At 35.1% G+C, this 279,799-nt stretch overlaps 18 protein-coding genes across 38 annotated transcripts in view; 6 read left to right on the top strand and 12 right to left on the bottom strand.

Annotated features, from left to right (window-relative positions):
- Positions 1-14,351, bottom strand: part of LOC118270569 (carbonic anhydrase 1) — a 32,463-nt gene extending 18,112 nt beyond the window's left edge. The window contains exons 1-4 of one of the 4 annotated variants that reach the window (XM_050698575.1): positions 14,015-14,351; positions 3,704-3,895; positions 2,400-2,617; positions 144-215 (exon numbers count right to left, since the gene is read on the bottom strand). In XM_050698575.1, coding sequence (XP_050554532.1) covers positions 144-215; positions 2,400-2,617; positions 3,704-3,895; positions 14,015-14,051 — 519 coding nt within the window. In that variant the 5' untranslated portion in view covers positions 14,052-14,351. The remainder of the gene's footprint in view (positions 1-143; positions 216-2,399; positions 2,618-3,703; positions 3,896-14,014) is intronic. The other 3 variants (XM_050698574.1, XM_050698576.1, XM_035586195.2) reach the window with 3 other exon arrangements.
- Positions 14,352-38,140: 23,789 nt separating this feature from the next.
- On the bottom strand, positions 38,141-65,411 carry LOC118275258 (A disintegrin and metalloproteinase with thrombospondin motifs adt-2). Of its 2 annotated transcripts, none has more exons than XM_035593148.2 (13): positions 63,051-63,969; positions 57,001-57,167; positions 55,743-55,914; positions 55,319-55,642; positions 55,003-55,211; positions 54,305-54,496; positions 53,746-53,874; positions 53,193-53,307; positions 52,565-52,711; positions 51,929-52,174; positions 51,360-51,483; positions 49,439-49,614; positions 38,141-39,588 (listed from the first exon to the last, which is right to left on the bottom strand). In XM_035593148.2, the coding sequence occupies exons 1-13, from the start codon at positions 63,441-63,443 to the stop codon at positions 39,310-39,312; spliced, it is 2,673 nt and encodes an 890-aa protein (XP_035449041.2). In that variant the 5' UTR covers positions 63,444-63,969; the 3' UTR covers positions 38,141-39,309. The 2 variants fall into 2 exon arrangements, with proteins under 2 accessions (XP_035449041.2, XP_035449060.2); XM_035593167.2 differs by lacking the exon at positions 63,051-63,969 and adding an exon at positions 65,276-65,411 and having other exon boundaries at positions 38,172-39,588.
- LOC118275274 (uncharacterized) lies at positions 65,092-67,873 on the top strand. Its single transcript, XM_035593179.2, has 2 exons — positions 65,092-65,575; positions 66,005-67,873. Exons 1-2 carry the CDS (start codon positions 65,440-65,442, stop codon positions 66,901-66,903), a joined length of 1,035 nt encoding a protein of 344 aa, XP_035449072.2. The 5' UTR covers positions 65,092-65,439; the 3' UTR covers positions 66,904-67,873.
- A 2,924-nt stretch (positions 67,874-70,797) lies between these two features.
- On the bottom strand, positions 70,798-76,377 carry LOC118271767 (14-3-3 protein zeta). Of its 7 annotated transcripts, none has more exons than XM_035587968.2 (5): positions 76,209-76,377; positions 73,310-73,645; positions 72,669-72,792; positions 72,379-72,542; positions 70,798-71,767 (listed from the first exon to the last, which is right to left on the bottom strand). In XM_035587968.2, exons 2-5 carry the CDS (start codon positions 73,607-73,609, stop codon positions 71,612-71,614), a joined length of 744 nt encoding a protein of 247 aa, XP_035443861.1. In that variant the 5' UTR covers positions 73,610-73,645; positions 76,209-76,377; the 3' UTR covers positions 70,798-71,611. The 7 variants fall into 7 exon arrangements, with proteins under 7 accessions (XP_035443861.1, XP_035443893.1, XP_035443868.1 ...); XM_035588000.2 differs by lacking the exon at positions 72,379-72,542 and adding an exon at positions 72,121-72,284; XM_035587975.2 differs by having other exon boundaries at positions 75,913-76,285.
- Positions 76,378-77,136: 759 nt separating this feature from the next.
- On the top strand, positions 77,137-83,243 carry LOC118277504 (mRNA turnover protein 4 homolog). The gene is made up of 4 exons (XM_035596333.2): positions 77,137-77,320; positions 77,509-77,753; positions 82,461-82,709; positions 82,993-83,243. The coding sequence occupies exons 1-4, from the start codon at positions 77,293-77,295 to the stop codon at positions 83,200-83,202; spliced, it is 732 nt and encodes a 243-aa protein (XP_035452226.2). The 5' UTR covers positions 77,137-77,292; the 3' UTR covers positions 83,203-83,243.
- Positions 83,244-84,243: 1,000 nt separating this feature from the next.
- LOC118271232 (phosphatidate phosphatase LPIN2) lies at positions 84,244-105,608 on the bottom strand. Of its 7 annotated transcripts, XR_007706031.1 has the most exons (17): positions 99,162-99,346; positions 94,204-94,530; positions 91,492-91,724; positions 90,660-91,142; positions 90,460-90,555; positions 89,126-89,517; positions 88,796-88,937; positions 88,373-88,565; positions 87,943-88,070; positions 87,583-87,818; positions 87,367-87,479; positions 87,134-87,282; positions 86,888-87,026; positions 86,504-86,719; positions 86,283-86,386; positions 86,032-86,171; positions 85,072-85,220 (listed from the first exon to the last, which is right to left on the bottom strand). XR_007706031.1 is itself a non-coding variant. In XM_050699057.1 (16 exons), the coding sequence occupies exons 2-16, from the start codon at positions 94,390-94,392 to the stop codon at positions 85,070-85,072; spliced, it is 2,964 nt and encodes a 987-aa protein (XP_050555014.1). In that variant the 5' UTR covers positions 94,393-94,530; positions 105,444-105,608; the 3' UTR covers positions 84,244-85,069. The 7 variants fall into 7 exon arrangements, 6 of the variants coding, with proteins under 6 accessions (XP_050555014.1, XP_050555015.1, XP_050555013.1 ...); XM_050699057.1 differs by lacking the exons at positions 86,032-86,171; positions 99,162-99,346 and adding an exon at positions 105,444-105,608 and having other exon boundaries at positions 84,244-85,220; XM_050699058.1 differs by lacking the exons at positions 86,032-86,171; positions 99,162-99,346 and adding an exon at positions 105,444-105,608 and having other exon boundaries at positions 84,244-85,220; positions 89,138-89,517.
- A 241-nt stretch (positions 105,609-105,849) lies between these two features.
- Positions 105,850-108,967, bottom strand: LOC126911528 (ras-related GTP-binding protein C). Its single transcript, XM_050699078.1, has 8 exons — positions 108,790-108,967; positions 108,569-108,711; positions 108,127-108,355; positions 107,759-107,854; positions 107,093-107,311; positions 106,615-106,757; positions 106,373-106,521; positions 105,850-106,142 (listed from the first exon to the last, which is right to left on the bottom strand). The coding sequence occupies exons 1-8, from the start codon at positions 108,790-108,792 to the stop codon at positions 105,961-105,963; spliced, it is 1,164 nt and encodes a 387-aa protein (XP_050555035.1). The 5' UTR covers positions 108,793-108,967; the 3' UTR covers positions 105,850-105,960.
- A 608-nt stretch (positions 108,968-109,575) lies between these two features.
- LOC126911531 (trichohyalin-like) lies at positions 109,576-117,914 on the bottom strand. Its single transcript, XM_050699083.1, has 8 exons — positions 117,713-117,914; positions 117,522-117,639; positions 117,250-117,358; positions 113,173-116,840; positions 111,126-111,230; positions 110,870-111,047; positions 110,550-110,688; positions 109,576-110,446 (listed from the first exon to the last, which is right to left on the bottom strand). The coding sequence occupies exons 1-8, from the start codon at positions 117,727-117,729 to the stop codon at positions 109,729-109,731; spliced, it is 5,052 nt and encodes a 1,683-aa protein (XP_050555040.1). The 5' UTR covers positions 117,730-117,914; the 3' UTR covers positions 109,576-109,728.
- Positions 117,915-118,480: 566 nt separating this feature from the next.
- On the bottom strand, positions 118,481-120,587 carry LOC126911522 (GPI transamidase component PIG-T). Its single transcript, XM_050699072.1, has 3 exons — positions 120,339-120,587; positions 118,966-120,252; positions 118,481-118,776 (listed from the first exon to the last, which is right to left on the bottom strand). Exons 1-3 carry the CDS (start codon positions 120,502-120,504, stop codon positions 118,556-118,558), a joined length of 1,674 nt encoding a protein of 557 aa, XP_050555029.1. The 5' UTR covers positions 120,505-120,587; the 3' UTR covers positions 118,481-118,555.
- Positions 120,588-120,869: 282 nt separating this feature from the next.
- On the top strand, positions 120,870-126,054 carry LOC126911527 (major facilitator superfamily domain-containing protein 12-like). Its single transcript, XM_050699077.1, has 8 exons — positions 120,870-121,411; positions 121,531-121,738; positions 121,912-121,996; positions 122,081-122,269; positions 122,434-122,731; positions 123,095-123,245; positions 124,481-124,608; positions 125,068-126,054. The coding sequence occupies exons 1-8, from the start codon at positions 121,132-121,134 to the stop codon at positions 125,136-125,138; spliced, it is 1,410 nt and encodes a 469-aa protein (XP_050555034.1). The 5' UTR covers positions 120,870-121,131; the 3' UTR covers positions 125,139-126,054.
- A 1,568-nt stretch (positions 126,055-127,622) lies between these two features.
- LOC126911529 (ubiquitin carboxyl-terminal hydrolase isozyme L3) lies at positions 127,623-128,783 on the bottom strand. The gene is made up of 2 exons (XM_050699081.1): positions 128,616-128,783; positions 127,623-128,518 (listed from the first exon to the last, which is right to left on the bottom strand). Exon 2 carries the CDS (start codon positions 128,504-128,506, stop codon positions 127,814-127,816), a length of 693 nt encoding a protein of 230 aa, XP_050555038.1. The 5' UTR covers positions 128,507-128,518; positions 128,616-128,783; the 3' UTR covers positions 127,623-127,813.
- Positions 128,784-129,162: 379 nt separating this feature from the next.
- LOC126911526 (uncharacterized) lies at positions 129,163-132,793 on the top strand. Its single transcript, XM_050699076.1, has 5 exons — positions 129,163-129,400; positions 129,669-129,806; positions 130,203-130,283; positions 130,610-130,862; positions 130,948-132,793. Exons 1-5 carry the CDS (start codon positions 129,347-129,349, stop codon positions 131,658-131,660), a joined length of 1,239 nt encoding a protein of 412 aa, XP_050555033.1. The 5' UTR covers positions 129,163-129,346; the 3' UTR covers positions 131,661-132,793.
- Positions 132,794-132,864: 71 nt separating this feature from the next.
- LOC126911520 (aspartyl/asparaginyl beta-hydroxylase) lies at positions 132,865-142,122 on the bottom strand. 5 transcript variants are annotated; one of them, XM_050699051.1, is made up of 18 exons: positions 141,974-142,122; positions 141,735-141,844; positions 141,465-141,656; positions 141,088-141,197; positions 140,300-140,731; positions 139,995-140,213; positions 139,336-139,471; positions 138,775-138,938; positions 138,454-138,562; positions 137,307-137,384; positions 136,743-136,838; positions 136,510-136,682; positions 136,088-136,439; positions 135,646-135,743; positions 134,614-134,848; positions 134,430-134,535; positions 133,633-134,343; positions 132,865-133,544 (listed from the first exon to the last, which is right to left on the bottom strand). In XM_050699051.1, the coding sequence occupies exons 2-18, from the start codon at positions 141,784-141,786 to the stop codon at positions 133,394-133,396; spliced, it is 3,414 nt and encodes a 1,137-aa protein (XP_050555008.1). In that variant the 5' UTR covers positions 141,787-141,844; positions 141,974-142,122; the 3' UTR covers positions 132,865-133,393. The 5 variants fall into 5 exon arrangements, with proteins under 5 accessions (XP_050555008.1, XP_050555010.1, XP_050555009.1 ...); XM_050699053.1 differs by having other exon boundaries at positions 136,510-136,664; XM_050699052.1 differs by having other exon boundaries at positions 141,970-141,988.
- A 406-nt stretch (positions 142,123-142,528) lies between these two features.
- On the top strand, positions 142,529-143,780 carry LOC126911530 (metallo-beta-lactamase domain-containing protein 1). The gene is made up of 4 exons (XM_050699082.1): positions 142,529-142,887; positions 142,972-143,136; positions 143,273-143,386; positions 143,492-143,780. The coding sequence occupies exons 1-4, from the start codon at positions 142,737-142,739 to the stop codon at positions 143,695-143,697; spliced, it is 636 nt and encodes a 211-aa protein (XP_050555039.1). The 5' UTR covers positions 142,529-142,736; the 3' UTR covers positions 143,698-143,780.
- Positions 143,781-143,889: 109 nt separating this feature from the next.
- LOC126911532 (sodium/hydrogen exchanger 7) lies at positions 143,890-163,734 on the bottom strand. The gene is made up of 16 exons (XM_050699085.1): positions 163,268-163,734; positions 162,326-162,481; positions 161,170-161,330; positions 160,245-160,460; positions 157,932-158,005; positions 156,682-156,823; positions 155,669-155,774; positions 154,033-154,235; positions 152,346-152,457; positions 149,309-149,468; positions 149,039-149,090; positions 148,151-148,180; positions 147,076-147,150; positions 146,245-146,436; positions 145,821-145,904; positions 143,890-145,358 (listed from the first exon to the last, which is right to left on the bottom strand). Exons 1-16 carry the CDS (start codon positions 163,494-163,496, stop codon positions 145,293-145,295), a joined length of 2,058 nt encoding a protein of 685 aa, XP_050555042.1. The 5' UTR covers positions 163,497-163,734; the 3' UTR covers positions 143,890-145,292.
- Positions 163,735-173,374: 9,640 nt separating this feature from the next.
- LOC126911523 (myrosinase 1-like) lies at positions 173,375-192,486 on the top strand. The gene is made up of 7 exons (XM_050699073.1): positions 173,375-173,633; positions 186,156-186,274; positions 186,368-186,943; positions 187,043-187,137; positions 187,762-188,067; positions 188,677-188,918; positions 191,719-192,486. The coding sequence occupies exons 1-7, from the start codon at positions 173,587-173,589 to the stop codon at positions 191,924-191,926; spliced, it is 1,593 nt and encodes a 530-aa protein (XP_050555030.1). The 5' UTR covers positions 173,375-173,586; the 3' UTR covers positions 191,927-192,486.
- Positions 191,663-209,191, bottom strand: LOC126911524 (facilitated trehalose transporter Tret1-like). Its single transcript, XM_050699074.1, has 4 exons — positions 208,629-209,191; positions 194,924-195,321; positions 192,545-193,360; positions 191,663-192,301 (listed from the first exon to the last, which is right to left on the bottom strand). The coding sequence occupies exons 1-4, from the start codon at positions 208,678-208,680 to the stop codon at positions 192,113-192,115; spliced, it is 1,455 nt and encodes a 484-aa protein (XP_050555031.1). The 5' UTR covers positions 208,681-209,191; the 3' UTR covers positions 191,663-192,112.
- A 21,732-nt stretch (positions 209,192-230,923) lies between these two features.
- LOC126911525 (facilitated trehalose transporter Tret1-like) lies at positions 230,924-256,565 on the bottom strand. Its single transcript, XM_050699075.1, has 4 exons — positions 256,226-256,565; positions 236,760-236,900; positions 235,343-235,599; positions 230,924-234,536 (listed from the first exon to the last, which is right to left on the bottom strand). The coding sequence occupies exons 1-4, from the start codon at positions 256,266-256,268 to the stop codon at positions 233,568-233,570; spliced, it is 1,410 nt and encodes a 469-aa protein (XP_050555032.1). The 5' UTR covers positions 256,269-256,565; the 3' UTR covers positions 230,924-233,567.
- Between the last annotated feature and the right edge of the window lie 23,234 nt (positions 256,566-279,799).

Raw genomic sequence — 279,799 nt, 5'->3', positions numbered from 1 at the left:
CATAACTCCTTACATGTTAAAATTAGATTCTCATCAATTACGGATTCAGTGCAGGGCGGGGTGGTGAGGGAGCCAGGGTATGTCCAGTACGCGTACTGCGACGGCAGCAGCTTCACAGGGTCCAGGGGGTCAGACAATGTCACCTTGTCGTTCTTATGCGTTATGAACGGTAGCAACCGTATCACTTTGTCCAATTCGTCATGCTTTGAACCGACCTGTAAAGTCAAATAAAAATATATAGGTAAATAAAATACTAAACAATGTTATCATTGCATACGAAAAATCAATCCAAGAACTAAGGACTTTAGACTTATTGTTGCTATAATTCGCTACACTTGGAGCGGCATTGTTGAATAACGTGTTTATGAAGTAAAATTTAAATGAGACTTATTGTATTCAGATTGCGACCTGTTACCGAGGATTATATTAAAATGACTGAAGTACCTACCTAACTGACTGAGCTAGATTTTACCTGGCATTATGTTTAATGAAAAAAGTTTATGTTTAAGGAAAATTATAGTATCTCAAGAATTATATTACGTAGTGGTAGGTTATGTTTTCTAGAGCTGTAATTTTCTAATGACGTCTTCATAGTCAGTAATTTTCTAGTAACATCTTCATAGTCATTTACCTACCTACCTATATTTATGTAAATAGTCCATTAAAGTCTATAAGTAGACGCTTAACTATCTACTACATAGGCTGCATCAAACCAGATGACATGTGCACTACAATAGAACATAATGCAGTTAACAGGATTTGGTTGTTAGGCTTCGGTGACACAATATCCTACTTCGCATAAAAGTGCAATATTGGCTTAGCAGAATCTCTTTAGCTTCATGTAGGTACCAAGTATATTTTGAGACACTTCGAACAGTCTGTCTATCTACATAAACCATGAGTTTTTGCTGGTATAATAGAATTCAATTATTAGAAAATAAGTATCAACACTTAGTGTTTTTGTCGTAAGACTGAATAAAATACACATAAAATTCCTGCATATCTACTAAATAGACGACGCGACGCTCGCAAATCTGAATCCATACAAATATTATGGGTGTTGCATATAAAATGTATGCGTGTCGAGTACTTACAATATTCAGTACACCGTAAAACACTAAAATTGTAAACAGTTCCAAAATAATGTGAGTAATAAGAATTAATTCTTTTAATGCAAGTAGTCTGAGTCATATAAATCGAAACTTGTTTTTACATAATTATTCATATGTTTCCAGTAGTAATGAAAGTGATGTTTGCAGTTCAGAAACGGCTGAACGAATTTTAATGAGATGAAGACAGGATTTTTGTATCAACGTAGGGGAAATAAAAATCGAAGTTAGTTTATCTCTACTTATGTAATATTGTAAAGAGAAAAGATAAGATTGCTTGTTTGCATTGATTGATTTGAAATTTTTTTTTACCGTTGACAATTACAATTACTTTTCATGAAGTTACAATGCCTACTTTTATTCCGATATTTCTTTAGGATCGAAATCTCTTTAAATCCGCACAGGCGGAGCCGCGGGCGCTGAAAGTGTTACTTTTATAAAGGCAGTAGAGAAAGAGCGCGCCGTGAAATGTTGTTTAAAGAAATGTTTAAATCATCTTATTGTCAAAGCTGTAATGTTGCGCCGCTGTTGTTCGCATTTGACGAGAGAAAGTTACTCTGTAGTGTGAAAGAGCTCGTTATCGCACCCATCTCTCACTTATAAAAGGTAGCCATGTATGAAATCAATTCACTTTGTGATATTTTAATATTAAACGCTACTGGTTATAATAAAATAGGTAAGGAGTTACATATATGTCACGAACAATCGTACATTATGTATATGACGTGTAAATAAATTACTATTCATGGTTTACTTTATTGCTTGATTTTAAATGCATATATCTCTAGCATTGCCAAAAAATTATCGGAAAGATACTTTTTACAAACAACTGTAACCTCATCTACTTCAATTTCATATTAGAATGTTTATACAATTTGACCTAGACACGTGTCTTTTCTTCTCCTATTTGTTATGTCACCTATTGCATAATACAGTTTTATTGAATGCATTATGCTGATTATGTGAACTTATAAAGACCATTCAGGTAAACAACCGCTTCACTGACTCAGTACTACATGGGTAGGTACTAAGTTGGCTTCTAATAAGTTCTTCTGGGCAAGTATTTTAGTAGAATACATCGATGAAACATAACATAAGACAAGTAAGTAATACTTATTACAGAGAGTTAGCTAAGTGAATAGCTCTCGTGATTAGTCGCGGTTAACAGGTAAATAAATAATGCGGTTTGTGCGTTTATGATGCATTTACGACCAATTAACAGATTCATAAACTTCGCTACATTTTTTAATGATAAAGCGACATCATCTTGGTAATGTTTTGGTGACTCACCATTAATAGTACGCCTAGAACTGCAAGTCCATCAGGTTGCCCGGCAGCTTCTTGGAAGCTGTTGTACTTTGTGGTGTTCCAGTGAACCAGGTGCAGTTCACCGGAGAAGGAGCGACCGTCCACGGTGTGCTCTGAGCCTTCACCATTGACTGCGCCCCAGTGACAATGCCACTGCTGTAGCTTATACACGTCTTGGCCAAGAGGACCACCTCGCAGCTCTGCAAAAAACCAGTTTATTATATTTTGAATGTTTATTCACTTAGGTAAATGGATGCAGAAAGTAATAAATTGCATTTATGACGTTGAAAGTTATAAAAAGAGTTTCTTGTGCAAGAAGCCGTAGAGTTATAATAAATTGAATCGGATCGTGCACGTTCATACATAGGTATAAGTATTTATGAAATAGGCTGATAAAATTTATAAAAGGGTTAGAGCTGACGTCATCCCCCAATGAGGTAGGGTAGGAACCCTTTCATTTTCAGGACAATTAATGTGCACATGCAAAAAGGTGTTCCCGAAATTGCGTGGGACTGGAACGAATGATACAGTGAGTCACCGCGAGGGTACACCGCCGCCGCCGCCGCCGCCGCGTCGCTCATCGTGTCGATGGAAATGCAAATTGGCCGTCAGTTTACACGAGGACGTGCAACTTCCTTTTACACGTTCATTATTTAATCCATTGGAGTTATTGCAGTTTATACATTGTCAAACATAAGTCATGTTGATAGGTCATATCAAGGTACTCCAGTCGTATGACCATAGGACAGATGATAATTATGTGTCATTAAAATGCTCAAAAAGTAATAAACCATTTTGCAGTGATAACCTTGCAAAACAGTTTTTTGTAGAGTCGTTTTGTATTATAATTTACATCAGCAAAATTATTAGTGCTTCCTGCATGAATAGCTCACGATATTTATCGGAATATTTTTGAATATTTTTTGGATAAATAACATTATTGTATGTCTACCTAATATGCCGTAGACCGTATGTTGCCCCACAATAAAGTCTACTACAAAAGGCAATAAATACGAGAAGTAGAAAACCTAAATTGGCATTTGCGGTGTAGAGCTAGTTATCATAAAACCAGAGTTGACTGTAATCCAATTACTTATCCCACAGTTTTGTGCTCTTAAAAGACACGATAAAGATTTGGAATTGTTACAGGAATTATACATTTTTGAAGCCGGCTCCGAATGCCGAATAAGGAAACTTGACAGTATCTAATGATATTTGAAAGACGAACCAGAATAAATGGCTCAGCTGCCGATTCGGTGACATAATGAGCTAAGTATTAAACATACCTGACTCATATCCATTCTCGTCTACTCTCCAGCAGTAGCCGGGGTTCACAACAGACCGGGGATGGTTGACAGAGTATCTGAACTTGAGAAGGGGCGCGCTCCCTCCACTGCTTATTCTGGACGTGTCGATGTCTACTGGACTCTGCCGAGCTCCGCGGGCTTCTGGGAACTTCTCCGTCCATGTTGAAGGACCTGCAAATTGAACAAGATATTAGGTAAATATAAACTAAATATAAATCCTTTCTCATCGTTCTGCGGATCGAACATGGTTTTTCCAATTTACAAGAACTGCATAATAATGTAGTTTCTTTCTACCCTAGCAACAAGTTATCGTTTTCCTCCATGCATAAGATATTAACATAGTCTGCTTAACCAGTCGATCGGTGAAGGGCTGTTCATAGCGTCTAGTTTAGGAAGTTTTTTACCTGACATAGTAAGACCAAAAATAGATCAGCGATTAAAAATCGTAGTAAAGCGTCCGCAGCTTATACAAGTAACTGTTGTTTTTTGTTTGCCGTTCATTGACACACAAACATTAGGCCGATTGTTAACTGACCCAGAAGTGTGATATGGGACTACTGGACCAGCTGATCTGATAACTGACGATATCGCATAATGCCATTGGTTATTTATAGGAGAAATGTTTTTATATCTGGATTATTCTGGAAAGGATGTTCGTGTTATCACCAGCCATTCAGTGGACCTATTTTGAACTAAGATATAAAGGGATCATTTATTTTTAGGTCTTTGACTGCCAATAGAAAACTGTTGAAGGCTGTGATTGTGACCACCACGGCGGTCAATGTTAATCTCAAAGGATACAGTCCAAAGTAAAAAAATATTTTATTAAGTTTTCAGAGACAACATTTTATTATACATAGTACCAATACTTATCTTCTGAATATAATAATTATGATTCTACAGCTACTGTACTTATTATTGAGACCAATTTGACGTAGTTATGACCTACCTTCCAGACTTTAAGGAAGGAAAATAAGATTCAGTACCTTCTTAAACGGTAGACATCACAGTCATTTTCTGTTTTCTTGCTTTATGATCAAATATGGTAAGGTATGGATCAAAATATTTTAATCTTCTTTTAATCATCTACCTATTTCCATATTATATGTATGTAGATATAACCGTTAGTCATTAACAGTTGACAGTATAAAATATGACATTGCGTAAACTAAACAAAAGGAATAGAAAGCTGGTATCTACATACATAAGATTGTATAATGCTGCTTATTAAAATTCTAAAGTCATCCACAAAGGAATTCCCAAGTTTGGAGTGGTATTCAGTTCATGTCATCATGATTATCATTAGCTAATTCCTATTCTGAACTGGTCTTGATTTATAATTTTTTGTTTTTGCGGTTAATTAACTTTTAATCAGATTATTACCCGATTGTTAAATTGAATGTATTTTAAATCGATCGATGAAGAGGTTTAGGTAATTTTGATCGTAGGTGAGTACTTTGTACTGAGTGTACAAAGTACCAATTTACCCGGTATTTTCTCTTGTAATATTTCTGTACATTTCATGGACGGAAAAATATTGCAAAAACTCCCACAAACTGATGTCTAATGAAAACCACGTGTGCGTAGGAACTGAATAGGCGTCATTGTCGCGTCATCAGCGTCATTTAGTTTACTGCCAAGGGGGCGTGGCATTTACCTATTACTAATTAAGTAGGAATCTACTAGAATGTTTACATATTAGTAAAATTAACACTAAAATGCGGACACACCCTAAATTAGCATTTTTTTCTGCACCAAACCGCGGACAGTGAAAGTTTCAAGTTAAAGATTATGAAATGTTGATTAAGACATCATGAAAATCATAAGTTATTGTGAAATGAATTAGTTTGAGTGGCCGTCTCAACGTGAGAGATGAGTGAATACCTCTCGACACACGAATGATGGACTGACAGCTTGTTTAACTATCACATTAGTGTTATCTTATCAGGAAGCCACCGCACGCTGCTCTACTTGGAAATACTTAAAGAAACATTTTTATAATGATGAATCCCTGTCTTATATTTATGATTTCCAAACTTATGGATGTGACGAGAGTTTGTTATCGGATTTTGAACGTCAAAATATTTAAATTAGTGAAAATAAAGTAAGCCGTGGAGTGATGCTTTAAAAACTCAAGTGTTTCACGTACTTAGTAAGTATTGACTGGATTTCAATGCTCGTAATGTTATTTATTTAGCGGTGTTCGTATTAGGATGTAGTTGAGTGTCGAGTGACGATCGTCCCACTCGCTAGTTCCGATCCATTCGGAGGCCACCGGCATGAACTTCCCAACGCGTAGTTTTGTGAAAGTTTCAACGATAATGTTCGCAAGTCTCGCTCGCAATACTTGTAAATATTTTTTTGCTTATTACCAGCCGTCTATCGTGTCACGATATTCTTTGGCTAGGTATTTCCGAGTGTTATGCCAATTCTTATTTTTATGTTAACTTATTTATAGCTACATACTCATTGTTAATAACAAAATGTCAAGAAACACTTCTTAATGACCTTTCCGGAGTTTTATTGTGGTTTCAATTAACCGTTTTGTTTTTAAACTGGTAAATGAATTGGTTAAGGTTAACGTAATAAAAAAGAGGTTAAAAACGAGCGTAGACAATATGAAGGTATGTTGCTGATTCCACCTGTAGATATTTTTTTATTTTACTTTTTACAGTCGATGGAACGCAAATCAGTCGTGAAGGTTGTCCAGTATAAATATCCATAGATAATGTAGCCCACATTGGCGGCAGTGTTCATGAAAATAAATATATACCGGTCATTTTACCAATTGAGCCCACTCGGACACCGGATGCGCGTGTGTCAATAACAATCACCAATACCGATATTGATCATATACACCGATACCTATAATAGATAGGGATATCTCGCACCCTATGCAAATTACAAATTAGTGGTATAAGTCCTTGATCTTGTTAAAATATCTGTGATATTATGTAAACAACACACGAGAAACAGTATGTTTCGTTTTTGCATTTTACTCTATAAATATGTTTCAGCGATCCCCTTTCTGTGGCTTGCAATATTTTCTGGTTTCATTCCCATGTCAGTTAATAGAGGGCTTGGGAGTCAGGAGTACCTATGTACGGATGACATCTATCTGTGTTGAAACGCGAATCATGCAGGCATTGTAATGACTGCATCCCGCCCTCATCCGTTACCATACCGACTGCATCATCATCATCCGATATCAAATCTGTTCAAAATTGCAATAAACACATAAACATTATAGGGTTTAAGTTTTTTTGACAGGGGAAAATCATCCTAAGTCTTTCCCCGCATAAGGTAAGGCGAGAAGGAGTGTCAGACTCTTTCTGGCTAAAAACCACTCCGTTCTTACTCCTGCTCTTCGAGCCGGAGCCTCGATAATTCGCTAGGTAGTCCGCAGCTCCAGGTCGGGCATTATCCCTACTGGGATCTACTTCTTACCTAGGATCTGGGATCCTGTATGGTACCGAAGTGGGTATAATTAATTAATTTAATAATATGATATATTACTTTAATTAATTTCATTTATAACTTGATTTATTTTGTTATTTATACATTTGTCCAATTAGCAACAGATCCATTTGCAAAACCATTTGACAACTGGCATTAAGTGCACTTATATGGCCATCCTCTTCGGCAAAAATTGGTAGGTTTGATGTTTTAGAATCATCGACTTTACGTCATCGTTTTATCGTATATTTTACAACTATTTTCCGACTTATTCGTAGAAGTACGCCCGCCTACGTAATTTTCAGCTTAATTTAAGCTTAATCTTTTGTTGTACTTGACCACAAATCGACATTAAACGTTGCAGGTGATTCATTCAATGTACATATAAAATTGTAGCAATGAATCAATGACTATTTATAAAGTATGTTACGAAAACATTTTGCAGTTAGTGCATCGAATTGCAATGTTTACTTAGCTGCCTCTCGATAAAACGTAATTTGGTTGAAGGTTAGATCGTAGATTCTTTTGGTTGATTAGTTTACAATTTATATTCAGATATTAATTCCGAAATCCCACTGACCTATCGTACAGTTTCTGATACTAGACACGCATAGAACAGCGCCCCTTGCCCCCTCTGTTTACGTAAAGTGTGTGGATCATATCAAAGGTTAATCATACTAAATGTACTGTTAACACAGAATTATTTTAATCCAACTTTGTTCTAAAATAAGTGCAGTACAGAACATGTGTTTGCAAAATTACGATCGCAACGTAACATATTGAATTAAAACATCTGTGTTCATAAATACAGTGTTGTACCTAAGCCACGCTAGGTACCACGTGTTGTTACTTACTGTTCCTGTTGATACCACGTAATCTTTTCGTTAGAGTACATTTTTGAGATAAATGTACTGTATCCTGTGTTTGTTTTAATCTGGCATGTTTACGAATATATTTTAGGTATAATGGTCAGTTATTTGTTTATTTTTGTGCAAATATCTGAAGTTTTACAGATGGTTAATTTAGTAATGATTATCCGACGATGTGAGAGCCGAGTGCGAGTAGCCGTGCACGTCACGAGCGTGCAGTCGCCTCCGACCTCGGCCGCACTTATCTCTCACATATTTATTTGCCCACTTTTACAAGTGCCCTCGGATTGTCGCCTTCATTGAATCTGTGCTCTCTCCCTTACTCATTATCTTATTTAACATTTGACATTTTTGTGAGGAAGTCCATTTCACTAGGTCACTTAAGGTGATTAAGTTTTGTACTATTCACCTTTAAGTGAGTAATGGTATAAACCTTTGTGGTTAAGTATTGGGGAAGTGGTTGGGACTTTAACCCGCGCGTGATGTAAATTACTGTTCCGAATGGCTGTAAACATTCGCTATCTTTTGCAATAACTATTTGTCACTGAGACTTAATAATATAAGTGTACTAGTATCATATAATAAGATAATAGTCTCTATTGTACAAGCCTTTATTTACAATCTCAGCCTCAACCTCGGAAAGGCAACGGTAATGAACTAAGTTGAACCGTTTATACAGCGTGTGTATACAGAATGTATCTGCAGGTGCGATAAACATTCGTTTTACAAAGTTGTGTTCAGTAATAAATTAAATAAATACATATAAGTATAGTTAAAACTATTGTTTAATAGATTTAATTAGGAAATGTGCAAGATCCTACGTCTTCAAAGCTTAATATATGAAATTAATATAAAAAACATCGGTGACAATATAACTAGAGCAGACTGTAGTAGCATTAGTACTATTTCATACGACTAGAGTCACACGGTCACACGCTACAATTCAATTCATGCGCAAGCGAATTGCGAGTGCGAGGTCCAGAACACCGAAGTAATTTAGCACGACAACGTAAGATTATAATTATTTCCTTATTGAGTTAACAGTTGATAGAAAATATGAACTGTTCGTTGAGCGATTAACCTTCGTTTCCGTAACGGAGCGACACGGACGAGGCCGTCAGTGTCAGACAGGCTTCGGAGGAAGGAACAAAAACGCCCACTAACTCAAATCAAGAGGAACATTACCAATGACAGTTTATTATCAATTAATCACGCATGTTTTTTAAATATTTTTTTTATGTAAGAAAAACGAATCATAGTACATAATCACCACCAGTACATGTTTAGTGACAATTGGATGAGGGAAGAGTCCGCCTCCAGTCTCATCATTGTTCAATAATGGCTACTGTGAACTCTAATAACCTGACATTAGCTACACGCTATCAAACAGTACCTATACAACCATGCATTATTTACAGTCGTACACATAATACATATGTACCGACGTCATAGGTATATCCTGCAGTTTTTTCTTCATGTTTTTTGTAAGTCAGTGTGTCATCAGATATAAGATGTTTCAAGATTACACGTCGGCAACTATGTACCAATGTACTTGTATACTTATAAATAAAGTATTAGTTGAAGCATTATTATATTATTTATGATTTTATTGAATTCTATTAAATAACTAATTACCTTTTAAACTTCAATGACAACAGTATTAAGGTCACTAGACACTAACTGCTTGAATGGAAACTGGATAAAACTGGTGATATCCTTTGCATAGTTTCAAAACAACTTATTTAATACACACGCTCAAATTTCTATTGTATTTTAGTAAATCCTGATATTACCATGATAATGTTAGATGGTGGAGTAAATTATCACTCAGTTTTGACTGACTAATCTGTCTGTTAGCGGTGTTGGTCGACTTGTAAACATTGATTGTGCGACATTTTGTTTGTTCGAGTTTAGTCATGTGGAAATATTTTTTGCCGCCGAATTCGCGAACTAACCAATTCGTTGAAACTAAAATCAAATATGTATCGATTAACTTCTGTATAGCAATTGCTAAATAAATAATTTCCATTGACCGTTACAATGAAGCGTAAAACATTGTATTTATTTTTGTTGTTCGCGTTATGTAGAGAACGGTTATGTAAAATAGTTCGGATTTTACTAAAAATCATGTATTTACTTTAGACATATGGATGTGTGTAAACTGAAAATTTAAAGAAAATCAAACTCTATGTTAAACACAATAGAAGTAGTTTTAAAAATTCGTCTAAGAAATAAGGGTTTTTTATTGTCTAAACAGCTATTTATTGTCATCATGTTCGCTAAACTGTAGTTATTGTAATCGTTTTTATACCTGTCTAGTTGGCCAATTACTTAGCTGTATGCGAAGACAGAGCGCTTAGGTAATGGAGGCTCATACAGATGAGATGGATTGCATGTTTATTAAATGTTTTATTCATTCCATACTCACCCTATGTCTACAATTGATTGGGAGAGGACAAAGTGTCTCGTCTACAAACACGTGGATTTTTCGAGGGCTTTGAACGAAAATGTTATTTGTGAGTCCTGCAATGTGTTACAAGAACGCGTGGATAATATATTTACCATGTAGTACCAACAATGAGAACTGCTCACATTCATAAAACGGAAGCAAAAGATTTATTGCTACAACTGAAATAGTTGGCGAAGTTTTTTGGGCTTTATTTGATTATGAGTAAACGGGTCAAATTGTCATGTTGGTGGTCAACGAGCCATAAACATTTAAGTATGTGACGATTACGAAACGTAAAGTGTCCATGAATAAACGAACCTTCAGTTGTACGCGATAGGTTTTAGAATTGTTTTAGCAGCGCAAAATTCGGGGCAGTGCTAAATAGAGCGGAGTATTTATCCTTTTGACATTTTTTTCTGTGAATTGTGTTTGTTACATTGATTGCACCTAATTTACGACTGCAAAAAGTGAACAATTAAATAAATGATAGTTATTAAATGGTCATTATGCGACTGATTTCATTGTTTGAGAAGACGGCTCTAGCAGAGATCTGTCACAATATTCACCTTTATGCATGCAGCCTTCACAGTTTCCCATCTGCAGGAAATGAAACTATAACACGTAACCCTTCCACAACTATACGGTTTTATTGTTCTTCGCTTTATTAAAAATTGTATGAAAAATAATACTATCGTGCTTATGCATAATGCGCCATGAAAAAATAATGTTACCTTTGCATAGATAAGAGAGTAACGGCGCATGTACAACACGTCTTATTGTGATCATGTAGCGTTCGAACAATCTATGCAGAAACACGGATACATGCTGTAAAACGAGTAAAAATTTGAAGCAAAGCGAATCGTTTTCTGCAAACATAATACCGAACAGAATTATACTTAGAAGATAATAGAATACCTTATATCTAGTAGTGAAAAGTATCTACATAATTATAGCAATTTGAAAAGAAACTAGATGTATCATTTCTTTTTAGCTGTTAAGATTTCAGTTTCAGAAAGCCGTAAGAAAGTAATTCTAAAGAATCATCTTGGATAGACTTGAATTGATAGCTAATTGTTTGCCATTTTGAAATTCTAATTAATTACGTAACACAAGTGTTTGGATAAAACGAAACACGTAATTGAATTGTATTTTACCGGGGCTCCGGCTTGAAAAGCAGGAGTAGGTATGGGGTGGTTTTTAGTTAGTAAGAGTCTGACATTCCCTCTCGCCTCGCATAAGGCGAGAGAAGCTATTGGATGATTTTCCCCCCTAAAAAAAGGGTAATGAAGGTAAGTAAATTTCATACTGTTAGCATTGTGGAGTATGGTATTGTCTACCACTTCTTTATTTCGCTTTGAGGTAGTCATTGGAACGAAACCCATTGTGTGGCCTCTGTTGTTACGGTCAAAATCTGGTCGGAGTTCAGAGGTAAAAGAGATTACCTTACTCACTGTGCAGAATTGTATATACTTAATTTTTTTACAAAATACATAACATGAATATAGCTAAAATTTTCGCCTTTATTATATCCTATAATCCTATTACTTCAAATTCTATGAATATTTATTGAGTAGAGATATCTTGTTGATGATCCGATGACGTGCTTTAAAAATGTATTTGACAAAGATTAATTTGTTTAAGTCATTCTCGAACGATTCAATGAAAAAGGAAATAGGAACGAGACAATACATTTGATTGATGTCTGTCATTGAAATACGAAATAGACAAACGTGTGACTACACGTTACTTTGTATATCAAGACAAAACGTGGTATATATGGTGTAACGAAGCTGGTGATAAGCAAACGAATTTGTCTAATTTTTAAGACTTTTGGAAAACATCATAAGACATTAGTCACGGTAAATAACGCGACAACCGTGAATTCTTTCATGATTCGTAGACTACTTAACATAATAATGAATTTGCCTCAGCGAATGGTTAGATATTGTTAGAAAAACCACATTATTAAACATAATAAAGCAGTAGTCGTACAATTAATGAGTTACGCGACAAACATCGTTACCCACTTGCTGCCTCAATGGTTCTGATTGCAGTTCATTTGAAATATTTCTATATTAATAGTACGTCACTCTAAGATACATTAGTAATAATAACTTCGATACAGTAATGATTTTAAAGTGTTTTCAGTTGAAGGTTCAACGCTATTTTTTGTTGACTGTAGTTCGAGCTCTAAGCGTATTATTTTCGCACAGATAGGTACTAAGTAGAAGGATCTAGCAATTACAATTGTTATCTTTAACATTGTTAGTTACCTAGTAACTGCTTATACTTACAAATGCTGGTTATATTAAGAATTTTTTAAAATACAATCCAAGATATAAAAACGAGAGCAAATAATATCAGAGAGTATTTACGCCACGTCGATTTGAGTTCTAAGGAATAGGGTATTTTTTAAATATTTTTCCTGCACTTTGTTACATTAGGTCAGTTCTGTCTCGCTCTCAACAATCGAGCCTCGAGACGTATAAGGATTTGCGGGCTTTTGGATCTTTTTGGCGTCGAACTGGTTTGCCTCCAGCGTTTTGCGTTAAAAGTTGTTGATACAAAGAAGGCAATTGGTGTATCGTATAGTACAGAAGAAGTTTCATTAGTGGAACCGGCTTACCGAACGGATTAAAGTAGGCCAGCCATCGCCTCACGCAACTCCACGCCAACTCTTGGCACCAATTTCTGATTTTACGTAAAAAAACTTTTTGTTTTACTATTACAAATAAATATTTATCTCGGATTTAAAACACATTTTGCGTGTAGCCGCTAAGTTCACGTATGTATGTTAAGAATTAACAAAGTCAACAACACGTACCTAAGCAATAAACGATTTCGTTAGCTTTACCTTTATAAATTGTAGATGACGTACAAATACTAAGTAATTAGCTATAGTTGTGAGCAACCGAGGCGGATAGCGTTCAATAAATAAGATACTGATATTCATTCATTTCGTGGCATTTAATTAAACAAATAACGTAATCGCATTCCAAATACTGTTCGGATCATGAAATCAACAGGTGTTACAAAACATATGAATGAAACTAATTTAGATAAAGTTTGAAACAAACCATTTTACGTCAATGGCAAACTTATTTAGTTGTTCACTGTCATGTTTTATCTCTCCACGGTAATGTACTGATAAATAATACGGTTTTGCTCTGATTGCAGCGATGTGCATAGCGAAAGTATCATCTAATGTCAGCTTAACTGTTATCAAAAGTAAACACGGCTACTGGAATAGGAACCCTTCTTGAATAGATAGCATCTACTTAGTCTATACTCCAAACTAGTTTTACCAAAATTATCATTGTTCAAAGTACACTTTAGTGTTTGTTTTAAGAATACATCCGGAACAACACAATATTCAGAAAACACACTTTATCACTGAATCCGGATTGAAAATCAGAAGTTAGCTTTTCGGAGTTTTATTTACATGGTGTCACGTGCCTCGATGTAAACAAACCGGTCCGCGCCGCTCGGTGCACTTAACATTGAGGTTGGACTCACCGTTCTCGCCGCTGTATCCCCAGTCGTTTTCTGCCATTGTTGCTGAGATGTTTATCTTGTGACGATTGCTTCCTTCCTTGAGGCGAGTTGCGAGTCAAGTGTTTCGCGGGGTAATGTATGTCGCGTGTCAGCGGGGTGCACGAGTGAGTGGTTGGGTCGTGACTGCGTGCGAGTGTTCGCGCCGGCTAGTCTTTATAGAAAGGCCGCCGTCGGGTGAGACGCTGAGCGGTCGCAAACGCGGGCGCGGGCGCGGGAGCAGACGCGTCGCGGCGCGGGCTGCGGGCTGAGAGGTACTGGCACGCGCGCGCTCCGCCGGCCCACTGCGCGCGCGTCGCTGCGCATGCCTCGCTCCGCCCCACCGTGGGCCTTTCTACCTTGTTTCTACTCACAATTCGTAATTACACTATTTACTCATCAAATACATTACCACATGTCAATGTCAATAATACGCCGCATTCCCATGCACATGTGTTTATTGTGAGAGGACGCCGCCCCCGTGTCTATTTACTTCGGCGCCCAATTTTCAGCGGGCAGAGGGCAAATATAATCAAAGCCAGAACAATCGCGCGTTTCGGTGCCCCAAAATTTATAATTATGCGTGTAGAATATTTAAAGCACGATTCGTATAGAATTTTTACATAAATAAATGATATTGACATTCAAGTCAAGCGACCATGTATTTTATCACACAGGACAGTCATTTGTCGTGATTTATTTAAAGTTTATGTACAATTTCTATCATTACTGGTGGCACTTAATAGACGAATTGCGACTAACTTTTCAGTTTTCATTTCCTGAAATCAGTAGGTACTCACCGTTTCTAAGAGATATTTTTTTTTATTTACTGGTAAATACTTACTATTTAATGGCACAAGTACTGCCTTTTATGCTGTACTAAACCAAATTAAAAATGCAATAAATATGTAGTGCTACTTAAGTATGTCTTTTTTTCAGTTTCATATCGTGTTGCAATCAGATTGCAATATAAGCCACTCATCAACCGCTTAACAAATAACAAGCTACTTGTATATTGTAATTCATTCGGAAAAACGGAAAACGCTCGAGTTTTTCACGTAGACAACAAGTATAATATATATATATATATATATAACCTATATATATATATATATATAGGTTATATATATATAACCTATATATATATATAGGTTATATATATATATATATATATAGTATATAAGTTAATTTAGAACGTCTATCTACAATCTGTAAAGTTGAAGAAAGGTTTGCTAATCTCAATAGTTGTTAAGTGATTTAAAGTTCTTCTCCTATTCACATATAATTTAATTTAAAATTCACATAAGTATTTGACGAAAATTTAATTTTTAAGCTTCTTATTAAAATAGTGCTGGGAGCAACAATAATAGTAGCTGAAAATATGCGTTAACTACTAAAGTGACATCTCTTGCGCCTGAAGCCTGAAAAAGAAATACGGGCATAAAGTAATGTAAAAAAGCATTTTAATAAAAAAAGTTTAAATTAAATTTACAGTAATATAGTAGTATAATGGATCGATAACAAAAATAATGTTTTTGTTTAAAAATGTGTTTTAGCGATAAGAATATTTAACGCTTATTATAACTTCCTAATTTATGTTTTAGAGTGATTATATCTTTAGGATGATTAATTAATTATTATAAGCTGGCATATTTTTATTGTACCTACTCATGCCACGTGTATTTGTTACTAAGTTATTTAAGTTTTTAGGCACTGAAGTTGATTGGTAAGTGATATTTGAGTGATCTTCAGCCACTGTGGACTGTAAAGTTTAATCCTCGGGTTGGGCAATGTGGTATTGAGATTTTAAATCGCAATGACTGTTTAGAAGAGATATGGAATGTATTTGCATTCTTTACTGTAGGGCAACTTTTTTTAAGGGTGGAAAATTATCCAATGCCGTCTCAATGGGCGAGGCCAGAGGGAAACTCTTGCTAACTAAAAACCACCCCGTTCCTACTCCTGCTTTTCGAGCCGGAGCTCCGGTAACCCGCTAGGCAGTCGGCAGAAGATAAAGTCTTGAGTGTATTTGCAGTTTTCACTATAGTGCAACTTAACATCCATATAATTCTAATATTATTTTGTATGTTGTCATATCGCAAATTTTCCCAATTCCTGAAATATTGCTTGCAATTAATTGGCTTTGTTTTTCATTTCTTTCACAACTGTCTAATTCTCGGTTTTTTATACTCAGTCATTCATGTTTTCAGTTCGTTCTATGAATTTATGACGTACATTGTCATAAATATGAACAGTCAACAGTTTTCTTTAGAAATTTTGTCAGTCGGCTTTATCTTTGTGGGTAATCAATCATCATCATCATAAATTGATTATCATTTTATGATATGTATGTGAAAATATTTTGATTGACTAGTCACCATCATCATCACCATCATCAGTCGAAAAATTCTAACAAATTGTGTAAGTGCATCCGGATTTTCAGTCCGCTCGGAAGAATGAGGAATGAATGAAATAATGACGAATGAATGAATCAACTGATAAAAATTGATAACGTTTCTTAGTGTGTAACTACGTTTCATGTTGTATTGTCTATTTTGAAGTTTAAATAAAATCATTTTTTATCTTACATTGCGTAGCGCTGTAGTTACTTCAACGCTCTGTAGGTACGTATTACATAACGCTTAGCTACCTGACAGGGGATAAGGAGAGTTCTATCTACTTTTTGCCAGTTAAAATATAAAACAGTTTAATATTTTAATTCAATAAAATATTAAAAAAGTCGTATACAGTATGACAGTTTACTACTACAATAGTTACTTTCATAATTGGTAAGCAATTTCGGAATAAAAACCTTTTCCGACCCAAATATTACATTCAAGACTTCCTGGCCTTCAATTTGCACTAACGACATTTTTTTCAAATTCAACCATGCTATTTTTGAAGTATAATATTACATTAGGTAGACAAAAACAGGTTTCATATTACAAAATTTATTTTTATAAACAAAATTAGTTGCATTGTTTATATTATGTATGTATTACGTTTATATTATTTTAAATTAGGTATTCATAGAATGGTCTTAGATTTGATTTTATAATTTGTTTATACGCTAAACTATAAATATTTAAAAGAATAGTATATAGTAGGCACATTATATTTCAGGAAATGTTGTCGCAATTTGTTGAAAGTTTAAAAATAACAATAGTTACATTACATTTGTTTGGTACCTACCCTACCTTTCCGGGTTTCATAAGAGCCCAAAATTATATACATTTGATAGAAATTGGGTTGCAGCGTTCTATGGTAGGTAAACCTGAGGCTTTTTTTGAATTGCGATCCACTTCTACCAAGCGTACAGATTATGGCATCAGACCTCTTAGACATATAAAGGAGGTTTATAGTCCAGCAGTGTGCTGTAGCTGGCTGTTGTTAATTATAATTTAACTACACTTTGGAGCAAAGAAACGGTGCTACTAGCGTTTTTTATTTTTCAATCTTTTAAATATTGTCTGATACAAGATATATTTTAATTATTGACAACGTATGTCGTATAAGAGGCAATTAAAATGAGTCAATTTTGTGTAAAACGAATATTTATTTTCAATTTATAGAAGGTTTTTTTTTAAATGAAGACCAAACCGCTAGTGTCTCCGTTTCTTTGCTCCCAAGTGTAAAATGTATACTTCGATCGAATTAAAAATACAAGTATATGTCCTATAAGTTAGGAGGAGTTAAACAATTAGGACTTTGGTATAAACACAGGTAATTAGGTACTCCTACAAAGTTCATCATAAGGAGTACATTAGTTATATATATTTATCCCTTACGTAGAATGATAGGCAGTAGTAGGCGTGATAACGGTTGTGGCTATTTGCATCTGTATCGGACTGACGATACTTTTAATTGATTGCGATTAATGATCACCCAGTGATCAAGTTATATCAAGTTATACCTATTGGCTTAGTCAGTGCCAGGCACATGGTCTTTTGTGGTTAACCGAGTGACGTTTCACTTATTTATTTACTAGTTTCCCGCCAATGGTTTCGCCTGCATGGAAAGGAAAAAGGTGCCCAAAATTACTTTCCAACTTCCTAATCATCTCTAGATACAAAAACCATTTAATAAAATGCTGTTTGAACATGAAAAAAATTAAACTAAATGTTAGAACTCGGAATTAATCAATTTATTGATTGATTTCAATAAGATCAACGAAACCACCTTTGAAAATCAAGATACACGTTACAAAATATCTGTCGGTTTCTAGTAAAGCTAATAAGTAGTTTGTTCTAAACGTCGAAAAATGTATGAGCCTCACGAATCGAGACTTAATCACTAAAGGTGAGGCAATTAGTTTATTTACTAATTGTTATTTATATATTTCGTCGTAGCGCACATGCATGAGGGTTCGAAATCGGCAAGTTCCAATGTTATTTATTTAATTCGTCGTAGGCTCTTGCATGAGGATGCGGGTTCGGAACCTACCAATGGCAAGTACCAATGGGACTTTATCCTAGTTATATGTACTTTCTAACATTATTTAGACACCACTGACAAACGGTGAAGGAAAACATCGTGAGGAAACCTGGGTTTATAATCTCTAATTAATTAACTCCGTGCGAGAAGAGGCCTTTGGTCAATACCCACTTATAGGTTGTTGATGTTGATGTGTGATTTATTTATTTACTCATAAAGTTCATTGTATTATATATTGTATGCGATATTTTCCTTCAGTCCAATAATCGTGGTGTTCGCCGTGATACTGCGTGTTGATATATTTTGCATTGATTTATATTTGCCATTACATGACCTCTCAGATAACCCCTGTTCTAGTTCGACGTGGTACGCGTCGCAACAATACAAATACCTATACTTAGGTGTTGAAAACACATACATAATTTAATTACATGCTAGAGTGAAGTAGCTACTTTAATACATACATACTATGTAGATGGACTTATAAAGTTAAATATTCGGCACCGTACCTATTTATTTGTGTCCGTTTATTTTGTTAATAAATGTAATAATAGTTATCTGACAATGGTCTAACTAAATAAAATTACCTGCCAATGGTCTGGTCGTAAGGTCAATATAAAAATGCAGAAAAATATTCTAAAATAGTATGGAAAACCTGTTAAAAATGAGACTAAGGAAAAATGCTGCATGCTGCATTCAGTATAAATTTTTAACCGACTTCGAAAAAGGAGGTGTTTACTCTCACCTTTAAGTTTTTTTATGAAACAGAAATAGCGATTTCCTTTCAAAGTTTTACCAAATAATACACGTGTATAATGTAGATTGTAATTATGTCTACATAGTGTAGCGCCGAATCAAAAACAAAACAATTAATGTTTGCTAACTAATGTTTATTTACAAATGATTAGTAATGACTTTTGTTGTTACATAATAAATTAATTACATAACATTAATAAATACAGGTTGCTTACTTTTATTTAAAAATGATAAGTAATTAAATATTGGACCTGAATTTGTTTCCTTTGTTAAGTAATATTTTACAGTGACATTGAAATTATTTGTAGCAAGGGAAATTTTAAAGTAGAATAATAGGTAAAACTGCAAAAATCTCTTGAGGAATGGAAAGTACCTAGCTACCTTGCATCCTCAATTGATGTCTCAACTGCGTTCCTTAAATCACCAGCTAAGTGTGGGGATTATTACAAACCTCTTCATTAAAAAATTTCTTTTCAGGGATTTATAGCAGATTTATAATGTAATGTTGTGTTATGTAATTCGTTGTAAAATGTAAGAAAATAAACACGTAGTGAACTGAGAATCTGATAGCAACATAAACAATAGCACGTGTAACCGCAGAGTCTCAGGTTTACAGATAATGTAGATACCTGTCCTGTATTTAGATACTAGATACTACCTAGGTACTGGCCATGAAATCTAGATTACATTGTATCGTGCTGTCGACTCCATTGATGGGTGTAATGTTGTTATGACTTAGAAATTACAAGAAAATAACAATTTATTTAAGAATGTTTCTCCTATTTTAAAAATGGTGTGAGAATTAACCTTTTTTTTAAAGTTATATATTTTTTTTACGTTTAAAAGTTTTTATACGATATTATAAGTTAGGCGTGGTACAAAAATAACTTAAATAAAATTATTAGTTACGAACGAAGTACATAATATGTAGTGTATGTGATCTAGTCTGACTGCACAGATGTCCACAGACAACTTGGAAAAGCTGAGCTCGATGATGGAAAGTAGGCAGTAACTAGCTAAGCCGGTACAACTTGGAAACTCTATATAAATGCCGCGTTGAGTTAAATAAATATAAATACATAAATCAACAGCAGTACACTACATGTGTTAATGTGTTAAGAACATGCCCCAGAAAGAACGAGGAATGATACTCAAAATATTTGAAACATTCGTATTTATTTCAATCTACATACTGCATTTTGGTACTTTAATACTTATACAACTTGAATTGATAATAATTTAATGGGGAATTTATTTACAGAAATTTTAATAATAAGGTGAAATTATTAAGAAATCTGTAGGAGTCATATACATAGTAATGTATCCTATCCTATATGTGATACTAAATTATTGAGAATTAGTTCTAGCATTCCTAAATGTCTAGGATTTTCCTTTTTAAAATTTTCTGTGCTAAAGTATATATGTTGTAAATAGACTCCACCAAATGAACAAAGCACGAAAAGATGTATGTAAAGATTATTTTATACGATGAAAAACCCAGCTACTGATTAGGTGGTATAAAGTAATATTTACTAAAAAGTACTGTAGGTATACAAATATATACATAACTATACCTAAGGTTTGTTTAAGTTTAGTTTTAGTATATTTTATTATCTGTGTTATATGTTTACTTTTACTTGGTATATCTAAATTGTTTTGGTTTAACTAAATATCAAGTACTTTGCATTACCTAACCTCACTGTCTATCGACAGCTTTTCATGATCTGTTTTCATATAGGTTTGTAACCTCAAGTTATTTCGAGTTATACTTAACTACCTGTTGAAATACGATCACAACTTTATTTGTCACACCGTATGAATTTTTGGCAGCAACACATCCATTAAATAATCTATACATATAATAAAATTATAACAACTCCATGTCTGTACATTACAGATATTTAAGAAAAAATAAGATGGGGGATCTTTATTCAACCAATAGAAGCGAAAAACATGATTTAAAAAATTTTTGTCTGTCTGTCTGTCTGTCTGTTTGTTGTTCGCTTTTCACGCAAAAACTACTGGACGGATTTTGATGAAACTTTTTTTGTTATATAGCTATTAGTCCTCGCTAACATATAGGCTATCCTTTTTTTGGAAATTCGCCCTTTAAGGGGTAAAAAGGGGAGGAGTAAGTTTGTATGAAACTCCGTCAGTTTTGAAGCTAATTCGATTAAAATTAATATTCGGCTATTTGGTTACAAATTAAGAATGATGCAATGAGGATTTTTGGAAAATATGCCTAATAGGGGCTGAAAAAGGGGGGTAAGTTTCCATGAAACTCCGTTAATTTTGAAGCTAAATCGATGAAAATAATTAACGCTTTTTACGTGAATTGCCCTTCGTTTTGTGACATTTACCTGTTTAAAGAATCATAATAATAGGTTATAAAATAACACCTTTACACGTCATCGTCAATCTCTTAAATAACTAGATGAGGCCGGCATTTCCTATCCGACTACTCTGAGAAGAAATGCCGAAACAAACTCAGAGGTTATAGTCTCTTTTAAAGTCCAGACAAAATCAATTAAAGATGTCGGAGAACGTGTGTCGTGTGGACACGTGCCTTAAATGTTGGTGAAATACTCTAACTTCCACCTCTTTTCTGTATCTATTCACCCTTAGAAGTGTTTTAGTGTCCATGGGCGGCGGCGATTGCTTACACTTTATACCATAAAAAATATGGTAAGTATCGCCCATGGATACACGAAGTAGGTACCAGAGGCGTTACAATGCAAGCTATGGTTACGAAATTTTAATTACGTGTCAACCACATCATAGGTGACATATTCAAATGGAATTTTTCCTATAGGTAACCCTTACTGAAAACCCAAAAAATCTATTATTTTTACCCGGTAAATATAATAGTCAATGGGTGGTTGAGGTTTCGAGTTCCAATTCTATTAAGTGAAATTGATAAGCCTATAAACACTATAAATAAAATATAAAAGCATAAATTTTCAAATTAAATTAATAATTGGAAATGATAAGTTATTCATTATATTGTTAAAATAATATTGTATTATGTATCTATGGATTGGAATATTTCTGCTACTGCTTTAGAAGTGAGCTCGATCGTATTTTCGCTCATCATCGGTCGAGATTAATCTGAGGGTTTAGTACATTTTATGTTACGTTTTTTTTTTAAACATTGTCCCACACTTTTTTTGTGGGGTGGGGAATCATCTAATGACTTCTCCCGCCTTGGGCGAGGCGGGAGGTTCAGACTGTTACTGACTAAAAACCCCCCCGTTCCTACTCCTGCTTTTCGAATCGGAGCCCCGCAGCTCCGAAATTGTCCCATACTGGTATGTTCTCCTGTGTCGTGGGTATCATTACAAACATACAAATTCACACACACATGACATCTACACCCGAAAGAACAATTTGAGGATCACACAAAGAGTTGTTCCGTGCTAGAATTGAGCCCGCTACACGTTCCACAACAGCCAGTTTAACAAGATAGAAACGAGAGCGCGATCGGTGCTCTGGGGGCCTACTCCGGTTCTCGAATCCGAAGTTTCATTGATTTATTAAGAGAATTACTTGAAATAACGTTTTTATTTTTAATTTCATATAATAACCCATTTATTTATCTTTATTTCATTCGTTCATTTTTGTTCACGAAAGTTCGCAGTAAATAGAATTGTAGTACGAGTTTGCGTAGTTTCGGACGAAACTTCGTTTTTCGTTGAATTAGAGTAAACCCCCTAATTGGTTCGTTCAATCGTGCACTGGCCAATCAGAGAGCTTCGTATGATGTTGTTTTATGATGAACGACAAGTCTATGGTAAAATCTTCCTTATCTATATATATAAAACTCTTCCGTTACTGAGTGACTGACTGACTGACAGACAACGCACAGTCGAAACTACTGGTCGTAGACAGCTGAAATTTGGAATGTAGGTTCCTTGGGATATGTAGGGGAGCACTAAGAAAGGATTTTTGGAAATTCAACCCCCAAGGGGGGGGGAAAGGGGTAAAAACGTTTCTATGAAAAATCTTATTCCTTGGGTTTATAAACTTGAAACTTGGCATGAACACGTACATAGGCAAGTAAATATGTTTGACATTATAAGTTTTTACTACCCTCCAATCGTGATTTAGGGGTGCGATTGGGTGACTGATTTATTAACGCACAGCCGAAACCGCTCGGTATAGGAGTCTGAGATTTTGAACAAAGGTTCCGTTCAGTAACATAAGTGAGCACTAAGAAGGGATTTTTGAATGTCAACCCCCAAGGGCGGGAAACGGGATAAACTGAGCCGGGGCTGCGGGAAAGTTCTAACGAGATACCGTGGCCCCGGAACGCAAAGGGCAACTGAAGGAACGAGGTGGGTTTTAGTCAGTAAAAGTCTGACACTCCCTTCCGTTCCACCCAGAGCGGGAGAGGTCATTTGATGATTTCCCATCCTTAAAAAAAGACTTTGTATGACAACTTTCAGTCGTCTCTTTAACATACATAATTATGTACATACATGCATAACATTAATAACATCACGCCTTTAAATCCCTATTTTGTGTTAACACTACCCATACAAACAGCTAAAAGGAAACAAGTGAAGAGACGAAATTTGTCCGCATCCATTTTCACCTAAATTCTTAACGTTAATGAGATTTACTTTTTATTATCAGGTCAACCTAATAGTCTCACATGTACGTATAACTTCGTAAGAATTTTCTTTCAACTCCTAACCGTTGAGGAGTTGTACCTTCCATCATCAGCTCATTCACATGGGATGATGACTATCAGACGCAAATACTTAAACAGATCTATGAAATTGTCAAAAACGTAATTGAAATGAAAAAAAGATTTCAGCCTGTGGAAGAAAAAGCCCTGTCGAGATCATTAAAAAACGCTATATATAACCGAATTACACGTGGGCGAAGCCGCGGGCGGAAAGCTAGTAATAAATTATAAACTTAATGAAGGCGGGCCGCATTGTTTTAACGATACCATTACAGGTCAAACCTCTGAATCATCGCTACTTTCTTTGTGCCTGAAAATAAACTGAAAATGTATGCGCATGTGTTTATCATGCACATACTTATCACTTTGGTGTACCGTAAAACGGGGTGAATAGAATTCGAGGAGTGAAGAGATCTAGATTTGAGAAAATGTCCTAACATCTATTCACCCCATTCCTCACCCCTTATTGAATTTAGATACTTAATTTCTTTCTATTTAATAAAGGTATATATATATAAAAACTACTCTTTTAATAGTCATTTTAATCAGAAATTCAATTATTAGCTAATATTTTGCAACGGAAACTTGAACAAAAAACTACATATTATTTGATATTATTTTGATGTAACATTACACAACAGCTTTGTAACATACGCAGCTCTATCTTCCTTAATTTAGGTTCTAAATAATGAGTTTTTAATTGTTATTTAATATGCATTCTTTAATTTTCCATTGTATGATACTTATCTATCAGAAAAACAATTTGCTAATTGTTACTTCCATGGCCGCCGTGGATCGACTTGGAATTCGGGGCATAAAATTTTATGGGATTTTTATTTCAATACTGTTTGGTAGCGAACTTGGCACCAATGTTTAGATGAAAGACCAAATGGCAAACTAACTCCGCCGATAGTGGCGAAGTACCTACATATTTGACAGAGACCAGGTAGACTATTCTGGAATTATCAATTCGAAACATTCTAAGTGAGTTCGATCGCATTTTCGCCCGTTATTGGTTGACATTATTTTCACAATCAGTTGCATGGCAGACTGCTATCGATCTGACTTCGAATGTTTCGAATTGACTATTAAAGAATAGCCTAGCAGACAACATTGCCAATGCTCTCTGTTAAACCTAAAACTAAATAACCACCACCAAACCCACTGCCTGATTGAGCGTGGAGAATATAACAAACTCTCACAAACTACTACTCTCTAACAAACTCTTATGTAGAGGGGTTCATAGTCTATTCCAGGGAAATGGCAAACAGATTGTGATTACTACACAATTTGTCTTCATCTACTCTGAAAGTAATAGGTATACTTATAACTTTTAGATATTTCTCTAACGTCACTATATTAATATTAATGATTTGATCTTTCTCTGGACTTCTCTTAAGTGGTTCACATAAATATTTTTATGAGCCACATCAAACTATTTAGTGTTTTCACAGATGATGATATTGCGATTGAAACTTGGAATTATACCAAAATAAACGATAAGTCTAAACTGTGAAATTATTATTATTGGTTTTCTTTGGATAGCCGTTTATATCTGCTACTACTTATACAGATATTAATCGAGGTGATATCGAATATAGCAAATACAATAATTAAGCAAATAAAGCACTTCTCCACGTTGCGATTGCTTTTGAAGAATCTGGAAAGCTCCTGCTGTTAGTTTTGTTAATGTTTTGAAGTCACCTTTGAATATCTATATCTTCTATCTATACATATAATAAAATCGTAGAAAAGTGCTGTCTGTACATTGAAAATAAAAATAAAAAAAATAGCAGGGGTTATTGTTATGTCGATGTCGAACCCAAAAATGTAATTAACTTTTTTTTTGTCTGTTTGTCTGTTTGTCTGTTTGTCTGTTTGTCTGTTCGTCTGTGCGCGCTTATCTCAGAAACGGCTGATCCGAGTTGGATGCGGTTTTCACGAATATATTGTGGGATGCTTAAATTTACATTTAGTGTTTGTTTCATGTCAATCGGTTCATAAATAAAAAAGTTATGTCAAATTAAAGAATCACGTCGAACATTCTATGCTTATACCATTAATCTCCGAAACTATTTGACGGATTTGGTTGAAATTTGGTACAGATATAGTTTAGAACCTTAGAAAGGACATAGATATATTTTTATTTCAAAAATCAAAAAATAAAAATAAGAAATAAATTATTTATAAATAATTCTATGTCGATCGTTACACGACTTCGGTTCATGTTATTGTTTTAATTTATCGAAAAAAGTAAATAAATAGTAAAAAGGTATGAAAAAAATAATATCAATATAATAAAACATTTAGTACAAAGAAAATGCTCTAACGGAGTATAGATAATTCTATGTCGATCGTTACACGACTTCGGTTCATGTTATTGTTTTAATTCATCGAAAAAAGTAAATAAATAGTAAAAAGGTATGAAAAAAATAATATCAATATAATTAAACTTTTAGTACAAAGAAAATGCCCGAACGGAGTATAAATAAATAATCCAAGTTGTCTTTATCCTCGATAGATGGCGTTGGGATCGAAATAGATCGCGCTATGGTTTCGTTACATTCATTTGGTTGGGTATCGGCCGAGCGCTTCGGTACTATCGTAGAAAAAGTGTATTATCAGTCGTATGATTATTTGTCTGTAGTGGTCCTGCTGTTTCGTATATTCTAAATTGGTTTCGTTGTATTTGTCAATTAATAAGTTTATTTGTTGGGTTTTCCTGGTTTTTTGGTTAAACTATTTAACGTAGGTTTAGTTTGATATCGATTATTAGTAGTTACTGTAGTTAGTTTTTTTAATAAAATTGTAAGTCTAATTTTTTTTTAATTAGATTAGATTTAAGTCGTTTCTTTCAAATTATTTAGTTTAAGCTTGGTTATTATAGCATAGAGGATAGGTTGTAATATAGTTTCTTTTTTAATTGTTATAAATTCGTAATTCGTAGCTTTCTTTAGTTTTAAGTTAGTTTAAGTCCGTTTTTAAACTATTTTTTCAATGCCCTAAGTGAGTATACATCTATTAAATTCAAACGCAGAGCTCATTATGTTGATTTTTGAAGAGTTCCCTGGAATATCTTCCACATCTCATTTTTGAAGAGATCCCGCGAGATCGGGAACTATGTGGTTAAAACCAAAAATTTGCCGGAAGTCACTATTCCACGCGAACGAAGTCGCGGGCAAAAGCTAGTACTTATAATAAATCTGTAGAGAGGTCAATTCTGTACATGAAATATATTTCCAAAATAACTATCAGCGGGTGATTAGTGATCGATACTGACGCCAAAAATGCAATCAGAAATTTTTTTGTCTGTCTGTCTGTCTGTCTGTATGTTCTTTATAGAAATAAAAACCACTCGACAGATTTCAACGAAACTTGGTACAATTGTTCTTCATACTCCTGGGCAGGTTATAGTATACTTTTTATCACGCTACGATCAATAGGAGCAGAGCAGTGAAGGGAAATGTTGGGAAAACAGGAGAACTTACTCCATTTTTTAAGCTTCCGTCGCGTGTGCAGCCTTAATGGTTAAAGCTACACAGAAATCATGTATGACGGAAATGTTCCCCATAAAATTGTTTAAAAAATATTCCGCGACAGCAAATGTCTATCTTTTATGGTTGACTCACAATAACACGTATAACTCCCGATAGCTTAGCAGTTCGGAGTTTTCTGATTATATTTGTCTACTCTTACGTTTATAACACTCTCATTCATTCATTCATTCATATTATAATAAATCTGTAGAAGGGTCAATTCTGTACATTGAAAATATTGAAAGAATAAATAGCAGGGGGTGTTACTGGATCGATACCAAACCCAAATATGTGATTAATTTTTTTTTGTCTATCTGTCTGTATGTTCAGGCATCACGTGAAAACTAACAGTTCGATTTCGATGAAACTTGGTATAATTATACCTTATTATCCTGGGCATAAATAGGATAGGTACTTTTTATCCTGGAAAAGTACGTAGAAAAAAATCTTTATTTTTCAGTTTTATTCTACAGAACGCGAGCTCAACAGCAGTAGCTCAATAGACAAATCTCCTTAATTATTATGGCCGTATTTGGGTCCAATAGATATTTATAAGATGTCATTGTCAGAGTTACTCAAAATGGAGAAATAAAACTTCCACGCGAAGACCGACATCCACGCGGACGGAGTCGCGGGCGGAAGCTAGTCTACACATATAATATATACGATCAGTAGATAACGTATCAGTGGTCAGTTCTTAAGCTAGCGTTTGAAAATTTCAATAATAAGTACATATACTTTATTAAAATGTTCATACTAACTCAACTGAATACAAAACAACTTCCAATTTAAAATAGCAGTAACTGGTAAGTAATACTTTTTGACACAGAAATACATACATACATAACGTGACGATTGCCTTCCATGGGTGTAGGCAGAGACAACGCTACGAATCTTACATACGTTTTTCGCTTCATTAACAGTCTTTAGTATTCTAAATAACAGAAATACACTAATCTTCTTAGGAAGAAGATCTTTACAATTCTCTATTGTCACAAAAAATATTAACGTAAGTAATTTAAACAAAACTTCATGTCATTAAGTTCATGTAAGCCGTAACTAGTCATTCGACAAGTTAAATGACAACATAATCCGACAATTAACCGAATTGAATACAATACAATACAAACTACTTTAATGTAACCATTCATTTAAATATTATGTCAATAATACCTCTAACTGTTACTAAGCTTTATTTTCAAGGTTTATGAAAACAACTAATGTGTGTATGTACTTCCCCTTCTTAACGCAACTTAGGGTAAACAGACGAGCAACATTTAGTAGCGGAGACAAACCACTTAATTGCTGAAGATTCATAGTCTTCTATCTCAAAAATAGGTTCTTGTCCTTTTTTTAGATAGGTGAGAAGTGATCTTGTTGTATTGCAATATAGATAAAATGAGTAGAAATAAAAGATGAATACAACTTAGATAAATACAAATTTCCTTAATATAACCTTAAATATGACTCATAATTGACGTACAATAAGTGAGTGTCTACGTCATCTGACAGGTATTGACCACTCCAATACTATTAATCTAGGATTACAGTATCTGGTTATTCGGCAATAACATTGAGAAACATGTTTGCCGGACTTCAAACATTTTATTGACGTAAGAAAATCGCGCGATTTTAGTAGATTACGCGACAAAAGCAATTATGACGTCATAATGTGCAAAGTGTAGCTTCCGAAAGCAACTAAATCGTCGGTCACCGACACAAACAGCAAGACGTCAGTTTAAGGGCTGGGTAGTACTCGTAATCGTTTCGTTAACAACAAAATTACGCATCCACGTCACACACTACGTCACAATAAATACTTATTGTTTTTCATATTATTGTAAATCTTTACAAACAAGGTAAACCATTCATACTCTTTTAGTAAAATAATATTATAGACAACTATTGTTTCTTTTGAAAATATTAGTTCCATTTCTCATTCGTTTGGTTTACCAAGTAATTAACATTTCAACACAATCATGTGATGAGCTGGTCGGAAGATAGCACGCGCTCCTCACAGTATATGTCAGCCGTCGCGGTTTCAATGACATAGCATGAAAATATACTAAAACTATAGGAACAGATTTAAAATATCTAGGATTACGAGGATCCACTGAAAAGACCCTGGTCATAAGATTGTTTTAACTTTTACGAATTTTCGTGGGCTACACTTACCAAACTGTTACATAAAAGTTTTATGTAGTGTAATTGTAATTTCAGAGAAAATTGTATCAAAACAAGTACGTTTTTAGGTACGTTTTTGAATGTTTGCGTAGGATGTGCAGTCGTTAAATCAAAAATGTTCAAACATCACTTTCAATCTACTTTCGCACTTCATAAAAATATTACATCGAATCCATATAAAAAATAAGTGCCCAAAACTATTCAATTCCATGTATAAAATAATAAAAACTACTTCGGTTATTTTAAAATACTGGCCAGTTTTCATGTCCGAAAATATAAATTTGCATTTGAATAAAAAGTAAAGTGGTTCTAAATTCAAGGATATTTAAAAATAGAACAAAGCACCGAAATGTGACAATAATACAGCTCATACAAAAATGACGTTAAAGTTTCAATTATGTAACTATCAACTTTAAAAAGCGAAGCGAGGAAACGGCAGCCATTTTTCCGAGTTTGACAAATAGTCCCTCATTATTCACATTATTTGAGTTCTAAATAAGAATGATTTTTCCATCCAGTTACAGATGGGGCCTAGTAGTAACAGACAAAGCAGGCAGACAGGCTCCGGCTCAAAACAGGAGAAAGAACAGGGTGGGTTTTAGTCAGTTGGTGTCTGACACTCCCTCTCGCCTCACCCAAAGACGGGAGAAGACCTTGGATGATATTCCCTAAAAAAAGATTTCCTGACGATGTTTTCCTTCACCTCTTGTTACTGATGATCAAAATAGTCTTAGTAAGTACAAGTACCTTTAGAGCAGTTATGGCTTTACCTACTTTTAGTTTGTTAATTAGCTTGTCTCTACATCTCGAGTTACATTTTCTAATCACTAATATACATACAGGTAGTAGATTAATGCGTGTAATGATCTTAGATTTCTTCCCGGATACATCCATCTACTTTCACTTAGTTAAGCTGCTTATCATTACTTCGTTATTGCATCTATCTTGTATAAATAACATTGCTTTATGAGATACTTTAAATGTTTGTACCATACAAAAAGTCTAATGTCGGGGTCGCTGACCTGTAATTTAATTATGTCTCTTTACCAGTCAGGCAATAGCGAGTGTTTTGTAAAAAAATTGAAGTTTGTAAAAAGATCAGAAAAACTGCAGTACTTTTGGCTGTGATTTTACAAAACTCCGTAGTATATACCTATTAGGTATAATATAATATACATACATTGGAGTAGTACCTCTATATTTACTTGTTTAACAGCATAAAATAACTATATTTTTATAATTCAATGAAGTGTCTAAGAATTTTAATGAATAAAGATTTTTTGCTTCGTATACCTGAATGCAAAATCTATGCTTGATTAATCACCTACATTATTGTAATTACTTCTTTTATATTAACACCAATTAATATTATTATGAATAATAAAAGAAGAAGTGAGCGTGCAACCTCATCTTAAGAGGTCAGACAGAATGTTATTCATTCGCGAAGATCTCCATACAATAATTTGGGTCGTTATTGAAGATCAAGGTACTGGTACAACATTTAATGAACTTTTAATTATATTTGTTCAGATTTCTGGTGTTTGCTTGCGTTTCTTAATTTATAGGTTTTTTTCATCGTGTTCCGCGAAAACTAGTAGAAGTGTCACTATTTTTACTTTTATGACTAACTGACTGGTTCCGACAAAAGAACCAATTAAAAAAAACGTAAGTAGTACATTTTAAAGGTCGACAATACTTGTAACTTTTCAGGTGTCCTGTGTCCATAGATAGTACTGATTACTTACCATGTTCCTAAATATGAAGATTAGATCATCGGGTCTGCTCGATTGCAACATAAAAAAGCCACATAAGTATGATAGGTTTTTCATACCTAGCAAAATTTTCTCGGACTTTACCCGGACCGAAATAAGTAACTGGGATCGCTCTGCCGCTTTCGAGTTATACGCTAAGAAATATTTAACGAAAATAATTTTATTTACATAAGATGTATGTAATAGAAATAATGTTTATGTGATTTCCTTTTCTTTTGTAATACTGAATGGATAGTAAGTAGTAAACAAGCACGTGGATCGCAATCAGTCCGGCCTGTCCTCACATTTCTTTGAAATAAGGAAAACTGCATCAAATTACCTTGTTAGCGTTGTTACACGGAACCTGCATAACCGTGTAACTATTTCATCATAAGTTTCTCAATAAGAACTCTTGTCTTATAACTAAATATAGTATCTTTACTAAATATATTACAATTTTGTTTGAAGATATTATTGGTTTTTCTTGGAATTTTCGGCGTGGATTTATAATAGTGCAGATGACTTATTTTTATTTTAAAGTTCGTCTTGTACATTATTTTAAAATATTAGACACGTATTTTTATTTTCTTACGGAAACAAATACTTTTGAAGATATATCGATTTGAAATATCACGTGACGTCAATTCTAGGTAAATTACGTATTTGTTCCCACTCCACAACTTTGTTTTATAAAAGTATCGTTAAACATATATGACAAAATAAAAAAAAAACGTATATAATATTTTTTATTACTTAACTGTCAGACTAAATAGATTTTTAATTTTCATAACCCGTCATCAGTCCTATTGCATTTGCTAAATGAAACGTAATTAGGTAATTAACCTCAACTTATTACCTACATTAGCAATGCATTTAAGACTTTCTAAGCATGTCAGTAACAAAAAGTCAAGTTAAACTGGAACATCGAATCGTTTAGGTAAAGTTTTGCTGCGGAAGTATCGTGTACAGGGTAATGGTGTAACAATTAACTTGTAAACGAATAATGAGTTTCAATACCTTTACTATGGTTAGGAGTTTAGCATGTCTATCTTGATCCGGAGCTGCGGACTACCTAGCGGGTTTACCGGGGTTCCGGGTCGACAAGCAGGAGTAGGAACGGAGTGGTTTTTAGTCAGTAAGAGTCTGACACTCCCTCTCGCCTCGCCTAGGGCGGGAGAAGCTATTGGATGACTATGATGAAGCTACGTTTTTTTAACCTAAAAAGCAAAAGAAAATAAACCAAATAGTGAACTCACCTTAATATAAGCTAGTTTTATTTAAATACTACTACTACCCGTGGTCTGTGCCCTTATCATATCACTGTTACACACTACTGACTACAAAAATACTTACACATTAACATAATTTTACTATCGACCAAATTAAATTTACCGACGGCTTTAACGCACGGCAAGTCTTTATATCTTTACAATCTTGAGGTCTTAACGCAAAAAGATTTATCACAACTTGTCTATAAACAATAATCAAAACTGGTTTTTCCTGTGTACAAAGTAAAGTCCGGTTTCCGAAATTCAAGTAAATAAACGACTTTTTTTAGCGATCCGTATTTTATTTTAATGGGTCTACGTTCTCAGAAATTATGGACAGTGGCCTTCATTGGATAGTGGTTTTTAAATGTTTTGAAGCTATTCTGGGTTCACTCCTTTGTTCACTCGTGGCAGCAGAAAAAGGTTGTCTGACTGCCAGGCAAGTGGTCTCGAATTCGATTCCTGGGTTGGGCAAAGTACTGCTATGCTTTTGTCGGCTTTTCAATTTTTTTCAGTAGTAGCACGGAGTCTGGAATTCTGACCAGTAAATGGCAATAGGCTCACCCCCTATTAGATGGACTAACAACATATATGATGAAAAGTGGATGTATGTACATCATACGGTGGTATACGTGCCGTAATGCCTGCCTACCACTTTTTTTTCTAAGAGGGGTGAAAATCATCAAATGTCTTCTCCCGCCTTGGGTGAGGTAAATGGAGTGTTAAACTTTTAGTTACTAAAAACCACCCCGTTCCTCCTCCTGCTTTGAGCCGGAGCCACGGTAACGCAGCCCGCAGCTCCGGATGCCTGCCTACCCCATGCGATGATACTGTGAATGTGATATTTATTGAAACACATTTTTTTCATCAAAATTTAAGCGATTAATCATTTGTTAAAGTGAGCGTTCTGCTATATCCCGAAACAAATTACCTACAAATAGTAAACATATGAAAACGAATTACTTACTTATTTAATATTGCAATAATACATACATGAACGAGGCACCCCTAAGCTCAGACAAAGGCTTTAATTAAGTTGTCAGATATTTTGATTTGTCCTGAACAGCCAGTATATTTCTCAGAGATTTATTTCAAGGTGACTATGAAACAAAATAACGAACTTTCCTTGTTTTTGTTAATGATATCGTTACAAATTACAACAACAACTGGGGGAAGTGTATTGTACTTACTTTTTTCTTAACAATTTCCGCCAATGACGACAAAGAAGATCACAAGACAGCAACAAGGACGTACGTCGGAAGAAAATTAAAAAAAGTAAGCAAATAAGTTAAACTAATTGTTCTTTAGTCAATTGAACAGTGGTCGATAAGGAAAACAATATCTTTTTTATCAGTACGATAATCTTTTTTTATATTTATCCTAACTAGGGTAGGGTTGGTACTGACTCTTAGTCATATACAAAATAGTATAACTTTAGATTATAAAACAAGCACAAAAAAAAAACATAATTATGTTAATCAGTTTTAATGTGTATAGTCATCAAGATTAAGTGTGTGTACCAAAATATCAGATCGATCTGTCGTCAAGAAGGGGGAGAACTTCCTAGATACATAAATAAACAAACAGGTCAAGCTAAATAAAATCGAAACATTACACGAGGGAAAGGTGCACGAGTCAATGCTTTAGTACGAATGCTAAACTGGACCTGTACTCACCTGCGCTCTGATTGGCCGGCACGAATGAACCAACCAATCAGAGCGCCGAACGTGCTCTTGTTTCAATCTTGTAAACGTAAAATAAACTCGTATTAAACCTTCGTGACTCGGGTATCGGAAGGCTTGGAGCTGTACCCTTAGTACGAGCGAAATAAGTACCCTATCGAATTGGCTTTACGTTTAAAGTAATCGAAACGAAAGCGTGTTCGGCGCTCTTATTCAAGCCAGAGTAAACTCTGGCTTGAATAAATCAACCAATAAGAGCTTAAAGCAAACTAGTATTAATACTACTACTAGTATTAGTTAAGCGTAAAGCAAACTCGTACTAAGATCTCTGATACCCCTTGCCTTTCTCTACAGACTCACATACGTCTTGTGTCATGATGTAAAGAACCTAACATATCAATGCAAACGACAACGACAACAACCACGAGTGGTATTAGTATCAAACAAAATGCCTGAAGAGTAAACCAAACAGAAGCAGGTAGGTACTTATACAAACTTCAAGTAGAAGATTTACCTGCCTATTATTTATTTCCACACTTATTTAGCATGTGAATTACATAATCAATTCCTAATACGTCCGTTGACATCTGCTTACAAATTCTAGACGTATCTACAGAATTTATCTCTGCTGCTAACAGAATGGCAAAATGAGCTTGTAGTGAAGATTTATGCGCGACCACGCAGTCGCAAGACGACAAATCAATTGAGGAATTTATTGTTTAAAAAGTAGCTTTTTTATAAGCCTTGTAAATGACTATTGCAGATTTGCACTTAGGGTTGTTAGACAAATCTGGATTTAAATACGTGATTCCGGGTTTCGATCGAGTTTGTTGTAATAAGCAACTTTTTCTACAACTCTTTTAGATTCATTCATAAAGTCAGTGTCATATTTTTATAATGACTATCGTGAGACATACTAAATTGACTAAAATCAATCGTAAAATAATGGAGAAGCTCTAGTAATTTCGAGTCGACACTGGTTTTTAGTTAATTCGGTGTCAATATTATGTTTATTTCAAAAAAACCAACACTGCTTCGTTGTATTTCTTTGTCTGATCCGGATATCTAACCTGAGACCTTGTGCTTGACAGAGTCTTTTCAAACCACTCCATAAGGTGGATTATAGTGTGTAACAATTAAAAATAAACTATGATCTATAACGATGGTGTAAATACTTACTTACTGCCTATTTCGGTTATGTGTAGGATGGGTATAATTGCTGTTTTATAAGCCAAATAGCCGGCATACACATCTACACTACACCTACTGCTACCTACCTACACATATGCAATTATCTGCGTACATTCAATGATATGGATTAATGTTAGAAAACGACTACCGAATCAACCAAAACAACCAAACAATACAAAATTTTTTTCTACTAAAATAAAATGGTGTCCCTAAAATAAAATTTAAATTAATTACCTATAGATTACCCTTTAAACATAACTCAATTATATTCAAATAAAAATATATTAGTTAATTTTTAATAATTATTTGTCGTGTTTAAAATTTTACTAATAGGTCCATTCTAATCTAACGTCGCCCCCACTTTATACTCAATCAGGCAATATGTCTTTTAGAATTAGGAGGTACGAAATTCTGGGTAATTTTAGCTCGGACCTAGAATTTTGAGATATTGCAAGCTTTCCTATTACACCAATGCGGTACCCATGAGGACAGTTACAGCCTGTTTTATTTATAAAACTTTTAGCCAAAGCTCTTTGAGTTTTCCTGTTATTATTCGAAGAGATCCACGCGATACAAGTCCGTGGACGATGTTATCAAGTAGCCAGCAAGCCTATCGCTACGCACGTCTAATTGGCACGCGGTTTTAATATTAATGTAGGTACCTACAAATAGACACATTGTCAACGTCCCTTTATAAATTTACACCGAATTACAGGCACTTATTGTGTGTAAATCGTTCATCCGTTTGATTCAGAGCCTTTTGTCACATTGTTTTCCTATGGTATCTATGGAACGAGGTTCCATACACGTGTGGTGTTTCATCAATTACAGGGCATAATGGAGTATACGCCCATCGTTCGTCTTCGCTTCCAAATTATTATCATAATAAAATGGCTAAGTACTCATTACGGCCGCCCCTTCATTGCAAACGATGACATTTATTGTAGTGATCAATGTTTATGTTTGTTTGTGACGTCAATGCGTTTTCTTTATTTTACGTGTGGCTATTAGATTCGCCCCTGACTTCGGCGTATTGCGTAGATAAAAAATATCCTGTCTAATATAAAATGATAGGTAACAAAATCGTTTAATCAATTTATATGATCAAGTTTTATTTGTTGTATAGGTTAGCAATTACTAGAACATGAATTCAATTTATTGCTTCCCTGAATTCATAAAAGTTTTATTTTACTTTTATTAAATCGTTAATAAAGAACTTAAATAATTAGATTTTATGCTGTACTGAGTCATTGAGTACCTATAGGTACGTAAACGAGTCACACAATAGGCATACACATGTATTGAAAGTGCAACAAACCTATTGTAAGTAATTGTATGCGTTGCAATGAATTATTTATTTGTCGTCGCCACTCTCAGATTATGTAAAGATAAAATTGTATCGAGCGTCCTTTAAATGTATCTTCAGCAAGTTTGTTCAGTACACATTGGCTTTAAAAAGTTCAATGAAGACGTAACGGAACAATAAATATGGGTAGATGTAATAAAAGTCGCATCACCTGACTTAATTAGCATACATTAGAGTATATAGACAGCACATCACGCATGCGCGGCCTGAAGCCGATGAAGCGCTACATAAGCTCTGACACTAATGTGTACATTGTTGTAACACATACATATACAGCCTGATTTATGATGATATTAAAAAAACATTCTGTGTTTAAAATATTTTTTTTACAAAAACAAAATAACTGACTCATTTCATAAACTCATTTTTTTACAAAAAAATAAAATAACCAACTTCACTGTAGAAAATCGGTTAAAAAGAACACTGAAATGGTAAAAATAACTTTTATATCGGTGTTAATAAGAAACAAACAATAATGCGAAACACCGACTTTCGAAATCAGTGTCAAATTGATCCTTTTAACGTAGTTTTAACCGTCTTCCTTCAGTGAAGTTGGTTATTTAAAAATGGAATGTTTGAATACCTAACTCTGATAAAAGAATCACGCTGTATGTACGTACTTAAGTACATAGGTAATGTACGAGCGCTTCAATTTATTTCAAAGAATAAACTATTAACTATAAATCTCAGTACACAATACTAGGTTTGCGCATACATTATGATAATTTAGATAAAAAAACTAATCAAATAAAGCGCTGCGTACGAATGATTGATTTAAGCTTTTTAAACGGTTGTAAAACGATCGTAAAACTAAATGTTCATTCGATTTATTGCTTTACTAGTACAACTTCAAAAACATTACTACGGCATTACAATTACCTATGTACTGGTGAGAAAAATATCGAATAAGTTATTGAAATAAATATATTTTTATCGTCACGCCTTTAATCACCGAAGAGCTAGGCGGAGGTGCAAATTATGCACTAGCAGGTGCAGTACTACGGGGCATAATTTTTTACAATTTATATTGTAAGTCTCATGCAATAAGCAGTGGTAGTAGGTGACTTCTATTGCCATATACCGGGCACATTTTCAGACTCCGTGCAACTACTGAGAAATTTTTGAAAAACTGAAAAAAGCCCAGTAGTACTTCGCGCGATCCGGGAATCGGAACCGAGGCCGGTAGTCGCACTTGCAACCACTCCGCCGACGAAGCAGTCATACAACATGAAATAAATAAAACTACATAAATAAAGAGATTGCGTACTCGTATATTCAAAGAGACCAAAGCGTGATTAAATAAACCACGTTACATAAAAACTGCCGAAGAAAATAAACTTTATTGGAACATAAAACTAAAACCTTTAACTCTACACATTTAAATAAAATACAAAACAGTTGGCTGCACGTATAAATAGAAAGACTAGTATTTTATTATCGTACACATTTTTTTCTTTTTTAAAACGTTGTCCCACACTAGGATTTTCTCCTGTATCGTGAGTGCGTTTACAAACATACAAGTTCACATACACATGACACGCAGACCCGAAACAACAATTTGTGGATCACACAAAGAGTTGCTCCGTGCGGGAATCGAACCCGCTACACGTTGCGCAGCAGCCGTTACGTTGCCATGTCACCGCGCGTCGTGTAGTCGAAGTATATACTTCAACATTTTAGGTATATTTTATTTATTTATGGAGTGACGAAAGTTCTTCTCGTGAATCAGTAACTTACATTGTCTGTTCAAATTGAATCCATAAATACGATAGTCACACTAATTTCTAAATACAATGTAACATTTTCTTACCTTGTATTACAAACAGAAAAATCGTGCATCCTCCATTTCAAAGTAAATGATAACTTATCTTAATGGCTACTTAAAAATAAATGCATTATTCCTAATACTCGTTCTAATACTGTCAATACTAATAAATGCTTTAGAAGGCACTGGTTGCACCTCAAACTTAATTCTACCTTAAATAAATTATTAAACTACGTTTTGGCAAGATATTGGTAGGTACTTACAACTAAATACTTTACAATGTACTGCATATTGTCAGTTTTGGGGCAAAATCATTATACAAACCTGGGGCCTTAGTACGATTTAACTTTACGTTTAACGTTATCAAAATTAGCGCGCGATCGGCACTGTGATTGGTTGGTTATTTGGAGCCGGCCAATCGCGTTCGTTTCGTTAAACGTAAAGCAAACTCGTGCTAAGACCTCTCAAAATTACAAGATACGTTTATAGAAATGTCCATTAACCAGAACAAGAATATCATGTAAACAATAACAATAATATACGGGATGGAACTTTTAGATAGCAACGTAGACATATCAATCACCTGTACCTATAAATCATTTCAATAAATGGACTGACATGATAACCTCTGACTCTCATTGTATCTGTGACACGTCACTATGTACCCGGTGAATAACCTCTAGGACTCCTTTTTCTCTGCTTAGGTACATCTACATAGTCTACCACTTCCCAATTCTCTTCAGGTTCCTCAGGAATTTGAGGTGGTAACTCAGACCTGGTGAGAGGTACTCCAGCATTGTCCAGAGACAGGTAGGCTCTGATCGCAGCGGCTGCCGCTTCATCGTCAGGAGTCGACAAGGCGCGAGCGTTGAATGGTCCCGATACATCTTCGCTAGGTAGCTCCCAAATATGCCATTGCGCGTTCATCTTGAAGTTCTGTGAAAAAAAGAAAATCATATCATATTAAATATATGCAACGTCACCCCTTTTATCCCCGTAGGGGTAGACAGAGATGCACTTTACGGCACGTAATGCCGCTATACAATGTACACCCACTTTTCATTATTTGTGTTATAAGTCCCATGTAACAGGGGGTGTGAACCTATTGCCATATACTGGGCACAATTTCAGACTCCATGTTACTACTAGAAATATTTTTCGAAAAACCGAAAAAGCCTAGTAATACATAATATATATAATATATGACCGACTTAGAAATCAAACCCGAGACCCCTAGTCGCACTTGCGTCAACTCGACCAACGAGGCAGTCATTTTAAATAACAGAAATAAATGCGTAATCAATTGTTGTGGTTATTGCCATGATTAGTTTGGTTTTCGTCACAGATTCGTCATTTCTATGTAAGGTGTTAAGCCAGGTAGATTCATTGATTCATATTGAATTTGTCATAGGCACATTATAGTGACGTATTCACTGACTTAACTCCTATTGTTATTGTGCAAAGTGCAAGAATCTATTTACTTATTTATACTTTATTGCACACATTAATAAAATAAGTTTACATTGTCACTCAATTGTTGTGGTTTGACAACATTGTTTACAATAAACAGATACATAAAATAAGTTTACATTTCTAATAAATGAAAATAAAGTACGATGGGCGGTCTCACACACAAAGCATTAACTGCAGAGAGAAAACTGTTGAAGGCAATCTCCGCATTAAAAGCAATCTCCGCTAATTTTGGTCGTGATGTGGCGATTAACGTGTAATAAATATTTTTTCATAAGGTGGTAAATTCTAAATATGCCTAGTAGTCCTCTTAACCAATTTCAGTAAATTAACAAAGGACCCTTAGTTAGGATCTTAATTTCGATTTCACATTAAACAAGAAATTGGAATTGAATTAATTGGAACAATTACATTCACTTGAAATAAATGGCGAGCGTTTATCTTGTTTGTTTCATTTAAAACAATTTCAACACAATTCTTGAAAACGCATAATGCATTGACATACTCGATTTAAAATGTATATATGGCTTTACAAAAGATCTACTGATATCATAAAATAACATATTGCAGTAATTTGGAACTCCCTGTTGGAAGTTATTTACTTAAAAATTGTTTACCACAAGTACTATGAAAAACGGTAAATATTAACTGAAATCCAACTCATAAGAGAACATTGAAGTTTTTTATGACCACACTGCTGATATGAATTTATCTTTATTGTACTATTCAATACAAACTATGAAGTTACCTTAGCAGTAGCTTAGAGAATCTACTGAGCATATCATCATAATTATTTATTTATTTATTTATTCCTTTTCCATATAGATTACATTATAATATACTAATTGGCCTGTAACAAAATTAATTTAAAAGACATTGATTGTAATTTAAAAAACGAAAAATGTAGAGACGAAGAAAGTGGTTTTTATCAGAGTTTATCTCCTAAATGTGTAGTATCTAAAACAGCTCTGACAAATCCTGCGGGAAGAGTAGAGATGTACCGAACAGTTTTTTTTCTGAGGGAAAATCATCCAATGACTCTTCCCACCTACGGCGAGGCGAGAGGGAGCTTCAGACTCTTACTGACTAAAAATCATCCCGTTTCTAATTCTGGAGCCGATGCACCGATACCCCGCTAGGTGATCATGGATCGTTCCTTGAAGTGCGTAACGTAAGGCGCTGATGAATTCTACTCTGCTGTCAATTTCGCGAGATATGATTCTCAGTACTCGCAATATTTATGGAGTCATTAGCAATAACTGAATAATATAAACTCAATAAAATACCCGTCTAGTGACACATCTGCCAATAATTTAAACTGAAAAACAAGTCTGTTTGAATGTGAATGCACTTAAGAAAAGTACCTATATGACCGAGGTTATGGCATAATGATTCAGGTTGCCAATCAAAATATTTATTGCTCTATATTCTATTAATAAGCAATAACTTCTTTTAAAACGATGATACAATCATCTGAGAGTCTTAATATTTGAACGTAGAAATGGACGGTATTGAATAACGACTAATTACGACAAAATGTCTGAACTTATTCAGATGAGATTTGGCGCAGAGATTACAGTCTAAATTAGTCCATTTGCCATACACTTTTTATACAGTGAAAAATATACAGCTCCCATGAAATTTAGTCAATGTGGGCGAAGTCGCGGGCGTAACTGTATCTCTGTTACATAGACAATGACACGTGGAAACCAGATGTGAACGATTCTATTTATCTTTTTTATAATCCTTGAAATGTGAAAATTATATCAATTCGATTTGTAGTGTTCTGTTAATTCTCACGTATTATACGTATTTTATAAAGTCTAATTGTTTTTGTAAATATACGCTGTAATAAAGTACATATTCGAGTTGTACATATAAATTTGTTCGGTAAACCTTTTGATTAGGAAGTTCAGTTTCAACATTTATGTACTTTCGATTTCATAGCATTATTATGTATTATTCAATTGAATTAGATAAATCCATTGTGTATTTATAATACATAATACCTAACAAAACAATGCATTGGTCTTGAACGTGAAATACCTACATGGATGCAGTTTCCTCTAAGGACAATAAGGGGGCCTCTTGTGATTTCTAAGTACACAAGCAATGAATCTTCCAGTGTTTGTCACAATAAAACTTCGAAAACAAAATAAAATCTAATTGTACCTATTACAATAAAAACTTTAAATTTTCCTCCTCCTTGATTACCTAAATAAATAAAAGATTACGAGAGATATTTACTGAATCTGTAAAATAACATACATTAGGTACGTGGTAGTGTTGTTAAAAACTACAATAAATACGTGAGTATAATAAATATCACAACAGTTTAAAGAGGAAACTAGAGATGTTCTAACTTTTTGACTACACGTAGAATAAGAGCAGAACCTCTTTTTCTTTCCTCTTAGATTTATTTATATCAGGCACAATACATCCAAAACTACATTCTACAACTCGGCATGACAATATTATCGGTAAACCAAATGAAATTTTATCTGACCAAAAGATGAATCCGAAATCTCTTTTTAAACGTTGCCCCACACTAGTATTTTCTTCTGTGTCGTGGGTGCTTTTACAAACATACACATGACACCCATATCTTCATAATATTCGAGGAAAAAATCTCAATAATAATTACTGCAGATAATTATTTCGTATAATTTAAAAGCGGTTAAGATTATTTCTGCATTAGGTAGCCATGTTTTTGTGTTGCTACGGATTTTACTGTACGGAAACAATGTCAACAATTAAATGGAATTGGTAGAAAAATGCTATAATTATGTAATTTTGAGTAATGTCAGGGCAGTTACTGAGCCATGAAGTCAGCCATGGTAATATACCAGTCATGTGTTTTTGGAGGTTTTTTGACTGTATGTATTGTATTGTATAATACTTATTACGATTGAAAATAGTACAAATTATATACAAAAACCTAAAAGTCAAACTGTTTGACAATCTTTAATCGACTTCTAAAAAAGGAGGTTCTCAGTTTCACTTGTATTAGATTAGCTGAACCGATTTTGATGCAGTTTTCAGCATATTCTTTCTTCTCACAACCTAAAAAAACGGAGCCTCGCATGTTAACTTTTGAAGGCGGTTCCCTTTATTTAAAACAAGTTTTATTTAATCTTGTGATGATTCTAAGAGGTTTCAGGAAAAAGTGTATTTTAACCACTTAATATTTTTTTATTTTTGGTAGTCTAAATTGTCCATTGACGAACAACAATCTAGATGATAAAGAAGAAACACAACATCCACTAATTCAGTCTTCCTCTACTTGTTGTGTCTAAGTATGCATGACTAAATATCTATCACCATAGATAAATTGATATGTACAGTTTACAGATACCGTAAACTATCTTCAATTAGCCGCAACCTTGGTCGAGTACAATGCCTGCCCTTGCTTGCTTCCGTCTAAGGCTTATCTGGCTTCTATGCACATGCGTATTATACGAGTGTGCTACGAAAACATGAGATTTGTGCCAAGAACTTAATTACACGGTAGTTGTAGTGTATTATTCAATTAGGTGCAACTAGTTCCTTGTAGTTGTAGTTTACCATAATATTTGTGTTAATGGTTTAAGTGTGTTAATTCTATGTTGTGTGAGAGAGAAAAATATGATCTTAATAGTAAAATTTAGATTAACATTTGTTTGTTACTTTTTTTACTAATTTTATCTTTATACAGTAAAATAAAACTGAGTAATTAAGCGCCGAGTCCATTATCAAAGTAATCAGAGTCTTGTCAGGAACATCACCGGATGGCACGTTTCGTCAACATCTAACGAATCTCGGCTGTCGAGTGGACCGGGCGCCTGTTTATATGTGTCATCTATCAAAAGTCAACAAGTTGTTAAAATGTTAACGTCAAATCTTGAGCATACTTGCGCAATTTATCATCTAGTCCAATTTAAACGTCTAGATAAACTGTGACTAATTAGGCCCATAATTTACTCTAAATCAGCAAACGTCTTTGAATTCCTATGACGCACGGAAGAAAGTTTGTGGCGTATGTTTGACGGTCAAACAATACCGAGCGCTGCATAACAAGTCTAAGGGCCGACTCTGTAACATTATCTAATGATAAATCTCTGTGAGCACAACCGAGTTAGGAGTTTATCCTTATATGATGATTATAGTAACTTACACATGAAGGTACAAAGTCCACATTTCGTAGTACCTATACATATGAAAAAAATATGACAATGTGCAGTTTGTTACCAGAGCAATAATCATAAAACTTGAATGTATGTAGAATCTATACTGTTGACCTAATCTACGCTACGCTGCGTAGAGATGGCGTAGGTACTACGTAAAAATGGCGTAGCAGCTATACTACTAGTTACTACATAACGACGTAGCTGTTGAGCCACGTAAAGGTATTATGGGTGCTACATAAATACGGCCGATTCGTTAAATTACGTGAAGGTGGCAGAGGTGCAACGAAATAGCGTCGTAGCCGCTACGCTACGTAGAGCCGGTGTAAGTGCTACGTAAAGTTGGCGTAGCAGCTACACTACGTGAAGGTGGTGTAAGTACTACGTAAAAACAGCGTAGCTGCTATGCCACATACTGGTGCAAGTGCAACCTAAATATGGCGTAGCCACTACGCTACGTAGAAATGTTGTTAGTACTACGTAAAGGTAGCGTAACCGCTACGCTACATAGAGATGGCGTAGGTGCTACGCGAACCCGTCGTAGCCGCTAAGCTACATAGAGGTGGCGTATATGCTACTTAAAGATAATGTGTGCGCTACGCTACGTAGAGATCTTATAGGTGCTACGTAAAGACAGTGTAGTCGCTATATTACGTAGATATATCGTAGGTCCTACGAAAAGGCAGTGTTGCTGCTACGCTACGTATAGGTGTTATAGGTGCTACGTAAAATTGGCGTAGCCGTAACGCTACGTAGAGGACACATAGGTGCTACGTAAGGACGTCGTACTCGGTGCTCTACATAAAGGTGGCACTAATGCCTCATCTAAGATATGTAAACCATATTAAGCATCACATGGATGTGCTGCGTATTTGAAATCTACTCTGTCAAAATATTTCGATAATTTTAATAGCATTAAAAATTCAGTAATAATAAAAATTAATAAAAAAAATATCTTTTATCTCTCTTTTTATCTCTTCAATTACAAAGTAAACTTAAATTTACTATACAGTAAATTTACACATGTGGAATATGAGATCCTTACTGTAGAAATACGCATCGTGTACTTTTTGACAGTTTCATATGTTGTTCAAATAACCCTAGAAGTGTTGCCCAGAATGCAAAAGAATGATTAAATTATCCTCGTATGCAGATTTTGCCAGAGATAGCTTTTTACGGAATATTTCCATCACTATGCAAATGCAAACTAAGCACGTACGGATTACGACAAGCGCACATAATGCAAGGAGCTGAGATAATGCGGCGCATGAGGCACTGCGCAAGAGTCTACTTAACACAATACGTTTAGAAGAAATTAAAAGACGTTTTTGACACAATCTGGATCTACAAACAAACTTATTAACAAAACATTGTATTTTGGATGACATTTAAAAATCCTAATCTTTTTATGACGCAAAGACATTTGTTAATCTTTTAATGGTTTCATTTGCAATGGATTACGCCTGTTTTACTCTATTGGCATGACAGTCAGTTTACATAACGTATCATTGCGTCTTTTATTCTCCGAAAGGTTAGCTAGAGTAGTACCAAATACTGTTAATATATTGTAACATCTGTTATCGGTATAATTATTAAAAAAGATTTATTGCCATTTGGGACATGTATATCTCTGATTTGGTTAAGAGGCTAACGTATGTGACTGAGGTCTTGTGAGGTGAAGGTTCGAATCTCATCAATGTCTTTTCTTTTTAGGTCCGGGGACGGTGGACTTGAGGAAGTACCCATCACCCCATTCTAAAGGGCCCGAGATAGTGGCGCGTGTTGCGTCCACGGACCGGAAGAATTTCGTTTCCCACACCCTCGGCCTCGTACCCACGTGTGAGACGGGACACTGAGGTAGGTTTTAGTCAGTAAGAGTGTGACAGTCCCTTTCCTCCTCCCCGGGCAATAGGGCTCCGTAAGGATTTTCTACCTCGGGGTAAAGCAAAATGTGTCTCACGCTATACTCTGCAATCTGGACATGGACGTATTATCCAGATTAATGTAGAACATCGGAAAAATAATTTTAATTATCAATTTCCAGAAAATCGTTTCTTCTAGTAAACTTCCTTAATACCCGCACATAAACCAACTCAGTAGTATACGGGAAAGTGGGGAAAACACGAACACCTAAGGGAAAATATAAATAAAACAGTGGAATCAAATCACAGAGTTTCTTTAATTATTGAATTATAAACTTTACTTATCTGGCTATCGTATTACTAATCAACATCATTATTTTTTTTTTATAAAATATAACAAAATGACCGAAAAACAAAACCCTTAGTGTTCGGTTTTACCCAACTGATGTCGGGTAAAGCCGAACACCAAGTGGGGTAATCACGTACTAACATTACTAAGGTAAATTATAGTTTTTGGAACACAAGTATTTGCTGCTCTCCCAATGCTGAGTTTCTTGGTTTGAACATCGACTATAGCCTTTTTGAGATCTTCGAAACTGTATTTAGTTTCAGTTTTTCTTTTATAATTACGGAGCATCTGAAACAATTTATTTGATGTTTAGCATTATCAAAATCACTCGACAACATAATTTAGTGCTACAAAGAAATCAACATAGACTGGAAAACACTATACCCTATACTCCAGTGGCTAGTTGGAAAAAAAATATGAACAGGGAACTAACAAAAAAGGAGAGGAGAAATGCCGAACGTTCGAGATTACCCGACATGCAGCGTTCGCCTTTACCCCACCGGATCGAAAAAAATAAAATGGAAAAAATATTTTAGATTATAAAACTTTTACCAAATGCGTCACTGATACCAAATGGTTTAGTATGTAAGTTTCCCACTATGTAAAGGTTAAATAACTATTCTCAATAGAAATAAAGCTACACCAAGTTCAATTTATCAAAAAATTACATCGAAAACATTGAAAATATTAAAATTGACATACCTTGAAAAGTACGTGCGTCCGCGTCTCCCGTGTCGTTGACTGGCACTGGTGGTGGCGTGGTCTTTGAGTTACCGGCGAGTGATATACGGCTATATCTTTCTAACATATTAAAACTATTGGGTTCGGGTTTACCCCGCGTTCGCGTTTACCCCACTTTCCCCTACGTATGTCATAATCACACGAGTCATTCATTAGATTGATGTACTTATAGAGATACAATCACGTGAGATGACGCGGCTGTTGACAGACAAGGAGATTACCCTACCTGCAGCATTTATCTGGTTGTTAGCCTATTTATAACCAAACAATGTGCTATAAAGCTGACTAAATGTACTGAACCTTATATAGACTTCATAGTCTCATCTATACTAATATTATAAAGCTGAAGAGTTTGTTTGTTTGTTTGTTTGAACGCGCTAATCTCCGGAACTACTGGTCCGATTTAAATAATTCTTTTTGTGTTGGATAGTGCATTTATCGAGGAAGGTTATAGGCTATAAATCATCACGCTACGATTAATAGGAACCGAGCAGAGCGGGTGAAACCGCGCGGAAGTAGCTAGTGTGCTATAAAGCTGACTAAATGTACTGAACCTTATATAGACTTCGTAGTCTCATGTAACAATGTTAAGGCAAGGTACTTAATGTTACACGTTCTCGTTATAGGTTCTTAATGATTGTTGATTGTGTTGTTACGGATATGGGAAGTAGGAGGTGCGTTGAAAAGTAATGGTTTGTTTAATAAATCAAGGTTTTTAGACTGTGTACTTAAATTATTATGTTATGTTTAAATTGATTTTTTTTTCTTTAAGTAATGGCACCGGAACATGGTAGGTGTATGTGTGCTTTACATAACATGTGTATATTCCTTAATTTACTAAAAAAATTAAAATATTTTAAAAAAATCATAATAGTAATTTGAATGGGTCCTGAAATGAAGCAAATATTTTTTGGTAGAATCACGAGCTACGATATTTTTTAATAATCTGTACAAAGTAATATGTAAAGTGTAGAAGGTATAATAATGGTGTTTTTGAATGTTGTAGTTTTTTTTCTACTTAGATTTACTAAAAATCAGCGGCTAAGGTTTTGTTATTTTTTTATTTAAAACATACCTGTTTCCCGACAATTATAAAAACAACAAAAAAGGAATTATCCAATTCCGTACAGTCAATCGAGAGTTATGAGTGTACATACATTATGGAGATCAATATTTTATTTAAATAAGATTTTAATTTAATTATGTACCTAACCTTTAATCAGTACAGTGACCCGCGTTCAGTACACAGAAGTTGTTTAACTAATGTCTGGCTTAGATATTGGCATGTACTTACCTTATTTAGATTTTTACTTCAAGTTATTTACAAGCTTTGAGCAATACTTCGCAGATAATAATGGAATATAAAAAAAACTGTTTTATAAATGCCTGACCTTATTATTGAAAAATATAAAAATTTAATGAAATTTTGTACATAATAATAGGCATATTAATTAATTTGTTCTATAGCACCATGGAATTTTAATTGTAAATTGCCTTGACCTAATAATATCATAAACAGGAACGAAATATTTAACTACTGATAAGCCAAGCCATGGAAATGACGATTTTCCGTACGACACTGATACCATCATCAATTATCTTCAACTTCAAACAATGGAGGAAAACAGCGGAAAGTTACAAGCAACGCCATCTATTGGCTAGGGTGGAAACTACTCGAGACCACATTCACAAACAGGTACCGTTTTGCTGGAAACACGCCTAACACTTGTTTAGCGAAGCGGTTCTTTGCCGATAGAGGGCGCTGATAACCCTTTAAAGGACTAACGAGGTTTGTACACAAACAACCTTGGTCATTGATTTCCTTACAATTTACTACCGTACCTTCTAAAGTGTGTGACCTAGTTACACTTATCAACATCGCCGACCCATAATTTACGCTATCGTGCGTAGCGAAATCTCGTAAACGTACATAGCTCTACGTAGGAATATTCTCTTATTAAAAGATCGTACTTCATATAAGAAAGCCTTTAAATAGGTCTCAAAATATCCATAATGTTTAGTTATTAATTCAAAATTGAAGTTCGAAAATTTAATAAAATTCAAAAGCAATCATTACTATAATAGTATTTTTTGTCATCATGACGATGATTAACAACGAAACGATTTATAAGATGATGTAATTTACCGTATCATAATTTATTACCTCTACCTACACTAAACAGTTGTATTGATGATCTCACCTCAGGTAGGCAGTGATGTTGAAGGCAGTAATAGTCTTGGCTTCCATCGTTATGACACCAAGTACCATCGGGGAAGTAAGGGTCCTTGCCTGCATCGTTCAGCTCAACCCGCGGTGCATAGAAACCACCTCCCGAAGCACGACGGCAGAATACAGCACATCCCATCCACATACGAGCTGAAAACAAGAACATTGGGTTTTGCAACAGGTGGAATCTGACAGATAAAGTTCGAATAAATAGACGCCTATAGATATAAGTTTGGATTATCATACGCATCTCTATAGTAGATAGAAGTATGCTTTAGTTAAGCTTTTCAATCTAACAGAATCAAATTAAACAAAAACGTATTTAATATTTCAAATCTAATTATTACCTAATAGGACTCCAGTATAACATAACATAACATAGAAAGTACTACAGTTAGCGCCTGTATGTATGTATACCTTCATATAAGAGCCAGAACCAAGAGATAAACTTATATGACAGATAGTGCATACAAATTACATTCTTAATTCAAAGTTATCTGATACATAGCGGCTATCCAGACATTGTGAAACAATTCCTTAAAGTCACAAATAATTTTAATAATAAAAATTTAGCGTTAGCCGAGTGGTAACTAGTGCGACTGCTGAGCAAGGGGTCTCGGGTTCGATTTCTGGGTCGGGCGAAATATTACTGGGCTTTTTTCAGTTTTTCGAAAATTTCTCAGTAGTAGCACGGAGTCTGGAAATGTGCCCGGTATATGGCAATAGGCTCACCACCTATTATATGGGACTTACAACATAAATTGTGAAAAGTGGGTGTACACAGTGGCATTACGTGCCATAATGTGCACCTCTGCCTACCCCTTCGGGGATTAAAGGCGTGACGATATGTGTGTAGGGCAAGTGACCCGGTTGTGGCCATCGACCCCTTTGTGGCCATTTGGGCCTTCAAATATTTATAACTAAGGAATGGACAAATAAATTACTCTGTGATGTACAGTATTTAAAATATTGAATATTGTAGACACTGATACCGTTGGCAGCTTTGATGTGTCAAACTTCACTTCGATGCAACAAGTCATTATTTTTAGTTGAGGGTGAAATTGTTAAGATCTTAACAAAAAGGCTAAGGCGAGTGGGTGAGGATTTGGTTTTTATTTTTTAAATCTTTGCTTATTGTTTGGATGTTTTTGTTAATACTAGATGAAGAATATATTGTCTAAGTGTAACTAAAGTTATTTTGTCGCCTTATTTTTCTGAAGTGAGGTTTTAGAAGGTGGCCACTAATGGAGACAAAATTATGAATTTCTCCATCTTTGGCCACATGGCTGGCCAAAACTTTTGTACATAGACGCCCAACTTCTAGTCATTTATCGTAATTTATTTATTATTTTTCCTTGGCTTTACATATCAACAAATACATATTTTTCATTTTCAGAGATGCAATAAATTGCCTTCACACAAAGGGGAGGTCAGTTTACTTTGCAGCTTTTACCAACGTCATATAAATGTTGATCTCTTTATTTGTAAGTTAAATTCAAGTAAAGTAATAATATTTCATATTTTCCAAACTAAATGAAAACCATTATTTCTAAAATGTCAAATTTAATTAATAAATTTTGATTACTTTTATTGTATTTTTGATGGCCAGAACTGGCACACGACCGTGGCCAGAAATGGCACGAATCTGGCCAAAAATGGCACAAACTCCCTTTATTTTTCTTTTTTATACAGTTATTTATTGGACGTTCTTTAAAAAAAGGGTTTTCTTAGGCAAGGTTAATACATGTTAAATGACTTTTTTCAAGAAATATGTTCGTGAGAACAAAAACTAAAAGTTAAGAAAGCCTCAAAGTCGACAAAATTCTTAAAGTGGCCACAACCGGGTCACTTACGATATGTTTAATAATAAAAAACTTCAGGCATGCAAAACTCACTGGGATCGTGTGGTGCCTGCAGACCACCTCCTCGAGGGTCCAGCTCTGGCAGCAGCGAGGCATACTCCGCACACTTACGGGACGCCAGCTCACTTGCACCTACACGGGTTTTCTTGCCGCAAACCTAATTGAATACCAAATATTTATGGTGATTGGGTACTATTAATGTAAGGTTTAGAATATCTATTGGGTACTATTAATGTCAGGTTTAAAATATCTACGAATTTTGTTTTAGATCTCACTAGTAAAAATAAAAAATAAAACATATACAAGAAACTGAAGTAAAAGTCCTTGGGATAAATTCTTGTAGGAGTTAAAAATATAATATATTATTCTAGTTACATGTACGTGAAGTGCCTACTACAAAAATGGAAAAAGAGACACAAATAATAATTATTCAACTAATTTTCTGTTGCTTAATCATAGCAACAACTGTAAATTACACGTTTCAGTGAATATACCCCAAAATAAATACCTTTTCACCCTACAGAATTAGTTACAAATTTTTCAACTAACATCCACTACCCATCCTCACAGTATTCAATAAAATTATACAGAGTTAGAATAACCTTAGTATCATCGCACAGCACGACATCATACGAGGCTCCCTGGCAGGCGTCACTCGCTGGCTTCATACACACTCGCCGTCGCTCCCGGAACCCTCGACTCTTATCAGAACAGCCAGACTGGCAACTTGCTTCCCGCCACGGACTCCAACCTCCTGATATAGTGTTGTCAGCATCCTTGTCAGGTTTCGCCGTCGTACTCGTTGTTGGCAGAGCCTTCGCTGGCACACACTCGCCTCCTTGACACCACTGAAGTATCCGTTAGTTATTTTACAGTATCGATTTCTTCTAATATATTTTTGTCAAATATACATACGTTGAAGCAAAAATAATTGCACTACTAAATAGCAAGGATTTAGTAACCGATCTGTACAAAACAGTTTCCAATTTGTATTTATTAGTCCAATCAACGTTGAATAAATTGGACCACGTTGGGTGCCATTTCAGAATGAAGACTAATTTATTTATTAAAACTTTCAGTACATGTTAATATTTCAAAATTTCTCTTATTAATTTAAATTTTAGCAATCAACAAGACCATGTAAACAGTACCACGTTGGGTGCCATTTAAAAAAGACTTCATAATTTAATCAAAACGTTCTCTAATGTAAGAACTACAAAAAACCTAATGTATCTGACCATATGCATTCCGCAGGGCGTGCCAGGTAGCGCGGGTCCAGCGTAGTAGTACCCAGCGCGGTGCGGCGTGCGGCAGGCAAGCTGGGAGCAGTGCTCGCCCGCCGGACCGCTCGGAGACGGGGCCGCGTCAGCGTCACGCAACAGGATCTTGCACAAGGGAAAATTATCATTGATCAGTTCAGAACTGTGTTTTAAATTATAAAATATTTTATTCCAAACAGTTTAATTTAGGTAAAGTTTCAAAATACAAAATATATGGCTTGAATGTTAAGATCTTATTAGCGGCAGTGAGGAAAAAATTATTAATTTCATTATCATTTTACCCTGAGGGCCTACTCCGGTTCTCGAATCCGAAGTTTCGTTTAATTTTCGGCCGTAGGTTTTATTGATTTACTAATAGAATTACTTGAAATAACGTTTTATTTTTAATTTCATATCAAAACCTATTTATTTATCTTCATTTAATTCGTTCATTTTTGTTCACGAAAGTTCACAATAAATAGAATTGTAGTATGCAATCTGAGAAGTTTTTTCGTTCGTTGAATTAGAGTAGGCTCCCTGGTCTCACCCACTCATTCGTAAATTTTTCCATATACTAGTAAACTAGAACCAAAATTACGTGACTCACCTCACACTGCTTCTTTGCACTCCATATAGTTCCGGGCGCTCCTCCAAACCTCTCGTGCTGCAGCTCACTGGGCGCATCCAAGTCATCAGAGCCATCAAACAAGCAAGTTGCCCATCTGAAGAAAGTCACAGTAAATGGGTTAATTATTATGCCTCTGTAAATTCTACCCAGTAACTGTATTGATTGCACACAAACGAAAAGCGTGTTTTGCAAATCTAAGTACTTATTATGAATCGATTACCAAATTATCATTAACATTTTACAGCGTCATGTTGTTAGTAAACAGTCATGCAGTGTGCATACAAATTCAAATTGTGTAACAAGTAAAATTTACAGCCAACATAACCATTTTGTTTACAATAACAATCACGTTCGATTTATCAAATAATCAGTAGGATATTTTGTGAAGTAGGACACAGGAAAAGTAATCTTTTCCTGTTTTTATGTTGATAGCTAACTCTGGTTGGAATTATCCTCATAGATATCGATATTAATAAATATGTGTAACTATACTAATATAAAAACAAACAGATGATAAAGGAACTATAGGTACTGCAAATCGGCAACGACGCGAGCGCTGCATGTGGACCAGGAAGCCTCGCCGTTGGTCCCGCGCGAAGGAGACATGATGTAGCCGTCGCGGGCGCAGTTGTTACCCGTCCCATCGTGATGCATTCCCAGACTGGAAAGATGAATTAATCATACAGAATTACCCATATTACAAAGAGTCAGTAGAAACTAGTTTAAAAGGTAACAACAGAAATGAGGCTCAGCTAACAGTACCTATTAAGTACCTACTTGCCTTACTTAGGGCTCCGATAACAGGTAGAATTATTACACCCAATAATTTCATGGTTCATTAAATTTACAACTCAATTAATATAATAGAAATAAACCGATTAACAAAGCCCGCATAATGGCCCTAATATAAACGAACGAATGGTATCGATAATGTTAATGACCTCGAAGATTCAGAGTTACAGCAAAACTGCCAATACGAGTTATGTTTGTAGTAGCAAATCAAAACTGTCGTTCTAATGTATCTATCGGCACTAAGAAATGAAATATTTTAGACTCTAAAAGATATATAATAGGTACGAGTTATGACCGACTTGTGTCCAATCTCATGCGCTAGGATATAGACAGAGGTGAAGCCAGCGGAGGGATAGGGCCGGCCGAGCAGATCAGACGTGCCGAATTCTGAAACCACACACGCATGTGCTGGTAAACACACGCCTCCCACCGGCGCCAAGCCCATCGTCACACCATTCCGACGACCTCCTTCCTCCGAATAGAAGTCCAACCTGGAACAGAAAACAAAACAGCCGCTTTATCTTTAGACAAACTAATTTGGTGCAGAAATACAAAGGAACAAAGCAAACGGAATAAAATCTGACCCCAAAAACCTTATGTGACCCGTCAAATACCTCTGTAGACTAAATTGTTAAACAAATAACGGTGATTAACTTTTGGAAGTCTTTTGTGTTTTCGAAGTCTTTAGTAAGTAGTAGGTATGCCAAAAAGAAGATTTTAATTTTGTTTTTCTTTATTTTTACGCATTTGAATGAATCATCGCCTTTTTGTGAAATACCAGCGTTTCTTGTGTAAAACCACAAAGCAAACCACAACACGTTTTTAACAGATATTTGCTCATTTTCATTGATGCATGTAGGCTTGACTTCTGTTCGTTTTACTACCCTAGTAAACTCATAATTGTTTACCGTTGAACGATAAGTAGTGTACATAACCGATGATGTCAGTCACTAAGGTACTGTTGGAAATTGAGCTACAGGTTTAGATTTACAGTTACCCTGATAGCAGCAAGGCCATGTCCCAGTGCTGAGGATCATCGTCATCGTCTACATTCAACGACCGCTGGTACGCACAGAACGAGTCAAGCAATCGGCCACGCTCTGCATGCGCTGGCAGAGAAGATGGTTGTGACCGCAGCAGCGTCAAGCGCACAAGGGACAGCTGAATGTGAGTGCCCAGAGACGAGTGTTGGTACAGAGCTTGCACCTGGAATATGAATAAGTCATTTGACAGAAGCCATATTTTAAACCAGTCCTAAGGAATTGCAAACTATTCAAGACTCTGTAAATAGAACAACAAAAATGTAAACTTACACCATTTATGTATGCCAAAAGCATATCACGGAGGTCTGACTCGCTGTAGTTGAGATAAGGGTAGAATATTTTGTAAGCAGCTTCGTCAAGGAATAAGGCTATTTCGATGGTGTAGTTGGGCGGACCAGGCTTGAGTCGTGGGGAGTAGGCCCGTGGTCTGCGCACGCGCGGTCGCAGTATACGTGCGTCATCGCCGGGCGGCGCGGGCGGCGGAGCGCGACGGATGACATGCGCAGTGCGGCCGTTACCGTTTTCCGCCCGCCCGCTGCCGAGTGGTAGAGGGCGTACTTCATAAGTCGAATTGTCGACGACTATCAATCCATGCTGAAACCAACAAACAAAAACAATTTAAAGCAACGTCTTATATTTTGCAAGTTGTCAAAATTAGACCATGCTTATTACGAAAATTTCATTGTATACTTACAAGAGCGTGATCTCTGCACGCTGAGAATGCAGCGACTGCATTAGGTCCTGCGTGCTGGAAGTGGCAGGAAGAGTCTACGGCGGAGAGCGAAGCTTCCTGACCCTGGTCTGACCAAACTCGGAACTCAGGGGAGACCAGTCGACGATTCGGCACCAATTGAAGTTCAAAATTCCTAGAAAAGATTGATGAAAAAAGTAATAACACAGATAGACTCAGATACAACCTTGTAAATAAAATCTGTGTAGAGATAACCCAAATTTGATCTAGATCTATTTTATATTAGTCATCAGTATCAATGAATTAGCATACGCTTTCTCCTAATACGATATGATTGATTGATCACACGAACAAATCCAACACACTTAGACAGTAATGCTTTGTCAAGGTCAGTCAGTTGGCACTCAATGAAACCTGTTTTTCTTCAATAGGCGTCTACGGCACGTTATGCGTAGAAATGTTTAGAGTCTAACGAGAAACTATGTGTCCTAAACTGGATTATTCTAGTTTTTTCTACGGAGTGCGAAAAGGACAGATATAAGTTTGACTGTCCAATTTTGTTCCGAATACAGGAAACATAGCATTGTAAACCTATATAGCTACATGCCTAAGGATGTTAAGAAGTAGCATTTTATTACGTAAACTTTAAATAAGGGCCATTAAAGTTAGGTAACAAACCACCCACTAAGTTAGAGGATTCGATTTTCTAGAGTAATAATAATGAAGAAAGGTTTACCGAATTAAATGGATATAAGTACATGTAATTTTATCGCTAAAGTATCGTAATTAACACGTTGAAGGTGATTTTCCGCCAGAGATGTGTTATGTAATTATGCTACGAAGATGTAATAGCTAAGCTGTGAAATAAGCGACCGTTTCCACTGATACTAAGCTATATATACAATGTATCGATTGGGAAGCCATCCATAGCACACATTCACAGCACGCATTTTTCCGTATAAAAAACATAGCTTAGCTGAGTCCGTGTTTCCACCAGTGCTATGCTATGTGTACCAATGAATATGATTGGTGGAAGCTAAACGCATCTACAGCAACGTAGCATTAGCACATCTCTGGTGGAAAAGCATCCTGAATGTCATGTCGAACAACGGTGACCCAAGCGACGCGAATCTTAGGCTAAGGCTAATCTTTTGTGACGCTAGCGGAAGGCTATCCTTCAAAGTTTTTTGTCGGCAGTCGGACTTCAATACAATTGTAATTTACTTTAAGTACAGTCAGTACAGTCTCAAAACATCTTTACCTTCCGAAAGCATCGAAGCTGTACGGTAATGGGATGTCATCGGCTTGTTTATCGGAGGCAAGTTGTGCCTCTCTTGGTAGTAGCGCTGGGAGGTACACCACCTGAATGTCGGAGTTGTCGTGCATACGCTCTGCATTCGTCCACCAGCCGTGCAGGGGAAGTAGGTCCTGGAAAAATAGCAGAATTATTTGTTTTTGTGTTGGTTACTGTAAGGATATGGTTTTTAGAAAAGAAAATTTAGGTGAATTCACTGGGGTGGTTAGCGAATTATACTTAAATGAAGGTTTTTAGCCAACAGCCAGTAGTTTTCAAAAGTAACTCGATGTACGTCATAATTATCTAGAATGTGTAATGAACAATTTCAAAACTGTTAACGACTACGGAGAATGAATGTACGACAGTAATTAAAATTACATATTTTGCCATATACCTAAAATATTCTAACGTTTTGAAATAGTAACAAAGCATATTTTTATTACATTCATAAATCACGGAGTGATAAAGATTCTTAGGTACTAAAAATTGATCTAGATTTCGAGATATTCGAGTTACGAGCATACAATTATTCTCGTAGCACTGTGCTACGAAACGGTAATAAATTACCTTTATTATAAGTACATTGAGTACGATTCAAATGACTGCTAAACATTAACTATAAACAAGTATTGATCGTGTTAAAATGGCATTAAAAATTAACGCCTCATTTGCAAACAATTTCGAAACAGTCACGGGTTTCCTTTCCTTGTAAAAAGGGGTCGCAGTTACCGACCTGTCGTTGCTATGTAGCGAGTACCGACTGTATATGTATACAGGTTCGTATGTATATGTGAATAAATACAGTCACCGACCCTCGACATTCTCTCGTCGTCTGCATTTTTTATTCGAAGGTTCATTTCTCTGATTTCTTCCTGGAAAACCCACACAAACTTGTTGCCGTTTCAACAAATAAACGAGAGATTTTCCAAATTGTTCTCATTTGAATGTTCCATTAGAGTACTCATTTAAATAAATACCTACTTGTTTCTGATATTCAGTAGGTACCTTAGTTATTTAAATTGGAGCAACAACATAAATCATGTTATTTACATGAATCAAAGATATTATTTTGTCCATCTACTTATTATTACAAGAAACGAAAAACATTTCTATCCCCGAAGGAAATAAGAAACATTCCAAATTAAATTACATATTCGTAACAACATTACTTTTTGTCGAAACATGAATTTATTTTGTAAGTCTCCTCATTTAACGGAGTTACGGAACGCTTCATCACTTTGTAATGGCTACATTTATTTGTATATAAAAGTTTAATAATTGCTCATCAAAAAGCTTTGCCCGTAACAAATGCCTATGAAGACAACTGTAATCCTTGAAAGCCTAAGTAATTAGAAATGATATCATGATAAATGCGTTGTTTTATTAACCGGAGTTATTTTAGTATTATGTTGTTTAGTTAAACTGTTTGCATAAAATCATGGAAGTTAACAATTCACGTTGGATAAACGGGATGTGCTCATGTGCCACATATTGACTGCGCCATATTAACTGTGCACGTTCATTCACTCGGATTAAAGGCCGACCCTATCGCCAGCCGGCCATGCAGCGAGTCTCACACAACCGGCTTCTGTCTAATGAATAAACAAACAAAATGTGAAATCAATAAATGGCCAGTTACAATGACTCAGATAGGTAATTGTTTATACCAATTACTGTTACAGCGATGAATGGAAACCTGTTACTGTTTATGCAATAGAAGCTTTAAGCAGAGTACGGTAATTCAATATCAGATTATGATTATGTAGTACAGCATAACTGACGCAATAGAAATACTTTATTACTCCCAGCGTACATAATTATTACCTGTTTGGTAATATTTTAAAATCACTTGTTCGCAATTTGCTCGCGCTGTTTTGAGGATAATAGCTAACGTCTGTCTCGTACGCCGATCGATTTTTCAGATGCGAACGTCCTTTACGCGCCGAGTCCCAGCCGTAGCTAGGGAGAGCTTTTCCATACCTTTCGGTCAGAGTAAATCAATAATAATTAATATAATAAATGCCACCTTGTAGCCACTTTAATAAAAAGGTGATTTATAGATGACTTCACTTGTTTACACGGCATAGTTTTCGTTGTAAACATTAATATTAAAAGTTAAAAAACCAACTTCAACTACACTTCAAATACATCTGACAATTGATTTATACTAATAATACAAAATAAATTATCAAAAAGTGAAACTAACACCTGGTAAATGAAATTAATGTCACCCAATGACCATTGTAATAATAAAAATTAATATCAAAGATAGAATAGACACATTAGTTTGTACAATAAACTAGGTCCCAGCTGCCTGAACCATCGGAGTCACCAATCATTCACAGATTACTCAGCTTAGTTGCTATTTAGACCGTATTTTACAACAATGAAATCAAACTGGGTATCAGGAACATGAAAATAATCCGGACAAAGCGATGATAAATTTATGAATAATGTAGGTCAAAAGGCAATGCGACAAGGAGCTCATGCGAGTGGTGGGCGCGACCATTGTCACGGACATGTCGTCTGCCACACGTTCTCACACTACTTTTATTGCTCTCATTAATAGCGAGACCACACTTTTATTGGCCTTGTTAAGTAATCTCCATTACAATATGCCAAAGCTCGTAAATGGATGTCGCGACTACCGCTGAAATATTCATCGTTCAAGTTCAGCGACTCACATACGTTATTATCAATCTTTATTACGCCTCTCATTTTCAATATTTATATGATTAAATCAATCCATCATTCCGCACCAACTGGGCCAACGATCCGGAGATCGCTGCTAATTCTTTCGTTGACACTTACTGCCCGCGGCCGGAAATTATTCGACACATTATAATATCATTAGTTACACATTTGTCTTAAGTTTTGAACATGAAACAAAACAACTGTGAATCTAGTTCCTGGTTCCTGAACCAAGAACATATTTGTGTAGACGACACGACAAGATAAGATATCAGAGAGAAGCTTTTGTTGAATACGATGTGTTGGACTGGTTTCATTGTTTGCGTAGTGCAAATGATTGATGATAGCAGCTGACGAGCGGCGGGCACTCAATGAAACTGTAAGTAGTTACCACGAATGTTACTGTGGTTTGCTGTATGAATTTTAACATGTCAGTCCGAGTGATGGAGAACAGTGAAACCGAAATCAAGTCCACATGAGTCAGCTAAGTGTAGGCTCAATATTAGCGGATGCGAGCGAAGTAAAGGGGAAAGTAAAACTATTTGTTTTTCCTTTTCTTCCACGCCAGACAATGCGGCTTCCGAAGAATTATTAGCGGCTTTGAATAAGTGCCAGGGTATAAAGGCGCCGGTAATTACTTTAATTTTGGCATTCAATTGTGAGTGTTACGTCGGTATGTGGCAATGATGAAAGTTACTGGTATCGATCTCAATTACACGGAGGCTGCGGGCACGTCGCGTCGCCGGCCCACAATGAAGGCACGCTGTGATTCATCGAGAGCGATTGAAAAACTGTAGTTGACGTTAGCGTTGTGTAACGTTTGTACGTGATCCAGTACGTGAAACACCTGCATTTTTATTACGTAACATAATTGTCAAAATAAAATCGTATCGTAAGGCGTTGTTAATGTACCATAATTTGGTGAAAGTTTTAATAGTTTCGGGAAATGTGCATTCTAGGTAACCCGTTATTGACGTAACGTTACATAATCGAGGGCTGAAAAGTAGCGAAGTAGCGTAACCGAGCGGCACGGATACTGTTTCTCGGATACACAAACGACACTTGTACAACGTGTACCCAACCCTTTCTCGATACTTTACTAACTAAAAGCTGTTTACATATCTATTCGCTTACTTAGACAATATACCTATTTAATGACAAAATAAATAGATTTCCGAAACACGATACCTAAAGTACGTAGGTACTCGATTTCTTTCCAGTACAGAATTCAAATATAAGAAAATGTAAAATTGAGGTCGGAAAAATCTAGATACATATAGGTAACCTATTTATAAGTACCTACAGTTCTGGCTTATAGAAGTAAAAGTCATATATGCCTATGTAATACAATTAGACTGTATGATAAATGGGAGCGATATTTTAAAAAGGAAAATCCCGTCTCATGTAAAAAATATGAGCTTCCTGCTGTCACATCGTAAAGAATTGTACTCCATTAATCAATTTCAGATCCATCTAGTCCCTACTGCCTTCGCACATATGTACCTATATAAATCAAGACTATGTAGCGAGGCCCTACGAATATTAATATTACGGATTTTCCTTCTTATATGTATGTAATATTTCCCGAAGGTGAGCGATGTTCAGATCATATTTACGACGAAACCGATATTGTTATTTTATCCGAGAAGAAACTCCGTATTGCGAGCCCTTTAAAAATCTTATTAGCCGCCTGATATTGGAATAATGGATTCGATTACTTTCTGTCATAAATGTAGCCTTTATTTTGTCCTTGGCAATGATCGGAGTAAACCTAAACCTTTAGATAAAACAATAACGTGGGTGTACTGTTCCGTCTGTCGGTGAAACGTATTTCCGAATTTTCATCAAAACTTTAACCTTTGAGATAACATTTTTACCTTTCATATTTTATTTCATCCCATATTTACCAGGAAACTGTGGGTGTTACCACTGTTACTCTGTATCTCTTCTCTACCTTATACGTTAGGGAATCACAGCCACAATTTTATTTTCTATCTATTATCTCTGATTTACAATTTACTTTGGTTATCGTTTGTGCAAGGCCTTGAATTTAGGTCACAAAAGAAAATTTTAAAAGCTTTTACCCGTCTACAAATTATATGGCTACGTCAACGTGATTTCTAGCTCAAATAAGAGATAATTTGACCCTAAGTAAGTACACTCAGACATCACAAAAAGTGATAATAATGTGAGCCAACAAAAGCGTGTCAAGCACGCTACACAGAGAGCCGGTCAAAACACACAATAATACACGCGAGTTTATGTATTTTTAAACCTTATTATCGTACCTAACATACTAATAATACTTAAAAGCAATTTCACAAATTTTCTCACGTTTCACAAATTGAAAACCATCCATTGTTTATTTTTAAATAATATTAATTTATTGTTAACAGTAATAGTTAGTTTATGTAAGTGCGTTCACAATTTATTTTAAGTATTTTAACTGATATAATATTGTTGATTTTTAATTAAAAACAAGTATTAAACCAATTATTTTGTTTGCAGTAAACACCGGCTGTTGGGCTCGTGGTTTATGACACTACTTCCCGGTTTATTAAGCACCGATTTATACAGTTCACTACCATAACGTAAACTGAATTTTACTATAGCAAAAAAATTGTATTTTCGTATTAATTGACAGTTTTCCCGCGATCTAAATAACTATAATAATAAACTATATCGAAGAAATTATTTCGTCTACATGACGGACTTCAAAAACCTAGAAATAATATTATTATTAAGAAATATTTAAGGAGATTTTTAGTACACCTGATTGGTGGATGGTAAGTAATTATTTTAAACAGAAAGCAAAGGAACGTTTGAACTTACGGTCAATTAGTTTGAGGTAGGGTCGGTCTGAAGTTTATGGGAAGTCTATTGTTTGTATTAAGGTATCGGATATTTAATATTAAGCGTAATTATATTGTAATATTGTTTTACTTTGTATTTGTACTTTAGTACTATTATACAGAAAGCTTTCGTGGAATTAACATCACCAAAATTAGATAATTGACTTTTTCCACAAAAATTAATTATTTTATTTTGTAACCAAAGATTCATCAGTTTAAGATTAATATTAATTTTAATACTAAATACAAAAATTTTATAAGTGCATATAACCTAAAAAGCACGAAATATTTCATGTTATTTTTTCGCACGACTTCGTAAATTTTCCTGAATTTTTAAAGTATTTTTTTGTTGAGTGTTACCCTCAAGCATCCATATCATATAAAATGAACAAAAAGCAGGTGTAGTGTAGTGTAATAAATCAATAAATAAGAGATGAACGCGCCGCCCGCCCTAGCGGCGAGCTTACTCACGGGAAACCGCGCAGGCGCACCGTCGCGGACCATGCACAGCAGCGTTACTAACACTATATCACTTGCGAGGGCCATCGCTGCCTCACATTGCTGTCCAGACACCACACGATAAGTTACTCCTTCACAATCCGCGCACTTCTTATAACCCGGCGCTCGGAAGTCGCATGCAGGTGCTTTGAATATCTGAAGCACGCGCGATGCACCGTGTGAGGCGAGGGACCGACAGTCGTTGCGCGCGATTAGAACGCGTACACTTATGAGGCGCCAGCTACCGAATAAGCATTGCGAGCCCCCGAATGAAGTGAACACCTTTCGCACCTCCAAGAGAAAGTCGAAGGAAAGTGCAGAATTTGGCTGCGAAGGCACCGCCCACACGCGTCCCCTGAGGAGCATTGTCGCGAGTCATCCATCACTCGACCTCGCCGACAGTCATCGGCTTCCGCTAATCAAAACAAATGAACAATATCGACTGAGGGACGCGGACACCACCGCCGCCCGCCGCCGCGGCCAGTCAGCGAGGCGAGCGCTCCTCGCACTACTACAAATGTCAGCCTATTCTACTAAATATCAAACCTAATTATATTCGGTTAAAAACAATTCACTAATTACCACGAACCTCAAATCGTGTAACCTGTACTTTTAGGGCACATAACTCAAGTTCTCAGTATTTTATCATGCTTTCTTTGATATGTAAGAAGACAGCCCGCATTCTCTTTATCTGAAGAGTGACGGCTGAGTCATGATGTTATTGATCGAGGTACAGTTCATTCATGTATGCCTATACTTTACTACTACTTAGATAGATGTGATGTGCAATGCAAATGTTTGTCTAAGCCACAGAGCATAATGTAGAATTGTAGATGGTACTTACATTAAATTACTCTATAATATAAAGTGATACGAAAACAAAATTCCTTTAAGAACCATCTTTAGAAATAATTCACGAAATGTAAATGTCATCATATAAAGAAATTAATGTGTAAAATATAAGGCCGCATAGACATTGCGTAGTCCCGGCGTAGGCGTTGCGTAGTCACAGCGTAGGCGCTGCGTAGTCAACACGTAGAAGCAGCGTAGTAGTTACGTTAGAGCTTAATAGAAGATCAGACAGATGACACAGACAGTTTGCAGATAGGTACCTACTATAATTGTAACTTCGGTGGTTTCCAAGCAAGGTGCATATATACAAAACATAGTCAAGTCAAAGTCAAAGTCAAAATCATTTATTTCAAATATACCAGGAAGGCACTTTTGAACGTCAAAGCAAATATAATAATATTAATAACGTCTGTCTGTCGGTCAGTCCTCTAGTGAAGCTATTTGCTCGTTCCAAAGTGTAGATTCCTATGGAGAAGAACGAGCAAGAAACTCCATAGGTTACTCTTTTTCAATCAGATTTACAATACAATTCTTGGTTACATTGTTTCGAGTCAGTTAATTAGTTTTGTTATGAATCCTATGGAATAAGGAGTTGGCCTGCGATATCCATTATCATCAGCATAATGCCCTTGAGATCCTGGTCAAAGATTTGCAATTATACCCAATTGGCAATATCATAATATTCAGCTTAATAAAGACATGGTTCATTAGTTCATGAGCACGTATGACGCTAGAAAAACGTGGACACTGTTAACCGCCCCTTGCATGTAGGTGTCACCTATGTAAATGGAAAAGTAGTACATGCCAAATTCTGATTGATGGGAAACATTATACATCTAGACGTTTTTAGAACTACAAGATTTAGATAGAGTTTGGATTATTATATTTTTCACAGAAGGCAATTTGCTTTGCTTGAGATTGTTAATCGTTAACTATGTATGTAGTAGTAGTAAGCAGACTGTATACATAAACAGCCGAGCCAAGACATTATCGTGTTCTAATTTGTTGTAGTTATTTAACATAAAGCTTTAATTATTATATATTTAGACATAATATTAAATTGAGTTAGTAAATACTTGATCATTTATTAGGCCAAGAATAAATTTGAGCGCAATGCTCGGAATTAGCGAGTCGGTGACTCCTCGATGCGGGCACCGCCGCGCGCCGGTAGTTGTTTGCGAACGTAGAATAATAATGAACTTACAGCACGCGTTCATAGCCCTTTTATTACATTATTTGCACACTTGGTAGGCAAGAACAGCATACATACTTGAGGTGTTGCTCTGTTCTTAGATAACTTTAATAAGTAATTGTGCTTCGTTTGTTATAGTAGGGACAACAAATACCTCGAATCGTTAACATTTTCGCGCGCCCTCGTGTGGTGCACATGTTCGGACTGCGGTGAATCACTACTGAAAAAAAACATCGAGGGACGGCGGAGAACGCGGGTGACGCAGCGGCCGCGAGGCGCGAGTCATTGATCCCGATACAGTCCCGGACAGCCGACGCCATGTCGGAGCTCGCGCATACGACCGAGCCGCTCGTCCCGCCGCTCGCGCTCGCCGCGTACGTTGCGTGCGTCGCCGGCGCTGCCGCTCTCGCCAACTGCTCCGTGATAGCTGCACTCTTCAAAACAACTCGGAGTGGTAAACAAAAACTTGTTTTATATTATAGCTTTAAGATAAATTCAAGCTATAGTGTCCTGTTTTAATTTCACTGAGAATCCTTTTTACGATAAAGGTCAGTTTCCTTTAAGTTTCATTAGATGGTATGTAAACATATTTCCGTACATCAGACACATAATATTATGTCTCTCGGCTCTCAGCAAAGTTCACTTTTAAATGCATACATAAGTGAAACGAATGTTTATCAACCAATATGATCCTTATTTACAGTTAGTTGCGAATGTGTTCACATTGAAAGCACAAAGATTAACTTTGCCGGGAGTCATTCCGTTAAGTAGGCCCATTGACAAGCCTTGTACACTAATTGACTTGTTTGTATTGGACTCTCTCTTGGCCTGTTTTTAATTGTTAGTCAGATACATTAAATAACATTTGGTTTCTTTTTTACAGGTTTACTCACCATCATTTTACAATTAGCAGTGGCTGATCTTATACTTGGAGCAACAGTAGGACCGGAGTTATGGTCCTACAATGCCAGGTCGTGGCCTTTTGGTCAACCCAGCTGCATCGCCTACCGAGGACTGAATGTTTTTGCATCAACTGTGTCATCGTACTTGGTAGCCACTATTGCGCTACATTCGCTTGCCACGATTAATGTAGAAGAAAGAGCTGCCAAACGGAAGAAGCGTAACGCACAGGATGAGGACGAGGAAATACGATCTTCACGCCACAGTTTAGTGACAAGCAGCGACTCCTCAACTCCGCCGAGAACTATGAACCTGGACTACCGGCTGACTGATCGTCGAATCTCAGTGGCACAACCGTCAGTGTTTGTTTGGGTGTTGGCTATTTCGTTAAGTGTTCCGGAGTATATTTTAGCGACTACAGTGCACCAGGATGGAAACATTGTACTATGCACTATTGTGGACAACAGTCAACGTCTGCATATGTACTCAATCCTTACTGTTTTAAATTTGTTCCTACCTCTGTTTATTATGACCATTGCTGCGGTTTTAGTCATTATTAAGTTGAAGATAAAGAAAGTACTGTCACAGATTGAATGCTTTGAATCTGTTGCTGCACTGAAGTTGTCCCTATGGCTAATAGTGATTTACATTGTTTTATGTACTCCTCGGTCTTTTGTCAGTGCATATCACATTTATTCCAAGTCAATGCTAGGTAGCGAGACTTCGTTGGCTCCTAACAATGACATGACTATTGTAAATGTGGCAACCAGCAGCACGTTCATTCTTTCAACTTTGATTCGTCCACTGTTGAGCATAGCTTTAATACCGCGAGTGAGGAAATCGTTTTCTTTTGGATCATATACAAGTACAGACAACGTGTAGCTAAGGCTAATAAAAAACTATTTTCCAAAGTTATATAATATCTAAAAGAGGTGATATCTCTAAAGACTTGTGTACAATGTACCAACGTATGCTACGTTAAGCAAGGTTGCATTTAAATGTAAGTGAAAAGTTGTGGTATTTAGTTAGGGAGACCAAGGATTAGCATAACAAACTCGACGGTAAACTATGCGCCGAGTATAATTCGAGTAAAAGGGACATAGCTAGTCTCAAATGAGACACAGCGGGTAAATAAGGATATAAATTCTTCTAAAATTAGAAAACTATTTGTAATACGTACTTACCCAGTACTTATATACTGATCAGTAGGTATATACAATGTAAAGGAAAATGGACTTATGTAAATTTTAAACATAATATCCTTGTAAAGTAAATAATAAGGATAGCTGAACTGTGTAATATACCTAGTTTATGTAAATTAAGACAAAGACCAATTAGTCGTAAATAATAAAGCTTATTGCTGCTTTGCTCACTGTGCCATTCCTAGCTTTAGATTATTCTTAAATGCAAACAATAAACGATAGTCAATATCAGAAGTTAGGCACAACACAATGTTTATTAAATTCAAGTTTGTAAAGCTATTCATAAAAAAATGCACATTTATTTTTGATACGGCTAGACTAAATTATGTAAGTGACTTATTAAGAAAAATATTTTTTTACTGTTTTTTATAATAAACTTTTGAAAAAAAACTTTTTTTTTATATCTACTTACTGCTAATGTAGGTATTATCTTCGCCTTCACGCGCAACAAGTCAAAAGCTAGCGTGGATTTTTAACGAATCTATGAATATTGAAGTCATAGAGCACAAAAGCAAATTAAAAATAAGAAAAGTTGTATTTCTACTAACAGTGGAGGCCGCCCAATCCCAATTTGATTTGAAACCAGTACAGCTTACAGAATTTAGGTAATTTAGTAAGTAGGTAAGTTCGTTTCATGATTTTTATTACACTGAGAGCTTCACTTAAATATTAATTTTTAACCGACTTCCCAAAAAGGAGGAGGTACTTTTTTATTATTATTTTTTCTGTTTGTACATGTAAACCGATTACACCAAGGTTTATATTATTTTATAATTAGTTAGTGCTTTAGCGGAACAACAGACCTATATAAATTATCTGTGAAATACCTACAGTTGAATATTAGCCTGGGGTTTACCTAAATAGGTTTTCCTTATAAACAAAACCTTGTAAGTTGGTATAGTATTCAATAAGTTTCTAATTACCCATACCTTAAAGTATTACCTAAGTTTGTTTATGTATACACCTATTACATTATTTCACAATTTGATATCGTTTACTAGACGATTGGCAAGAACAACGATTGAGGCTGTACGCACAATCGCTTCTGTAGGTACTTACCTAAATAAGTGCCTATATACTCAATTCGAAGGCTACTCTGTAGTGGCTAGACAATGTAATGCACTCCGCAAATATGCGCAACTCTAGGGGGAATGGGGTGGGTCTGTCTCGCTCCCCTTGTAGGTACCACCCCCCAGACCAGAGTGATGTCATGCAACGAACGCTAAATAGGTACGTACTACGTACCCACTAGCCAGTTTGTGGGCCATGGTTTTATTGATTTCACAAATGAATTTCTTTTGTCACCCATTCCTCTAATAAGCTGAAGTAGGTATAATCTCAAGGTTCTGTTGGTGAGGATTGAGGTACCTGTCCTGTTCCTGGAATTGACATCTACAAATACGGCTATAGGCTTGGTAATAATAATACTTATGAATGTACCTATATTTAATTGTGTCAGTACTTACTTAATTAGGCTCTCATTCCTGCTATGTTCCCTGTTGCTGCTACACACTGCACACTGATGATTCAGAAAAAAAGGAACGATAAAAATTACCTATTGGGTAAATACATAACAAGTGTTCCTGTTTTTAGAAAGCCTCATTTTATAAAGTTCAAGAATCGGTCAAGTGTTAGCACTTGCCTTGGCAAAAGATTTCCGTAAAGTAGGTAAACAATTATTATTACGCATAGCATTAACCGACTTTAAAATCTGAACAGGTAGCCAGCAAGAGTGCCAGTAGTACTAGTAGTTACCTACCTACAATATGTCACTGATTTTTTTTATGTTTTATCAATCAAACACCTCACAAGTCATCGCTATATAGATAGGTAGTTAAGTAAATAAAACTAAACCTTTATCTGGACTCTTATTATAGTCATACATTCGTAATTAATAACAGATTGACATTAGTTGTGTGGAGTTTGTCAAAACTGAGATCTATCCAAACATTTTTGTAAATCAAATTCGACGGTAAAATCCTGTTATAGCAATAAAATGCACATCCACAAAGTTCTACCTACCTACTTTTGGTAGAAGTTGCCTAATTTTATTACACGCAGGCCTCTGATGATTGATGACCAATATAGAGATATCAAGATAAAAGACAAATTAACTTATAGAAGTTTAACGCGTGCGGCCAACTAGTTCCGAGCGCACTATGGGTAATATCACATCCGCCGAAACTTTCAGGTAGTTATACCTACCTTATAATACAGGATCTACATCACTATTATCCACTTAGAACTTTTGATATATTAGCTCATAGTAAGGAGGTACCTACTCTATTTTATATTAATTTCATTTTACGCGCTAAGTGGTGGTATAAATTAAAAGGTTAACAAGTACTTACCTAATTATTTTGCTTTTACTATAAACTGCTGTTGTTACTTAGCCAGAGGGAAAATAAATTACGTAGGCACCCCCCACGTAATTATTTTTTAGTTCATTTACATAGATCTTGAAACAGTAGTTTTTGTAGAAAGAAACTTGTGGTACACTAAATTGGGAGCAATGTAAATAATTTATTTTCGCACTGTACCTACTTACTTCCTACGGATTGCTTGAATAAGATGAGTAGGTACTTAGATATACATTCCTGACATATAATGTATGTAGATAAATAGATAGAATATCCCTATGCATTGAGCAATATTTCAATTTCTAGTTCCCTGTTCTTTACAGAATATCTAAAAGTTTGTGAGGATGTGGGTATGTTTGTCTATTTACCACAAAAACTAAGTAGTAGTATGAACGGATATGAAAAAATTGACAGAAATCTGGAATAACTCATGGATACTTTTTATCATGGAACGCGATCAAATCTCGCCGGCAAAACCTAGTTGATAAAATATGATTTTATTTATTGCATGGCAGTTACGTTTATAATACGTTGAAAAAAAAACTTGGTCCTAGAACTTACATTGTACAGCAATGTGTAATAGACTAGTAGGAAGGTTTACCTTTATACTAAATACCCCAGCTGGAACTATTTGTAACCTACCAAGATATAAAAGTTTATTTCATAGTTGTTCAGGATAAGGCAATTAGAATCCTTACATAGGTACCTAACGTAATTGATAGTTATATATTATAGGGTTACAAAACGACATTTCGAGAAAAGGTAGCTTGCGCTTCGCTTGACCCCTTTATTCTCAAAATCAATTTATCTAAGAATGTTCTGGAAGTTATATTTTCATAAGTATATGCATAGCAAGCATTAAGTGCAAACGTAGCCAATGTTCAATTAATCCCATTAGTCTAGATATCTGGAACACAGGCCCAATGCAGGGAGTAATGGTCTTACTAACCCGATAAAGAGTCAGTATATAGCCAGTGTCTTGGCTATAAAATATCGACCCAACATAATTTCTTGGCCTCGCCCTTGTGTATCGGTAAACGGGCCAAGGCTTTATAGCTCCAATTTGCCGCTGAAACAGCGTTTACTACCTTCGACCTTCATATTAATAATGTTTACCCTTTTTATTATTGAAAGGGCCTACTGAATAATTTTAGACAAACATCGTTTGGGGTATTAGGTGGCGGTTTATTTAAATATTGGTCTAAAACTAAAAATTGTATTTAATACAAAAGTTTATTGGTGAAAACATGAAAAATATAATAGATTAATGGCTGATAAAATGCAGCAGAGAAATGTTACAATATTGGCCATCACAAAAACTATCTTGCTAATAAATGCCTGAAAATTCAGAATGCTATTATAATCACTGATGGGGCACAACAAAATGGTTAATGTCAACAATTAAAGACTTCCTTTGGTAATATTAAAATGTTAAGAGGACATCACAAAAACCACGAAAGACAATAACAAGTTTTTTGTGCCCTAATTAAATTGATACAGCCATTATTATACAGGTGGTTTAATTTCACTTGATGTAAAATCTAATTTCATAGGGTCAGTTATGGGCGCACTTCAACAAATTTTTAATAACGAATAGCATAATTTTAAAACAATATTCACCATCATGATCTCCTTTTCACTGCGGACATGCGGCGAAAGGAATGTTAATTTGGGGCCGACCAGGCTGTTAAGTTTTATTCTAAATATAGAAAGGAAAACACTTTTAACTTAAGAAACCGTAATTTTAATAACTTAAGTTATAAATATTTATATTCATCGGGTCAGCTCGATATCTGTAATCCAGTGTAAATACAGAAATACAAAACCGTCAAAGATGACACATAACATTTAATTTTAGACGGAACGTGAAGGTCCGCTGCGAACGACATTTTTAACATTTTTTTACAAGCGACGGCTCGCATCAGCGGCGGAGGACCCGCGCCGCGCGGCGTTCTCGAATGTTACTCGTTTTCTTATAAAACACCAATGAGAACAAATGCGTGTGCTGGGAGTGAGCGCGGCGCGAGATTAGTTGTCGCCGCCCTCGGCGGGCTCGTCGCCATCGCCCTGCGTGTCTGACGTCCACAGCGTCAGATTGTCTCGCAGCAACTGCATGATCAGTGTCGAGTCTTTGTACGAGTCTTCATTCAGTGTGTCTAATTCGGCGATCGCATCATCGAACGCCTGAAAAATCAATTATCAATATTAATTACAATCTATAAATTAAAAAAAAATATATACATCAAATTTAAGAAATGAAAATATGTAATTTCATTGATGGGAAAAATTTAAATAAAAATACACTCTGATGCTGGCTGGATCGAGGATTAAGGGTTAATTGCTTTACACACGGCCATGCTAATACATTATTATTAGTGTTGTATTGTATCTGTATGATTATTTCTTTAATTTTGAAGTACTTTTATGTTCATGCAAACTGATCAAGGAGAATGCACTACTTGCAAGAATCTTGACAGTTAGTAAAATTATGAACAATAATGTGTCATCACACTAATTTTCTCTTTTAATAAAAAAACCTGTTTAGCTAAGTGGCACGCTCGCGCAGGGGAGTTGATTATCTCGTAATAGAACACGGAAAAGTTGAGCGCAAGGCCGAGTCTGATGGGGTGGGTCGGTTGCATTTTGGCTTTAGCAATGTCGAATGCTTCTTGGTAGGCCTTCTGCGAGTCCTCCACGACGGCTGGGGACAAGCGAGTAAATTAATATGCCTAGCCTGTACTTCCCTCTCGTGCCAGCCAGCACAGAGCCTATGCGTAACTGACACTAATAATGACCTGTTTGGCGAGCTGACACGCTTTGTCTGGTGAATTTAATATCTCATAATAGAAGACGGAGAAATTTAACGCCAGACCCAGCCTTATGGGGTGTGTGGGCTGCATTTTCGCCTTGCTGATCTCGAAAGCGTCTTGGTATGCTTTCTGTGAATCCTCTACAACAGCTGTAATGTAAATTGATGTTAACTTACTGAACTATTGCATAATAAAACTAGTAGATCAAACCCATTAACTAAATGGAAGACAAATTCATAATTAAAGACTGAAGACCTATTAGGAATAATACTTACAATTTCTGGTTTCTCCTGTGGCCACTTCTGCAAGGTACCTATAGTAGTCACCCTTCATTTTAAGGTAAAATACTTTACTTTCTGGATTACTAGCTTTAGGAATAAGGTGCTTGTCAAGTAAACCCTGAAACAAAAATAAAAATCGTTAAATCTCCATTACATGTTACCTATTTGAATGTGGTTTCAAATAAACAACATAAATTAATTATTTGTATTCCAGAATACGTAGGATCTGAAGACAGGGCAACGAACGAAAACGGGATAGCAGCGCGCGCAATGACGCGGCGCAATACGTCACCCCACCCTCCCCGCCCGCGAAAACTCCGCACCGCGCCCTGCATGCTCTCACGTGCTAACCAACATTATAACGCCCATGATTAACAAAAACGTTATGACTGCGGAGGAAATGACCACGGCTACTGTTCGCTTGCATCACCCCTCAAATTGGCGAGGCGCAAATATGATGACGTCACTCGCGTAGGATGGCGGCAACTGACGTTAATCTTACTTAGTTTGGAATAAATTCTACTATCTAATAGTCAAACACGGTTATGAAGAACCTTGATACCTGTTATCAATAAAATCAAAGACTGTCCAAGTTGAAAATCCTGTAAAATTCAATGTCAAAATTTAAAACTTACCAAAACATCGTAGCAGATTTCTCTGAGCTCCTTTTCTACTTTAACCCTATATTCTTTTGCCATCTGTTGTTTTCTTTCCGAGCCTTCGGTTTTCTGTTCAATGGAGGAAATGACACGCCATGACGATCGTCGAGCGCCCACCACGTTTTTGTAAGCAACGGAAAGCAGGTTCCTTTCCTCATTGCTCAGCTCGACGCCGGTTTCCGTGACTTCTTTCATCGCGGCCGCCATGTCGTCATATCGTTCAGCCTGCTCCGCCAGCTTGGCGCGTTGCACCAGTTCCTCCTTGTCGACGGACATCGTGGACGATGGGAGAGGATTATTTCACTGATGCCCCTGCAATTAAGGATGAATCACGAATAAACTAATTGAATCGACAAGCAATGGACGATTCACTTGTAAGTTTAAAATCAGAAAGACTAATCGTTTGGGCGTCACTTTCACCGAAGCGAATCGCTTATAGGGTATTTGTCATCATGGATGAATGGAAGTCGCACCTTAGGTAGAGGCTCGCGGGCGCTCTAGCGCTATATGAAAATTCAACGAAGCTCAAAGAGCACCTCTCACGCCAAACGCGACATCGACGCGGCGTCCGCTCGGTTTGACAGCATCTCACAGACTCGAGCTACCACTGGCTAGGCACGCGCCGTGTCGCCGCGCCGCCGCTTGGTCACCGCCACTGCGCCAACGGTATTGATCCGGCGACGCGGGATAAACACTCCAGACGAAATACGACTAGCGCGACGATTGCACACACCCCTCACCCTCGCATACGCCCCTCGTGCACCGCGCCCGTCCGCCCGGCGCCTACATCACGCTACCCTTATCTATCTACCTATAGCTTTTTACGAGAATCTTCAGTTACTATGCTGAAATGTGTTAGGTATGCTAATTTTTCGTACGATTCGTTTTATTTTTACCAAACTTTGTCAATCATTTGACGATTGTTTATAGAAGAAATAAAAACCCTTTTATGGGTGTAAATATCAGAATAAATTAATTTCATAAATATACATAACCTAGTATGATTTTATGAAAAACAAATTTGAAACAAAGTGGTAAGGTAAAAAGGTAAAGGTGGTAGGTACAACCTTACCTATTACTATATGAAAAAATATGTTTACTGGTTTTTACAAAACTACATCGTTTTTTTATTTAGGAGTTTCCAAGCTAATAACCGAAACTAGAATACAAGAAACACTTAACATTTCAATCTCCATTTGTGATATTGCAGAATATAACTAATAAGTTGTATTAAGATAAAGAGGGGGTGGGGTCATGACCCCTGAAATGCCTCCCACACCCACTCCCACCTAACTCTAGGCTCCATTTTCATATATTTGCCAATGGTTGATGAAATAATTAATAAATACTTGGCGCAAAGTGATTTATATGAGAATAAAATTGAATAAAGAAAACATCAAAGTCTGCATTGATCAAGTTCATACAACCAATTGAAAAATAACTTCATTAGTTGTATATTTTTTATTTCCAATTATTAACTTTAAAAGGAAAATTAAGTTAGCTTTACATGAAAGAGATAGGTATGTATCACACACTACTGAGCATGATGTCAATCTTTGAAGGGCAATGTGTCATGACAAATATGGCAGTTATAAGTGACATCTTACCGTAGATACAGTTGAAATAGCAGTAGCTTAGTACAAATTTAGAATTGGCAATGTAAAAGTAACAGGAGAATCAAGATCTACGCATTAATTCCATATAATAAACCTCAATTATTGTCATAAGATGCCAAGTTATTTCAAAGTCTGGCCAGAAAATGAACTTACACAGGGTTAAGTTGTAATTGAGTACCTACATACCAGAATGATTGCTATTATTTATTCATCAACGTTATTTCAGGACTAACATAATATGACAAAGAGAAACCTACAGCATCTTTGAGAACAATAAGATTTGAACAAAAGCTACTACTAGTACCTAAGAAGAAAACTCAAGTCCTGAAAGACAGATATTCATAGGTATCTTATGTACTGAGAACGAGGAAAACTATTAACTTAGTGATTAACATAAGCCTTGTAATAATAGCCTACAATATATCTAGTATCACTCATACGAGAGCATTGTGCTGTCGACTCAATGTCAAGCACGTGCCTATCTAAAAAGCGATGCAAGTAAATCGAAGGTAATGACATTATAACCGACGTTAGAACAAATGCTCACTTACCCACCTAATTACAACCTCAAACAAGTTACACAACGTAATTTCAAATTATTATCACTTCGAAGACGTGGTGAAAAGAATGTCATCGCTGATTAACACCATTAGTAAGCTGTAATTACCTTTAAATGCGTATTGGAGCTACCTTCAATGACATTACATAGTTATTGAATTGACCAAGATAACGGCATGACTACGCACGGCGAAATTACGACGCACTAGTGTGATCGCTGGTTCCCTCTACGAATACGCCAACGTTCGGCATGCCCACGCACTTCGAACTAAATCAATTATCGTATAGTATGAAATACATATCACAGCAACATATCACAATCAATCTCCTAGATTCTGAACAATAATCCAAAAATATATTTCGTCACGTATGAAGAAATGTAAAAAGAAGTAAAAACCAACTTACGCGGTGAACCTTCTTACGAGAAACGTCTTAATCCACCGAATGAACTATACTACAACGCAACGAATAAAAATAAATCCTTTGGGAAAAACATAAATCCCGATTACAAAAATTTAGAATTAATCTAACCGCACCGCGAAATCGTGTCGCCGGCTCGAGCAAAATGGCTGCTGCAAGTAAGGGGGCACTCCTTCTATGCGTCACAGTCACAGATTTGTGAGAAAACGACTTTTTAACAAATACACTTCGTGAAAAACACGTAAAATTGCATTCACTTAATATAATTTTAGTACACTTACTTGTTGGAAGGGAAAAAAAGTAATAAAACCAGTGAATTACAACACAATATCGGTTTTTGTCTTGCGGTGAACGATATACTACACTGACGGCAGCGGGGCCAGAGGGGAAACAAAAACGGAACAGGGTTCACATTACGAGTCGGCCATCTTGAATTTCTTTGAAGGAAGCGGAGCACGATGCTTGGTATTCACGTTGACGTAGAGCATTTCGGATGTATTGCGCGCTCTTTCTAAAGTATTCGAAATGACAGAGATAAGCACAAATTTGAACGTAAGAATATAACATAGTAGGTCACGTTCGATAGCAACAGGAAGTCAGTGTTTTAGCGCGTTTTTTAAATGTAATCGTGAGGGTCTCATGTCTAGAGCTTACTATTATGATGACGCCAATGGGCGTTTATAACAATCTATATTCTAGTTAGCGCAATATCTTCATTATATCCATTGTTATCAGGAATTACATGTTTATAAGATTTTTTTTTAAGTTTCGACAAGTATTTTCAAGGATCGTGTTGTATCCTTGAACATTGTACGCTATCCCTAATCTATGTTAGTTAGTTTGTTATTCCAAATTAACTGGTTAGATGGATAGATTAGAAGTGATTTATGTTCAGCTGTGAATGTCTAGTTGGGCGTTAAGCGGCTAACATGACGATTTTCCCAACGTTGGATTAGGATGTAGGGGTTCATAATTATTTGATGATCTCTATTATTATTTAAGTTATTTAATTTTACATTATTTGATTGTTATAGAATATTTATTTATTCATATTTGATTAGTATTTTTGATAGAAAATCAATTACTTTACTTGATTCAATAATAATCGACTAAATATTTAGAATAGTCTATGGTCTACGTGTCGATTGTTTTTCTCTATTAACCGGTTAATGTCATAGTCATCTTAAACGTCAGTTATTCTTAATGTCAATTGATATTAATTGTCAAGTGTCACGTTCACGTTGTTGTGTTTTTAGAGGTTAAGATCAGTGGTTTTAAACCTGCAATTTTAATTTTCTGTACACAAAAGAAGATTTATCTCTTTATAGTTATTGAACGTGACAGTGCATACAATAAAGTAAGAAAATGCCGAAATCAAAAAGGGATAAGAAAGGTATTTAAATATTTATTTTTTAAGTAAAATGTTCACAACCATGCTTGCTTATTTCAATGTTTTGAGCATTTCTAATGAAATGCTGTATGAAAGCCATCTGAAAGATATATAATGTATATTATATAATGGAAGCATGAATGATTAATAATATAAACTTTATCGTGATTAATTCATCCCTCTATTTTCAGTGTCTTTGACAAAAACAAACAAGAAAGGTTTAGTGCATAAACAGAAGATTGTAGAAGAAATTAGGAATTCACTCTCTAAATATGAGCACATATTTTTGTTCACTGTTGATAACATGCGCAACACAAAATTAAAAGACTTGCGCAATGAATGGAAAGACTCGAGATTCTTTTTTGGTAAAAACAAAGTCATGGCTGTAGCACTGGGCAGAACGAAGAGTGATGAAGTAGAAGACCAGTTGAACCTCGTAAGTATATTATTATCTCAGTTTCATTATATCAGTATCGTGTGGGCATTCGTCTAAGTGGCACGTTTCTACAAGTTGTCAGAGATCGTCAACCTTTTTTCTTTTTTCGTTCACAATGAATAAATGTGTCTCCATTGGCGCTCAATGTTCTATATGTGGGAATCAACTGGACTTCAACTGCGCCGGCATTACCGAATCTGGCTGGAAGAGGTTGGGTTCTGATCGCAGGGCGGCCTGGAAATGCTCATCATGCAGACCTACTTCACCTGCCCCGGCTTCTAGCAAGGAACAGGTATCTTTAGAGAGCATATTAAGAGAGCTCCAGGATATAAAGCTCAAATTAACGGAGCTCCCTCCTTAATTGAAACTATCAAGGATATAAAGGAAGAAATTCTGGACCTCAAAGCTTCCTGTGATTTTTCGAGTGCTCGGGTGGAAGAAGTCGCAGGCGAACTGTGTTCGGTTGAGGCAAAAATTTTAGAAGTGCAACAAAAACAAACTGCACTGGACTCAGCTGTCGGCGAGTTACAGACGCAAGTTTTTAATAGTGAGCAGAGGTCGCGCCTTAATAATGTTGAGATCAAGGGTGTGCCTCAGAAAAAGGATGAGAACCTGTTTCAAATCGTTGAAAAGATCAGCATGAAAGTGGGATATAATTTACCAATGATCCAAATAAATTATATATCTAGGATACCTACGTACAATTCGAAGGAGAAGTCTATTATCGTGAGTTTTATTAATAGATATGTGAAGGAAGAATTTATAGCATCTGCACGGAAGATGAAGATAATAAAAGCTGAAGATCTGGGCTTTCAAGATTCCTCTGGTAAAATATTTGTTAATGACCATTTGACCGCTGAATCTAAACTTTTGCTAAATAAAACTAGACAAATTTGTAAAGAAAAAAACTATAGTTATGTTTGGGTTAAGTTTGGTAAAATTCACGTAAGAAAAAACGAAACTTCTAATTCCTTCATTGTTAATAAAATATCAGATTTAAACAAAATAGTGTAATCAGATTCAAAGTTATTAAAAGTATTTCAATTCTTCATATTATTAATAAGCATTACAAAACATGTTTACACATAATATTATCTAATTTAACGTCTTCAATCAAATTACTTTGTAACAGGTTCAGCACCCCTGGCTCATTAGGCGCGTTAACACTTCGCTTTTGTTATTGGTCACCGCATGCATTTTGTTTTACCTGTCGCACCGTTCACTCTAAAGCAAGCTATACTAATTATATATTTGTCTCTTTTGCACCACTGTACTTTTCTATTGCTGTCCGTTTGAAGATGCACGGCATTAATTATAAAATCACCCTCTTAACTTATATTCTCACAACAAAGTTTTTATTTTATCTACATCGTGTCGGTATTTGTATGTCAATTGGTGTAAACTTATTAGTCTTCGGTTATTTATACTGTGTATGGAATATAATATTCCACTATTTCATTCCTAATATTTTACCTGATCTATTATTAAACGCGTATTGTAATCGTGGATTCATGTAACTTAAAGATATATTATCAGAATGTACGGGGATTACGATCGAAAACTGTGCAATTCTATCGTAACTTAAGTCTCAGTAGTTATGACATTTTAATATTAACAGAGACGTGGTTAATGCCTGGTGTAGGTGACTCAGAGTTATTTGACGATCGTTATATAGTTTGGCGTAGGGATCGGGACTATGCTGTTACGGGACAATCACGAGGAGGAGGTGTGCTTATTGCTGTTCGTAAAGATTTAAATGCGACCCCTCAACCGTGTTATTGTTCTACCGCGGAAGATTTATGGTTGACTTTGTCTATTAAACAGCGTAATATTAGATCGTCGATTAAGGTTAGTTTAAACATATGTGTATTATACTTGTGCAAACAAAATTTAGGCCTATCTTTCTCTAACCAATTAAATAACTTTCTTTTTAAACTCGATGATATTTTAATAAATAAACCAAACGAAAAGTATTTAATCATAGGTGATTTTAACATGAGCGCAATATCGTGGTCGTTGAATACCGGTGAGTCATCCTTGTCACCTGGTAATGTAAATAGTGTTGATGAACACTCATTAATAGATTTATTATATACCCACAATTTAAGTCAATATAATGGCATATTAAATAATTACGGGAGGATACTTGACTTAGTATTATCAAATGATACTGTCATCGTTTCTGAGTGTCAGGACCCGTTAGTCACCATTGATCCCCATCATAATGCACTCAATATTGATGTAAATTTCTTTCAACTCACTTATTTGAAACCGGAAGTATGTACAAAACATATATACTCTAAGGGTGATTACAATAAAATTAATAAGGAGATTTCTGAGATTAACTGGTATAATGAATTTAAACATAAATCTATTGAGTCAGCTGTGAATTGTTTTTATTCAAATTTAAACATTATTATTAATAAGAATATACCCTCCAAAACATATAAGAATGATACGTACCCTGTCTGGTATACTGCTGCCCTAAAGAAAGTATTAAAAGAAAAACATAAATTTTTTAAAAAGTACAAAACGTATGGTAACTTGTCGGATAAGGCTACTTTTGAATTATTAAGGGAGAGAGTAAAAAGATTAGAGAGTGAGTGTTACCTTAAACATATAAAGTTGGTGGAAAGTTCTATTAAGAATGATCCGGGATATTTTTGGAAGTTTATTAAATCACGGTCTAACACTTCTAGTATGCCGAGTTCATTAACTTACGGCAATAAAGTCGCGGCTGATGGTAATGATATTTGCAATCTGTTCTCGGATTATTTTTACTCGACTTTCTTACCATCTTCTCGCACGCTATCTTCTTCTGATTTGGATAGTTATGATGAAACGGCCGTCAATATTTCTAACATAGTGATTGAACGTAATGAACTCATTAAATTATTAAAGTCATTGGATATTAATAAGTCAGCCGGGCCAGATCGTGTGCCTCCCATCCTATTAGTAAATTGTGCTGATACTATCTCTCTGCCCATTTCATTGCTATTTAAAAAGTCATTACAGGAGTGTACCATGCCGTCAATGTGGAAACTAGCGTTTATAACCCCGATTCATAAAAAAGGTTCAAAAACTGACGTAACAAATTATCGACCTATTTCTAAATTATGTTTAATAGCTAAGTTATTCGAAAAGGTTATTCACGCTCAATTATATGCTGCATTGAGGAACTCATTTAATGATTATCAGCATGGATTCGTTAGGGGTAGATCTACAGTGTCAAACCTCGTAATTCTAGAGGACTACATTACTGATAACATGTGCAGGGGTAAGCAGATCGATGTCGTTTACACTGATTACAGTAAATGTTTCGATAGAATTGATCATTGTACTCTGATTCACAAACTTAGTGCAATGGGCATACGGGGAGACCTGCTGAGATGGTTCATATCTTACATTTCTAACAGGTCACAAGCAGTTGCTATAAAAAATTATATATCTAGCTGGGTAACCGTGCCTAGCGGTGTCCCTCAAGGCTCCCTGTTGGGCCCATTACTATTCGTAATCTTTGTGAACGACATTGGTGACTGTTTTCACTCTTCCAGGTTACTTTGTTTTGCTGATGATATGAAAATTTTTAGCACTATATCATCTAACAATGACGTTCAGGCACTTCAAGCTGACTTGTTACGCCTTGATGATTACTGCGTTAAAAATATGTTAGACCTGAATCCGTCCAAGTGCTCTGTTGTCACTTTCACCAGGAAGAAAAACACTATTTCCTCTCACTACACCTTGAAGGGTCAGAAAATTAGTAAATGCGACAAAATTCGTGATCTCGGGGTGATATTTGATAGTAAGTTGTTATTTGATGAACACGTAGATAGTATTGTGAAAAAAGCTTCTCAAGCGCTTGGGTTTGTGATGCGAATGTCGTCCTGTTTCAAGGAAGCTAAAACATTTAAAATATTGTTTTGTACGTTTGTCAGGAGTATATTAGAGTATGGATCCCAAATTTGGAACCCCAGATATGATAAATATATAATTCGATTAGAAAGTATACAAAAAAGATTTATTAGATACTTATGCTACCGTACCAGGACTGAATACATATCCAGTGACTATTTAAAACTGTGTGCTAAGTTTCATCTCCTTCCATTAGCAAATAGAAGAGAAATCTCTGATATTATTTTTCTATTAAAAATACTAGCTAATAATATTGACAGCCCCGAACTTCTTTCAAAAATTTGCATAAATGTTCCAGCAATAGTGACACGACATTATAAACCGATCCATCTGCCATTAGCATCATCAAATTATAGACAGAATAGTTTTATGAGGCGGGCGGGAAAGTCAATTAACGCATCATGTAAAACATATGACATTGATATATTTAATGCTAACCATGCGACAGTGAGACGGATGCTGAGCCGTGATTTCTTTAAAAAATATCTACTTTGATTGTATTGGTTGATTCAGCTTTGTAGTTGTGTATTACTGTGTAACTTAATGCTCATGTATGAACAAGATATAATTATATAGTATACAATAGTTTAAAAGTGGGGACCTATAATTGGCTGCATGTCACATAAGTCGCTTTATAATTATTTAATGTTAATGCTGTTGGTCCTCCAAATATTAAATAAATAAATAAATAAATAAATAAATATTAATGTAACAAAAAATATTTTTAAGTAATAAATGTTGTTGCACCATATTTTGTACAACAATAACAAATTTTATTAAACCTCATTTCAGTTATCAAAGAGATTAAAAGGACAGTGTGGGCTTCTAATGACAAACAAAGATGTGCCTGAAGTATTGCAATGGTTCAAAGGCTTCAGTGATGCAGAGTATGCCCGAGCAGGATTTGTGGCCACTAAAGATGTAGTACTACCAGTAGGACCGCTGCCTGACTTCTCACACACAATGGAGCCTCATCTAAGAAAACTGGGACTCCCCACATCCTTAGAAAGAGGTGTCATTAATATTATTAAGGAATATCAGGTATGTATTTATTCAATATAAATATTTAAAATTTTAAAACTATAGACACCTATTCTGTGTTATCAAAACATAGCTAGTGAAAATTTAACTACATACATTAAAAATGGGTATATCTGCCTATAGCTTTAGGGATCAAACACCATTGTTTCATATTACATTACAATCACGAAAATTAATGTGATTAAAATATATCTAATATTTATCAAATATCATAAATTAACACTACTCGAGTTACATCACTGTATCATGTATGGGATAATAATTTGAAATTCTTAAATTTCAGGTTTGCAAAAAAGGAGTACCACTAACACCAGAACAAGCAAGTGTATTGAAACTGTTAGGTATACAAATGGCAGACTTTAAAGTGGTGATAAAGTGCCACTGGACTAAAGGGAAGGGTTTCCACAAGGACCTGGACATACCTAGTGATGATGAGGGGGGCAATGATGATGATGATGCGGAAGAAGACGCCATGGAAGAAGATGAAACATAGTCTTAATAGTATTTTTAAGAAATATATTTTGTTGTACACAAGTTTTCTAGTTTCTTTTTTCATTTCCTAAATAAAACTGGGTTTGGTTTGAATGATATAAATTATTGTGGTGTGACATCAGACACATCACCATTTAATTTATATAGAGACATAATATGGACCTTATGAACTGATGATGAAAAAGACGAAAAAGAATAATTTTTGGTCAAGTGGTTACTTAAACTGAAGTGGAACATTACACTTCCATTACAATCTTTTGAATTTTCATTAACGACTTGGGAATTGGAAATGTGCCCAGTGTTGGTAATAAATTCACTTCTATTTTGCTTCCGTGACTAGGCTCACGTAGATACATACGATAGAACTGACTGACTACCGAGTTTTATTGTGAGGAAGAGGACAAAGATCGCGATTCGCGACCATTAAAAAATTAAGCTAAAGTATTAATAGTCATTTTTGGATTTCGAAAATAGGGCTACCGAGATGAAGTTAGTGGGTACACATAATTATGTGAGCCCCTTATTACATGTGAGATGGGACATTACCTACTCCTTCATATCGAATTAAGTACCAATTTTTTGTGGTAAAAAAAAAATCATCTGACATATTACATAGGTATTCATCACGATACAACATGCAATAGGTCCTATCTTCATTGTATCTTCGAATAGGCATGATTCACATTATCCAATATTTTGAGCGCTATTATACAAAACCTCCATCGAGATAATCAAAACAAACTATTTACATACAAAAGCACTAACATTAATCTGTTGACCTATAATCACAGTCTGACAGATACGCTACTTTGATATAAAGTGGCGTGAGGTATTAAGGTTGCAGGCCGCCGCCCGTCGGTATCTTAATTCCTAATGTTGACCGACAACAGATAGAGATCCACGTGCTCCACATGTGCTGGGTTCATGTACCTGTGATCTTCACGCACGTGAATCTGATTTCCACGTGGGCGTGGTGATAAAGTACTGCTGATATAAACCTAGAAATAATTAGCATAAACAACTAATTACAATAAAAACAATATTTAGTTATTTCTGAAAATATTTATTGAAACAATCACAGAAACAACAATAAATTATTTTAAAAAATATACGAAATTCTAATTCGACATAATATTAACTATTACAAATCAATGCTTCAAAATCAAAAGTGGCGTTGATTACAAAGAATATAATAAATCTATCAGAAGCTAAGCCTCTGCATTTTACGAATGTGTATTGCTTTAACACAAATATAACTTAGCACGTACGAATAGGTAATCACAGTATAAAAATAAAGCATCGTTATCAGTCGACGACATCACAGCTTACATAATCGACGAAACCAAAACTTAACTTGATTCCTTTGTAACCTAAATCTGCAAACCATTTACCAACATGTATACACAGTCTTCGCAGAGATAATAAATTGTAAATAATATTTCACCCTAGTAAAGTCATACATTACTGCAAAAAGTAAAGACATTTCCAAAATAATATTCCGCTACACACATCACAGTACAACAATCAAACTTACGTAACACACGCGAGATACTACAAGATAAGCATTTCCTAATTGTTTTTGGTATTCACTACATATTCATTAAGTCTATATTGTAACTAACGGCATATGAAACTAAACATCCTAAATCTAAAGCAGCCCAAATGAAACTATCATTTCAGCAGTCTACACATTGAAACTCTAGTTAAATAATGGAATAACCAAGTCTCCACTGCTTGCTTCCCATTTACTTGTGGATTAAGCTAAGCCGAGTTAGGCACATTGATATTATTCAATCTTATGTTCAAAGTAGGAATACAAGAAGCGATATAGTTGAAAAAGTTTACATAGAAAGTACGTAATCATTTGATTAATGGTGTTTGGGTAGCGGTGGGGATATGGGAGGCAACTCGATCTCGAGGAGGGGCTCTCGCCAGAACACGGTCTGCGAGAACTCGTCGCTGGGCTCGCACTGCGCCGGCGGGAACACCTGGTCCACCAGCACCGACATGTGGGAGTACCTGCCGAGGAAACAACACATTCATAACAATACTGCTTACACGACACATTCAACTATTTATAGGATTCAGCAGTTTTGTAAGCAGAGTTCGCGAACCTTCCCATTAACGAACATAGTCATATTTTGTCGTCATTACATGTTCGGTTCAGTTTAGTTTAGTTGGCAAATATAGTTTTAGTTTTTATCATTTTTAACAAACTCAAAATTAAATATTTCAAACAAATTCTTAGTTCTTGCGACAGTACAATGGTTTCTTTTAAGAACTATATCATTCACATTTCGTTTTATCATTAGAAGAACTATTGATTCATGTACATGCGTAATTCAGGATCGGTTGGAAGAAACAGTAAATTGATTCAAAGACAATCCTCTTATAGTATTCGGAACGTTATCACATACATTTAGCGCATTGACACATACAAATGTTTTCCGGCAATCGATTGCGAGTACAGTACAGATGGTCGAGAAGTGTTTTCATATCTTGTTGAAATTTAATGTAAATGTTTGATGGAACATTACAAGTTAGCAGACAGTGAAAGGAAACTATAAAACCTGAAGAATTTAGTTTCACAAACCACAATAGTATTGTTTTAAGTTAATCCCAAAGACAGAAAAACCAACACAGAAACAGACAAGACAGATGACATGTCGATGATTGTAAGTAATTTTGTCAGTATCAATTTTAGTATCCAGCTTGTTATGGCGTTACGGAAAATTTTGGTTAAATATATGGTATTAATTTTGCTTTGAAAATGAATGAATGTGCGGCCGCAAACGTGATCAAGCCTTACAAGTCATTCCATACGGCTTACCGGCTTAATATCGTGTGCTCGTTAATCTCTCAATAACTAAGTTATATAATTTTGACACCTAAACCTCGCGCTAGCTAACAACTATTTCAGTTTTCTGTGGTGGGAAGAAATCATCGACCATGTCACTTTGCACGTGGTAACTGAAATAAAAATATAATACTCAATACACCGAGTACAATACGTGTTAGTGACTAGGCAACGTGAAACAGAACGTGACGTAAAGCTCTATATACATATGTAGGGATACTTACGTGGATTGGAATGTTTGAGTCAGTTCATGTTTTAGTTCGCCCTTATAATTGATTGTGAAAATTCTCACAATCGGGATTCCTACTGCTTGATATGCGCATACATCCTGCAAATAAAATAAAAACATTGTCAATTACATGGAAATTATACATCTATCGTGACGGTAATAAAATGATATCAGTAGACAGAAGTCACGATGTAATTATCTTCATTCGATACTCACGTTTACTCTATTGCCGTAGCCTGCGTAGAATGGGTTTGAGCCTGCCGGGAAGAGAGCCTTGATGTCTGCGAGACACTGGATCTTGAACTCTTCAGGCTTCTTCTCAATGACCTCGCGGTGGAAGGCGCGGAGTAACGATGTGGGGTTGAGGAGCAGAGGCCCGTCTGGGAGACATACCTCACCCTGTCTGATCGACCGCAGGTACTCACGTGTCACCTGCACATAACATCATTAATTAGCTGGCATAATGGAATATTACATCTACTGATAAATAACGTAACGTCAGGATAACTTTTGTACTTTGATAGACGATGGTCAGACAAAGTCAATGGAGATTATCGTACAACTGATAACATGCTTAAGTAAATACTGTTTCGTACTCACCCTTGCCTGTCCGATAGCCCGCGCCGATAGATATAACAACTGGTATCCGTTGTTCTTGATCTTCGTGAATAGCTGTGCTACGCCGGACTGTGCCCAATCCTTACCCACCAATGGGAAGATGTGCCCCAACACATCAGACCTAAACAATGAAACATTGAATTTAATTAAAATAATTTATTCTTTTTTTGATCTCTCGTTTACGTCAAACTGTTATTATTAAGAAAAACTAAATGAAATGCGTCATACTTTGTGATTGTTCCGTCGATATCGGAGATGACGATCTTGTCGTCGTACCGCCATCGGAACACGTTACACTTGCACCGCGTCGTGCCCTGGTACGCTGTGGTCACGCTGAACACCATCTCATTCATACCTTCGCGGAGATTTAGGTCTTTCTGCAGATGAGAATAGAGCACAAATTAGATTAATGCATCAAATTAAAGTAATACAATTTATTTGATAATTAGTTATGATCTTACAATTTGTTCAGAAGAAAGTCGTAGAGTTTTTCTGAAGGACGAATGTCTGCGATTAGGCCTCTTGACTTGTCCATCTTGATCCGAATCGGACGAACTGTGGTCGTGTCGTTCCACTGCACATAAAGAAATAATATTTAGAAATGGGAGCAAAAATGTTTGTGTTAGATAGAAAATGCTGTATAGTAAAAAGATCGTCTTATTATTTTAGATAATCACCTTGTTCTGGAGTTTCAATGATTTGTGGCGGTGACTGCGGTTCTTCAGGAAGGAACTCTCTAGAATCGAGCTCCTCTACAATGTCTAACTCTCTCACTTCCTCTGCCTTTTCTTCTACGGAGTTCTGTTTCTCCTCATGTGGTTCTATTAGCGTCACAGTTTTAGTTTCCGTGACCATTTCAATTTGCGCCACGGTTTCTTTTATTAAATCGTCTTTTGGAGGCGATGATTCAGTGCTGAAATTAATTGCATAAATTATTATTAATGAATTTGTCTCAAAAGAAATTTCAATGTATTCTGTGTGTAAGTTGTTTAAGATAAGTCGTAAGGTTAATGAACTACCTTGTGTAAGTGACTCACCGTTTTGCGTCTCCGGTGGACCGTCTCCAACTCCACCAAGAGTAGCCGCGCGGCTTAGCTGTACTGTCGGAGGGACGCGACTGAGATTCATCCTTTTCTGAATTCTTTTCTAGAGCTTCTAGTACCCGCTGTAAATATAAATAACGTTTATAATACATTCAAAAATGGTTTGGAACTGTAGTTGTTTGATTTTCCCCAAAAGGTCACTGTCGAAGTGTGTCATAAGAACTTGAACAATTCCAGTTAGTCCACTTGATTACTCGAAGTTTCAAACGTCAATTTCCGATGAAATTTATAAAAAGAATTCCAAGAACTACGTATCAAAAATAGTTACTACGTAAGATAAATAAACTTGCATAAGTTTTATGCTTAAAAGTAAAAATATTTAACTTTACGATTGAGTATCCCATCAATATTGTTGGACACTTACATTAGGCAGTGGTCGTCGGTACGCGAGTAGCGACAGTAGTAGTGGCCCAGCACTGCGCCAGGGCATGGCCCGGCCGCCCAGTCGGACGACAAGTCGTCCTTCCGCAGCCAGCGCCGCGCCCTGCTCGCAGAACTCTTCGAACGACAACGCGCGAGACACTCGCTCCTCCTGCACGTACACTCCCACCTGGCCCCTACCACAACACACACGTTAATATAATGATACTTCATTTTACAACCATCGTAAAGATCAAGTTTAATTACTTTCTCAGTAATAGAATATGGTGATACGTCCCCAATCATTGCAAAGGGCTTCTAACATTACAAGCGATGACACACGAAACATGTAATATGAGCACCTCTTTATAAACTTCAGATGATTTTACTTTAAGGTATGTGATCTCAAAAATAGTAAATGACTTACTTAGCTAGTAATTTCTCATCGTCATCGGAATCCAGTGTAGGTGGTTCTAGCGAGGCGGGAGACTGCGGCAGAGAGGGACCGTTACCAGACTCGTATTCCTCTTCCGTGGGACCAGTAGTCGGGTGCGAGCTGCCAGTTGTACCTGAGCAAACAAACACGTTAAGTACATACTATTTTACACCACAAATAATCGTTTTCTTGGAATTTGTCTGCAGTATGATGCATTTTAGTGCAATGCTTTACTATACATATACTTTTTGGGACATAAAAGTTCACATGCCAAGAATGCCCTTGGCAATGCTTACACCAACCTACAGATTTAGCACTTACAAATGATCTCACCAGATCGATATCTGTCTGCGTGGTGCTTCGGGAAGTAGAGATCAGGGTCGACCTGGCCTCGGTCCAGATCGTCGAGGTAGACGCCTTCGGTGGGCATCTCGTTGTCGCGCGGGGACATGAACCGGAACATGCCGCTGAGCACGCCGCGGCGGCTGGGCCGCTCCTCGTCCGAGCTCAGCGGCTCGGTGGGCGAGGCCGGCTCGGCGCCCGACGCGGGGGACGCGCCGGAGCCCGACACGTTGCCGGACGACTCCAGCGCCGCGCGCACCGGCGGCTCCGGCAGCTCGCCCCAGCGCCACGACTGCGACGACTTGTCGCCCTGCCGACCGGCCAGCTCTACCTCAGTGTCCGACTGCACCGGAGTCCCACTACGCGAACCTCTGTTACCATAAACAAACATTATCAATCACGTGCTGGGTAATAACGTAAGCTAATTAACTACGCGTCTACGACAGCGCGACACACCCTGTACTAATAAGTGCATCATCTAAATAATTTGCCTAAACCTGTACTTAGTTATCCAACAGGTTTTAAATATTTTTCGGCCTTCGTAAAGTGAGATAGTTTCGTTTTTAATTTACAATTAATTAACAGCATCGCTTAGTGTTAATAACGTTCAAACACGTAAGGCAAAAAGAGGCCAATAATTAAGTCATTATTAAATAACAATTCTTATTCTACAATTAGAAGAATTCACAGACAGACATCTGTAGGTAAGGTATAATACACTTTAGACTTTGGAATATGCAATTAAAGATCAGTTAGTGACTCATAGGTCTTGAATCATATCTTAAATTAAGTCCTGTAGCGGATGTTAGGCATATCACCGCAAAGATATTAAAGTACATTATTTATTGTTATGCTTTAATTAGCTTAATTACTTTTCATTAAATAGGTACCTATTTACAAAATTAGTCGTACGTAGCAATAAGCTAAAATTAGGTTGTATCTACATTTAACTAAATAACTGTATTAGAAATTATTACGTGTGATTAAATGAATGTACACAAAGTCTACAGAGATGGTGGGGGAAGCACGACACGACAAGTGCAAACATATTGCAATTAAACCAGTCGTCACGACCGAGTGTAGTTAGGTACGGAGCGGTGCACTACGCTATGATTGTAATCAAGTAACAACTAGACGACAAGCGTGGCTGCGTACTAACGTACAGCATACGGAAGCTACAGCGTTTATTGCTCTCGATTGCAAATATCTTTTGATTTAGGTATGGGAGTGGAGGTAAGTAACAATATGATTAACTGGGTCGTGTTTACTGCAAGCGTGTGAGTGAACGGATGTTATTCATTATAGATTATTACGCGTGTCTGGAGGCGGCGTGCACCTCAAACGCAGTGTCCGACAACGCCAGGGGGATGCGGTTGTCGCCGTTCAGCTTGAGGTTCGACATCTCTTCGCTGAAATGAGGCGACTAGCTCAACAACACTGGCAACAGTTTGGGGCCACGCAAACATTGTCAATTAGTTATCGAGCGGACGTCAGTACATGTGGCAATAGTTACCTAAGAGTGGCAGCGGTCACCTCGGTGTCGCTGAAGAAGTTGATGTCGGTGACGTTGGGAATGGGCGCGGGTTGCGTGGCGCGCTGCTCGGACCCGGCGCGGTCCGACTGACTCGAGATTGAACTAGTTGATGATTTTCTTTGGTGTTTTTTAGAACTCGCTTTCCTTGTCTTCTTCTTTTTCTTTCCGTTTCCGCCGTTAGGTTTCACTTCGTCCTGGTTGGACGGCACGGCTTCGATAGGCCTGAAGTCGTTGTGCGCGCTGATCTTCTGCACCACCTGGTGCGCCTCGCTCTCGGTCCCGCCGAGCTGCGTGGCTGCGAATGTCCTGGGCGCTCGCCCGTCTACTTTGTCAGTCGCCTCGTCGAGGCCGTCCATTTCAAATAAAGCGTCGTTGTCATTATTTGTATCGTCCTCTTTGGTAGTCTTTTTAGTTATCTTACTTAAGTCAGGTTTTTGCATTGATTGTCCATCAGCGGTATATCTGTAGGGAACGAACATAATAATTTAGTTGTATTGTAGAGAAGATGAAGAGAAACAACAATTGTAAATGTTATGGAGTAGTTATAATAAAATTATCATAATCACTAGTGTGAATAATGTAAATGTATTGGGAAATTCGCTTTCGAACAGTCTGCACGCAATGTAATTGTGATATTTAACAAAGTCGGTATCACTTTCCACTGTAACCATAATATTTAATGTTGTTGAAACGATGTTCATTACATTTTGCTACGCTATGAGTAGACATTCTCATTTTCTTACATAAATAAATATTTAATAGAAATTATTTTCTTTTGTGTATGTAATGCTCAGTGTGTTGTGATAATTACCTTCTCTTTGTGTAATCAGAGGCCTGTCCATGGTCGGGTTCAACTACAGAGAGCGAGTTTCGCCGGCGCGGTTCGTAGAGGTCCTCGAACCGCGCGGCTGGGATAGGCGAGGTCGCCAGGTGCGCCGAGCACTCCGCCTCATCCTCTCCCACTTCCTCGACGAAGAACGCCTCGCCCGACTCACCGAGCTTCATGTGAATGTTCAGTGGCTCGCCGTTCAGCTCTAAATCCACCTGTTCATCAAAATGACGATTCTAGTCTTAATTAATTCTTACAAAACTCTTACTCAAAAACTATCATGGAATTTTAATTATAATTATTTGGCAGACGTTTCAAATAAAATAAGCAAGTCTGAATCTGAAAATATTATGTACATTTGCAATGCAGATTTATAACAATTAGAAAAGACTGTTGTTGTTTAACAAGGAAGTGTTTTCTATTATGTTTAGTGATTGAATAATCATTAAAAAAAGGCGTTTGTGGCACTTAAAAAGTGTACGGCGCCGGTGACAATTGTTTGATTCCTCATAAAAGTAACAGGTGGCCGGATGAGAAAATATTTGTGCCAAATTTTCTTCAGACTCTTGGTGAGAATTGTATCTTACTTTGGCATTGTTCCAATTTTCTCCCAAATGAATAAGACGCAGATTCTTCAGCTCATTTTGGCAATGTACCCTAATATACTAAACAATGTACTAAAAATATTATTCAAGATATTCACTAACGAAATAAGTAATGGCTATTATTATAGATAGATATTGATTGTTTTGCTGTCTATTGTGTGCGAGTCACGCGTCATATTTAGACAATAAATTTAAAGTAAGGTAGTTAGGTAGGTAGTTATCTTACAAAAAAACTTAAATACATTTGTGAGTGAGCATTTTATCGACTTAAGCATGATAATAATATATCGTACGCATGTATTAGCTAATTGTAAAAGGTTGTACGTGGATTATCATCGAACAATCTAGACGGACGCGAGCAGTGAGCGTAAACTAGGAGAGCCTAGTGAAAGAATGTGGACGGAGCTCGTCACACAGATACGTACAAATAAAATTAGTACAGTGTGGGGACTATTTAGTCGCGTAAATCGCAACAGAATCACATCGATGCGACCATTTCCCGAAAGCAAAGTTGTTCACACAATACACCCACTTTTTGCGAGTCTTATTGTAACTCTTAGGTATTGTTACGGGGCAAGCCTATTGTCAAACACCAACAACAAACTGAGACACGATATTATAGAGAATTCGAGAATTGAAATAGCCTTAAATTCTAAGCTCCCAAACCTTATGCTTTCAATTTGCGATTATTCAGTCAAAGCAAGTTATCATCATTCATTTTCATTGTTACAGATTCGGCAGAGAAACTGAAATTTTCTTGATGTCAGGGTCTTTGACTGCTATGAATCATTGAGATGATTAATTACTAGATGAAAGGATTTTCTTGTAATAACCGCTTAGCTAATTGTTTCAAAAACTGGCCATAACGTTAACTGGAGGACGTCCAACATAATGTGACTAATGAACTGTGGAGAAAAGCAAAAACTTTCCTTTCCATTGTTTTGTCTTTGACCTCACTATATGGTCGGTATATTCGCATTCAAATGCGATTTACGTCGAGAATCTCCTTAGCCATAACATAACTAGTCGATCCGTTAAGGATTCTACCGGATGGAGATCGATGTCTGAGACTATACTTTCATTCAACATATAAACAAGTTTGAGGACCAGCTTTTCGACTGTCTACTTACCACGATACACACATCATACATCTATAAAAAATATTATAATTCTCATACTTCGTGCTATCGCTTGCTTGACGACTCTTAAGACAACATTTCGGCTGGAAACTTTTTGCTGCGAATTTCAACAGCTCGCGAATAAAAAAACGACTTGTCATTCTGACGACCGAACCTACTCATGTATTAGAGAGGTATAACATGTACTAGTTAGAAACTTTTATAACATAATATTTATAAAAAGACTCGGATTAACGAAAAAGTATCAGCATTTATATAGCGGAAAACCTTATTGGAACACGCACACACAACAAATACGATTTAGCCTTATGTAAATGCAAATGAGTTTGAATTAACAGTGACATATTGCAAAAAAGGCGTTGGGTGTGTGCTATAACCGAAGATGATAATTATACAGAGGTGTAACCTGTCGCTAGGTGTCGCAAGTTGGTACTATTGGTGATGTTTAAGTTAGATGACTGACTTGAAGGCCAAACAAGTCTTTACTCTTTGCGTGGGCATTTGAATTCAACGTGCGGCTTGCTTTTCCGTCGTGACGTAAGCATACGATCTAAATAGTTTTCACCCAAGACCGAGACCGCATAATAGCATTAAAACATAAGATCTACTATGTAATTACAGTTCTTATTTACATTTGTCGAATGTAATAAAAAAGTTAAAACATTAATAACAGCAGCGTCCGCACATAAAACTCAGAAGAAAGAATTCATTCACATCCCAGATGCTTGAGTGTGCCACAGACGCTACAGTCAGTTTATTGATATTACCTACTTATTTATACACGATACGAAACACTTCTGGTGTCAACACTTGAGTCAACAAGATTTTTGACCAAAATTACTGTAATGATGTTAATGACGCAGACAATGCTAAATGTTAATAAATTAAACAAAGCACGTAAATAACAAAATTTCTTGTTCTTTTCTTAGAAGATGAGAAAAATGGCTTACCACTTTGAATCTGGAGCGTAGCACGCCGAGCTTCCCGAAGCGGACGTGGAAGGGGGAGCACGTGAAGCTGCCATCAGGCTGCTCAACCACCACCACGTCGATGGCACCAGTTAACGTCGCCCCGTTAATCTCATTGTAGAACTCGCGAAAGTTCGCAATGAACTTGCCAATATAGTTCATAGAATACATGGTTGCTGATTTATCAGTCTCTCGTTCACTAAACTCTTCACTTCACTCAATAATCACGATACTATTCAATTACTTATTGTCTTTAAAAAGTTATAAATTACCCCATTTTGGGGCTGAGATCAAAAAACATTAGGTTTCCTGAAACAAAGAAATAACAATCATTAGTTACCAAGTTAGTATTCTATGCCCAGGTCCTGTGTGATCATGAAGTATGAAATGAGGACATGGAGGAACTAGACTAGAACATTGTTCGATAATTCGCTACTCTTCCTGTCTCGAAATTACATGGACAGGAAAAGGCAAACGCAAACTGTAACAATGTTGATTAATGTTGATTGTAATTGTATGTGTGTCATGTGATCATGTGTTATTAATCACATTCTAATTATACGTAATTGAGTCATATTCCTCGAAAAATAATTTTATTAATTTAATTTACCAGTACCTAGATAGATTAAGAAAATCTTATCCGGTACAATAAATACGTGAACGTAGATAAATACAATTTTCATGCGTAATCGAGTATTTCGAATCACCTTCTGTTGAAGATAAGTGTCAGTTTGATTGTGAAACGACCAAGGCATCAGTAATAGTACTTTTATAGTCTCACTATCCAAACACTACATTCATTCCAGATTTAGATCAAGATTCATAGATGGACTCATGAACATTGTCGCCCCAATTCCGCGTACGTACTTATAAACAATGTAACTGGAATGGTTGAACGATGTTGGTTGATACGTACATGGACATAAATAGCGCAAGTGTTCATTACTAGAGCAGATAGTCTCGAGTCGGGTTCATGCACTATATAGACTGGCCAGCAGTGCATACGCAGGATGTTGCACAATGTTTTATGGTCCACATTGAGACACAAACTAATAAACTCTATGTACAGTCGTTAAATCGCTGCATAACTCTATAAATCTATTAAGGTCTCATTAAATAAATATTAAATGACTGAGGTACCATGAGGAGAGACCATGTATTCTGAAAGAATCTTTCTTGGTTTGAGGAAATGTTTAAAATGTGTTTAACGATTTCATTCACAGCGGTATTTCGTGTTAAGCGAAATTTGTATTATCCGATGGAAACGAGATAGCACGCGGTGACAGCGTGCTAGACGAGAGCGTTCTATGATCAAGCGTGCGGAGCGACCACGCGCCGGGGACTCTGCCCCCGGTTTCTTAGGTTACTGTGAATAATATTTAAGAATAGCGAAACAAATCGTCACTGCGTTTCGATGTTAGACTAAATGAAAACTTGGCAAGAATGTAAATCCTAATCGCATAACGACAACAAACAAATATAGCCATAACTATTCATTAGTCATCTCATTAAATTAAATGTGTACGTATAAGGAGAAAAATCTCCAAATAACTATAAATATAAACATGTTGATGTAAAATTAATCAGATATGCATATTGAGGTGGCGTGGACTTTGCCCGTCTTCACACATCGAGTGAGAATGTGACTAGCAGATGATACCCGGTTGGTATAAATAGTGATATTGGAGTGACGTGGGAGACGATGTCTGTGAATGACATATTACTAGACGACAATATTTGGAGGGAATCGCCTCATCAAAGGTTACAGGAAACACGAGACGTGATGAGCTTCCTAAAACGGTTTTTGTTTCCTTATTTGATGGAAATAAACCATTCTGCGACTCTGATACATCCAACTTCCTTTTCATAGTATAAACTGATCAAGAGATCTAACTAAAACGATACAATGAGTACACCAACTAACGCATGAGACAAGTGGCAGATGTCCAAGGAGACCAGAATGACAGCTGAACTTATTTTAGTCCCAAGGGCTTCAAGTTCAATGCTGAGATAAACGCAGACTTCCATTGTCGTTAGGGTCACGCACCTCTGCACGGAAAAAGGAAACCGTCAACTAACTTTTAACCGATCCGACCTGACGCCTGTTCGTCGGTTAGATGTTCGTTGGAAAATGGCACATAATGACTATAAACTGTTTGACATACTTATTAGTTAATCACACTTCAAAAGTTCATTGTTCGTTATTTGCAAAAACGGCGGATGGAAATGAGTAATGTTTGTATATTTCCATTTCTATTAGTGGTAAAATAGATACAAATTATGGAAATGTTTTGGGTAGTTTAAAAGAAGGCCTTACAGAACCCATACAGTAATCGTGTGAATAAACGGCTGTTACGATAAAAAGCCGTATGACCGCCACTTCAAGGTTGGACTTGTTAATTCTTTATAGCACACCTCATCAATATTCTATTACTTTTAGCAAAATGAGTAAAATTTGTAATTCATGTCCATATTTCTGTGAGCCACTATTGATTTCTATTCATGTATTTGTATTGTTATTGTTATTTACGTTATCTTAGTTTATTGGGTTACGTCCAACCACTGTCTGTCACCACTTCCTCAAGTTGCGGGTCATATTATTATATTATCATTTGCACTTACTAGTTGGGTACCTAATATAATTTATGCGCACAATTTCTGTTTATCAATATGCAAAATGAGGACTGAACTTCTTTTGTCTGGCACAAATAAATTACCTATTCATGTCACTTCGATAGCATAGCGAATATAGTGATCACAGTAATTTATCGTGCTGCAATCTCTTAGAGCTGTGTCAGAATCGACTAAATATATCTGACTAGACCCTAGCACGTCATTAGCGTGCAGGGGTTATTTAAACTGACCTATAGATCAGTCATTTACAACTTAATAACCTACATCGCTTACACGTGAATGTGTGGAAAACGGGTAAAACAACACGACTGAGGAACAAACAAATGTTTATGAAATCTTATCTGCCGCCAGTAGACCATACCGCAACCCCTCACGTGCAGACGCCACACTGGTGCTTATACAACAGGACCTATACATGTATGCAAACAGTACATATAGCATTCACACATGCAGATATAAGTAAGTATTATACTTTAGTATCACAGGGGTTCGTCCCTATCGAGGAATATTGATTCCATTTTACGCTGAAAGCTATTTGCGTAATCGATATAATGACTGCGAATGTTATCGTATCAGAAACCCATGTTTTTGCCCGATGAATGTAAGATAATGATATGACAAAACATTAACTGATATATAGGTAAATGTGTTTTTTGTATGGTATGACATAACAAGCGCTCCAAGGCCACCGTGTCAAGATAGTGATGGTGTCAAAATAGAACGTTTCGGTAAACAACTGTAAAGAAATGTAACCAGAAGCAATTAATCTGATCCACACATTGAGTATAAATGATTTAATATGTTGAAGGTTCATTAATCATTAAGATTAGTAAATTCCCTAGAGCTAAATTATCTCTTTTTACGATTAATGGAAAATCCATTCCACTAATCAATTATACATGTGAGCTAAGTATGTACACATACTAAGACGATTGCTATGCTTAAGTCTATACTTAACTAATGTTAGGTCATTATTTAGAGGTACTGAGAAGAGGAAAACAAAATAATAAGAACTAGATATCTCATGTGTGTAAAAAACACATAAAAAATTAAGTAAAACCCACAGAAAGATTCCTAATCGAAAATAGAAAGGAAGGGTAAAAAACACGCTACAATAATGACTTTATCACAACAGCGATAATTTAATTATCGGAAGACGCACGTAATGTTATACGTCTTATTCATGTGGTCTGATCGGATCAGCAAATTATTTTATTATGTAACAGTTTTACGTTTGCGAATGTGTAAATGAAATTAATTTATCCAACTACGTAAAAGAAAAGTACGGAGCCGCATCGCAATAATTATGGGTCTCACTAATTGCCCCACAATACTTCCACGCGGTACAATTTCTATACTGGTTGATCCTCCAAAAAAACTTATGTAAAGGAGGTCAGTCATGCGAGGTATATCGGGGTGTAAGGAAACGAGTTTCAAAGCCAAGATCACAAGGCGAAGGATTTCGCGCACTGTTTACTTTAGTACTAACTACACTGAACGGTGGACAAATCAATTATAAGTACATTTCTTACATGTTAATATTCCATTCTCGGTAATATGGGGATTGTATGACTCACAAGTAAATGGAAGTATAAAACAATGTTGATTCAAACCACCGTCATTATCTGATCCATTATTGCATTTCGAAAAACAACCATAATAGCTTTGTTGTTTACTAAAAGTACTGAAGTTAATTTAAATTTTATATTATCCCGTATCTGAGCATGAAAGCACCTAAATAAAAAATGTTCGTGCATAATAAATGGACTCTCTAAAGGTTACGACCTAAATATAGGCAGGTTATCCATAATTTAATTTAAAAATTGTGAGGAATGCTTATTCTCTAGACCTGCAGGTAAAGTGAAAACAAAGAGTATAACAACATGAAGGCCTACGTGTGTAATTGAAATAAACGTTTCAAAACGACCAATAGAGTACACAGTACACTGTAGTGCAACACCCCACCGATCACCAATAAGGTAAATGCCAGCGATTTACACAAGAATACCAATGTGTTAACATGCAGCAAGTTGCTTACTGAATTCGTCAAAAACAGAACAATAAAATGATAGCGAAGTAAAACTGTTAATTCTTAAATACACATAACAACATAATATTTAATTAAAACTAAGTAGGAAAACATTGTAAGTGAAACAAAACAAAATAACAACAACAATAATAAATCAAGTACAATTCTGCGTAGAAACACTGATTGTGAATTGCATAGTTCATCATAAATCCATTAATTCTCAACAATACGTTATGAAAGCAAAATCAAATTAATTATAGCAAACAAAGATATATACCTTAGCAAGGAGGAACTGAGGAAGCAATGCTTTACTGTCAACTTTCTAAGGCACAAAATGTTTTTCTTGATGTAATATAAACAATTACAGTCAACTGAATTTTTCGTACACAATTCCGAACACAGGTAAGATTTCGACACGTGTTGCTCGCGCCGACTCTACCAGTAAACTGCCTGTGAGTGGCTGGTGTAGGTGGGCCGATACGAGAGCGTCCAAGTGCCGTGCATGGGCTGACGTCGTGTGACGTAGCTCAACTCGTTGATATGATACCGCAGAATATCAGTCACACATACAGCTCACACCACTGACCATGTGCTTTAACATTCGCTTTGCTTGCTTTATACAGAACGAGAACGCTCATCGCACTACGAACGGACGGCCTAGTCGGTCGATCGCGCGACATGGCGTGATGTCGCGCCATCGCCTGTTACGAAAGTAACTTTACCTCCAAGTTTACCAACACGCACTGCAAAAGGAAATTAATTGTGGATGTTGTCGACATGTACGACATGCCCAATATGGTAAAGCAATGAGATTGCCATGCTAGTCTCATGAGCGTGTTATATCATACCTGGTGTATGTGAATGTCTATGACATTAAACCGGTGACTTATGAAATAATTGTTCATCATCGTCATAATACCTGCGAGAGGTAAATCTCGCTCATAACAAAGCTAGTTTGGATACGGCCGCAATTTTCTTGGCCTTGCTATCAAAAATAGATTTGTAAATAATGACAGTGAAGACGAATGAATGAATGAATTTCAGATTTTTATACATCAGACGTAAATGAATGCAAAATTTATTCATCGGAAACATAAACTTAAAAGGTAGCTTTGTTTACAGCTGTATAAGTAGTAGGTACTCGAGTGTAAGAATGTAAACATCACGTCAGTATCAATCGTGGATCGCAGTGGGTTAATTCACGTCTATATTTTATACACTCTACCTAGGTGTTACGCATCCATGTGACTAAAATATCGTAAACAAAAACAATGCTTGTTTATCAGCTATGAAACGCATTACGTTAGCCAAGACGAACCCACGCTGTCTTTTGTTTGTTCTATTTTATTTTTATTTATATATTATTCGATTATTCAATGATACTTTATACCAATACAAAAAAACCTTAGCTAAACGTGGCATTGACAAAATCCTCCTTGAGAAATAACCAGTTTTAGATATAATTTTAGCAAAACTGGTATAGCCAGGAAGTGAATTTTTGCTCAACATAATTTAGTTTCAGCGAAGAAGATAAATTTTCTTTCAGTGTTAACAGTAAGGTCTTTCTCTCCATTTCATGAGCTTTTTTATGATCATAAGAATTTCAGCACAGTCTGTTAACCCTGTAGCACTCACTAGTATCTTTTCTAGTGTCAATTTCTGGAACTATAAATTAATTCTTGCTGTCAAAAATCCGGAACTTTGTAGAACACAATCATAAATCTCGCCAATTTATTACGGAAGATTATTCGTATCTAACTAGGTACATTATTTTTGCACAGCATTGAGAAATTGTTCCAATAACTGAGAATGGCTTTAATTCGTTTCAAAACTTTTTCTTGGCGCCAATTTTAGCTTGACCTTTAGCTATTTATTAATCGCTGCTCGTTACTCTGTGAGATATTTTCAAGCTGTTTTTAATCTATCCGCACACCACCAACGGTGGAAATTAAATCTCTGAATCAATCTCAATTTTTGACTGAAACTCCATACTTACAACTAAAATCCATTTTAATCCATAGATTTTGGATTCAGATCGGCTATCTAATTGCAGCCATAAAAGTAAATAAGCCGGTAAAACAATATTTTTGGAGAATATGAGCCTCTAGCATGGCTTGAAACTAGTCGAGTTCCTCGTCAAACAGTTACGTGAGTAAGCCGATAACATAGCAAATATTTTAGGAGTAGTTCTGGTGCAGTTTTAAATAAAATTTAAATTCGTAGACTCTACAAAATTAAAGTAGGTCATCAATTGTTTACTAGTAAAAACATTGACGTCCGTACTATCACTAGTATTATGAGATTTAGGTATATTTTGATATAAGAATTAAAACATACTTGTGTTCGTGTATGTGTCGATATTTGATATAGAAAGATAAAAGCTAAAAAATGTTATATAACATAAGTAATTTCAAATGACGTACGTTGCGTACGAGTTTATCTATAAGAATTGTTTAGTTATAATCTTGACTCTGACTACGGTATCAAACAGGAAGTTTTATAAAGGTATTTTAAAAATTTGCTGTTTCTCCACAATTCGATTGGAGGTGTGTCTGGCGTATATTAATAGAACGAGGTACTTAGCTTCGATATTAAACATGCGCATATAAAATTGATCATTAACATTTAAGACATTAGACCAGATGGAATTATATCAGCAGCATGTAATGGCGACGTAACAAAATACAGCCACCTTATTAGTCTAGGAATGGGTGTGTCATGACGTGTATTTACGACTAGCAGAGAGGACCGATGGCGCCATACGATGCCTGTTGCGTATTATTTAAACCACAAGGTCAGGCTTAACCAGTTGCTCGAAAAAATACTAACCCGTACGAGGTACTTTCAACCGTATGTCCTCTACTCTAGATAATATATTCGCATTTGCAAATTTGCGAAAACGGCGTGCACGCACAAATATTATCGCGCCAGTGGCCTTCAGCTTCTTGTAATGCGCATGCCAGTGATATTGTGAGGCGTAATATGCGGAAAACATGTTTGTTATTCTAAATCCGCTTATCAAAGATGAGATTCACACGCCCCCCAATACTTTAATCCTATTTTTCGAAAGGACGAAATTCTTAAAATTACAATGCCAAATTAATTAGGTATGGATTAAACTAACATTTATTATACCTATTATTATCTATTTTACATACACGTGTAACATGGACAACTTTTTTTCTAGTATGTTCTGTTATGACATGACAAAAAGTTACATAAGAAATAATTTAAATAAGACATTGTGAACAATTAACAATAAATAAAATTGAATATTAACATTGTGTTAAGAATACAACTATAGGTACAAACATTAGTAAAATTATAGTAAACCATCTCCCATTGCACAACCTTGAAGGAACTCTTTATAAGTCTGATAGTCATTCCCATGTGAGAATTTCCCCGAGTTTCCTTCCCGGTTATATTTCATTATTTTTTCAGTATGAGCTTTGTCTTGACTTTACTTATGTAAACACTGTTTGTTAAAGCTCAAACATTTTTAAAGTCAACTGTAGAATAAAAATCTACGTGCCATAGTTCGTCACGCATACCGCCCATGAATATGAGTCCTGGTGTGGCTTGAAAGAAGTCGAGCTTTTTCAAACTGTTTGCATGCGAAAGACTAAATGCGTAGATATCAGAAAAATCGAGAGAAAACAAGTGTATTATGTTTAAAAGTGTTACATAAATACACCAAATTGATAAGTAAATTGTTTCACTATCTTAAATACTTGCGTTTAGTCATCTATTGATGCGATATACGATCTTGCCTTTATTATCAGCACATCACATCATAATAAGGAAAATAAAAAATGGCAATTTTTATAATTACACACTGTGTAGTTCATCGAACGCAATTCTTCGTATAGGCTAAAACTCAGTATTTAATTCATAGAAACTACTTTTATAGGAAAATATAAAAGTACCTAGCAAAATACATTATTTGCTATTAATTCAAATTACACATTACAGTTTCTCCTAAATACCACAAATATTGTAACATCAAAATAAGGCAAAACAGTTTAGCATTTGCGAATTTTAGATCTGGGTGTTCCTCTAGGCATTATATTAGGACCAACTATTTTTGTTTATGCAATATTGCTGTTATTTATTTTTATTTATAGCTAATAGGTAACCGCTTAAGTGATTAGTGATAAGACTATGTGTCATTAAGGCGATTACCTAAGACTTAGGCCATGAGTTAATACGGAGGCAGATCTAAATTGAAAAACTTACGAAACGATTGAAATACTCTTGAGTTTTTTAAAATTTTTGCTTAATAAAACATTAATAATTGTCAAACAGTACATAGGATGTCTGTGGACTCATACTCATAATAGAAAAATTGGTGTGACGTCGTATGTGGCTCAGTGACTGGTTGTTGAGTCACAAAAAAAGAGACCTACAAACAATGTTATATGTATTGATATATTGTATCTTATTACAACTACAGTTACTATAATGTAATCATAATTAAAACACTAAAGGTTCTGATTCAACTTTAGTGTTATTAATTCCAGGCATATAATTTATATGGTGCAACAGTAAACTAAGAATGTTCCACACAAATGAATAGTTGCATCAGATACAGACACTAATAAAATTAATTTAAAGATTGCACCATTCTTTCACTGTATACATTCACCTCTCCTTACGCCTTCAGGGATTAAACGGTGTGACATTGTGTTACGTAATAATCGGGAGAAATACACAATAACATATAATAAGCAGTTCCTAGAGAGTTGATTTTATCCTGTTTTTTGCCAGATCGGAGATCTACACGAGGCACTATGTTTTTTACATTGTCTTAAATACCGGTAGTCAAGTGGTTAAGGGTGCTATAATTCTGAGATTTTATTTAATTCCAAGTTAACATCTTAAAATAGCTATTCTAATATTTTAAAGTCTCCTTTCGTGTCTGTCTATAGGTATGAAGGCCATAAATTCAAAAACATCCTGACAAATAATTATAGTTTTCACCAATAAATAGTACAATTCCTGAGGAAAGTATAGTTTGCAATGGAAGCAAGGTCAAACTCGAAAAGTTAGTTAAGAATAAATTGTTATTTTGTTTATATTTTCTCTGTATGTTGAAAGGGAAATCCTTTAAGTATGTGTGTTTGTTGTATATAAACATAACATAAACACTGGCAAACAATATGTATAAAAACCCTATGTATGTGGAAGTTATACAGAGGTGAAGAGCTAGTTCAAACTTAGAAGATTAGAGTGAGACTTGGTTATCATTATAGTACATAGAAATTTTAATCTTACTAATAAAATAAATTGGTAAAAATTTGTATGTGTATGTTTGTTACTCAATCATGTCAAAATGGCTGAAACAATCAGTATTTATTTTGGAACTGTGGTGGATTACCTATAGTTTGGACACTGGCTAATTTATATTCCACAGGAATGCAGGTAAAGCCACCCACAGAAGCTGGTAGGACTCTATAACACCTAATTTACATCAATCACCAATGAAATAATGCCTATTTATTAGTACACTTCCATACTTTTATTTTAGTCTTCAATTTAAGAACTAAGAAAAATGGTTAGTTCAGTATTAGCAACTGTAATCAAATTACCTATTTACACAATGGAATTAATACAAAACAGGTAATTAAGGGTACCTAGTTACCTTATTGGTAAATAAGCAAATGAGGAAAGTATAAGGCGGTCAACATTTAATACTTTTGTATTGTATTTATTTAGAGTTAAATAGTATGTAAAATTACATAGTTATATTTAATTTAACTGGGTCACAAATAAATGGTTCTTTTTTGTATATTTCATTTTAAATGCAAATCTATCACAAGGCTAAAGAACTTTTTTGTTGTTAGTTATTAAGGATTTTTTTTAATTTATTAATAACGTTGCCCCACACTAGGATTTTCTCCTGTGTCGTGGGTGCGTTTACAAACATACAAGTTCACATACACAATTATTAAAATTGTATTTCTTCAGTGTAAACTAGTGGTCAGTGGGAAGAGGCCTTTGCCCATCTGTGGGACAGTTCTTAGGCTGATAGAGAATAGATGTCAATCTGATGTCCATCATAGTAAATAATAAAAAAAAAATTGGTGATTACTAGGTAATTACATTTTTGAAAATAAATCAAAATTGCGATTTCATTTTCTTTTAATAGTTTCAAAATAGAAACAACTTTCATTCAAATGTTTACTAAATAGCAAAGTAGACCAGTAGTCAACTGTTAATTTCTTTGTTTACATTAAATAACAAAGTGAAACAATTAAATTGTGGGTAACCGCAGGTCTTACTCATCCTTTGTTCGATTGAACCAACTTATTGCAAATATACATAATATGCACAATGAACGAAAATACAGGTTTTTGACAGAAAAGACCCCTTCTCACTACTGAAGTTTGTAAAACTTCACGGTTTTCTTATAATCACAGTTCATTCTAAACATACAGAAATCTGAAAGTGATGAAGGTTTCGCAACTATAATTATATTTTCTCTAGAAACATAGCACTAGAATTTGCTCCTGTGTTCTTAATTCCATTCTGTATCACAATAAAATAAAATACGACTCACCAATTTGTTAAGAATTCACTAGAGATGTCGTACAGTTAAAGGATCAATAACACTACGTACTGCAGAGAAAATAAATTATTTTCGAAGTACAACCATAAGCTCAAATAGAATAGCAAAGCACAAACAAAAGATACCAGACAAAGTAGTATTTCCCCGTGTTGACAATTGACATTGACATATCGCAGATTGACGTTAGAGTAGTACACAATCCAATTAGTCGACTTAATTGAATTTATAACTTAGGCGAATACAAAAAAAAATTTGAACAATCTGTAAAAATTGGAAGTCGTAAAGTTGTTGCCATTTTCAGAAGCAGGGAATTACCTTCCCGATAAATATCTCAAATCATAAGTTAATTATAAAAATACCAACCTAATTTAATGTATGCGTGGGACAAATAAAACGATTTTTAACATAATTATGCTCTTTTATTCACATACTTAATGTTATTTAAAAAATATAGTTACACATATTATTATTGTATTAGGTTTGCAAAAATAAGCGTTGCTGTGATATGCTATGGTAAATGAGTTTGTGAGCGGTCGGAAGCACTTTCTGTTGAATCAGCAGCGCCATTAGGTATTGGCTCTGGAGTACCAGATGTCCCCCTGGATGTTATAGCATTCTGGCATTTGTTGCGTAACTCAAACACTTGAGTTATAGCGTCACGGAAGCACAAAAAATTGTAGTCTATCACACCTGAAACCAAAAACACAATTGTTATTCAGCTTCTCAAAAACTGCTGGGGTCTCTTTCTATTTCCAGTTCATAAGTTGTCTTTACTAGCTGCTTTTTACTTTTTGTTCCTATCACACATTACTTGCCATATTGGATACATAACAGTCTTCCATTTACTTTCAGATGTCTTTACTCGCTTATTTTTGCTTATTCATAAAATCATACTAAACATAATATAAATTATACTGTACCTTGCTTTTGGAAATTTTCTTCACGCAAAATACAAACGAGCGCAAGGAATTTGTTGACCTCACGAAGATACAGCACTGTACCATTGTTCAGCTTTATTAAACTGGAACTTTGACTGTTAAATGTGTTCACTTCAGTTTCATCAACCATGCTGAAAAATAAGTAACAAAATTAGTGGTACTTCTTTATAAAAAAACTTACTGTAAAAAGTATTTCAGTATTTGTAAGTTGAATGATATCTTACCCATAAATACAAGATATATCAATAACAACATCAATCATATCACAGCACAGTTCATAGCTTTGCATGTCGACTGGAGAACTATCTGTTGCAATGTAGATCTTAGACACCACATCAAAAAGGAATGCTTTCTCAATGCCAGAGTTCTGCAAAAAATAATCATTGGATTTAATAACACATCAAAAACTAAGTAAGTAATTAACTAACTAATTAAGTGCCTTTTCCAAAATGTCTGATTAAGTTCATATTATCATGGTAGCTATGACACAGGCTATGCCTAGTGCAGCTCTCACAGCTAAAACTGTACCAACAAAAATTGTAACTGGTTTTTGAATAAATTATTTCTACTTTCTAATTTGTAATAGTTAAGTCTTTCTAACACATTTTCAAAACAATAATATAAAAAAAATTGCTGTGACTATAAGTGTCAGTTAAGCTAACAACAATCTAATTAGAAAACATGAATATGTGAATTACTTACTGATATGAGGATGTTTAGAAGGTTTTCTAAAGTTGGTAATTGGGGAATCAGCTTTTGTACTACTTTACTGAAGGCTTCAAATATGGAGTGGTCGTATATCGAGGTCAGATGAAATGATAAGTGTACATGTTCCAGTCCTGCTTCAGCCAGGTCCTCTGTGGCCCGATGATGAATGTCTCTTTGAGATTCCATCTTGTAATCATCATTGAGACCATCAACCTGTAATCATGAAAAAGTACATTAAGAATTTAGAACATGCATTTATGTGCTCCTTAATATTTTATCTAATTAACAAATTCTTTATATTTTTCAAAAATAAGCAACCATAGTTAGGTTTTAACATGAAAGTTATTTTCAGAATAAATTAGAAAGGAACAAATTCATTCTAAAATAAATTCTGAACGAAACATAATACATACACATTCTTCAATTTGCAAACTAAGTAAAATCTAAACTAAACTATATTTTAATGACCCAAGGTTCTTAATTCATTTAGCAGCTTGTATATCATAACCAAAACAGAACATCAACTAAATGAGTCATGGTTAATCAAATATTATAATTATGTGGCAGATAAGTTATGTACTCACTGTCAATACATAATTACATTACTTGTAATTAAATTCAATGGAAGTGGCAACAGTTAAGTGATATATTAATACTTACTTTATGTATAAACACTTCAAACTTAATGTTACTGTTTACTCTGTATGCCTTGGTGACAGTTAACTGTAACTTATCCAAAGCGTCTTGGTAGTCATCCTGGAACATACATTTATTTATACAGTGTTACATATAATTTACAATAGGTAATTATTAGCTTAAAGCTAATAATAGCTTTCCCTTTACCTACAATTTGTGTACATGCAAATGGACTTAATAAAATAAAGTCCAGAACAAAGAATGACTTGCTTAATCAGTTACAAAGACTTAGATTTTATAATAATGATTTAAGATATGGAGTTGGTGTCCGAATACCTTTATTAATACATTTCATAATGTGTTATAATAATTTGCCAAAGAATAGCACTCACCTGAGCATCAATAACAAAGACCAAGGCACCACATCCTCCAAATATTGTGTCAGAATCAAATGTTGCATCAAAGAAATCAATCTGGCCTGGGAAGTCCCAGATTTGAAACTGTACAAAACTACTGTTGTTAATGTCATCTTTCACAATTTTATTTGTTGACTCCAAAAATAATGTTTCATTCGGTGACATTTTGTGGAACACCACTTTCTGTATAGATGACTTTCCAGATCTAAAATCAGAAGAACAGATAAAGTTTTGATATTCTCATTAAATAATTGTGAGCTTTATCATTACATTATTAGTCTTATTTGATCTTTATTAGAATAAACAAAAGACCAATAAGGATCCAATACAAGGTGTGTCAATTTATGTTGTAAAACTAGCCGTCCAAAGCTTACGCCATTACTTCGTTGAGGTTCCATAAATAAGCACAAAAGAATACCTTCTCAGTCCCATAAGCAGAATCCTAGGCTTGTGATCTTCCTGCAGTGAAGTATTGTCACCATCTCCATTTTGCTCGAAAGGCCCATAACTGAAGTCCTTGGGGAAGGACCCAACATAACAACTGGGATCGTCTTGATAACTCTGAATCATAAAGTTGATAAAAGCCAATTTGTATCGTTGTTATTCCAACATTCAATCGCTAATAACATGTCTACTCACCATTTTAGTAAAATTATTACATACACGGGTATTATATACAAATAATTAGAAATAAATATATTAATCTATTTAAATTGGCTAAACTTTTAACATTTTATAAAACACTGCGTATTTCTAATGCACAAAAACATGAATTGCCTGATGATAGTACTCAGACAGAATAACAGATGTCAGATTGACAATTTACATGACATTTTAAAATTATTGACAGCTGATAATGACGTGTGGTTAAAAACATAGACAATATTTTATTAAAAAATGTAGGAGTTGACTTAACGGCTTTTTATCAGATGCGATTTTAAAGAATAACCGATTAAAGTCTATTTTCATGATGATGCCATTTATGTTGACCATTTGTTAGCTTTGACTAATGTTCATAAAAAACCGAATGTACAGCACGGTTGGCTCTCATGTCGCATTCAGTTCCCACATAGTCTTTGTATGATTCACAAGTTGGTCTGGTGTTGAATGTTATTTTATTTTACACTAGTTACCAACTTACCACTATATTTAATGGACCACTATCTCGTCTGGTGGGAAGCATTGATACCGTATACTATGGAACACGTAAAAGTAACATTCACTTGGGTCCTTACGACACGCAGTAGATAAACAAACTGGTAAACCTCAAAGAATTCCAATCCTTAGCGGTTCGAACAAGGAAACTCTTAGCGAAACGCTTCGTGCGAATAAGTGGGACATCATTCACCATGAAGCGTTGGTGTTTTATTGTCTTGTTGTAGTCGTGGTACAAATGTACGATCTCCGATAAAATAAAACAAGTCATTAAATTATAATTATATTATTCATCTATGAAATAAGTGTAATTAAACTAACAATTACGGTAAGATTAATTTAAGTTACGAATATTAAAATAATATAGCAATATCATACGAGTGTAAAGACAATTACTAAGAAGGCTAGGTAAGTATAAATCAATCAAAGAAGGCGAGTATTATAGTATAGATTATTTGCAGGCTTTCTACAATTACAATATTCAACACCTGATGATGACCCATTGACTGTTAGCAAAGGGGGTCGCAAAGGTGGGGCTAGTGCAGCAGTCAAATTATCTACACTAGCAGAGGGTTCTGGTCTCCGTAATCGTCGATCTCGCCCCACACGCTGTCTCTCGTAGTGTTGGGCGTAAGCCACACTGCGCTGTAAACCTGCAAGACTATCAGTACGAGCTGGGAACCGTTCCAAACTGTTCGACACTTCACCCACTTCAGCAGTATCGGTGTCGACTATTTCCTGATGATCCAATATCATGCCAATATTAAGTTTCAGATTCGTTGAACCATCTCTATAAATAAGATATATTGTAGCTTGGTCTAACACTTTCAAAGAAAAATTTTCATTGATCTTCAAAGCTTTCATCTTTATTTGGAACGGTTTAAATTTTTGGGACAGTTTCTTACTTTTCTCTTTGATAAAATTATCAAATTCTATAGCTAACATTTCTTCATTATCTGGGCGAGATCTTGTGTCTACGACGGAGCCAAGCTTAGCGATTTCAGGATCTTTGTGTGCCATTTGAGTATCTATCATGACTTGCTGAAGGACTGGGGGATCATTCAATGTATGCCACTTCCAATGTGAAACAGGACCAATTCCACGGTCTAGCACCACACCTTCGGTTTGGTTGTATTTAAGCCTGTGAAATAATTTCAACAAACTAAAAAATCGTATGATTTATAATATGAAAGCTAAAACGCTAAATTATTTCAAACAGGTAACATTAAACAAGATTTAGGTACCGTATCTTGCCCGAGTGATCAAAAACTATGCCATTTCCGAGGTAATCAAAAGTGGCTAGTATCGTAATGGGATGAGTGCGACCACGATCATCGGGTTCACCGCTGCTGTATATAACGAAACGTTGCTGCGCATTCGCCTCTGAAATAGATTAAAACTATTGTGATATTACATTCATTCATTACCTTATAAAGAAATACCTACGCTGTAACTGTAACAAGTAACACAGCTGCGTAGCAGTCACTCTCCAACTCCAATCGTGCCGTCAAGTTGATATCATATCTACATAGTTAGGTATCGTCACATCCACATCGTATTTTACCTTGTGCATCGTAATAATCTAGAGCTAGTCGTCCATTCCTGTAGTACCAGCGACCACGTCCGTTATCATCAAACTCTGCTAGCCTTTCGCCCGAGTCGTAGGTCATTAACCGCTTATTTTTATTGTGTTCAAACCAATCAAACTCTGGATGGGCTGGACGCATACGGTAAACGTTCATCTATAAAAAAGTTTGAATTAATACCAAATACCTAGTTACAAAGTAGTTAGATACTTACGTTAGCGCTCCTGAACTTACCTTACGTACAACTTTCTCTGTAGGCAACATGGTCCAACCTTTATCAATGAAGCTGCGATCTGATAAGGCATACCTTATAATTCCTCTGCCAGGGTCCGTTTCAATCTGAAAAATATAAACACACGATGCTAATAGTTTCCTTGGAAATTCATATCCAGATAGTACTTATGCCATGAATCTCTTGATTAGTTCAGATTCAGATCTATGTTGAAAAGGTTACTTGGGGTGTGTAAATAAACCCAGTTTTGCTTACACGGGGCTACAAGTTACAAGACACGTTAACATGCACTGTCCTAAGTAATAAGAGGGTATTCTGTAACTGTCAATACGAAATTTCAAAGTGAGCCCAATCACATTCTCGCCCGTCATCGGTCGAGATTATTCTCACAACCAATGGCATGGCAGACCGCGATCGAATCAAATTTTCAAGTTATCAGATCGGAATGCTCCATAAGAGAACATTAGGAATAAAAGCAGACAAGTATTTAAAGGTTACCCCAATAGAACTTAGTTCGGGGGGATACAGCAACATTTTTTTGGACAATTTTTTTGCCACTTTTCTATCCATTAGGTATAAACTTAAGGCAATTTTTATCTAGTTATACTTAAATCGTATTTTATTCCTATTAAAACATTAAATAAATAAATGAAATAATAATATATGTAAACCGTCAAAGACCTTGATGTCTATTGTGTCTATTTTGACCACATAGGTAGGTACTTACTGGTTCCGGTTTCTTTCTAGACATTATCAATGAATTCGGTAAAAATACAAAGATCTCTATTACTTTAAAAATAATTAAATATATCAAATAAAAACACTTATAAAAACTGCATCAAACATCATATAATAAAAAACATTTTTATAAGTACTATGTTCCTGTCAGATTTTGAAACTAATATTATAAGAATTTAATGTATGTACGTACTTTGAAACGGCCTGTATGTAAGTAGGTTTTAATCTGTATTTATGCTAGCAATATAATAAGGTACAATACCTATACATATACAGGGTATCGCTGAAGTGAACGCGCGATGTCCAAGTGGCACCAGGTGACCGGAAAAGTTCCAACTGCTCGCTTCAACCTTTCTTACGTGAACCGCTGAGTGGAATTCTTTACTAGAGTTTATATTTCCCGATGGGTATAACCTACTAGGCGTCCTCCAAGCCCGAGTGAATAGGTTGCTCTTTCGTATTCCTAAACCCTATCATTACTTATCACCATTAGGCCAGCCGTACACGGATGGCTTCAAGCAGTTATAACCGACTGCTTGAAGCCGCGACGGCTTGAAACGGTCGCGACTGCTCGAGCAGTCGTGTGTACGGCAGCGAATGAATGGCTATAGTTCATCGCGCAGTCGCGGCTTCAAGCAGTCGGTTATAACTGCTTGAAGCCGTCCGTGTACGGCTGGCCTTAGAGATAGTGGCCAAATGACAACCCATTACACATAATAAGAAATCTAATTACGCGAGGGTCTAATTTTTTTAATGTTATAACAATTGCAATACAGTTACAAGTTTAAAACTGACATGGTCACTAACACTATTATTAGAACTTGAGACGGGATATTTACCTACCATGTTTATTTGTCTTCCAATATTTCGGCACTGTTGCAAGTGCCATGATCACGGATAAACTGACTACAAGTTTATTTTGAACGGTTTTATTTTGCTTGTTCCGTTTCTTTGTCGACCGGAGTGAAAACACGACGATTGTGGTTACCGGACGCCGAATTTATCCTAATCCCCAATTCTCCAACAACTCTTAAATTCCTAAACCCCAAAAGGTCGGCAACGCACTTGTAACGCCTCTGGTGTTTCGAGTGTTAATGGGCGGTGGAGATTACTTACTATCAGGTGATGCGTCTGATTGTTTACCGGATCAGAAGGTAGGCCTTCCGCTCAATGATCATTATCTTATATTTTTTCTAATTATTAAAGTAAAGGTAGGTACCTACCTTTTATCAATATTTTGTCTTCTGTATACTAACCCGTAATACCACGCTTACGTACCTACAAAGTGACATAATTTATATGAATACTTACCGTTTTTAGACTTTTTTTAGATGATACCGGAACAATCTTCTTTTTTAATGATTCTGAGTCCAGTTCATCATCTGGGGCATCTTTATCAGTTTTTGCTTGGATATGTTTATTAACTCCTGTATGGAAAAGCATCGGAACATTTTTTGGTTCTTGTTCTTTTTCAACCATTTGTTTGTTTTTGTAGATTCTTTCGCCAATAATAATATGCTTAACCCTTTTTTTCAGTTGAATCAAATAGCTTTCGAACGTCATTTCCAATTCAGAATCGCAACAAAGTATACATGTTGGACACTTTTGGCCGCTTAATTGATGACGTCTGTGTTCCTTCATCAATTGAGGGTCCATATTCTTAGGCAGCCTCCTCTGTGACGGGCTCAGACCTGGTTTAACACGAACTGATTTCAAAACGTTAAACGGTTTCAGTTCTCGCTTTTTTATACTTATTTTTCGTTTTCTTTCAGATCTTTTTGCCCCAGTTCCGAAGATAGCATTTACATCTAATCGTTTTAATCTACGTTGACTATCAGCTCTTCTGGCTGCATATGCTTTTTCTTTTTCTTTTACAAGCTGTTCTTGTAGTTTTCTAAACTCAGCTGCGTCCGCTGCCATAGCTTTATTTTTCTTTGCTTCTAGTTCTTTCTCTTTAGCAATTCTTAAAAGTTCCCCCTTTGATAGTTTTGGATGTGTATCGAGTGATTTGGTAGCTTTAAGAGATTTCTGTGACGCTTTAATCTCGATTAAAGAAACTTTGTCAGCTTCCGATTTTTTAGCTCCTTTCTTTCCTTTCTTTTTACCTGGCTCTTCCGCAGTTAGTTCCTTGCCTGCATCTTTTGCGGCTTGAGCCTTGGCTGACTCTTTATCTTTATGTAACTGTTCAACCATTTTTAACCTTTCTTGATCTTCTTTCTTTTCTTTTTCTCTTTTTATTTTATCTTCATGTTCTTGTTTCTCAAGTTGTTTTTGCGTTAACGCATCCCTTTTTGCCTGTTCTTTGTCTACTGCACCATGTTGTTTATCTTTAAGTTCTGATTTAGATGTGACGTCTTTTTTAAGGACATCTGCATCCCCAGATTTGCCTTTTTTATCTGGTTTCGATTTTAATTTAGATTTATCTTTGTCTGAAACTTCTGTTTTACTTCTTTTATCGGATCTACCTTGCAAGTCTTTTTTAATCGCTTCTTCTAGTATATTATCTTTTTTCCTCATATCCTTTTTTATTTTTAATTCATCTTTTTCTTTTAGATCACCTATTTTAGTTCCTTTTTCTTTGCTAGTTTCACCTTTACCCTTTGCCTCAGATATTTTTAAATCCTTTTTGGTCGTTTGAGATGCTCCATCTAATTTAACTGGTTTTTCGGGCGTTGACTTCAATCCCTTTTCCACTTTTCCGGATTCATCGAGTTTTCCTTGTTCTGATTTTGCTTTAATGGCATCTTTCTTGGTTTTCTCACCTTCTTTCTCAAATTCAGCATTTTGCTCATATTTCGACTTTGTATCTCTTTTGGTTTTTTCACCCTTTTCATCAATTCCAACTATTTGATCTGGCCCTGCCTTGCCATCTTTCTTGGCTTTCTCACTTACTTTATCTGATACATATTTTTCTTCATGTTTTGACTTAACATCTTTCTTGGCTTTCTCACCAACTTCACCAAGAGCAAACTTATCGTCTTGTTTTGATTTTATACCTTTCTGGGCTTTCTCACCAAATTCACCAATTGCATACTTTTCGTCTCGTTCTGATTTTATACCTTTCTGGGCTTTCTCACCAACTTTACTAATTGCAGACTTTTCGTCTCGTTCTGATTTTATACCTTTCTGGGCTTTCTCACCAACTTCAATTGCGGACTTTTCGTCTCCTTCTGATTTTATACCTTTCTGGGCTTTCTCACCAACTTCACCAATTGCTGACTTTTCGTCTCGTTCTGATTTTATACCTTTCTGGGCTTTCTCACCTTCTTCACCAATTGCAGACTTTTCGTCTCGTTCTGATTTTATATCTTTCTTAGCTCTCTCACTTAGTTTATCGGTTTCATATATATCCTCTGATTTTGATTGATCATCTTTTTTTATTTTATCACTTATTTCATCAACCTTACCATCCTTACCTTTTTGTCCCGGCTTAGAGCGCGAGTCCCTTTTGGCTTTTCCGGATTGTTCATCAATTCCATATTTTTCTTCAAGTTCGACTTTTAAATCTTTTTTAATTTTTTCTAATTCTTCAACTTTATCTGTGGTTTGTATAGTGTCAGATTGTTTTCTTGACTCCTTATCTTTCAGATACTTTTCAGCATTTGCGCGAGCAAGTTCTTGCTCATATTCGTATCTTGCCATTTTTTCCTTCTCAATTTGGGCCTGCTTTTTCTTTTCTTGTCTCATTCGTTTGTTTTCCTCTTCCTTTTCAGCTTGTAGACGGAATTTTTCTTGGGTAAGTTGAATTAGATGTGATGAATGAGTATCAATAACAGGTTTTTTTTCTTCTACAGGTAATTTTGGAAAAAAGAAACTAAATCGTGTTTTAGCAATATTTTCTGCAGTTCTTTTAGATCCAAGTGCTTTTTTATGTCCGGTTTTATGCCCAGGTAGTCGATGTTTTGATTTAGCCCTATCATGAATTGTTTGTAATTCGTTTTCGTCTGTCAATTCTTGAGTTATATTTACACCTTCGTCAAAATCCTGAGTACCCTTTTTTATTTTATGGTGTTCATGCTTACCCTGACGATCTCTTAAATCCTTTTGCGTGGGTCTTGCTGCTTCATATTGTACATCTTTTACCGATAAAGATTCTTGACTGCGAATGACATAAGCCTTTTTAAGTTTTATATCTGTTTCAGATTCGTCATAATATTTCGAATCATAATCTTTTTCCCAGGGTGCTACTTTCGGGATTTCGTATACTTGCGGTCTTCTCGGTAGCGGTTCCTTTTCAGTTTGTGTCATTTGTCTCAAGCTGAGGTCATGTCTCTTTTTAATTGCTTCTTTAGCATGCTTTAAAGTATCATCATATTTTTTTGGTTCCTCTTTTTCTTTTAACGAACTTTTAATTTGTTGATTGACACGTGAATGCCGTTCCATAAAAGTCATATCTGATTGAACAAATACAGGTTCCGAAACTGGTACTTTTGCTTCTCCTTCGTGGGGTTTACGAAGTAAAGACATGTCGCTCAAAGCCGTAGGTGGATGAACATCTACTAATTGAACTTTAGGCCGTTTTTGTAAATTGGTATCTATATTTGATTCTGAATCTGGCTTATGTGCCTCTGAAATAAACATTTCTTTAACTTCGGGCAGGTGTTTAGGCAAAGAGGATTTTTGAGGTAACTGATCGAGGTTTAAATCAAGATATTCAGCAGTGTCTTTATGGCCTGGAGCTATTTCATCGAGTAATCGTTGGTCAATTTTCATAGGCTGTTTAAAATAAACACCCATCTTTGAAAGCCATATTTTAATAAATTGTTTTGTGTCTTCTTTTTGTTGACCCTTAACTGACATAAATTTCTTCACAATCTCTTCACACGTAGAACAAGTTTTTTTCTTTTTTTCAGCTCTTTTACGACAATGATCGCATAAGCCCATCACTTTTTTCCTGTCAATGGATGTAACTTTTTGCATAAGTTTTTGAACTTGCTGATAGGCTTTCCTACATCGTGGGCAGCAAATGTCTGTTTTTTCTGTAAACAATAAATAAATAATAGAATAAAGCCTTACGATTGAAATTGGTCCTAACTTCGAGTAACCTAATAGTGGCCAGAAAAATCCATTTATTGCCCGACGCGGGAAGCAAACCCAGAACACGATGTACAGTGGTCATCTTGCCACTGCCACTATGCAGTATAATGGCAATAGCATATACACTGTGCAGTCAACTAGTTCTGCTTAAAAATAATAATCGACGGGAACGGGAAGATTGGCAAGGTGAGTAATTGAGCCTCCAGTAAACTCAATGATACACAATGCCGGCGTTGTTTTACGTCGGTTTCCTGTGAGGCCGTGGTGTCACTTCGGTGGAGCCAGCCCATACGTGCCGAGGCATGGCTCTCCCACACTTATACCTAATAATTATTATAATATGGCATTTACCGAGTTCTGATTTCAAATCGGCAGATATTAATTTCACATCCTTTGTGTTGTGTAAAATAAACACATTTTGAGATGTATCAGTTTGATCAACCGTGCTTTCTTGTCGGACCTGTTGAGACAAATAAGCTTCTAAAATTTAAGTCCAATAAAAACTTTTGTTGATATAAATAGAAATAGAAATTTTGCATAGCATGAGATACCATTAGGTCATATTAATGTAGAGACTGTGCAAAAGAATAGGATAATTTGTGAACGATATGTTACATACTTACATCTTTTGTACGTTTATTGTGACAATAAACCACCAAACCAGCATCTTTGAGTTCTGCTAACTTTTGAAACCCTTGGCATTCGCGATGACAAGCACATGATGGACATAACGGCTGATCTCTGCAAGAGGGTAGGTTTAAATTAGTAGGTAGTAAAATCAAAACATATTGTAAAATGAAATCATTACACTTACGTTACTGTTAGTCCCATATTTATTTAATATTACGTTAAAATACAAACTTAACTAGGTACAATATAATATAAAAACGATACAATAAATAAAAGTGGTGCACTTGTCAAGTTGACAAAGTAATGTTTATTTTTTTAAATAGTGATGCAATGTGGACAAGGAAACTAGTATTATCAAGCTCGAAAATATGTACTAAAAATACCGTCTTAATACTATTCTCGTCATTCGGCAACATATAGATAGAAATATTTGCAATTAAATCATTATCTAAAAGGTAAACAAATTAATATAGGAGTCAAGATCAATATGCACCTATTTAACTCTAGGTGGTCACTAAAACAGTAGTGTAGAAAGGTATTGTACCTACATTATACAGACGAAAATGTGTATAATTACCATATTTTATAACTACATAGTACAAACATATAACTATGTATAACCAAGCTTTTGTATTATTTATATTAAAAAAAAATTATACCATTTTTGTTATTTCTACCCTTTTTCTGACAGTCTCGACTAAACTGAAAATAGAATAGGGCCGTTCGTCGATCGATATCGAGATAAAATACCTATCATTGCATAGTACCTATAAACATATAGATTTAATTTCCGAAGGAGTAGGCACGCGGTAGAGATGCCCGCCGCGCAAGGACGTCGAGTTCGATTCCGTATTGAGGTTTTACGATTTGTCAGTACAGTATTAATGTGTGAATCTAGAATTGTAGTGTGATTGGTATATGGCCATACTATCTATACAATAAAATCACAGAGTAAACTGTATTAATTTATTCAGTCAAATACTTAAATTAAATTAAATACTTTCAATGAAACAAAAATAAGTAATAACTAATCTCTCTTCCTCTTGAATAAATTCAAGAGTTTTTGGGTTAAAGACAAAGATGTTCCTGAGGGTTTGAGTACAAGTTCTTTGGTGCAGATATTATGTAGTGGACCAAATGCCAATGCCACCACAGTGCAGGCAAGGCAAATGACATTGTATGGCATGCTGAAGTCTGGAGTAGGTAGAGAAACCATAGCACCATTTGTCCTGAACACAATTGGATACCCTGAAAGAAGAAAATGTCACATTATAGTATCTATTTATATCCTTACCAGTTTGTTAGACTTTTGTATTACTTCAGCATCAATAACAATTGACACAAAAGCAATACATCAAAGAACATGCAAATCAACTAATAGTTAATGCAACTAACACACTAATGTATACATCCAGTGCAATACAAGTAAATACTCACATAACTTGGTATCATTTATAATAGAATCAAATGTTGTTCCAGTAATTGGCAGACTAGTGTAATTTCGGGCTGTTGGTAAATTGGCCGAGATCAATGCTGAACCAATATAGAATCCATGATTGGCATCAGGTGGATATTCCTGCCACTTCAAGAATACAAACTCAAAGTCTATTGTGATTGTAGTGGTTGACTTAGGAGGTAATTTGATAAGCAATTCTAGGTGATATGGCTTCTGCCTGCTGCGGCCAGGAGAATAATACTGAGACTGGACTAATTTACTTTCAGCTTCACCATTCACTCTCAGAGTACTCAGTTGTATTGGCAACCACCACGGAGCATTCTCCAATACAACCACATTGATAGGGGCCAAACAATTGTTTGTTATCTCTGTTACAATTCCACCAAACTCTTTGCCATAACCTAGGACATAGCGGTTGAAAAACAAAGGAGGATGTATGGACACTGGTAACTGTGACTTAGTCTTGTGCTTCACACCTATGTTTATCATTTTCCCATCAGGGTGTATATTGTACACTGCCAATAAGGTGTCAGTTCTTCCTCTTTGTGACAAAATAACATTATCGGGTGGTGGAGACAGAGTAAACGGCTGGCTGCTGTTAGAAGTTATATCAATGTAAATCTTGCTGTCTGTAGACAGTGGACAAGCTCCAGGTAGACCCTGACCAAATAATTTTCTTAGTGACCAATCATTACTTTTGATTATATCATAATCATAAACAAGAGCCACTGTTTGCTTAAATTCAAGCTGGGTCTCCAAACAATCACTGGATTTACAGACTTTCCTCACATGAACTCCTACTGAATGGTAGTTGGTGTTATGAATCATTCTAGAATTCAGCAGGGCAGAAAAACCTCGACTTGATTCACATGGTAACAGTTTCTTCCATGGGGTCAGATTTTCTGTGCATACAATCTCTCTGGGCAAAGAGGCATATCTCAACTGAGAGGTAACATTTTGACTAGATTTCACTGCTCCCATGGGCCACAAAGCCATCTGAGGCGTGACTGTGTTAAAGTTGTCAATAAAATTAAGTGAAGCGCAAAAGAGCCCAGATAGTGTAGCACTTAGCTTCTTCCATTGTGTATCCACATCTGTAACATCAGGTGAAAACCAAGCATAAAGTTCCGCCCCAGGCGCCGCGTCCAAAACTGGATATCCCCATTGATGATGTCTCCATTGTCCTTCCGTTAATGTTAAATGCAACTCTTCAACTTGAAATCGAGAAACAACTTCAGCCAAAGACCGAGGAGCCAAATGCGAATGGACTGAAAAATACACAATGGATTAAATATTACTCATGTAACAAGACTGATAGATAAAATGTATGTTATCAAGATTTATTTATCCTTACATGAAGATAGTTCGCTATCCACTAAAGTAACGAATTGAAAATAACTATATAGATGCGTCGATGGTAAGGGCTTAAAAAATAATTCCTCCTTAAATTCATCACATCGTACGCACAAGAAGCAAGTAAAAAAAATATAGTAATTCAAAAATCTACGAAGGAAATCCATTTAAAATTCCTTTCTTCAACGTTACAATAGGTTATATTTTCATTATTTATTTGTCACTGACATTATTGGAACTTTTTGGAGTAGGACTTGTCACTGTCAATAATTTGAATATTCTGAGTCTATGGTAAAAAAGAAATTAAAAAAAAAATTGATGATTGTCTTCTTCGAACCTTCGAAGTTCGAACACTAGTAAATCCAAGCATAAAGGTGAGTAGGTACATACTAAAATTAATGATTTTCTTAGACAACCCTCAGAGCAACCCTTAGACCCTAGGACATATGCATAGACAAATAGAATAGATGAGTAATCTAATTTGACGTTTGACATATCCGCAAGTTTGACATTAACGTCTAATCATTATTTGACGACTTGAGTTGACGTCTTGAAAAGAACCAGGCGGAGGGGTTGTTTTAAAACTGTTTGGAAGTGAAAACAAAGTGAATTGTAATATTTATAAATATCCTAATAATAATATTCAATTATACCAGTCACGATCGTGACAGGAATGGATAATATATTTCATTTGTAAACAGTTCCAACGCTAGTGAAATGTGTATTAGTATAAAAAAATAAAGGACGTAATTTTAATTTCCTATAAATAAAGTTTTTAATTTTCTTAATATAAAATGGATTCGGAATTCGTGCATATATCTACCAGCCTTCGATTACAGCTCGGTTATGGGATTGGCCATGTATTAAATGATGTCTGTGCAAGTTTATGGTTTACCTATTTCTTAGTTTATTTTCATTTAGTGCTTGAGTTTACTGCGTCCCAGTCCGGCACTCTAATGTTAATTGGTCAGGTTATGGATGCTGTATCAACACCATTTGTTGGTTACCATTCAGACCATACAGATAATCACATAAGTTTAAAATATGGACGACGGAAACTATGGCATTTGTTTGGTAAGTTTTATAATTAACAGTAATTATAAATCTTTAAATAGATACTGCAAAACTAGACAATTGTAATGTAATGTAATACTTAAGTATAAAGTTTTTGAAATAATAATTTTTATTTTCAGGTACCTTCTGTGTTTTAGCATCCTTTCCGTTCATATTCTCAGAATGTATTGGTTGTACATCCACACACAAATGGGCACAAATGTATTATTATGCGTCATTTATTATCATATTCCAAATTGGATGGGCTGCTGTGCAGATTTCCCATTTAAGTTTAATCCCGGAGTTATCGGAAGATGACCATACCAGGACACATCTGACTGCAATCAGGTATATCTTTAAAGACAAAAAATCCAAAGAAAAAATTCATTCAAATAAATAACACAAATTGTTCTGAATATTATTTGGCCAACACATGTACTTGATGATTTGTTTAAAATGAATAATTTGTTTAAACAGATGTTCCTGAAATCTACTATACTAATCATGTTGAATTGTTACAGATATGGCTTCACAGTATTCTCGAATCTATTTGTTTATATCATCACATGGATTATATTACATTTGACTGGCGAATGTGACAGACATGTATGTTGAAATTATAACCACAATATTTTTTTTATAACATTTTTTAAATTGTTGATGTTTATGTATATTTTTTTTATTTTTTAGCAAGTGGGGCCAACTGATGCTTGGAAGTTTAGGCATATTGTCTACATAGTATTAGGACTAGGAACATTAGCATCAATAATATTTCACATATCCGTAACGGAGAAAAATAACTATTTACGTCGTGATCAACTTTTGGAAGGCGAAAGTGGTGCGCATTATGATTTTCTACGCAAACCACACATGTATCAGGTAAAGTACAGAATATATTTAGTATTGATTGTATTTAGTTATTGAAATGAATAGAATGCTAACATATTTGTTTTGTTATCAGCTAATTGGCACACTTAGAGTAGAGATAATAATGCTAATGATATATATTCTGTATCTATTAGTTAACAATGTATTGTTTCTAGGTGGCAGGAGTGTACATGTGTACAAGGTTGGTTGTGAACATATCGCAGGTGCTCATCCCCTTGTACCTCCATAGAACTCTAGGACTGGCTGCACGAGCCCTAGCTGTAGTTCCTCTCGCCTTGTACCTCGGCAGTCTGGCCGCTGCTGGAGTCCAGAGGTTGGCACCAAGGTCCTTCACGAGGAAACTTAATTATTTGACCGGTTCCGCATGTGCTATTGCTGGTTTTGTGTGGATTTATCTCGGATCAGATGATGATTATAAAGTGTATTTCATTTATGTGGTTGCCGTGTTAATAGGTTAGTATCCAGATCCTACTTCCATAGAATTATAAATACCTTCGTTCAAATTGTATTATACAATGAATAACTCTTTATATAACAATGTCTCCTCTTTGTTTAGTCATTCCCTCAATTTGTCATGCACAATGTTACAAATAGTAGAAGCTTGCCCTTGTTCCTTACCCTGCAATTTTGTTTGAAATACCGATACTGTTACTAAATAACTTGGTTGTTTAATGAACTGTTTAATTTTGTAATAACATTTATTGTTCTAGCATTAGTCATCTAAATTCTGTATAATGTAGGTCACAGTAAGTAATGATAAAGGATGGTATTGGTAGGTACCTATAATATTGTATTGGAAGTTTTGTCTCTTTTCAGGTTTTGGTGGTGCAGTGATGTTGGTGACAAGTCTAGCTCTGACGGCTGACCTGGTCGGCGCGAGGACGGAAGCCTCTGCCTTTGTATACGGCCTCATGAGTTTCACCGATAAGCTCGCGTGCGGCGTCGCCATTGCGATTATACAAGCCTAGTGAGTTCACCAATGATTCATCCGGCAGCTGGTCGCTAATATTATTTAATTATTCATATGACATAACTTCGCAGACTTACCTAACGTTTCCCTAAGGGAAACATTAAGTCCTCTACCTACCTATATCACCCATTTGTCGCCAGTTTTGTTTTAGGTCACCTGTTTAGGGGTGAGCCTGTTACTACACATTGGTTATCTACATTTTAAAACTAGATAATTACTAATGAAAATATCACAAATACTGCTTATGCGTAATTGAACCTGAGACCTCATTGCCCAGCGTTCAATCAATCTCCCCAATCAGACCCATTATAGATTTATAAATCTACATAAGATTAGATAATCATAGGTTTTCTAAAATAAAAATACCTTTTACGTGGATTGGAATAAAGAATTTGATTAACGGGAAATACCTTGTAGGTAATATGGATATTTGATATTATCAAAATACATGCATTGAGTCACATACATAGATATCACAACTAATTCATACCTATCTATTGATAGATGTTGTTTGCATAGGGTCACATGACTACTAACCAGTACCATTTAAGGAATGAGGGTATCATGTCTAAATTATTATTATAAATGTATTTATTCTCTTATCGTTTATTGACTGTGAAAACTATGCGTTAGAAATATAGAGTTAAATAATTATAGAAGATTTACTAGCTTTTACATTTAATTTGTTAGATTTTATTTTCATGTTTGCACGTTGTCGTGGTAGTCAACGAGCAACCGTTGAACGTGTAGCGGGTTTGATTCCCACACGGAGCAAATCTTTGTGTAATCCACAAATTGTTGTTTTGAGTCTGGGTGTCATGTCTATGTAAACTTGTAGGTATGTTTGTAAACGACACATGAGAACATCCTAATGCAACATTTAAAAAACAAAAAAGTTGAGTTATAAGGCAAAACATCTAATATTAATAAAACAAAAAAGTTTAGTAATAAGGAAAAACATTTATATGTAGGTAGTATCTGTACGTACCTATCTCTCGATTTTAGTATATTTTTCCTTATAATCGACGACGATCACGACTTACGAAGTTTATAATTATGAAACGTACTAATAAAAATCTAAACTCCTAGACATACCCATTTTAAACACTGCTTGAAGACAGTTACCATTATATTTTTAATTAATTTTCTTTGAGTTAACGATGCAGTTGCATAGTGTTAGAGCAGTTTATGATAAGCCCCGCATATTTTGATGGCCATTTTAATATTTTCAGTGCCGATGGAGCTGACCCTGCGTACTATGCGAATGCGCTGGTGTGGGTGTGTGGCATAGCAGCGATTGCGGGCCTCATACTCACACTACTCTTACCTAAATTCCGATCTGATGCCTTACTAGTTAGTGGTAAGTTTCCAATTGTAATATAATAATCCTAAAATAATAAAAAGGAAGACCTTAGTCTTCCACGTAGAACGACTATTACAAGGGGAGGCCGTTCGGCAGTGGACGTCTCTCGGGTGATGATAATGATGATGATATCCAATTGCCATACAAACTGATTGTCTAATACTAATATTATTATTATAATAAATTTTAAAGCTACTGTAGAACAACGTTTTATAATACCTAATTCAATTTACTGCCAGTACTAATTATCATAACTTCATAAGTCTGGATGATATTTGTATTATACTAGTGGGTGGGTATTAGAAGCCTTGTAAGTTGTAATGCTCAATATTTTTAACAGTGGCCAGTATGACAGAACCTAATTACGACATATTAGCTAAGATAAATAAATATAAAAGATTAGTATTCCAAAATTCAATTAGTTCTAAATTCTAACTCATGATTTTAATATTTCAGGAGAATCCTCAATAAATAATTCTGACGTAATCACTGAAGAACAAGAACCCGCGCTGGTAGAAAGGATATGAAGAACTATTTAGATACAATTAGACTAATTATAATAGAGCATTGATCATGAACATGTCAGCAGCTTCGTAATAAGTTCTATTTTATCTGTTGTAAATAGTCAAGTTATTTTGGTATGCAGGTAAGAAATCAAAATTGATTCACGATTAAATTGTACATTGAACAGGATATTGCCGTAATGTGCACCTCTGCCTACCCTTTCGGGGATATAAGGTGTGACGTTGCATATGGAATTAGTCAATGGTTATAAAAGATTTGATTTAGTTAAAAAGCACAACAATTTAGTATAACAAATGACAATATTTATTTTTCTATCTGCATATCAAATTAACTGATTGTACATGAGAATATTATAGGTATTGACCGACTTCAGTTGACAGTTACAAAAGAAGTGGCTTATCTTCTTTAATGGTTTCTTCGATATTGTTACGGGTGTGATATTATATTAGTATTCCATTTTCAACCATTCCACAGTAGAAGTACCAACAATACTTAGGTAAAGAGATCTCAAGTAACTGCTGTGTGTGGGGTAAAGGGAATTGTAGCTCAAATTAATATTTATACGACATTCCAGTTACTTACTTAGGCACTATTGTAAAAATGGACGTTTTAATGAATTTAATATATTATGTGTAAAACTGTTTTAGATATTGACTGTTGTTGTTAAACTAATGTAGGTGCTACAGTGTATAGATATAAAAAATGTATTTATGCAATAAAAGAGTTTTATATTTGTCTATTTGTGAACGTTTTAGTAGGTAAGGCTTTTAATATGACGACGTATAATGACTATTTATTACACAAGGTACCTAACTTAATAAATTATGAATTAAATTATTGTATTGTATTCCTAAATAATTCCAAATAATATTTGCCTATTTCATGATATTTTCAAATAATAAATTCCAATTTTGCATATCTTAATTATTTTTTATTTATCTCTCACATTTATTTCTTCCATTTAAAACGAATCTTGAATAAATAAATAGTTATAATAATAGGGCTACCTAACAGATTTAAAAACCGCAGCCTAGTTAAAGTAATCGCGACGCTACGGCATAGCCTTACATTCTGGGTCGGGCAAACTAGATACCGTACAAGTCTCGTTCGACCCATGTAAGGTCTTGAAATTATTAGCCATACTCGAAATAGATGTAATGTTCAACAAAACATTTGCTGGATTAGGTACTACATATTATGAGCATACTAATTTGTCCGTCGTCTTTACGCTCGTAACCGAATATCTTAAAGCTCTATCTATTTCTACATTAAAAGGTTTCTCGTGGGAAGGCCGTGCTTCGACACAAACATAAACTGTTATACCACAGCATGTAAGAAAAGTAGCATGAAACAATGTTTGCTGTGTTTATAAAAAAAGTTCTATAAAAATTAGGAAAAAGACAAAATTTATTGATCCATACTCGCCCCTTGTATTCTCATACCTACCTAAAGTCCTGAGGCCGACAGGGGCGGGTCATCAAGAATCTAAATTATGTTTAAGTACAAAGGTACTAAAATACTTGTAGGAGACGACCTTGTCTGCACTTGAACTCGACCGTATGTCTCTAGACGTCTGAACTTTACGACATTGCCCTATTATGAAGGACTTGACCTTTCAAGAGCAAAACTGAGCAAAGGTATATTGGTTGGGCTTTTAGAACATATTGTGCAATAACAAGGCAATTCCTTTGAATATATTATGGTGTGATATTATTTTCTCATACAACAGAACCTACCTAACATGAGGAAACCTAATAAGATTGAAATAATAATAGGTATATTATTTCTACCATGATCCATGAAACGTATTTGTTACCCTCTTACCCATAAAAGGGTATCGATTCCCGTATAAATAAGACAAAGAGTGAGTTAATACTTTAGTGCTCGAGTTGGGTGGAGTGAGTAAATAAAGAATAATTAAATTGGCGCCATGGTAACTTGAACTACCAACGAAGGGGTGGAGGTAATTATGTGGGTAGGTATTCGAAAAACTTTCATTTAAATTCTAATATGCATTATTTGATTTAGGATACCTATTTCGGCGCACAAAGGTAGCCAACGTTACGTATCTTTTAAAAATAAAACCAAAATTTTCTTCTAACTTTAAGTCGAAAAAAGTACAGTTGAAGGTACAAAAATACTTAAAACGTGATGGCGACTCTAATAGCTGCTGCCTATAAGTCAACAAAAAGCCTTGAAGTTTATGTTCAGCGGCGCGAGACGCTGCGAAAAACATGAATACCTACAAAGTATCAACATAAAACAAATACCGCAATGTACACGCCCGCCCGATTTATCCTTGCGCCAGTCGTCTGAAGGTGAACTCTGGAGACATTTCTAGATTTTTTAATACCTTTGTTTATAAACTGTGTCATCAGATACTTCAGCCAAATTATAAAAAGTTATTTTAGTTCATCAAATGTGTAGGATATGAGTCTCATATTAAAGTTACTGAGCTATCAGAATGAATTAATAAAAAAAATATATAATTTCTTTGACAAATTTATTAAGACATCTATTTCAAAATAAATACTTTATAGTATCACAAAAGCTTGCATTGCACCTTTTTGTATCAAACATCAGAATATTTTAAGCTTCGATATAAAAGCATGGTTCGTTAAAACTACAGCCAACTTGCATATTGCTGTAGTGTTACTCCAATCTACAGAGTGGCACATTAGTCGGAAGCAGCCAGTGCAATCACGGTAAAACGGACTTCATTAGGATCACGAGCCATAAAGGCCTGGCACACCTTAGCAGCGTCTTCTAGAAGAGAATCAGGAGTAGTAGGTCCATGATTAACAGGAAAAGCTTTACGTCCATCCAATTCATACAAAAAGCCATCCTTATGTACAAAAGTAATGAAGTGATGATTCACTGGTTCTTCAGCACTGGGGGTATTAGTTTGGCCCTCTTGGGCCAATTCCTTGTGAGCTTGAATAATACCATCAGACTTTTCTAATAATTTGCCTCTAGCGGGAGCATCCATATCTTTGGCTTCATCTAAGAACTTCTTCATGTGGCCATCAGCCAGCACTATTTTATCAGTATTATTGGCAACACTGTGCACAAGAGCCACAGTGCCACATGCATTACTTATGAACTGTTTCATGTAGAAAATGTTACTGGAAACTTCTTGGCCTTTAGACAGAATATCGCTTTCCTCTTTTTGTTTATGTTCTTCATAAGCATCAGTTATAGGGAAGAGAAGCATAACCGAGAGAACAGGGCGAGGAACCCAGGATAACATCTCTGGTTCAAGACCCATGACGTCGACGATACTCCATTGACTAGGGACTCCTAATTTTTGGAGAAACTTATTCATAACCTCAGGGTTGGATTCTAATGGGATTAAAGTTTCAGTCGCCATTGCGATTCTTTTCTGAAAATAATTTTAAAGAGAGGTTACCGGTGTTTTAGGGATTTCTAACCGATGAATGATTTTAGTGAATGTTATGAAATTATTCAATTGTACTTACCAGTTACAGGCTCTCACAGTAAAAATATAAATAAATAAGGCAGACAGAGACTTGTAGTCCTGTGCACTGTATTCGACAAAATTCAAATTGTGATGAGTAAACCCCGATCAATACAAATCGTGATTATCAACATAGAGATGCCATGAAAGAAATCGACTAATTGTTTATACTAGACTCGATAATAATATGCAGCTCTTATTTCATCGGATTTGATCAGATGTATGAAAATTTTCTTAACTCACTGATCTCTTCATTAATAAAAGACGTGTAAACACATTTATGCAAGTGAAAACAAAGAGTATACTAGTTACAGTTTAAATAAATAGTAGATTTAAATGACTTATTTAAATTATTAGCAATTAGTGATTTATATATTTTTTTAAAACATTGCATAATCGCATGCCTATTTCCCATGGCATGAGGTGGTAAATTTTTAATAATTTGAATTTCAATAAATAGTCGAGTCTACTCGATTGAATGTTTGATTTTTTTTACTTCATTTGACAGTAGTTTTTTGACAACTAAATTAAACGCAAACGTACAACACTATTAAAAAGTGAATTTTCTCTTTGGTGGACAGTTGGTCATACACAAGATCAAACGAAATAAATAATGTTTTATTTAATATTTTGTTGAATTGAAATGTGTTATAAAGTGAAATTATAAAATGTATTCGCAAATTTTATGAATAACTATAAAAATTATATACTGTTCAGTCAATAATTACCGAAATGGCAGTTTGTGGGCTAAGGACGTTATTGTTGATCGTCTGTATTTTGGAATTGGTATGTTTTTGTTTAAAACCCTAACTGATTGAACTTGAATATAGTCTGAAGTTATATGATTTTGTTGTCTAATAACATACTTCTTGTGATATAACATTTCATTTTGCAAAGGTCCAACAAACGTAGACCTAGTCAGTCTAGGGATTGATGACCTCCAGTAAGTACTTCATAGTTTGCGAATTCCAATGACCTAAGCGTTTTTGTGAATCATACTCTTAGAGAATGGGTCTAATTGGTATTTTGATTGGCATTGTTGTTATTGTTTCAGATCATAACAGTACAGCGGCAAGTTTTTGATTTCCTGGGTTATATGTGGCTGCCTATTATAGCAAACTTTACAAATATCCTGTTGATTATATTTGGATCATTTGGAGCGGTTCAGTACATAACGAAGTATCTTTTAGCAGTAAGTTGACAATGGAATGTGGGAGTAACATGTGATGCTATAGTGACCTACTTAGTTTTGCTTTCACCATGTGTATCAACAATCTGTTACATAAGTACTATTCATTTTAAATACTAGATACTTTTTATTGGAAAGTTGTTTATTGATTTATATATTTTTGCTTATTTTCAATGAAGATGTACTTTGGGTGCTGATTAAATGTTTAGTTCATTCATATAATTATTACAAAGAACTTAAATTACATCTTTACAATCAGCAAAAATATTTTTTGTGTTGCTGGCATTTTTACAAAGTCTTATAACAATAGATACTTTATTTCCATTAACAAAAGTTTGTTTTGAAGAGTTCACTTGTGTTAGACTTCAATACAACATTGTATATTGTATTCTTTTACAGTACGCCATCTGGAGTTTTATGTGGCTGGTGTGGAACATATTCCTAATTTGTTATTATCTGAATCTGGGCACTTTGAACAGGGTATGTATTTAGTAATGTTGTCTTTTCTATTTCCAAAACATATTTCTAACTGCAAAACTTAAACTTCTTAGATTGATAAAGCAAAATATTAATTTACACTGCTACTAATTTACAGCAGTAGGTATTAATCTCCAAGTTTGGATGAGAGTATTGGGCTTTTGAGTAAAAAAAAAAACCAGTAAAAACTTAATAAATAATTTTAAGACTGTCTTATTCCTATTAGTTCTCAAAATAAGCAGAAAATGAATTGTGTATTGTGAATTCACTTCTGCTCTCCCATTTGATAAATACATATAATATGTGACATTTATGTTTTGTATTTGCAGGACAGCGGTTTACTATCACTGGGTACAGGCAGTGTCAGTTGGTGGGAGAGCAATGGTTGGGGCTGTCAGCCAGTTTGGGATGAAGTGGATGGACCAGGCACATGGAGGCCCACACGAGTGGAAGGCTGCTTCATGCAGTGGGATCATGTTGAACTGGGACAATCAGCCGTTGCTGCTACCCTAGCAGCCACTGCATTACCCTTAGCTGTAGTCTTGGCCTTCAGATCTTTTAAGAAACAAAAACCAGCTGCAGGTAAACTATAAATAGAATATTATTTATTTTAATGTAGTGTGATAATAGTTTTGAAACAATAACAAACAAAATAAATTCTTTGCAGATAAAGGAACCATTTCCCGTCGTCCAGTGTACACAATAGAACTGAGCCCTACTGAAACAAACATCAGCGAAACTTCAATGAAACCAATGACTCCACGACGAGTCAAACGTCGATCAGGTTCTCGAGGAAACAACTCGTCAGTGCGTAGATCACGTCGTTCCTATAGGAATGCTGGATATTTATCATCAAATGCTTCACTACCTCGTGAATCAAGAGCGTCCCGTCCCACATCAGCGCACTCGTCATATTCCAATTTCCACGCGGCGCGCCCCGTTTCATATCACGCTCCAGAAAGGGAAAACTTTCCTTGTGTAGATGATGGTTACAATGATCCCCCACCTCCAGTCGAGTCTGTTCCTATAGTAACTAATAATAGGTATAATACCATTGGACGTAGCAGTATGAAGTCTGGCTACGACGTCGTTGGCCCATACAACGAGCCAAACCCACAGAGGAAATACGAACAAAACATTCCATCGTACGATAATATTGAACGAAACTATGAAGCCGCCCCGACTTACGACAATAGAGCGGACAATGTAACGCCTTGCGAGTCTCCGTCATATGTATGTGGTGGAGCGTATGGCGATGGTGCGTGGCAGACGCCGCCACCTCCTGCACCGCCCTACAGTGCCCGAGCCACACCACAGGCGCCCGGTCCACCCGCCTACCAGGCGGCTAATGATCACTATAACATGAATTTAGGACCATAATATCGTAAAAACTTGCAGAGTACTTAAGTGCCTTATTGCGGTGATGTTATTTACTAGTTGACACAGAAACATTAGTGGCCTATTTGCACCATTTCTGGAAATAACACAAAAATTTCAAATCAATTTACCTATTGTGTGATGTTTTTCCAGTAGAAAAATGGAGGCGGAGCCTTAAATATTATTTTAAGTTCTGATTTATTTTTAAGAATATCGAAAGTAATTGCCATTAAGTGGTGTGTCTATGAATGTATGAAGTGTATGCAATGAAACGTGAATGTGATTTTATACGAATTACTCTAGTTTTGAAATTGTTTCGAAATGATTTAAATTGGGTTTAGGCGAGTATATTTTAAGTCATTGTTATTATTTTATCAAGATGTTAGCTTTAACGGAACTGTTAGTGTTAAGTTTCTGCCAGAAATAGGTTAGTTAATAAATAAAATACCATAAGAATATTGTCGTAGAGATCTGAGAACAGTACCCTTAGTACAAGTTTGCTTTACGTTGAATGAAAACGACACGAGATCGCGTTCGGCGCTCTTATTGGCCGGTGCGAACGAACCAACCAATTAGAGCGTCAGACGCGCTCTCGTTTCGATCCCGTTAAACGTAAATCAAACTCTTACTAAACCCTCAAGATTTTTCACTAGCTCAATGATGTTAGGCCTACACATGTGTGAAGTTTTTGCTCAGTGAAGTACTTATTTATATACAATAGTGTGCACAACGAATATATATTTGTGTAGCCTGTAGGTACTAAAGTTGTCTCTCTAACATTCCAGTGGCAAACATTCCTGACGAGATATAGTGTAGCTCTCAATAGTGTATAAAAATACTGATAATAATCTCATTACATTCCTAATAAGAAATTATTAACTTGTAATTGGAATTTGTATTACACATCCGTCCAGTTTAGTGTAAACAAGAATCTCGTGATTACTTTTGTATCATCTTTAGATCGAATTTGTGCAGCTAAGATTAAAATCATATTTGATGTAACTATGGACCAATATTGTACCTAGCAATTAATTAGATTACAACGAGCTTTATTAGGTTAAGCAAATAAGTTATAGGGTTGTATTTGAACCAGATGATCTGGTAATTTTTATACCAAATATACACCTACAAAGGAAGTATTGTATTTTATTATTAAATTAGTATACCTCTTAACTAATTGGACTATTGGTGAAAATATTAAAAGACATTTTATATCGAGCATTGGAATTTTATTCTTAACATTAATCTTAACAGAAAAAAATATATAAAATCGCAAAAATATATCACAAGGTACACTAGTAAATACTGGTTTACGTAATTTTAGTCAACTAACGTTTCTTTCCGTTTTTTAGTAAAATGTGTTAAGTTGCCAACTATATACAGAAAAATATATCAAAACGTTAGTTGACTATAATTATGTTGATAAAAGGTATGGACAATGCAGTTGTTAGTGGTATTGATCAAATGCAATCATAAAAATCGACCATTGATTCTTGATTCATACAGTTTTTACAAGACTGGGACCACAAACAGAATTTGAATAATACATAGACGAGACCAACTTCGCCTTAAATGCAACGCTAAAGTATTTATGTAAATTGACTAGTTTCTTTATTTACTTTGAAAGTATTAGTCTCAATCAGTTTGGTACATGAAATTATTCGCGCTGCAGTTGTTTGAGTCGCGTTTTCTAATTGATATGGGTATAGTAAAGGTTTGCATTGCGGTACGAGGTGCTAAATGGGCGGCAGTGAACGTCGCTCGGCGGGCGTGAGGTCGGGATGCCATACATCCACGATGAGAACCAACCGCGTCCCCGTGCCATTGTGCCACACCTCGTGCTCGAAGCTATCATCAAACATGAACGTCTTTCCCACTTGCCATTGTCTGTGAACAATCAAAACAAATATTTATAAACATATCAGCAATAATAAACTTCATACACTAAACATAGTAGTGTTGACAAATTAATTACCTTGTTTCTTTATCCACTCTAAGGTAAGTATCTTTGGTATTACTGAGACCTAAGTGCATTCTCAACCGGCAGTTGGTGGGTCCGACGTGAGGTCGCACGTGGGTGCCTGCCTCCATAGCACTGAACTTGATCTGTCCACGGCGACAGCCCGAGGCTGCAACTTCTGAGCGTACGATCGAACACGTGACCGGCGCACGTTTACACCTATTGGGGATTTCTTGGCCTCTAACAAACAAGTCTAACTGCGACCATTCGCCTCGCTCCTTCAAACCCTCCTTCTCCTTTTCATACAAAGCTTTAGCTGCTTCTCCCTCCTTCAGAATTTCTTTCCACGATTTTTCGAGAGCGCGAGCCAGCTTTGTATAAGGAGTCTGCTCTATATTCCACCACGGGCGACTTTTTAGACGTTCAACATTATAGAGTGAACGTTGTGAGGGTGACAAAAAGTGTCCCATAGCAGCTCCTCGCTTATGGACTTCGTGGGCTTCTTCGTATCGTCCCAACAAGAGGAGCGAGTCTCCGAGATGGTAGTAGAATCGAGATTCAGTCGCAGGACCCGTGTCGTTCTGTAAAGCTTTTTGAAAGGCCTCCACGGCCTCTTCTAGGCGATTATGTTGAGTTTTCAGAACAAAGCCGTGGTGCGCTAAGGCTACTCGATCATCAGGCCACTTTTTAAGAGTGTCTTTTAAAACTTGTTCTGCAAGATCAGCCCTGCAAGAAGTAAAAGATTTTTGTTAGCTTAATTTTTAATTAATGTACGTTTATTCATGAATTTCGCGCAAAAAATATCATATTACCTGTTAGCCATAAGGAAGGATATTGTTAAGTTGTTATAGTAACCAGGAACATCAGGGAACCGGCGAATAAGTAGCCTATAGACAGGTTCAGCACTCAGATAATTGCCTGAAAGTATTAACATTTCATTATTAGTCAAGAAATTCTTAAAGAAATCGTTGGTAACATGAATAGTAATTTAGTCACCTCTGAATCGGATTCTGTCAAGTGTTCGATGAGCGACTTGAAGCAGCTTGTGGTCGGTGAGGCGTTCGTTCATCTTGAGCAGGTCGAGGTAGGCGGTGATGGCCCGCGTGAGCAGTCTGTTGTCGCGGCGCGCCTCGGCCTCGGCGTCGACGGCCCGCGCCAGCAGCCAGCGCGCGCGCGCACTGCCGGCCAGCTGCGCCGCGCCCGCGCGCCTACTGGCCGCGCTCCACTCGCCCTCGTACGTTAGTACACAATACACTCACACACACTCTCCACACACAACACTCTCTCTCCGTGTCACAATGAAGTGGAAAGCATTAAAAATAATTTACAAGTTATAACTTGCTTTCCTCTTGGTATTTGGGACAAGGATAGACGAGAAACTGGTCCTACTCTAGGGGGAGACGATGTCGTCGAGGGAAGCCGGGGGCGGCCCACGCGGGGTGCGGGCGTGGGACGCAGCCCGACATATCCTTCGACGAGTCGATAGGAAAATGGCACAACGAGCAAAGTATGACGGATGCGAATTTTGGATGCAAAAAATAAAATAAATAAGTTAGTCGAGCCACTCCTGGAATTTAATTTAAAATATTCTATGAGAAATTGTAAACTTTATAATATGTAATACCTAGCTCAATAACGAAGTGCCATTGGTGTATTCGATATGATGTTACATAAAGCTGAAGCGGCAAGCTTAAAGGGAGTTCAAACTTCGTACATGTTCGTTAATTGGATAACACTCCATGCATTTTAATGATCAACAAATAAAAAATCACTCAAAATATTATGAGAATACACCAACAACTGTCGTAGAGACAATTTTTTCTTTAAAAGAACTACACTAGACAAAGAAGATTGTGATTACACAATTAAAATAACTTTTTGCACTATAGAAGATTTCCATATTTATATCGGCCGGCCGGCCTCATCTAGTTATTTAAGAGATTGACGTATAAGAGTTACATTGTAACCTATTTGCAAAATAAATATCATTTATCATTAATAAGAAAAAAATTAAGATAGGTCTCTCACCTGGCGCAACTCTTCCTCAGCTTGGTCGAGTTGCTGGCGCCAGTACTGGTCGGCTGGCTCTCCTGGCCAATCATCTTCTATGCTGTTCCCACCATCCTCTGTAAATGGAGAATTCAATGTGAGAAACAATCTGTGAAAAATCTTTATTAATCAGTTTAGAAGTAGCAAAAATTTTATGGACTGGATTCGAAAATTTGTTTTAAAGTTTCTAGTGATCTAAAATTACTAACATAATCGGGACAGAATCTGTACTACATAGCTATTAAGAAAAAAAAAAAAACAACTAAAAAAGATCAATGGCAAATAAAAGGTAACTTAATATGAAGAGTTCAATCCACTCACGTTACAGTTAGTCATGCCAGGGAGTGTTAATTGGTTAGAATGATGAAGCCAACAGCGAGTCTACACGAGCAAGCGGTCACACGCAGACAGTCGTGTTTACTGTGTTTTTGTCCGGGCCGTTCCGGTTCGGGCAGCCGTCCGTATTTAGCTTCGAGCCGACTGAGTAGTTCTGCATCATCCACGTCAGATATCTCTTCCTCTTCATCTTCTTCCTCCAACTCTTCTTCAAGCTGTTCGTCGTCAATAATTTCTACGTCATCAGGTACTTCTTCATCCGCCTCCGGCTCTGGTTCCTTCCAAGGCGTGGCTACGATTTGCTTCGGAGGATCCGTTCCTACAGTTTTCACATTCTTCTGTTCTACTTCTACTTCTTTCTCTTCCTCCTCTTCTTCTTCAACTTCTTCGTCGCTGTACAATTCTTTGTCCTTTGTTGACTCTTTCTCAACTACGTCCTGCGAGTAATTGCCTCCATAAAGTATCTTTGTGAATAAAATAACGGTCACAATACGGACAAGTCCTTACCTTAGGTTCTTCAACTTCTTCTTCGTTTTCTTCTTCTTCCTCTACCTCTTCTTCTTCACTCTCTTGTTTGGGAGGAGCTTTAAGAACAGAGGAAACTTTTTCGATAATTTTTTCAACTGGTACTTCAATTTCTTCGACAACTTCACTTGGCACAGCTGAAGGACGTAAAAGAACTAATTAAGAAAAGGTACGTGGAATAAGTAGTGTAATTTTGTTTTGTAAATGTTTCCTACCAGCTGCGGCTGCTTCTTCAGCGATTAGCGTCATACGTCGGTCTATGACTGGTGTTTCCTCCCTACTACCGTGTTCGTCACTTGCTGGTGCATCATCTGTTACCAAAATTACATTTCACTATCTATCAATATCTTAAATCTTCTACTAGCTGTCAAAAAGACTGAGTAGTTGTATCGAATTCTATAGTAAAAGGGGAACATGCTACCTAAGTGTTCAGCCTGCAAGAGTTATATCGGTTTTAGATTGAATTAGGCATAAAGTATTCGTCTCAAATTGCTGTTAATTTGGAACACTTGTCAAATATAACCATAGGTGAACATTACTGGAGTAGTGCCAAGTAATAACGATCGGATTTTAACAGACTAACTAATAGATGTCCCAATTCTTTTAATAGTAATTCTAGTTTGTTACTACCCAGGATTAAATATTTAACTTCGCTATTTGATAAGCGACTTTTGGAGTAGTTCATTAAAAGTAAATAATTAAGGATGCTAATTTTCTAGCTATGGGCAAAAGTATATTCGTTAAGGCATGTTACTTTAGTATATGAGTATAGTACGCACCGCGCGGGGCAGTGGCGCGGCGCACGACCGCGTGAGTGGCGACGAGCAGCGCGCCACCCACCACCAGCTTCAGCCACACTGCAACATACGCGGCACTCGCGTTACCCCACAGCCACGAGCACTGCCCACAAACACGCGTGCTGTCGCTAGGTCCATGGACTACTCGGGACCGCCACTACCAGACAATGGAATCCAATATCTCTAGGAATCTCTATTGGAATGTATAAAGTGGCAGTCGCGAGTAGCCTGTCAGTATGGACAAACTTAGGTAGAACCCTTTTTCGACGTCAGCTATTAAATAAAGTGACAGCTTCGTGTGTTTGAACTTGGGTGAAGTATGGGAGTAAATATTGATATTTTAATACTTAAACAAATCTAACTGTACGTAAGTAAATCGGTTTTTGATGGTGATAAAATATTGGACGAACACATAACGCGTGTATTAAATGATTATTGCCAGCTTTAAATGTCAGGAATACAAAAAAAAAAAAAAAAAAAATTACAATATTATAAATTCGATGAAAAATATAAATGGATGGATAAATACAATGTCGGTGTGTATGTGTGTAATAGACAAAAAGTGTATTTGAAATAAATGTGAAAGAAAAATGGTTTTAATGTACTCAATAATTTTGAAGACATATTTTTAACGCACAATAATCGAGACAAAATTTTGATAAGGAATTCAACATAGGTTTCAGTGAGTCAGAATGAAGAAATTTTCGATACATTTAAAGCAATAATACAACACAAAACACTTTAAACTGAAGATAAAGACAATTAAACAGTTTTTTAAAAGTCCGTGTATGTATATGTAGGTAAGAGAAAAATAAATGAAATCTTAAACTTAGCACAATTAAAGCAAAATGGGTTGAAATAAAAGAAACTAATTTTAACGAAACATTTATTTTTACAAAGTTTATGAAATCAGATCATTTCAAATATTAGATAGTTAGAACTAGTGTTATTTTTTAAAATTTAAACCCAAAACCCGAGGTGTTAATAGAATTTTAAGTCGAATGTGAAAGGAGGATTAATATGTTAATTTGTTTAGTACTGCCCGATATGTTGTAGCAATTGAAAGCCATAATGAAAAGCAAATGGTGGACAATGCATGCATGGTAATAGAAATTCTATAACAACTTACTGTGAGAAGCTTGTTCCTGCTCCTTTCTCAATTCTTCTTGTTGTTTCTCGTATTCTTCTTCTTCCGCGAGCGTGTCTACTGGCTTTGCAGTTGATGGTTCTTCTTCAACCTGAATAACAGGGGGATTTATTATTTTTGGTTCTTTAAATTTTGGGCTTTATGCATTCAGGTTAAGAACTCAAATGGAAGAGAAATGAACAGAAAACTGATAGTTAAGATTTATCAGGTCTAAAACTCTTCTGAGGCAACGAAAAAGAGAGAAGATAGACTCGGGTCTAGTTTTAGTAGGTTGATTATAAACAATGTTATAGTTGAAATTACCTCCACTAAAGGTTTTCCTTTGGGCGCCACAATTTGTTCTACAACAGGCAGATCCTCCTCAATGTCGGCTGGCTCCAAAAACTCTTCGTCTTCAGCAACATCATCGTCGTCACCATCGTCATCAGCTCCTTCATCATCTTCGGAAGCCACTTCTTTCGAAGCTTCTGTTAACAAACCAACTTCTTAGTAATTTGTTACGTAAAGATTTTCGACACTTTCTTTCGAAGTTAGGACACATTGGTGAACATTGCAGACTCCTTGGATTTTTTTCGTATGGTGTGTAGTAATCTATGGTACGGCTACTGTGCCAACCGTGACGTTTGATGTAAAACTAATAACGCAATTATACTGAACTTCGTCAATCGCATTTGGGTCCACTCGACCAATAATGAAGCAGTATTTGATTAAGCCTTCATTGTCAACAAAAAACTGTTAAAGGCTATTCATCCACTAGTATAGGATAACGTTGTTCGACGTGGTGTCTAATGTGTTAAAGAGTAAAAATTATGCTTTAGTAATTGAAACTTTCGGAAATGTGTTACAGAGTCGAATTTAGCTTACCATCATCTTTATCATCATCTTCAGCGTCAGCTGCAGGTGATTCTTCAGACAAAGCATCTTCATCAGAAACTTCTTTCTCTAGCCTCTCTACTTCAACTCCTAAATCGTCTTCTTCTTCCTCGTGTTCATCGTCATCCTGCAATGTTATTTAAATAATAACCTTTTTCTAATACAGTTAAAGTTCATTGTTATCTAACAAGACTCAACAGTAAGTCTACACATCAAAGTACTAAATTAGAAATGTAGACAAAAGCATTAAAACATCTTAATCCGATAGCCAAGATATTTTTTGGGCCCAAAAAGTTCATTTTTTCTGTTATAATAAAACAGTGTTCAATACTCATAATAAGAGCAACTCCACAGTGCACAATTAAGAAATCATTCATAAGCCTTAAAAGATTTACAAAAACATACAAGTCAGTATAAAAATTCTTCACATTTCAGAATTGCAGATAAAAATGTTAAAATTTTATCATAAGCCGTAAATTCGTCTTACACAAGTTACACAAACTCATTGTTATTTTGTTACAATAAACTAATTACATAACAAAAAACGCACAGTACCGATTCTTAATAAAAATTTTGAAGAAGCATTGTTTTTAAATTGTTAGTGCCAATCAATCAAATCAAAAATTGTTGTCAAGCGTCACACTGTGCACCTCATTTTCACGTGATTCTTTGTCGTCTTGTTCGTTTTCATTACTTTGATCATCATCAGCATCATCATTCTCTAAACTATCATTTCTATCATCATTCTGATCATCATCATCATCCTCTGCTGTGTCGTTCTCATCTACATTCTGTAGGTCGTCATTATCATCATCGTCATTACCATCTTCACCACTTTCTTCAATATTTCCCTTAACATCATTTTCATCCTGTTAACAGTATTAAATACAATAGTTTGATTTTAAACCATTACAACAACAGAAGTAATGATTCAAAATCATATTCAAAATCACACCTCATTTGATTTGTCTAAATCCTGTTCTGCACTATCTTCGTCTTGTTGATCATCATCGTTATCATCGTCGTCGTCGTCATCAGCGGGATGGTCATCGCCGTCGTTATCGTCATCATCGTCGTTATCAGCATCACGATCGGCTACATCGTGATCATCATCATCATCTTCATTACTTTCTGCAACTTTTTGGTCATCCTCATCCTCATCTTCACGTGTATTATCATCGTCATCATCATTATCATGACCTTCCTCATCATCATCCTCGTGACCATCATCTTCATCATCGTCATCATGACCATCCTCATCCTCTTCATCGTCATCATGACCGTCGTCCTCTTCATCGTCATCATGACCCTCGTCGTCTTCATCATCATGATCTATTTCTTGACTTTGATCATCATGATCATCGTGATCTTCATCATCATCGTCATCCTAGGTCACAAACTTAAGGTAAAAAGTAGTAAAAACTAAAACACCATTATGATAGTTTTATTTAGTGAGAATATAGAATAGGTACTTACAAATCTGCAATAAATTGATAGCAACTGGATAAATAAATGATCGTAACTACTGTTTAAACAGATAACAACTGACTAATATTTAAGAAATTACATTTAGCTTAAGAACTACCTAAAAAGTGTAGAAGAAAAAGTGTCCTTATTGGAGTTGTGTGATAGGATGCCCAAAAGACTGGCAGCATTGCCACATTGAATGGCAATGACCAAGGAGCCAGCAATAGCTATAACCAAATTGAATTAGCCGAACTTATCATTTATTTAAAAACTTACATGGTGTTTCAGTTCCAAGGTATGTTCATCATGGTGGTCATCATCAGGTGCATCCTCCAGCCAACCTTCTAAAACTCCTGAATACCGAGACTCCACTGAATTTGCTTCTACTGCGAAATTAGGTTAAATTATTTTAGATCAATTTGGTACTTATGTTAAAATTATATCTATTTAATAGTGTATCGTTTTGTGTGTAAAGTGTGGATCTAAAGTACACAAGATATATATAGAAAGTAATGACATGAAAACAATATCCAATAAATTGAATTAGTTATTATATTAATTTCAAGTTCAACGGAATTCTTGCAACCAAATTTTTATAAGTAGTCAGCTGGAAGTATGTAAACATTGGCTGGAAATTGAGACAACATACTAACATTCCGAAAGACCTCTGTTCTCCAATATGATCAGTCCAATTAGAGTTACAAGTACAGCGAGCAATGAGAAGAATATGATCTTGGCACACCAGTGTCCTCCAGTGCCATGGTCGTTGGGAGAATGCATAAACACGTCGCCTTCACCAAGCGCTGCGGCCGTGCCACGAGGGCCTTCATCTACGCCTAACTCATCTGAAACGCAAAATAAAAGACATTATAATATCATTAGTATGCACATCACATCTCTACGCTTTATTCCCAGTTTCTTACCTTTCTTCCTCTTTTTATCCTTACGTTTCCTTGGCTGCACGTCCCCTGACATGGCTCACAAAGACTGGCGCTCTCGGGGCGACAGAGATCCACTTTATTGTTTCATAACCCTGAGTAAACAATGAACATACAATGAACTTGCATATAAATGTCACGAGTACTGCAATTATCCAAATGCGCAATTTTCATGAATAAAGAAATGTTTGGCGCAGGTTAAAATTTTAAAATAACCTACGTACAAGAGTATGTACCACCGCAGCTTTCTTCAATTTATTTTAGAATTTAACCTAAAAATAACCGGCAAAGACAGCTGAGGAGGGAGACAGGGATAGATGAGACTGAAGTTTAGAAATTTTGTTTTGTCCAGTTGGAATGAAATTGGATATTCGTTTTTATTATTTTACAATTATTGTATATTTATCATATTTTATGTATAGGTTTGAGTAAATTTTAACACAATATTTTTGTTTTGTTTAGCTGCTGTGGTTGTTCTGCCTTAAAATTCACGCGTTATCAGATTCTCAATAAATAAAAATTTTAAAAGTAGGATTTGAAAATTAAAATTCTGAACGAAATGACATATGTCAACGTTGATATTATGGCTGCGTTCACTATATTTTATTAAGTATATTTTAATAATTATCGATTGATTATATATTATTTTAAATATGAATTTTAAAACCTATATTGTCACGGGTTTTCGACTAATTGCTGAGAAATATTACTACTTTGATGTCTGAATAAAATAGAAGAAAAGAAATTCGCAGTATATTATTTGACATTGACACTGACAGTAAAATACTTAGTTTTGTGAATCAATCCGAAAGGAGTGTAATGTAAACAGAGCTTAATTTGTTTACCGTTTTATTCCTATTTTCTAGTTCTGTTGACCTTTATTTATACAAATTGTATTACTAAAAGTCGTCTATTTACATTTCTTGTATGGGATTTATATAAAACTATACTATCATTTAAAAAAAAATCGAAATCACTTCGCCAAAAATGTGTGAAGTTATAGTTTTGTACGAGGGATATTCGGTAATGACCGGGAAAGACCAAATGTCAGCTAATTGTAGTTGTACATTAATAAAAGGAGCTAACAATATTATAATAGACACAATGACTTCTTGGGATGGCCAAAAAATTTTAGCTGGTAAATAAGATACACACCCATATCTATGTATGTACCTATATATTTTGTTGTTGTAAGAATTTTCATCTTTTATCCTTGTTACAGCATTAGCAAAAAATAATGTAAGCCCAGAAAACATAAATTATGTCATTTCTACTCATGGACATTCAGATCACATTGGTAACAACAATCTCTTCTTGTTGGCAAAACATATAGTTGGCTTCAGTGTATCTTTCAATGATGAATACCACATGCATCCTTTTGATAAAGGTAAGCATTTTAATGGAACCTTTTTACTGTCCTCTTGATTGCAGCTAGCTGAGACACAGTAGAAAATGCATTGTATTCGACAAACCATAGGTTAAAACCAAATAAATAATAAGTGTGTTCACCTTACCTGTTCCAGGAGAGGAGCTTAGAATCGATGACAATGTGAGAGTTATACCTACTCCAGGTCATACACTATCCGATGTCACTGTGCTTGTCAAAGCTGTTGGTGGTGCGACAATAGCTATAGTTGGTGAGTACAGTACAAATACTGAACAGGAAAGCTTTCATTATATTTGTATTTATATTCTATACATTATTCCAAACTAATACACATTGTCTGTATTTTTGTTTTAAGGAGATCTATTTGAAAAATTTGATGATATACAAAATCCGAATTTATGGATGGAAGCAGGCAGTGAGGATCCCGTACGTCAAATGCGTAACAGGTCGAAGGTAGCCAATATGGCGGACTGGATTGTACCTGGTCATGGACCACAGTTTCAGGTCACAGACCAAATACGACAGACTCTAAGAAAACAGATTGGTCCTAGTCATTCGTAAATGTGTTATTATAAAATGAAAATGATTTTATCGTTTAGATAAGTTTAAAATTTAAAATAATCAATAAAATTATGACATAAGGCCTATAATAATATTTCATTTATTACTCCTGCTTTATTTAAAAAAGGTTTAGTAAAAGTTTAGCAGTAAACAGGTACATAAAATAAATGAAATGAAATAAAAATCAATGAGTAAAGTTCAGAGTTTTAATACACATAAAGAAATTCAATTTGCCAAGTTTTTAAAACTAAGCAGATTTACTTTACACAAAAACAACTGATGAGGACACTTGTATAAAATTTTGAAAAATACTATTTTCTAGCCATTTTAATCCTGACAACTTGAGATCAAATCATTAATCAGTAAAATACTATGTCTATGTAATACATAATATGATATGAGACATTAAAAGCGGTATGAAAGGATGTTATTGAAAAAATATATTTTTTATAAAGATGAAATGCAGAGACAAATGTACAGTTACATACAAAAAGTTCTATACACTTATTTTTTTGTTACTAATAGTACTGCAATAATGAGGTATTAATGCGTGGCGAAAATACTATCTAGGAATACATACTGCAAAAAGTAGCATTTGCAATATTTCAAAATACAAGGGATAAAACAGCTATTGAAATAAACTCGATGCAGACATCATTTTGAAGTTGAAAACGGAGAATCTCTTTAATTCATAATAAATCTAAAATTACAAAATAAGCATAAGGTTTTAAAAACCATTTTATGAGTAATAATTTCATAATAACAATCATGGACGCATAAGTAAAATAACAAGTCGATTGGAACTCACATAATTTAACACTAACTACCCTTTCCCAGCAACTTAAAATAAATCTTCCATTTGATGGTCAACAAAAAGATCGAAATCAAATGTCCTAAAACAAGCACGATATTCGTTTTATTATAATCAGTAAGTAGGTACATAATAGTAGACTAGATCGTTTAACATGAAAATGTTTTAATTGAAGAATTCGTAAAAAAGGCAACTATTGCGCTCACGCTAACGAAGCTAACGTTTACTTTTTTCAAGTTGAGTGTACATAATTTTGGTGATACAAAATAAAGCTATTGCTACATTCAAGGAACGTGCTAATACCACGCGGAGAAAAAGAGGAGAGGAGATTTTGTCTAAGAAAGAAATAATATAACTACAATTAAAAGTAACTGCATTATCTAATTCGGGAGTGCTTAGTACACGACCCCCGAGTCTACAACTTTATAATTAATTGCATTGCAGCCATGAATTCTTAATTAGTGTATGATCAGATCTTATGCTCACCTCTCATCATTATCACATTAAAATACAAATTCATTATAAATCCAGATAGTGATTTCTTGTAAACATTACGATTTAAGCACACACTGGCCATAACAACACTAACTTACTAACATTTTAACTGTTTATAGTCTTCAGATAAGGCAAAGAATCCGCTGAACATAGGTGGCATATAGGTAACATGACTACGCGTGTCGAAAGTGTAATTTATAAACAGTTAAAATCTCAATTTGCGCAGAAAAGTCATTATAATAATATAAAATTTGTGGCACTCAATTTTACAATAGTATTCAATACAAATTCAGATGTTACTACCAGTAATACCTTCCACAGAAATCCTTGTGTCCACTAGTCCTGGCCATAATTGCTGCGTGCAATAATTAAAAAGGAATTTCCTATTAATTATAAATTTTACTATATGCTATTAGAGCAAATTATATATCACAGCCGTGGATCACTAACGCTACAAAGCTCAAACATGCCCATATCCATTCCGAACGTTAATCGATAGCTGCAACCAAAACAGAAAATATATGAAATATAAACAAATATGTATAAGTGGTACTTAAAATAAATACAATAATAAAAATGTATAAATATGTAACTCAAAAGTAAAATATGTATGTGTATATTCACAGTAAGTATAAGTATGTACAAATCCAATAAGGTCAAAGGAAAAATCACTTTATTAAAACTCATCAATTCAAAGAAGGTATCACTTGACGATATCGCAAATACAGTAAAGACATGCCTAGGCAATATTGTAAGCTTTTCAAAAGCCACAGCTGACGTCATGAGGATAATGATGACGTCACAGCGGGAAGTTTACCTGTGGGTCAATACTAGTGGGGATGGGGTGTTGTTCGTCGATGCACAAGTCTGAGTCCGAGTCGGTTCTACGCAGCGAATTATCCTGTGAGACAATACAATTAGTTTAGTAGAAGAGATATGAATTTTGAATTACCTCTTTAGTCGAATGAACAAGAAGTTTTAGGTTCGATCAAAGTATAGTAAACAAGAAACGCCCCCTCTTTACGACACGGGATTCAAAACACTGGCAAAATGTGGGCATTATGTGCCCACGCAGAACACTAAAATACTTTTCTCAACAAGGGAGATTGAACCTGAGATCTTGTCATGATAAGTGAATACTGTCTCTATCATAATGGCAGTCACTTAAGTACCCAAAACATGAACTATTTATTCATTTACTATTGTAAAGAAAACTTTCACAGTGACAATTTTACACTGACCCCTTGTGTATACTGATGAGTGGTAGTAAGCACTCGAGCCAGAGGTCTCATGAATGCTGGTAGAGTCTCGGTGAGCGGCGGCCGAGCGTGAGTAAGCAGTGGCTTCAGCAGTTTGGAGTCAACTGCGCCCCACAATCGAGCGAGGCGAGCTTTCTGCCCTGTGGAACCTTCACCGCGATCTCGAGGCGTATCCTGGTATAGCAAAGGTGGAATATTGTTATTTATACAATAAATATACATTATACTCTTTTTGTATCTCAATCAGCTAAATTCAAACTATTTTATACATGTTTATGCAATTTTAACATAATACTGTACAATTTAGTAAAATCACTCAAATCAAATTTAATTTTATTAGAAAACTCAATGTAGATATAGTGAACTAGTGTCTTTGTATAAAACAAGTTTGTAAACAACTATATTTGGTATCAATGAAGAATGTTACATTTTGTTAAAAAGCAATAAGTGGTTTTAAATGGAAAGTATTATTGATACCACCTGTATTATTATTGCAGAGAAGAAAATACTCAAAATTATAATACATAGTGACACTTGGATAAATTAGCTTTCAAATGTAGATGAACGAAAATATTACTGTCAGTTGAAAACGTTACCAAATCTGTTATATACATGAAAGTTATACAGTATAAAAAATGTTCCACACATTTATCCAAGAAACACTGAAAGGGTTATTAAATTAATACTTAATACGTAACATTCACCAAATACATGCATGCACGTGTGGTTATATGCACAATGCTATGTATTTCATGCATGTGAGTGGTAAATAGGTGTATACTTATATAATAATATAGTAAAATATTAACATACTTCGATACCGCTTAGTTCCCAAGGCATAATCACTTCCTTCGCGCCATTAGCCCACTTAACTACCATGCGGCCTCTCTAGATATTAAAAGAAACCAAACAAAGCGATAAAGTAAAAGTAAATTCATGCACGACACAACACTACATTTATACTTGAATCATATTGTCAACGTGCGACCAAAGAGTATTTAATAATCTCCATAGAAAGTTAATAGAAAATTGTTTTTGTATTTGACAATCAAGTTGTCCCTTGTACCCTGTATGTAGTAAATATAATAAGTATCAAAATGTGCTGTTATTCCCATGTATGTTTGACGTGCTATAGATAATATTGTTTGTTAGTATCGTGTATTGTTTAGTAAGACTCGTGCAGTATCTGTAATGCGTGCATGTATCTATTAGTCTTACTGTTGCCCTGTCGCAACTGGCCGGTTGCGTTGAGTCCATGTTACGTAGGCCGAAACCTAAGTCAGCGGGCTGAACAAGAAAACAGTATAAATACGTGTTAATGTAATGCTAAACAAAAATGACCCTTATAGGGACGGACAAAAGAGCTATTGTAGGTAATCTTTGAAACTACGAATCGTATAGTGTGTAGAATTAGTATTGGTTTTAAAGTGGTAAAGCTTTGCAGTCTCAAAGTTATCTACAATTTTGTCACATGTAGTTTGGTACACGTAAATAACATTGATATGTACTTAATGTGGTACTTATCTAATGGTATGAATGAATCTGAATGTGAGACATCCATGGAAACCTTCTTCAAATACTTTCGCTTTAAAAAGGTTTTGGTTTTATAGGTACCATAGCAGCTGGTAAGCTGGTAGTGTTAAGTGTTATGTGCATATTTGAAGAAGGTTTTAATTCACCGTTTCTCAGCCTGAAGATGACCATTGGTTAACAAACTAATTTCAAAGAACACTCATTTACCATTATTAGTAATGATAAACGTACTACACCATAGTCCCGGGAGCACACAGTAACATTAAAAGATTGAGAAACGTATCAAAGATGGTAAGCGTGATGTATGGACATCCAAAGCTCCATGAGAGTGCGAACATAGCGCTACAATACGTACCGGTCCAGCAGAGTCCGTGGCCTGGTACAGCTGCCACAATAATGTCTCATTAATCACATGCTTGCCCGTACCGCACGCTTCTAACGTGCCTTATGTACGAATACGAGCCAATGATACGAGTGCGCGCGCCTTACAGTGCTCTCATGACTTTTATTAAATCATTTTCATACAAAATATTACCCATACTAAGTGCATAAAGTGCAACATTTACAATGTATTATAATACAAATTGTTCAGTCACCAGTTGAGTTTTTTGTAAGCACCAAATGTAACCCAAATCCAGACAAAGCATGGTCTATATTTGTAATAATTGGACTTTGTAATATTTTGTATAAACATCCATTCATGCCGGATCGGGACAATTTTGCTATTGTTATTTAGAATTCTTTTTTAATTACATGTTACGCTACTTAAATTATGGAGTCATTTACCTTGTTTACACAATGGAATAGGGAAGTAAAAGGTTGTTACCACAAAGGAAAAATAAGGCACACATAAAGCAGCGGTTGGAAATAATTAAAGAGAAGCAATAGGAAACAAATTGTACACTACGAATTGTTATTTAGAAGCTCTCGTAGGTACTAATTTGGACTAGAAACGTGAATTATTACGGATAAATTTGCCTGCAGCATAACGTCGCAAAAATGTTCTAAAGAATAAAAAAAGAAACATTTTAGTAAGACGTTTCAATAAACGAATACAAATGAATGTATATGAACGAAATGCTAACTAAATAATTTTGCCAATTGGTAAGTGAATGATTTTGTCTACTTCTAGTAGAAAAAAGTGTACTTCAGCACTACCTACTTTACAAAGTGTTTTAATTAAAATCTCTTAATGCAACCCAAAGTTAATTCACATTATTTACAGGTTAATGTAAAAACTTACGCTTCTCACATCTCGGTAGGGTAGAGCGTCATTTTCGTCGTTGCCAGATTCTCTGGAAATTGATATTCAAGAGATTAGCTCAACAAAATATTAGCTCTTTATAATTTGTTTTCACAATTATTTATTTTAGCAGCATAAACATCTTGCACGGAACAGTCTCCATCTATCCCAACATCAAAATTGGCTCAGCAGTTAAGGAGTATTCAACGACCTTAATTTCGCATTTATAGCATCAATTTAATACTAAAAATCTAGTTCTATTATACATACCCAGTAGGTATACGTAGATATGCGAGTGCATGCGTAGCGGCGCCTCCCTGTAGTACGACAGTGGCTATGACGATCAACGAAGTAGTCGTCAACATAGCTTGTCGAGCTTCCGATACTGTATTACGTATGGCTAAGGCGAAAGACATCGCTCCTCGTAAACCTGGAATTCAAATGACAGATTAGTAAAAGGGTTTAAAAATTAAGGTGACCAGACGCGACTCGCTCTAATCAAATCTTCCTGGCCTAACCAATAAAATCAGTCAGTAAAGTGGTCAATGACGAACTTAAAAGTCGACTAAATTGAGTCACTGACGGTCTTACTAATAAAAATGTATTAAACAACTGTTTAACGACTGATTACTTATTCAGTGTTTAAGGCGTGAATAGCTAGATATACAGTACTTTACTAATAAACAGTGTATAAGCCTTGAGTAACTATTTAATTGTTATAACACTAACCGCTGGTAACATTTTGAGAAGTGTTCCGAAACCTTAAAACGTTAAAAACACCACACTTTTCTTTTCTATTTTTCTTTCAATATTTACATGATTTTATTTACCAGTGACAAGAAAATAAGAAATACACAACTTCTGTTTATAACAAAATATTTTCAGTATACATACATGTAGATTTTTAAATTATTTTATTTAACATTTTTCCAATCGGTAAAATGTCGTCTATAATTAAGAACATGTTTTGAACGCGCTTTGAAACGTCAAATGTCATTTTCCGCAAGAAATGTAAAAAGATAAAAACAAACCCAGGTCGTGTTGTTTTTCGTATTTGTATTTCATATGCAATCATTTTATTATTGATGACAATGGGAAATGGAGTCGATTGTATCGTAGCAATGAAGAGGAAGCGTGCTTCTGATTTGGATCCCTTGTAAGTAAGTATTATTTACCAAATTCGGCTCGAGTTAATCCCACCCAAAACATAAATGTGAATGGCTGCCAAGTTCGATAATATTGGAATGCTTCGCCGATAAAAGAAGTGAGATCTAAATAAGCACCAAGTTCCATACACAGACCTCAGTTAAAAATGATATAACAAGTTGGCAAGTTTTCACACACTTTGTTATAAACCTACTAAACGCAATGAGTCAAGTAGGTATATAATTTTCTATTAAAACTTGCCAAGTTATATCATTTTTAACTGAGGTCTGTGTATGGAACTTGGTACTTATTTAGATCTCACTTCTTTTATAGGCGAAGCATTCCAATATTATCGAACTTGGCAGCCATTCACATTTATGTTTTGGGTGGGATTTCATTTATTTTTGTAAGGTTTATTTTCTTTTTTTCTTATTTTACTTTACTTTGACTAAATACAAACCTTCGTAACGAATTTTAGGTCGGTACGACCATTGGAAGATATAGATAATTTTTTTGTTTTAGTTCCTTAGGGGTATGAATTTACACCTTCATTATTTTTAAAACCGACTCACACTTGGCCATTTTCAGATTTTTTCCTTTACCTTGACCTAAAGACCTACCTCCATGCCAAATTTCAAGTCAATACGACCATTGGAAGTGGTCTAGGTTTTTGATGAGTGAGTCAGTCAGTGAGTGTATAGTAAAAATAGCGATTTTCTGACGTCAATATCTCAAGACCTACAATAGGTACATTAATGAAATTTTGTGTTTTAGATAAGTAAGTAGATCTCAACAGATACTAGAAATTTCATATGCGTAGATAATATAGATTTTGAGTTATAGGTGTGTCGAACTTGGCCCGAAATGGTTCGTGTAATATAACCCACGGCCAGTGTGTCGGTTTTTTGGCTCGAACTTGGCGGACACACTGCCGTGTGTCTAGATTCTCAAAACTATATATTTTTTTAAATTACTACCTATTTGTTTCAGCATAAGGATGAGCAGATGATGAGAAATCAAGTTCTCAATGTGAACTGTCGTAAAGGCTGAAAATGAGGTACAAATGAAACACATGCTAGAAACCCATGAGTGGACACGAGCTGAACAAGAGCTTCGTCTAAGAAATTTAAAATAACAAAATATTTTAGTGGAAACTCAAATAAATAAAATACATTCTCAGTATAAACTTGTTCTTTTATTTTAAGGAAATGTTTGTTAAAAATGTGTTCTTATAACCTTATGCAATAGTATTGTATGCTGCTTGTCTCTGTTGTTGATGAAATGGTGGCTGATTACCAGTATCGAACATTTTAAAGAATTTACAGTACAGCAAGAGGAAGTAAGTGTTTGATTTTTGACTCTTGCCATGTATGTTGGCTGCATCGTCTTGTACTTCTTACTGCGCCCATACTCTGAGAGCTACACAAACTTGAAGCTCCACAGAGAAGCCGCCAACCTTCGTTGTTTGTTCTATGTCTTCTCGGATCAAGTCCACCACTTCTCTGACATATCTCTTAGTAAACCTGTATTTACCTTTCCATTCATCTTCTTCGAAAGTAAAGAGATCAATACGTGTAAAGTAAAGAAAGACAAAACCTTATAAAAGGTTTTGTCTTTCTTGGTCGTTCTTCATCGTCCAACTCGAGAATATTAAAATCGCGCAGATATTCTAAATAATCCATAATAACCTAAATTAAAATATGTTGCGAGATAAGACACGGCAATAAATTATTTGTTGGTTATTCACACGCTATACAAGCTTATTTGACTGAATAAGGATTGTGTAAAATGACATACACTTATACAACTGTTATACGGGTGTATAAGATGACAACCCCTATACATTGATTATTAGTAATGAATATGCTATAACACGTGTATACAGCGTGTATACAGCGTGTATAAATGTTTATTAGTAAGACCGTTAATGTTTCAATCATGACAAAAACCACAAACATTTTTTTAAAGATATAGCTATAGTTAGCAACGCAACGTCGGGCAGGTTTATCCCCGAAGGGGTAGGCAGAGGTGCGCATTAAGGCACGTAATGCCGCTATAGAATGTACACCCACTTTTCACCATTTGTGTTATAAGTCCCATATGATAGGGGGTGGTGAGCTTATTGCGATTATTTAAAGATATAGATAATACAATAACTCACCTGAGAAGAACAGCATGTGTTGGAAATTCATCGGTATCGGTGGTTTGCGTCCAAGATTGAGTAGGAACGATAGAGGATAGATATTGACCGCCCGACCCAGAACTGAAGTTACCTGTTTTGTGCTAAGGAACATTATCATAGTTTTAACGAGCCAACATATTTTATAAATGATTTTGAAGGCGTATAGGCAAATGAGCAGACGATTTACATGATAGTAAGTATTGCTGCAGGAGTCACTAATACGTAGCCGAGCTTTTCAAAAAGAGTACGCTCTTTTCTTGAACGTTTGAAGGTCGTATTCTATTTGTAGTCCTCTTATATCCAAAGAGACATACATTTCCTCTTCCTAATATTCGTTGAAGTGTAATTTAAGAACTAAAATCAAATTGAGCTCCTGTCAGTCAGTGTTAAACTGGTAACGACTAGTTTCGTGACCACTTTAAAAGAGAGCCACAATGATAGATGATGTGTCTTATATTAAATTGACGGATAGTTTGTCTAAGTGACAGATGAGTTTATGTTCATCCTGGTAGCTGATTTTTGAATCTGTATCAATTTTACAAAGTTATAGGACCGATTTTATGAGATAGGACTAACTGACTTCTGTCTAACATTCCTGACGGTACTCATAAAATGTTACTACAATCTTAAACAAGAAGTTTAATGTGTAAATAATTACGGAGACTTAATGATATAGCGTTAGATCGCTCGTAATATCTTGGAAAACCCACTGGCTATATTTAGTACTAGTTTTATTTAAGTACCTCGTTTGGCAAAAGGAAAATCAACCTACTAGCGTACTTTCCCACAGCAGCTTATAATAATTATCGTTTGAGATAGGTATATATAGGTATTTCAATGTTGCATATTGGAAAGTAATCTATACTATACTATATAATGACTAAGATTTAAAATGCAATAAAAGATTTATTGTGTCATTAAATTAATATCAATACTATGGCAATATCAATATAATAAGTACTTATGTACTTCTCATTATCTTTTTATAATATTGACATTGTAGAAATCAGGTGACTGGCATATCTAGCGTGTTGTGTTGTGGATAACCATTTAATTGATAAATGATAGCATTATTAAATGGGTTGAGTATCCGAAACTGCAGATAATACGTAGCGATATTATTGGCCTTCATTAATAACTGATTCTTACTGCTGCACTCAGAGTCATTGAATAATTACTTAAACTAACCCCTAGCAACAATTTTGTTTCAAAATCAAATTGACAATTGTTGAGGACTGGGTTAAGTGACCATTAAATCACTGACAATGGCGGTTAATTCAAAATCTCTGGATCGATCGAAATTTTCGACAAACTCCATACGACTAATGTTACAAATTGGTTAATTATTTGGCCTTACGTCTTTGCTTTACGATGACATTCTATGAGATGCCGAAACTTCCTCCTTTGAGTTGCCCATTTATGTTAGAAGTATTAAGCTCTATATCATGGGTGGCCAACTTGATTAGACATAAGATCTACTGTTTACTAACGAAACCCTGTATGATCTACCACTTAGTGTAATAGTTAGTAATTACGTTGCGCAATATGGACTATTTATTTATATTTTTTGCCTTGCCACGATCGACTGGACTAATGGTCGCGATCGACCGGTTGGCCACCCCTGCTCTATATTATCATGTTTTGATTATATATTTAAAAAGGATACAAATCCAGCGATGATGAACCACGGGTCGAAGTGATGTTTCGGGAAGGTGAACATGGACACGCCGATGTAAGTAAAGATGAAGTTCTCAGCCAAGAAGTTGAGCAGCTCGAACAGTTGCTTGGTTCGGTTGCGGGAGTCCGAAGACAGATTGTTGTACGTATAGTGAGCTTGGCATATACCACAGAACAGTACTGCCACCACACCTGTAAAGAGAACAGATTTGTATTTTTACATAATTATATAAAACTCCACTTTTCCGTGTTAGGTAGAAATAAATGGTAATGCAGTGTGGTGTTATTGAAAGATAACGGGTAGCTACGCTCCTGCTTAATCTTGAACCTTTAGCTAAGCATGGAAATTATGACAGACCCATTTATTTAGAGGAGGCACATAGTCCTGTAACGGATTGTCGATGATTAGGTTGAAACTATCGGTCATCTTATTTCATAGTCTTTCTCCGTTGCCAATAAGGCAGTCCATAGTTATGTTGTATGTACCTTATATATAACCTAGCCTTTTTTGACGATGTAAATCATCCAATGACTTCTCCCGCCTTGGGCGACACGAGAGGGAATGTCAGACTCTTACTGACTAAAAACACCCCGTTCCTACTCTTGCTTTTCGAGCCGGGGTTCTGTAAACCCGCCGGGTAGTCCGTAGCTCCAGTATATAACCTAGCCTAACTTTACCATTATAAATGTAAGGTAAAGAAACCAGTCGGTGTCGATAACATCGTTATCAACAAAAAGAAGTAGGTTATTCTAGAACAGACGTCAGTACATTGACTTACTGTTAAATATCTACAATAGAATTTCGACTATAACACAAAAGAATAAAGGTTGAAAATGTAAATAGCAGGTTGGAGTAGGGTGCCTGTACCTAAACTGTTGAGTACTATAACTTCTACAGTCTAACGAGGTGATTAAGCCGGCATGTCACGACTAACTAATTCTTTTACCGTTATCTAATGGCATGCAAATTGGCCAACTACGTGATGGTGTGTATGTACGGTAGTACTTACGTATTTAATGTAAACAAATATAAAGAAGTAGCTATTATTTATAGGGACCTGAATTATTTTTGGATATTATTACGTTTGCCTTGATTACAGTGGAACTAGCATAACAGTAGGATCTAGCCTTAGTATGTTTGCTTTACGTTTAAAGTAATTGAAACTAGAGCGCAATCGGCGCTCTAATTGGCCGGCTCAAATAAACCAACCAATCGATTACTTTCAAAGTAAAGCAAAATCGTGTTAATGCTACTGTTTAAGCTGTATGGTTAGTGTATTATAGCCATGGTGTCACTCGGAGAGCGTAAGTGAAATTCCGAAGTAAATTAATACAACAATGCACACGAAAATAAATCGTGTGAAAAAATATAGGTAAAGGATTAATGAATCATTGTAATATTTTGTTTTTATCACGATTACGTGCCGTACATAACGGATTATTTGTTATCAAAATCGGAAGCACCAATAGTCTAATTAAACAACAGGAAAAATAATATCAAATATCAATTAATAAGCAAAATATTTATACATTTGAAAAACCAATTCAAAAACATTAAATCATTTTCAAATCGAATCTATAGCTTAATCCAAGGTAATTAGGTATTATTTTAGCTTATACATTACCTGTCAACTCGCAGACTTCAGCAATAAGGAACGCTGCGTAGGACATGAGCACGAAAAGCGCCGACTCCAGTAGTGGCCATTCTCGCACATGGGTGAACTTGGTCATGTGTGTATTAGTTAAGGAATTATTCTCACATAAATTATAGATACCAATATTAAAAAAAAACCTTATTCTGAGTAAGTATTCTAACTAAAATTATAAATGCGAAGATAGGAAAGTATTTTTCATATCTCCTTTACATTTTATCTGCCCAACCTTTGATTTAGTTGGAATCACGGAGAAAGATATATACAGATTATCTTTTATAGTAAATTCAGGCGCAAACAACGCCGCGATTAAAAGCTAATTAATATAATAAAAAAAAACCAACACATGATTTGTCCAATCTAAAGATTAACGAGCTTAATAGGTACTTGGTGAATGTTTTATCATAGAGAATATTATGTCAAGCTATTTACGTCGACCACGCCCCCTAGTGTAAATAATTGTTAACTAAAATAGTGCAAAAATCTAAACTGGAATCGTGGATTAGTAATACTCGAGATATCTAAGATAATCTTTGCACTGGGGCTTGTAGCGCGTGTTCATGTCACGCTTTTGATTTCGGGGTCACGTCAAACGATTCGCACTTGTTATTTTTCCCATCCAAGCGTGAAAGTCAATGGTTATTGTAGCGTCAACTGTGTATTATTAGAAAAAATCTGCGACAGTAGGCGTTGTTAGAATCATTTCTATTTAGAGCTTAGTGCTTATTATATTTCAAGCTGTCCCGGGATTCGTGTCACCTCCGTAAAAAGTGACAAAATATGGGACTTCTTTATGGATATTATATCCCTAACTTTTGGTCAACTGGGTTTATAATTAACAAGTCTCGATCATGAAAATCTGACCAAAATTTACGAGTTTTAAATAGTGTTACTAACATGATTGACGACTATGATTACATTCATAGTACACGTATTGTGTCAAATCCGCATAATGGATTAATGAGAAACAGTTTTAAAAAGGATATCAATGCCGTCAAGCATCCCATGAGAGCTCCAACCAGCAACGACAGACTGAAGATCCCGATAAAGTCTCCAATCGCACCCAGGAACGCGGTGATCTCGAAACCGCCATCATTGGAATACCTCAACTCATAGTTTTGTATGGCTCTGTAAAAAATATGTTCGATAAGCCTATCTTTCGATAATATAACTAGGTACTATAGATATTAAGTACTTTGTAAATTTCGGAACTATTCAAGTACACTGATGATACAATCACACGATACTTAGATAACGGTCACGTGCAAAAACTTGGTTACAATGGGAAACAAATAAACGATTATTGTATAAAGCATATAAAAAAGTATCCAATATTATATTATAGATGAAGTTATATTGCTAAAATAAATACCTAATATTAATGTTTATCTTTCATTTATTAATCGTCACGCCTTTTAACCCCGAAGGGGTAGGCAGAGGTGCATATTATGACATGTAATGCCACTGTACACGCACTTTTCACAAATTAAAAGAGACTATGACTATATTTAAGAGATTGACGTGTAAAAGAGTTACATTGTAACCTATTTGCAAAAATAAATATCATCAATTTATGTTGTTAGTCCCATGTAAAAGGTGATGAGGCTATTGTAACTTTTCCTTATTAATTAACAATTAAATGTTTCATACATTTAATCGAGTCTTACAGCTGTGTTACAATCAATTAATGAAACAGTAACACAATAAACACTGGGTAGCGTCTCGTGCATTACATACCTATTATAAAATTTCCATCACGTGTGTGTGAAGGACAAAACAAAAACTAGTATAACAAGTTCGATGTAACGCTCGTTACCTGGTAACTATTAGGTATACATAAACAAAACATGCACACAACTTGAATGTGTGTTATTAAAGAATTTAGCAATATTTGTAGTTTATTATTTGCCCTCTAATCCCTCTATTATAATAATAAAGAGTCTTTATAGCACAGCTGTGTGTGTGTGTGTATATGAATTATTGAGGAAGCCGGTATATTTAGGGGATTTGGTACTCCCCTATTAATTACTGATAGTGACCACTAGGGTAGTTTTAGTGTAGTGACGTAGAAGTCCACACTCCCTAGTCTTTCCCCCTAAAAGGCGCATTTTGTATGTTGCCCCTCGTCATAAAAAGGTATACTTATCATAATACTATGTAAACGACACTCAAGAGACGAAACAGACAGTAATTACCAGTACGATTGTTAAATAAAAAACACAAAAGCATACATTACCCGCTGAGTACAAGAGCCACTGCGTCATTGAGAACACTTTCCCCGAATATCATCGCATAAAGATTAACATCCACCTGTAACAATATTGACATATTTCTGACAATTCCACCACAATAGGGAGACACCTTGAAATGAGTTAAACACACGTGATTCAGCAGATCTTGATAAACGGGTAAACAATGTAGCAACGATTGTATCTGATACTTCAATGTGATATTACTTGGTAATTATTAATTGTACCTACGTTATTATTGTTATTCAATATCAGTGAAATCAATATATGGTATCGAGACTAGAGTAATAAATAAAATTGAAGTGTCTATTTGTAACATTGAAATAAATCTCTTTTTACTACATGCATTATACATAGGATACATTAGGTGTATTTTGTATCACATTTTTTACAATTTTTGTCCGTCTGTCTATCTGTGTCTACTTGTTACGGCTAATCTCTGAAATGGTCGGCCAGATTTTGACGGGAATTTTATTGGCAGGTAGCTTTTGTACTAAGGAGTAACTTAGGCTCCTTTTATTTTAGTAAAAATATTTTATTTTAGAAGAAATAAAAGACCCAAATTCTGTCAGAAGTAATTATTCTACGCGGATAAAGTCGCGAGCAAAAGCTACTCAATAAAAGCATGTGTTTTTATTTCATTCAAGCAATAATCAATAGAAAAACTACAATGGACAGTTTTAACTAGTTCCAGGACTAGTTATAAACATTATTATGTATGTATTATAAATTCTATTGAGCATTTGTTTTATAGATATATGAAATATTGTGTTTCTAAGTAAAAACCCGTATTAGTCATCATAGAAGAGTGTCCTTTGAACACGAAGTTAGACTTTGACCGATTAGGCAGTCTAGGATTTTAGATTTCGGATAGATAACACTCACGATTATATTTTTAGTATTCCGTCCAGTGAGAAATAGTCTCTAATAGATAGACCTCTATCTACCTACCCATTGTGGGAATTACAGATGGAAAAATAAAAGGTAAAAGAAAACAATTTTCGTTATTACATTTTTCAGACAATATACATTAATATAAGGCCTCGTGTATAAATTACTAAATTTATGCGTGAAATTTGATGGCACATATTGCCATTATAATAATGTAGGTAATTCAGAATATGACTAAACTGATAACATAGCAAATTTAACCGACACGTATGTACTATGTACGTATTTACGAACCCACGTGACTACCATAAAAGCAAGGGTGAGTCAGATGTAATTAGCGTAATATATTTTTACATAGCAATATTGCTGACAACAACATAGACAAATTAATGTATCATGAAATTACATGTGAATATTATTGAGCCTATCCGTGCTCGCAAGTCTGACTATTAACGGGTCGAGAAAAAATGGTTTGTTGCTGACACAGCTTTTCTTTACTAATAAGTGGCGTGTTTTGTTGTGTGACTGAGATTACCGGAGGCCTCTCCCCATTCTCCGAATCCCCGGTAACCTTTAAATTTCTAATACCCAAAAGGCCGGTGCAAAGCCAAACGTCTGTGGTGTTTCGGTTGATGCGTATGCTCGTTTATCGGCTTAGACCATAAAAAAATCTGTTTATGTTTACTTTAGCCTAGATCAGGAAATAACAGATGCAGCATTAGAAAAGATGTCGTGTTTCACAACTAATGAAACAAAGTAAGTATATAATGTATTCACAGTAACTATAGAAGTGTTAATACCTACTACAACATAAAGAGACAATGCTATCTAGTTATATTAAACTTGTTTATATAAGTAAACAATCGTGTCCTTTATTACCTAAGTTTCATTTGATCCGAAGCTATATATATCTATGCAAAATACATAAAACAGCTTGTTGTGAGTAGCTAGTATAATAGGTAGATGCCTGTATGACCTATGGGTCAAGTGGTACCTATCAAGGGCGACTGCCGAGCCGACCAACGCGTACGAATTCTGCGTTTGGGCCAAATTGTCTGCTTTAGATAATTCTCAGTAATATCATTAGAGCTGGAATTGTACATATTATAACTGGAGAATAGTAGGTCTTACATTTTAATGTTCCCCATGGTCTGTCTTTTTGACAAATCTGGATAAACACGTGTATTCACTACATACATAGTATAAAACAAAGTCGTCTGTCTCTATGCCCTTTGTATGCTTAAATCTTTAAAACTACGCAACGGATTTTGATGTGGTTTTTTTTAAATAGATAGAGTGATTCAAGAGGAAGGTTTATATGTATAATACATGCATAATATATTACCATTGCACCCATGCAAAGCTGGGGCGGGTCGCTAGTAAGTAAATAACTGATAAATGTATATTACCTTAAGTTGCGAGAAAATGGCAAGAACAGTCAGCGGATCGGTGGGTGAGATCAATGCACCAAAATACAAGGTGTCTAGGAAGGTGAAGCTGGATGCGAGGGACGCCGGCATCAGTTGTACGCAGCCGTACATCAGGGAGCCGATCACGAGCGCCGAGAGCGCCGTGCCAACCATTGCGAACGTTAATATCGCTCCCAAGTTACGGAAGAAATATTTCTGGAAAATTTCACTTTTTTAAAAGATAGTACTAAGCTAATAAAAAATAGACATTATTTTGTAGATTTTATATGAAGTCGTGATGTCGATGTTTTATATTTTCTATAATGAAATGAAGTGCCATGAGATGTGGGCTCATCTCGGTCATGAAACTCATAATTCTTAATTTGGCATTTAATGGCAAAATGTCATACAACTAAAATGTATGTTATATTGAAGTTTTCCAAAGATTTTACGTCATAGAAATGCTTGCTGATAATTGCCACTAACCTATTCCTAGTTACTGGCAACTATCAGCTATAAATAGCACATAAAACATATCTAAAGGTACTTAACGTTTTACTTTCCTGGATTATTAACACATAAAGTCATATCACTAATGAGGAAAATTGACTAGGTACTATGTAAAACCAGTTATGTAATATAAATAACAACATTGTAAACCAATTATAAAACATTAAAACCACATTATGAACTTCTTGTTCAAATTACACTGGTTTTCATATCTGTTTGTTTGTCTGTATTTTTAGATATCTCTCATTGGTAATTTTTAGATAAAAAACTTATAAGTTTTGTTTAAACTCACTTTGTTTACAAAAATAAACATTATCCTCTATCATAAAAATTCAGAAAACATTTTATAAGGAAAAACATATGATCAGATTCCACACACATTCATATTTAAGAAAAATAAAAAGTAAAAGCTTACCCTTTTAAGACAATATCCAGCATGGAATATAATAGGCGGTAAAATTATATTAAAAAATATCTCAGGATCAAATGTTGCCTTAAGGTCTATCTCATTTTGCTCCACATTTACTATTTCTCCTCTAAAGCTATATGCATAAGTCTTGTTTGGTACTGGAGCATCTGTATGTAAAGAAAAAGAAGTTATCATTGTATCATCATTAGTATTAAAACAAAGTCGCTTTCTGTTATATGTCCCTATGTAAACTTGATCTTAAAAACTATACAATGGCTTGTTTTTTTTAATAGATAGGGTGATATAAGAGGCTGTTTTATATGTATACTAGCATCGTACAGTACGCGCGTGAAGCCGCGAGCGAAAAGCTACTAAGGAAATATACAAGGAAGATCCTGGTTAGTTGATATCAGTTTAAATGTAGGTATTATCATAGGTAACATTCCATTAATTCATAGGAAAATTTTAAAACTTATATAAAGAAGTTATTATATGGCATCTATTAGAAACAAAAAAGACAAGGCCATATTGTTTGGCCTACAAGTATGTGAATGACAGGCAAAAAGTTTGCATAAAAACAGTCTGAGAGGCTGATTGTCAAGCTATTTACAATGTTGACTTTATTTCGGAATATGTTAAGAACTTTTTAACTTGGATAGAAAATAACTTTAGTCAGACTAGAATAAGATTATTATGTTTCAAACCATTGCAATATTAATCTTTTTAATATGATCTTATTAATTTAAAGAAAATATAGAAGTAGGATTCAACATATTTGTTTAAAACTTTAAACATATTCATTAGTTTCAGTTAAGACAGAGACATATCTTTTTTTATATAAAACCCTGACCTTTAAATTTTTATCATTTGAACAGAGATAACAAATATCAATACAAATATTGTATACAGGAATATGTGTGACTATTTTGGGCTATGAAATAAAGTATTTTTAAATCTCATCAACTAGTTGAGTGGCTGCTACTATGACTGCTAATCAAGAGGTCCTAGGTTCATCTCCCAGTTTGGGGAAAGTATTACAAGGTTTGTGATTTTGCAAATGTCTCAGTAACAGCCTAATCTGGATCTGTGTCAAGTTCATTGCAGAAACTTCAATGTAGGTATATTATTTGGGTGTTAATGTTATATTTATGCGAAAGCTTACCTCCTGAAGACACCTGCATCTTATCAGGGAAGTGCAGGCGTAACATGTCTGGTGGGACTGATAGATTGTACTTTGTGTCTGGTGCAGGGTGCACATTGATGTAGGTAACTTGGTTTGTACTAGCTGCATAGCGAATTATTGCTCCTACGATTAGACCTGGGAAAGAAAAAATATTTTAGTTTACCTTCAGTGTTTACCACAGATTTAGGCCTTACAGACTTTGATTTAGGTATAATTTGTCATTAGATAAATATGTATGAATTATCACATTGTTAATAATACTTATGGATTACTGTTAGAACTGAAATAAATGAGTCATCTCTAATTTGTTAATTAATTATGTATGGAAAGTTTTAAATAAAATTAAAAACACCTATACCTAAATAGTAATGGTAAAGGAAAACAATGTTCTTTTGGAAAGTGTGTTAAGCAACAACTTCCTTTGTACAGCCAAGTATCACTGGCTGAATGTGCAATTAAAATGTTATGTAAACAATACTAGAAATTTCAAGCCAGTACTTTAAACTAGTTACTAGCAAAACAGGTAAATTACTAAAGCACAATTTTAATTTAGGCAAAGTACAATAATTATCATGACTGTGATGGAACTTTATTTATAAACATTACTATATTCAAATAAATAAAATATTACTACCATCTCTTTCTGATGTAATCTTTAAAAGGGTAATTTAATACCTCAAATGACAGATGGTGATAAAGACTAATTGGTTATCTTTTCGTGGTGAATTCTATAAAGTAAAACCCATATAAAGTAGTACTTGTGTACTTATACAAATACACAAACAGCAATTCAGCGGTAGACAGGTACATAAAGGTAAATAATTTACGTCAAGGTCTTGAACATCATATTGTTGAGTGATCACATGACTGCTAAGTAAAAAACCAATAATTGGTACTCACAATAAACACAAATTCACTCACCATAAATTACAGCAAGTCCTGTTTCGTGAAGCCAGCTCACACGACGATGTTTAAATACCCAAATCGTGAGCACAGTTAGCGTTAACAGACAAGTGTATATTAAAAGATTTAAACTGTCTATTCGATGTAGAAGTGTGGCTTTCGCGTCCAGCGCGATATCTGTTCCAGATCCCTGACATTGTGCCACCAAATATAGGAGAATCGACGCAAAATTCAAGAAGATATTCATGATTTTTATTGTAATAAAAATAACGTCGTCATATCACAAATACGGACGCAGAATTCACATCAAACACCGAATTAAATACTATTGACACACTGAATTCATAGAGTAATTAATACTCATACAGGCGAATACGTAATAAAAACTAATTAGTTTTCGTTCTAGAAAAATAGTCAATACAATTTTCACACAAGAACCAACCGTAGAGACAACCGTGAGCGAGATTTAGAAATAGCAACTGTCAAACGAAAAATGTCAATACCTGCGTTCCATTACTTCATTGTAAGATCTGTATCATAATTTAAGATAACTATATCATTGGTTAAAACAGTTCTTGATTAAAACTTGGGAGAAAAGTATATTTTAATTATTTTGTAGCATTTATAATTGATCAAATATAATAATTTTAAATAAAACTACTTTATAGATAAGTTTTAATAGATAACAGCTAGTTTGAGAAAGTACAAATGCTAAAGATGCAAAAGAATGAAATCTGGAGTGACAAGCTTCTTTCGATGTGATTGGCTTGTTGTAATGATGAGTAGTGACTCTTGATTGGTCAAATCATAAACCGGGAAATTATGGATTTATTCAAAAGAGTGATATGTAGTGATTACAGATAGAATTTTATAAATATAGGTACATACAGAATGTCTGATAGAATTTCGCTGTTAGAATTTAATACAAAATAAGCTGGTATTGAGTAAAGTTTTGAGTCAATTGATTTGTTGGTCTGAGACAGCTGGGTTGTTGGAATAACTGGTAAGCATAAAGTTCCTATTATTTAAGTTGATAATAATATTAGGTTCAAAATAAAGTAGGCCACAGGTCACAGGCTATCTATTAAAAAATCGAAAACTACCTTATTATACCAAAAACCTAAAAATAAAATTGAGGCCACTGTTTATAACACAGTAACCTACTTAAAACAGGAATGGAATGTAAAGACAATAATTTATTCGCTCTATGCACCAACATAGGTACTTATAAGGTACAACCAAAGAGAATGAACCGTGGAATGTCTAACACAGTTTTTCAAAGGCTAACCCGCTATTTATCAATCTTATATTTATGGATATTGATTGATTCCGGATTACTGTAGCTAATTGCGCTATACATTGTTGCAACAATTGAGTATTAAGGTCTATCTCAATGGTTGCAACACGGTAGTAAGAATTTATAACCAATGTTATAGCATCTCAAGTTTATCAACAATGTATAGATCTACGTTTAAGAAAAAAAAAAGATAACTATGGTCGTTTAGGTCTAGTCTTCAAGTTATTCTGACCTTGTTTTGCAAGTAGTATTTATAGACAGATGATAGATAGAGTGGGTGTTGCTCTTGCTCTTTAGATATTAATTATTAGATTTTTAATTAAACTGCGTAAAAATTATAATCTTAATTTCTATAGGAATAGGTAGGCCTATATACGTTAATTAATTATTTTTTTAAACTACTGTAGTACAGAAACACGTGCAGTAAGTTTTAGATTTTTAGTTTATAGTATTAAAGTGTTCTTATGGTCGTATTTACTTCCGTTTGCGGTTTCAATAAACAATGTAGTAAACAATAAGTGGACATGTGTAGATACAATTCGATTTTATCTTTCCATTGATTAGTATCACTAAGGTAGGCCCGGAGCTGCGAACTGCCTAGTGGGTTATCGGGGCTTCGGCTCAAAAAGTAGGAGCAGGAATGGGGTGGTTTTTAGTTAGGACGATTTTGACACTTCCTCTGGCCTCGATGATAGGTATTGGATTATTTTCTCCCCTTAAAAAACGTTTAGCCTACCTACCTAGGTAGGTAGGTACTTATCCTGAATTTTTATGATTGCTAGTTAGACTATGTGGTAAGGTCTTTTACAATCAAATTAAAAATTCAACATTAGATCATATAAAAATAAAAATTTCGGGTGTTTTGCTGTTTTTGCATTACGCAAGCACTGACTTGACTTGGTGCAAGTATGCAAATATGTATCTTAAAGAAATAACTAAAATTCAAAGTAGCCTCTTTACTGAAGTATAGTTTTAAATGTTCATTTTTTTGTCATGCAAATGCTAAGTACTTAGTTATTGCTTAGTCTAGCAAGCATTAGGTATACTTGGAAGAACATTGTATAATTGTTGCATTTTAAAAACAGGATGAGTATATAGGTAATTAGTTATGTATGTATGTGTGACTCAATCGCATTTATCTATACATTTAAGGTATTCTCATATTGAAATATAAAAATCTTCCTTCCAATAAAGCCGTGGCGTGGCACATAATTTTAGAACTCCTTATATTCCTATCGAAGTAATGAGTAGAAAAATCCCAACATCCGAAATTATCTACTTAGTGCAATAACATCTCTCTTGCCGCCTGTTTGGTATCTTAAAGATTAATTCCTTATGACCAATTAAACCTATAAATGTTATGTGAATGAATCACCAAGTAAGTACCAACATACTGGTATGCGTTTCTATAGGTAGGTAGTTCCTATTTTCTATACTTAGCGTCATGCCAACATTTTTATGTCGTAGGTGCGATTACAAACATGCACAATATACACTGCACGTCACACCTGGGCACCTATGCACCCAGACCCAGAACAATAATTTGTAGATTACACAAAGAAGCACGGAATACTTACTTAACTATTCCGTACAGGAATTAGAACCGCACTATGTACATTGCGCAGTGGCCGCCCTGCCATTACTGGTATACCAACCGTAAATGCAATTAACACCATCAATCATCTCATCCGTTATGTTTATCCACAGGGTCATAAAATAATTAATTAATTAGAGATCATGTTTATGCTTTTAACCATTTCAGTTTCATTCGTGACGTGTTCTGGTTTTATTGCATTTGTTATGTAAATAAATCATTATGTAGGTACCTATCTACCTCCATATAAATGTACTTGCTTACATTTATTGTGATACTATTGTCTTTGTAAACAAAGCTTTAAGTATAAGGACATATTATTATAATGCAGATAGAGATATATGCTTTATTGAGGTAAATAAGGCTGAATTTATCTCATGTGAGGAATAACGCGGTACCTACCTACTTTCTAATTTACCGCGTTGTTAGTTGAGATGGAAAGTCCCAAGTTGTTTTGTCAACAATTTTGTATGCATCGACAGAAGCGATTTATGCCAGGGAAAATATCTTCTTCAATGTTCATAACACCCTAAGGTAGCAGCTACTCTGATGCTAACGACCCTTTTTTTTTGATGGGGGAAAATCATCCAGTGACTTTTTCCGCCTTGGGACTGACTAAAAACCACCTCGTACCTATTCCTGCTTTACGAGCCCCGGTAACCCGTTACGTTTTTCGCAGCTCCGGATACGCTAACTGCCCTTGTCCTTTCTCTTATTCCCATACATAGCAGAAGGTACAATAAGTAATAATTATGAGCCCTATTTTAATAACATTTGATTCTAGTTTAAGTTGTTTTGAGTAGGTTTGTAGTTTGTAAGACGTTGAATGCTACCTACCTATCTCAAGATATTGCACTGGTCTGTGTTGTGTTGCGCAATTTCGGGGCTTTACCAGTCTTCAAATGCAGACAAAGCGACTGCACGTTTTGCCAAAAACTGCGATTTTATATTCATAAATTAACATTTACACTTTCGCTTCTTATATCAATGACTAATTTAAACAACTTATATGCGTCGAACTTACGAGTAAATAAATACGACGGATTTTTTTTAACATAACAAGTTTGATGCATCTTAAAGACTTCACAATTACATTTTGTGACCATGATTAGCAGCTGGGCCATGGTCATGATTGAGGCTGGCATGGCGTTTTTGAACTGCACCACATAGATCTTTTGTGCAACGGATTATATCCTGACTGGTTCAAAAATTCAATACTTTTTTTAAGAAGGGAATATCACCCAAGGACTTTTCTCATCTTGGGCGAGATGAGAGGGAGTATCAGACTCTTTCTGACTAAAATCCACCCTGTTCCTACTCTTGCATGTTTTTTTAGGTAATCGATCCGGATCTGAGAATAAATGACGAGACGAAATATTATATTGCATCAGGGCATCAGGGCCACTATGAAGTACACATTTGTCAAACTAGCGGATATTAATTAATTTTTTACTTAATAACTTTCTATCAAAAGTTTGACAAAAACACTATTCTATTCCGTATCTGGGCTGTGTGATATACCTTCCTGACACAGATAAATAATAATTTAAAATCAAATCGGAACTATCAAATACGTCAGTAAACAGCTTCCTAATTTGTCGCGTTTAAAATCCAAGGTCCAGTACATCTGCTTTGATTTAATTACATTTTAGCGGAAATATTTAAAATAATATTGATACAATAAATAAACATTATTATGCTAAAAATCCTAATCTAGTTTTGTTATTATTCGTTAAGGTCGACCAGTTACGCAGGTACGTTCGTAGCATTCCGGTAATTTAGCAATCTGTGGTTAAAGCCAGAGCCAATCAAGTACGCATAGCTATGTTTATGTTGGTCGCTTTGTAGGTAATTTGAAATATTGTGCTGATTTTCCCCTTATCTCCTCGTAGTTTTTTCCTTCAATATATACCTACCTAAGTATATAGGTCGAAAACTTCTGAGAAAAGTATCCAAATGAGCTTCTACTGTCTGTCCTAAAGCAATGCTAAAAATCGCATAATTGAATTACGCAACACAATGTTTTGAGTTACTTTAATTGCTTAATTGTTCTTTTTCTCATAAAAAATATGTAGGTATAATTACGTGATTTTGGAATAAATAAAAATACTTGGCTAACTATTTATCTGATGGTCTCATGTTCGGGTTGGGTGGCAACACCAACAAAAGGCTATTAAATCAACCTTCTCTCGGTACATAAATATTTTTTTATACTTAATTACCAGCATGTTACCAATTTACTAATGTCGCTTGTATTGTCTGCTCAAAAGCAACATAGTCTAATTTATTAATATTAAAATCACTCTTACAAGGATAGCTAAAAAGACTGATGACCGTTGAAGTGTTGATGATGCCAAAGACATACATAATTAGGTATGTATGTAAGATTAGTAGCAATCGTAGTATTCATTCAACTATGCAAAATGTATAGATGTTTTTATTAAATAGTACATTTTAAAACACATAAATACTGGTTATAAGTTCAAGTTTAACGTCATAAGTTTGTGGTTTCTTTGTAGTAATTAAGTCGGAAGACATAATTTGGTTTTATCCACGTTCTCGAAATGGACAAAAGCAATTTATTAAATTATTGATTTTCTTATACATTTTGAGGAAAAGGTTAAGATATTCATGTAGAATTAACCGCTGTACTCAGAGTCATTTAATCGTTACTTAACCAAGTCCAAAACAATTGTTTTCGGTAGAAAATATTTACTAAGGAATAATCTAAGTAATAATTAAATGGCTGTGAGTGCGGCTGTAAAGGCTTCACGATAGAAACAGAGCCTAGCAGGTTTGGCAATTAATTGATTGTGGTATGTAAGTATATGGTAAATATAGTTATGGTTGTCTAAATAACAGAATGTAAGAAATGTAGATCAATAAGTACACACAAATCCCACAACACGCCTTTCATTTCATGAGGAAGGGTACGTATATTATAAGCTATAGGTACCAACTACTTCAACTTCACATAATTATTATGCTGATTTGTTACGTCATAAAATTGTGTAGAAGTAGATATATCATGCCAATAAGCCGGTATTATAAGATTTTATTTGCACCATATTTCGCCACACTGTGTAAACAGAATATTAAGATATAACCTGCGGGTGAACCTATGACTAATTGAAAAAGGTTCAGTGTGATTAATAAGGAAATTTGCTCAAATATTGTAAAGCTAGCAGTTACCCACAACCGTGCGTGCGGCGCGTCGCGTTCCGCGCGCGCCTCAAAGAGCCATCAGACCACCACAGATGGGGCCCAGTCCCAGTAGGGCAGATGCCTGATCCGGAGCTGCGGACTACCTAGCGGGTTTACCGGGGCTCCGGCTCGAAAAGCAAGAGTGGGAACGGGGTGGTTTTTAGTCAGTAAGAGTCTGACACTCCCTCCCGCCTCGCCCTAGACGGGAGAAGTCATTGGATGATTTTCCCCCCTCAAAAAAAGCAGTTACCTACACATAATGTATTAAAAAAAACATTCTTCCACAGTAGGATTTTCTCTTGTGTCGTGCATGTGTAGGTGCGTTTACAAACATACAAGTTCACATACACATTAAATACCCAGATCCGAAACAAAAGTTTGTTTTTGATCTCACAAAGAATTGCTCCGTGCGGGACTCGGACCCTCTACACGTTTTACGGTAGCCGGTTGCCCAGCCACCGCAGCAACCTTGCCGTCAAACACACAAATCTCATTCATTAGTGAGATTGTACGCGTACACTGTACAGTCTCCCACCTCTTTAGAGATTAAAAAGAGTGACGTACCTATCTACCTAAGTGCTATCTACCGCGGCTCCGGCCTGAAAACCAGGAGAAGGAACGGAGTGGTTTTTAGTCAGTAAGAGTCTGACACTCCCTCGCCTAAGAAGGGAGAAGTCATTGGACAGTATTCACCACCCAAAAAAAAAGAAAAGTGTATTAGGGAAACTTAACTTTAAGTATATCATTTTCCTTTAACTTACCACAGCATCGAAGACGTTGAATTTAGTATATGTTATGTATAGGTATATAGGTCTGTTATTATCCGTCCTCTATTTGCTCTTTAACAAAAACCACATAAAGTTAATAATTACTTTTAGGTCGGTATTAGCTATTACTGTATTACCTAAATAAAAACAATAAATGTTAGTCTTAATATCCAGTCCTCCATCGCGTGATGCGTTAGTTAAATAAATGGAATGTTGCATCATTTTTCTCCTAAACTAATTGTGATACAATAATTGTGGGCTAATTTATTTTTGTTGAGAGGACAAAGCAAAGGCATATAGGTTATGAACTCACACAGACATAAACAGCATATACGTAGCCACTGCTGACCAAAGGCCTCTTCTCATACGGAGAAGGTTTGAGCTTTAATCACCACGCTTGCTTAATATGCTTGCTTATGTAAGCTCAGGTTTTCTTATGATGTTTTCCTTCACCGCTAGTCAGTAGTAGTAGTGTCTAAATAATCTTAGAAAGTAAATGAAACTCGGAAAAAGTCACATTGGTACTTTGCCGTTGGTAGGCTTCGAACCCGCACCCTCGACAAACAAGTTATGTACAAGTGTGGGAGAACCATGCTTTGGCACGGATGGGTCGGCTCGACCGGAGTGATGCCACGGCCTCACAGAAAACCGACGTGAAACAACGCTTGCGTTGTGTTTCGTTGTGTGAGTGAGGTTACCGGATGCCCAATTCCCCCTTCCCAATCTTCCTCATCCCCATTCCCGAACAACAACCCTTAAATTCCTAACTCCCAAAAAGCCGGTAACGCACTTGTAAAGCCTCTGGTGTTTCAAGTGTCCATGGGCGGCGGCGATTGCTTACCATCAGGTAATACGTCTGCTCGATTACCGGCATGTCTCATAAAAAAAGTATCAATATTTTTTTATTTGCAATGGTTGTCCCACTGGGAAAAGAGCACAAGTTCATTAGGTGTATTATTATGTTTATCTCGTACTATTACTGTTCTTCCACATATAAAAACCCAATATTATTATTGTTGGTTTGCTTCAAAACATTGCTATTTTTAATCAAACTTTAATAGACAACAATTTTATTACGTACAAAATGAGTAGGTATAACTTTGTACATAAGAATATTTATTAAAATGAAATCAAGACAAAAAAAAACGATTTAGGTATGTATTTATACAATCTTAATAAGATTCTATGAATAAGAAATCAAATTCTTCCAATAAATATGAAACAAAACTTTTTACGATTATGATAGATATTGGAATAGTCGAGTTCGTAAAAAAATAATTTACATTCAAGATGTTGCTTCGACAAGAAGATAATAACATGCAGCTGTTTATTTACCCATTCGACGTAGGCACATAATAAGGAAAACTCAAACATTGAAGGGATTAAAAGTGACTAAGACATATTGTGAATAGCACGGTACGTCATATTTTATGAATGATGCGGGCGTACTGCAGTGGTTATTCCCGCCACACTTTTTTCAGTTTATACCATATTAATGGAAATAAAAGTTACTAGCTTCTGCCAGCAGCTTCGCCCGCGTTTCCGTGGGATAAAAAGTAGCCTATGTGTTACTCCAGACCATAATCTATCCCTATTCCAAATTTCATCGCGATCCCTTCAGTAGTTTTTGCGTGAAAGAGTAACAAACATCCTTACTTACAAACTTTCGCATTTATAATATTAGTAGGATAATGAGCAGGGGGGTTTAATTTCAGCGAATTAGCTTATTTACAACAGTAACCAACTCATTATTTATACAGGGAATAGAATGAGTGAACGTAACTAAATAATTGAATTTTTTCGAACTCAATGTGTAATTTCCAATGCACTCTGTTTTCAGAACTTTAACAGCAAGTCTCCAGGTATTCCCCAAAGGGCTCGCCCCTTGTGTGTGCTTATATCTATTACAACAAGATATGTGATAGGAGGCGCTTGGCCACTGACTCGCCTGATTGTATGGTAAGCGATGATATGACCAACGATTGAGCACACCTGCCTATAAACCTATACACGCGGGACATGAAGACACCCAGGTTATAAAAAAGTTTGCAGCTTTCACTCTTAGGTAATACTGGTACTAAACCAAGAACCTGATCGGATTTAAAGGTAAAAAGGTAAACCATATTTTTTGTAGTATCACCATATTAGCACCATTGTAACCCAATAAATATCTTTATTAGAAATTTTGAATGTGCATTTTGGCAAACCTGTATCAGACCAAAGGTCATTGTACCAATAACCTAACCGGTTTGTTTAGACATTAAATAATTTCGCAGACGCGAAATGCCAGTTTGATGATGAGGACTCGTCCCTGATGGATTCTAAAGCTGAGCGTCCACAGGCCCACATCGTACGCATCGCACGCATTCCGGATGACATCATCAGTACGCATCGCATGTAGGCATTGCTGAAGATGCGGTCCGTACGATGCGAATTAGTGGACACAGTTGTAGGAGTTTCTATACAAGACAAACTAAAATCCGTTGCGTGCGATGCGTACGATGAGGGCCTGTTAACCTTAAAAAAGGCGTACCTTAAAAAGGGTTACACCTTCTTTTTTTTAAACGAGACGATGACGTTTACAACTTTGTTTTAAAAAGGAGGTTGATATGTTGAATTAAATCTTTATGTTCCTTCACAGGACTCTCGATTATAATGGACTGTGAGGAAGGCCATGTTGAACAGTGAACGTCAACCATCTTAAGTCATACGTTGTATGCAAGTAATTAGCCTGGGTTAATGACATTACAATGAGCGCTACCTTGACCACTTTTTCACAAGCAACTAAGGTTTTTGTTTAAAATAACTTCAGTCCACTGCAGTTTTTCTTAAGTTACACTTAAGTGGGTTATATTTAATGACTTAGGTACATATAGAATTGAGAATGCAGTTTTTTAATAATTTATTAAATTAAAAAGACCAAACTTGTCGTTGGGTAACCTGGAATATTGGACAGTTACGTTTATGTAGAGTTAACTACCAGATTAATTTTGCCAACAATACGTCTAGACATTTTAACATTCGTAAAGGTCATTTGCAGATGCAGTATGCTAAAGGAAGTCGTAATGGAGGATTTAATGCACAAGATTACTTTAACCTTACCTATTAAACAGATTCAATATTAAAAGAGATCCTTTACAAAAAACCTGTTTACAAACTACGTAGGGAGTTCCAGATTCGAGTTCCAGGTCTGCGCGTTTCGTAGATGCGATGACGACATTACTACGAGACCTTTATCTTAACCGCCTCTCTGCGCAGGAGCTGAGTTCGTAGCGCTACCGCACTGTGCGCCGACGCATTCAGTGCGCGCTGGATTTTCGCGCGCATTACATGTTTCCTCGCAACATTTAAATACTTTATTCAAGTTAAATTATTTATGAAATGTTAAGAACTAGAAATTAAATTTATTGTTTCTCGCAGTGAACATTCAGTGATATTTTTTATTTATTTAGATAAATATTTTATTGTGATAATAATGGAGTTCAAAAATTTGTACGTGATATTTGCAGTATTGTGCATTGGGTAAGTAATTCTTTATTGATACTTTTCTAAGTTAAACTGTGACGTTGTTAGTCGGGGATGAACCTCTAGCTAATTTAAAAACCAAATTGCAATCTGTGGATTCTTTTTACTTCCTTACATCAGATTTCATTTCACACAACATAATTTATTCCATTGCATATCCATTCTGGTTTATAGGGATTTCCCATTCACCTCATTCAGAGTCGTCGGTGTATAATTAAAATACATAAATATAACTGTAAAAATGCTTTGAGGATATCATTTTGTATGGAAAGAGTGTATGTAGAAGAGTATAACTTTTTGGTGAAGAGTTTTAAATAATAACAATGTGTGTATCTGTGTGTGTACGTGTGAATTCTCTCAACACTGTTGATTCAACAAAATTCTAGAATACATAATACACATTTACACGTATATAAGTACCTACCTCCTTATACATATATTTATTAACTAAATTAATATTATGTTTTTCGCCTTACACACGTAACTGTTTGATGAGGAACTCGACTAGTTTCAAGCCTTGCTAAAGGTTCATATTATATTTTATGAGTAGCATTCCACGACTATCGCGTTTAATTTGTAACTTTATCTACGAATTCCTAGCTTTTAAAAAGATTAAGCATAATATTTTCTATTGATTATTGTCACTACAAAATATAGCTAAACTCACATAATTTTCCAAGTTTACCCACCTACGTCATCATCATCATCATCAGCCGAGAGACGTCCACTGCTGAACAAAGGCCTCCCCCTTGGTCCTCCACGTAGAACGACAAGCCGCCACCTGCATCCACTGGCTCCCCGCCACTCTGACGATGTCGTCGGTCCACCTAGTGGGAGGTCTGCCCACGCTGCGTCTTCCGGTCCGCGGTCGCCACTCAGTCACCTTCCTGGCCCAGCGGCCATCAGTCCTCCGAGCGACGTGGCCTGCCCATTGCCACTTCAGCCTGCATATTTTGAGAGCTATGTCTGTAACTCTTGTTCTTTGGCGAATTTCCATATTTCGGATTTTGTCGCGCAAAGATACTCCGAGCATAGCTCTCTCCATCGCGCGCTGGGCGACTCTGAGCCTTTCTAAAAGGCCAGCAGTTAGGGACCATGTCTCGGTACCGTACGTCATCACTGGCAACACACACTGGTTGTACATCCTGGTCTTCAGACACTGCGGGATTTTTGACGAGAAGACTTCATGCAACTTCCCAAATGCTGCCCATCCGAGTTGGATTCTTCGAGCGACCTCTTTCTCGAAGTTGGACCTACCTAGCTGGATGATCTGACCCAGGTATGTGTAGTGGTCTACAACTTCGAGTATATCGCTCCCAACGACAACCGGTATAGGTGCAACATGGACATTTGACATGATTTTCGTCTTGTCCATGTTCATTTTAAGGCCCACCTGTTGGGAAACGGTATTGAGGTCGCTGAGCATGGTGTTCAGCTCTTCCAGCGACTCTGCCATTACGACTATGTCATCGGCGAAACGGAGATGAGTGATGTATTCGCCATTAATGTTGATGCCGCGTCCGCTCCAGTCCAAGAGCTTAAAAACGTCCTCCAGTGCGTTCGTGAACAGTTTCGGAGATATAACGTCTCCCTGTCTCACGCCCTTCCGCAGCTGGATTGGCCTCGTAGTCTCTTCCTGGAGTCGGATGCGCATTACCTACGAGCACCCACCTACGTATTACCTACATACCCAGGAAATATACATATTACCTACAAAGCGTTGGAAAAAAAAAACTATACAAATGTTTTCTATTTATTTGTCATTTAAAAACCAAATAAACCATGAATAATTAGAAATTACATTTAAACAGTGTACAGTCACGTTCAGAATTGGAGGAAAAACAAAATTTGAAAATTTGAAATTGAAACCTTCTTTTTTGCGATCACTTAAGCTGGGTGTAAGTGTGTAAGAGGTAGGGTACATAGGTATTGGTAACCAAGTTATTTGGTATCCAGGTAAGAAAATAAAAAAAGTGATTCAGTTCAGAGACAGTACCTAATTCAAAGAGGATTTTTACATTATTAGGATAAGTAGGTATAAGTGGACAGTAACTATTGAGTGACTACTGAGTACTTATGTACCCAATGGTTACAATACAACTTTTCAATCCAATGTTTATTTTTTTAACTTGTCCTCTACAGTCGCATTTTTACAACCACTGAACCAATTAAATTAATAAATTAATTTATATTTATACCACCAAACCTGTATATTTAAATAAATAAATTATAAGGTATACTAAAACTAAGACGCCATGATATGTTATGTTATTCTTTTGTGCTTTCACTCATTTATATGTACAAACATTAATCTAACCACCAACAGCTTTATCTTAATTATTATAATGATAACAAATGTTGCATAAATACTTAGTATATTATTACAGCAATTACTAAGATTATAATAATACTTAATATAATTTGTATATTGACATACAACATTGCTATGCTGCCAATCTCCTGGGAACTTTTGTCGCCATATACATAATATGCTAATACGCATAATATGCTAGGTACATACCGGTCATTGCGCTCAAGTATTATGCCTAATTCAGCTTATCAGTATCATCTCCCAACAAAACTATGCTATCAAGAAGAGTCAGTCTTCTTAAGTGCCTAATACTTTTATCAGTCAACAGTGTTATCACACTAAGAAGTCTTAAAATAAAGAAATTGAATACATATTCCTAACTCCTTAACTTTTTAATTCGCGTTTGTAGATACATGAATGCCTTTATCTTATGAGAGAATGCCTAAAGTCAAAATCAAAATTATTTATTTCAAATAGACCAGGCAGGCAAACATCAAATATAATAATATTCTGTCTGTCGGTCAATCCTCTACTGAAGCTATTTGCTCGTTCTAAAGTGTAGATTTATATGGAGAAGAACGAACAAAATAAATGATAAAATATGGCACATATTACAACCTTTGCTCCTTCCACTCCCATCATGTTCATCTAGGCATACAAGCATCGGTTAGGAGTATTCTACACCTTGCCATCACTTAAGGAGAGTTTTCTTAAGGCAGTTTTCTAGTGTTTGCAAAAAACTTATCAATAATGAAGACAGCAATTAAAATAATATTATTCAAATTATACTGCATTATTAGTTCTACTATGTATAACTTGGCCTTATCATTAATGAAGTAACGGTATGCATAAACAATTGCTAACGTATTTAATTTAACAACTTTATACAGATTTATTATAATCCAGCCATTGTTAGATAAAGCTAGGTAAACAATTTAGTTTCACATTAAACGTTGTAAGAAAAATCATAACAGTTGTTCTTAGTTAAAAATATTAAATTATGTGCTGTAGGTACATTCAATTTTATATTTATTAGGTAGACAACTAGATGCTCCAACTAAAAATTAAGATTTCTATTAAAATATATTACACACGACGTCTCTACATAATTATACACATATCTTAGTTGAGGTCTTTTCCACCAGTGCTAAGCATAGTATCATAGTACATCTTTGGTAGAAAAGCGCCCTTATAGATTGGTGACAACCAAAATGTCGTTAAACGTAACCTATCTTAGCGGTTGTTTGAAATTAAGAGACAGGTTGGACAAAATAGGCAATAGCATACCATTTTCCATTCTTACTATAACTTAGGCTTAGAGGGCTTAGTACGAGTTTGTTTTACGTTCATTGAGATTAAAACGAGAGCGCGTTCGGCGTTCTGATTGGTTGGTATATTCGAGCTGGCCAATCAGAGCGCCAAACGCGCTCTAGTTTCGATTTCGTTAACTGTAAAGCAAACTAGTACTAAGGGAAAATACTACTGAAAGATATCATGTAATAACTTTAAACATCTCGGTTGCATTTTACTTGTTGACGCTACATAATAAAGATTTTAAAAATAACCACGATAACAGATTGAATAAATATTAGCACAGTAACCGCGCAAGGAGTTCGGTATAAGTACCTGCAGATTTAGTTTTTAAGTCTGTGGGCATACGCCTTTGCCAACAATAATGTTGTTATCGTACCCACATTTCAATTCGCATTTTTCTTAATGAATTTTTAATAAATGTACGGGTATAAAGTAGCCTTATTTACTCTGTTGGAGCCCATTAAGAGATTCTCGACGATGTACCGATCTATTGGGGCTATAAATGTTTAAGATGCTGACTATGACTCCCTCACAGGGTTAGCTTTCTTGGTCATTCTACGGAATTATACAAAATAATCTGGCTACATTAAGTGCTTTTGATTCAGCACCGAGATTTAGGCTTAATTATATAAATGGTATTATGAGTAAAATAAAAAACCCCGTACAAAAAAAAAACTTAAATTTAATGCTAATACGTCTATTATACCTATTCATCTCTGCTTATTCACAACACAAGGTACTCATGGATGAGTGTTTTCCTCAAAAAAACACAAACTAGTTATTATAAACAAGTTTGCAAATGGCGTTTGGGTTTTATTTTATTATAGAAAAATGAAGCTTATTCATGTTCATAACATAACATCGTAGCTACTTAAAATCTAGCAATAATTGGTAGAAATGAGTATTTAAAGTTGTTAAAAGTTAATGCTCATATAAAAGTAGAAATAGGAGATGCTAAAAGACCTTATTAATATTATCCACTGCGCGATGCAACTATGCAAAGAGGGTAATTATAAGTAAACGTTAATTTCAAGTTTTTGAAAATACTAGTTAGGTAAGTGTGGGGGGGCCATGCTTCGGCACGAATGGGTCGGTTCGATCGGAGTGATACCACGGCCTCACAGAAAACCGACGTGAAACAACGCTTGCGTTGTGTTTCGTCGTAAAGTTACGAGAGGCCTAATTACCTATAATCCCCAATCTCCAAATCTACAACAATCCTCAAATTCCTAACCCTCAACGCACTCGTAATAACGCCTCTGGTGTTTCGGGTGTCAATGGGCGGCGGCGATAGCTTATCATCAGGTGATCCGTCGGCTCGTTTACCAACTTATACTATAAAAAACTTTACTAGTTTCTACTTATATAAGGATTCCTGATATCTAAAGTATTCGAAAGTGTCCAGAAATAGAAAGACACTTCGATCGACTATGACAGCTTCAAAGACAGTCAACAAGTGCTTTGTGATAAACGCATTTTCATCAGCCTCGGATAATCTAAGATTGAGATATCATTCGATTTAGAATTTATTTCTAGATGTTAAACGAAAATGCACAAATACAAATAAGAGCGAACGTGACCTTAGTTATTCAAAATTATTTTGATTTTGTTTGGGTGCTTAGACCGTAGTCACTGTGGCAAGCTGTACTGCAATAACGCAAATTGAGGTTCCTAGGCATCAAACAGCTTCTAGATATCTGCTATAAATGAACATTGGACAGGTTTACCAAGACTTGTATTTATACACGTTTTATTTAAGTAAAGGTTTAAACGTCGTAATCCGTTGCAGCTCAGGGGGAAACCCTAAGATAAGTGCATTCGACCACTTCACCATTCACAGTCGATTGCACGTAATATCTCGTTTCTAGTTAACTGGGCAGTGGTACCTTGTAATCTTTGGGAATTGACAACATATGTAGTAAGAAAAGAAGTAATTAATAGGATAATATTAATAAAAAACAGTAAAATAATATTTACAGAGACAGCAAAATATTCACTTATGTGTGTATTGTACACACAACAAGAAGAACGATGTTTTATACTAATTAACCAATTATCTTTTCCAAAGACTTATTACTCGGTACTATCTCTATTAACTACTCTTCTAATTCATATATTCATTAGAACAAATATTAAATGCACTTCGAACTGTTATGTCTCAGTTAGGATCCATTTCTTGTGATAATATTTATCTAAGATAAGATGTCTTGTCATTTCAATAGATAGCAGTATAAGATGTAAAAGCCGTGTAGCAACAATTGATGAATGCAAGTTAATCGGATACAACAAGTTTTGGGTTAGTAGAACAATTTATCATGCCACCTTGAATAATAAAATAAATGGTAGTTAGTGTTAATGCCAGATAAATAGTACTTATAGTACATTTTACAGCAATTATATACAAAATATTGAAATTTTATTGCATAATGCGAACCTTTAGGTGTATAATTAGTAACACAAAATAATTATTAAAGAACTACCTTTCAAAACCTTGCGTTTTTATGATTTCGCTATTCGATTGTCAGGTCATTTAGGCCTTAGGGTATATATTCGTATAAAACGCAGTTCACGGTACTTGGAAATGATAAAATGCATTTAGTGTTCCGTAAAAATCTTGATACGGTTGCTATGAAGGTTTTCCTCGCGGAAACTGGGTAGCAACTACTACTGGGACATTGACAATGACAATGACATAGTTGAACAATATTTTAATAATAATTCAAGAAAGGGCCTTACCTTTAAAGGTCTTGCGTAACTAACTTATCAAAAGACATTGAACAAAAGGGAAAGTAAAGCTATTTATTTATTTGATACGTATGATTAATTGGTCTCTACTTATGGCAGATAAGTATTTTAATTCGTTTCGTTTTAATTTATTTTATTAATTACTTTTACATTGACCGTGTCACTTAGCCTACCTAAATGGGTAATACTTTTTATTGTAAAATTTTAACTACCTTTCACAAGTTTTGAATTGAATGTATAGAACTCTTATGAAAGAAACCTATAAAACAGCCTGTCTTTACTATGGAGCTGCGGACAACCTGGAGTTACGGACAACCTAGCGGGTTACCGGGGCTCCGGCTCGAAAAGCAAGAAGGAACGGGGTGGTTTTTAGTCAGTAAGAGTCTGACACTCCCTCTCGCCTCGCCCAAGGCTAGAAAAGTCATTGGATGATTTTCCCCCAACAAAAAAAAAAAAAAAATGCTAGTATGATGTAGATGATAATGTGATTGTGTACTGTGATACAAAAATATGGCCCTGCCCAATGATTATTGGTATTATAAGTAAACAGGCGTAGATATAAGCGTAGAAAATATACGTTTTCCGTGAAGCATCACGTAGTATATTAAAGGGAAATCCAGTTACGACATTGTATTTGTTTTCATGATAACAATAAAACATTAAAAAAGAAATCGATAAAAGTATTATAAACAAACAGCTGTTATCACCACCACCATGTTTAACAATGAATGATTTATTTAACACTAATAATAAGAAAGACACTTATAGTTTCCTTATATGTAAGCAATCATTACTCATTTAATGTCTCATACATGGTACGTTTCTACTCGTATACAGTCTGCTCCATTTTAAGACGTCTATGAAAAACGGAAGTGTGGTTATGCGTTACAAATGCACTTATCTACAGGGTCATCAAACGGAATGTCAATGGTTCCGTTTAAAACTGTAAAAATGTTGATATTAAAAAAAAATGCATTTATTTTCTTCTACAAAATTAAGATAATAATCGTTTTTTAAATTATTATTCTGGTTTTTCAAGGATTTGAAACGACTTTGTAAGATTTTATCTAATTAAAAGGACAATGACTTGTGATCTTGCAGTGCATTGCAATTTGCAACCCTCTACAGCAGGAAATGGGTGCTTTTTCAATGAACATTGATATGTTAGTACGGTCTGGTTGTTTAGTGGCAAAAGTCGAAGTAAAGTGTTTAGGAGATTTATACATAGAAGTTGTCCTTTATATACTTATTAATTTTTATTTATTGTTGTAGGTAGGTATATAAATAAGGTAGATGGTCGTATTTTAAGTAGCTATAGTTTGTTTTGCTTAAAGATTTATGTTTTTAACTTTTACTAATCTACGTTTAAAAAAATGTGCGTTTTTTGGTGTGTGGTGATAGTTTCCAGATAATTTCTAAAATACTAGTTAGATAACAATTAATCACCTACCTACATAGTATAACACGTTAAACGCCTTGAGAATCGACATGTTCTGGAGAATTTTCTATAGATATTCGAAGGAAAATGATAATATACTGAATACTATTGTCGTTCACTGTACATTTGATACAAAGACAAACGATGATGCGTCAAGTAACTTAAACACTAAGATTAACTTCAAGTGTTTTTGATACCGTTACGTTATGTAGGTATTTTCCTATACATTACTTCAACAGTTTATTTAGGTCATGTTGTTTCCTAATACATATTAGTAAAATATAATTTTCCATCATTTACTTTTTTATATACTTATCAAGGATTCTTATTTCAATGGTATGTGTTGATGAATTACATTTTCTCTTTGATTTAATAGAAATAAGATTGGATTACCAACCTAATAAGAGTAATCTCAGATGGCACATTTGTTTGAGAGTTTTATTCCAGACACTGGCAATCAAGAAATGCAATTTATTAATTACTGTTCTGTTTGTTTCTTTATTCTTCTGGCCATCATATTGATCTATTTCCTTTTGACCCATTCTCCCCTATCAGCTATCATCCTATCACAAAGTCCTCTATTTTATACCTATATATAAACAATTATACATGTAAATATATGTAAAAGGTTTCATTCCTATATCAATAAACATGAACGAGAAATTCAACAAACAAACGATTCTACGAAGGATTAATCCAATTTGTATTGTATAATTTTATTACACCATTATCGCATTATCTTCTAATCTTAGAAGATCATTAGGTTTTAGATATTAACTGAGTTATCCTATAGCTTATTAGACTTACGCCATAATATACTAAGTACTTGATAAACAACTCTATATAATATATCTAACTATATGCCCATAGTTAATTTAGAAAGGTATGCTACATTAATATACTTAAAGTAAAAAAAATAAAGTCTTCTAGATCAATTTCGATTGCAGTGGCTAGTCTATCTAACAAGACTAGCCTACTATGCAGGATATATTATAGTCCCAAGTGTGTGCGTATATACATTATTAAATATATGTAATTTGTACCGCTACTAAGGCAAACAAAGTCTTCTGCAAGCTTCTGCTTTCCGGAGCTGCGGATAGCGGGTTAGCAGCTTATCGCGGCTCCGGGGTGGGTTTTAGTCAGTAAGAGTAAGAGTTTGGCACTCCCTTTCGTACTCACCCAAGGCTGGAGAAGTTGGATGATTTTTCCTTCCCTCAATAAAGTCTTCTGCTTCATTTGAGTTACTAGGATATAAAAAGTCTATGTATTATTTTAAAGTATATATAATCTACCTAAATATCAATTTTCATCACAAGCCATCCAGTTATTCTGACATGATTAAGTAACATCCATATATTCAATCGCCAAGCAATGTCTATAATATACATATAAGGATAGATAGGTTATGTTTAATAATCAAACTTGTTCATAGAAAAATAGTGTTTAAATATCGCTTATATAAGGTCTATAATGGAGTGGGTGAGAGACAAAACTGATGTCCTATCAGGGATTTAGAAGTTAAACTTGTAGTTTGTGACTGGTTAGGCAGTGTCGCAAAAGTGAATGACACGTGTGGTTAATCTCACAAAAGTGAATGACACACGACTTAAGGAAAACTTAGAAGTATCTATATCTAGATTGTAGCCAATTATGTATATTCATATATGTACATACAATAAATTACATTATGCAAAAAAATTTTTTTTTGCTAAAGCGAGACTTATTTTAGACCGACTTTTAAGAATAGGTTAATAAATTATTATGCTGTTAACACTAAGAAATGTTATTATCCTTGAACATTAATTTTATTATTTATTTATTCTTAGAAATTCGGGTGTCTATCAAAATATTTCGTTTTATTGTTAATTTATGTAAAGTTTTATATACCGAATGTAGATAGGTAGATACACTCGCCTCACTCAAGCCTGAAGAAGTCATTGGATTGAGAAAAAAAGTTGGTAGATACAAGTAGATACCTATTTTCTAGTTAACATTTTTTATTGAAAATAGTTGTTAGCCCTCTCTAACTAATCATTATATTAAGACAAAAGGCCAGCCAATTATTTGATTATATCACTATCCAATTTTAGGCTTTGTATTCGGGTAAATGACAGAACTAAATCTAAAGTTCAATACTCCTTCGTAATCTGGGTCCTTTCAAAGCGATCTCATCTTTATTGTATTGGGCCAAAAATCCTTTTCAGTTTCTACAAATTGTCCTAGTATTATTCTCAAAATTTATGTAATGTTCTAGATACGAATGAGAAAGCTCTTACATTTTCTCTTAAGCGGAAAGCTAGGTCTTCTTTTACTGGGTTTATTCAGTATCGCCGGTTATGCATTAGTCTGGCATACTTAGGAACATCTTGGGAAAATACCAGGTTTCTCCACGTGAATGAAATTTTTGATTACTTATATCTACATTATATTTTAAACATCTGTTCTTTCTGCAGCGATGTAGTCTTTATGAATTCGGAATGTAGACTAAAATATTAATTGCAAACATGGCGACGTTCCTTTTTATTCCTAACAAAACTTACGACTATTTACGTGATAAAAATCTCTTACAAAGATGAATAAAAACAATTAAAAATAAAATAATGTGTTTTTAAATTTATTCGTATGCAAATTAATAGTAAAAAAAAGATAATTCATAAGAATGGCCAATGATGACGTTAACTTAATTGGACATTTTATTTGTGGGAATTAGCATTCTGTATCTACCTATATATAGTTCCTTTATAGGAGTAATATAATAAACAAATTCAATTACATTGAGTTTCTTACATTTACTAAGTAATTATCCCTTACCACCAGATGCAATGGTGGCCAAACACCAACCTATTAAGTATAAACAAATATAAAATAAAGAAAAGTAATGGCTTATCAACCTCTTAGCAAAAGCTGTAAGTTACCCACCCAGGTAACGTAAGTACATAAGTATGTACTTAGATAGGTACATAATAACACCTATTTAATTAAATATCGATAAACAATTAATAACACTATCCCATACAACACGTATATTAGGTAATAATTAAGACTATTATAAAATAATTGTAAATATATATATCAATAATTTTAAATCTTGATTTGCCAGAAGTTGGTGAATTCCGTAAACAACATAAGGATCGAAGTTTCTTAAAACATAATAATTATAATACATAAGTCCGCAAGGCAGCTTGTGGCGAGCTGTTGGGCAGTGGCGACCCCACGGACCTGACTCCCGGGAGAGGCCCTACTTTTTAACTCCGGTTGGTACTCGTGACTATCCGGAGAGGCCTCTCCTACCTCACTCTTGCCTTAATCGGCTGGTTTGAGTGGAGATTCGCAAGAGTGGAGTTGCCTTCAGCTCCACTTGGGGGAAGGACGTATCCCAGTAAGATGCTGGTAGGGGTCTTGACCGTACTTCCGGGATTGCTCTGATAGCCGTGGGATGCCTCCCCTTCCTCAAGCAGCTCAACGGATGTTGCTTCCCTTGTCGCTACATGCTAGCGGCCGTTTCCGGGGGCCCACTATTGAGTTTGCGAGTCACCCCCTGCCTGTTTATCCGTATTTTTCAATATTGGTCAGGGGCAGGGGCCATAGTCCCCATAGTTAACCGGTTAACTATTCCACAGCCACCCACACCCATATCCCTATCATTTCCTTATACCATATCTCACAATAGTCCTGCATCAACCGGGGATTGTCCTTTGGTGTACTTCCATAGTGCATACAGGGATAATCGCCGGCTGATGTCCCATTACATTTAGATTAAAATTGTTCAACGGGCCTCTGCGAGTTGGCTTCGGCCCCTCGTACGCCTTCCAAAGGTCCGGGACCCTGTGGTCCCGTGATTATGTAAGGAACAAACATAATACATAATAATAAACCGGAATTAGCCAACATATATAATTGGCTTCCTTTACCAACACTCTTTGTCTCGGTCATCCGTAACTCATGCCAAAGTTCCTGATCTCAATAACCGGACTCTAAATTGTAATTTTTTTTTATCTTTATTCTTATGTGTGAGAGAGCCATGCTTCGGTACGAATGGGCTGGCTCGACCGGATTGATACCACCTCACAGAGAACCGACATGAAACAACGTTTTCGTTGTGTGAGTGAGGTTACCGGAGGCCCAATTACCCACTTCCCAATCTTCCCAATCCCCGATTCTCAAACAACCCTTAAATTCCTTACCCCCAAAAGGCCGATAACGCACTTGTGACGCCTCTGGTGTCTCAAATGTCCATGGGCGGCAGCGATTGCTTACCATTAGGTGAACCGTTTGCTCGTTATTCTATAAAAAATAGGGTTTTTCCTAAGAGAAAAACATTCATATTGGATTTCAAAATTGTCTAATGTTTGATACTGTTTACTAATATAATGTATTATAATATATTGATTTACCTAAAACAATATGGTAATTAATCTGTTTATTTCTGGATAAATCGGCATAATTTATACAATCACTTAAATAGTGTGTTATTATTACAACGCATAATGATACAAAACGTGTCCTGTTCAGTACAGGTGCTAATACAATTATAACTGTATGTTTTATCAATTCATAATAAATTAGAATTCATTCTCATACAGTTCCGCTTCCTATATCACGGGACAATTACCATTTTCCGTAATATGTTATATTTTTATCGTTCCCCTCTCGAAGTTGTCTTCAAGTTGTTTAACTTAGTGACTCATGCTACTTAATGTTTTGTTTACAGAAATGCTGAAATCCTCAACTTCTCCGGGGGATTAAAATCTAATTACACATTCCCCCCCGGTTTCATATTTGGTGTATCTACGGCTGCGTACCAAATTGAAGGTGCATGGGACGCAGATGGTAAGACATTTAAGAAATTCTTTTGGAATTTTTGCATAAAATATTTAAGTGTATAAATTACCTATTCTTACATTGCTTTTATCTCTTTTACAGGAAAATCTGAAAGTATATGGGATCACCTCGTGCATACCAATAAAACATTTGTCAAAGATGGAACCAACGGAGATGTTGCGGCCGACTCCTACCACCTCTACAAGAGAGACGCTGAGATGGTTCACGAACTAGGCGTGGACGTGTACCGATTTTCCATATCATGGCCCAGAATCTTACCCACTGGTCTTACAAACCAGATAAATGCTCTAGGTCTCCAGTATTACAGCAATCTTATTGACGAACTGATAAAGTACAATATAACTCCGATGGTAACTATTTATCATTGGGACTTGCCTCAGAAGCTGCAGAACATCGGAGGATGGACCAACTCACATATTGTGGACTATTATACGGATTACGCGAAAGTTTTGTTCGATGCTTTTGGGAGCAGGGTGAAGTACTGGGTGACTTTCAATGAGCCGATGCAGACCTGTCTGGAAGGGTACGGCGGCACGTACCGCGCGCCCGCATTGAACAGGCACGGTATTGCTGAATACCTCTGCGCACACAATCTTTTGAAAGCCCACGCGAGCGTCTACCACCTCTTCAACGAAAATTACCGTCATGTCAATAAAGGTGTGAATGAACTATTAAATTATTTATAAATCTCTAAAAGAAATATTTCCTTCAGATAAGTTAAAGTGAATTTAATACCTATTTATCCTGTGATTTCAGGTAAAATTGGTTTGTCATTGGACTCTAACTGGGCCGAACCAAAAGAGGACACGCCAGAAGACAGACAAGCTGCTGAATTATACTTAAAGACACACGTGAGTTTCCTCTAATTGCTTACTTATTGCATTTTTGCTGTACCAACAAATTTTACGGACATTAAAAAACAAAACAACCTTTGTGCGAGTTGTCTGAACGTTTTCACATTCTGAAGGATATTTCAATGTCACATTTGAGTCAATTGAAATGCATTGGACAGTAAAGAGTTTAATTTTTTGTCACTTATTGAAACGTAACGTTAGGTGCTGAGGCATGTCGTTATGTACGCCAAGTACTTCAGTTGCAATCAACTCGACCTAAAGCTGATTTGTATTCTAAAGTATTATTGGAATAAGGTCACAATTTGCGTACGCTCGGTATGAGCACTTTTCTACTGATTCAGAGGAGGTAACGTGAGTCCTTATATTGAGATGGTCTTAATTTTTTGCGACCTTTATTAGTTTCGATTGGATTCAAGGAAAATGTCATGAAATGTTTGCATTCCAAATGCTACTAAAACACTATTCACATTCATAACGAAAATAAGGATGGAGAAGTTATCTCCAATTATACAATTTTGTACTTTATGACACTTATTTTGGTTTAAACAAATATTTCAATGTCAGTACAAAGACGTCAGTAACACTAACTTTTATTAAGCAAACATTCTTCTGGCATTCCAGTTGGGCTGGTACGCGCATCCCGTTTACTCGCAAGAGGGCAACTACCCCCCCGAACTTATAAAGTTAGTCGACGAGAAGAGTCTGCAACAAAACTACACGCGCTCCCGACTCCCGAAGTTCACTCCTGAAGAGGTGAACTACATCAAGGGAACTGCTGATTTCTTCGGTTTGAACCACTACACCACCTACCTTCTGACTATGGCCAAAAAAGAAGTAGGTGCTGTACCTTCCCACGAAAATGATGTTGGCATCATCAGAGTTCAAGACCCGAAGTGGCCTTCCGATTCGTCTTCATCATGGCTTAAGGTAATAAATGCTTTTACTGCCTTATTGTACACCCAGTCTCCATTTGTTCAACATCATGTGAGAATATAATTAAAAAAGTCACGTTTTTAACATTGTCTTTATCTAATTAGATCGCTACAATGTACCTAATTCAAATGAAAAACTCTCGATAGTAAGCTTTATGACAACAAAAACTAATCCATTTAAATCATTTGAGGCAACACTCGTGCATGAATAGGTGCTATTAAAGGATACAATAAAACGTTGCGGTTGTTTCTATTGCTCTTGCTTCTAAGTTCAAATTCCAAACTGGTATGAACAGGTATATCTATTTATACGGTATATTCATTTATTTCTTTCATTATCATTTTACAATGTACAGCAAACAATTTGGATATAATAAACTTGAGACTGGTGTCTTTTGTAGGTAGAACCTGTCTTACAGATCACCAGGCCAACCCATCGACGCAATGCATTGTTATTTTGGAATCATCATAGAAATATTTAAAACAATAAAATTTTAATTACCAGCAATGACCAATTACCTGCTATTATGATTCATGAATACAAACTACAAATTAATGTTCTATTCATGAGCACGTGACTACAAACTTACCTTCTATTTTCTAGGTGGTGCCTTTCGGCTTCAGACGACTACTAAAATGGATCTCGAAGACTTACAACAATGTTCCTATAATAGTCACTGAGAATGGATACGCTGATTTCTCTGGGTTGGAAGACAAAGCGAGGGTGGCGTACTACAGTCATTACTTGAATGCCTTGCTCCACGCCTTACATGAAGACAAGAGCAACGTCCAAGGATACTTCGCGTGGAGTTTGATGGATAACTTCGAATGGGATGATGGTTATGTGTAAGTATATTTTCTATTTGTTTTAAATTGTCTAGTCTCGTTAGCCATGTGGTTGCAAGGCGACTGCTGGGCAAGGGCCCTAGGGTTCGATTCCCGTATGGTCGGGAAAGAAATATTAGGCTTTTTTCGATTCTTCGAAAATTTCTCAGTAGTAGCTCGGAGGCTGGAAATGTGCCCGGTATATGACAATATGGTCATCAAGTATTACATATAGGCATTACGTGCCATAATGTGCACCTCTGCCTATCCCTTCGTGGATTAAAAGCGTCACGTTTTAAAAAATAATTAAATAGCCTACATGCTACAGCTTTAAAAATCTTTTAAATTTTGACAGATCCAACTGGGTAGCTACATGGTTAAATTTATTAAAATAATAATTTAATGGATCCTTACCAATTAAATTTATATTGCCTTTATCTAGTCTAGACTAAGTATTTGAGTTATTCTTCGGATAATAATTGAGGTCCCGAAAAGTTTCGGTGTGATTATTACTTCGGTAAGAATTCCTAAGTGGTCAAGTCAAACATTCAAGTACTAATAACACCTTTCTTTTAAAAATATCGAATAAAAATAAAGTAAGAAGAAGCAATGAGTCTTTCGGAGAATAATCCTGTCTTGGTACGATACATAAAGGGCCATAAAATTGTTCCAATAACAATTTATTACGTGTTTATCTTGACATACAGCTCCATTATTAGCTGAGCTTTAATGGTAATGTTGAACTAAGAAGATATTACCAGACCTTGGCAAATACCTAGTATATCTACATTTAATACGACGTTATTATTCGTAGATTCCAAGATTAATGTCTGAAGGCTTATCTATGTGAATAAATATTGTCTCAAAATCCAACTTAACAATGATAGAATAGTAATATGTAGTGACTTTAATACAAAATTAATCGTAGTTATTTTTTAGTAGCAAACCTATGTAGAGACAAGAAGCGACATCTATTGGTGTTTTTTTGAACTAATATGTTCCGTTCACGTTAGTTCTTTGAATGTTTATTCATGTCCGCACTAGATGGCAGTACTAACTTCATTTACCCTGTAGAATTTAAATGGGCTCTTATTATATTGCTATCTCAGAGTTCAATGCTCTCTAGATAAAATTATTTAGCTTTTAGAACTAGACACAAGAAGGTGTCATCATGGGCATCACCATATATTATTATATTATATTTTTGGCAGTGATAAAAACGTACACATGTCACTCAGCGTGACTCTTTTGCGTGTCTTCTATTAAAAGATTTATAAAAGTAAAGAACCTATTTACTTAAGTACTTTTCGTCTTCTAAGACAGAGAATGTGAATGCCACAGGCTTTTCCTATACGTAATAGCGATTATTAAGTAACGAAAAGTGGAAGATCGAGTTTCCTAGTTAGTTACTAGAGACAAGTCTATGTTTAGAACTGGGCTTAGATAGGCTATTTTTGAACAATTTAAAAGTAAATAGGCCTACGTTTATTTCTAGGTAGTTAATAAGCTTACTGACGTCATCTTTAAAAATAGTACAAGACTTACTTATAAACTGTAATTGCAAAAAATCCCCAGCGCCCTTTAATTAGGTGATTCACTCTATTTTTTACGCCTTATCACTTCGTAGGTACTTATTTTACACAGGTGTCATCACACAGTCGCAAAAATTGTAGATTATCTTAAAGATTTCGAAATGACTGTGTAAAATAAAATGATAAGAGGATGACTTGCGTTTATTCGTTGCGTTTTTGAGGCGTGATCATTTTAGTAACACGTTTGCAGTAGACAGGTGCAAAGCACTCTTAACTAGCGTGCTTGTATGATCAGATTCATGTAGATCGTGGAAGCTGAAATGGTATATAACTAGTGTACGCTGTAGGTGTTCCTGAATATCTGTAAGTCTCTAGATAATTTGTACATGAAATTGTATGTTGCGAAAATTACTAGCAAATACTACGACGAAATCATTTCGTGTCCTGCCATGTTACAAACGGTTCTACATATAATTATGTCGAAGCCTTTAAAATTGCAATTATATGGACTGTACGTTTAGTTCATTTACGATATTGAGATGATAGGGAAGGATAAGGATAATTTTTGAGGCATATGAAAAATAGCCAAGTCGGTTTAAAATAGCTCTCAAAATTTGATACAAAATATAAACTATCTATTCATATTTCACTTTCGCTCGGAATGGCATACCTCAGCCACTGTTTGCGTCATCGTCGCCCATTTGTGAATTGAGAACTATTTTTATCGACCTATATAGCGAACATATAATTTCTCAGTAATCTAATCAATTTGAAAAATGTCATTCATATGACTGGCTGGAGGCACGTTCGGGAATGATATCGATGATTGATGACTTCCATTTTATCTAATGCTTATTTACTTCGATAAGTAGGTACTTCGTTTAATAGATAGTTTTAAATTAATGCCTTCGAATATATTTTTAGAAAGATTCTTGTAGAATTTGGGTAGAATTTTGACTATAAAGTTTTAGGCCCCTCCAGCAGTTTTATGATAATGTCACTTACTATCGAGGACTTTGTTGGAAATTAATGACTTGAATAAAGGCAACTCGTTTTATTAGCTATTTATTACATAATCCAATGTAATAAGCTAAGAGCATATCAGAGTAGGTACTTGTTCACACATTCAGATAACATCTACTTTTATAATTAAACAAGTAATAGATTAAATCCAAAATATGAAAATACGAATACTCGTCGATGCTAGCCGTCGTTTGAAATAAAACACATAAATCAGTCGAACATTTCTATTTACCGCTTTCACAGTTCTGTTGTAAATGCATTTGCAGGTCCCGCTTCGGTCTATATCTGGTTGATTTTAAGAGTCCGAACAAGACGAGGACGGCGAAACAATCAGCCAAGCTGTATGCCAGCGTGATCAGATCGCGCGCCCTGCCTACCGACTACGACCCCGAGGACTTCACCGCCTTCTCTGGCGCAGCCCTTCTGGCCCCCTCCATACTTCCTCTACTGTGCATACACAGGCTACTCTTGTAATAGTGTAGTGTCTACAATACTTTATAGAAAACTGTACGTTGTTACACTATTCTATGCTATAATTACATTAAACTTTAAGTATCAATATCCTTAACTGTCATTCCAACTTGCTTGTTCCCTTAATTAAAGTAAAGCTTATGCTAAACTAGTGAGAAGTAATAATCCGGCAGACGAAGTGTCTGGCCTTCAGTATTCGACGGTGGCCAGTTTCTTAGCGTTGTCGCGTGCCACCTCCCGCTTCAACTGCGCCTGGATGGACGCGAACGACTTGCCCTTCGTCTCCGGCAACATGACGAGCATGAACACCAGGCCCAGCAGCGAGAACGTCGCGAATCCCCAGAATACTGTGTAGATCTCATAAGCGTCTTTCACCACCTGGAATGATAAATGTTACACATTAGATCAATGTTAACGCAAATAAACTAAATTAATTTGATACCTAATTTAATTGAAAATCTAGTTTGTTAAATAGTTGCAGAATATTTTATCTTATTCTCCAACGAACAGTCGTTGTATGTACAAAAATAGATATTTTTATAATAAATGGGATTTTGTTTGAATTTGGTTTTGATTTTATAAATAAAAATAAATGTTTAGTAGTTAATAAAGGGTCCTTACCTGGAACAGTTTTTGAACAGCAAACATGGAGACTCCAGTGTAGATATGGGCGATACATGATGCGTAAAGCTTAACATTTGTGGGGAACATTTCCCCTATGATGACGTAGGGGACCGTTGACAGTCCAATGGCATAGCATACGATGTATATGAGAAGAGCGGCCAGAGGCAACCAGTGTAGGTGTGCCACTGAACCTGCGTTGGAGTGGTCGAAGTAGAAGTAAGTTCCAATGGTGCCATTCATGAGCCCGACTCCAAGAGCCGATAGCAATAGAAGAGGTTTCCTTCCAACGCGGTCGACGAGTATGACGGAGAGGACACAGGTGGCCACTTGTACGCAACCCAGAATTATAGACTCTTGGTAGGGTTGTATGCTGGAAGCAGCAACAGTTGTATTCTCATGCCCAGCTGTTAGATTTGTTCCAACTGGGCTGGTCGTGCAGTTGAATATGACCTGAGCGTACGCTACTACTGCAGCGCTGCCACACAGCTGTTGTATGGTGAAAATGCCAAGTGTTATCCACATGGCTTTCCTGTTGGTGGCTTCTGTGATCAGATCCGCCCATGTGCCCCGGTTCTTCATGTCTTCTTGAACGTTGAGTTCTATGCTTTTGAGTTCCGTCCTAATGTCCCCACTACGTAGACACATCAGGGCGCGTTCTGCTCTCGCACTCCGTTCAAATTTTAAGTAGTAATAAGGAGATTCTGGTAGGAAAATGAACGTGATGACAAATGAGACAGGCAGGATCAAGTTGATGGCGGCAAGGGTTTGCATAGACACGAACGGGCCGATGCAGTATTGGGCAAGAATTCCGACCTGGAAGAGAAGAGAACAATACATTAGTATATTTATACAGAACATATCATGACACACAAGTTTGTTCACGTCCAGACAGACAAATTTTATTGCGGCTATTCTGAGGTTAGTCGACTGCAGCCATAAACCATTGCTTTACTTTATTATTTGTCAAGATAAGACAGCTTGATACAGGTTTATAGGAAGATAAAATCATTACAATGATTAAATGGATACAATACCCACTGACACGTGAATTTCAAGAGTAAAGCAATAAATTTTATAACAAGGAAAGCTACTTAATAGCGTGTAGATATGTATGATGACAGTTAGATTAGGTACCCAAAGACGTAAGTTAGCCTATTCAAAGTAATCTAAAATGTAGATACCTAATATTTTCGAAACATGTCTGTTACGTTTCGTTATTTATGTGAATTGCGGGAAACCATGCGCTTGGTTAATTGAGGTAATGAGCCACGTTCTACGTCGCGACTCGACTCATGTGCACGTTGCCTTAATTACGTGCAAATACAACACAATGTGAAATAAATTGTTGTCATATAGCTAAGAGCCCAGTGAATAGCATTTGATTAGATCCATGTATGTTGTATACGCTACTCTTATTAGCTCTATAATAAAATAACTCTTCATTATGTTTCCTTATGTTGGTATCCTGAAGAGCAATTAAATTTTCCATAGTTAATAGCGATAGTCATTGCACGTTGTACCAATGTGTTTTATGGTAATATCACTGGCTTATCACGTGAACATTTTATGACTCCTGATAACATGTTTCGGTATGTCGGTTTTTTGTACGACTGTTTCGTGAGGATAAGTATGTTGTCAGGCTATCTAAGTAAAGTTTACGTGACATAATATTTATATTTAAACTTCAATATATCTCATGTGACAGTAGATGTAATAAGATGAGCGTTACGTATATGGTGCAACGGACTCTGACAAAGGAAACCGTACACCTGTTGGCTGCACAAGTACGTACAACGGGCGATTCTACGAACAGCATTTAGAAATCGCATATCTAACTCTCAAAGCAGAAAACGAGCTTATAAAACAGGCAACAGAGCATGGAATATGTAAATATCAATGATAAGACCGAGCTGGCTCTACTAGAAATAATTTATAATTGGAATCGCCTGTTTGTTACATTGCAAAGGATATCGCCCATTAGTTGAACTTATCCAAAGTGAGTAATTGCACTGACACTAAATTACGCAATTATTTCATTGAACTTGATCACGATTCATTACGGCTAATATTGATCTATCGCACAAACTAAGTATCCCACCACGACATATAGAACAATTTTCCAGTAGTGTGCTTCCAATTCTTTTTATAGATATCTAATTAAATGTTATTCAAATATCTATGTTCGCAGATGGAACTAAACTAACCCATTAAGGCAATGAATAATTTATCAACACCTGACTGGCATGGTTCTTTTTTTTTTAATGTCTCCAGGTTTAAAACGATTTGTTTCACTAGCAAATAATGCGATGTGATGTTTTGCTGAACACAATGCAAGCGGGGCATTTCGTTCGAGTTGCATAACAAAGGAATACTTACTTTATTCATCAAGGTGATAAGAGTAGAGAGAGCCCCTCGCACTTGATTGGTAGCGATTTCTCCTGTGTACATAGGAGCAACTGTGTAGACTATCCCGTAGCCCAGTCCTGAGAACATCCGTGCCACGTAGAGGAGCGACACAGAGTTGGCTACGATCACTAGCACCCAGCCGATGATGAACGGTACAGCTCCGAGGAGTAAGGTGGTCTTCCTGCCGAATCGGTCGGCAAAATATGCGGCGGGAACAGGCGTCAGCGCGGAGCAAAGGATCATTATTGAGACTATCCATGATCCCTGATCAGGTGAAGTAGGGATTTTGCTCTCCGGTGACTGGAGATAGGGTAATGTGGGAGATGGCCACCCATAGCAGGTACCCGCAGTTGCGGTGATGAGTGTTGCTGGAAAGAAAGAAAAACAACTGTTAGTTTTCGACATTAACATATACACGATAGGTCGTAAGTACGTCACGTATTTGGCAAAAGCCTCAAGAGCGCTAAAGTAATTAGAGTACGTAAGAGAATGAACGATAGTTATTGATGATGATTAAATTGCTTATAAAAAGTGCATTGCCCTCGACAAGGTATTTATCTGTGTACGTTAAGAAACAAATGTGAAAATGTTTACAGATGTTGATAATGTGGGAGTAAACTTTTAACACTTTACTCGTAAGAGTGTATACTATGTACGTGGTAGGTACATAATAAATATGTACCAACGATGTGCGTGCTACAGTTATGTGGTTACAAAGCTAGGACCTTGACGATAATTATCGCCATTTAAAATTTTCCCGACATCGATATTAATCTCCAAGTCTTTTAATTGAAGCCCCATTATCAACTTTGCGGAAAACAAGAACTGGACAACTTCAGCCGATTGTTCATTATTTGAAGAAGTATGAAGCTGTCGCAGGAATAATTTTTGATGTATCGTAGGAAATGTGGAGGATGTTTACTAATGATCGCTCGACCTTCCTTTAAGCAAAGCGGAACTTGGCAGATGACCAGAAACCATAAGAATGAAGAAGAAGACACCCACCTCTAAGACAGATAGAAATAACATTGAAACAATGCAAATAGAAACTTTTAGAGCAATTGGTCGATAAATGTAGATTCAGACACGTACACGATTAAATTGAACGAGTTTGGTCCAAAGTGCATTTTTTCACATCTTGCATATTATTATACATTCTCAGATGATACAAGCTGAATAGGTTTGAAGATATGTGTACTACGTATTAATGTACCTTGAATTATCTGTTTCCTGGATCAACTACTATGTAGCTTCGGATTACCTATAATCTAAAGTCATGTTTGTACTAAAGTATTGTACACATCGTAAATCTAATTAGGCAAGATTATTATCTTCATATATCAGTTTTACCGAGTTATTAATCTCTACTTCGAAAATTATTTTACTGCCTAAATAGGAAGAATATTCTTTAATCAGGGAAATGAAAGTGGCTTTACAAACGGATGAGAAGTAATTATTAAAGTGTGTTAATTGAAACTCTTTTGAAATAACATCTATAATTAGGTGTAAGTATCGATTTTATGGACTGTTTCTCGTTTGATCATCGAAACCAGTACATAAAATTGACTCATGGTACATTGAGGAGTCTTAATTTGTGCCAAATTGCTATCGGAAACCACGTCTGGCATTAAACTGATGTTTGAAAATTGCCAAGGCGAATACATTCGCAGTAATGACGGAGCTCAATGTCTTTCCTTTTAATGGAAAAATTCATGATCAGCATTAACAATAATAAATGTCGGCTCAGGAGCTACGTTCCACGCATACGTGGGTAACAAACTTCCTGGCAGTAGAGTAAAAACAAGTTTGGGAGTGGCGACGATATCATGTCTTATCGGGCGCTCGGAAACTTGTGACCACTTCATATACTCGACACGTACCTCGACCCTGTAGCTGATAATTAATATGACAGATGCCGCGGCATCCATGACAATATGAGATTAGAAAGTTACGACGCCCGTTTACTAAGATGAACAGTAATATATTTTCCTGTACTATCGTCCATTGTACCACAACTAGGATGAAGGTTAATGTTGATTCAAGTTTTATCTCTTAGTCATAACTTAAAGATTTACAGAATAAGGCATATTGACCCCGTTTCCATTATTATCAGATTTTATTTGAAAAAGGTTTACTGAAGCTGTAAAATTCCTTGGATTTTGTTTTCAAAGAGTATAGTTTGCGGAAAGTAGGACATCGGTAGATCATGTTTTTATTTTTACGATAAGAAATGATTTGTTTTCAGATATCTGAAATTCGTGTATGATTCAAGATACATTTATGTTGTTTAGGAAAGCACTTATCATAACACGTATACCTACTTGACTCTCGAGTGGGCATCACGGAGCAGGTTGTTGAAACATTTTAATATTTTAGTACATTTGGCGAACGTGCGTTCTACGAAATGCAGGAGCGTATGTATAAGTCAGTACCTAAGTTTAATCACAAATGTGAACATACATAGTTGGAGTAGAACAGAATCAAACTGTGAGCCAAAGTGTGCATGGTGGCCGTGTTGTGTTAGTTATGAGTTTACGAGATAGAGGACCGGCACGCCCACGTCACACGTTAAAACTTGGCGTTTGAAATGTTCACAAGAAATAGAGAGAAAACACGTGCCGCCGTCTCTCTTGAGGAAGTAGATTTTAAATACACTATCTAAAAACATAATTTTATAAGACGAGTGCTCGTTAAATGCGGCGAAACGGCCGCGATTGCAACATTTCATTAAGAAACAAACGTTTTTCAGCTACATAGAACATTTTTCAGGAACGACGGTTGCGTCTAGTGGGCTCGTCCGATGTACGGCAGTTGTGTAAACAGAGAATCAGTGCTACTGTATAATTTATATAACAACAGCTTCAGGGAACGAATGTTGTATGCCAGTTGGCACAATCAGCGAGTCCTCAGTTTATAGTTATGTGCGATTACGTGCCGGTGCCGGTGTCCGACGCTGGCTTTCATGTCACGTGTGGAAATACTCAGTAATGAGTACACAACATTCGTATTAAGATACCGCGCTCGATATGATACCAAACTGCTCATCAATTTGCAACAACAACATGCCATGTTGTATTGGATAAGTATTCAATTCTAATCATTTTCAGTAAATGCATAATCTTAATAGCGAGTTTGTTATCATTACGAGTTGACCCAGCTTTGTTTATTCTTAGATTTAACAGAAAACAGTTAATTTTAAGGTATTTAAATATTTTTAATCTGGTGATCAATCAGGCAATAACATAATAAAAGAATTGGTATCTTTGGCTGACATTGAAAAATTGGTCTCAGAGAATGAAAAATCGGTTTTAGTCGCGCCCCGGGTCGAGTTTAGATTAAAATTTAAATAGGATTGATAGACTCGGTATTCCAGTTGATAAAAACTTAATGTTATGAAATTAATATTATTTCATTACCCACGTAATCCCATCTTCGTTCTATTTAAAGATAATGAAGGCTTGCAAAGTTTACAGGAATTTAAAATGTCTAGTAAAGAATTAGAACTCAGAGATTTATACTCGTATACATAATGTTAATATAAATGTTTGTTGTATAATAAAAATGTTTATTAAGACTCAATCAATGTACATCACGTGCTGTCAACTCCACTCAAGCTGTGCGTGTCACCACAAAGTCATCTAGCACATTCGTTAGTTTCAGATAATGAACCTAATAAAAATGATACTCAAGGTATAATTTAATGAGTGTGGTATAAATGGTCTCGTGTGAGGTGGGCACGAGGTCGCGGCGCGAGCGTTGCGGGGCGCCGGCGTCGCCGCACCGCTCCGCTCGCCGCCCGCCGCTCGCCCGCCCGCGCCCTCTCTCTGACGCAACCCGCAACTCATCGTCATACAAAGGGTGCGTTCAAACCACACTCACATTAAATCTGCATTTTTGTTTTGCTAATTACCTCTAGATAATTACAGCAATTACATTGAAACATGTGTTTACATAAGTGATAACCGATAGGTAGAGGCCTTGATCGCAAATCCTTATCGTTTGTTTTCGCGTCTCACTGAGCTTTTTGGGTAAACATGTTATAGACAAACATTGTATATTCCATGAAATCGTTTCTAAGTGTGTCATGCTGTTGAACATTGCCACACTTGTTAAATGAGGTTGCTTTTCTGTGAATTCCGTTAATTGATCACTATTTAACTTTATGAACACATCCTAATAACAAAACACATCTCAGAATAACAATAATTGTGATTGTGATATTGTTGTATCGTGCGACAATGTGCCCGTTACTAAACTTGTACAAATAGCGTCATATGTGTGCGTGAGGATGCCGCAACTAAGTAGAACAATGGGTATTTTTCGACTGCTGTATTTAATGGTAAAAAATATGATCAGCGAACGAATCAATGAAACGAATTACTGACCAGTGCTTCATCATACTCAAGCACTTTGAACGTCTTATTTATAGTGAGTGACAACATCCAATGTTGACGCAAAATGATAATGTGAATTATGGTTTATTAAATGTGTTTTATTAACAATCTCAGTATTTCTAGAGTTGTTTAAATGTTTGATTACTTGTGTCTTAAGTGTTGTCTATGAATCAGAGAGGTGTGTCTGCCAGCAGTGGTAAAAGTGCTATTTGATTTACAGCACTCTTGAGCTGACAGGATGTAGTCTATCACAACAAACTTCAAAGCAAACTGTTTTAAAGAGTTGACACTCACGTGTTGATTGTGATAGCAGTTGATATACTGACTATCAGTTTTACTAACACTCAAAGTAAAAGAATGTTAATATTATTTTAAATGAGAAAGTTATATGTTTATTCTAAGTACGCAATGTTTACTGAACGAATCATCTGTAACTAAAATAAATTGGGACATATTTATAACAGACTAAAATAATATCGCTCCAATTTAAGATTGACCTTTAAAATGTTCCATTTGCTAAGTTAACCTGTCACCCAGCCACTCATTTTTTAGCTAGTATGACCACACAATGCGGAAATAGAAACAAACTTCAGTTGTTGTATTATTAGACCTATTATTCAAATAGCATTCTTATAAATGTTGAACACAATCATCCCATTATGGAGACATCTTTCAGATTCTTTATCGAATGAATGCCAATATTATGCTTCTCCACATTGAATGTTACAATCGATATCGATAAACAGAATCGTTGTATGGTTATGGCACAGCGCGTATGAGTATGAGTACGTATATTGTGCCCATAAGTAAGACTTCGTGATTGGTCCACAATATCGATAAGGGAAAATACCGCAATACGAGCACACATAAACCGTTGGTAGCGCGTGAACATAACATATCTAGCGAATCGTATTTTCGAAGAACAATAAATAAATTATCATAAGAATCAGACGAGACGAGCTCAGTGAGGCTGGAAGTGGCCATTATTCAGTCCACAAAGACTGAGAATTTCAATTTCCGACTCCACTCGGTCCCTAGTTGTATTATGTCAATTAAATGCTTGATCTGATACAGTGAATTCAAGGAAATATCTATACTTTAGGTTCTCGAGAGAATTCTATACTTTGTTCACGATTTCTGTGGACAATTGGGAGCATGATGTAGATGGAACTTCTCCTTTTGTTTTAATTGAACATTTACTTTCTTAATCAATTTAAAAATTAGGTTAATCTTTCTTTTTGGGAGTTATGCTTACTAAATTTAACAATCGTCAATATTTAGGCGTATTACTATAACCATATAAATATATTAAGTTCCTACTCCTATACTTAGCAGTTTTTTATTTACATATAAGAGGGAATAAAAGCAAGCTGCTCACGTTTAGACGCATACCTAACGAGTTATTGTTCTCCTTATTTTGTTATGCATTTTAAACATTATTATAATTCCTACAGAACTGTAATAAACATCCTCGTGCATATTGTATCGGTTTGATATAATAACTATAGCACGTGTTGGAAGCACGTGGTGCCCGAACACTAGCACATTTATAGCTCTAGGTTCAAGACCTCGTGACGTCAATCTCACATTATGACGAACCCACTCTCTTGTATCATAGTAGAGATTCCATTTATAACTTAACTGTAATGAATAAAACAATCTAACCTTTAATATTCCATGTTGACGCTTACTCATAGTCATAACCTACATCATGTTCGCGGGTTTTTGTTACACACATACACACGTACACACTCATATGTATGTAACTTCGTAGTTCGTACATTGCGATAAGGATTAAAAATTACATTGAAGACGTTTTATTACGTTTTTTGGTAAAGATTCAAATTATAGCTGATTTTACTAAGAATATATATTGACTACCTATAATAATAAAATGTCCTAATTTTTCCCTATTATTTTACAAAATGGCGGGAGCCTTGCAAAGTTGTACTTTATAGGTTATATTATATCGAACCAGGAGTTTTTGCGAGGATATACATAAATAATTATGCTCTAGACGTCTAGATTAAGTTTTTTATTAAACATTAACAGTACTCGTAATAGAAAATTGCTTTGAGATAATAAAGATTATCCGGTTCGTCTTTATTGAGGTCTTATTACGAACGTGTTCCAATTACAGTTACCAAACATAGTTTTCCCGCCACGATTTGAAAATGGAAGAAAAACAATGGCGTAACGTAACGATTATTTATCTGACGCGTTTATTGCGATAACGTATTCGCAGAAATGGGTTACTGATTGTTTTAGAAGTTTATTATTCATTAGTGTCGGATAAACAAAATGGCAATAACTCAAGACCTATGTACTGTTTTTTTCCTATTTTTTCCGTTTGTGATACAAAATGTTGTTTAGTTGTGTCAAAATAAATACACTTGGTAGCAAAGAAATCCTCTATAATAAAAAAATAATCGTTTACAATTAAATAGTACTTTAATTTTAAGGGTAATTAAATTATCTTTCGTACGTGTTGTTTATTAATAAAATAATACATTTCTTTGCTCTTGTAGTTTAGATATTAATATTCTACTCATAAGTTTGTATGATCATCTAGGTAACGACTTGAACATCTATCGTGCAACGAAGTCGTTTGATCAATAGAATAAACTGAACCTGTGCATACAGTTTTAGTCCCTTCATTCTAAGCATTCCCCTAACGACAACTCTATCAAAAATCGATTGTATCAACAGCCATATATCAAAAGCTTTATAACCCGTCGTTCAAAGTTATAGTTTGTTTTACAAAGACTATGTGCATAGTTCAATTGTAGTCTAGTTCCATCGAAACGCCTTAAACAATGCCTCGATATTACGATGGTATTCATACACGCTTCTATTGCATGGTACCTATGAACTAATAATAGTACCTACTACTTCAGGGAAAAACCAGAGTGTTGTTTTTATAACTAAATATTTTATCAAGTAAATTATTCTTGTATAAACGTATATTTTTTTAGAAGTAGTTGCCTATTTTATTGTAATGGACTAAGTAAAAAGACTTCCATTATTAAACAAAAGCAATTTTTCAGGCCTCAATTAATAGGAGGTCCTACGGGAACAGAAATTCGCGCGCGATGTGCTATTAGGAAATTAATTAAACTATGTATATCTAAATTGTTTCAAGTTAATCTAGAGATATTAAAAACTAATTGAATGTCTAGAAAATTAAGTTATTACACAGCTCGTTCTCAAACAGCATTCATTTACAGCTTCGTTAGTGACGGTTCGGTGAAGAATTTAACGTTTCAGATAAAAAATTAGAATCCACAATAAAAAATGAGTGTACACCGTCAAGTTTTTATTATCGTATGATGCTATTAGTATTACAATAGCTAATTAGAACGAATTGTATGCATGTTGATTCACCAAGTTGATTTCATTATTGCCGTTAATTAACTACGGAATATTACTTTTTAATCTTTAGGCATAGTTTTATAGCACTGTAAGGCATATAAAGCCTGTCTGACTTTAAGCCGGATTAAGGCACGTACTAAATTGTCATATGCCGAATTATAGTACTAATTAGTCCTTTGTGTGTTGAGAAACTGAAGACAAAATTTTCGTTTCCTTATTTAGTCTAGTTATTTCGGAAATCTTTGAACATCCTGTACGACATTTCATGATATGCCATTACAATTTTTTTTTTTATTGAAATATTATTTCGGTAACATTATATTTAGTGCCAATGACGTACAGTCTATTCTTGGCACTAAATTAGATTTATTTTATATTAGATATCAGTTTGTATGTATTGTCTGTATGTATATAATGCCTAGTGAATTGGCACCGTCCCACACAGGTGAGAATGTTCACCTATCGAACGAGGAAAATTAGAATTTAAAATGGTATATGCAAAATGACAGATGCTAACGTTTGGCAATACTGAGTATAATATATGTAAATAAATATATAGTATACTTATGTTTATATGTTTTCGAGAAATAGCATTGAACTGCATTTATTCTGTTTTGTAATAGTTTAAATTGTTACGTAATTTTCTAGCCACGTTATTGTTGACAATTTGATATCATCAAGGTACTATCCAAATTCAATAATATACATATTCGTCATTTACTTAGTTTTCGATACCGATATATGTGAATAAATATTTACATACACTGTTTACATGGGTATGGGAAATTTGATCTAATATTATAAATACTCCGTGTACCAACTTACGTTTATAATATTGGATTTTGAAACATTTGTCTACATGTATAAAGTATAAAATAGCATGATTAGGTAAATAAGGTTATGCAAAAGAGTAATATTCAATGTACGTAAGTAATCATATCAGTTTCAGTCTATCATGGTGAATAAAAATACTTACGTAGGTAAATGAATGTGATGCCGTTACGAATCTAGATACTCATTTTAAAATATATGATTGTGGTATATTACATAAATATGGCAAAAATGCCATTCGACTTTCTTGAATGCAATTAATAATTTTGACAAACGATTGTGGGACCCGGATCTTTATATATTAGACTGTGCCAAATGTGCTTTCTGAATATAAACAACATAATATCAGACTGTTTCTATTGAAGAGGTAATCTTGTGCTGTCGTATTAATAATTAGAAAAACTAAAGGTCTTATTGCCTGCCCAAATATCCGCACGTGATCAATGATCTTCATTGAATTCAAACACGCCAAACATTAAGTATAAAAATAAACCCATCATCAACAAATGCATCCATTCATCATTTAGAAAATTGTTGATACAAAACTCATTTAGTTTTCATTGACTGAGTCATCACTCAAAATGTGGCGATGACGTCACGCTGGAACGTGGGTGGGTCTGATCTTTGAGAAAAAAGGGACACACAGACAACATTTTTATGCTTGAATACGTGTGGTTGATTCCAAGAATTTGTCTTTGAAGTGGAACATACGCTGGCTGGCTATTGTTTATAAACACGGGCGGACGTTTCCACCACTCTCTCTACGACAGTGGATTCAGAAAATCGCAATACAACTCTAAGCTATCCGATGTCAATGACATTCGCGTTTAACTGGAATTGAATACCTGAGTATGTAATAAATTCCCCGCTATTTTCTAGCACCGAATCATTTTGCATAAGAACTTTACCTCCTTTGCGTGTTTATATGCCATAAACAATATGGTGGGGTAGGATTCCAAATTTAAATGCGATTGATATGGAGGGAAGCCGTGACGTCATTATTACTTTAACGATGATTCACATATTAATATTATGCCAATTCAGATTGAGATTAGTACATTTAGTACTATTCTCTGAGCTAAGTCCATGGTTTTGGTTAAAAATTAAAATATTTTTCCCTTTTAATATTAAATTAATGTGCCATTACTAATGAACAATTATAAATTATAATTATTGTTCCGTCATTACGAAACGATAATTGGATAGATTCCAATTAAATCGATTAAATATACCCATATTTTATTCTATAATATTTGTTGTTATGTAATCATTTATCGTTAAAAGACAAAATATTGTGTAGAGATACGAGTATGACAGGTCAACTTAATCTCGGCTACTAATGGGATGATAATGAAAATTCCTTACAATACATTGTAGTAGGGAAGGTGAAAATAAACTAGAAGGAAGCGTTAGTTATTAACCACTACTGAGGTTACGAAGTTAGGTAAAATTCCCAAGTTCCTTTAAAAAGTTTTAGAAACTTGCGTCGTGAGAATTCTCAGCGTTCTTGCGAAGTCGAATCCCAACGATATCAGGCATTCCATTGCTAGACTATGCCCTAATCTGTAGGCTTGAGGGTTGAATATCGCAGTTAAAAAGGATCAGGTTTATTAGAGAGCGCTGATGCCCAGTATCTGGTAGTTCCTTGTATGTTTTAATTGTGGGAGAGTCATACTTTGGCACGAAAGGGCCAGCTCGACTAGAGTGATACCACAGCCTTGTTGGTAGTCCCTTGGTCTACTATTACGACATCTATAGAAAGAGGGCTGGTGACATGTATTCCGTTCTGCTGTCACCAAACGATAACAATTAATATAAATATTGCAATGTAATTAGTAAAAATACAATAACATATCGTGTTATACTTTCGAAGTTATGACACAATGCAATTTGTTTTCTTTAAACAAAGACCACGTGGGCAGTGAGTGGTCAGAAAGAATTGAGTCACTGTTTTTTTAATAATATTATTACAAAACAAATCAATGATTAGTGTTTAATTTATTAACTGATATTATAGTTTGCTCTTTCTCTAACTTATTGCGATTACAGGATGAATGATTAGTTGCATTGGCCTAGGCCCACAAAAGTTCAACAATTTTCATGGCGTGAGAAATCGACCATGAAGCTACTATAATAAGGGTCCATTTATCGTCTTTTAATGCTTTCATGGCTACCAATCTTTAATCTGCTTACAATTATTGTAATTGCTTCATTCAATAATCTATCATTAAAGGCTAATAATCGGAATTTTACACAATGCTATTGTCATACTATTCATTGTTTTCGATAATCGTCCCAAATAGTGAAATGAATAAGATTGGGCCCGACTGTCACCTCATAATAAACAAAGGCAGTTTATAAGAACGATTTCAGAAAAATGGCACAGCATGTGCATAAAGATTCTATTTTATCTGCTGACGCAAATCAGCGAACAGTGCGGCACTGTACTTGTAATCAGTAATTACACTGAATTGTTTATATACGCCGATACATAAATAGGATTACTTTAATCTTGATTGACAGACATCATTGTAAGGATCTTTAGATCATTAATTAGGTATTTCGATAACAACCTAAATAATTTGATGAGATTAATTTTGTAACTAATAATAAAGTTATTGTTCACTAAAATTTTCGTTTGAATTGAAAAGGTATTTGTGAACCTCGCCTAATCTGTTTGAACTCAATGTATTAAGTATTTGAGTAATTATTTTCGAATCTGCTATTTAAGCAGATATTTCCGAATGAATTAATTCTGATTTCATTAATGTTTTATATAACTGATGAGGAAGGTAGGAAAACCCGTAGCATAATTGTAATGAATATAAATGCTGGGTATTCCACAGGATCATTTCTTAAGTCACAAGTTTTATTTAGCGGAAACTATTAATAATAATTAAGCAAGATGATATCTGGGATTATTCTCTGCATTTAATAGAAGTACCTAGGTACAATTGAATGGCGGCGTTTCAGTATTATTTACCTGTTTATAATCACGGTGTAAAGGTCGGATACTTCAGAATAATGTATTGTTTTCTAGGTAAATCGCTATGACGAGATAAAGTGCTGATAGATGTGGGTATGGAACAAGATAATTCCAATCGTGTTATAGTATTTACATTTCCTTATAGCAAATGTAACAAGTATGTAAATAAATGATTAATCTAATAGATATGAACCGCCTACAACTGCAAAAGGGATACTTAACATTTTTTCCTAGGGTCTCTAATAACAATAGTTCCGCAGCTATCTTCAGCCAGACCCTTTTTACCTGAACCTTTGCGTTCTTAGAATCAATCGAATTCCTCAATGAAGATAAAAGCTAAGGGTGATAATGGTCAACAAACAATATTCTTTTTGTGAAAGAATTCACCAAAAAATGTGTTGAGTAATTTTTTTTAAACTTCCCATTAGTGACCATTTCGGCATGTTATTTTTTTTGTTACTTATTAATTCAATTTTTAATGAACGTATTTAAGACTAAGTAAGATATGCATGTTGTTATAGTACTATTATATTTAATGAGCAATAAATCATTCGGTAGCAAGAAGAAACAGCGGCTTTGGCAGCGCTTTCACGATTTCACGACGCATTTGCAAGGCGAGGAGAGATACAAGAATCATAATTAGATATATGATCACATATTATTCATTTCATATTTGTTACAAATTATTCTTAAAATGTTTTCTGGCAGTTCGTTAACCCAAGACAGAGTAAACATATTTGTTTTTCGAAAATTACCACGGATTCACTTTTAAATTCCAGCAATTCTACAAATATTGGATGCGATGATTGATGCTCCATTTCTGTGGTGATTTCTCACTTGTCTATATAGAATGGATGGTTGTACTTTAATAAGATTGGCAAATAACTCCTGTCGGACAGGCAATGATTTCATATTTTTACGATACTTTAAATTATACAGACGTAATAGCAGATAGATAACCCATTAACCTAAGGTTTTGTTGTGGCGAGTTAGTGATCAACTGACACGATTGTAATGCTCATTAGGGGACCAATGAGATACGAGCGACAACCTAGTTAATTTTATGGTGCATTCAAGAAAAAATCCTATGTAATGGAGGAGGAAAACGAATGCTCCTCGAGCGACCATCACCATAATTCATCACTCTACCATTAACATAAAGTACTTTATGTACTTGCGCTGGTATTTTATGCGTTTCCTCTATAAGAAACTTACCTAAGTTTAGAAATAACTACCACGAACACAGAATGTTAATAAACGTAAAGTAAACACACCATTAGTGGGATATTAGACATCCTGTACACGTTTTAAGACTTAAATATGTATATCCTTAGATGTCAATATTGCATAACCGTAAATAGATATTTCAGATAAGTCTACGCCATGTTTATCCTGATCATTAAATATTCTACACAGATGCAATTGAGTGTACACTTAGAGAGTTTCAATTTGAGGGGTTTTACAGCTGAAATCTTCACACCGTATGGAAAGAATGTTGAGGGCAGCACGTGCGCCTAGATTGCTACTTGTACCAAATTGTCCTCGAGAAAAACTCGACGCGCATTGCAAGTTCTGGTTTAAATAAAAGGCAATACGTGTTACAGAATATGCAGACATGTGTGTTACGTGGTACATGTACATAAATGCCAACGGTAATGGGAATGTGTTTAAGTTTACAAGCGTTTGGTGATGCAGACTAGTGTCACCGTCACCGATATGATCGTGTGACATTTGGTAGAGTCATTGTTGTCAGCATGGTACATAATGGGTTGGCACTACTGCAGAACTACATGATGCTACATTAAAAATAGCTTACTGCGTTAACTTGGATATCATGTCGTGGTAGGTGAAATCATGCATCTGTAGCTTTCACAAAATTTTATAGACTTGTGACAACAGCGAAACGCTGGGATAAGCTGGGGTTGGACAAAATGAAAATGATATGGATTAAGCGGGTGTTTACGGGTAATTAAGTATAAAATATATGAGTATTTACGTCACCGCCGCGGCGGAGCTCCGCGGCCACCGGTCACACGGACACATGGCCGACGCATGCGATACAATGATAGGTTAGAAAATGAACTCTACTCACCACAGAGTGCTGTTCCGTATTCCTTCCAATGTGAGCGGGTTTTTGCTGTCATCGCAATTCTTGTAGCAAAGACTTCTAGTTAATTATTGCGCGATTTGGAATGAGATTATCTTGAGCACTGAATTTATTTTATATATTAAAAATAATAATATTAAATAAAGTATAATGAATTCATCGTAACGAATATAAATATTAAAAATACGGAGAACTAACTAAATATCACAATAATTATAAATATATTCGATTAAATTAAATGGTTTTGTAAACGAAACGTTATAACCGATTGGGCTTCATGTTGATGGTTTATTTGGTGGCGGTGCCTTGCTTTTTCATAATCGCGAGACGAACGCGTGAGTGTCGTGGTATCGCGGCGGCGACGAGTGAACAACTGAACGAAACCGCACGATAAAGACGCGAACGAACTAATCGCAACGCTCCAAGTGGAATGGAATGAGGCAAAACGGCGCGGGCGCACGCTTTTGCTCCTTGTTTATCGGGCGGCTGAGTAGTTCTTGTAAAGATAAGAAGAAGGTCGATAACGCGGCGAGACACGCGGGTGACGCCGCGCGCTGCGACTGCAACCACGCCGCCGACACTGCCCTGCTCTCGCACTCCGAATATTTGTTAACACTCGTTTATTTATAGACTATATACTACGAAAATAACACTGACAAACGTTAGACCCGTGCGATGCACGAGACCAGTTTTATAAACGACTCTTGTCCACTGATAATCGCCAGTCTAGTTGTCTGCCTATTGTAATTAATAGGTTTTGTGCGATAGATATAAAATATTAACTATTTGCAATTTTACGCTACGGTTCTCCGTTTCAATATAAATAATTCTATGCTATCTATTTAATAGAAATATTAACACTTTTATATAGCACTTGACTGAAAGTAAAAAATAACACGAAGGCTATCTGTTCTAAGTAAATAAAATATGTAGTACCTATACAACAACGGTTAAGGTGCTTAACTGAAGGTAAAATAATCTTGGCACAACTTTTATATGAAAAATGTACTGAACAAATTAAAATAGTCATTTGGTCAATTAATTAACAAAGTTGTGCAAAGAAGATTATTACAGGTACATTTAGTTAAGTGGCTAAACCGATAGATTATAGGAAATTGGATAGGCAATTAGTAATGAGGTACAAAGTACAAATATAATAAAATCACACCTTGAAAGCATGCAATCATTTTAATATACTCCTATAAAATGGTTACATTAAAAATAGTTCGGCAAAATATTTTCAAAATTTGGTTCCGTGGACTCTTAAAACAGTATTTACCACGTGTCGAGGCAGTGCATCGATTGCATGACGTGATCTGACATAGATTGAAGTGTCATCGTCCAATGCGATACTTGCGAACGACACTAATACCACTTCTCAGCAAATCCGACAGCATCACCGACCCAAAATAACTTTCAAGATAATAAATATTTTTCTCAAATCCTACGAACGATACATGTATGTTTCAAAGAATTTCCATTTTTTTCTTAAACATGACAAAATGAAACTTATGCACATTTCATTAAGCTTCAGTTTTTAATCTCCGTGTATTAGGATTTTTTCTGTTTAAGTTGCCAATATGTTGATTTACTCATACATGGAAGTTGTATGGGTTTTTCAAGTTATATTGGTTTTTCATCCCTTCCTCTTATGTGTTTAGAAACTTTGGTTTAGGCGATTTTTTGTTCAGAAAGTAATTTGTTTTCAAGGAGAGATCCTAATGTTTGTTACGTACTTATGGACATCATGTCTGTTTAACTCATTATATAGAGTTATATATCTACACTTGTTTTGTTAATTATTACTATAATTCCTGTGGATATACTTATTAACAATCGTATAATATATGTAATATGTAAACATGTAAATAATAGCATGTAAACCTATACAAATTGCCACGTGATTACAAGGACCAAATTACCAAGTGTGTCAATATTCATTTATTGAATCAATTAATAGATCCGTGAAGGCTTTAACCCTATAGCTGAAACCAGGAGATCATCCCGAGACTTAGTGATTAAAAATTTGTCCAGTTTTGTAAGTCTCAGATCAAATTTTCAGTTTCATTTATTTTGGTATTGGATCGTTTAATTTAAGGGTAGACCATTAATAATTTTGGAGTACTGGATGACTTGACTGATTGAATAATTTGGCTAGCAGCTAAGGAAATTCGTATTCAGTTTTAGATTTAGGTGAATTGTATCTAATTAGTAGCTGATGCATCTTCCTTGTAGTAAGGTGGGACTGTAGTATAAAAAATCACACGTGTTTTTTTTTAATCTGATCGATAAGATGGTTTTATTCGGTTTTGATGTATTTGGTACGTAATGTATGTTTAACTATTGTTATGAAAATTGTTTCATATTTTTCAAGGTTGCCACTTAAAAAAAGACTTAATGTAATGTAGGTTATTAAGTCTTTTTTTAAATGGCACTGAACGTTTCAATTCCTGACTAACCCGAAATAAATCAAGCTTGATATGGACAAAACAATTTAATTGCCGTTAATTCTTCGTGTGATCTTGAACATCTAAAGAACGAAGGTCAAGTAATTAACACAAAGTGCCTTCAAGGACACCATCCGATGTTTTTTGCGTTGCACTAAGCGTTGGAGCGCAAAAACGTACCGTAGTGAAAGTACCTACAAACCTGAGGGTCATTGAATGACTAACAAAAGTAAACAGAATGTTAATATTAGACACGACTAATAGTTTTCCGCTTGTGGCATACTTTGTGCGGAAAAAAGACTTCCTTCGAATAGTTCCTGATCCTGAACAGTTTCCTATGGTGAAAGAACAAAACAGTTCAGTAGTTTTGAAGCCTGTTCCATGCAAACAAACAAATTCGATTTTTTTCTCTTTATGATATTAGTAGAGCACTCTAAAAGGCTTCAATGCTTCAGAGAAGTAATCAATGTGTTAATAAAATTATTTGTGAAATGATTTGCTGACGGTGACACGTAATTTTAAAACGAAATTATGTCTGTTACACATATAGAAGATTTGGCTTCATTCCATTAATTAAATATATCGATACGGAGGACATTTGCGAGGATGCATTTGCAAGGGCTGGCTTGTTTGGCAAAAGTACTCGTAGGTACTTCATTTGAAACTATTTCTATGAATAAATGCATTCCTATTTCAGTTTCATGGCATGAAATAATTATGTTGGCAAGCTTTGCTTGTCCAATTTTGAATTTAAAATAGCAAATCCATTTTTATATTTACTTTAAATTCTTTGTGGTTTCAAGCACGTGTTCTTTTCTTAATAAGTAATGTTAGTTTTTATTATTATAACCGCAGCCTTCCTTAAGAATAGGACTATTATTCAAACTAAATAAGTGGCACATTCGTGAGATTTAAATACACATAACAAAGCAAATGTATAACCCATGGTTTATTTTCTAAATACGTATATTATGAATATTTTCCTTTCTATATGTTAGTATAGAATTTCCCAAAACATGTATGAAACAAATGTTTATTATTTTATGTAGCTTTCAGCCTCCGTATTCACCTGATAGAATTTAGAACATTTATCCTGTATAGGTCCCAAATCTTTATCCGCTGGGGTAAGGCGACAGGGAGTGTCAGATCTTACTGACTAAAAACTTCCTCGTTCCTCCGACATGCCTATGAAGTCGGAGCACCGGCAAACCGTGAAGTCTTCCGCGACTCCGTATCGGCATCAGTCCTCTTACATCTTATTGGCCCTTCTGTGGTGGTCTGATGGATCTGACGAGTCTTCAAATCGGTTCGACAGTTTAGAAGCCTATTCAATGCAAACAAAAAGACTCAATAATCTTTAATATTTATAGTATTAGGCGTGCTACAATGCTAAATATTATAGGTATAAATGGGTCATTTGAGAATAACAAATAGTCATAGGTATAAGGTATAAAACATGCTTAATAAACAATAAATATAGGAGATTCACTCAATTTTCCTGTTTGCACCGTTCGTATGAATTATTTCAATACTATTCATACATTATCTGTACATATGCCTACATACGTACAAATGTATTGTACCTATGTAAGTACATATGTACATTATATGTATGTACGTAGATAATTGTTTCATTATAACAGGTAATTCCTTAAGATGTTTTCTTAGAATATCTATGTATGAGGTACAAAACATTAGTCATTAACTCGTTTGTATTAAATATTCTAAATGTGTGGTTGATTGGCCATTGATCATGAACTAAGCGTGGGGGGTAGGGTCTTAGTCTGCTATTACAATAGTTGCAAAATTGTATAGCATTGATTTCATAATTGCAGATACGAGTAAGTAAAAACAAATAAAACTTTTCAACATCTGCAATTTGCTAGTATTGTTGTAGCCGACTAAGGTCCATTATATATAACAGCAATTTTGGGATTCTCACTAAAACACCATGGGCCTGGGATTGTGCATGGCGTCGCCTCTTTTACAATAGAACTGATAACGTAATGCTCACACCTTTGGGACTAAGGGTAGGCTTGGTAGGTAAGTAAAAACTAAAACGAATGATGGTTTATGTAGGGTGGACTAGAAAGTTGTTTGTAATCATGAGTACAGTCACGTGTTTAAATATCTTTCACTAATATCACCCTATATAATATAAAATTTTTAGACGTCTTGTAATTGTAAACGTTGAAGGTTAGTTACATATTAATAATTTGAAACCAACACTGTATTATTATTAATTGCTTTTTACAAACTAAATGTAACAGCTATGTGAAAGTGAATTGAACGAATAACAATTTATTTGTCATTGAGTTTAAAAAAGCCAGCCAATACCAATCCGTTTATAGGCAAAGCTGCAATATATAGAAACTTGTCTGAAGTGTTCCCCTTTCTCTATAATTGATCAAGAAAGTACGTTGAAATATATCGTTTCTAAGAGAAATAAATACGTTGTTAAGAGCACTTTTCCACCAGAGATGTATTATATAGCTATGCTACGAAAATGTAATAGTTTAGCTGTGAAACTATGTGACCGTTTCCACCGATACTCAGCTATGTAGCTGTGCGTGTAAGATGTGCTATGAAGCATATTAGAACGCATCCATTGCACGCATCTTTCCAACTGCTTAAACATAGCTTAGCCTTAGCTTTTCCACCAGTGCTAAGCTAGGTGTATCGATGAATATGATTAGTGGAAGCCAAACGCATCCACTGCAACGTAGTACTAAGTTTACTATCAAATAGTTTACGTATTGAGGTGTGAGGTCTTTTTCTAGACTAAATTATCAACAACGATGATTGTTGAGTCTAGACAAGCCGCTATTATAAAACAGTTTTGAAAATATTGTAGATTGAGAACATCTCTCATGATGGGCGATGAAAACATCATCATGTTTAGTCTTTTTTATAGAACAGTAGTATATTTTTTCCTTAAGGTACGAGTAGATAGATATAAAACGGAGTAGAGTAAATTGTATTCATTATTATTATGTCTAATTGAAAACACATAATAATTTTCCTTAAGATAGGTATAAATGCGATGAGTCACTGGCGCTAAAAAGAAATGTTTTCACCGTATTAGTACACGCCCTTCGGTGCTGATTTTCACGAACATTTACTGCTTGTAATGCTCGATATTTTAAAGAAATACGAGGTCATTTGATAAATTATGTGGGCTCGGCTTGATCGTCATGATACTCAGATAAAAATGTTAATGATAAGAAGTTGGTAAATAATTTTAATCCCTATCATATTACATCATTTATTTTGTTCCTCTCACGTCACGCTATGCTGATTTCCACGCATTTTATTGTTGTTTGATAAGCAAATTGTGTTTCTTGCATGCTAAAAGAAACTATGAGTAAGTGTTCAATGGTGAAATTGTTATCTGATAATGTAGTGGTGACAGTTTTATCGCGGCTCCTTTATAAATAGTATGATGTCGCACTGTTTAAGGTTGATCAGATTATGGAAAGTTAAAATAGATATGGAAGTGAGCCAGTAACATTGTAACCATTAAAATTTCTTTCGTGGAAATTGTACAATATTTTCAAAAGTAAAAGGTTTTCGAATGTAGGCTGTCTATCAAGCGTGGCGCAGGACAGCCACTAGATGGACAATTGATCGTAGAGAGCTGCTGAATGCGTGTTGCATTCGACGGGTGATCTGAAGTCATTGTTAGGTTTACATTCAGTGTCAGGTTTCGTGGCTAGAAGATTACGATGAACAATAGTTCTGTAAGAAAATGTGATGTGTTTGGTAATTTCTTGTTTTTGAAATGAGTTTTAGCTCTCCAGGCTCTTACAGCGTAGTTATTCTGTAAGTCCATTAGTCCATCACCAAGTAAACTATAATTTTGAGAAGAAGCCAAATTCCAAACAAATTAATATTTAGGTAAACAGAGACAAAACTCTTTTCAGTTGAGATAAAGATTTAAGATCTATATTTGCTAATTAAAATTAATGAAGCATTCACTCAGTGTCGTATAATACTATTTAAAAATATATCGAAGGGTAAGGTATAGGACGGACGAAGTTGAATGGACTGTTTAAGACTTTAGTTGTGAAGATCCATTCGTGGTTTCAATTTTGAACTAACGATAACTGCTTATGAGAAAATTATCGTAAATATCAATGGGCCGTATACACTCGCAATATAAAAGATAGTATCTTCAAACGAAATGTAATTATGGAAAAGTTCTTTGTGGTTTATGACGTATGGCATAGTATTTTTCCTAACAATGACATTCATTCGTTAGTTAAAGACTTTTTGGTCGTTATAAAATGTGTAAGTTTTAAAATAGATAAACCGTTAGGTACATAGTTTTGAATAATAAATCTGTAATTTTCATTTCATTGCATAAGTACACAACATCAACATCAACAGCCTATAAGTGGCTGCTGATGACCAAAGGCTTCTACTCACACGGAGAAGGTTTGAGCATAAATCACCACGCTTGCTCAAACTAATAATTAGAAATTATAAACCTAGGTTTCCTTTACTGATTGTCAATGGTGTCTTAATAATCTTAGAAAGTACATATAACTCCAAAAAAGTCACATTGGTACTTGTCGTTGGTAGGTTTCGAACCCTACCCTCATGAGAAGCGTACCTCTTAAACCGGGCCACCACCACGCATAAGTACACACGAATAGGTAATTGAAATAGAAAATATAGTTGAAATAGTATGTTGCGAAAAGTACAAAAAGTTTTGAATTTTCTAGGTTTCTACTTGTTGACTTTTCATTGAGTGTTTGAAGTGAAACGAACGTTAAGTTACATAGTAATTTAATTTACTTTTATAAACAGCTGTGGTTTAAGAAGGCTACTGCCAAAGAAAAGTAGTCCTAAAGAGGTACAATACTGAAAATTGTTGAGAATGAGGGAAATGAGAGAAGATAGAGAAAGAAAGATTAAGAACAGAGAAGATCTAGACTAATAAATAAAATTGGAGTGTGTGTTTGTAATATTGTAATAACCGCTTTTTACTACATGCATATAAATATACATACGATACATACACCAAAATAATATTTTTACAATTTTTATCTGTTTGTTTTGGATGATCTCTGAAATGGCTAGACGGATTTTGACGGGACTTTAATTGGTAGTTAGCTGATGTACTAAGGAGCAACTTAGGCTACTTTTATTAGTCCCAATGCCCGTAATAAACGCGAGCGAAGCTGTGGGCATCAGTTAGTTTATAATAAAATAAATAGATAAAAAATAGAAACAGAAAGTAAAATATACTTGACATTACGTCATGTGTGTGTCTCTATGTGTATCAAATGACATTAGCAACAGTTAAATGTCAACATACTCTCACTACAAAGTAGTCCTTATCAGATTGCAGAATCTAGGTGCAAATAATTTATATTGAATTGAATCATTTATTCAGACTATATTTAGACTTTAGACCTGATTATGATTGATATAATAATATGTATTTTGTAACTGCACAAACAGAAATACTATCTTATCTAAGAACTGAGTAAGGATGAATTTCGAAAAGAGTTTTTTTTCCTAAGTGTCGGAATTTGATGCAATATATGTATAAAAATATGTCTAGTCAGCATTACTTTTGATAAAGATGGCAATTTAAAACGATATATTGAGACCATTAATTAATCATAAGGTATTTTTAAACGATATACATAGTACTTATTAGTTAATTTACCTCATCCAATGAGTCATAATCTAGTAGTCCTAAGTTCATTGCAAGTGCAATATTTTCCGGGTTGAGAAAAACAATTATAGCCTTATATAATTTCCAAATTAACATAATAATATGACATTAAAATTGTATTACAATTTGTTTGCTGAAAAAATATCAATCGGAAGAAGTAGTCCTGAAAAGTACAATTGTTTTGCAAGCCAAGCAAGGTTATATTGTATCTAAGTATGGTTACTAAGTGTACATAATGTAAGTGTCTATGATATAATTTTTAATCACTATTACGATGTTCACATCAGCTTATTGGCGACTGTCTAACATCTATTTATAATCCTGATCTGATCGATTCACGTGGGATGAAAGTGTAGACTGGCAGTCTATTTATTGAATTTAATTTATAGGACTAAAATTACTGTTTCCACTTAATATAATATATTGTCCAATGAATTGCATTGGTATTATTTGTCCATGAATTCAATAAATAATTATTATTTACGAGTACTTAGTACTTAAATTTACTTCTTGTAAACTAACAGCGACAGTTAATATGAATAATTTCGTGTGGGCCGACGGACTTTGAACTCGTCGTTAAGTTCGAATCGAAGACTAAGTATTACAGAAAAAGTCGAGTCTGCCTTGATTGATATACGATTTTATTGATATTGATTTAGAGTCTTATTTACTTTGTGTTTGTCTTTTCTTGAAAGAAGCCATTAGGGCTTAACGTACTTTACAAACGAGCGCTACCGTTTTCAGTAATATATAGGAACCTTTGTATATCAACAAAAATCTTATATACAGTAAGTAATAAGGTCTTTCTCGGAGATTTCCGAGAAAACGTTACAGGTGTATTTTGGTGTTAAAAATATGTCCAACGTCATCAGACGTAGCTTGTATTTGGAGCGGCCTACACTTACTCGTACATATGTTAGGTTCACTGTTTTATATGTTAGGTTACCTGACCACGAACTCCTTTTTCCTTATCTTTGCAGTCAAGATTATATTTGACCAAGTGAAAGTTTAGCGATGGTAATACGAGTAATACAGGTGAAATCAAGTACAAGCTATATCTTCCATGAATGACAACTGTCCATTTATCAGATACTCATGTCCAATTTAGTATCATGCACCAATCATGTGAGATAAATACAATTTTGCTGGGAAACTATGCCGAGGACACCCACGTTTTCATCGAAAATGCCAAATAATATTTGTTCTAATACAGAAAATCTATTATGCTTGTAGGAAAATTTGCTTAATTTGGGAATTTGAACCGTAAGTACGTAGGACAGAAAACTAGAAGCTGTGGAGTGTTCAGCCTTGACGAAACTTTTGGGTTGGCTCAATAAACTTGAAACTAATATCTTTGTTAACAAAAGGTCTGCTCCTCTGGGAGTACCTTACGTAATGAACTGAGTACGTTGTAGGATTGCGAAAAATTTGACGAGTTATTCCGACTGTCTTAGTAGCTTCATGTTGGCACTGCTGTCTGTCAGACGCCGCCGCCGTCGGCTCATAGAAACAATCGACGCGTGGGCAAGCGATGATAGCTTACACGAAGGAAATGAAGAATTCAAGAATGACATTAAATGGTGACCAATCCTTGTGACATGATTCACTGCATCAGTCGTGTATAAACTGGATGATATTAAAGCTGAGATTGGTTGCTTCCTCTCAAGTTAAAGCAATTTGCTTGGTCAGCTTCTATTATTTCATATTGGGATGAGACTGGAAACACGCTCATCATTGAAATTCATGACCTAATGTTATGAATTTAAAAGATACTTTCGTTTATAAGTAGGAGTCTGTGACATAATTCCAATTGTTTGCTACATTCTGAAGCCACTTGTACAAATAAAGGTACGACATTGCTCATCCACTCAAAAGAATGTTTACTGATTAAAGTGAATTATAAAATAAACAAACGCGTAATACTTTCCATTAAATTTTCCATAGTTTAACTGTTCATGCTCATTTTCAGTTATAAACCATAAAATGAAAACGGTGGATGTGTTACATAATACATATAAAAGTTGGTAAATCTAAGTTAAGTTGGATTTATAATTAATAGGTAGAAGTAATTAAAAGTTTATGACATAAGACTGTGATGGGACAGAAATATTCCTCATGTGTTCTTGCAATTAGAATAGGTAAAAAACTACTATATTAAAATGCACGTATTGTTGTTGTAAATTGAGGATAGTACGGTAAATTAATGTAATGACAAATAAATAAGACATGTGTGTGAATAATCACCTATCTATCATAAACCGAACCACATAATTATGCCATGAATCGAATAGGTTTATGGCAAAAGTATGTGCTCATTGTGTTCCTTGAGTTATAAAGAAAATAATACTGTTTTGCTTTTGTAGATAAGTAAATAGGTACCTAGGAAATATTATATTATAGGTGAATAAAGGAGTAGACGGATCATTTGGTGGTCAGTGCGTTGCCGGTCTTTTTTTTTGGGTGGGCCTCTGGTAACCTTAGTCTATCGAAGACATACAAAGCAAGCGTTGTAGCAGAACATTTATTTATTGTTACAATATTCAATGTCACTTCCTATACGGTGTTTCCTGATTTCTCTGAGAAGAAAATTATCTTAACTTGTCAACTGTATTTGTATGAGCAGATGTAGACTCCGCTTTTGTTCAAATAACTTGGATTACTGCCCACCTCGGAAGCGGCAGAACAATGATTTATTAATACCCTTTTTCCTAGTCTAAAAAGTTTCATATTACAGCTGTCAAACATATATTTGTGATTATGTAAATACGATAATCGCACCTACATATTAGAAAGTACTGAAAAAAGTATTTTTCTTTTCAGGTAAAGGGTCATGTTTGACCCTTGTAAACTGAAACCAGATATCAAAAGTAATGGTTTATAAAACTACACAACTTTATTACTGTAGGTGTGTGTACCTATACTTATCTATCTCACCCACTCTTCCGTTACAACAAAGGTAGGTACTCAAAATTAGCATGCTCATTTCGGGCATGCTTGCGAATCAACAGGCGTTCGATTTTTGAGCATGCTGCCTGCGGTGCGGGTGGAAGGGGTTGTGCTTTCAGCATGTCTAAAAAGGTTATACTTAAGCCTATTAGGTAAGATACCTGTTTAAAAAGTCTTAAGTCTACGTAGTTTTTCTTAATAAAAATTTCATATCACTTTGTCTAACCTGGGGAATAAATACGAGACTTCGTATTCAACAGCTATGCACGCTCATCAGACCATCGAAAGCATGCAGGAGTAAGCCTGCAATTTTTTTAATTATTTGTAAAGTAAGTGAAAAGATAATGAGCGATATACACACAGTCAGCAAAGGAACCAGGATCTACGGAACTAAGTCATAAGAAACAAAATAAGTAGTCGCGGACAAATTGAATATAGCCCCTAGTGAGGCTCGATAAGAATATCAAAGGAAATACACCAATAGCAATAGCGTAATATATAATGTAATGATGAAATTGGTTCGCAGAAAAACAAAGTGGATGGTAAGCATGGCTTTGTTGGTTCACATTACGTTGTTAAATACATATCATACAATTCCAAGATGAAAACGTCAAAACTTTATGCTAAGCCCCCAGATGTTTCAAGGTTTCACGTTTGCTTCGCGGAATGGCGCAGTTAGAGGCTATCTTAGTCTCTCCGCACGACGCTAAGCGGCGCCGGAAGGACAGGTTGCTCTCATCGATCAAAGATAAAATCACACAACAAATGAGAGTGACAATAATAGTATCATGAAATCTGTCTCGCAAAATTATAATGACACATCATTAGTCAGCATTTTCCAAAACATACACATTGATATAAAATCACTCGTGCATCCATCATGATGGTCAAAACAGTGATTTAGACAGTAGAGTTTAAAGTTCAGTTTCACTTTTCCAATTTTGTGATTGCTTGGCTACCTTGTAACACTAATGGAAACATTTTCACTACAATGTCGAGCAGCAACATATAGCAGTACGTCGCCGTCAAAAATGCATGTAGTGTGCTTTTGCACAGCGGTTCCAAGCACGTTGGAATGTGAACATTGATCACGCGTTCTGCACGTGAAGTCTGCATACGCACACAACCAAATAAACACACACAGCTTATGTGTGCCAAATGCCAATGTACGCATTGTTGGCAGCTACGCGTGTGTGAGCGCTGTGTATAGAGGCAGACGCACACAGACTCAGGAGGAGCCGGAGCCGGCCATATATTTTCAAATCCGCACGATATTGTAATTCGGGTCAACTTGACGTTATAGAGTGAAATCCTTGGTGACTTTCATGACACTCACCGTCAAAAATATATTTTCAGCGTATTTATAAACCAAACATAAATTACCGGGGACGGACGTTGACCCGTTCACTTTAGCTGACATCACCATTTGGCGCTGAGATTTGTCGGACAGCAATACTCGTAGAGCAGCTGGTCTTGGTTTGGGTTCAGCTGCCATTGATAACCTGTGGTGTTACTACGTTGACATGTCTATCTACTTCATGTTACAATGATAACGTTAACTTAACCTTAGTAGAATGGTTTTTAAATTACTGTATACAAATTTTTGATAACGCAACATTTGCGTCCTTCAGCGATGTTTGGAATAGTTACCTTCATGCAAGAGCGAGTAATTGTGAATAGGGAGGAGTTCCATATTACTGGTATTAAGTAAGGTACTTGTTTCGTACATACGTGGACGGTGAATCAACATAGAGTCAGTGACGTGCGCCGAACACGCCCACGAAGATAATGTCAAATTAATTAACAAGTAAATGTTATCTTAATAATAATTCCTTTGCGCGGTGTGTACTAATGTTTAACTTTAGACTATATTTAACAGAGTAAGCTCATTTGATGTGGAAAAAGTAAATAAAGTTATAAATTGCACTACAAACACGTAGGTCGTGCGTCATAGCCGCTGAGTGTGCGTATATTGCGTCCCCTGTAACTGCAATGTATGAGATGTCAATATTGTGCGGAGATAACTAACGTTTCTTTAAGCTAGCAACTTGTACAACAACTGTGTACAATGTGTCATTAAACTCTATACTTACTTCAAATGTTGCTCTAAGTTCTTCTCGATATCTCCTAAACCTACGTGAGATTAATGTAACTGATAAATATTTACTTCTTAGCAGATGATGACATAGCAATAACATAACAGTTTTTGTTCCGAATCAGGCAATTGCAGTTTATAAAGTCAATTGGCAATCATTTTGAATGTTAATTGAATATGCATTATATTTAAAAGAGTAGGTAGCGTTGTACCTTCATTTGATTTCAATTTCAACGGTCATTACCCTTTCCCAAATATAGTTGGAATGTATCAATTTTAAGCAAACGTTGTCATGGTTACCAGGTTTTTCTTTACTGGATATTTTTATACTAGGTTTAATACTTCAAACGAACTTAGGAGACAGGGCTATCTGTCAATGAAACCTGAGTCCAATTTCTACGTTCAAAGCAAAGGTTCAACAAACCTTTTTCAGTCTTTAAAAGTAAATCTTCTGCGTGTTTTCTCAGTTCAGTTTGTTGCTTAGAAATTATTTTATCTTCTACTCTTTGCTAGACTTGTCTGAATCTAGATGAAGAATAATTATTTTATGTCAAAACACGTAAAACGATGCCAAGTTTTTACAGTTTTTGAATGAGACTTGAAGTCACTCAGATTTTTGTTTGATAAAAACCGTTTGAGAGGTTTGTATCTGCCATGAAATATTTTTTTGATTTTTTTAGGGAAGCCAGATCACAAGATAAAGAGCGTCTAGCCAAAATGTTGGACTTAAACAAACAATCATACATCTCAATTAGTTTCTTATCTAAGAACTATTGTTTGTTTTGTGGTAAAATGATTTTCTCTTTTTTGTAGATTTAGGTATACCTAATCTGATTGATGGTCGTTAATACATATTATGATTTAAAATACAATTTTCCTTCTTTTTCTGCGACATACAACGATGGTGGTCATTTATTCGAAGTATATGGGGCTGAATCTGAGTAGGTACATTGTGAGGCGACTGCCAATTGACCTCTGCAACCCAATTAATACAGATACCCGAAGGTTAGGCCGGTTATCAAACAGTCGTCGGGCTTTTAAATTCCTGCAATCTTAACGTTTACTGCGACGTACGGAAAGTTCGTAAGCACTCGTATGGAGAAGTTAAGGAATAATTAGGTGTAAGTATTGGTATTATCATAGAAGAATAAGTACCATAATTTTCTATCAAGGCGCCAAGGACATCTTGGATTCACGTGTGGTAGCTCTAGGACCAACAGAAGCTAGGAGAAGAAAATTACAGAAGTAGAGTGTATTATTCGAGTATGAGAACGTCAGACTTTGATGACATTACAAAGTGAAAAAGAGTGGAACTACCTGCTAGTCATAGAGAAGTCTGTGTAACGCACCTTCTTTTTTTACTCATTTTCAAAGAATTAGCTACTTTAGGCGGTATACGCTTACTCACGGTCCCTCGTTGTGCAAGCACCTCTCTGTATATGAAGTCCCGGTCCTATACAAATTGTCCAATACAAAAGTGACCGCAAAATAGTTTTTAGGCGCTACCTGTAAATTATACCTGGCTTTTGTCCCGTGCCCGACAGCGTGGCAACAAATAGGCGCGAACCACGAACAAAAGCTTTGTCACACAAAAGTTATTGAATAGGCCATTTTGTTAGTCTATTGTGCTGTGTAATCCGGTTCCTATATTACACATCTAGCGATTAAGGTGCTTCTAAACGGGCAATATTTTTCTGCAATATACATAATTTTGAAGTAGCAAATAATTGCGCAGCCATACCATACGACGCGGTCATTGTCATAACTGATTCAAAGTATCTTGGGATAAAGGAATGTAGACACTCAGAAGAAGGAAAAGTCACTTAAAATCTAATAGAAGGAGGCGTGTCATAATTTGCATGACAAATAAGTACCTATCTACTTACAATCAACACGATACAATAACGTGTTTACATCGGGAAAACAGAAAAACATATTAAATAACAATCTACAAGTCATCCGATGATAATAAAGTTACAATTAACTAATCGAGCCCACTGCCACATACCTCTAAATGCAATGATATCCAATCACGATAAATTAAATGAGGCAGGTGTTTAAAAAGACATTAATCATCGTTATTTTCAAAAACAATAAAAAATGGCGTCATCTTGAAAGTGACATTCCACGTGATGATAAGAACTGTCAGGGGGGATGTTAATAACCTCGGTGTCCTTTAGTAATGTTGGTATGGGGAGGGCTATTAATAAACAGGGTTAGCAATTTGGTATAATAGAACAGAATATGAGATGAATATAGTTCATTGAACTGGCTTTCCCGATTTGCTAATGAAGCCTTGAGTCTGGCTTAGTAGGTTAATAATTGGGTTTTTTGACTTGGCAATTCTTAGAAGTGGTGGTAACGGTCTTAATATAAACACATGACATATCGTCACGCCTTTTAGTCCTTGAAGTAGGACATAGACAATGTAACACCTACTTTTCACCAGTTTTGTTAGGATATAAGTTTTTAAACTGACATGGTCACTAACACTAACATTAGAACTTAAAACGGGATATTTACCGTGATCATGGCGCTTGCAACAGTGCCGAAATATCGGAAACTTATAGACATTAATAAACATGGTAAATATTCCGTCTTAATTTCTAATGTTAGTTGTGTTAGGAGTCCTATGTAATAGGGGAGTAAGGCTATTGCTTTACAGGAACTGCGTTTACAACTACAATGGGACACCATTCAATATTAAAGTTAGCTATATAGAGATAAATATAGCTATATACATAGTTATATGATACGTGGAAATCGATCATAATTCCAATACAAATGGCTGAAGCGATCCGTCATGCAACAGACGGATGGAATAGACTGGCACTCAAGTGGACGGTGTCTCTTAATGGGCGTCATGTAGGCGAAACATGGAGACAATTTATTGAATTGGATGGCCAATTGAATCTTGTCACAGTCCCAAATTGAAATGAGGCCCGGCACTGGTTTGCAATTAGGTTGTATTTTGTAAATGATATTATTTATGTGTGCGTTTAATGATGGTAGTGGCACACATATGGTTTACGCGGGTGTCGTACAATCAATAAGTACTTTTAGAATGACTTTGCTTTACGTTTAAAGTAATCGAAACGAGAGCGCGTTGTGCATTCTGATTGGCCGGATCGAGTAAACCAACCAATCAAAGCGTCCATCGCGCTAAAAGCAAACTCGTACTAAGGTTACTGATAATAAGAGTACATATAAAGACAGCAGCAGAAGCCTGTTAAACCTTTTAAACTGTGATCTCCAATGCTTGTGCCAAGTGTGGAGATTATTAGGAGGCTCAAAGTCGAGCAGTGGATTGTCACGTTGATGTGATTTTAATGTGTTTGATTTATTTTTTTATAATCTTTAACTTAACTTGCATAACAATGTAGATTAGCTGTGTACTTAATTGCGTACCGAATTAAAAAAAACTTTAACAAATATGTTGTTGAAATTCCTTAGTAATTTGTTTGATTAAAAACCAATTAATTTGTGACGTTTACGAGTATAATCTGTATTTAAAACATCCACATCAATAATCAGCGTCAGTTCATTGGTGGTTATGGGCCTTTACATACGAAGGTTTACCAAAACCATCTCCATCAAGGCATTAGGCTCTCAAAACAGAGTAAATTCTGATGGCTTAGTTTTTTTTATGGGGGAAAATCGTTGAATTACTTCTCCCGCCTTGGGCGAGGCGAGATGGAGTGTCAGACTCTTACTGACTTAAACCACTCCGTTCCTATTCCTGCTTTTCGAGCCGGAACCCCGGTAAACCCGCTAGTTAGTCCGCAGCTCCGGATTCTGAGGACTTAGTACGAATTTCTTTTACGTTTAACGAGATCGAAACGAGAGCGCGTTCGGCGCTCTGATTGGTTGGTTCATTCGAGCCGGCCAATCAGAGCACCGAATGTGCTCTCGTTTCGATTTCGTTAAACGTAAAGCAAACTCATACTAAGTGTACTGAGCTCTTACTGTGCCTGTTATAGAAAAGGCAATGACCAAAAAGTTTATATACTCGTACTAATGTCTGCGTTTAGCTACATAATATTGTTCATTTGTACAACCAAGGGGTGACATAGTATTATGTAACATATTATCTATGTATGACATAATTTGCAGAGTAATGTTATGAAGAAATGATTATAACAAAATTTCATTTAATAAACATCTGCAGTATGAACTGCAAAATATATGACGCACGTATGTACATAAAATATATGTACCTATCTACCTGTGTCAGTCTATATACATATCAACTTTCTTTGAAAGACTTTCAGTGTTATTGCGTTGGTTTTAAAGTCGAAAGTCTATTGAATAAGGATTGGAGGAGGTTGACATGCTGTGACATGTACCTGATACCTACACATTATGTAGGTAAACAAATGCTCATTGTATTGCGAGTTCATTATACATTATGGTGCAGGCACATCCTGTTATAATGGAACATTAGGAGGCCCAATATAGGTGCCTAATACGCATGTGAAAATGTAAATAGACGTAAGGGGGAAGGTACCATACAATGTGCCTGTTATTCCCAAAAACCAAGGGTACAAGCAAGCCCACTGTACTGTATTATTTGTTTTCTTCTTTTTTATAAAAATACGCTGCCCCACACTAGGATTTTCTCCTGTGTCGCTGTGGGTGCGCTCAAATTTACAATTTTACATACACATGACACCCAGACCCTAAACAATAATTTGTGGATCACACAAATATGTGTGTACCTTTGTGTTGTACGGAGCAACCTCTGTGCAGTTGCATGGCAGCCAGTTGCCCAGAGACCGCGTCAACCGTGCAGTTTTTTTTTAATTAAGTATATTTCTCCAGCTATATTCATTTAATATTTCATTAGGTTTTCTTACTTCCAAAAAAGAGAGACATATACATAAAAATGCTGTAAACAATTTTCAATAGGTAATATCCAATCCAATAAGCTTACTTATTAGTTCTACGACTTAATATCGGGAACGATTCCTGATTCTGAGCTAACATTGAAAGGTTGTAAAAATCTCGATATGACTTCACTCTACCCGGAGATCATAAAAACGATCTGTAATATCACGAAATCTGAAAAAATTGTGTCATTGTACTCCTCGAGATAATGAAAAATAAGATGTTGCATAGTCTTTGATCTAAAAGTGCTCACGGAATTTTCCAAACGATTTATTGCTTTGAAAGTAAAAAAAGAGATTTTTTGAAGTCAAAATATAGGCAGGTAATAAACCAGACTGTCTTTGCTATCAATAAGTTATTTTTAATTTTATTCAGACCCGCCGCACTTAAAGTAACTTCATTCCTATCTTGATTTCTAATCTTAGTTGTTTTTCTATAAAATTGTTTCGTAATGGTTACTAAGCATCCAGGAAATGTAACTGAATACACCCGTGTGTTCAAATAAAATGATATTTGATATAAAAACAGTTTTTGAACGTCATAATGATATAAGGTGTCTAAATATGTCCTTGAGTTGTCTTGTCGATTAAGCAGTCAGAGGGATTAATACGAGTTTGCTTTACGTTGAACGAAAACGAAACGAGTGCGCGTTCGTCGTTCTGATTGGCCTGCGCGAATAAACCAACCAATCAGAGCCCCGGACGAGATCTAATTTCGTTAAGGGTACAGAAATAAGGATGACATGATTGTTGCTGACTGAAAAAAAAAACAAGCAATGTTAATTTAGAAACACGTCCTTATATGTTTAACAATATGATTATCTATTTTATCGTATTATTAGGCTCAAGTACACTTTAATTCTTAATTAATTGCTCAAAAGCTACGAATCAAGGAAGACATTAAGATTATGATGAAAGATATACACAATAGATCAATACATTGTGATTGCTATAATTAATTAAAACATGTTTAATTGTATTGATGATAGATATTAAGTTATCGTAATAGTAATCATCAAATTAAAAATTAAAATTAAAATAATTGAGCATTGCGAATTAAATGTGAAGAAAACCTGCTACTTATTATTTAAATAAAACCGCTATATTTCCAGTTATTGCTTTTAATTAGCTTTTTAATAAATTACGTAGTTGTGAAAACCTGATTTTATTCATTGTCACTATGTCAACTTTGAATGTGGACTCTTGCGCAATATTACTTAGTCCTTGCATGTATAATACTATGTAACGGTAGGTTTTTGATCTGCCCGTATCTGCGGACTTCCCTCGGAGACTGGAGGAGGACTACCCTACATAGATTGGTGATACAAAATTGTTGTTATACGTCACTTAGCTTAGGGTTTCCTTAAAATTGGTGGTTGGTCAAAACGCGTATAACTTCCGCACTCAGAGACATTTAATGGCTACTTAAACTATTCGTTAGTAACGATTTAGTTTCGAATACAATTGCTAAGGACTGGGTTAGTACAACTAATTTCCTACAAAATTAGCCCTGAGTAACCATTAAATGACTCCGCGTACCGCAGTATAAATACTAATAATGGCAGAAATATCATTCGTTTTAAAATAGCAAGTAATTTCCTATGAAATTTTGTTTTGTTTCACTAATTTGGTCAATAGATAACTGGATTTATTTCAAAAAAAATATATGACACTAAGCGTACAAACTATTAGAAAAACTTCCTTGGTTTATTAGCTACCCAGAAACGTAAAAATATTTACAAAATTCCCGAAAACAAATGAATTAATTGGTGGTGTTGTATGACATATAACAGTACATATTAAACACATATTAAAGTTTTAGTCTGAACTTAAGTCCTTGTCGCCAAGGTAGTGTAGCATCGGTAAAGGACGAGATCCAATGATGCACGGAGCCAGTGACGTGATATTGTACACTGTCACGTCTTCGCTGCAAATGTGTCACGTCTCCGCTACAGGACGATAGTTTTCTACCGTATTTCGGACACATTATTTAGTGTTTCATGAAAAATACGAAGAGTAAAGTCATTAAGCCTTTGACTGCCAATAGAAAACTGTTGAAGGCAAATCCTCCGCTAACGTCGGTCACCGGTGACCACCACGGCGTTCAATGTGTTAGGTGTGGAAATGAAGAAATTTGCGACAGTTTAAATTCAATTTAAACGCTGCTCATGAATATGAGTCCCAGAGTGACTTGAAACTTGTGATGTTTTTCTGAAATAGTTTCCGAGACTTAGTTACATATTATTTCAATTTATGTTTCACAATAGTCAAAACACATCTTATGATTATCGGTCTGGACACTATTGTTATATAATTTCTGGCATCTAGTCTAGTGGATGTCTATTTAATATTTCATATCTATTTGTATTTACAAAACATAACATCTCTTTTCCGCTCAAATACAGCTCAAACAAAATGATATCTCCACTTCATTCCAGTATAAAAACATCTAGTTACAACAAGGTTTAAAAAACAATATTTCGATAAATCCAATGACACATATACAAATATTTAGTGTGCTCGTAATATTAACATGTAAACAAGAGATATCAGATAAACGGAACTTAAGAATTTTCCAGTGATATGTTCTGTCCACTGCTTAGTTTGTTTTTGATAGTAACACTATCATACTTTCTTGAAACGTAATTACCGTTTGAGGACAGTACCCTTAGTATGAGTTTCTTTTACATTTAAAGCGCTGCAGCGCTCTGATTGGTTGGTTTATTCGAGCCGGCCAATCAGAGCGTCGAACGCGCTCTCGTGTCGATTAATTTTAACGTAAAGCAAACTCATACTAAGGGTACAGGTAGCTGGTAGATTTCCATTTATACCGTATCTGTTTAGCAGGTAATTATAATCCAACTTGATCTATTTATTTAGGTCAACCGATGGCCCGGCTTTGAAATTTTTCCTAACAAGTTTGGAGGCCAGGTCGAAAATATTAAACTTTTGACATTTTTAAATTTATAACAAAATGATAAAATCTCGATACGAGAGATTGGCTATAGGTACAAGTATCTAATTTCCTTTATTTATAAGCATTTAAAGATAAATGAGAACTTACCAGTTTACTTCTAGATATTTCGTTTGGCTTGCACTCACTAATCTCACGTAATGACTGGACTGATGGTAGATATGTGACGTCCTTCAGGGCTGCGGACAATGTAACGGGATACCGGAGCTCTGGTTCAAAGCAGGAGTTGGAACGGGGTGGTTGTTAGTCAGAAAGGGTCTGATACTCCCTCTTGCCTCATCCAAGTCGGCAGAAGGGACGAATTCAACCGTTAAAAAAAAAAATCTGGAACAGAGTACAACTTAACAATTGATACACATAATTATTTGAATTTTTAACAGGAACGAAAAGCGTTTCGTTGAAAATGTTTCGCTGACAATAATTGCTAAAGAGTTATTTTCCACTATCTACTATATGTATAAGTACTATTAAATTCCCAATACAAAAACCTAGATTTTTAAAGTATCTTAAACTATTTACTTAAACTATTATTTAACTAATCTCAAACACATGCATATCTCGTCTTGAAAATTAACTAGAGTCGAGACAATTCTTTTCATATCTTTACAAAACATTACTAGCTCAAGTTGGCAAGAACAAAAGAGGTTTTTAGTAGTAAAATGTAGTTTGTAGCTAACGGTGCAAGCTTATGCATCCCTAGTCGATAATTAGGATAATAGGAATAGCAAATGGAAAACAAACAAAATGGTAACAGCAGAAACAGTAATTTGTAACTGTACAGTACACGATGTGTCTACAGTGTTTTGTTAAACTTTTGTTCTACGATTTTTATTTCTTGCTCTCTGATGCTCGTACAAATGGGTATTTGTTTAGTAATAAATCTCTTTCTTACCTTAGTGTACTGTACAGCGAACTGTGATGGTCAAATTGTTGATTTTAAGGATGAGTAAATAAACTTGAAACTTGGTATGTGTTGAATGCTACTTTTTGAAGGATAATGCTATTTCAAGGTACTAAATGCGGTTTTAAGGTAAATTCTAATTAGCAAGAGTCCGACACTTCCTTTCGCCATACCCAAGGTGGGTCAAGTCATTTTAGAAGTCTCTTTTAAATAACCCTAGTAGCATGGCAACTTGCTTTATGGGCTCCAAAATTATAAGAGGCTATTAGGCAATCCATAATAGCATGGTAAGTTATGTTTATATTAACAGACTAAAGCGGACTATAAATAAAAATCATCAAATGTTATCACAATATCTTTTAATAAGAATTAATTAAAAATTATTCATAAATATTAATCTTAATATTTAATTAGAGAAGTTCACAAAACATTGCATTCCGGTTCAACAAACAATATTATTTTTATTTATTTCATTTTTATTGTAAAATGGCACGAGAATCGTGAGACATTCGGAATGTTTGTAAAATCACATTTTTTACATTAAAAAATAAATATTTTACATAATATAGGTAACATTTACGTCTATTTTTACTCCTGCGAGGATTAAATATTCTTCTACTATAAATAAATTCGATATCATCGCACAAAATTTCAATTTACTTTTCCATTATAAACTAAAATTCCTGTGGGCGATAGGTTTTTGATCTTTCTATTTTCGCAGCGTAAAAATGTGAAATTTAATTACCTAATATAAATGCTGTGTGGTCTAAGTACGTATTTGAAATAATGTTAGTATTCTATTAATAAATATTTTTCACTAGTATTAACTTTAGTACTTAAGTTCAGTGCCAAAAGGTAAATTTTCAATTAGCTCGATCGATTAATGGGATAATTAGAGGATGGCAAACCGAGCAAATATACCTAAAGAGGTTATAGAAAGCCCATGGACAGTATAGAAGACTATTAAAATCGTGGATCAGACTAACACAGTATACCAATTCGTGCAATTATTCATAAAATACAATTTGCTTTTACTTTGTTTCTTTTTCACTTATTTGTTTAAAACGAAGTTCCCATAAATCCTGCATTAATATGCATATGAATCGAAATTTCCAAGAGACCATTATCAATAACATTTTAAGGCACAAAATAATTCATCTTTCAACCAATATTTCAATACACCGAAAGCTTTTAAAACATAAATTCTTAATCTTATTCCACGGCACTCATCATCAATAGCTGCTTTTATGCAGAGCAAAATCGCTACAATGCGTTATCATGCTCTGAAATTCAGTATAGCAATATAATACACAAGTCTATTGGAATAGAGTCCAAAATAGACTTAACTGTTAACAAGTTTGGGAGAGGAGTTAGAACAAGTTGGTTACAAAAATATTGCAAAGAGCCTTAATGAAGTGCAGTTGCTGACCGAGGTACAGTCGAACAAATGTTTGGTAACTATTCTCATATTTCTTTTCTTGGAGACAGTTACTAGTAATTAATCGATAATATGTATAAACTACTCAATTAATTGCTGTTTCCAATGCTGTTACCATAAACATTTTTATTAAATAAGCACTTATTCATTGTCAAGTTACCACAAAGTTGGTTGATCAAAATACTAAAAATAATTACACGCAATAGCACCATGTTGAGGTAAAGAATATGTTAAGCCAAAACATATTTCCATGAAAAACAACAGAATCAACCACAATTAAGGTATTCACAAATGAAAAACACCAGGTGAAAAGCGGTAGTTTACAACTCCGGGAAAAAATCCCGCAACTCGTCCGTAGGAGTTACGAGTAGGTGAACACAAAACTATTTGGTCGACTGTACCGAACTGTCCGGGCCGTTCTAAACAAGGAAAAATAATAGCCAACCCCTGTTCCAGTTACCTTGGGGTACAAAAACTTTTCTAACTAGTGACGAGCTACAATCCATTTATAAAATGTTTGGCTTAGAACTTATTGTGGTTTTAGTGCGGTACTCACATGCTTTGCGAATAGGTTTAGAACAAGTATAGACTTTAAATAAAGGTATTTTAAAGCACTATTTGGCATGCACTTTCAAAATCAAGTAATATGTTTCATTCATAGATTGATAGATATGTTTTATTCGATTATGAGTAGTGTAGGGTGACAGTACCAACTAATTTTAATGATTGTACCTATTTAAAAAATAGTATTCCGCCACCGTTACCATTCATTCGGTTTTCGGATTCATACAAAATGTAATGTAAGAGATTCTATAAACATTCAACTGTTATTCAAGCATAAATTCGTTTGTATATCCCTGTGAGTTCTTACAAGCTGTTTAAAAAACTTGGGACAGTTTACAAGAACTAGCATTACAGTAACTTATATTATGTTTTGTACTTGTTCTGTTATATAGATGTTTGTTGTATAATATATATAAAGGCACTTTTTGATCCTTATAATAAATGTTTCAGGTAATAAATAACAGTGTATACTATAAACTACTTAAGTATCATGTTACAAGTTAACGTAGGCACTTCTCACTCTTCAAGTTTTATCCATCACATTTAAACTGTTAAGTAGATGCTCCATCTTATATTGTTGGCACATAATACTCAAACAAACTTAATACGAAAACTTATACATATAGATCATATTCTTCTATTACAATTACAACTGGGCTAAACACAAATGGAAGTCCATTTAACAGTAGAACCAAAATATTTCTATAATTTGAAACCTAAACGTTCGAGAACCATCCAGAAAGTCTTCTAATAGCACTAAAGTGAATTCTTTGGTCTATAGCTCTCGCTATAACAGTTACAACTACGATATAATACAAAGAAGACAGGCACGACAAATTAGGTTTTCTGCGGAATGTCGCCACGTAGCGCGGACGGAGAATTAAGTACTGTATAGCATTAAAGTACTATGTATAACGAACAACTTAAAGTGTACAGCATTAAATAACTTACAAAATACGTATACTTTAGAAACAATGTACTTTGTCACAAGGTAATCTTAACTCTGGCCATGTGGTCCTCATCTTTTTCATACACCACTTTATTTGGCGAATACAGTCTCTCCTGTATCGCGGCGAACGATTGTCCTTTAGTTTCAGGCAGCTGCAACAATATAAATATAACACCGAGCACCGACAACGCCCCGAACCCCCAGAAGGCGACATAGTTCCCTAAATTATCCGCCACCACTTGATACAACTTGGTTACCGCGAACGTCATTAACGCCGCAAATATCTGGATAACACAAGTCGCCTTTGATTTAATGTTTGTGGGGAATATTTCCGAAGTGATAGCGAAGGGCACCGTGGCTAAACCTATAGTGTACGAGAATATAAATATGGGTATCACAACGATAGGAATGAACTTTAAACTGACGAGGTACTCGCTGTTCTGGTGTTTCATGAAGAAGTACGCTCCGATGATGACGTTGGCTAGTCCGACGCCACACGATGATATTAATAGCAGAGGCTTTCTTCCCAGCCTGTCCACTAACTGTGATGACATGGCCGATGTTAGGAGTTGAACAGTTCCGAACAATATGCAGGACTCTTCAGCGCCCATGCCTCCCTCAGCTGCCCCAAATATCTGCTGCGCGTACGATATGATCGCAGTACTGCCGCAGAATTGTTGCGTGAAGTATATGCCCATCAAAATGATGAGTCCTTTCCTGTTCCCTCCTACGTAGAACAGGTCTTTCCAGCGACCCTTCTCTTTCATGTTCTCTGAGACCAGATTGTTCATACTTTCTAATTCTTCTCTGACGTAGCTGCGACCTCTGAGCTTCTTGAGTGAGGCTTCTGCTTCTTGCTTCTGGCCGTGTTTGATGTAGTAGTATGGTGATTCTGGCATGGTGCTGAAGGTCACCACGAACAGGATCGGGATGGCGATGTTGAAGCTGGCCAGGCCCAACATGGACACGTACGGCCCGATGCAATACTGAGACAGGATACCGAACTGGAATAGACGTATAAAGATTTTAAATACACGTTTAGAAATTCAATATTTTATAGAATGGCAAATCTTGTCTGAGAATAGTTTTAATTAGAGAGATTTTATACTTTATTTCATTAATAAAATTGAACTGAAAAATGAGATGAAACTAATTGAATATTAAATTAATTAAGTACTACATTTAAATGCTGGTTTGTAAGAATACAAAATGTCCTTAGTTATTTAGGCCTCTTTAAGGTCGACAAAACTTGTTTTAGATTAGTTCAGAATAAAAAAAAAGTTGATGATACAATATCTTGTGTATTTGTACCAATTATTTTTAGTACTATCTTCAATAGTGAGTCATACTAGTTCGAAAAAAATGTGAAGATTGCATTCACTTCGAGTTTCTGCGAAGTGTGTGCAATATTACCCACGCGATGTTTAGCAGATTCTTAGCGTTTTATTATACAATACATGTAAATTACTGGCGAAAATATAATAATTTGTTAAGTAAATGCTGAAGTCGACTTTTGTACGAGTTTTAACAGCATGAATATTATGGACGTTAGTGTAAATGGACTGATAGCAAAGTTCATGTAGATTTTTTTAATGTGTACAATATGAGATGAGCATTAGTTGCAAATTCTACTGTGTACCATCACCGTAATTGATTAACAGTTAAGTGACGATATGTTAAAGTCATTATCCAAACAAAATTGCTCATCTGCCGCCAGACATAGACGTCACAATAAAATGTGTGCTACCATGACTTAATTACTCATTCATACACTTGAAAATTATGACCGTAATTTGGGTAGCAGACTAACCTTCGACATGACAGTGATGAGTGTTGCCATGGCGCCTCTGACGTCATCGGAGGCGATTTCGCCAAGGTACATAGGCGCGGTGGTGTACGCTATGCCGTACCCGAGGCCTGAGATGAGACGGGAGGCGTATATCGTGGGGACATTGCCTGCAAACATCACCAGTATCCACCCAATGATGTAAGGGACTGAAGCCAGGAGTAACGTCTTCTTGGTTCCTATCCTGTCTGCAAGATACGCCGCAGGAATAGGGCTCGCGGCTGGAATGAGAAAACCATACAATGATGTAAGCGGAACGTAGTGACTCATGGAGTTGTTTATTGTGTCTTGACCTAGCTACTGCGGTTGATAGCGCCCGTGGTTTTCAGTTAAAAATATGGTTTGAAATACTTATTTTTAAATTTCCGATTTCTATAATAAGGTTTTTCCTTATATTCCAAGGTTGGTTTTTAAATAGCTTCGCGTTGTATGGCAACAAAACCGAAATGTTGATCTCACTGTTTTTGAATAATTCTCAAATTTACACCACAATAAAATATGAAATTAAATTTCAAGTACTTCAACAGGAATCGAGATTGATTATGGACATCCGATCGACTTGTTGAGTCCGCACATTTTTATGTTATCTGCAGTGTCAAGTTTCGTGGGCCCCATCCTTTGGGTGAACCGAGCAAGAAAGGAGCGGGACGGAGAATCGCGGTCATGTTACGACTTCGATTAATGTGCTGACTAAATATGTAATGCCTTTGGGAGACTTTAATTTATCGTGTACTTAATTTAAAGTGAAACAATTTCCACTTAATCTAGAGGTTTCAACGAGGCTGTGCTAATAATTTACTTAGATATCACCGACATACGGTGAAGGGAAATATAGTGAGGAAATTGCGACTATTAATTTTAAATAAAAAGTTTGTAATCGAACAACCAATTCACTTTGAGCAATTCTGGTGTTCATTACTTCTTCGTGTGAAAAGGGGCCTATACTCAAGCAGAATAGTGGGTCAGATACTAAGGAAGTATGTAAGTGCAAATAGTTAGATAGCCCCAAATATGAACTACATGTAAACGTAATCTGTGATTGTATTAGCGCTTCTTAAGCATGACCTAATTTATTTCTCATCGAGTAGGATCTGAAAATCACACGAGTTCCAACTTTCCATCAATTGGGTCTAAAGTCCTTAGACAAAAGGTTCATTGTTGGCTGTAACTAGTAGCTACTGATCAAACAAGGAGTTATTGACCCGATGCCGTTTGAAACGAATTAGTCATTTCGTGATGTCAGCTAGTATCTATGTTTCTTCTATAGTGACTGAGCTAAATGTGACAAAAGATTCATCTAAAGTAGATTTTTAGGATTTATGTAAAAAAAAATATTGCAGAGAAATACAGTTAAAATTAATAAAAGGCAGAAAATATTTACCTGAACATAATATCATAATGGAGGCGATCCATGAGCTCTGGTCTGGTGACGTCGCTATGGGTGAGTCTGGGGCTAGTAGGATGGGCAGAGTTGGTGACGTCCAACCGACGGTCGTGCCTGCCGCCGCCGTGATCAAAGTAGCTGGAAAATTCCAATTTGGAAATTAGTTTACTCTCCTTCTAATTTTAAAATAGGCTGTTCTTAAAATAAACGATGTAAAATTAACGTGACTGAAAATGACAGGCCACATTTAATTTTTTTTTACTTTATTTATGAAAAGAAAATGTTTCGAATAGATTTACAACATAAAAGAGATCTTTGTTCAAAGTTCACAAAGATATATTCAGCCTGATAGTGATGGTGAATAAAAGCTAGATATAAAACAAAAATACGTACGAAATCCAATATCTGTGTATTAACTTATCGATTTATAGTTTACGACTAGGTAAAATAATAGTTGAGTAAACACACTAAACATACATTTGGGTTAGATCGATGTAAATGTTTCGCAATGATAACATTATCTATTAATAAGGAAAAAGAGGCGAAGCGAATAGTAAGGCATAATTATAGCAATTAATGTAATAATTACCCTAAGTTATTTTTGCCTTAAATCATTTACGTAATGCTAATCATAAATATCCTATCGATGCTCTTACACATTCATGGATTCCTTTAGAAAAAAGAGCTTACGAAATATTCCTATTTCTACAACGTCTATGTATAAAAAAAACCACGATATGAGGATAAAAATCTAAGTCTGGTACGAAAATAGTCTTCATTTTTCCGACTAATATCTTATCCGTATCTGGTTAACACTAGTTGAACCCAACCTAGTTGGGAAAAGGCCAGGACAGAGTAATAACGTCGTAGGAGTTGTTAGTAATAGGACGAAAGTAAAACTTGATGTACAATAATTACTCTTACAGCCACAAACATAAAAGTGCTATTAGAACAATGTCATCGAAGAAAATGTAAACATAACGTAAAAATAGTAACATTTTTTTCTAGCAACTTCTTTTGCGGAATTCTGAATGGCTGCCAATTAGGATCTTGAACTACCTGAATAAATTTTCTATTTTATTAAATACACTTTGTAAAAGAAAAGGTCCGCAAAACTGAAATAAAAATTACGTTCTTGGCCGTGGTTAATTAGTTAACCTCGGGCTCCTAGTTGCTGGATGATTAATTATCTTTTCTTATTAGGCTTCCCAGTTTTATCATTAATCATATTCCTGTGTTAACCTGGAATTCTCGATACTGACGGACTACGTTACTGTGGAAATTTTACGCTCATTGGCATAAAATATTTTTTTCTGAATCAATTTTGAAGGATTGACGTCTTTTAATTTTTTGTCGGGTTATTCGCTCATTTAATTTAATAAAAAGAACTTAGCATAAAATTGTGTTGGCGATAATCAATTTGTAAATGGAATTTTCTTTAATTTATAATTATAATGATTATGTATTTTTCTCATATAATCTTTATCAGTATTAATTGAAATGGTGTCATAATGTGCTTATCAATTTATGTTACACTTCAGTGCAGAACTCAATAAGCTACGCACGCAATACTGTTATCGTGTGGAAATCTTCATTGGTGTTCACGTTGGAACAAGATGAAGGCAATATCAGGATATTTAAGAAAAAAACCCAATATTTTCTCCTTTTATGCCAGTAAGAGAGTATTCTCTAACTAATATGCTGAATGAATACCTACTTTTGTCCATATATTTCAAGACGGGAGCTTGTCGAAGCTACCTACTATTCTCATTAGCAATTGAACAATCAGCATACCATGTTTATATCACGTACAACATATTATTAAACAAAACAAAGGACTGATAGTAAGTCCATGTCTTCTTATAAACATTCAGATACACAAACAAACAGAACGTTTAGATACGCCATTATTCAGTGTGTTTCCAACAACTATGGTTTTGTTATCTATTCATAAAACTGTGTTCCTGCATTGGAAGTACGACATATGGTTTTTTCCCGCATTGTTGATATGTTGAATACATTTTCGTGCTGCATAATCTTTCCTAACTGTATATGTATATCGGGCTATATATGAATATGTTGATAAAGGGGAATTATTTAGCATCTACTGATAAAATTCTGGGAATGATTCTGAAGTTCAGCTAATACATTCATGATTTATTTTTACTTGACACCGAAGGTAAAACATGGATATATTGAAAGCTGACTAAAGGACGCACAAACCAATTATTTTTGATTTATAATACATATTTTCTGATTTATTTCTTTGCGGGATCCAAGACAGTCATTCATGTCCCTAAGACACGCGCCGGACTTCAGTGTTCCGGTGATTTCATGGTTGTATCTACTGTAGATCCTGGCTTACAGGAGTTGCAGCGGTAAGGGAGGTTGTTGCGGGCTTGTCCCATTAAAAAAAAGGACGCACAGGACCAGGCAGTGGCACCCTGACAAACCAGAATCTCTAACTCATCTGTCGCAGAAGAAATTATGACTTATGTCCAGCCATGGACTGCCACAAGCTGTTGAAGATTATGATATCCAGAAGAAATTATGTAATACAATATTGTGTCTATTATAAAACTAAAACAAAGATTTGAATGTACACTGGAGAATAATGCGGCGCCTTAGTGATAACAATATGTTAACAATTTCCTTTCAGCTATTGAGTGATAGAAATTGGAGACAACGGACCATATTGTATATCTAATGTTAAATGAAAATAATAGAAAATTAATTCTAGTATGTAAATGAATGTATTAAAGAAATAAATCCCGTGTATCTGAGAGTTTTTTAATTAGCGTTCTGTTCGTATTCTTTTCCTGTAAGTACATTTGTAAGACCTACTTATTGTTATATGCTTAGAACAATAGATAACAATTGCAAGCTTTGCATTCTTTCAGCGAATTAATTCTAGATGTTTTGAATTATGTTTTCTAGAATAAATGAGGAGGTACACACTTGCAGTTGAGACGTTTTTGGCTGGTATATGTTATCGCGTAATTTAATCTTAAGAAGCAATTTTATATGTAAATTTGGTTACTAAATATTTAGCTAAATAAAATTATTAGTAAAAGCGTATCTGAGAACTAAAAACAACACAAACAATAATTCTTTAACGAAAATAGTAATTGTGTTATGCAAAACACCAATCAATCTAATTTGATCTTAAACACAAGTACAGAAAGAATATATTTGTTTACACATACATATTAACACAAATCTGGATATCTTAATATAAGTACCTACTGGTGGTATAGTGCAGGTGATTCTAAAAATAAGGTTGCTACGTAATTTTTATATAATGCAATAAACGAAAGCCAGGTGCAAATATTTTGAAAAATCAGCATACAGTAGATATTTTTAAGTTAGTTTAAATACAAAAATAGAAAGAGTAATTTTTCATGCTCAGTTGGTAAAATTGATGATTCATGTTTTTTGTTACTTACGAGAAACAGGTAAGTTAGTTTTTATAAAAAAACGTAGTTTTATAGCTGAACATGACTAGTCAATTTTTTTTTGTTTATTTAACATTTTTTTTTATAGAAAGATATCTGTTACTACGAGTGATATAAGAGTAGATTTTTATTTGTGAAACTACACTTGATCGAGATTGGCTAGATTTTTGTGACAGAGAAACATGGAAATATCCCTGAAAACATCGAGAAATAACCGGTCAAACCCGAGACTGGCCACTAGTTTAAAACATTCGTTATTTAATAGTTTTGTTATCCAGCTATTTTTATAACGCAGGTACCTAATTTAAAGGTGAACACTTTAGTTACAAGGAAAGGACAGCTGTTTTAGTTATCGAAGTTTTATAATATTTTTCCTGAACACAAAAATAACTACTAACTATTTTTTTGCTCTTGTAGTACAAATGTGGCCAACTAACAAGCTGTCAATAAGGTAACATAGATAATCTATTTAGGTGACTATAAGAATTTATTATAATACAATAAAAACTTATTAGATGACCTAAGATTGAAAACAAGACCTAGATCTTACTAAACGCGTTTTATCGTAGCGAGATAATGGTACTAGTTTCTGTTTCAAAGCATTTATAGACGAATGCATTTATCAAAGGCTTTAATCGATCCATTTAATGCAAAGACATCAACTTCCTAGCTTCTAAACTCGTACCGTTCATGACTATTCGACGAGGAAGTGACCGGTTCGACTCATAACGTAAACAAACATTCATAGCAAGTTGACTTGCCAACTTAAAGTTTCAAACTTAAGGAAGTCTTGCAGTGTTAGCACAGATATAGGTATCTAGATAGCGCACGCATTTAACTACATGGATACCTCAGGATTTTTTTTGAGGGGGGAAAATCATCCAATGTCTTCTTCCGCCTTGGGCAAGGCGAGAGGGAGTGTCAGACTCTTACTGACTAAAAACCACCCCGTTCCTACTCCTGCTTTTCGAGCCGTAGCTACGGTAAACCCGCTAGTCCGCAGCTCCGGATCAGGCATCAGCCCATACCTCTAGGATGGCTTGAAACTAGTCGAGTTCCTCGTCAAACAGTTACGTGAGAAATTGCCGCATACACTCAGATACATTTAATGATTACTTAAACTATCCCTTAGTAACGATTTTGTATCGAAAACAATTATTAAGGACTGGGTTAAGTAACCATTAAATGACTCTGAGTACGGCGGTAAGCCGATAACATAATAATTAATTTAGTATGTCTCACGAAAGTTATAATAAAATACATGGATACAGTTTACACAGTCTCATTTTTCCTCATTACAATGATTTAAAACTGTATTTATAAACAACAGTTTTTATCTACCATTCATTCTTTTATAAAATATTTTATCTTCAACTGTCTCACTTCAATACAAATGTATTTTATTTCACTACAAAATAAAAGGTCAAATACTCTTTGCAATTTGTTCTACACAAAAATCCTTAACGCCTTTGACATTTCGATAACAATATTGAATTTCATTTAGGAACAGTTACTAGGTACAATTTAAAAAAATCCATTGGATAATGATTTCTCTAGACACCGCCATCTTTTATAGGGATGATGACGGGGTATGAAAATTAAAAATCTATTTAGTCCGTCAGTTAGGTAATGAAAAAATATTATACGTGATTCTATCGAAAATACGTGATTTTTACACTTTGTCATTTAATTATACGTAAATAAAACGAATCAAGGTTTACGATTGGGAGCAAATACGTCATTTCTACGTATAAAATGTACCTAGAAGTGACATCACGCGATATTTCAAATCAATATATCTCCGAAAGTATTTGTTTCCTTAAGAAAATAAAAAATACGTGTCTAATATTTTAAAATAATCTACAAGATGGACATTAAAATAAAAATTTAGTCGTCTACTTTATTATGTTAGGCACTTGTAATGCGAACATACGAATGTTTTGCGACATCTAGTACATAACTCTACATCTCTGGTAGATCCATGAAGACTTAATAAGGCATTACAGATTTCCTGTGATATTGAAGGTGCATTGAACTCGTATAGTCGCTGGAAACATGACTGGTAAGCATGTTATATATCGCTTCACCTTGACCGTTTCGCAAGTTGATATTGGAATCATTTTGTTTGACATGGCGACTCAAAATGAGCGTGATGAATGGACTTTTCCGCCATTTTATGCCGATTCTGACTAGTGTAAAGGTATGATGTCAATACCACTCCCGTTTTTCTTCGAAGGGGTAATTTCTTTCCACGTGTAGTTGTTGACCACCTAAGTAGGTACTACTTGTTACTGAGAATTATAAAAGTTGACAAGAAAAAGGCTAGAAGTACGACTTGAATTCTCACGAGCACGAGTCTTGGGACTAAATAAGTTTACATTATAATAATACGAACAAATATACATGCGATTATTTCCCTATATCTCGCTTTATGTCTACAGTTGTATGTGAAAAAGTAATTAAGAGATGGTATTTTTATACTATAATATCCTTGCATTTTTTTCATCGACATAGACATGGGTCACTGGACGCCTCTAATGAACTAAACTGTCAGATGCGGCAGTTTTTCCGGGAAAATATCCTTTATTATATTCCTGCCCCATTTTGTGACTTCGCTTTAATAATAATGATTGAGTTAGAAAATCATATCTATTAATAGGTTTTTGCAATATAATTCATGTTTTCTCCAGTCAATATTTTTAAAGCTGTGCTATATTTTTTTTATTCTTTTAAAATGACTTTAAAAGGTACCCTTTTCAACATGTTTTATATGTGAAACAAACCAAACAATACACTTCTTTTTGTTTACCGTTTTTGTTTTAATTATAAATTAATTCGCTTGTTGACTTTAAGAATAATAATAACCAGTATGTTTTCATAATGTAACCTACCAACTTCAAAACATAAAAGGGTGACGGACGCGATACTAATGCTTATTACAATGCAACAAAGTTGTATTTATGATAAGAGCTGACATAGGACATATTAATTATTTAAAACAAATGATAAATAAATAGGTATGAACGTAGGTGCACTAGAATAGTAGTTACTTGGGGTCGACGCAATGGATTTTTCCATTCTCCCATAACAATAACGTTATTCTATCACAAACTGCTTTTTATTAAACGTTTTTAATTAGCTTGAGTTGTTTGTTTGTTTGGATCTTTAGTAATTGGAATTTAACCCCCTTCTTGACGTCCGATCGATCTGATATTTGGTACACACTCTTAATCTTGATGACCATAAAATATAAGCCAATTAAACCCGTATAACATAAAATTATATTTCTATGTACTCCTTGTTTATTTCATAAATTTAACAAACATTTTTGATGACCTTTATTTTTCTTCCATCATCTATCAGTATTTAAATTCAATGTATATTTTGTTACATAATTTTCATCGCTTCTCATCACATGTTGATATGAAGAGACTACTTATTATTATTACTTAACCATACATACATGTAGATATGTACGGAATTATATCAATGATCAATGTGATCATATATTAATGTCGAACTTTCTAACAATAGGTCGTTAGCATCACGTTTTTCCGTTAAGATAATAGTAGATTATTGTATTGATTTATATAAACTTCCTTGGTAACACTGATAACAAATATGGAACTAATAATCTCTGCTATATAAGTTAACGATGTTATGATTTGTATGTACTAAGGTACCTACTTTGATCCGGAGCTGCGGACTATCTAGCGGTTTTACCGGAGCTCCGGCTAGAAAAGCATGATTAGGAACAGGGTCGTTTTTGTCAGTAAGAGCCTGACAATCCCTCTCCGCAACCAAGGCGCAAGAAGTCATTGGATGATTTTCCCCCCTTAAATTAGAGGAACCCACCTACTTATGTATGTATGTACTAAGCTTATCTCTGTGAGTTAGCATTAACAAGAAGGATTTTACTTATGAGGCTAAATTATCCAAGATACAAGTATTTTCCGCTTGGTATCAACTACTAACATGTAAATCCAGAGTCAAGAACCTTATATATACTTATTTTTAGCTCACATTTTCCTGTACTTGCGTCTTTAGTACCATCTTTTAGCGGGCCAATCTAATTCACGTGTTATGAGATTGAAAATTTATTCAAGTTTTCTAGAGTGTGTGCGATTTTATTGAAAAAATTCAGAAGTAGGTACATTGTACATAAGCATTTAAGAAAATTGATTTGACCCATTAGATTGGTTTAAGTGTGGTTATAGGTGGCCCAATTTTTTTAATAGGAAAGTTATTTTTTATGTCATAATGTATACGAGCGGATAGACAATCTGATGGTAAGCAATCGTGGACATCACCAGAGGCGTTACAAGGGCGTTGCCGGCCTTTTGGAGGTTAGGAATTTAAGGGTTGATGGGGAAACCTCACTCACACAACGAAACACAACGTTAATTCACGTCAGTTTTCTGTAAGGCCGTGGTATCACTCCGGACGAGCCGAAGCATGGCTCTTCCACACTTAGATGTTATAAAAAAACATACTATATCAAAACAGAGAATTATAGTCACAGCTGTACGTGTTTGTTAATTTCTTTCATCCATGTCAATTACATTCTTAACAATAAAAGATGAAATGAAATGGTGTCGTATGTAATATTTGCTATTCAGGAATTCAGGTCATTTATCAGGAGTTCATTGAACTTAGCCAATTGAGACGAAATTGATTTAAGCATTCTTCATTGATTGGAGAAGAAACATGTACTCGTAATGGTTGATACTTGTGCGGAGGGAATACGAATAAAAACGAAGTAGGTAATAGTTTAGAAACAGGGATTTTCACTTGTTTGCTTCTTGATTTAGAGTAGTAAATCGGACTACGACAACTTACGTACTTGTTTGAGAAAAAAAATTACGCTATTTATACGCTAGTTTCTTAAAAAAAGATATTCGGTTGCAAAAAAAATATCGCTACATCAACGAGGCAATGTGATATTTTAATTTGACACATGGACTTTAATTTGAAACTCATAAATTCATTCATTCATATTTCGTTCAATTAGCCTTTGTCGTATATTATCTAAGAATCCTATCTTCGCACAAAACATTTATGTTATAGTTGTGTGCGTAGTAAAATTGGATGGACCCATCGATCAAACTTGTTCAAACAAAATTGATCACAATTTCTGTTCGCTTAGTAACTATAATGCCTTACATAACATCACACCTGATATTCCCCTGGAGAATAAGTACTAAGATGTCTAGTATATTTGTGGAATATTTGTCATAACTTTTCGTTTTGTAAGTACTAGTGGTCGCCTAGTGGTCGAAATTCGACCATATACGATTTATTAACAGGAAAACTCTATTCATATGAGACGTGAGAATATCATCGCAATGTCTGTCGATTTTGACGTTTTGTCAAATACGATCAGATACTATGCATGGTAGTGTATGTAATGTTTTATTTATTGATTTAATGTACTTATAAGCATTATTTTTGAAAAATATTAGCGTTCTGCACTTCTCCTACACATAAACTATAAGTGTACCAAATTTTATGCTCCTACGTCCGCGCAATTTTCGTAAAAAGGGGTCCCAAGATTTTGCATCACGTGTTAATAAATAGATAAAACATAATTTAATTCCCGACCCGATGATCTACCGCAACTGTTGCAGGAATTTAATAAGTTTAACATAAGCTACTGTTTTCCGCAGCGGTAACCCGCTGGTTACCGGGGCTCCGACTCGAAAAGCAGGAGTAGGAACGGGGTGGTTTTTAGTCATTAAGAGTCTGACGTTCCCTCTCGCATCGCCCAGATTGCGCAAGAGAAGTCATTGGATGATTTTCCTCCATCAAAAAAACCTCCTTACCACCTCCATTCCATTAAAAAACCGGTAGGCAATGATACATATGATACATATACATAAAATATACATATATATGATACATGTATATGATTATCATTGCTACACATCGACATAATGTTTTTTACATACAAAAAGCTGACGCAGCTTTTGTTAATCTTTTTGACAATCAAATGAGTTAAGCAAAAACGTTTGTTAAAAATATTGCCACGATGGTGATGCGTGTGGCATTGAACGCGAATTCAATGCGGCGATCTTGCATGTTGTGTTAAATAGGTTTTATTAAGATACAGTCTGAAGTCTCGTTGTTTTTCTATTTCTCCATACGTTGTTGCCTAGACCGCTTCATTGGCTAGTTGAGTTTTGAATTAGGAATGTCACGCAACCTTTTGTTTTAATTAATGACACTAGACTAAGGAAATCCTAATGTTGTTTCGTAACCGCCAAAAAGTCTTGCTGTAGATGTAGGAATGCCTATACAGAGATACATAGCTACTCCTACTTATACATAATGTTCACGGCTGAGATGCCACTTCATCATCCGTGAACCATGTGGCAGGAGGCGGCCCTATCGTCATTTATCAAACATTATTTGAGTTTCATATTTTTCTACGAAGCATTTTTCCTAATATCCCACGAATTTTGCTCCTCTGATAGTCTGTATTCTGTGTACTCGGAAAAATCCCGCCACAAATAATTACAATCATTCCTAATTATTCCTTTTTTAAATTTGACATTAAAAAAGGACACAAAATTGTAATTAATTTTTGTTGAAATATTTTTTTGAGAATGAGTAATACTTAATATTAGTTTTTTAGAAAGTAGAAAGGTATTAAATACTTACTTGAAGATTTTACTATGCGTGAACATTGAACCATAGTGAATTTAATGGAACGAATGACTTTTACCTATTTGTTAATTATTAATTTAATAACATCTCCGACTGTCCTGCGGGGAATAACACGTGTAATATTATTTAAATCCATTCCTTATTTGTCTACCTACTTGTAAGAAGTATAACAATAAGCTGGTCCTGTGGTCTAATTTGAATATAATGGTATTCAACAGACAAACGTCATCGAATGCATATACTTACAAGCTTTGTATTTTTTTACCATTGTTTACATGTATGTACCTACAAAAATATATTATTTTTGAAGAAGAAACAGATAAAATACTGCTTATGTTTAACTTGCTGTGAAAAAAGGACATATTGACGAGTTTGAGCGATATATTAAAGAAGGGCCAAAATAAAGGTATCCTTAACCGACAAGCATGTTTGAAAAGACTGATGACTGTAGATGAATCGAAAGTATGTGAAATTCGTAACAATTGACGTTCCATTGTCTCTGTCTAACCCTATGGAAGTCAGGTGTGAGGTTATGTATGTGTATATGTATGAAATTTACGCATATGAAATTTAACAGTACAGTAAGGTTAATTACAGGTTATCCCAGATTTATCTGAGGTGTATAATTCGGTTACGGAACGCAAAAATTTATTACAATAAGTATTTATTAACTATATTGTTATTTGAATGCATATTGATATGCATTCAAATAACAAAACAAATGACCATCAATTTCATACGTGAAATAAGGTAAGGTATACCTGGATAATATTATTAGCAGTAATGAATGTATAAATATTATACCTATATTTATATGTATAAATGTTATATTATTAATTCTAAATCTATAATTAGAAATACAGACAGGATTATGAGTAGGTACATTATGTAGGTCGTTGATAGCACAAAACTACAGAGCACGAGGTTCAAGTTTTGGTTACCAATTTAAGAAAGGTAAATTATGGTTAATGCACTGCGGTTCTTTATTTGGGAAATTAATGTGCACATTGTAATTTTACCTTACGATAATAATTTAACAACCAATGTAATAAATTACTGTGTCAAGGTAATTTTTAATTCGGTACATTTATTTTCATTAAAACAAAGATGATAATCACCATTTTTCTTGCTTGTTGACATTCAGAATTTTAATGAATCGCTTCCGGTATATTTGTATGCGATAAGCGACGTGACCAGTTGTATGAATCTAAATAAGAACAATAAATTATTAAGAAAAATACGTTGTTTATAACTGTCTGGATATTGCACACGAGATTAAAAGTTTTCAATACAAAAAATAATACTTCTAATATCCTTTTATAGGGAACTGGAATAACGATTTGTTATAATGGAACTTATACATGACGTTTATCTTACTAGTATTATAAATGTAAAAGTTGGTAAGTTTTTTGCTCAATTACGTGTGAAACGGCTGAAGGAATCGGGATGAAAGTTGAAATAGGAGTAGATTATGGTCTGTAATTACACATAAGCTACTTATTATTTAACGGTAACGCGGGCGAAGCCGATTGTCAGCCAATGGCATATAAATAAAATGGTGGAAAGTAGAATGATCTGTGCCTATATGCAATCATATTAACTGTAACTGTAGACGGAAGCTTAAGCAAAAATGAATTACACTAATGCGTTTCCTTAATTTTCAAAGAAAATTAAATCGCATTGTTTTATCTTTTTTATGTAAAACGCTTATTATATTTGTATACCTTAAAAAGATTATAACAATATGTTATTATAAAGATATGTAGCTTAAAAAACCAGACAATAAGACTTTGTCTCGACCCATTAGCCAAAACAAAAAAAGCAGTTGACTACTAATTTTTAACGTTTTCCTCTCACATACATTAAGATCTGTTGTAAATAATTTCCTTGTATTTTGTAGGTGATTAGCTGAATACAATAGGACAAAATAATACTACGAAATAATACCAGTAGGTACAAAATTTTATGTAAATAATATAGGTATAATATTTCGCCGATACCGTGGCAGTGCAGCTATATATTAATTTGTTTAAACTTCAAATATTATGGTCGACATATTTTCACCTTTGCAACCTTGCACTCGTAGTTTATTTACATTCAATGCAAATACGTATTTGAGTCCAGTTAAGATAGCAAAAATGTTAATAAAATTACATTTTATGATGCATCGTTGTTATATTTAGTTCACAAAACATATAATAAAGAAAATGTAATTTTATTCAAAACATGTTACAAAGTTCCTTTTCGAGTTTTTCAAATTAAATCTTGAATAATGTTTTGTTTAATTTGTAAATTGCTGAATGTAGGTACATAGTATAGAAACTCGTGCACTAAGCTTCATTTACAAAAACTATTATGAATTTTCCACATAACCAAAAAAGAAACGCAATATGTAAAAAAAAAACAACTTAGGGAGCCGCAGTTTTCTTTACCGTCTCCATTTTTTTAGTTAGGTAATAATCCTAAAACCTTTTCCTTTTTTTGAAAAATAATATAGTGAAAACCATCAAAATCGTGAGATAACTCGCGCACAAACATACACACAAACATATCAAACTGAGGGTCTAAATTTTTTTGAAGTCCGTTAATAAAAGAAAATAGTCAGTAAAGTATTCATAATGTGGGTAACGTTTCTAGCTACTGTGACATGCCCCCTTAGCTTGAGGCTCAGTGGCAACTTGAATTGACATCATCCACCTTTTTAAACGTAATTTACAAGTGTAGAATTTAATTAAACGATCCCTTTGTCCCTTTTCAGTGGAAAAATCTTGTAATTGTCGTGTAAAGAAAGAAATAAAATTATAAAGTTAATTCTGGGAAGAGATTTTGTTTTTTTATCTTTTAGTACCTAGAGCTACTGACTACCAATTACTTACAGAACATGTTTGTTCATAGTCGTGTATTTTTTAATATGTTTTTATTTTTAAAGGTTTTTATTAAAATAATGGACGCGAAATACTTCGTAGTTTTGTTGCCATTTAATTTACTAAAAGTAACATATTTTTTCTGTGAAATTACATTCAATAATAGTCCTATAACTAGAAGGGGTAAATAAAAGTGTACCTATCTAATAATATTCTGTCAATTATTGGTTAAAAGGAACGTTACGTTAAAACGAGAAGTTTATAATAAACATTTTAGTATAATCAATTTGCAAATCAATAATACCGGCCTAGGCATTGAACTTGAGACCTCCACGTCTAGCACGTGCGACCGCTCGACTAACCGAGTAACTGGCACATATTGTTCCCAAGAGTTAAAGGTTAATTAAATGTAGGTAACAATAAATATGGTAACTACATTCACCAAACGTTTTAGCTTTATGGTCACTTTGGTGCAATTTATAGTCTTTGTAAAGGCTTCATTATTTTTCGGTTCTATATTTTTAAAAAGCCATTAAATTACTTATAACGGTAAAAGTGATATTGAATAACATCCAATTACTTTCTTCCATTAAGAAAATAATACAGGAAGACAATTTAAAAATAAAGACAAATAAACACAAATGGAATGAATACTCTTTCGTTTGTTATTATAGTAGGAGAGAAAAAAAAACAATATTGTTATTGGTACTACCAGTATGTAGGTACCGTCAATGTGATTTAAATTTAAAAATGGAATTCTGAAATTGATTATCTTATTCCTTTTATTTTCAACCAGTGTCCGTGCACGATTCGATTCGGTTGAAAATAAAAGAAAAAGTAGTAGCTCTGGTTGGTGTCTTTACCTATCAAAAAACTGTTACTTATTTTTTAGGTATCTGTAAAAAAACATGTACAATATGCATGTATCTATTAAAAAAAAGTCAATTTGTGTGGTTTATTTGTGTCGTCATGTATGTTGCGATATTTTACAACACAGGTCAATAACATTTTGCTTCTTTTTGAGTCTCTAATCAAAATTAGACTTGTTTTTGGTTTAAGATAATAATTTTCGGTTACTTTTTTATGTATACTTTTTTCGGATAAGACAGAATCTAGAGGAGACTAGCGATAATTCAAAAGATTTTTTTATAATTAAAACATAATCTACTTTCTTTTACGTAGAAATAAAACATAAACATAAGGTAGGTACTATCACATGGCCTATGACCCAACAACGATTTCCGAGTCTGAGACGAATCTCGAAAAACGGATTCCCTTATCTGCGGTTATTCCCTCAAATGTTTGCAAAACAGAATGATTATACATTTTAAATATTAATTTTAAGTAATATCTTACAATTTGTGCTTAGTCTTGCTAATGAGCTATTGGAGAAACATTTTTGACTTGCCGTAAAAGCATTCAGTACCCTTAGTACGAGTTTGCATTACGTTGAATGAAAACGAAACGAGAGTGCGTTCGGCGCTCTGATTGGCCGGCGCGAATGAATCAACCAATGAGAGCGCCGAACGCGCTCTCGTTTCGATTACTTTAAATGTAAAGCAAACTCGTACTAAGGGTACTGAGCATATTTTGTTGTTGGATTTTTAATTTTAAAACTACAGAATAAGGTTGGTAATAAGAATGTTTAAAATGCACTTCGTTTCAATCTAACCCTTGATACAAAGATGCGATATTCTAAATAGGACCTTAAGAACGTGCCACAAAGTCTCCGCGTTTTTATCAGGTTTAATATGAGTGGTTATCAGTTAACAATTCAATAGGCCAGGGTCCCCTTTATCATTGCTATCGTGAAAAGTAAATACAGGATTATGTCAAGGGGATACTCTAACGTAACTTTAGTGTAAATAAAAATATCGAGATCGTTCTTCATTGAGTAAGGTCATTGCAAGTTGCAACACACTCTCTCTTCCCTGAATGGGTTACCTACACATATTTTTCTCCAATTATCTTATAAGTCTTATGTACTTCATACATACGAGTACGTCAACAGCCTGTAAGTGGCCACTGCTGACCAAAGGCCTCTTCTCAGACAGAAAAGATTTGAGCGTTGATCACCACGCTTGTTCATTGCGTATTGGAGATTTCAAACTTATAATTGGAAATTATAAGCCCAGGTGGCCTCATAATGTTATCCTTCACCGTTTGTTAGTAATCTTAAAAAGTATATATAGGTATATACAACGTTTTCTATCCATGGAATGACAAAAGGCTTTTAACAGTCTTATAAATTATCTCGTATTGCGAGTGACCATGGGCAACGCCATAGATGGTTACCATCAAATGAGTCGTCTGTTCGTTTGCTTTATATAAAAAAATCCAATAAAATGATGACTGTCATATATTTTGTAATACTTATAGCATTTCCATATAGTAACGTGTTGTTATTATCTCAGCTATATCAGTAAAGATAAGAGATAATCTAGTATATTGGAAGACCGGTTATGATGAAATCAGTTATTGAATTTCACTTACCGACAGACAGGATTAATTTATTGTGTTTGTTTCGAAACAAGGATCGGATTTGGATATAAGTACTCATTTAAAATAATTATTAAAATATATGTTCTTGAGAAGGTTTAACAGGGGGATAAATAGACAGACTAAATATCACACGTTTTAAATCCCTAAATAGGTAGATGTAGTGGTAATAAATAGCGAATGAGCTTGTTGCCATATTCGGAGTTTAATTTCAAATTCCGTGCTATTCGGCGCTCTGATTGGCCGACCTGAATGAACCAACCAATTACAGCGCTGAACGCGCTATCGTTTCGTTTTGTTTCAATGTAAAGCAAACTTGTACTAAGGGTATCTACTGTCATCTTTCTGGAAAAACAAAGGCCCAGTAATTAATTCTCCTAAAAGTATTATGCCTGACGGTTCGCAGAACCTGATCGTGATCGTAACACAGGCAGACGAAATTCCATAAAACCAGTGTATTTTCAAGACCACCTAAAACTACCCATTCTCTTGAAAAATCGATTCATAGAAATGTAGTAAATTGCTACAGCTGTTTGGTTCCAAATTGGAAAGACGAAGCTTAAGAACGAGTTATTGGTAACTTAAAGAAAATGGAGGAGATTTATCCAAAGCTTTGTTACAGTTCCGAATTTTCTTCATGATAACGCTTCCATTCTTTCCATTCTACAGTTAATGGAACCTGATTCTTTTCGCATTTCCATGTTCATATTGAATATTATTGCATTAGTATAGAAATCCATAATAAGTATTTCTAGAAATATACATTAAACGGTGTTTTAATATTTACAAACCAATTTTTAAAGCTACTTAATACTACTAGCTTATTCTTTTAAGGGGGCAAAAAATAATTATTCAATGACTTCTCCCGCCTTGGACGAGGCAAAAGGGAGTGTCAGACTCTTACTGACTAAAAACCACCACGGTTCTACTCCTGTCTTTCGAGCCGGAGCCTCGGTAAACCTGTTAGGTAGTCCGCAGCTATGGATCAGGCATTGGCCCTACTGCGCCCCATCTGACTACTAGCACATAGTTTTCTAATTATAACAAGTTGTATTTAGACATATCATTTTAACTACGAAGGTTATAACAGAACTTTACTTCAGAGAGACTACAATTTGTTCCCTCATTACATACCTACACAATTTTAGTTTAAAATTTATACAGCATGGTTTAAAGTTTGTTAGAAATTTTACAAAACAAATTATTATGAAACATTGCGTAACAACTCCGTAGTAGCAGCATAATAGTTCAGTAAAGAAAAAACACTAATAGGTACATTAAAATAAGTACGACAAAGAAAAAAAATTAGACGCTGTTTCGTCCATAATGGAATCTAAACGAACTGAGTCATCTGTTAATAAAACTCATCAGACAGCTGGAGTTTAGTCTAGATAAAATTCTAGATCTTATTAATGTCTAGACAAAAAAGCGCCGAGAAATGCAGACCGTGTAGGTATGTCTAATAAACTTTTGATATACGAGCTAAAATCCACTCTTTTTGTTCCCTAAAGGACTTATTTTATGTAAAGGTAGATTTATAGTGTACCTACTGCGGCTAGTTACTTTATTAGTCCCATAATAATAATTTAGTATTAGAGGGTCAACCTACTGACAAAAATTAGGTAATGATGTCCATAATATGTTTAGAATTAAAGACACATATAGACTGCAGCGGCATTAGATTAAAATCTCACTTTAATGTAAAATGGCCAGGAAAGTTACTACATTGGGAAATTGTAGCCATTTCTTTCAAAAAAGTCGAACGTACAGTAACAGCTATGATGTCACAGTTCACGCCTGGCATGGCATGGTATTGTATTGCAGTAAAATAAAATTCCGAACTGGATTCGGATTCAGAAATAGTATATTCAGGTAGGTACGGAGTATTATGAAATTTGTTTATCGGAAATCCGATTTTATGTATTGGATTATTTGTGTCGGATTTTAGATTTTCATGTTATCATTTTGCTGGTGTAATCAAAGATTTATAATCTAAAGATTACAGAGAGATATTTAAGATTAAGAAGCACATGGTTTAGGTACGTCTTGGTGCAAGCATGCTGGAAACCTGTTGTAACATGTCTCCTTCGGAGTTCGTTAATTTCCGTAGGTCAGATTTTAACGGCTTTTTTGGGCTGTCGTCATTTTAAAATAGTTCATTAAAGAAACTACGACAACATTCACATGAAAAAGTAGTAAGACAGGTTATCATTATCATTGATTCTGATACGGTTTCAATTACATATAAACTACTTTGATTTATAAACAGAATAGATTTAGTATTGGTTTAGTTAGGTTTTGCAGACATAGATGTAGTTTTACTTAATCTAAATGGAACCCTTTTGTCGTGTCGCGAAAATCGAGTAAAAAAAAACGTGTAAATAAATAGTGTAAATTATCCAATTACTTAAGTAAAGGAGGTGTGTCGGTTGTTAAAAAAAACGAGCTCGAAGGCACGTGGATCCATTGTCATGACTAAGTCTCATTAGTTAATGAAGTTAGACTTTTATTCATTTCCCGTCTAGGTGCCTATTACCGAATATTCGGCAATTGAAAAAGAAATGAAAAAAGTAGGTAAATTCATAGAGATTATGAAGTGATGACACGGAACATTGCAATATTTTGTGGGTGTAAGAGGTAATTGAATACGAATCAATATTTGGATATTTTCTATTCAAAGTTTAGATCAGTTTTCTTGTGTAAGGTGTTACATGCCTTATGGACATAATATTAGAAGAAAATCTGTTGACTATAATGCTATACTGTTAATAAATTAAACGTTTTAGTAAGTTACCTAACAATTTATGTTTTTTTAGCAGAAGTTTTTCAGCATCTGTTTTTTTAATTTTAGAAATCTCACAAAAACAACCAAGGCGAGTGGAGTGATGCAACAAATTGAAAATTCAGTAACTGTTACTAGAACTCGTAAATATTGCCAGTCATTGTGAGCTCTTCTGGCAACTGAATCTAATTATGGGTAAGATTGCACAACATTCGACATCGAACAAGATGTATTTGTCTAAAGATTCCCAGTTCCAAACTCCCGTAACCACAGTCGATATTTCAGTCGAGCGGGACCGAAGGCTTAAATATGCTTAACTTGCCCCCTCGAGTACTTACGACGAATGGCCTCTAAGGAGTTTTAGTACTAACCTAGACAACCGCACTAAACCACCGATATTCACTTGATGAATTTTAATTATCTTCGTGCGTCACCAGGCAATTAGGTAGCTTTTTTGCTTATTATCATTTAGTTTGTGTACGAAAAAAAAAGGCAACGATGACAAGTGGCCATACATATGTATTACATGTTAATTTATGACATAAACACTGTGTAACTTTGTTTCCGTGTACTGAGTTAAACTTCGTGTAACTCGAAATCATATTGTATGTACGTAACTATGTACATGTCAACAATGGACATTATTCGTGTACTTTAGTTATGACAGCTCGATAATTAAGAACCACTACACCGTTTGGTTACTAACCGCCATCGCTTCCGTTTATTATTGTACAATGGTAACAAAAAGATTACATATCGAGATTAACAATTCATTATCAAGGAATTATTTACGCTAGCGTAAGTCTCTGGTATTTATAATGATAATAATTTTCACCCACTACGTTAACATGTGAACGAAAACGTTATTAAAGGAAATTCGCCGGATTACTGGAATAACACTGATTACGGGTTTTGTAGAACTCGAGTGACATTCGTTGTAAACTACAGTTCACTTTCAGTGTGGGTATAAGTTAATCGTAGTAAATAACAACATTACACTAATTACAAAACTTTATCACAGAAACTTCGGCGAAAAGATAATTAATGACATTATGTGCGCGAGTGTGCACAGCGTGTAAAACCCGTAGTGTTGCCGGCTACGATGATATCGTACGCGCACCATGAACGTAAATATAAATAAAACTATTTGAAAACACTGGCACTGAACACATGAAAAATAAAAATAAATTTACGAACCACTGAGAGCCGTCACATATTCCCTCCACTTGCGGTTGGCCATTGTCGGTGTTGTGGTGCACTCTCGGAACTAACATTTATGCTCTGTGACAGAGTGGAGCACGCATGGGAGGACACTGTGCGGTGCGTGGTGCGCTGCCGGACTGGGCGAGCGTGCGGTGTGTAGCATGCCGCCGTCGCTCTAATATTACTCGGCCACGTGTTGTCCGCGTTTCGTCGTAAGCGTGAATGGTTAGCTGAACGTATTGCAGAACAAGACAATATTATTCTCGTTTTGTTGACGGTTGACGGTTTCAGCTGTCAATGTACTGCGTGCAGTCGGCCGCGGCGGGGCGCCTCTGCCGTGCCTGTGTTGCCTACATAGCTTCAAATATTGCTATTTGCTTTATCGTTCGTTGGTGTGCGACCGACCAGACAGATAACGTCATAATGTTCCTGCAAAACTTCAGAGCGTAAACTTCTTGTTGTATTTTTTTCTTTTAAATTTATCAAATTTTGGAGTCGTACACATCTTTAATGTGAGGCCCAATATGATGATATCCGTATCTGGAACTGAACAGTTGTCATGTTTGTTTTATTGGTTATTCATATAATTGATTATAATAAATACCGTTATATTAAATTCTGATAAGAAACGAATTAAGTTAAATGCCATGCAGAATCAATGACGCGCGAATGCAGTTGACGTAAGATTACGACATAGTAATTATTAGTGGCAACTTCTAAAAATAGCATTATCGCCAGGGTTTCTGTGACCGGGAAATGGTAACGTGAATATTAATAGCTTGTTATAAAGATGACATACATTGCTCTAGGTATCACGGGAGTGATGGCTGATAACTACAGTTACGTAGGTCAATATCATGTGGTACAGAACGATCTAGTTTGTAGGCATATCTCCGCGTAACTGCTTATAATGTAAACTGATTGACTCATTCATTAAGAGCACTGTACATTGGACTCATAATAATCTAGTCCAGTTCGTCACGCTGACAACGTTTTAATAAAGCCGAGGCGGACCCTACAAATCCTTCAAAAGCCCAAAGCATTTATTCAGGGCTTTCATGAGTGAACCTATATTGGTGGTACATTAGTTGCTAGCGAGAACTGCCAAGGTTTAAAGTTCAATGGTCGAGAAAAGTATTATTAATATTTTCAGGGGTAAGTAGCCTGGAGTCTAAAATTGTGCCCTTCTTCTAATCTATTATACCTCCTTTTAGAGAACTTACACCATACTAGGCGAAAAATGACATTATACAGAATCAGAATCATGAAGGTTTTAATACATACACAAATTGCAATAAGATTCTTTAATAAACCTAAATAAGCATCCAACTTCTAAATTGGATAAAATTATATTTTTGTCTGAACAACGTATCGAATGAAAACCGGGAAAATTTAGCAAAAACACGAACGATGCCAAATCGTCAATATTTCATGAAATATTACTTTACGGATTTACACCAATTTTATGTTTAAAAATAACATTATCCAATTGATCACCCCGTGACTAATTAAATTACGAAGTAACAAAAGAAACATATGTTTAAATACAAGTTTTGTCATTACTTGTGTACCGAAAATATTATTATTTTGTTTGTAAACGCATCCTTCACACTTAGTTAAGTGCATTTTTGTTACAAAACCTAAATAAAGAATTCTTATTATCTCGAAAGAATAGTGCTCTAAATGTATTGTGCCCTATTTTAACCATAAACAGAATTCAATTATTCGTACATTTTGCAACGCTTCGCGCTCTTTTTGGAACCAAAATGGCGTCGGTAACAAAACGCGGGAAACATTAATTGTAGTTAAATTACTAGCAGGCATCAGCTACCCGTTATGTGTTTTACATTTTCTTTTTAATTCGTCGTCCATTAATTTGAGTTTTCTTTGTGCTCAACTAAATTATTTTTCAATTATTCTGTCAAACAATCTTTTAATCGATAAATCAGTGTGATGGCTTTATTTACCTGAAAGGATCTTACATAAAACATTTCCAATTACTCCAGGTTTTACAATAAAAACACCGAAATTTTGAAGTCCCAAAAGTCTTGGGAACATATTTTTTTTTGTCTTAGTTTCTGCAACGATAATAACTTTAAATATATCATTTGAAGAGACTAAAGAAGTAAAGCCCAGGTATGTCATGGTAGCCCGGAGGTTTAAGACGCCTGCTTCTCATGTATGAGAGTGCGGGTTTGAAAACTGCTGACGGCAAAGTACCAATGTGACTTTTATCCGAGTTATATGTACTTTCTAAAATTATTTAGTAACCATTAGCAAACGGTGAAGGAAAACAACGTGAGAAAAACTGGGCTTTGTAATTTCCAATTACAAGTTTGAAATCGCCAACCTACATTGAGCAAGCGTGGCGATTAATGCTCAAACCCCCGTGCGAAAAGAGGCCTTTTGTCAGCAATGAGCACTTAGAGACTGTTGATGTCTGTGATGTGCAAGAAGTAAATCCTAATATACATACGTCTACTTATCACATCGAAATTGAAATTAAATCATAATCTTTAACGATCCCCTAGTTGCTTCTAGTAATTGGAATACAAGTCCTGTCGACGATATTGAGACAATAATGCCTGAGCTAATAAAGTTGTTGAGACTGGCGCCATGGGTTTAAGAAAAGTAATCAGTAGAGAGGCCATTGACCCAGAAAGAAAATTCCTATGAAATTTAATTTCCATATCGAGTTGAAAAAGGCAGTAAAATAATAACGAGCTTGTATAAATTTTATCAGTGATAATTTTGAATTGGAGTTTTAAAAGTTCGTGTCAGCTGCCGTCTACGGCTTAACCGGGGCTCCGGCTTGAAAGCAGTAGGAACGGGTTGGTGTGTCAGACTTAATGACTAAAAGTCATGTCACTCACTGACACTCCTTCTTGTCTCGCCCAAGAGCAGGAGAAGTCAATGGATGATTTTCCGCCTTCAAAAAATAAATCAATTAATTAATTCTATATCTTTCTTTATATTGATTTTGATGTTTGTAATATTCTACTACCTGCAGTTGGTTATTCGGTAGAAAAACTAGTTGTCTTCGTCTAAAGGTACACTTACATTTTTTTTTCAGGCGAGAACATTGTATTTTTTCTCAACACTGATCTTGTTTTCGCCGAATAAATAAATGGATTATGTAAAGAAGGCTCCCGTAACGTTTTAAAATTGTATGACCCCAATACTTAGGCTTTGGCTTAGCATAAAGCTTACAGAAGTCACTTACGGAAGGTGGGAAGGAATTTGAGACCAAACACCTGTTAATTCTCAAGTTGACAACAACATTTTAGTTTTTTATCGAATTTCTGAAGGCTACCTAGACTTGCATAATGTTCTATAAAAAATATGGAACCCACGTGTATCATTTTACTTATACAAAAACTAAATATCGAATTATTTAAATCATTATAGTCGTTTTGTGATCTCTTAGTTTTTGTGATGACGATGACATTTGGTATTTCAATTGAAGTTTCAAATCGTAAAAAAATATCTATTGAATTAATTATCTAACCAATAAATATCTACAGACAAGATTGAATCAATTAAGGACACAAAATGAAAAAAAAAATTATTTTCAAAATTATAATATAGATGCAGACATTTTGGTGACATTTTATGACATTGTCACATAATGTCCATAGATAGATCTGTGAAATACTTATCAATATGGTAGTTGGTCGGGAGCTGAGAACGAAACGAAACAAAATCGCGTTCGGTGCATTAATTGGCCGGCACGAATGAACCAACCAATCAGAACGTCGAATGCGCTCTCGTTTCGTTTTCGTTCAACGTAAAGCAAACTCGTACTAAGCGTACAGATGACATCCTGTAGATACCTGTAACTGACATACTGACAAAGATGATAAAGATGAAGTAATGCCATAACTATGTACCTATTAAATTATATGGAAGATGTTTTACTTCATCACTATAAACTGAACCTTATTGTAAATAATAAATGAATCAATTTCCATTATCGGTAGGTTGACGCTCCCGGTAAGCTTAATTTAATAGCGTCAAATTCAGCCAGATTATAGATTTGACGATTTCGAATAAGATTAGAAACAGCCACGTTCTGAATTTATAATTATATACTTGAGATTGTCGTATTGTTTAATAAATAATAAATAATTTGTTGTTATGATGGGAAGTTGGGACCATAATTATTTATTTGTATGTTCGAAGAATTTGTGATCGAAGATTACATTATATTACCCAACTTAAAAATTAGTAACTTTTGAAGGCGGTTACCCTTTTTTATTATTAAATAAAACGTTTTACTATTAAAATAAATTATGTGTTTAAAAAATATCGTAATATTTGAATTGATAAAAAAAAAAACAGAACGTTTTCAATGCTTTTCCCACTTTCCAGTGAGTTTTCATGGCACAGTTAAAACAATATTAAAAATGTATGACGTCATACAGTAGTTATTCTGTCTGCGTATTGAATTCATTGGATTAAAAATACGAAATAGTGTTTTTACGGTCCACGAATAAACTTGCATTGTGCCGAAATAAAACATTTTTATTTTAAGTTCATATATATATATTTTTTAAAACTTTCGCACTTTTATAACCAGAATTAATAAAAACACCTGAAAACAAAGATTGTACAGATTTTAAAAAGGAACAAATAAGGAACTATATTTTTGTCTTTTGAGGTCAATATTTTAGTCGAACATACAATATTTTTTAATTTAGAAATTGTAAGAAAGAAAGCCCAAAGAACGGGACATGGCTGATCTATTTAATTATTTAAAACCTGTGTTTTGTACAAACCTAAGAAACAACTTTAACAATTTATTGTTATTATATTTGTCAACATCTGAAAAGGATGCCCATAGTCCGGCTGACTGTCGATGGTGACAACGATCACATTTTACGCATTAGAAACGAACTGTTTATATAAGAAATAGATAAATGAGATACCGTATACATTTACTAATACAACAGACTTAAAATAAACATAATATTGTTTTATTTAATACCTGATCAAACACTTCCTTACGATTGAATAATTGTTTACTGTGGTGTCATGTTGATGACGATTATACGAGTACCAACAAAGTACACGTAACATTGTTTTTTTAAGGTACCTCCAGTAAAATGCACATCAAAATAACATCTGTCAGCTGTCACTATTGATTTAATCGTCGCCTGAATCGATAAAATCTAATTGCATCAATAAAATCGTCGAAGCAAGAACTCGTGCGCAACTGGTCTTGCCATTTATGGAGTTAGCCCTGAACGATATTTAACAAGAGACCTAGTAGTGTTAAGAATACCTATATTTTATTTTTGTATCAGGAAGCGTTTTAAAATGACAAGGTTACATACATTGACCCAAAAATTTTGGTATCTTTATGTAATGTTTCTTTTACTTCCAGAATGTCTTTTTATTTCTTCCGTCAAGGATTATGAGATACAGGTAGTTTCAATTATAGTTTTGTGATAATAAAAATGAAGTTTAAGTAAAATTATTACCTACTTTTATTATCTACTTAGCTTTATGTACCAAGTGTAAGTACATTGGACAACTTAATGCCGTCGTAGAACATAAAATGTATTTAGAAAACTTTTGTTTTTAAATGTACCGTTGATAAAAATGGACCTAAAATAAACGCTGGAATAAGTATTGTACTTGACTACTGTCTCCAAATATATTCCTGTTAAGTATTTCAATATTAAAGAATATATTTTGGTATCCAATTTTGTTATACATAGTAAATTGTATGTTCCAAGAATTATCTTTTGTACTAGGCAAAAGGAGTAATTTTATATGGCAAAGTTGTTGGTAGAACAAATGAATTCTAAGTAAAACGTATTATTAGACTCAACGAGCACGTTGCAGCGCTTCTTTACGAAGAAACAAACACATAAACAAAATAGATAATGAATTTAAACAATGGAATTCTCTTACAAAGGAAAATAAATACATTGAAGGATTTACTTTACTAAATTGATAACAGTTGGCTATTTTATAAGATAGTGGTAGCCCCAACTTCGACTGGGCGATATATTCCGATATTAGGTATTACTAAACGTGGCAATTTGACCATATATTAAAGAAAGGCCAAATTAACCACATGCATAAAAAGATTGATGACTGTTGAAGAAGCGAAAGAGGTAAGTAGGTAAGATTCGTGGCAATTCTTCCATTGTCTCTGACTATCCCTATAGGAGATAGGCGTAATATACTTAAACGGGTACGTATGTACACGCGGCAACGGTAACTAGTATACACCAACACATCGGCAAAACTATCGCTACACAATATCCCTGTGTGGGTATTCCGTAGTAATGTGCATAAAAACGTTTGACCATTACGCACACATTGGTATATATTATAAATTTTGTGTCGGTATATGTATTTTTATAATTTAATAGATGGGTAAGGTTAAAAATATTTACAATTGATGATATGATTCAACATTTTCACTAAACTAGACGTAGTGCTCGTAGACGAGTGGTTTAACGAGCTTGCTCTAATCGTCTCCCTCTACGCCGATGTGGGTTCGAAACCAGCAAAACATATTTTATAGATGTATTTTATTTCGTTGTTTGTCTTTTTTAAGTTTATTTTTGTTTTCTGTATAATAAAATCAGACTATAAAAGAAGCATTTAAGTCGGTAAATAAAACGATATCTATTTTATTACATATAATTTATTTTTATAGAAATAAAGTATAAATATTGGATATGAATCAAATAAAAAATGTTATTAATTGTTTTCATAGACAATTTTTTATTTATTAATGATTATTACAAAAAAAATATATTATTAAATAATAATTTTTATTATTAATTAAATAATAATAAATTAAATTTTAATATGGTTTATTACTTATTATTAAACAATAAGAAACATTATATATATATATATATATATATATATATATATATATATATATATATATATTTATTTTTAATATTAAAATTTAAAATTAAAAAAAGTATTAAAAAATAAAATTATTATAAAAATTTAATTAAAACATTTTTTCCAAATTTCCGCTTCACAGTAAATATTGTTATTTCTTGAAATTAGCAAATTTTTGTTATTAGAATTCTCCATTTTGTGTTTTAAGGCGGTTGCTATAAGATTCAATATTGAGTAGGCAATATGTTAGCAAAAATGTGACGATTAATACAAATAAGTTTTTAACATTATAACATTTCGAATCATACTCTAAGTTGGTTAAGGATGAGCGTAAATATAATGTTTCAAATTAGTTGAACAGCAGTTACATAAGTTATTAAAAATGAGAAGTGAAGTGAATTAACATGTTGAATAGAAAGAAATTATGACAATTTCTAACCGCATAACAATAACATCACTTCACCGTATTTTCTAGACTGCATTTTAATATTATTTTAAAAATATAAACATTGTAGTTAATTTGGACTATATATAATTTGGCTGATGGCTCAGTAACTGATTATCGAAAAATAAATCGATATAACTCAGCGTTAACGCAAAAAAAAAAATTCAATACAAATAAATTTCAACTTTATGCTGCTAACATGAAATTAATTCTTTACATCGGTAAATATAACCACATTATTAGCCCTATCAAAATTTATAAAACTTCTGGCAAAATTTTATCGCTGTTCCTGGTGCATTGTGGGCAGTAATATCTTTTTGGGTGGCTTCCTGCACCTTAAACCAGAATGCAGGTGCCTCCTTATTGTTTGCGTGAAAACATCGAGTGCCGTTGCTGCAGTGCGCGTTGAAAAAGGAATCAGCCTTATGCCTGGCTATGATGTCGTAGTGCCGGGCTAACGAATTTGCCTTCGGCTTCGGCCCAGTTTGGCAATTTTCAATATCACCAGTCTCCGCATATCTGCGCACCCATAACTGCACGGACTTACACTATTAAACAAAAATATATTATTTAAAATACCACGAAAATCTATAAAGTTACTTATCAATAGGAATAAAATATAACTACAAGTAGCTTTAGTTGTAAACACAATAATTATACAATATTTTATAATCAACATATATATAGGTTTACACAGTAATAAAATGCTACTAAAATCCTTTAAGCTACAACAGGATTAATAATAAATTATTTATAAGGATATTTAAGAAAATATTATTATTAGTATCCTATTAATATAAATTAAAATAGATTAAGTTTTAAATTTATTAAACAATAATTATTTATTCTTAATAATAAATTCATCAATAATAATAAAAAAGTATTCATTATTCAAATATTAATATTCATAAATTTTTTAATGTTATTATTTTTTGTATTTTATAAAACAAAAAATAATAACATTATTTTATTATATTTAAAAATATAATTTTAGAGAGCTTAAAATAAAATTATTAATTCAATCAATTACCTAGAATATCAACATAATATTTATCTTATTTACTCACCGATATCGTTAAGCGCCTTTCTATTTCACTAAAGAAAAGATCTATCTTTTGTTCGTGCAAAATAATTACTTCTGCCTTTTTCAAATTTGTGAAGTGTTGAGATATGTTGAGCTTTACACACGAATTATGTAGCAATAAACTATGGAAATGAAATGCTCATAAATTGACAACTAAGAATATAATTTTATTTTGTAAGTTGGGTGATCTGGAAAACATTTAAAGAATTGACGGTAGTTACTTTATAAACGGGCTAAATAAAATGACCCGAGAGTTGCGTGGTCGCCACAAACATTACAAATTTAATACTCAAGTATCGAATCATTAGAAATTTAGAATTAGATGTTGTTTAAAAATATTTGATAAACACTACAAAAAGAACTAGTTATTGCTGGGTTCGATCCTGCGACACCTTGCCTGATAACTCAAAGCGTTAACCATTACGTCAAACGTGCAATTAATAAATGTTACGAAATATTGTAATGGATTCAATAACATAAATATACGACGAGAAGATTCCTTTAGATATATTTGTATGGGTATAATTTGTGTAGCTCGATCTTTCGTTGTTCGATTTATTAAATGTTTGTTAAGTATTATTTTTATGTCTACCCTTGTTTTTATTCATAAAATCTTTTACGAAATTCTTACATATACCGACACAATAATTTATAGTAAGTATATACCAATGTGTGCGTAATGAACAAACGTTTTTATGCACATTACTACGGAATACCCACACAGGGATATTGTGTAGCGATAGTTGTGTCGATGTGTTGGTGTATACTAGTTATCGTTGCAATTTGTACTTAAACGGGTCAAATTTTTCGAACAACATGTCTGTCATTGCTTCACCACTTAAGTCATTCGTGGACTGAAACTGCGATCTGACAAGAACTGTAGATTATTTTCGATCACTGACTAACTGCTGTACTCAGAGACTATTTATTAATAGTTACTGAACCTACTCCTTAGTAATTTTGTTCCAAAAACAATTGCTAAGGACTGGGTTAAGTAACCATTAAATGACTCTGGGTACGGCGGTAAGACAGACTCGAAACTGTTAAAAAACAAGTAAATAAACAAATATTTCCTACGTTGTACTATCACCATTTACCAATAGAAAGCAACTCTATCTGATAAAGTAATTCAGAAGTTTACGACTCGAATAAAATAACTGGTATGGGTTTGTCTCATAAATTTTTGATGCGATGCAATTGCTCTTCCATTTTATTGGCAGACGTATATCTTAGTTTCGTGGATTTCATACATTTCTTAATAGGTATACCTATGTATGTACTTGTTTGAACGCTGTTGTGTTTAATTTGAGACGCTGTACTGAGTGAATTGATTTGCGTCGTTGAATAATTGGCTTAAGACTGATTTGTTGAAGTAGCAGTTATTATATCAAAAGCATATTATATTTATACCTCAATTGGGTCAGTAGGTATGGAATAATAGGCCCCAATCTTCCCAATCCTTGATTTCCCAACAACCCTTAAATTTCTGTCCCCCAAATGGCCGGCAACGTACTTGTAACGCTTCTGATGTTTCGGGTGTCCATGGGCGACGGCGATTGCTTACCATCAGGTGATCCGTCTGCACGTTTATCGGCTTATTCCATAAAAGAAATAATATGCTAAAAAGTAACTAGCAAAAAGAAAAAGATAGAAGATCAAGTAGTATCGTCAGACAGAAAAATATGCACAAAATAATCTAGAACGTAAAAACCAATGACGTTACAGATAGTACTCACTCCAATATCTGAATTAATGCCTCGCAGACGCTATAAAACGAAAACCCATTACAAAATACTTAACTAGACGAGTTTCTCTTTAATTTCCTCTGCGAAATTATACCTCAAAAACTAATTCGCTACAATTTTATTTACTTGTTTGTTTTAAAACTCATCGAAGTTGCGTCAAGAAGGCTTGTAAACAAGATGCGACACCGATTGAATTTTTATATGGTACCTAATCAAATACGTACTCACAGAGGACTGAGATATTTCTTAGATTTACGAGTAAAGGGACGGACATCCGTAGAGAGCGTCACAGACATCCAGGGACGTGCGTTTTGAATAGGCCTTTATGTATCCTGAACTATTCCTTCAGAAGGTTCAGGTATACAAAGGTATTCTATTGAAAGGGAGATTGAATGCCACACACACTTAGAACATGCAAAATAGTTTTGTACTAGCTAATGCCTGCGATTTTGTTTGTGTATAACAGTTTAAAACTATGTATATTGTATTGAAGACTCGGTTACCATCAAGAGGAGAAAAAAAACGATGTATGTTTTCCAAAAATATACAAAACATTGTAGCTTTGGGCACCTAAGTATCCGGAGCTGCGGACTACCTAGCGGGTTTACCGGGGCTCTGGTTCGAAAAGCAGGAGTAGGAACGGGGTGGTTTTTAGTCAGTAAGAGTCTGACACTCCCTCTCGCCTCGCCTAGGGCGAGAAAAGTCATTGGATGATTTTCCCCCCTCAAAAAAAGACACCTAAGTATGATTCATTATGAAAATTCACTGAGAAATCAATTCAGCAAATCTTGTTTTAATAAAAAATAAAGGAACTAGAAGATGTAATGCGTGTAAACGTTTTCAAAATTGTGAAATTGCCACAAGATTAAGAAAATAAAAGGCTTGTATTGGTGATAATATTTTTGAGATTGCATCATCGTACAAATTGAAAATGATAGGACACAGAACACGCAATGCGGACCGTTTTTGAAATCATCATTATGTGATATGCGAAAATCGTCTTTACGTTTACGAGATAAAGACGTCATTCAAGTCGTAGATGCATATTTACTTTTATAATCGTTACAAACTTACCAGTTTGTTGTTACCGTACAATAACAATTGTTAAGTTGACATGTAAACTCCTTGGAGGATGACACCACATTTTTAGATACTTAACGTATGAAATTTTTTTGAGTCATTTGATGGGTTTTTTATGGTATAGGCCGGTAAACCTTTGAGGCCTTTGCCCTGCAGTGGGATGACCATGGCTGAAAAAAAAAATCAGCCGGTAAACGAGTCGACGGATCACCTGATAGTAAGTAATCCGCGCCGCTTATGGACATCCGAAACAACAGAGGCGTTGCCGGCCTTTTTGGGGGTTAGGAATTTAAGGGTTGATGGGTAATTGGGGATTGGGAAGATTGGAAAGGGAATTAATTCGTACTCCTGTGACCTCACACACACAACACAAGCGTTGTTCCACGCCGGGTTTCTGTAAGGCTGTGCTATCACTCCAGTCGATCCGACCCATTCGTGCTGAAGCATGGATCTCCCACACTTAAGGTGTATTGACTTAACCCAGTCCTCAGTCATTGTTTTCGGAACAAAATCGGTATTAAGCAATAGTTTAAGTAATCTTTGAATGTCTCTGAGTCTGGCAGTTCGCAGTTAGATATTAGATAAATGATTCAAACTTATATATTTTCTGATTGAATGACGGGCAATAAATAAACTAGTTCGAGTAAGAAGTTAACCGTGACTATTGTATTATAATATAAATAATAAATGAATATTTCCTTGAAGCGTATGATTATTATTTATTTACGCTTAAATCAGGTAGTGTGACTTATTTTTTTATAGTGGTTTTAGGGTACATGACGATATTAAGAAGATATTTTGAAGTAACTAAAAATCACGGTTTACTCGTAGTTTACGTATATTCATTGAGAAAAAGCTCTACTAGTTTCGAGTCACAGAGGGACTCTTCATCATGAACAACGTGCGTAGACGCGGCGATGTCGCGCAGCCTACGTACTGACGTAGGCTCATCACAATTCACAATTTACTCACGTATTTAGACTACTGATACAAAATACGTGAGTAAATTGTGATTTTTTATAGTTAATTTAGTATGTCTCACGATAGTTATTATAAAAGGATATTTTAAGTTTCTATATTTTTTATTTTTATGAAACATGCCGGTAATCAAGCAGACGTATTACCTGATGGTAAGCAATCGCCGCCGCCCATGGACACTTGAAACACCAGAGGCGTTACAAGTGCGTTGCTGGCTTTTTGGGAGTTAGGAATTTAAGGGTTGTTGTTCGGGAATCGGGGATGGATAAAACCTAGTCATTTAATATATCGTGCATATTATTATGATCTCATTTGTTTTGCCCATATATCATGATCAGGATCTCGTGATTAGTAAGACCTCGCAAGTGACGGTCAAAGTACTATTGAGGTTATTTAGACAAAGTTAATTAAATAGGTACGATATTTATTTTAAAAAGTCTATCTAGAAACGCGAACTGATTGTTGATAAGAAAATCAACGTTAATCTTACTTTAATATAAGGTTGGTATAATTGATCATAGAAGACCGGCAACGCACCTGTGACTCCTCTGGTGTTGCGGGTGTCCATGGGCGGCGCTAATCGCTTACCATCAGATGACCCGTTTGCTCGTTTGCCAGTTATGCCATAAAAAAAGAAGACGGTGGCACAGTGGTCACGTACTGCTGTGCAACTTGCTTCTTAAAGTTTGAGGCACTATTGTATCTCTTATTTAAGGTTACTAAAAATTACATCGATATTGGATTGTTTTAGACATATTAGTTCTTTATATTTTACATTTCAATAAATACCTTAAATCCGCAATCATCACTTAAAACGGGCCGCTATCGATAACCATTGCAAATTTTTATAACAATAATCCTCAAAGTAAGTTCGGACATAAAGATTGGAGTTTAGATAACGATAAGATTTATCAGATGGGATTAAAAGATAATGGAGTTATATTAATGCTGAGATATCTAAGGCGACCTAATTGATATGCCGGCCGCACCGGTCGGTCCGATAAAGTTTTCACCAGCTCTTTGTAAGTCAGAAAATGTGCAACAATGGATCAGAAAAACGAAACACCCAAGGGCTTCAAGTTTTATTTCTTGCATAATAATATCTTTTACTCAGATGCTTTGGACTTGGTTTCTACTTTCAGGTAAAACGATAAGTTGGCAACAAATATACTAAATAGAAATAATATAATACTTATACAGTGTATGGTAAAAGCCTCATCCTCATGAATCATCTTCCATGGGAGTCATAATATACAGAAAATAAGGTTTTACTTTGTGTACGTGATCAGCCTAGGTCTTTTTATATAGAATTTGCATAAAATACTACGAAATGTTACACATAAAACATACATAATAATATATAATAAATATATCTTAAGCTAATTCATGCAATACGGAATTATTACTTCCTTCCTCGTTAAGATTTTATTTCCTCTATTCTTTATATAGATTACTTTACTACTGAATATTTATCAGATATATAGTAGATGTTATAATCTCCATACAACACTATTATTTTTATTGTATCTAGACAAATAAATAAAATTAGAGTATCTGTTTGTAATACTGAAATAACCGCTTTTTGTTACATGCATATGAAATACGTACGATACATCCATCGAAACAATATTTTTACAGTGTTTGCTTGTCTGTCTGTTTGTACTGGCTAACCTCTGAAATGGCTGGACCGAATTTTGAGGAGACTTTTATTGACAGTTAGCTGATGTTCTAAGGAGTAACTTAGGCTACATTTATTAAAAAAAAATCAAAATACCCTGATTCTGGCGCGCGTCATTATTCTACGCGAACAAAGTCGCATGCAGCAGCTAGTTTTAAATAAACTCCAGTTCGAACGTAAAGCCCGAACACAAAATTATTGTGCTGAAAAATATAATGCTGAAAATCCACAACTGTGTTTGTATTTTGCTCATGAAAATACATTTTTATACATATATTTCTTCAAAGGAGTAGAAGAGTAGAATGAATAAAAATATTTTTAAAATAAAAGTAATTCTGGAGAATTTAATACATTGTAGATCTATCTATATACCTATATAGGTATATGTAGAATATTATTTATGTTTTTTCATTTTTTATTCATTTTTTGGTGTGTTTAGAGTCTAAACACACCCCTAAACTTGTGCATGAACACGTACTTTTGTGTACGTGAAAGGGAGACAAAGACTTTCGCTTTTATAATATTAGTAAGAGAATATAATTACTAAGTACCTAGTATACCTAGCACATACCTAGGTACCTAATACAATAACACGTCTGTTTTTCTTAAAGAGTTAGCCAGACGTGTGCAGTGCAAGCACGTATCACCAATTACGTTATCAGGTAACAATATTGTTATACCCCATTAGAGCATATACATAGAATTCACAGTACCAGCAACTACAGACTTCCAATTACAGTACTATTCCTGTGAAATAGAAAAACTAATCTTATATCTCTGAAACTTGAAAGAGTTCATTCTCGGTATTCGCTTGCATTTTCTAGAATTCTAGATCAACGAAGTAGATCCTCTTAGTTATATTATTTATGTGAAATGTGTTTGTTTGTTTGTCTTTCTTTCACGTTACAACGTATTCATTGTAATGATGTTTATGTCTGGAGATGGTTAGGAGACTGTAGAGCGACAGCTGATATCAATTTTTACTTTCTACCCACGTAAATGAAGTCGCGGCTAACAGCTAGTAACAATATACTTGACTAATTAATACCCTGTTTCGTTACCTCCTTTATAGAAGGAAGCCTTTAGGATTAAAAGTTTTAATTCGCAAAGAAAATATAGTTCCTTTGTAAATAATTAAGAAGACGTTGGATAGTTGGGCGAGGCCGCAAGTTTGTTGACGGCGAGTTAGTTCCCTCACGGTGAGGACTGGCAGCTGAATATTAATTCAGCCACAGCTTTCTGTTTAAGGGGGTAATTATTTAACTACCATTACGAAGTGAGGACTCCCGAGTAATAGGGTACTGACCTGGATGAGAGTGTTCTTTACTCCGTTCTACGCGCTCAAAGTTTTATCCGACTTTGTCACTGTCCATTTGTCATTATTTATATTATTTGTATGTAAATCTTTTGAGTTCTCTAGTTCTAGATGCTTTTTGTTATAGATGACACTTTCGAACGAGACAGACAGACTGACAAACTAATATTTATTTCTTTCTTTGTTGCGTTTCAAAAGTACCTACCTATTGAAAATTTGGAAAATGTATTGTATGTATAGGTACCAATTTTATAAAACAAAATTTCGGTCTTGTATTTATCTAAAGCGAAACCCGTATCAGGTGATTGAACTAGAAATCACCAGTCAGCCAAATGAGGTTATCGGGGAAATTTACACATGAATTTTCATTGTTATGGGTTTTTTGGAAAAAATGTTAACATTAGATTTGGATATTGTTACATGATGTCATATACTCTATTGTGACAAAATGCTAAGTAATGTGTGTTCACGTCGACACTATGTATTGGAAATACTCTTAAGTAATTGTCGAGTAAATAAAAGCTAATGTTGATGTATGAAATAAATAAATAATAGGATTTCCCTTATTCATGTTGGTGATACATACATATTTGTTGCTTTGTCGATACGATTTCTAGTCTAGTCATACTTCACGGATTTGGTAATATTACGTTGAGGCAATTTTTTGGAACAGTTTGAAATGACTTTACACCCAGACCCGAATCAACAATGTATGGATCACACTAAGAGTTATTCCGTACGGAATCGAACCTGCTACACGTTGCGCGACAGTCTGTTGCCCAGCCACCGCGCCAACCATGCAGTAATTCTGAGAGATTCTGAGAATTAGAAAGGAAAAGTAGGAAATAAACATAAAACAAAGATGTGTCTCTTGTGTACCATCCAGGCATGATAGTACATAATTAATTAACGACATTAATAAGCCATACTCTTTCCTCGCTTTCTCTCAAGCATAACGTCGCCGCCTCCAAGCTTTCATGCTTTTCAAACTAAGAACAGCCTTTTCCTTTGGGTATTTTTTTGTGAATGTTTAAGTGCTACTTTGTATCGCATTAAAACCTCTTATTTTTATGGAGACGGCAGCTCGAACAAAGCAATCCTTGCAATAAACATGAGTGCCGTCTCTTCTAACAGAAATTGTGTCTTAAAAAATAATGTTTGTTTATCGTAAAAGCTTTCAATGTATAAAAATTGCATGTTTTAAGATTGTAGGAACATAATGGGTGAAGAGTGAAAAGTCATCTTATAATGTTTTAAAGAAAGTGTTTCGTCGCGTTCTCGGTTCGCGTGTACATCATAAAGCCGCGAAGGAGCTCGCTTGGGATGCATTAGAATTTATTTTGCTCTATACAGCAAGCTCGAGGTTGTACTATCCGGTTAGATTACACTAAACGACATGTTGTACCAGAACATATCATAATCATTTTGAATAATGTCGCTGAGATTGTTCTCTGTAGGGAGATTGCCCGATGATTAGGTTTGTGTAGTATTCTCGAGTAAGTTTGTTCCGCAGCCATCACGTGTAACCGAGTTCAGAGTGCCCTTGTGAGATTTCCGACTTATAAATATTTTATACGGAACAGCTAACGCGCAAATAGTAACATGTTATTTGACGGTTTTATTAATTTTTCAATTGTATAACTTGACGTCTCGTCGGTTTGATCGATATAATGTTTTTATGAGCAAAGGTTGTTTAATCAAGTAATAGCTATAAAATTGTTATTAATAGGTTAAATGATTATGTAAGCTTCTGCAAAGAGATTTTTCGGTTTTTCGAAAATTTGTCAGTAGTAGCACGGAGATTAGAATTGTGCAATAGGCTCACCCCCTATAACATACACGGGGCTTATAACAACAAAGTGGTGAAAAGTGGGTCTACATTGTATAGCGGCATTAAGTGCCGTAATGTGAACCACTGTCTACCCCTTCGGGGATAAAAGGCGTAACGTTGCAGTGCATATAAATATGTGACCTATCTCGATTGAATAACGTAGTTAATTGTGTAGCACATTATTATTTACTTAGATTATTCACAAAAAGCGAGTAATAAAATCTACTAGAAGAACAACTGATATGTGTTCGAGTATCATATTCTGAATAAGAATTAAATGCATATCATTATGTAAAGGAGGTATTATGAATATTCATTTCCTAATATCCTGACCGTGTCTGACCTTAGAATTTATTTACATGTTACATAATATTTTTGCGAGTTATGAAAACATGTTTAAAAAAAATAACGTATGTTTTTTTTGTCTGTTCGGTTTAATTTCTGATACTGTTTTTTTATATTAATGAGCTTATATGTTTTGTTAGATAAGTGGTTTTTTGATAGTATAATGTATTTTTATTGTATACATATATATACTTGGTTATCGATATGCTTGTGTTGTTAATTTAAAGTTCAGTATTACCAGCGTCTGTCTTTTTACCTAGTATGAGCACTTGAATCTATTTTTTGTTACACATTACATATAACCTATAACTTCACACCGGTCTCCTATAGGTAGGTACCATAGATATATACATATAGCTTACCATATACAATAGGTACCATAGATACCTTAGGTTAGAACATAAATTACTACTAATCTTACATAAGTAAGGTACCTCTTTTGCTTCATTAACAGTCATCACATTTTTGTTGTTTTTGTTGTTACACATTAATTGTATCGTAATCATTTTTGGAATTATCATTTATTAATAGAAAGAGGAATTTGGTGTAGGTAATTTCATTACCTAAAACGTGCCTATCGACAAAGAATACTTTTGCCTGAAGATGATCTAGTATCTAATATATAAAAGTTATATTCTTTGAGTCTGCGACGAATCAAATAAACTCGACACGTCGTATACAATCTAATAAGCTCGGGCCTTGGACCTAATTCATATTAATTACAGAACAAGAAAATGCTAGAATAAAGATTCCTTCACGATCTTATGACTCATGATAAGTTACAGACAGATACATTTCTAGCTTTATAATAATTTGTAACAACATAGCAACAGTAGATCGATGGTCAAACAAATCCTTTCTTTCTTTGTCGTACACATACACAATTACAAAAACTTTTGTAATTGTGTATACAAATTGTGTACAATTGTGTATACAAACAAATTAATAATAATAGGTACCTACCTATTATTATTATTATTTGTTTATTTAATAAAAAGGTACAGGGTACTTCTAATCTAGCGTAATGTCCAATAAAACTATACATATAGTTTGACTGATGCTATACGCCAACTTTGCAGTCCAAATCCATGGTTAATCAGAGGGCTAAAAAATGTGACAATGTATTTACCGTGAATGGTTGTCGCTACGTGATATAAAATACAACCGAATTTAGTTAAGATACTGTCAGACGTGCTCAATAAAAGCATACTTATAAGCTTGCTTAAAATTAGCGTGCTCTGCAAACTGTTCACATTTGCCAGCAATACGCATGCTTGTTTTTAGCATACTCCTAAATAGGCATGCTCAAAGCAAACGTACGGACAGACGTGCTATTTGGCATCAGGATCTCGGCCAAAATGGATGTACAAGTATATAGCGACAGTGCTATCCGTACAGAACTTAATAAAGTAATCATATAGCTTGCAACGGAACTGTGTAAGAACATTTTGGTGAAAAATAAAAAACCAAAAAAATAGGAGAATTTGGGTTCGTAACTTCACAGACATTCGTAACTTCTATAGTGTGACACAAAAAGCAAAGTTTTTTCTTCTCCCCAACACGACATATTGCGGATTTAATTTTCTTGTAAAACAGTCATCCGCCGCAGATCGAAACAGAATCGATGATAACATGCTAATAAGCAAACCTGTTCAGACGTGCTCGGAGCACGCCCCCCCCTACCCGCGCCTCAGGTAGCATGCTCGAAAATCAAACGTTGTTTGATTTTTGAGCACGCTCTAAATAAGCATGCTCATTACATTACACACGTGCTACTAATGAGCACTTGCTCAATAAAAGCATGCTTTCGTGCTAGTAATGAGCACGTCTGACCGTACCTTTAAGACTCAATGCCAACCTCATTTAAAAAAAGAAATCAAAAGAAAGATATTATTTTTTGATCTGAAATTAAAAACACTTTCTGAACTGAAAAAATCTTTATGATAATACATACTTGCTACCATTCAGAAAGTGGGCGTCAAAGAGCAGCCTACGCCATTTTGAAAATCTCTGGATGAGATTATGCTGGCGGTCCAAAATTAGAAAGGATGTCCAGAAGACATTTGAACTTTCCCAAGTTTAGTGTAACATCAATAAATAATCCATTTGATGTGTCTAATGGTTTCTGAAGATGATTGATTTGTGACAACTTGTGTAATCCTAAAAGTAGTTTGTCGAATCCTCTTATCTGATATTCCTTAACTTAATATTCGCACTTGTGACTTGATCTCATTGGTTAAGTGGTCACAAACAGTAGAAATAAAATATATATATATTTATAGGGTAAACAGCATGTCGTGTTGGCCCGGAGGTTTAAGACGTCTTCTTCTCATGCATGAGGGTTCGAAACCTACCAACGGCAAGTACCAATGTGACTTTTTCCGAGTTATATGTAATTTCTAAGATTATTTAGACACCACTGACAAACGGTGAAGGAAAAAATGGTGAGCAAACCTAGGTTTATAATTTCTAAAAATAAGTTTGAAATCGCCAACCCGCCTTGTCCGTATAAGAGGCTTTTGGTCAGCAGTAGTCATATATAGGCTGTTAATATGTGGTAAATAGCATAATATTTTCAATGGATGATTATCAATTAGGCATTATGAGAAACAGTTCTCTACAATTACTGGATTAACGAGACTAACCATTCTACTTGAATAAATATGAAAAATACGAGCATTCAATAAGTTCATCCACAGTTTCCATTTCAATGAACGATTCAATGATCTTGGATCCTAATTAGGACGAATCCATGATCCATACCTTTATTAGGGTATCAACTGTCTGCCCATTGAAACGGGAATATTATTTTATTTGGAGTGTAAATAAAGAGTTGGCCATTGAACTGAAAATCGGATTTTTAATAACGTACTGTTGCTCGTTTAATTCTTTCTTCTTTGAAAGGGTCGGGGAACATTTTATTTGCTTTGTGTTATCTACTCAATAGTATGGCAAATATCTTAGTATTTGAAACGACTAGACTAGGATTTTGCAGGATATTAAAGCCAAAGTCAAAGCATTTATTTAAATTAATTCTTAATTAGGCACTTTTGAAATATCAAATTGAATTGTCCGTCAGTTTGTCTGTCAGTGAATTATTGTAAATTACACCTTTTTAACACCACTGAAGCGATGACTATCAAAGTATTAAGAGTTTCAACGATATCTAAATATTGCTTATCCAAATGGTTTTTACTTAGGCTCCTGATATTTACTACATAATTTATATTATTACCTTATATTAATTTATATTACACAAATGAACAGTAAAGTCTAAAATTCATCATTTTTTTACCGGTTCATTTTCTGTGTGCAATGGTTACAACAGAGCTCATAGATGACGTTACATATCAGTGGAAATTCGGTACCATTCGCAATTTATGAGGAGTGCGGTCCCGCCGGTCTCATAGGGTTTTAATTAAAGTGCTAAACGTTGGCTGCATCTTCCGAGGCCAGTCTGACCTCACCGGCCATTCTCTTATTTTGTATGGGGGAGCTTACTTAATGAAGTTACTTTTTTAACACGTTTTTCAAAGTCCATTGTCACAATTTTATTTTGAGATGCAAACAGTTTTTATTTTTTCTTATTCAAATGTTAATGTAAATTTGTGTTGTAATAATTTATATAGTATAACGCTATTTGGAAAACAAATTGGAAACAAAACACACATCTGACATGAAATTTTATCGGAAATTAATTCGGTTTTTCTTGATAAGAGTCTACTTTTATTTTTATACTTTTGAACATGATATAAAACCTGTTGTTACAATTACGTAAATATGGTGAAATTAAGAGTCAAATGTAGAACAAAACAACAAGATAATTGTCCATTAAGACGGATCTACAAATGGTTATCTACGTATTTCAAAAACATTTACGTTTTAAAGATTACGAAATGTTCACTTTACATTTCAGAGAAACTCGAGGAGCGAAGTTCTTGTAGTATTATGAAGAACTAACTATTTAATGTATCGTAAAAGGCGACCTTATGATGAATAGACATAAGCACTAAAGTGCTACATCAAACGTCTAGCTCCCTCAAATCTCAAACATTTTTTTTTAATAGATTGTGAAATCAATTTGGAGTAAAATATTTAAAACTTGACTGGTTTGTAATTGCAATCACCAATCAGACATAAGCGTGCATTGATGTTATCTTGCTTTGATCCGGTAATTACAAGATATCTACATAATGTGCAGATGTGTGGTAAACCTCCGATGTCGATATTCATAGGAGCGGAATAAATACACACCGCATTGTGTTAGACATGCATGACCATCCAAGGGGAACGATACACGATAATCTTATTACTACAAAATAATTCGTAGAGTACTCGAGCAAATAACACCGCAGTTTTACTAAATAGAAGGCATACAACTGTCGAAGAAATACACATATTATAGTAACACCTTGTTTGTTATTGTTTAAAGGAGTTCAGCATATCCATATATACTTAGTTTATCTATATAAACTCCATTAAGGGGAGGTTATCGAACGCTATTGTTACAGGGAGAGGATGACAGACACGAGGAGACACAACAGAGGAAGTTTATAACGTATGGCTAATTCACGCTTCAATTACGAGCAAAAAATGGACACCCGAAATTCATTTCGTCTTTTATCCATCGAATTTATCAGGAATTCGAAATTCACGTGCGATTTCATCAACACAAAGTCAACGTTCAAACGAAATTAAACGGACACAATACTGTCCATTGTTTCCTTTGCTCTTTTTCGGGCAATAATGGAGCTCGAAAAATAGTAGCGAAGAACAAACGTGGGACGGTGTGACTTGACACTTAATTCCGATGCTTGCGCTGTTTACACGAAGGAATGTACGACGTCGACTATGGCGCGTGTCAAACTATCTGCTCCAGCGTTATTAGGATAAAAGTAATACCGCACAAGTTATGGAAACTCATGCCCTGTGCAACGAATAACAATGGAAATTTACCCTAATACGTTACAGAAATGAGAAAATGGAAACTTTCCGCGTCATGACTTACATATGTACATGTATACTTAACAAATAGATGAACTTCTAATGTGAATATTATTCTAGTAACTTCTAACCCATTAATATGTATGTTATTTTAGACGTATCTGAATAATTTTACATCAACAGGCATAATTATTAGTTTCGAATTCATTAAGAAAGAGGCTGACGCCATCTCGTAAAGTCGGAGTTTATGTGCTTTATTTTCATAAAATGTTTTATTACTTTTGAATATAATACGTATACATTTCAAACATAATACATCTAAAGGCTTTTATTTCTCCAGACAGATCTATATTGCTAGACTCTATCTCATACAAAATACCTTTCAAGGTATCCAATGCATAAATTACAGAACAGCATCGAATAGAAATGGAGTTTTCATGCACGCTCGCTGTCAAAATTTGCAAGCAAATAAACACCAAATACCATGATGGCGGCCGAAGCTAACAAATCATTCGGCACTATTTGTGAGTGCGATACATTTGTGCTTATCTGTCGAGTGTAACCAGGTCGTAGTTGCCAACTAATATAACATCTAGATCTATCAGACAATTATCGATTACACGGGATAGAACAATGTCTGCCTATCAAACAGACCCGTTGAATTACTGGCTTTGTTCGTAAATGCAATGTTTACTCGCTCGATCGAAGTATCCTCGGTATAAAACTGAATGTTGAAAACCACGAACAGCTCAAGCCATATTCGTTCAGAATCTTTTGTGAAATAAAATAGTCGATACACAAAAGCGTTTTCAGTAAATGGGCATGTATGATTCGATCCAAATCCAATAGTCAGAGTAAATGCAAGACGCGCTCCTAGACTACATCGCTTTCGGCAACTAACTTCGTTTGAGCAAACACTCCGGCTAAGAACTCTTTGCCCACTTGGCTCTCGCTTCCACTTGGTTTGCAGAACCTACTAAGTTCTATAAGAATATTCGCTGCCGTTTTAGTGCTCTCAGGCTTAATTAAAAACTTGGACTTCGAGATGCCTTTTCAATTACCGTTAATTATTTTAATCTGTAAGTATCTATGGAGTACTGCTATTAATTTTTGTTGGAGGGGAGTTCAGTTTCTTTGTTAGCGGCGTGAGCGCAATTATGATAAGAAACGGCCATTTTGATTGGCTCAAATAAAAAATTTGACATTGTAAATAAATGTCAATTCAGTAACAGGAAATAATGAATGAA

This window comes from Spodoptera frugiperda, chromosome 15 (genome assembly GCF_023101765.2).
Source record: "Spodoptera frugiperda isolate SF20-4 chromosome 15, AGI-APGP_CSIRO_Sfru_2.0, whole genome shotgun sequence".
NCBI lineage: Eukaryota > Metazoa > Arthropoda > Insecta > Lepidoptera > Noctuidae > Spodoptera > Spodoptera frugiperda.
Note: the sequence above shows the minus strand (reverse complement) of the source record. Positions and strands in the feature narration are given on the sequence as shown.

Bases quoted from the DNA above. Each gene is read 5' to 3' on its own strand.
- LOC118275258 (XM_035593148.2), bottom strand. From the start codon at position 63,443: ATGCTCCTCAGGGGACGCGTGTGGGCGGTGCCTTCGCAGCCAAATTCT. The intron at 53,308-53,745 runs GTACCTATAGTT...GACTTTCTTCAG, and splicing joins CGCGTCGTTGCCGATTTGCA to ATGGGCAACTTGCTTGTTTG. The intron at 52,712-53,192 runs GTGAGTCACGTA...CCCTTGTGCAAG, and splicing joins GTGCAAAGAAGCAGTGTGAG to ATCCTGTTGCGTGACGCTGA.
- LOC118275274 (XM_035593179.2), top strand. From the start codon at position 65,440: ATGTCGGAGCTCGCGCATACGACCGAGCCGCTCGTCCCGCCGCTCGCG. The intron at 65,576-66,004 runs GTAAACAAAAAC...TCTTTTTTACAG, and splicing joins CTTCAAAACAACTCGGAGTG to GTTTACTCACCATCATTTTA.
- LOC118271767 (XM_035587968.2), bottom strand. From the start codon at position 73,609: ATGTCCGTCGACAAGGAGGAACTGGTGCAACGCGCCAAGCTGGCGGAG. The intron at 72,543-72,668 runs GTAAGTATTATT...TTTACATTACAG, and splicing joins CACAGGAGAAACCAGAAATT to CTGTTGTAGAGGATTCACAG. The intron at 71,768-72,378 runs GTCATTATTAGT...TTGATTTTTCAG, and splicing joins CGTGTCAGCTCGCCAAACAG to GCGTTCGATGATGCGATCGC.
- LOC118277504 (XM_035596333.2), top strand. From the start codon at position 77,293: ATGCCGAAATCAAAAAGGGATAAGAAAG. The intron at 77,321-77,508 runs GTATTTAAATAT...CTCTATTTTCAG, and splicing joins ATCAAAAAGGGATAAGAAAG to TGTCTTTGACAAAAACAAAC. The intron at 82,710-82,992 runs GTATGTATTTAT...CTTAAATTTCAG, and splicing joins ATATTATTAAGGAATATCAG to GTTTGCAAAAAAGGAGTACC.
- LOC118271232 (XM_050699057.1), bottom strand. From the start codon at position 94,392: ATGTATTCTATGAACTATATTGGCAAGTTCATTGCGAACTTTCGCGAG. The intron at 90,556-90,659 runs GTAACTATTGCC...GCCTCATTTCAG, and splicing joins GTGACCGCTGCCACTCTTAG to CGAAGAGATGTCGAACCTCA. The intron at 87,283-87,366 runs GTAAGATCATAA...TCTCATCTGCAG, and splicing joins GACTTTCTTCTGAACAAATT to AAAGACCTAAATCTCCGCGA.
- LOC126911528 (XM_050699078.1), bottom strand. The intron at 107,855-108,126 runs GTGAGTGCTATT...TGTATGTTCCAG, and splicing joins TCTTTGTTATTGATGCTCAG to GATGACTACCAAGACGCTTT. The intron at 106,522-106,614 runs GTAAGATATCAT...CTTATTTTTCAG, and splicing joins GATATATCTTGTATTTATGG to CATGGTTGATGAAACTGAAG.
- LOC126911531 (XM_050699083.1), bottom strand. The intron at 117,359-117,521 runs GTAAGTATGTAA...TTGTCTCAACAG, and splicing joins ACAATAAACGTACAAAAGAT to GTCCGACAAGAAAGCACGGT. The intron at 110,689-110,869 runs GTAAAATACGAT...AATCTATTTCAG, and splicing joins AGATTATTACGATGCACAAG to AGGCGAATGCGCAGCAACGT.
- LOC126911522 (XM_050699072.1), bottom strand. From the start codon at position 120,504: ATGGATTTCCTTCGTAGATTTTTGAATTACTATATTTTTTTTACTTGC. The intron at 120,253-120,338 runs GTAAGGATAAAT...TGTATTTTTCAG, and splicing joins GGATAGCGAACTATCTTCAT to TCCATTCGCATTTGGCTCCT. The intron at 118,777-118,965 runs GTGAGTATTTAC...TTCTTCTTTCAG, and splicing joins TATAAATGATACCAAGTTAT to GGTATCCAATTGTGTTCAGG.
- LOC126911527 (XM_050699077.1), top strand. From the start codon at position 121,132: ATGGATTCGGAATTCGTGCATATATCTACCAGCCTTCGATTACAGCTC. The intron at 121,739-121,911 runs GTATATCTTTAA...GAATTGTTACAG, and splicing joins ACACATCTGACTGCAATCAG to ATATGGCTTCACAGTATTCT. The intron at 122,732-123,094 runs GTTAGTATCCAG...GTCTCTTTTCAG, and splicing joins TGTGGTTGCCGTGTTAATAG to GTTTTGGTGGTGCAGTGATG.
- LOC126911529 (XM_050699081.1), bottom strand. From the start codon at position 128,506: ATGGCGACTGAAACTTTAATCCCATTAGAATCCAACCCTGAGGTTATG.
- LOC126911526 (XM_050699076.1), top strand. From the start codon at position 129,347: ATGGCAGTTTGTGGGCTAAGGACGTTATTGTTGATCGTCTGTATTTTG. The intron at 129,807-130,202 runs GTAAGTTGACAA...ATTCTTTTACAG, and splicing joins TAACGAAGTATCTTTTAGCA to TACGCCATCTGGAGTTTTAT. The intron at 130,284-130,609 runs GTATGTATTTAG...TTGTATTTGCAG, and splicing joins ATCTGGGCACTTTGAACAGG to GACAGCGGTTTACTATCACT.
- LOC126911520 (XM_050699051.1), bottom strand. From the start codon at position 141,786: ATGTCAGGGGACGTGCAGCCAAGGAAACGTAAGGATAAAAAGAGGAAG. The intron at 140,214-140,299 runs GTGTGATTTTGA...TACTGTTAACAG, and splicing joins ATTTAGACAAATCAAATGAG to GATGAAAATGATGTTAAGGG. The intron at 139,472-139,994 runs GTGCACAGTGTG...ATAACATTGCAG, and splicing joins AAGAATCACGTGAAAATGAG to GATGACGATGAACACGAGGA.
- LOC126911530 (XM_050699082.1), top strand. From the start codon at position 142,737: ATGTGTGAAGTTATAGTTTTGTACGAGGGATATTCGGTAATGACCGGG. The intron at 142,888-142,971 runs GTAAATAAGATA...TCCTTGTTACAG, and splicing joins TGGCCAAAAAATTTTAGCTG to CATTAGCAAAAAATAATGTA. The intron at 143,137-143,272 runs GTAAGCATTTTA...TACCTGTTCCAG, and splicing joins CATGCATCCTTTTGATAAAG to GAGAGGAGCTTAGAATCGAT.
- LOC126911532 (XM_050699085.1), bottom strand. From the start codon at position 163,496: ATGAATATCTTCTTGAATTTTGCGTCGATTCTCCTATATTTGGTGGCA. The intron at 162,482-163,267 runs GTGAGTGAATTT...TTTCTTTCCCAG, and splicing joins AGGACTTGCTGTAATTTATG to GTCTAATCGTAGGAGCAATA. The intron at 149,469-152,345 runs GTGAGTTATTGT...TTTGAATTCCAG, and splicing joins ACACATGCTGTTCTTCTCAG to GTTTACGAGGAGCGATGTCT.
- LOC126911523 (XM_050699073.1), top strand. From the start codon at position 173,587: ATGGAGTTCAAAAATTTGTACGTGATATTTGCAGTATTGTGCATTGG. The intron at 173,634-186,155 runs GTAAGTAATTCT...TTTTGTTTACAG, and splicing joins TTTGCAGTATTGTGCATTGG to AAATGCTGAAATCCTCAACT. The intron at 188,068-188,676 runs GTAATAAATGCT...TCTATTTTCTAG, and splicing joins CGTCTTCATCATGGCTTAAG to GTGGTGCCTTTCGGCTTCAG.
- LOC126911524 (XM_050699074.1), bottom strand. From the start codon at position 208,680: ATGACAGCAAAAACCCGCTCACATTGGAAGGAATACGGAACAGCACTC. The intron at 195,322-208,628 runs GTGAGTAGAGTT...CTTTCTTTCCAG, and splicing joins ATACGGAACAGCACTCTGTG to CAACACTCATCACCGCAACT. The intron at 192,302-192,544 runs GTAAGGACCCTT...TTATCATTCCAG, and splicing joins CTGTTCAAAAACTGTTCCAG to GTGGTGAAAGACGCTTATGA.
- LOC126911525 (XM_050699075.1), bottom strand. From the start codon at position 256,268: ATGGCCAACCGCAAGTGGAGGGAATATGTGACGGCTCTCAGTG. The intron at 235,600-236,759 runs GTAAATATTTTC...TTCTCATTCCAG, and splicing joins CATTATGATATTATGTTCAG to CCGCGAGCCCTATTCCTGCG. The intron at 234,537-235,342 runs GTTAGTCTGCTA...CGTCTATTCCAG, and splicing joins TCATCACTGTCATGTCGAAG to TTCGGTATCCTGTCTCAGTA.